Below are 288,358 nucleotides of genomic sequence, written 5' to 3' on the forward strand. Positions count from 1 at the left end.
AGACATCCCTTTCAAAATCATCTTTGGAGATATGATGTGGAGTTTCATCCTATGACGAGATTATTACTCGTCCATACCCGAATTACTGGATTATATGAATACCACGGTTTGTCACCCATGACCTCCTGAGTTGGTCATGAACTACGACACTGGGTAGAAAAGTTAGACTTAAATCCACCAATTTTACTTATGTTTTCTATCAACGGGGAGCTAGCTAGCATTCTGGGTTTGGACCCCAAGTGCAGCGTCCACAAAATCCCCTTCTCAGCAGACATCACAGGGAGTTTCAACTCCTTGTATCTATACACGGATATTGTAGAACACCAGTTTGTGGGGGACTTTTCCATTCCCCTGTTACACTGTGTCCCCATCTGAGGAAGGAACAATGAGTTTGTCACCATCACCTACGATAAACCTCATTACGTCCCTGTCAGTAAACACCACATCGACACAATCACCAGTGAAATAAAGACAGATCAGAATAGACAAGTCTCATTTCGCTTTGGCAAGGTAATCGTCAAACTGCATCTGTGTTCCCTAAAAAATTACTGCAACTTCACCGTCTACTGCAACTATTACAAAGCCCAGGCTGGATACACCCTTTCTGGATATCCTGGGGCCTCCGTGATGTATGGGGCTGGCATGGGTGGAATATTCCATAGCCTCTTTTGAAAAGCTGTACTGCTTTTGAGGAGGGGGCTAGAGATTATTAAGCCCCATGTAAAAACCACTGCTCGAAACATAGCGAGACATACCATGTCTCTCACGCTGTTCTGGAGAAGGTGGGGAATCCAGCTGCACAGGAGGTATCGAGTCTGATGTACATTAAAAGGAGGAAGAGAAGAAATGAGTCATACCCATGATGCACGGGTCCCCTGAAACTCTTTAAAAGAAGGGCTTTCACGCGCAGGGCCAGCCATAAGCAAAAGTCCAAGAGGAAACGTGGGCAAAAAAAAAAAAAAAAGAGAGATATTTTAATCAACATGGCTTTTGTTCATTGCGGGTCTGAAAAGTGCAGCAAATCTAAACTATGCTTGTTCCAAATAGCCCCTACTCAGACCAGCATCGAGAAAAACATCTACATCGAGGTGCCACCTCTTATCAGCCGTTACAGAGGCTGCCCCCATTGACTTTTTTATAGCAGGGAATGGCATAGATTATATGGATTTAAACAACACGCTGCTGTGCCTTTGTTGCAAGACTGTAAAAGGAGATGGAACTGAACTCGCTGGGAACGCCGAGGTGGGTGTGATGAATTACCCCGTGGCATCTATTTTCAGTCAGTTAGATATCACGCTGGGAGACCTCCCGGTAAACCAAAGCAACAACTGTTACCCTTACAGGGCCTTTACAGAATCGGTGCTCAATTACAGTGAAGACACCCTCACCACACAATTTTCCACCAGCCTGTTTTACAAATACACTCCCAGACAATTCAAAGAAACAGAGCTGTATGGCGGGAATCTAGGGTTTGTGAGAGGGCAAAGCTGACAGCCCTGAGCAGGACAATAGAACTGTTGGGTCATCTACACAGTGACTTGTTTTTTCAAGAAAAACTTCTGTTGAACGGAGTGGATGTGAAAATTAAACTGACACACAGTAAAGACTCCTTCTGTTTACTGGGCAGTGCAGTCGAAGGCTTTAAAGTGTGCATTGTATCAGCATCCCTTTTTGTGAAGAAAGTACGGGTGACCCCGGGCGTCTGTCTGGGGCATTTGGAGGCCCTGCTTACTGCTAACACTAAATATCCCGTGGACCATGTGGGAATGAAAGTGTTTAGCATCCCTGTGGGCAGCAGGGTCAGAAACTAGAAGCTGTTCTTGGGACCTGTTTTTGGGACAGTTACCCAAAATGCTTGTCCTAGGGTTTGTGAATAATGATGCCTTTAGTGGAAGTTACACTAAAAACCCCTTTCATTTTAAACATTAAGATATTAATTTTGTGGCCTTGTATGTGGATGGTGAATAGATACCAACAAAGCCTCTGCAAACAGACTTCGAGGCCGGACGCTGCATGAGAGAGTACATGAATCTGGAACAGATGGCTGGTAAACACATGAAAGATCATTCTTGCTAATCAACCGTGAGGCATTTGCACAGGGTTACACCTTGTTTGCTTTTGACCTGTCTCCCGACCAGGAATGTGCTGATCACTTTTCCCTAATTAAAACCAGGAACTTGAGAGCAGAAATATGTTTTGGGGAGACTTTGATGGTCACCATCAATATGATCGTTTATGGGGTTTTTGACAACGTCATAGAGATAAATCAGAGAAACGTTCCATTTGACTGCATGTGAATATGGACACCGTGCAGCTCTCACGTGTCTTATCAGCAGACCCTTACACAAAAGAGAATTTCTTAGATGTGTTCCCCTGAGATTGGCTCCCCGGCAGCAAGCTGTCTCAGAGACCCCTAGGATTGGTGGTCAACACGGATTCACACAACCAACCGGGTGAACACTGGCTCGCCTTGTATCTGGCTGAGGGTAACCGTGCAGTTTTTTTACTCATACGGCATCCCCCGAACAGTCCTTGGTTTTTTATTCACAACCCCAAAGCACATGCTCTGGGTTTATGAATGTGTGTTTTCATTCACATTCACAACAGCTAAAGCACATGCTCCGGGTTTGGGAAATGTGTGTGTTTTCACTCAGTTTTCTCAGGGTTTGGTGTGATGTTGACCGCTGAGGAACTGGAGTTGTGTTCGCATAGTTGTTTCTTACCAGAGTCTTTTGTTTTGTCCTTGGGTTTGACATATATGAGCTTTGGACTCCCTGATGCTTCATCTGCAGGGTGGTGGTGATGGTCTCAAAGCAGATTTCTGGTTCTTTGGTGGTTCTGGTGAAGGTGTCCCTGTAGCTCTGACTACGGCATTGTCAGGAGAGCTGCCCATGCCTGATTAAGAAAAACAGAGATGTTCCAATTTAGCATCAAATAAACATTTTACAAAACTTAACTTAACCATCTTTCTCACCCACTGTGACATTCTGTATCTTGGGGAGAACATCCTGCACCCCCATGTTCATCCTTATAATATGACTGTGTGGTATCCAATGCAAAGTTTGTCATGTTGAGTGTCTTTGGAAGGCTTATGATGCACTGAGCATTGTTATAGTAATGTTATAGGTTATAATTTCATGTATATAGTTATGAGGCTGAAAATGTGTTTTCATGGCTTAAAACAAATCCAGGAAAAACTCTCCAGGAACAGAGGGACAGTTTACACCTCATCAGGGCATGTATGGGACAAACCCAGCCCAGCCTCACAGGAACAAAGGACACTGGCCTAGGCAGCAACAAAGGATCTGTTGGACTCTTGAGTGAGTCACCCCACTTCCCCTGGCCAGTTTGGGACTACGATTAGGTAATTCTCACCAGACCCTGAAGGGGGGGTGCAAAGCCAAGAGGGAAGAAAGAACATGATTAAAGGGAGACATATTTGCCACGCTCTTCCTCTCTCCTCCTCCTCCATCTATAGACACCACCACCAAGCAACTGAAGTGGGCATAACTGGACACTGCAAGATGGAGGTTCCTAGGGTTGTGTCTAGGACTGGAGATATTGGCTAGTGTCATTTGGTTGCACAATCCAAGCAGCAGCTGGCCAAAAGTGCTCACTCATGTTGCTGGGAGCAGCTTATGTGCTAGAGGTTGTGCGTGAACAGCCCAGGAGTGGGGATTCTCACAGCAGAACAGGGTATGGCTGGCTTCCTGAGTCAAGGATTGGAGTGACCTAGCAGATCACCGGTCCAGGTAACACCAGGGGAACATCACACCCCTACCTATGTATTTGTTTAAAATACAAAACCTCATAAAATAACCAAACCAATAAGCAAAATATATTTATCGGGCTTCATCCATCCATCAGCCATTGGTACTGGTGAATTTTCCTTTTCAGCTGTCTTTCCTTTTTCTTTTGAGCTTGTTTACCCTCTGATCTAAGGAGATCTCACATCTTGATCGTACTGTGGAGCAGACAACGTTATTAAAAACACATGAAACTGTCTTGAAAACATAAAAAATAAAATACTCATTAGAGTGTTTTTCTATATAAAAAGTCATAACTTTAAAACAAAATAATCCATTTCAGGCTGTACAACAAACATAGTTTATTGGGTTTATTTCTACCACTAGTGTTTCTCTAAAACCTACACATTTTTAATATACACACGTTTCTACCACGCACCCAAAAACAAAGTGTGCAAAAAAATACTTTTTAAATCCCCCACCATAACTATGTCTTTCATAGGCCCCAGAATCACCAACAATTTAAACACAAACCAATTTTGAAAACCCATTTTAAAAACACATCACATTTTGAAGAATAACCCCTCCCCCGTTAGTTTGAAACACACAAAATCCAACAGTTTGCAAGCATATACTTTTAAAAAATCCACACCTATATCTTGCACAGATCCTTAACTCACAATTTAAACATTAAAACTAATTAAACATTTTAAAACATACACATACTTTTAAAAGCCAATTGTAGAAAGTTACCTTCCACCACAAGGTACAGGGATGTTGGCACATGGTTATTCTGTTTTCCCCCAGGAGTATTTGAGTCTTTGGGTTAAAGAACAAGCAGAATTTGTAGTTCGTATTATTTCCCCATTGCATCAAATCCCTATGCATACTGTGTTATACCTGGTGTTTTTTAGTTTAACAGTATTAAGCACAACTGTAGTTAAAAATGGGGTTTTGCCTGACCCTGGTGAAAAGCAGCTTGAAGTAGCTATTTCCATGCTAAACAGATCACACTGCAATAAAGATAGGTACCATTATTTAGTCAGGACAGCATGGACCAAGAGTGACATTTTATATATATATATATATATATATATATATATATATATATATATATATATATGTATATTCATTCACAGTTAAAAACAAGCAGCATACCTCATCTTGTAGTCCAGCAGTTATTCTGTTCAAGATAGTTTCTGTTGAAAGAGGACAGTCTCCAAAAAACTGAGGCTTTCATACCATCCTAACTCTTTGTTTCAGAATCTGTAGTTAGCAGGTTGATTTGATCACTTACAACTCTTAATTAATAGATACTTAAGGAAATTAGGCACCCCTCCCCAAAATTCCCTTTTGTGATATGAGGGGTCAGGGGAATTAAGTTGTCTGCACAACTGGGCAGCTTTTTTTCTTCTTTTTTTTAGTTAAAATACATTTTTCTGTTTCAATGAAAAAAACAGAGCACTGTAGGACCTTCTTACATTATTAAACAGTAAAACACCACACACAACAATCCTTAATGTTACTGATATCAATGAATGTCTTGTTTTGTTTTGTTTTTAAACATGTTTCTTTCATGCTTAAAGTTTGGGGCTGTTTTGAAGTCAAATGGATGTATCCCAACCATAGTAAACATCCTATGATTATTACCCATAGCTTTTAAATGTTTTTACAGCAAATGCTTGTTCTATAAAAGTATGGTGGAGGTTTGTGAACCCTTGAAACATTTCAGTTTTGGGTTAGACCCTTGTTTATTTTTGTAAATATATTAATTACTTTGAGTTGCTAGAAAGAATGACTCATAGTGTTCAACCAACTCTTGAGGGTTTATTGAAATTGTCCAATAGAGTTCTACCAACTCCTGGGTTACATTTAAACTGTCCAATAGTGTTTTCTAAACTTCTGGGGTTATATTTAAACTGTCCAATAACATCTACGAACTCCTGAGATTTTATTTCATTTAATATTAATTAGAGTTCACCATCCCCATCCATGTTCCTTACTGCGGGTGTACATGCATCAAACTTAATTACTGATCATTAATATGTTTAAACCTGATGACAACAATGGTGGGTAATCATATCTAGACCTACAGACTCAATAGAGTCACCCTTGCCATTCAGTGGGAGTGTGGTTAAACCAACAGCTCAACAGAGTGAGTCAGCTCTGTTGTATTCAAACACATTTCAAACTTCCCTGTTTTATATAGAATCTTTTTTGTCTTTTATTTTAAACACATTTGGCGGGGGGGTCCCCCACAAAATTCTACTACACACATTTCAGTTTTTTGCTGTAAATGGGTCTCTTTTACACAAAGACACAAGAGCTAGTTTCTCACAAACTATTTTTTTATTTAAAAGACATACATCCCCTTGAAAACAAACCAAGATGCTCCATCAAAACTTTTATCTTACTTAAGGGTCACAAAGACCTTCTAACAGAAATACAGATAGTCACAAAACCCTTTTCAATAGATATTTTTATTTACAGCTAACAAGTTTTATATCACATGTTTGTCCCCTCAGCATTCTCTAACTTAATACTTTGATATTTCTTACAAATAGTCTTTTTCTTAAGCAGGACTCTGTAACTTTTTGTGTGGACCAAACCATCAATATAACGCTGTAAGCAGGCATCTACTGGTTTGGTCATTTTCTTTAAAACACTGTCAGGGTCTCAACCGAATTGCACAGCACTTACCAAGGTCACCCCTTGTGCTAAATTTTCTTGGGTTAGGCACAGATGTTGCAAAGCATAACCTATGGCAATAACAGTGTTTAATAAGCTTGCTAAACACAGGTCAGCACACAGGTCCCGGAGCTTGTAGCTTATATCCTCCAAAGTCCAACTCTCACAGTCATGGTGCCATTAGGCTGGTGCGTCTATGACACAGCCCTCACAATCTTCGAAAAGCTTTTCCCTAAGGCAGTGATTAAGAACATCATAAACAGCAACATGCACAATAGACCGAATGACCTTTTTATGCTCACGACATGGCACTGGCCCAGTTAGTTGCCCATGCCCAGCCTCCTCCTTAAATCCATATAGCTGTCATCCTTGGCATCCTCATCAACGATTTGTATTGGCATTGAGCAAAAACAAGATGGGCCTGGTTTGTCTTTGTTGTCTGATGCAACGCTGCCCAGGGCCTCCAGGTCCACTAGAAAGTAATCGTTGAGCTGTCGAGAGATTTTCAGAAAAGAAACAACTGTAAGCCGTTACTGCTTGTTTTTAGATGTATGCAACCCCGGGTTGGTTCCTAACCCCATTACACCCCACGCTCGACTGTCACTTCTTAATCATTCATTTACCTGGGCAAATTTTTTTCCATTCACCTTGTCCACCGGTGACTTCCACAAGCCATGGTCACCTTCCTCCTCTAGGGGGGTGGAAGACAAGAGGCCATCATGCTTGTCTGTCTTCCTCATGAGTGGTTGGGTTTTGGGGTCGGGTTCTGGCATATCCATCAACAGCTAGGCCAAAGGGTTCCCCTTGGTGGCTCCCTCTTCCATCTCGGAACTGTCACTGATGTAGCAGTCAAAGGCCCTCAGAGCTAAAACAAAGTCCAAACTTCTCACTGGGGTGGTGAAGGAGTCCATGTTTCCTCTCATCTTTTCTATGATTTTTAAAACACACATTCTTGGAATGAAATGGCCTCTTCCATGCGGCGCTGGAACTTCTGCAGGTGGTGCTGCACTCTGATTGGTAGAGGGCAGTAGGGGGAGCTCTTAGATGAGTCACACGACCCTGTTCTGGGTGGGTCACCCCACCCAGGAACTCCCCTCGATTGGTTAAATCTGCTCTCAGGGAGGTCCTCTGCAGCTGAAACCCATCCTGATTGGTAGAGGGTGGTGGGAGGAGTTCTTAGAGGTGTTACATTACACTCTTTGCTTCCGGGGATGTGTCTGTCTTGACCTTGGAAGTAATACCCCCCAGGGGGCGGGTCTTATGTTTGATTGATGGTAGGTCCCTTCTACTATTCCTGGTGACTGTATACCAGTTCATAACCAAAGATGCCATAGACATAATAAAATACAGGACACATGGAAGTAAAATCCCCACACTGTGGTCATCCACAACAATCCTGAAGTGTCAGTTTACACTATCCACTCTGAACTAGGAGGTCCTGAGAGCATTGTACAGAGGGACCAACTAAAAATTGGACTTTTAGTCTGACCAGGGCTCAGAGGAGACATAAGCAGTAAGTACCAATGGGGCAAACCCAAACCCTGATGAAAATGGCCAGATCCCTCAAATTGACCTGGTGTTACCAGGGGACAGGAGAATAGAAAATATGGGTAATGAACCATCAGTCTTAAGAAGGTCCCAGAGAACTACTAAGGTTGTACTGCTTATTAAACTTAGAGATGATTATGTTATTGGTAGTGTTTTAATGAATATTATCATGTAAAGTATGAAGAAGTAGACATAGAATATTACATATGTTAAATGTTCTTTTGTTAATTGTTAATGGGTTTTTTTAATATACCCTGATGTTGGTATATGTAAATATTGTGGCAGTGGCAGAATTTTAGCAAGGCGGAATGTAAGGGGATTGTTGGCCCCTTACTGAAACTCAGTGGGGTTTTTGGTAGGCTAGCTCCTAGTACCAAAAGAGAAGGGGAAGGAATGGATGGAAAATCAGGACCCTGAGACTGACAGTTCCCAGGAACAATGGGAGAGGCCAATGCTCCAGGCCAGCCTGATTGACAGGGCAGGCAGGCTAATGGAGTCAGGAGGCCATAGGGGTCCCTCTTGTCCCCCATGTGAGCTACAATTGCCTGGAACTGGGTGGGGCCGAGCTAAGGAGAGAGCAGGGGCCCCAGATGAGCTCGGGAGCAGGGCCACGCTGGCCAGAGGGGCCAGAGAAGCAGCCTAGGGAGCTGTGCTGGAGGCAGAGCAGCATCCGTGCTGGAGCTGGGGCTGGGGCTGGGGCTGGGGCTGGGGCTTGAACAGTCTGGAGCTGGGTGCAGTGAGCAGCTGGGCAGTGGACCCAGCAAAGGAAGACACCCCAGCCAAGAGGCCTTGCAGGCCAGACTTGGAGGGGGATCATAACCCTGACAGGGGAGGGGGGGATGATGCTGGGAAGAAGGGCCCTGCCACCTAGAGCCTGAAGGCGTGTGGCCACCACCAGAGCAAGTGTCTGACCCACAGCATCCCTTCAGCACAGCCAGGACCTGAGAAGGAGGCCTGGGACATGTGAGGAACAGACTGAACTGCCCTGACATTCCAGAGACGCTGTTTGTGATGTCTTCCTGCCACAGAGCAGCCTGATGTGTTTTCCTTTAACCTTTCCCATTTTTAAAAATTAATTGCTGCTTAATAAAGTGTATTTGCTTGAACTATATATCAGTGGATATGAGAAGCATCCAGTGTGGAGAGAGCACCCTGGAGTGGGGACACCCTATCCCCTGTCCTAAGTGACCATAACAAGGTTGGGGGTCAAGCCCGCCAGGAATCCTGGAGCCAGCTTTGTTGGGGTTATAAGGACTCTGACACACAGGAGAGTGGAAGGAGCCAGAGTAAAGGTCAGGCAGGCCTCTGAGTAAAGGGAGTGGGAGCGAGGACTCAGCTCCTTTCTCTAGCCTATTTCACTGTGGTAATTTATAAGGCAGAAAAGTTTCCCACAATAGCAAGACCATTCCCCCACTTGCAGTATCATCCTGTCTCCAATCCCAGCCACAGACTCAGCTGGTACACTGTGATATGGCATAGCAGAATTGCTTCCATGCTGCCTTCTTCACCTCCACAATTTAAGTTTTCATTAAAGAAAGAGATGTGATCTGTAGCTGTTATGGTTGTTGAGATAGCCTCAAAAACCATTAAGTCAGAGTAGCTGGTGCACTGATGTCTGCCTACAGTTTCAGATTCTGAAACAGTACCCCTGAAATGTGAACTGCCCCATTCATCTTAGTGAGGTGCTAACTCAGATGGCCCCTGTTAAGAAGATGGACAGTTACAGTATTAATGATTTCACTGCTCAAAGCATGAAGCAAAGGAGAGGGAAGATTATATTATGAAGATCTGTGCAATCTACTGCCAGCAACAGCAACAGCTCACTTTGGCACTTTGAGTGAGTAGGCTTTGGCCACTACCACCACATATGCCCACCCGACCACTAAGGAGCTTAGAGCCCAGAGGTGGCATCTGAGCGCCCCCCCCCCCCCCCCGAAGGGGAGCCAAGCCCAAGAAGCACAGTCGGCACACAACCCTCAGCAAGGGGAAGCCAAGCAGAGCCCAGTGGTGTCTCTGGCTCCCAGAGAAGGTGAGCAAGGAGATAGATATTTTGAACCTCTGCACAATCTACCATGAGCGATATCATGTGGAAGCAACTTGTTTTTGGGAAGAGCTTAGGTGAGAACATTTTTCCCTCCAATCTGACCCTGTCCCAACACAGGTCTCCCTTTCTCACATCCTCTGATAGTTCTTCTCACACAGTTCATTCACTGGTACCTCTTGCTGGGCTGGCCTTGCATCTCACATCCCAGTTGCAGAGCCCAGGAAGCATCTGCAGGACTTGGATACCAGGAATTTCTCCATGTCTGGTGTGCAATCCACACCGAGCACAGGATGCAGTTTAGATTCGCAATCTTGGACTGTATGATGATAGGGTTATAAGTGATGCTGCTGCCATTCTATCAGATGTCAATCTACAAAGCTCTTCTCTTTCAGCTAAGATTGCTCTCTTAACAAGCCCTACAGACCAGGGTGGGGTAAATCAGCCCACTAACTGATGGTTATATCAGCAAAAGCCCTAGTGCAGATGCAGTTCTACTAGCAAAAAAAACTCAGTAATTTTACCAGTATAGCTTATTTTTCATTTGGGGAACTGGTATAAGCTGTATTGGCAAAATACCACTTTTGCCACTACAAATTGCATCTCCATTAGGAGGGTTGTCAGTATTATGCTGGCAAACCTTCTCTAGTGTAGATAAGCAGGGCTGACACTAGGCATAAAACATACTAAGCAATTGCTTAGGGTCAAGCAACTCTAGGGAGCCCCCTACTCACTTATTTTCATAAGAAAATTCCTGTTTTAGTATTGTATATGAAGGGGGGGCAAAAATATTCCTGGTAAGGGCCTCCAATGGGCTAGCACTCTGTAGACAAGGCATCTCTGAAGGACACTGCAGCATGAGTCAAATGTGCATACATTTTAGGCTCTTCTTTTGAAAAATCTTGGCCTAACTCTAGGCACCCAAAAATATATATTAAGCAGCTAAGGGGAGATTTTCAGAAGGGCCTCAGGCACATAGAAGCACAGCTTCCATTGAAGGTCAGTGGGGCTTGTGCTCCTAAATTCCTTGGCTTCTGAAAATCTCACCTGTGCAACTTTGATCTGATTTCCAAGAGTACTGAGCACTGACAGAATTTAAGAGCCTGATTTTAAACACCCACTTTTGAAAGTCTTGGCCTCCTTGAAAAGTAGAATTATATGTTCTGGGGCAATGTGAAAATGCATGACATTCATTAGAAAACAAAGAGAAGTGTGGCTTAGCAGAGCACAGATTTAAGAATCCAGAGTCCTGAATTCTAATCTCTGCTCTGTCATGAACTTGCTGTGACCTTGAGCAAGTGACCTGAACTTTCCTTGCCTCAGTTTATCCCTAAGTTAGATGGTTATAATGGTACTTCCCTCACAGAAATCTTGTGATGCTTAAAGTGCCTTGGAGATCCTCAGATGGAATGTGCTATAAAAGTGCAAAGGGCAATGATTCTTAGTGTTATACTGCGGCCTCCAGAATCAGTAACATAAAGTCACTTAAAGTCCAATCATTGCAGTGCAAACTGGTCACTCATAGTCCTCAACTATAGAATGCGGAGCTATCACATGGAGGATTAAGGTGACGATAAAAATAGCCAAAAATGATTACTCTCAAATGTCTATATATAAAAGAAGAAAACAAATACAATCTCCCCTCCCCTTCTTCTCCTGGCTAGAATTAGCAGGAACACCACAGAGGAGGTCCTGAGAAAACAAGTTCTTTGCAAACTTCATTAATCCCACCACACCCCGTGCAAAATTGCAGGCCCATCAACAAACAACATGTCAAACGCTGGCTATTGGAATAACTTTCCAGCTATCCAGTGAAGCAAGACAAGTAAAAGAGAAACAAATAATAAAAAGTTGCTCTGGTGACCAAGCCTCAGAATAGCATCAATTTGCTTTCAAAATATGAATCCAATTTGCAAAAGCAAGTGTCAATGCCATTGTCAAAAGACATAATTCTGAAAGCTGTTAGTATAGTGAAGAATGACTCAAGAACTTGACAAAGAGGAATATAGTGTGTATTGGCAACATTCCTCATTACATATTTCAAAGGAAAAATTGAAACCATATTTCTGAAGGGCAGACTATGATTACTAGAAGGGCATTGCTATAAACAATGTGCCACAGATTCTTTTGCAGCTCCTTGTTTTCCTTAGAGTCTGCCTTCCCACACAAGCCATTGAATTCCCTGTTATGTATCCCAGCTAAGAGACAGCTGCTATCTGCACAGGTCTGTGAGAGATCATACCAGTGCCATGAAGAGGTTCAAGAGGATAATAAAATGCAGCAGGTGCAACCACACGAGAACAAAATAAAGCAAAATATCTCCTTATGGGAGCAATAGAAATGATTGAGAGCACTGATTCTGTGATCTGCAGAAACTGGGGGAACACTTGAGTCAAATAAATGCACAGAGTGGAAAAACCCTGGCCCAACAAATATATCTGTGTTGTGTGCCCTTGTGTAACTTATGGCCTCAGTTGACGTCTACCTTGGCTAGACTTTGAGGGGGAAGATAAGGAGACAAACCCTACACATTAAAATAAGGGCAGGTGTATAGGAATCGATGCAGCTAATGGAGGGGAATGCCAAAGACAGTCCTCCCCTGGGGCACCATTTAGTTTAGGGCTGATCCTGGGTGCAATGGTCCCCAGACTAAATTAGATTGTCCTAGAAGGCTAGCTAAAGTATGGCAACCTGTCCCCAGCTGCCTATGGGCAACTGTGCCACCTGGAATCCCCACCTCCTCCCATCCCTTGCCATGGCATGCTTCTTATGCAGGGGCCTCAAAACTGTGTAAATTACCTCTGGGACAGCCTGCAGAAGTGAGAATTCTCCTCTGGCTTGATCTGGAGCACAAACAACTCTCTTATGCTGCAGCAGCAGCTTAATAAGATTCTAGAAGAGGGGAAAATCCTCCCCACAATATATAGATATGGACTCCAACCAAAGGTCCAAACTGTGAGGGTGTTTAAAGTAAAGGTCTGAATTTTTCATGTTACCCCTCTTCTTACCCTGGTCTGACCCAACACACTCTAAAACACAGATCCCCATTATGCAGCTCAAGCCCCTTTCTAACAAAATGGTGTGATTCTTCCGCTCTACTTGTATATTTTTTCACCATTCATTGAGCCACACTGTGCCATCCGTGTTGAATTGCAGTGTAGAAATCTGCTAGAACAACCAAATTAATGGTCTAGACTGGTCCTTATGTTCAGCTAGAACTTTACCAAACTTTCAGAAAACCCAGAACTCAGCAAGTCTGGGGTCTCGCGACCAACCTACAACTCTGGCACGGTTCCTTGAGTTTCATTAGTGCCAGCACACTTTTAAAGTGACCCTGGGCTGGTGTATTGTTTCAGACAGATGCCAGGAGAAAGTGGAGTCACAGCTCAGTTCTTCTTTGTTTCTGGGTTTATGTGAACCTAAAACCCAAAGCTAAAACTCAAGGGCTCTGATTCTTTTCTCACTTACCTTGATGTAAATCGGGAACAGCGCCACTGAAGACCATGGAGTGGCACTTGTGAAACAGGCCAATGGAGAGTCAGGCCTCAGGAGTGGGCAATCCACATTTGGAGAGAGAAAGTTGAGTCCTGTTAAGAAAATTGCTGGGTTCTGCACAGATTTGCTTTCTCTCGGCCCCACACCGTGCAGCAGGTGGTACGGTTGCTAACAGAGAACCGCCCACTGCTCAATGCGGAGAATGCAGAGTGCCTCCCGCACCTCGGACTATTAGGTTACATGCCTAAAAGTATATGTTTCGAATTCCTCTGGCCTCCCAAATCCTTTTCTCACATCCCTTCTGAGACCCTGGTTTTGTTGAGTTGTAATCAATTTGGAGAGAGAATGTGAGAAATGCTGGGGGATGGAGGGGGAGGAAGGGTGGTTCCCCTGCTAATAATTACTGGATTTAGTTACCTACCAGCAGCAATTCAAGGGATCAGTGAGTAAAATACACCCTGGCATCTCTCCAGCACTGAAGTATTATTTCATACTTTAGTAACTGTACATAAACTAATTAGATATCCAAGTAGGCTGGGATTATTTTTTCTATAATTTAATGCCCTGACAGTTGTCACAGGACATAAGTTTGCTTCAGTTTACTTCATTCTGTGTTCCTTCAACAGTAGACCCAGCTCTTCTGCTGCTGACACTGTCAGCTCAGCATAAATCAGGTGTCTTGATAAGTTAAGCTTTCTACACAAGTTTTGATTGTTTGCAGCTCAGCTAGGCTTCAGCCTCCACACAGCATAAATCAGGAAGTGGAGGGAGGGTTTCACTTGTATGTGAACTTAACTACTTTATATTCTCTTTCTGGACAAGTTTTTTAAAGGAGTATAAAAAAGACCACAGGTAGGGTGTGTTTAGTTGGGCTGGTGGAAATAGTTACTTTTATAAAAAAAAAAGTGTGTCAAAAATTTTAAGATTATAAAACCAAACCCTCCCTCCCCAACCCTCCTCAAAAAACCAGCCCATGGTGACAAGTTTTAAGTCCAAAGATTTTGGTTTGGGGAGTTTCAGGTTTTTGGTCAAAAAAATCTAAACATGTTCAGGAATTTTTTTTAAGACTGTGAAAGTATTTTTGTTTTCACCTCACTTTCCGAAGCAAAAGAAATCATTTCATAACAAGGTCGAGAGTGGAGATTAATTTGATCCACTAGTCAAATATCAGAGGAATGAGATTGTGATGTTATCTAATTAAAATAGGACTATGTAGATCATTGTTGCTACCACAGTTATATAATTTTAATAAAACTTGTACAAAGTATGTCATGTAAGGGATCTATGAAAAAGTTATGATTTGCTGAATATGATTATCCTACTGGTATGCATGTATCATTTTTGTATCTGAAGTTATGAATATTAACTATGTAGCTGTATTTCAAATGTTTGCTCCTGTGGTAACACCAACAAGGCATTCATCCAGCACATTGTGAAGGAACTATTCAAGTTGAATGGCCCATCAAAGAACACAACTCACAATGAACCATGGAAGATGCCTATCTACACTTAATGGATTTTCCTGTGAACATGCTAACTAGAGTAGGGGTAATGGCCTCTGCTATGACTAAGCAAAGCAGGCATGGACATGTGACTTGCCTCATGTGATGCCAAACTCCATCTTGTTACTTGTATTTTTCCACAAATGGGACTGAGGGCTTTGTTTCAAACAATGGGTTTCCCTCTACATGGCAGAAGCTATAAAAGGCCCAGGAAACACCTCCATTTTGCCTTTTCCTGCTCAGACCTCTAAACTATGAACTTATTCTACTGGGACCATTCTAACCAAGGGACTGTGGACTTCCAATGATTTGGAAGCAACCAGAGACTTAAGAAACCCAGTCATTTATTTCATCACGGCTACAAGTCTGATCCATGAACTTTGCAATTGTATGTATTTGATTCCTTTAACCAATTTTGACTCTCACCTTTATTTCTGTAGATAAATAAACCTTTAGATATTAGGTACCAATGGATTGGTAAAGTGTGATTATTGGGCGGGTCCTTTGAGATCAGAAGAATCTTTTGATTAAATTGGTTTTAAATAACCTGTCATCATTAAGTCTCGTGGTTTTGGGGGTGATATAAGGCCTGGAATACCTAAGGAGACTACTTTTCTGACTTTTTGTTAGCCAGTGTGGTGAAACAGAAGTTTACTTTTGTTGCTGGTCTGGTATATCTTATGGGAGAATAACCACCAGTTTTGGGGTGTGTCTGCCCTATTTCTCAGCAGTTTGTCCTGAATTTGGTATTTAGTTGTGAACCACCAAGGCACAATGACAGAGATGTGTCTGCCCTATTTCTCAGCAGTTTGTCCTGAATTTGGTATTTAGTTGTGACCCACCAAGGCACAATGACAGAGATGTACTCGGAAAGAGGAGTATTATCTATTATTATTATTATTTATCTATTAATAAACGAAAAAAGGAATGGAATTCATGAAGGCTCAGAAATAGCTTTTAAAGGTCCTTCTTCAACTAGAAAAAACAATTGAGAAAAATGTTTGCAAGTACCAAGTGGGACAGAACTCTGATCTGGATGGCTACCATAATAAATAGTATGAATAATTAGGAAGGAAGACCCAATAAAATATAATAAAGAAATACTTGAAAAATATGAATATGTACAGATCAACTTCTGCAGATAAGAGGAAAGCTTATGCTCAAATAAATCTGTTAGTCTTTAAGGTGCCACCAGACTCCTTGTTGTTTTTGTGGATACCGACTAACACAGCTACCCCCTGATACTTGCAGATAAGAGGCTTTCTATGGTATGAAGGGAATTAGCTATTGAACTCATTGAACTGTTGACAATTATTTTTGAAAACTCATGGATAGTGTGGGGTAATCTAAGCACCTTTATTCATCATGAGGCTACATCTACACTACAAGCCACAGGTGCGAATCCCTGCTTGAGTACATACACTTGCACTAGCTCACATCAAGCTAGCATGCATTTAAATAGCAGCATAGCCGCAGCAGAGGCATGGCTTAGCCATTCAATATACAAATCCTCCTGAAACAGGCGCGTACATACTCAGCACTGCTCACCCATGACATTGCCCATGCTTTCATGACTGCACTGTTATTTATACTTGCACTAGCTTGATGAGAGCTAGTGTGAGCATGTGCACATGAGCCGGGGGAGGGGGGATTAAAAACCACCCCTTAGCTTATTGTGCAGATGTAGCCTGAATAGTCTTGACTTTGTGACTAGACCCATTGGGCTGGATTGTATCCTTGCCTTAGTGAGCCACAGAAATAAGAGGGAGTAATCTTCCTCCTTTTCTCTTTGCTAGGTCTTCCCAGATCTTGGATTCAGATCTAGCGTGGAGTACAGCACATGCTCTCCAGATCAGTGGGTCTCAACCTGTGGTCCAATCAGCACAGTGACAGCCTCAGGGCCATACAGGTGTATTGGGTGCAGCCCACATAACACATTGGCCCACAATGGTAAATACCCAGGAGAAGGGAGCAGTACCATTTCAAAGATGCTAGTAACTCACTTCCCTGTCACCAACCTCATCCCACTCCCACCACCAATCATTATCACCCTAGAGCAGAAGAGAAGCAGAGGAAGCATTGTGCCTCAGAGGGGTGTCTCAGGCACATGCCACCCAGAGCTTCCACTCAATAGGAATTGTCTTCAAAGCCACAGCCTGGCCCGCTGAGTTTAGGGAAAGGGTTTGTAAAGTAAGGTACTAGCCAAGGCTGGTCAGAGTATCAGAATCTGGCTCAAATGACAGATGGTTAGATGGACTATTGGTCTGATCCACTATCGCAAATCCCACATTCCTATATTGGCAAAGCTACCAGTCTGACCGTGATAAACATTTTGCTAGATGAACTATATCAAGACAAGATGAACTATATCAAGACAAATTATGAGAATTGTTTCAAATATGCAGACTCTCTGGGGCTGAAGATTCAAATCCAAGTAATATCAGCTTCACCCTACAGAGAAGATATGCTGAGTTCCATGCATTCACTCTACAACTGTCAGGTCCTTTGTATGAGAGCCTAAAAACTAAAGTCCTCCTGTCTGCTTTCTATGGACACTAAGGATCTCTGGTACTATTGGAAGAATGGAGGTTTACCCCAGTGTTCTGGGGCAAAACTGACCTTCCTTTTTGTGCACTGGTTGAGGCCATACCCCAGATATAGCTGCATTTCAATGATGTTGTAAGTTTGTAGTTTGGGTAAAGATTTGGGATTCTTTGCAAAAAAAATTCACTCTCTATAAAATATATTTTTTTCCAATTGCCATGTACATCATTTCACTTTGTGTAGTTTGAGGAGAAGAAGGGATTTTGGGAACATTAATAAACTAAATTCCCTCTCAAAAATATCTAATTACTTTTCCTCCCCCATCCACCTTGTCTGTTCTTGCCCAACATAAATTGAATTTCAGCTGACTTATTGATAAATGGAAGTGATGATAGCTATTTTGCATCACCCCAAGGCTGATTATGGACCCATGCCAACTACAAGTCTAATAGTCCCAGCAGATAAGATTGTCTGATCTGGTGAGGTGCGTCATAGTTCACGTTTTGTTGTGTGGATGTTCTATACCATTATGGAACTGCATTAAGGAATCTCTTTACCAGGTCATGAACTAGAATATGCCAGTGTCTGACACAGTTCTGATGTATAACTATTGTCTCACCCATGCTACAAAGAGAAAACTGTTTTTAAAAAAAACTGTGCTAGGCAACTGCAGACTGCACTACCAGACAGAGCCCAGGGACTGGATGGGTTAAAGAGGTATGGGTATGGACAAATCCCTTCCAAAGAAAAACCATTTGCTTGTACAGGAATCCTTTGTTCTAGTCCATTGGGGGGACTTATTTTCAACCTTGAAAGAGGCACTTGATTAACCTCTCACCAGTAGATAAGATGCCTCAATGTCTTTCAAAACAAGTCAGGGCGAGCAAGCCTTGGTAGAAAATGCACTCATCATTACAGGTTTTTATTTTTCCTCTACAACATTCTTCTTTTGACAATTCCCTCTGACTTTTCTTAGCACTGATGGAAAGTGGCAACTTATAAAAATGAGGTTTACAGCTTGCCAGATTGTTGCTGTAAGTAGAACAGATGGCCAATTCATCTCCATTGAACTTGGTACTTCTAACAAGAGAAACTGTGTGTTTTGCTCTCTGATTTTTCCCCCAGGTATCCTAGCAGGTGATTGGAAAGTACGATGACAGGAATGACTTGACTTGAGCTTCCAGAGGCCCAGAATTGTGGGGTTGCCATTGTTTTGCCCAATGACCTGTTTCTTAGCTGCACTCTGGTTTGGTTTCTTGAGACCCCAAAAACAATAGCAAACCCAAACAATACGCAAAAGCCAGTGGCCAGGTGCACTATCCCCAGTGTGACCCAGGGACCCCCTTGGTACCAACTGAAAGAGGGTACAAAGGGTGCCTAGGGTTTTACAGAATCCTGTAAGTCAGATATAAGCATAATAGTTCACCAAATGGTGGCATGTGAGGGCTCTACGAGAGCCAGTGGCCCACTGCTCATCGTTATCATTGCAAAAAAAAAATGTATGTACAGGTAATATTCAAGGAGTTCTGTGTCTATACCGAAAGATTTGCTCTTAAGGTTTTGGAATTAAGGTACGTCACCAGGAGGTGACATCCCACCTGCCTAAAAGGAACATCTCCGAGATAACTGACACTTGTCTCCTGTCTGGCCATATGTGTACTGTGTGCCTAATGTTGTGTGCCTATTTGCATACTGAGCTGGGTGTGAAGTGAGACATCATAAAATCTACAAGAGAAGAAATCTACAGAAATAAACAGACAGCAGCATGGGAGATAGGGGTCCCATTTATGAATAAAGACAAGAGACTGGGGTCTGGTATATCTTGCAGTGCAGAGAGACACAATCTTCCACTTAGGAGGCAAAACTAATAGCGTGCATGTCTCATGAAAGAAGGGGCACAACCAGTCTGGCTGTAAAGCACTGCAAGGATTTGGAGTGAGCATTATTCTGCAAGCCATGAGTATATCTTAATACGTCTAGGCTCTCCAACATGCATCACGATTTCATTTTAGATGTAATCTTTTATTTTCAATACGTTACTTGCTACTACTTGAATCTCTCCACCGTGTTGAATAAAATTATACTTGATTTCACTATAAACAAATCGAAAAGCTGTGTGCAGCAGAGCGGTGATCTGAGGAGCTGAGCTGTACTGCTTCTTTGGAAGCAGCAGATTTGTGAATGCTATTAGTGTGCAGTGGACTAAGGGTTGGACACTCTAGGGAGATGCTTGAGCAGCTCAGGGGTTGGAGTGTGCTTAGAGCAGGGCTTGAGGCTAGAGGGAAGTACTTGTGCTGCCCATGGAGTTAGGGAGCTGATCCCTGGCAGGTACAGGCAGGACTTCCTCGCCCTAAGGGCAGGTGGTAATGAGACACCTCACAAGGGGGTACCCTCAGGAGACATCACACCCATCATTTACAGGTGACTCATTTTTCATATTCAAATACCTCTAATCATACCTAAAAGTATTCTTTTAATTCCTCTTCTTGTGTTCATGTTGAGTGTAATACACTGTGGTGGAATAAAATGCAGGCAGAATAGAATCCAAGGCTAGAATGAGAGAATCCAGGTATGTATGGACACCCACAAAGGATCTCAAATTCAGTACAACTCGTGGGTCTACTCCTGCACTGCTAATTTGAGCTCATGGAGGCAAAGTGAGTGGACTGCTCCTTATCTCCTGAAAATCATAGCAAATATCCTTCCAGCCAGAATGGCTTTATTTTAGATTGCGGTCTTAGAAAGAAAAACAATAAAAGTAAAGGGAAGACACATGCATATGTCAGAGAGACTGCACTGAAATGAACACAAAATGGCTGATGTATCTGGCTGAAGCTTCCTCTGCCCTTGACTCTATTACAGTGGCTGCCATATACTACCTTGCTGTACTGGCTTGTGATGCAGTATGTATCAAATAGATCATTCAGCCCAGAGCTACCGATCACCCACAACTCCCATTACAGTGATTGGGCCAACATAGGTACAACACAACTGCATACATTGTATTTTCTTACAGTTACTTTATGATGGTTATAATGTCAGTATAACAACTTTAACTGTGTACAAAGAAAGAAGAGACTATGCAGTATTGTTATAGGCTACAAAATTCCCATTGGCCCAAATTTGGGCCACGGAGTGCTAGACTTATGAATGGACTGGGTACACGATCTTGAGCAAGCCCAATCACCTGTCCATGCCTCTCTTTCTTTCCCCTACCATCTCTACCTGGCTACCTAGAAAAACAGCATGGTCCAGTAGCTAAGGCATGGATCAGGAATTCGGGAAACCAGGGTTCTTTCTCTGGCTTGACCACTAATATGCTATGTGAGTTTAGCCAAGTCACTTCACCTTTCCCCATGCCGGTTTTCCCTCCCTACCTTTACCTATGTAGATTTTGAGCTCTTCAGGATGGTACCCTTCTCCTACAGCATGTATGTCCAATTCTTAGTACAATGGAACTGCAAACTTTGTTGGAGCTACTGTACAACAGCAAATAGTAATAATGGAAAGAAAATTCTGAGAAAAAAATCTCTATGAGATGATGTAATCAGTAGATCAGGTATGGCACTGTGCATATTATTATGTATATGTTTCAAAAGCAAAACAGCATGAGATGTTTATTCAATGAAAATATACTGAATGCACTGATTATAAAATTAAGATACGATTTTTTACTATCTGCATTGGTTTACCAAAAGGCTTGCTTGGAACTCTTACTTTACTAAAATTAAAATAAAAAAACCTCTATGAAATATTCATAATACAAATAATCAAACATTGATGTTTAGAAAATATTCCCAAAAGTACAGAATCTCAAATATTGGCCTAGGACCCCAGGTCACACAGTCCGGTCTATTGAATTGTTCACAAAGCACTTGCTGGGAGCGGTGACTCGTCACGTGGTGCTGACATCTTGTTTAATTAAGTTTAGCAGCAGTAAGACAGCTAAAGATACATTAAGGCTGGAGTTTTCAAAGAGGCCTAAGGGAGGTAGGCACCCAGCCTCATGGAAATTCAGAATTGGGCAACAAAGATACAGATACTCAAAGATATTGTGGCACCTAACTCCTATTGAAGTCAATGGGAGTTAGGCACCAAAGTATCCGCGGAGCTAGGCCAGAACTCCCTTAGACGGCTTTTGGAACCGCTCAGAAATAGGGCTGTCTATTAATCACAGTTAACTCACCCAATTAACAAAAAAAATAATTGTGATTAAAAAAATAATCATCATTAATCGCACTGTTAAACAATAGAATGACAATTGAAATTTATTAAATATTTTTAGATGTTTTTCTACATTTTCAAATGTATTGATTTCTATTACAACACAGAATACAAAGTATACAGTAAAAAGAAAAGGAGTACTTGTGGCACTTTAGAGACTAACAAATTTATTAGAGCATAAGCTTTCGTGAGCTACAGCTCACTTCATCGGATGCATTTGGTGGAAAAAACAGAGGAGAGATTTATATACACACACACAGAGAACATGAAACAATGGGTTTATCATACACACTGTAAGGAGAGTGATCACTTAAGATAAGCCATCACCCACAGCAGGGGGGGGAAAGGAGGAAAACCTTCCATGGTGACAAGCAGGTAGGCTAATTCCAGCAGTTAACAAGAATATCAGAGGAACAGTGGGGGGTGGGGTGGGGGGGAGAAATACCATGGGGAAATAGTTTTACTTTGTGTAATGACTCATCCATTCCCAGTCTCTATTCAAGCCTAAGTTAATTGTATCCAGTTTGCAAATTAATTCCAATTCAGCAGTCTCTCGTTGGAGTCTGTTTTTGAAGCTTTTTTGTTGAAGTATAGCCACTCTTAGGTCTGTGATCGAGTGACCAGAGAGATTGAAGTGTTCTCCAACTGGTTTTTGAATGTTATAATTCTTGACGTCTGATTTGTGTCCATTCATTCTTTTACGTAGAGACTGTCCAGTTTGGCCAATGTACATGGCAGAGGGGCATTGCTGGCACATGATGGCATATATCACATTGGTAGATGCGCAGGTGAACGAGCCTCTGATAGTGTGGCTGATGTGATTAGGCCCTATGATGGTATCCCCTGAATAGATATGTGGACAGAGTTGGCAACGGGCTTTGTTGCAAGGATAGGTTCCTGGGTTAGTGGTTCTGTTGTGTGGTGTGTGGTTGCTGGTGAGTATTTGCTTCAGATTGGGGGGCTGTCTGTAAGCAAGGACTGGTCTATCTCCCAAGATCTGAGAGAGCGATGGCTCGTCCTTCAGGATAGGTTGTAGATCCTTGATGATGCGTTGGAGAGGTTTTAGTTGGGGGCTGAAGGTGATGGCTAGTGGCATTCTGTTGTTTTCTTTGTTGGGCCTGTCCTGTAGTAGGTGACTTCTGGGTACTCTTCTGGCTCTGTCAATCTGTTTCTTCACTTCAGCAGGTGGGTATTGTAGTTGTAGGAATGCATGATAGAGATCTTGTAGGTGTTTGTCTCTGTCTGAGGGGTTGGAGCAAATGCGGTTATATCGTAGCGCTTGGCTGTAGACAATGGATCGAGTGGTATGATCTGGATGAAAGCTAGAGGCATGTAGGTAGGAATAGCGGTCAGTAGGTTTCCGATATAGGGTGGTGTTTATGTGACCATCGCTTATTAGCACCGTAGTGTCCAGGAAGTGGATCTCTTGTGTGGACTGGTCCAGGCTGAGGTTGATGGTGGGATGGAAATTGTTGAAATCATGGTGGAATTCCTCAAGAGCTTCTTTTCCATGGGTCCAGATGATGAAGATGTCATCAATGTAGCGCAAGTAGAGTAGGGGCATTAGGGGACGAGAGCTGAGGAAGCCCCACAGTATGCCAACATTTTTATGGCTGACTTAGAACAACGCTTCCTCAGCTCTCGTCCCCTAATGCTTCATGGGAACAAAAAATTGTTACGGGGAGAATGGGAACACCGGGTCGGCATTCCATGATGCACTGTGCTCCCTCCCTCATATCAGGGGCAAACCCAGTGGCTTAAAACCGCCACGTGTACACCCTAACCTCAGAAGCATGAAGCCTGCTCAGTTGTGCACTCGCTGTGAGCATCTCAAACACCTCACGCCTTCCTCTGCAGTATTTCCAGAGCTAAAGTAGGGTCTGCTGCGCGGAACATAGCAATGTCCTGCAAGCAGCCCTGCTGCAAGCCATTGAAAAAAACAATTCACAGTTGCTGCTGGCAGTCACAGAACAGCAGCATTCTGTGCAGGGCCGTTTCTGGTCCCGTTAAACAAGCACTGACTGGTGGGACCGCATCGTTTTGCAGGTATGGGATGATGAGCAGTGGCTACAGAACTTTCGAATGCAGAAGGCCACCTTCCAGGAACTTTGTGCAGAGCTTTCCCCTGCCCTGCAATTCAGCAACACAAAAATGAGAGCTGCTCTGACAGTGGAGGAGCGAGCGGCGATCGCTATTTCGAAGCTTGCAACACCAGACAGTTACCAGTCATTGGGGAATCAATTTGGAGTTGGTAAATCAACCGTGGGAGCTGCTGTGCTCCAAGTGTGCAGGAGCATTAATCAACTTCTGCTACAAAGGGTAGTGAGTCTGGAAAATGTGCAGGACATGGTGGATGGTTTTACCATGATGGGGGTTCCCTAATTGCAGTATAGATGGCACTCGTATCCCCATCTTGGCACCAGACCACCTTGCCAAAGACTACATAAACTGAAAGGGCTACTTTTTAATGGTGTTGCAAGCGCTGGTGGATCACAGGGGGCATTTCACTGACATCAACATAGGATGGTCAGGAAAGGTTCATGATGTAAGCATCTTTAAGAACTCGGGTCTGTTCAAAAAGCTGCAATCCGGGACGTTCTTTCCAGACCACAAAATTAACATGGATGACATTGACGTGCCTATAGTTATCCTGGGAGACCCAGCCTACCAATTGCTCCCATGGTTCATGAAGCCATACACTGGCCATCTGGACAGCAGTAAGGAACAGTTCAGCTATAGGCTCAGCATGTGTAGAATAGTGGTCCAATGTGCCTTTGGTAGTTTGAAAGGGCACTGGAGAAGTCTAATATCAAGGCTGGAGCTTAGTGAAGAGAACATCCCCATGGTTATAGCTGCCTGCTGTGTGCTCCATAATACCTGTGGAAAAAAAGGCAGAAAATTTTCCACAGGGGTGGGCACTTGAGACACGTCACATGGCAGCCATTTTTTGAGCAGCCAGACAACGGGGCAATAAGAAGAGAACAGCAAGGGGTGCTGCATATCCGCAAGGCTTTGAAAAGCCATCTCAGTAATGAGTCATAGTAATGTGAGCTGCTTGTCTGCATTGTGCTTTCCCAAACCTTCGCCTGGCTTGTATCACTGTCCCTGTAAAGCTAACTGCTTCTACTCAATAAAGAACATTTATTTCTCGAATCCATTTACTTTATTTAACAAACATAAGTAAAGAGGGAGAACAGAAAAAAAGGTAACCTTGGGGAAAAGAAGTTGTAATGGGAGAAACATTTTCAGCTGTGTAACATAACACCACATTCCAGACCGTCAAACATCTGTGAATAGGCACCTTCTTTTCTTTGTACCCTCCCCCCACACACACACACACCTCCTGAGTTAAGTGAAAGGGGTAATGGACTTTTTGCCCATGCCTCATGGAACACTTGGGAGAGAGTGGTTCTGCACCAGGCAATGCTGGCTGGCTGTCCACCAGGGTCTACAGAGGGACTCTACCCTTCTGCTTCTGTTCCTGCAGTTCAACCAGATACCTCAACATGTCTGCTTGGTCCCTCATAATCTGAAGCATCTCATCCTGTACCATATGCTCTCATTCATTGGAAGCTTTCCTGCTCTCCATGTCCATGTCTAACTTCTTGGACAGTGAAATCCTCCACACTTTCAGCTCTGTGTCAGCTGTCCTGGAGGTGTTCATTATCTTGGTGAACATGTCCTCCCACGTTCTCTTTCTCCTCCTTCTAATCACTGAAATCTGCTTTCAGGTGTTGATGACACGCCGAGGGACACATTTCAAGCTGTCAGTCAGGGGAAAAAATAAAGGAGCTATTGTACATAAATAAAATGTTTCCATAGCAAGGTTGTTTTCATAAAAAAAAAACAACCCTTAGTACACTAGGTGCAAGCCATAACATAATCAGAATCCGTAACCGTTCACTGTGCCGTTTTGCTGCTCCAGCCATGGTAAGTATGCCCCTCCCCCCCGGGGCCTTGGCTGACTGCACTTTTAATGAAGTTTAGGGCAGGCTCATGTCGGCAGCACAGGTAGCTAGTCAAACGATGGCCCTTCCCCATAGCACCACAGGAAGCAGTTTACAAACGGTGCAGGAGTGGGAAACGTTTTCACTCCCAAATTGCGGAATCTTTCATGTGGGGCCCCAGTTCCCTATCAGACACTTTAAACTACTTGCCAACCCATGCCGAGCATATAAAGGCACATTAGCAGCCACATGGTTTGGCAATCCGGAATATGGGGGGGCGGGGTGGGTCTACATGCCCTTTTTCGTCTAAGAGCACTTTTCCCCATTTCCTCTAGGTGATCCTATGTGATATCAATCGCCTGAGGGTAACAGAGGCGGAAAGGAAGGAGATGCTATAAGCATCTGGGTATAGACCCTGTCCTTATGCTGCAATGATGCCAGCAGAATTAATTCAGGAGTTGCATGGGAAAATGTCCTACCATGGTGAAAGAAATAAGACTGCCCTGCCCAGAAACCTTCTGCAAAGGATTGCAAAGTACATCCATGAAAGTTTCCTAGAAATATCCATAGAAGATTCCCGGGCTATCCCAGTCCACATAAATAGTCTTTTCCAGGGGCCACTCTCTCCATAGCTAGAGCGGCCTCTTGTAAGCAGAGAACCACAGCACCTTGCTTCTTCTTCACAGTGAACATGCAATACCACCGAATGTGTGTGCCTGCTAAAGTTTAACTGGACTTTGATTGTAACTGTAAACTCACCAGAGGTGCATTCCCCAGCATAACGGTCAGCCACCGTGATGTTCTGCAACCCACAGGGCTCCAGGGATAAAAATATTTCCTGGCTCTCGAGGAGAATGGATCCACTGCTTACCTGTCTCCCATTCTCCTCCTCCTCCTCATCCACCATATCATCCTCCTTGTTGTCCCTAGATTCACACACCTGTAAGGTGTCCACGTTGCTTGTGGGGGTGCTGGTAGGGTCACCCCCAAGAATCACATGCAGCTTGTTGTAGAACCAACATGTGTGGGGTTCAGCACCAGAATGATTGTACGCCTCCCTTGCCTTCTGGTATGCTTGGCAAAATTCTTTTATTTTCACACAGCACTGCTGTGTCCCCCTCATGTAGCCCTTCTCCCCCATTCCACAAGTGATCTTTGCATAGATGTCAGCGTTTCTTCTGTTGGATCAGAGCTCTGCCTGCAAACACTTCTCTCCCCAAACAGTGATGAGATCCACCACCTCCTGTGCAGACCATGCTGGAGCACGTTTGGGGCGTGTAGTCTCCATGATCAGCTGTGCTCAAACTGGCATGATCCCAATGCTGATCAAACAGGAAATCAAAAGTTCCCAGGGCTTTAGCAGGGGAAGGGCTGTTTTCTATGTGCCTGCTGCAGTGCAGCAGAGTTGAGAATGATCTCCTGAGCAGTCACAGATGAGCATTGTGGGACACCAACCAGAGGCAAATTAAGTCAAATTGCACAATGCTGCGTCTGCACTACCTCCCAGTCAGCCCATGAAAATCGAATTAAGCAGTATGCCTCTCACAGAGGTGGATTACAGAAGTAGGAATAGTACCGAATGATTGGAGAATTGCTAATATAGTTCCTATTTTTAAGAAAGGAAAAAAAAGTGATCCGGGTAACTACAGGCCAGTTAGTTTGACATCTGTAGTATGCAAGGTCCTGGAAAAAATTTTGAAGGAGAAATTAGTTAAGGACATTGAAGTCAATGGTAAATGGGACAAAATACAACATGGTTTTACAAAAGGTAGATTGTGCCAAACCAACCTAATCTCCTTTTTTGAAAAAGTAACAGATTTTTTAGATAAAAGAAATGCAGTGGATCTAATTTACCTAGATTTCAGTAAGGCATTTGATACCGTGCCACATGGGGAATTATTAGTTAAATTGGAGAAGATGGGGATCAATATGAACATCAAAAGGTGGATAAGGAATTGGTTAAAGGGGAGACTGCAACGGGTCCTACTGAAAGGCGAACTGTCAGGTTGGAGGGAGGTTACCAGTGGAGTTCCTCAGGGATCGGTTTTGGGACCAATCTTATTTAATCTTTTTATTACTGACCTTGGCACAAAAAGTGGGAGTGTGCTAATAAAGTTTGCAGATGATACAAAGCTGGGAGGTATTGCCAATTCGGAGAAGGATCGGGATATTATACAGGAGGATCTGGATTACCTTGTAAACTGGAGTAATAGTAATAGGATGAAATTTAATAGTGAGAAGTGTAAGGTTATGCATTTAGGGATTAATAACAAGAATTTTAACTATAAGTTGGGGACGCATCAATTAGAAGTAACGGAAGAGGAGAAGGACCTTGGAGTATTGGTTGATCATAGGATGACTATGAGCTGCCAATGTGATATGGCTGTGAAAAAAGCTAATGCGGTTTTGGGATGCATCAGGAGAGGCATTTCCAGTAGGGATAAGGAGGTTTTAGTACCGTTATACAAGGCACTGGTGAGACCTCACCTAGAATACTGTGTGCAGTTCTGGTCTCCCATGTTTAAAAAGGATGAATTCAAACTGGAGCAGGTACAGAGAAGGGCTACTAGGATGATCCAAGGAATGGAAAACTTGTCTTATGAAAGGAGACTTAAAGAGCTTGGCTTGTTTAGCCTAATTAAAAGAAGGTTGAGGGGAGATATGATTGCTCTCTATAAATATATCAGAGGGATAAATACAGGAGAGGGAGAGGAATTATTTCAGCTCAGCTCCAATGTGGACACAAGAACAAATGGGTATAAACTGGCCACCAGGAAGTTTAGACTTGAAATCAGACGAAGGTTTTTAACCATCAGAGGAGTGAAGTTTTGGAATAGCCTTCCAAGGGAAGCAGTGGGGGCAAAAGATCTATCTGGCTTTAAGATTCTACTCGATAAGTTTATGGAGGAGATGGTATGATGGGATAATGGGATTTTGGTAAGTAATTGATCTTTAAATATTCAGGGTAAATAGGCCAAATCCCCTGAGATGGGATATTAGATGGATGGGATCTGAGTTACTATAGAAAATTCTTTCCTGGGTATCTGGCTGGTGAATCTTGCCCATATGCTCAGGGTTTAGCTGATTGCCATATTTGGGGTCGGGAAGGAATTTTCCTCCAGGGCAGATTGGAGAGGCCCTGGAGGTTTTTCGCCTTCCTCTGTAGCATGGGGCATGGTTGACTTGAGGGAGGCTTCTCTGCTCCTTGAAGTCTTTGAACCATGATTTAAGGACTTCAATAGCTCAGACATGGGTGAGGTTTTTCATAGGAGTGGGTGGGTGAGATTCTGTGGCCTGCGCTGTGCAGGAGGTCGGTCTAGATGATCAGAATGGTCCCTTCTGACCTTAGTATCTATGAATCTATGAATCTATAAGTGGACATCAGAGGTCACTTAGATCAACGTAAAGGACCCGGTAGTGTAGACGCATTCATTAAAAGGTTGATTTAAGGGGGCTTCCTTCGACCTAACTCTGTAGTGTAGACCAGGCCTCAGATGTGGAAACTACAGAACCTGCACCACCATAAAAGAAAATCAACCTTCTGCTGGTGGCATCTGACTCAGATGATGAAAATGAACATGTGTCGGTCTGCTCTGCTTTGGATTGTTATCGAGCAGAACCCATCATCAGCATGAATGCATGTCCTCTGAAATCATGGTTGAAGCATGAAGGGACATATGAATCTTTAGCGCATCTGGCACGTAAACATCTTGTGATGCCGGTAGAGTGACCAAACAGCAAATGTGAAAAATCGGGACGGGGTGGTGGGTAATAGGAGCCTATATAAGAAAAATAGGGACTGTCCCTATAAAATTGGGACATCTGGTCATCCTAGATGCTGGCTACAACAGTGCCATGCGAACGCTTGTTCTCACTTGCAGGTGACATTGTAAAGAAGCAGGCGGCAGCATTATCTCCTGCAAATTGTAACCAAACTTGTTTGTCTGAGCAATTGGCTGAAGTAGGACTGAGTGGACTTGTAGGCTCTGAAGTTTTGCATAGTTTTATTTTTGAATGTAGGGTTTTTTTGTACATAATTCTACATTTGTAAGTTCAAATTTCATGATAAAGAGATTGCATTACTGTATTTTATTAGGTGAATTGAAAAATACTATTTCTTTTCTTTTTTACAGTGCAAATATTTTTAATAAAAATAACTATAAAGTGAGCACTGTAAATTTTGTATTCTGTGTTTTAATTGAAATCAATATATTTGAAAATGTAGAAAACATCCAAAAATGTTTAAATAAATGATGTTCTATTATTGTTTAATCGTGCAATGAATTGCAATTATTTTTTTTTAATCGCTTGACAGCCCTATTCAAAATATTCCCCAAATACCATTTTTCCATGTAGGCAATTGCTGCAGGACTGTTATGTGGTCATGCAAGGGAGGGGAGGTGGTCTGCACAATTGTGAGTGGAAGGAGGATTGTCCATGAGACAAGACCTCCAAAACTGTATGTCTTTCTAAAAATATATGCATTGGTTTCAAAAGCAGTTCTAATCGCAAACTGCTGGGCTAGATGCAAGAATGATGGGGTGATATTCTGGGGCCTGTCTCACAGAGGAAGCCAGGACAGACGATCACAATATGTATGAGACCTACATGATCTACAATGAAAAGGCTGGGGAAGCCTTGGCCTTATAGTGCTGCTGAAATTCCTTTGGTAAAAGATCAGTGGTGGAATCTCAAACTTTTTGCATCTCCAATCGATAATTATCCTAGCCAAGAACAACAAATGTTAACCACCACCTCCTCCCACCCCTTCCAATACTAGAGCGGTTTTTGAGTTCAAGTATAACATTATGCAGTACGCTCATATTCTAGCACCGGACAATGCACTGAGCTGTCAGTAATCAGCTAGCACTGGGAGCTTTAGTTACTGATTTTTTATGTTCTTCAAACATGTAAGGAATCAAGTAGTTCCTTTAAACACATGAGTATGGTAGTAACGTTATTTGTATGTCTGTGTCTGCAGAACCAATCACCTAGTGTTAAATTTCCAAGCATCTAATTAATTTCAGTTTCAAGTCTTTTGGGTGCCTAAGTGGAGCTGAAGATGTGCAGCCAGACTGCAAATCTAGCCTGGTTTTCCCCACAATATCTTCCATACCAGACTCGCTTTTCCATACTGGGCAAATCATTCATCTAGCTAGGTTAATAACTCTTGGCTTAGATCTTAGGCATCTGATGTTGGGCTCCCAAAAATTAAGGCATCCAAAAGGAGTGCTCAGATTCTGTGCAATCATCGGCAAGTAATTTAGGGACAGATTTTCAACAGAGCTCAGCTCCTATTGGTCCTGATACTAAAGTAGGAAGTCCATGGGGTTAGTCACATGTGTAGAGACTTATTTTGGATTTACAGTTGGATCTTGTGTTACCCTAGTCACATGCTTCAAATTATACATGTTTGAATACTTTGCTGAATTAAGGCTGCTGAGTTCTGAAAATTTGGCCCTCTCTACAGGGCAAATGTTATAGGGCGCCTTCACCTTGTGAGTGCCCTCGCATGCCTAGAGGCAACATTGCAGGGGGTCCTCATCTCTGGCCACCAGGGGGTGCCATTTTCTTAGCCCCACAATAAATGTATGTCTGGGTCTTCTATGACCTGTCCCTCCAGTCAGGTCACTTAAAAGTTCAATCTCCTTCTAGGGTAACACAAGATCCAACTGTAAGTCCAAAATAAGTCTCTATACTAATTGCTTCTGCTGCCTCTCTTGGACCACTCTAAAGTCTTCTGCTTAGGGTGACCACTAGCCCTTATTTGAATGGATTGTCCCTTATTTAATTGATTTGTCCCTTAGGGTGACCACCCATCTCTTATTTTAAGATGTATTGAAATGTATTAAACTGATACTAAGTACCATTTTAAACAGTAAATTAATGCCTATAATGATTGCATTATATACTTGAGGGCAGTAGAAATGCACACTTGAGAGAAAAATACTTGATATGCTAAGGAAAATGGTGTTTCCCTAAAATGTCCCTTAGAATAAAGCATTGTCCTTTATGTTTCATGTGGTTTTCTCTTATTCCTATCCAACAACGATGGTCAACCTAATGCTGCTTTGCCTCTACTCCTAGGTCCTGCAGAGTTTGGGTCTGGAATTTTCTTGGGTTTTAGCTTCTGCCTGTAAGCTTTTGGTTGTCAGAAGTGAGGTCTGGAGGGTTAGACTTATTACCTAAAAAAAGTTTTGCTGCTGCTACTAAAAGTGAATGTGAACATGTGCAGATTTTTCCCCCACAGAAAAAAAAGAAAGCCATTTTCCAAGCAGCTCTAATTAACAGCACTGCTTTTAAAGTACCTGGGTATTGCTTTGAGGTCTCTCATCCCAGTACTCTCCTGGCCCTAGCTTTTGAAGTCTGATAGTCCCCCAAACTGAGGTTGTATATGGTAAACACCTGTGATCAAAAATTTGTGTATTATCTAAAATAGAGGCATGTGATTATGGGCCAGCTTTGCAGCCTCATCATCCAGCATGAAAATGAGAGCTATTGAATGAAGTGCAACACACGGATCCTAGAAGGATATGTATTGCAAGGCTCTTAGCCCCCCGCTTTTCCTTGTGCCAGACAATTTTGTCAACATGGTATCATGTGATTAAGAACAGCTGCATGGATATTGCAAACTTAGCTCACTGACCTTGTACATAATTACAGGACCACTGGAAACATGGAGGAAGTTGCATGTACAATCCTTCATAAAGTGCGTCCCAGCTGGAACGTGACATCACAGCCATAGATCAACTTGTGGCCTATTTGGAGTTTTCATCTACAGCCTCACTAGGATTGATTAGTGAGAGGAAACAAGCTCTGCATTGAACTGACATGGAGAAACTACTTGCCAAAATATTTCTTCCTGATGTGCATTAGGAGGCTATCAAATCTCCCTAGAACTTTTATTTAAAAAGTGATACAGCAACTTCCATCCAAAGGTCCTATACTGCTTTACAAACAGTTTATGAAGCCTCACAGCATATTTGAAGTGGGTAATTGCTATTATATCCATGATACAGGTAGGTAAACTGAGGCACAGAGATTAAAGTGTGGCTATTAGATCCGTGTGAACAGAATTTCTCATGTGCTGGCTATCTAAACGGGAGGTGGGGGGGGGGGCAAAAAACAAAACAAAAAAAACAATTCATTTTTGATAAACCCAAAAACAAGATTTAAGAAGTTTTGGCAAAGCAAAAAGTCAAAAATTATTTTGGGTCAAGTGAAGTGTTTCTTTCAACCCAAAAACAAAACCAGTTCTTAATTTTTAATAAATAAAATTGAAGGTAGCTTCAAAAGAAAAGTTGTTTTGACCAAAGATAAAAAGTTTCATTTCCATATATTTAAATTGAAATAATTTATTTTTTGGATGAGCATTTGGTGAAACTGACTAATTTTCAATATGTTTTGCTGTTGTCTAGTCTGCATTGTTTGCTGAAAAAAGTTTCAGATGAAATATGGTGTCTATACTTGGAAAAGGTATCATCTTACCCAAGAAATTTGCTACATGTGTTTATATTCCAAGTCATATATGCTGACTTTTGGGGTGAGTTTTTGCAACATATATGCACTCATGTTTAACTAAATCAAATACTCATGGAAAGTCAATTTTAAGCTCATATGCTCAAATACATCTAGAAAGCAAATTTTAAGTTTGCTTTTTGCACACATTCACACCAGAAACCTGATTATAAGAGTCACACATCCAGACAGAGAACAGAAACACCACTGTTTGTTATATGATCAATCATAACTAAACTGTACAGCTTGAATGTGGGATTTTGAATTTCAGACAGCAAACCATACAGTTAGTGAAATTCACCAAAAAAAGTTGTCAAGTGTTTGACTAATGACTACATTTGAGAAAATTGGGATCTGTTCATGGCAGAACTGTAGTTACACATTTAAGCTACTGTAATTTGTTTAGAAGCAATAAAAAAATCCCAAAGCTGGGCATTTTCTTTTTTTTTAAAAAAAGAAATCAGATTTTCCCTTGAGAAATAAGGATATTAAAATGGTGGCTCTAGAATTACAGATTTTTTTGCGCACTTCAAAATTGGTTACATATGGGCCTCATTTTCAAAAGCAACCTCTGCAGTGTTCCTGCAGTTCTCTTCCCTCAAGATTTTGCACATGTAATTGTTCATGTTTCATTTTCTTCCATGTACACAAATTTGGAGGTATGCATGCATATGGCATTTGCACCTGCATACTTGATTTATGCATTTGTTTACATGCACAAATCCAAGTTTCTGTGATACTTCATTCTTTAATTACACCAATGCTAGAGTTCCATTTCTGGGTGCAATTGAAAGATACTGGTTTTGATCTATAAAGCCTTTTCTGGTTAGAGACAGTCCACATCTTCCATGTTTTAACCCAGCAGCTGAGATCATCTGGGATGAGCTCCAAACACTAGATGTTTGCAGGCGGTGACTATAGGCAAAACTGATGGGTTCTCGGACCTTATTTACGCAGCATCCATCCCTCTATCAGAGACTGACTGGTGACTGGGATGAGAATGGTATAGCCCAGTGGTCGGTGCAGGCATAGGGAACCAAGGACTAGGTTGAGAGCAGGCATCAGTAACTGGAGCCAAGGGTCAAATAGGAGGGCAGAAAACGGATACCAGGGCAAAGGGTCAAGTTGCAATCAGTAGACAGAATCCAGGGCCACAGATCAAGATGGAGATCAGGAACTGAAGCAATCAGAGCAGTAGGCAAGGAGCGGTTCAATGCTGGGGCAGGACCGAGGCAAGGCTGGGTGAAAGAAAGGAGCAGCAGGAACAAGGTAACACAGGAGCAGTCACAGTGATGGGTGTGACAGGTTCCCCCCCGCAGGGTACCACTTGGAATGGAGGTACCACTGAGCCCACCTGACCCACCAGCGTGGGCTCCCTTTCACACTATGATAAGTTGCCAAGCTCTCCAAGCTGGCTCTTTCACTAGCACATACGCAGATAGGGACACACCCAGCTGCAGCTTCACACAGATGCTGAGATCAGCTCTGCATGGGAAGGCTCCACTAAGGCTCCTCTCAGTTGCTAAGGCATGCACCCCCCTCTGGAGTGTAAATCCAAAATTATACCATCTTGCATGGCACAGGGAACTGAACAACATAAGCACATAAAATTCCCCCCGCCCCCCATGTGGAGAGAGATATGCAACAGCTTTCTGCCCCAATTTATAATTTCCACACACACTGGTTTTAGACAAAACAAAACAAGTTTATTAACAACAAAAGATAGAATTGAAGTGATTAGACGCGATAGCAAACAGATCAAAGCAGATCAGTAAATAAACAAAACTGCACATTAAATAGGTGGGATATGAATTAGCAAATTCTCACCCAGGGTGATAAATAGGCTGGCAGATTAAGGCACGCGTTGACTTGGCTTTCCTAGGTTTTCATACACAAACTAAAAATCCCTCTACCTGGGGCCACCACTTCCCACAGTTCAGTCCTTGCCCCTCAGGTGTTTCCAGGTGTGTCGTTGTAGGGAGAGTGAGGTCCCATCATGATGTCATTGTCCCCCTTTTATATCTTCTTCCCACGTGCTGGAAAACTCTTTTGCTGTGACCTGGGTCAAACCATTCCTATTGTGTAGCGCCATCTCTGAGAGCTTTCTATCGTACACAGTTCCTGGGGTAATCCTTGTGCTTGTGTGCATTTCCTCAATAAGCCATTAACATTGTTTGGCCTTTTTACTGTTGTACCTGAAAGGCTGCTTGTGGGTGTTTTCAACCTCACAACATGTTTCAGTAACGTATACACAGCCAAATTTCATAACGTCACATGCGACAGTAGCACACACAATCCAACAAGATATTAATGTCTAGCAGATCAAGACTTTTAGAATGATACCTCACAAGGCATACTTTGTACAAAACATATCCTAATTACATGACAGTGATGAATATTGGGGTGCCAGGATACCATAGCGGGCATGAACACTGAGCTGCCAGCAAGCTGCTGCTGGTTTAAGGTGGCCAGCTGGCCCCTTCAGCCAGTCAGGTATCCTGCTGCAGGCCAGCTGTACTGACAAAGCTGCCTGGAGACTAGTTCTGCTGAAGGCCCCAATCCCTGATAGACTGACCTGTTGTCCTTCAAGTAACACTGAAAGGCAAGGTTCAGCTGTTTCCCCAGGCTTTTCTCTAAAGGGAAGATGGGTTACTTGAGAGAGACAGGTGGGGAAGTTATGTTGATGTCATTGCTTACAGTGGTTTGTTGTATGTAGAAAAATAGAATAAACCCAAAATGTTGTATGTGCAAATGGACATGAAAGTTTGCACATGAAAAAACTGAGTTGAGAAATTGTCAACAAAATTCATAGGCCAGGTTAAGATCTGTTTACAAGTTTGCCCCCATACTTCAGAGTCTGTGCCCTCACCTTACACAGTTTAGGCTCAAATCTTCCCTTATTAGACATTGTCCTTATGTTGCATTAGTAATGAATTCAGTGTACGATACCGGTTACTATCAGACAGCAGTAGACAATGTAGAAAGATAATCATATTAGGATAGAGAAAGCACAATTCTGTAAAGCATGAACATAAGAACAGCCATACTGGGTCAGACCAAAGGTCCATCTAGCCTAGCATCCTGTCTTCCAACAATGGGAATGCCAGGTACTTCAGAGGGAATGAACAGAACAGGTAATCAAGTGATCCATCCCTTGTTGCCCATTCCCAGGGTTCTGGCAAACAAAGTCTTATAGAGCAATCATCATAGCTTGGAAACCTTTCCCAGCTAGGTACAGAGTGAGAAAACATTGAGCATTCATCATATCATTAAAAGAATCAGACCTTCATTGTTTAAATGGCATGAGTCCACCATAGTCTCATAACGGCATGAGATTTCTACTGCCCCAGACTAGTTACAGATGTCTAAACATATTGTAGTACTAGTAGCTAATGTTTTGTACTTAGAAATTGACCTACATTATGAGAACAAAATTCACATTGTTCTATACATTAGATAGAAAATCACATACTTCCATAATGCCAGGAAAACCTTACAATGAAATATAATTTGGGGTAGTGGGGGGAGAACCTTATAGAATGAGTTATAGAAACTCTTATTCACAAGAGGTAGATAATATATGCTGACATAGTACTATCCCTCTTAAGCTGCACTGGGTATAAGCTTACATCATACAGGCCTTGTTATGTAGTCATGTCATTATGCCTTAGTGGCCACACACACACAGACACACACACACACATACACACTTTCCCATAATGCACAGAGTATACTTTTGCAGGGCTGTAGGGAATGACTCACATATTTGCACGCTATCTATGGACTAGATTATAAAATATTGACTGTGGACACATCATACCACACAAGGGGTTGGTTTCATATCAGCACACAGAGGCTATAGAATTACATCACTCTATTCCAACTCTAGACATACCAGTGGAATGCTTGCAATCTCTGGTGTATCACACTTTGCTGGAACAGGCTTCCAATATATGTTCATAAGAAGATTGGCTTGTCACATATCCCACTTACATCTCACTGTAACTACGCCATACTTTCCATAATTTGAAAGCAAGAGGTCGTGAACTGAAATTGAGGCAGAAGCCAGCATATAATAATTAGTTTCTTATCCTACAGGCATGTTGGGATAAGGAGCAAACTGCGAATACACTCAACAATGGGAGTGGCAGTGGTAATAAAAGTGCTGTGCAGTCATCAGGAGATAACTCAGTAGCATTAAGCAACTGCTTCCACATCATGTCATTGTTAGCACCAGGCTTGTGGTCTGGAAGCTGGAGCCCTTTATCTCATAAGGGTGTACATTCAATGCTGACAAATCTTTATTATATAGATTGCAGAAATGTAACCACTAGTGAGCATGTGTTATGGGTCCCTACGGTGCTCCATCTGCAGAGAATATGAGATGTGTAGAACACTGGACTCACTGCTGGCATGTCGCCTTGTGGCTGGGTGTGGTGTAGCAGGGTCTCTTCATCTGGCGCCCCCTGCCAACAGCTGCTCTGGGCCTGTCATGGTCTGCTTCTTCTTATGACTCAGCCATCCAACCAGGTCATATCTAGCCTCATCCCTTTGGGAGTAAGGGAGTCCCACAGCCTCATATCAAGTCTTGGATCCAAGTCCAGGCTCACTAAATTCTTCACTCCAGGGTGGAAGCCAGGCCCTCCCTCTTCTCTGGGTTCCATCCAGGGGCCCAGTAGTGAGCAGGCAAGGTCTGTCTATTCTGACCCACCCTTGCTCCCTCCTTGAGCTATTCCCTACCTCAGCCTGGCCACAGGCCTTTCCCATTGCCCCTTCACAGGCCCACTGCCTACCTGCATTCTTCCCCAGCCGCACCATCTCACAAGATTCATGCTTATTTTCAGGAAGGGATTCACAGCGCTCCCCCTGGAATCTCTCAATTAATCCCAAATGAAAACACAAACAAACCACTTCAGCTCTCCTCATGCTCATATCCCTCTTAAACTTTCCCTGTGCTCCAGTCTTCAACTGAATACCAGCTCCCAGGGCTGCCTCCCCTTGCCCTTATTTCAAGGCCCACCACTAGAGCTAACTCCCACGCTGTGGTTTGCCCCAGCTCTGCTTCCACCCATCTCCTGTCAGCCCTTTGCTGAGAGAAGGAACTCCCAAGGTCCTCTCTCCTGAATCACCTCTTTGACCAGCCAGGTTCCACTACTGCTAGGAGAAGAAATACAGCAGGCTTTCCTCCTCTTTATAGTCACCAGCCAGCTGCAGCTCATCTTCAGCTAGGCTGATCCAACCTCCCGGTGTAACAAGATGCATTAATTATTCTCTATCTCCAGTGTACTCTTTCATGGATGATGTGGGGCATGCACCCCTTTAAAATCTGTTACAGACCCAGCCTGAGACTCTTGGCTTTTTAGCTCAAACAGTAACTGCTCATACTTTTAGCTCTGGAAGTCTTCTCCCAATTCCTCAGGTCAGCCAAGATGTCAGCAGTCACAGTGGCACTAAAGGGACCCATTTTACTAGACACTGTACAGAATAAGAGACAGTCCCTGCCCAGAAAAAGCTTCCTGTCCAAAGAAACAGCCAAACAATGGGAGGGGAGACGCTTAGAACTGGGAAAAAAATTTCATCCAAAACTTTTCTTTTTGTTGATAAAAAGCAGATTCAACAACACTGGGACTTTTGTGAATGTCTGTTGGTTTCCTCAAATTGCCTGAATTTTTGTCTGACTTTTCAATTTGCTGGAAATTTGTGAAAATTTCACATTTGGTTCAATACCCAACAATTTCTTTCCTGATTTTTGCCAGTGAACAACAATATTCTCTAGCAATATAGTAAAGTGATTCACGCCAAGTCATACAGCAGAGTGCGACAGGGTCGGGCCAGATGGCTGTAGGAGAGTAATCCTACTGGAATCTGGGAAGTGGACAGGCTTCGCCTAAAATGGGGATCCACAGGACCTAGGTACCAAATAATTCTGGGGGACAACTAATGAAATAACAGGGACAGGAGTGTGGTCAAAGGGTCAAACGAAGGGAACTGGACGGGGACACCGAGCAGAGAACCCTGGACAGCGCCCACTGCTCCTCAAAGGCATCAAGGGAGTCAGAGGATGCCGCCCAGAGGAACTCTGCCCCGATACGTGAACGGACCGAGGATCAGAAATAGGCCCCACAGTCACAGGAAACTCCATCGGCCAACCTCCTCACTCTGGTTTTATAGATGACCATTTTAGCTAGGGCCAGGAGGAGGTTGACCAGGAGATCCCGTGACTTTATGGGGCCACGGATAGGGAGTGCATAAATGAGAAGGTGAAGGGAGAAGTGCAACCAAAAACGTAATAAAATATTGGTGAGGAGCCGGAATAGGGGCTGCAGCCTGGCACACTCCAAGTATACATGTGCCAGGGTATCCCTCACGCCGCAAAAGGGGCAGGTGTCTGGGATTGAAGTGAACCGCGCCAAATACACGCCCGTGCTCACGGCTCAGTGAAGGAGCCACCAACTGACATCCCCGGCGGGCCTTGGGACTAAGGTAGAATATAGGCTGGCCCACCCGGGCTCCTCACCCTCCAAAGGTGGCAGGAGGTCCTGCCACTTTGTATCGGGGCGGGACACGAGGGTGCGGACGTGAAGCACGAGCGTGTAGAGATGTTTTCTTGGCGCGGTTTGAAAGCAGACCGGCTGCATCTCGTGCAGCCGTTGGTTGGGTCCACAGGGCAGGGGTCCAATTAAAAGGTCCAGCGGGCCTGGGGTAGAGGGTGGGAGGGGCATGCCCTCGTGCAGGACCCGGTCGAGATGAACCCGAGCAGCGGGCGGCAAAGCGGCCTTCACCTCCTGAAGTATGCGCCGGGGAGTACAAGGTCTGGAAAGCCCCATGCGCTGAGCAAGCGTCAGGGGATCCAGCCAGTCTCCCCGGTCATAGTCCAGGAGGTCTCCAACTCTTGTGACCTCTGCCAGGATCAACCTCTGGCACACCGAGCAGGACTCCGCCACCTGCAGACGGAGCTGGGGGTTGTGTAGCAGGGGCTCTGCAAGGAGATCTGCCCCCTCGGTGGCCGCCACAGAGCTGGTCGTTTAAAAGAGTTTCCAGGTCCGGAGGAGGTCCTGGTAGAAGACCGGCAGCTCGGAGAGGTCTCACGGAAGACCTCTCGGATGGAGATAAAGGAGCTGCCAGTCGTATCGGAGCCCTCGGAAGCGGCGCAGGAAGGCGTGCGCCAGTATGCTCCATGCCGGACTACCTGCACCATAAAGGAGCCTCTGCAGGGTCTGGAGGCGGAAGACATGGACCTGAGTAAGCAGACATTTCAGGCCCTGCCCTCCCTCCTCCAGGGGTAGATGGAGAACCCCTGCAGGGACCCAGTGCAGTCCTGACCAAAAGAACTCCAGAATTGATGTCCGGAGGTTGGCCAGGAAACCTGGGGCTGGGACCAGGGTGTTGAGCCAGTACCAGAGCATGGACAGGACTAGTTGTTTCAGAACCAGCACTCTCCCTCGAAGGGAGAGGCACCGGAGTAGTCCTGTCCATTTCCAGAGCCGCTCTATCACCCCGCCCTCTAAATTCTGCCAGTTCTCCGGCGGAGAGGGATGCGTGGCAGAAAGGTAAACGCCCAGATAGAGCAGCAGACCCGCGCTCCACCAGATGGCCTGAAGCACGGGTGGGAGGGAGCTCGCCTGCCACCAGTCCCCTACCACCAAGCCAGAGCTCTTGACCCAGTTGACCCACGTGGAGGAGGCTGCCGAACAGATGGCCTGGCAAGCCTCCACCCACGCCAAGTCACCCGGGTCCTGAACCACGAGGAGCAAGTCATCAGCATACACCGACAGGACAAGCCGCAGCTCCGGCTCCCACAGCACCAACCCTGTCAACCTCCTTCGGAGGAGACAGAGGAAGGGCTCAATTGCCAGAGCATACAGCCGGCCCGAGAGGGGGCACCCCTGCCGTACTCCTCACCCGAAGCTGACCGGTTCAGTCAGGGTCCAGTTGAGCCTGACCAGACACTCTGTGGAGGCATACAGCACCTGGAGAAAACCCACAAACTGGGGTCCGAAGCCAAACGCTCGCAGAGTGCTCAGGAGATACCTGTGATCCACCCTGTCGAACACCTTCTCCTGATCCAGGGACAGGAGGGAGAATGACAGACCGTCCCTACACCCGAGTTCCAAAAAGTCCCGGACCAGATACAGGTTGTCAAAGATGGTGCGGCCCGGGACGGTGTAGGTCTGGTCTAGGTGGATCGCGTCCGCCAGCACGGACCCTAGCCACAACGAGATGGCTTTCACTACGACCTTGTAGTCCGTGCTGAGGAGCAAGACTGGACGCCAATTCCGTAAATCGCGGAGGTCCCCCTTCTTTGGCAATAAGGCGAGCATGGCTCGCCTGCATGAAAGAGGGAGGACCCCGCTCTGCAAAGACTCGGCCCAGACGGTGACTAGGTCTTGGCCGAGGACGTCCCAGAACACGCAGTAGAACTCCATGGTCAGCCCGTCCATGCCCGGAGATTTATTGGTGGGCATGCGACGGAAGGCTTCCGAGAACTCGGCCAGAGTGAGAGGCCTGTCTCGGTCGCCCGCGCTGACCGTTGGGAGTCCGTCCCAGAGCACTCTGCAAGCGTTAGGATCGGCCGGATCCGGGGAGAAAAGACGTGCGTAGAAGGCCCTGGCCCTCCCGCACATCTCCGCCGGATCCGTGATGGGGGTGCCATCCTCCATGAGGAGGCAGGTGACATGCTTCTTAGTCCTGCTCTTTTTCTCCAGGGCGGAGAAGAAGTGGGAGCCGCAATCCAACTCCCAAAGGAGGCGGATGCGGGATCGAACAAAGGCACCCCGGGCCCGGTGGGCCTCGAGGGCCCGGAGCTCCTCCCCCTTCTCCCGGCATGCCCCACAGAGGGATGGATCCTCAGGGCTGGCAGCCAGACACCTCTCCAGCTCTAAGACCTCTCGTTCCAACTGCCCTATCGCCGCATCCCTCCGTCGGCTGGCGCCCCAGGTATAGTCACGGCAGAAGAGCCGGGCATGCACCTTCCACAGGTCCCACCACTGCCACGCTGAGGGAAAGGCATGCCGCTGCCCTCGCCAGGCCAGCCAGAACTCCCAGAAGGACGCCACGAAGCCCGCATCCTCCAACAAGCTGTTGTTAAAGTGTCAATAGGCCGGCCCCGGCCTCTCCGCACAGAGAGAGACTGTTACTAGGTGGTGATTGGAGAAAGGGGCCGGCTGAATGCTGGAGGAGTGGGCCCGTGAAAGGTGGAAACGTGATAAGTAGATGCGGTCCAACCGGGAGTGGTGCGACTGATGGACCTCCACCCGGACAAAGGTGAACGTCGAGACGTCGTCAGGGTGGTGGTCGCGCCAGACATCCACCAGAGAGTGATGGTCGACTATCCCCCGGAGGACATCCGCGGTGGCCAGGCACTGCTCGGTCCCTGAGCGGTCCCTCTCCTCAAGGGTAGTATTAAAGTCCCCGCCCAGGACCAGGCACTCGTGAGGATCCAAGGTACCGAGGAAGGCCTGCTGAAAGAAATGCAGCCGCTCCGGGCCCGATGTTGGGACATAGACGTTGACAAGATTGACCACAAGCCCCTCCATACGGATCCAGAGGTTCAGCAGGTGGCCCGGCACAGCCTCGGCGACCCCCAGCACCTCGGGCCGTAGGTCGGGGGAGAACAGGGTCGCCACTCCAGCCGTACGAGCTGTGAGATGGCTAAAGTAGAACCTGTCCCCCCAATCCAGCCGCCAGCTGTCCCGGGGCAGGATGGTATGCAGCCAGTGGGGGTAGTGGAGGGGGCAGCAGTGGTGGTACTGGTGGAGGTTGGGGGGGGGGACACACAGATGGATCGGGGGTAGCTCCACGCCACACCCCCTGTGTCCCTAGAAACACACTCAAGACCCTGACCACAAGAGCACAGTTTGAAAATTACTCAGTCTTAAGGTCCCCTCCACAGTGGTCTGCAAGTCTCTAGGTGCTCCCCCACTGGCAGATGGTCCTCTCCTTCTCCCCTCGGGCTCCAGCAGCTCCAGGCAGCAGACTCCACAGCAGCAGCAGCTCCAGGTGGTGGTCCAGGCAGGCAGAAAGGACCCTTCTCAGGTGGTGGTGATGTTCACAGCAGCAAAGGCTGGGGTCCCTCACCCCCCCCTTCTGGGGAATGGGCCAGCAGGCCCCCCAAGGGGCTGCAGTTGGAGCAGTAGCAACACCCAAGAGTGGGGGGGGGGTCCAGCAGCCGGCCAGCAACCAGGTAGCAGAGAAGGGGGGGTAGTGTCTGGCCTAGACAGGGGAGCAGCTAGAGCAGCAACAGCACTAGCAGCAGGGAGAGCCCAGAGTCTAGCAGCAGCTCTCTCCCTCCGGGCCAGAGGGTTGCAGGAGTGTAATAGAAGGGAGAGAGGTTGGTCCCAAGTTAAGCAGGTCCCTTTTCCCAGGGTAAGAGAACAGGGAAGATTCTAGAACAATCAGGAACCTTCTGGAGACAATTAAGACAGACAGGCTGATTAGAACACCTGCAGCCAATCAAGAAGCTGCTAGAATCAATTAAGGCAGGCTAATCAGGGCACCTGGGTTTTAAAAAGGAGCTCATTTCAGTTTGTGATGTGCATGTGAGGAGCTGGGAGCAAGAGGCACTAGGAGCTGAGAGTGAGAGTGCAGACTGTTGGAGGACTGAGGAGTACAAATATTATCAGACACCAGGAGGAAGGTCCTGTGGTGAGGATAAAGAAGGTGTTGGGAGGAGGCCATGGGGAAGTAGCCCAGGGAGTTGTAGCTGTCGCACAGCTGTTCCAGGAGGCACTTTAGACAGCTGCATTCCACAGGGCCCTGGGCTGGAACCCGGAGTAGAGGGTGGGCCCGGGTTCCCCCCCCAAACCTCCCAACTCCTGGTCCGACACAGGAGGAGTCAACCTGGACTGTGAATTCAGAAAAACAGCCAAGCTGAGGGCTGCCATGAAGCTACAAGGCGAGTAAATTCGCCAATAAGCACAAGACCCACCAAGGCAGAGCAGGAACTTTGTCACAAGAGCTAGAAACAGAAACCCTGGTCTGCTGACTCTAAGTAAAGTGCTGTATAGAATAAGACACGCTGCCTCAGCTACAACTGGAATAAGCTTGGAGTACTCTGATCTGCATAATTACACTTTATTGTAGTACATTGATGCATAAGGATGGAACATCTGCCTTTGTGTCAGTCCCACATATGCCCATTTTAAACAGTTTGCAAGTTACTAAGCAAACTCACCATTAATTCTCCAGTGGGCTTTGGATTCCTATCCTGGTGCCCGGAGGCTCATGCTGTGTAGTGTGGATAGAGAATTTACATGGAGAGCACAGTTTGCTGTATAGGAAGTGGTGAGTCTGCAAGTGGAAGTCTTCTCCCTGAGTCAGTGTTGAACTAGTGACCCAGCAAGAGACTATTGGGCATTATTTTGCTTGTGAAACTATGCCTCAGTGGGTCACAACTGAGGATGCCAAATTCAGGATAAACTGCTGAAAAATAGGGTAAATACACCCCCAGACTGGTGGCTAATCCCCCATAGGATATACCAAACCAGCAACAAAAGTAAACTTCTGTTTCATCACACTGGCTAACAAGAAGTCATAAAAGCAGTTTCCTTAGGCATTCCAGTCCTTGTATTACCATCAAAAACACTAGACTTAGAGATGAGTGGTTCTTTAAAACCAGTATCTTCAATAAAAGATTCTTCTGATCCCAAAGGACCAGCCACACACCCAGGTCAATATATAACTCAGATCTTACCCAAAGATCACGCTGGTGACAATCCTTTAGTATCTCAAATCTAAAGGTTTATTTATAAAAAGAAAGAGAGAAAAAAAGGTGAGAGTTAAAATTGGTTAAAGGAATCAAATACATACAATAATGGCAAAGTTCTTGGTTCAGGTTCGCAGCAGTTATGGAATAAACTGCTGGCTTAAGTCAAGTCCCTGGCTGCTTCCAACTCATTGGAAGGTCCTTAATTCCTTGGTTAGAATGCTTCCATTAATATAAGTTCATAATCCAGAGGCTGCAGCAGAAAAGAGGCTGGAGCAGGATAGTGGCAAAAATGGAGGGGTTTCCAGGGCCTTTTATATCTTCTGCCATGTGGAGGGAAACCCATTGTTTCAAACAAAGCCCTCAGCACAGCTCATAGAAAATTACAGGTGATAAGATAGTGTTTGGGGTCACATGGGCAAGTCACATGTCCATGCATGTAGGTTTGGACACAGGAGAAGCCATTACCTATACCTCAAACAGAACATTTGCAGGACAGTCCATTCAGTGTAGATGGGCATCTCCCATGGTACATTGTCAGTTAAGTGTTTCTTGATGAGCCACTTAATTTGAATAGTCCCTCCAAGATGTACTCGCTTGTACTACCTTGTGGGCGTTACCCCAGAAGCAAACATTTGAAATCCAGGTATAGAGCCAATATTCATAACTTCGCATACAAAAATGATACATGTATACAGATAGCATAATCATAACCAGCAAATCATAACCTTTCCATAGACATCTTACATGCCACATTTTGTACAAGATTTGTTGAAAATATATAACAGTGGTTGCAACAATGATCTCTGTGGTCATATTTTAATCAAATAATGTCACAGATTGATGTACCAATTCTCCAATGAGAGGTGAAAAAGCTCCGAGCCATCAGTGGCCTTTGAAGATTGTGCGGAACTTTTTTGCAAAGAAGAGGAAGGCCTCCCCAGGAAGGAAAAATGGTCTGTTGATTGGGGCAGTCACCTAGGACATGGGAGAGCTAAGCTGACATCCCTGCTCTATCTCAGACTTCCTGGGTGACCTCGGGCAAGTCACTTAGCCTCTCCATGCCTCAGTTCCCCCTCAGTACAAAAGGCCTAGACTTGAGATGGCTCGCAATCTAAGTCCAAAAGCCTCATGCCAAAGAGTTGTGGTCAAATGCTTCGTGAATGTTAGATCACAGACACAGGAAGAACTTCATTTGGCCTCTTGGTTGCTGTCGAGTTGGCAGATGGGAATTAAAGAGGGGTGGGGGTGTTGGCCCAGGAAGCTGGGGCTAATTCTTAGTTTGGATGATTATGGTATTTTGTCTTCCCTAAAATTCCTACCCCATGCCCCATCATATTCTGCCTCCTTAATCTTCCTCCTATCAGCTGGATATTGTGTTCTTCCTTTTCTGTCCTGGGTTAGTGTGTAGCATTGCTGAGTGCTGTTCAATAGCTGTGGAGCTGCCTGCATCATAGTGGTTTGTGAAGTGGGTCCTGCATGCTGTGTTGTGCATAGTTTTTAAATCAGTGGGTAAAGTGCTTTGGAATTGTTGGATAAAAACACTCTATTGCTATCAGTCATTTACAGCTTTGCAACCTGGCCTAAACCTGAGGGGACCTGACTACAAGTGTCACAGGTGGGGCGGGTCACTAAACAAGCTGACCCTCTTGAGGTCAGGATGGGTCTGATCACCTCCTCCTGCCTGTTAGGTCTGCACAACTGCTGCTGCCTGCCCTACTACTGCTGGCCACCTCCACCTCCCTACGCTGCGTGTGCTAGGCAGGGAGGATGCCAAAGCCTCTTGCGCCGCAGTGCCCAGAATGCAGCAAGGTGATGGCTGCTGGCAGGGGCCACCACTGTGCTGACCCCATGGGCAGAAGGTGACTGGAGATGGGCTGTGGACATGAGGCCTGGGGAGCAGGAAGCCCCCACTAGCCGAGCCCCAGGGATGAGGCAGCAGCACCGCTGAAACAGGTTTCTGGGAATGAGTTGGGTTCTGGTCACATCAGGTCTGGGTCAGCTTGTGCTCAGGTCAGGCTTTAAAATTAGGCCCAACCAGACCTCTACAGTCATTACTATTGGGTGGGGGAGGGGAGGAGAGAAATAATTATTCAGCAAGGCAGTGCATGAATTACTACTATTCACTTTGTAGAAATGTGAGAGTTGCCCATAGCAGTGTTGATCAATGGCACATCTAGTAGAGTGCTGGTATCGGTCAGTAACCAGTAGCAGATGCCAAGTGAGTATAACACCTCAATTCAGCAATCAATTTTGTAAAGTTATGCCATAGGGAGAAATTTATTTCTGACCCCAGTATGTGATCAGCTTGTGCTCTGAAGCAAAGGGCTGGATAATGCTTTGTTGTCTTAACTTGGCTACATCTCTATTGTTTCTATCCTGAGTGGGATTAAAACTGTGTGTTCTATACCCAGTTCTGCCACTGTGGCCTTGGGCATATTACTTAACCTTCAGCTCCCCGATGTGTAAAACTGAGTAATAGTCTTTATCTAGCTCACAGCAGTATTGTGAAACTTAGTTCATAGTGTTTGTACAGGGCTTTAAGGGCTTTAGATGGAAAGTGCTATAGACTCGCAAATTATTATTAATTGTTATTATTCAGTAGTGGTATTATGACCGTTATATAGGAGATATACAGCTGGTTAATACAATGTAGACTTACTCTAACCTCCATTGGATATAGAGCAGGCAGGGCTTGAGCCTGATTTAGTGGTATAATGGCTATTGGAAAGCTGGGGGGGTTTAAATGTCCATGGGCAGAATGAGTAATTTTGAAGTTATTTTCAGAAGGCTCTATGAGGGAGAACTTGTGCAGCTGACATTAGTGCACCAGCCACAGCTGATAGACAGCACCGTGCCAAGTTTTGTAGCTCTGGGCACACTTTTATAACTGAGTAATAACGACAAGCAGGTGCACAGGGTAATACAGTTCCATGTGGATGTAGAATGGCAGTACAGCAAGCACCAATGAGCGGCTACACCAGCAACCGTCTAGACTATCCCTCCTGAAGGGGCCCTAAGACAGGTGGTAGAAAGGTTTCTGACTGTTGTTTCCAGAACCCAGTCCTGGGTGAAGGCGATTTCTAATTAATTTGAAGGGGAAAAAGCAGAAACTTTGCAAAAAATAGAGCAGATCTATAGATTTTTATTACAAAAGGGGAAGAAATGACCACTTCTCTTGATAACGATACATTGAGGAAACCAAGCACGTGTCTCTTATTTTCTAGCTCTCATTTACTCTCCATCTTGTTAGTATTCTCCATATTTGCCTGTTTCTATTCTTACTGGTATCCAGCTTCCCCAGGGGGCAATTTAAAGGGCCTGGGACTCCCAGCAGTGGCTGGAGCCCCAGGCCCTTTAAATTGCCTCTAGAGCCCCGCTGCTGGAGCCTGGGGGTAGCAGCTGCAGGGCTCCGGCAGCTATTTAAAGGGCCTGAGGCTCCCCTGCTTCTACTGCCTGGGCCCTTTAAATAGCCACTGGAGCCCCACCGCCACTACTCCAGGGCTCCGGCGGCTATTTAAAGGACCGGGGCAGTAGAAGCAGGGGAGCTGTGGGCCCTTTAAATAGCCCCCGGATCCCTGGGGTAGCAGGGGCTCCAGGGGCTATTTAAAGGGTCAGCGCTCCAGCTGCCTCTGCCGCCCCGGTCCTTTAAATAGCCGTTGGAGCCCAGCCGCTTCCCCAGGGCTCCGGCGGGTATTTAAAGGGCCAGGGCGGTAGAAGAGGGGAGCCCCGGGCTGCTGCTGCTACCCCAGTGGGGGGCACTTACCTTACAGGGTGGGCTGGGCTGGACCTGGCTCTGATCCCCCTCAACCCTGCCCCTTCTGGGGGCCAGAGCTGGCCCCAGCGTACCGGTAAGTCACTCGACTTACTTTCACCCCTGCTGGTACCTATCTTCACATTCCTCATGTGGGCCTCCCAGCAAAAAACTTTTTCTTTTTGTTTCTTTTTAGCTTCTGTCTTTCTTCCATCTCTTTTCTCTCACTTCCCCTTCTTTCTATTTATCTCCTCCCTCCCCAGTCTCCTATTCCCTATTCTCCTGAGTTCCAAGAATTAGACATATCAATTTATTGCCCCAATATTTTGTTGACAATGTTTAAATTCACTAAAAACCATCATACTTTCAGAAGTTTCCCTGCCGGACAAACCTGGCCCATGCTAGAGTGGTATTCACACACAAACTATAAACAATAATGCTTTTACCCACCATTAATAACTGAAAGGATGTCTCTCATGAATATTCTGTGGTCCCCAAAGCACTTTACACACTTAGATCTAAATACCTTTGAGGATCAGAGCCAAAGTGCTTGATTCAGCAAGTCCTCTCTGTGTGCACAATGCCCATTGACTTAACTGGTCCTAGGTATAGTCGTAGATACATAGATCATAAGGGCAGAAGGGACCATTATGATCATCTAGTCTGTCCTCCTGCATAACACAAGCCACAGAACTTCACAAAGTAATTTCTGCATCAAGCCCATCACTGCTCTGTGAGCTATAGCACATCTTTTAGAAAGATATCCCATCTTGATTTAAAGACTTCATGGGATGGAGAATCCACCACATCCCTCGGTCAGTTGCTCCAATGGTTAATTAGCCTCGTTGTTAAAAATCTGCACCTTATTTCCAGTTTGAATCTGTCTAGCTTCAGCTTCCAACCACTGGATTGCGTTATGCCTTTTTTCTGATAGGTCAAAGAGCCATCCACTGTCAGACATCTCTTCCCCGTCTAGATACTTGTAGACCATAATCAAAAGTCGCTTCTTACCCTTCCCTTGGATAAACTACATAGACTGTGTATTAATATACAAGAATCACTTCATCCACCACTGAAATGCAGTCACCTTAGGAGAGAATGCAGTAGCCAGATAGATAACTCTGGCCAAGGTCCCTAGGGCATACCCTATGCAGACGCTCTTAAACCTGTAGTAAATGAACAGGTGCATTATATGAATTATTTAATGGTGTTTTTAGTAAATGAGGATAATTTCTAGTAATAAGATATAAATTTGTTCCTTTGGGGTCTGATCCAAAGCACATTGAAGTAAATTAATTATTATAATTAGTATTACAATAGCACTTAGAGGCCTCAATCAAATCAGAACTCTGAATATACACACAGCAAAAGACAATATCTGTGCTGAAGCATTTACAATCTAAATACACAGGCCAGCCAAAGGGAGAGAGAGGTTTAAAACGAAGATGGACAATGATTTGCCTAAGGTCACAGAGCAGGCAGAGCATCCAGATTTCCTGACTATCTATTTGACCATGCTGCTATCTTCAAAGAATGTTGGATCAGCAACGTAGGCACTTGCCAGTACGTGTGGGTATTCTATTTACTTATAAATGCCCTTAGTTCTTTTTTAAATATTCATTAATTTTTCATAATTTTTAGCAAACGCAAAGAAAGGGCCAAGTTCTGTTTTCTGCCACACCGAGTATATCCAGGGTTACTCCACTAATGTTCACAGAGATACTCTGGAGTTGCAGTGGCGAAGGGAACCCGTACTAGGCACAAAATGAGTAATTGCTCTGCTTTGTATCAATAATTAAAAATGACTGAGAGTCACAGTCTGCTCTCACTTACTCCTATGCAAGCTCCTGGAAGACCATTGGGTAACAGGCAGATCCAAGTCTTCAATGACTTCATTGGGTCAGGCCCTTAAGGAATATGGCTCAAAGTTATTTTTAATTTAGGGGTGGAATTCACCCATGTGCAGAGGAAGGGGGTTACACTAAGCAGTGACAAGGGGGGAACTCCCTCTCCTAAGCCTGGCTTTCATAACCATCTCTCCCCCTACTCTCTTGGCTGGTACAGTGAGAGCACCTCCTGCTGTTTCAGTCTAGATTACCCACCCACAGGGAGCTAACATAACGATCACTTTCTAGCCGCATGTAGGCCCTCAAGACAGGCTGTAAGTGTTGTCTAGCCTTTGTGTTGGTCTTCTGGACAGAGTTGAATTTCATCTTATGTGCTGCTGTTGCTCCATTTCTGGTGGGGGAGGGGGCATGTGGAATGCGAGATGGAGATTATTTTTAAAAAAGCCCTTTGCTCTCCTCCTTAATCAGCTCTCCAGTTTCCTCCAGAGCTGAGGAACACAAAATGGCTGGAAGTTCGACAGCTTCATTAGCGTCCTTCTCAGGCAATCCGTTCTCTGGTACGTTGCACAAGTGTAATTGAGGATACGAACTGCGTCAAAGGAGTCAGTTACGGCATGGGGTTTATGTGGAAATTTTTGTTACTGACATTGCTATTAGACCATATGAATGCAATTATCATATGCCAATAGAAACTGCTTGAGCTCGTGTGGTAAACCAAAGGATCATATAAGGGGATATGTGTAAGATAATCTCTGCGTTGTACGGAGGGAGATTGGGATGCTTTCCAGAGTCAGAACGTTCTCTGCACCTCCCTCATGCGCTGGTGGGAGGACAGTTGAAGGCTAGTTGAAGACTCGCTAAGATGATGCTGCACGACCAGACTGCCCCAGGACTGGAAAGGCAGCCGGCTACACTGGTGCTCACCAAGAAGAGCAGTGGTGGGGAGGGACTGCGGAGCTGGAAAAGGCAAGTCAACATGTAAATCCTAGTTAGATGTCTTATTAGCAGCATTTTAATCACTTATGAAAACTGGAACAGGATCAGACAAAACAGAAGGCAGCAGCTGCTGTAAACAGCCGTTGTTGAAATGGAAAAATGATTTGAGCTGAGGGAAGGACGTTAGACATAATGAATCTGATTTTCAGGCTGTTGAAGTTGTACACCAGGGGCTATGGGACAGTCTAGATCCCCACCGTGGGCCCTATGCACTGTGTACCACCCCGTTAAATGTGAAATTCACCCATGTGCAGAGGCTGTATGTACCATATAAGTCTCACCTATGTCCTGGGGTAACGGGGCCTTGTACAAGACCACTGTGCTGGGGTGAATTTCACCCTCTGTGCTCAAGCTCACGAAGGGTGAACTATTGTGCCCGATATACGACCCTGCTCTTGCTTTTAGATTTAGGATTTGACTCTGGACGTCATCTGCTTTTGAGTCCTTTATGCCTTTATCTTCTGGAGGGATTCTCCTTTGGCAGAGTTCTTTCCAAAGCTATGCAGGCTTATTGGGTAGCTCAGTAGGGACTGAAAGACAATTTAAACACATTTTTAGACAATATTCTCTAATCACAGACTCGTTGCATTTGAAGCATCCTAACAAATGAAGGTGTGAGCCTTTTGCGTTCCTCCTCTCCATAGCACATATTCCCTACTGCTGTCTGGGAGGCTCTACAGCCATGTAATAACTGACTGCTCAAAGGCAAAGCGTGGAAAAGAGAATTAGAGTAAATCAGTGTGTAATTAGGGATGGGTGAACCGGTTTCGATAAAACAAGAAAGCCCCTCCAGCAGCTGCCATCCACTACACCCTCACCTCCAAACAGTCACCCCAGACTAGAACTGAATCCCAACCAAAAACTTTTTCAGCTTTAAAAGAAATTTGGCATCTAGCTAGATTTTATTGTCTTCCATTCCTCCTCATGGCCCTGAACTTCCAGGGGCTGGCTAGGATTGGATGCAGAAGTACTGAAGGACAGCAAGAAAGACTATCCCCAGAGCTGGCCCTTGGGTTCATAGTCCCCATGCAAAGTCTATATCCTGCCTAGCTCTCTCCCCAGCTTTAACTAGTCCTATGACAGTGTAATTGGTGGTTCAGTTGTACTCTTAGTGGGCCTTTGAATAAGCAGGTTTCAAGCAGTCATACAAGAAGCATAGATCTAAGACGGGGTGGCCAACCTGTGGCTCCTTGTATAGGCACCGACTCTGGGGCTGGAGCTACAGGCGCCAAATTTCCAATGTGCCGGAGGGTGCTTACTGCTTAACCCCTGGCTCTGCCACAGGCCCTGCCCCCACTCCACCCCTTCCTGACCCTTCCCATGAGCCTATGTGCCCTTGCTCCTTCCCCTCTCCCCCCCCCAGAGCCTCCTGCACACCACAAAACAGCTGATCGGGAGGTGCGGGGAAGGAGGGGGAGGCGCTGATCGGCGGGGCTGCTGGTGAGCCGGAGGCGTTGTGAGCGGGGGTGGGAGGGAGCTGCTGATGCTTTACTGTGGCTCTTTGGCAATGTACATTGGTAAATTCTGGCTCCTTCTCAGGCTCTGGTTGGCCACCCTGATCTAAGATCGCTGCTGGCTGTGTGCTTGGTATTTCTGGTAGGGCTGGAAGCAGATTGTACAGAAAAATCCTATGAGGAAGCATATTTTCAAGCCTAATATTGCAGACCAAAAAGGTTCAAGTAGTTTTGACCAGGTCAGCCCAGTGCTGGGTTTTTATCGGAATCCAGCCTCTGCACTTTTTAACTTTCAACAATTACAACAAACTGTAAGACTGATGGAATCCCACCATAGCTTAGTCAGTTCTGTTTGCAATCATGATGGTGCTTCGTGGCAGGAGTTTATCTGGAAGTGTGAACCACTTACTTCACAAAAGTGCACTTTCCGTAGTTTATATAGATTGATTTCTTAAACATCTGAAGGGACGTGAGTTTAGGATGTTCTGCTTTGTTCCCATAGGGGCAATCCTGTATGCTCAGCCCAGCCATATGTCTTGAAAGACACGGCAATGGAACCGCACCAGAGCGGAGAGCTAAAGTTGACAAGGAAAGGTGGGGTAGGGCGAATATATTTTGGTAGTTATATTTTACATACAGTATCAATATCTCTTTTGATGCCTGTCAAGATAGACAAAGAACCTCAGATAATTACCAGTGGTGGAAAACCTATGGTGTAATGCTCACAGAGAGTGTGCTCAGTAGCAATCTGGCACTAATCACAAAATAAAACAGCCTAGAATTCCACTTGTGCATTCTTTCTTGTTATAATACAAGCCAATGGCTCTGTCTGTTTTCATTGCACTTGCAAATGGATCTATGTGAAATGAGTTTCAGATGAGTTTTCAGGTTGTAAACTTTTGTGCAGCTGTCCTGTATATCCAGGTCCCCCCGACAATCATACTATATCAGCTGTTCTTTTACATCAGAGACGCTACACTTTTCTTTTGCCTATAACCAGTGCACACTTCACTTCACTTTTCTTGATCTTTAATCATATCAGGATGCACTATATTTATATCTCATATAGACAGTGGGCCAAATTCTCAGCTGGCTTACCCCAACAGTAGCAAATACACCTCTTGGACAAAATACACATTGTAGTCAATGAGTTATGCCAGCAGAGGGCTCCGCCCAACATTCCTTGTTTTCCTAGTAAGGGATGGCCAACAAAAATTAGATTTTTTAAAATATATATAATTATTATTATTGTTATTATTATTATTATTATGGGGTTTTTATTTAACTATTCCAAATAATTAAAGTTATGGGGTCAAATCTGAAGAGATGCTGAGAACCTGCAACTACCCAATGAAGTAATTGGGCTAAATGCAGAGATTCTTATTCAATTCTCGTTCAAGCAAACATCTCATTGAGGTTAGTAGGAAGTCCATTTTACCCAAGTGAGGAGTATTCTGTTCAGGTTCTTGTACTGGACCCATCACCAGAGTATCTGACTGAAGTGCTTAACTTCAGTCGAGCTATGGATTTACACTAGCAGAAGAAATAGCTCCATATCTTCAGGGCTGCCTCAGAAATGACTCATGTCGGTTTCTTTGACAGGCCCAACAAGCACTTTTCCATGCTGATATGGATGAGAAGGAATATCAGATTTTCAATCTGATCTGTCTAAGGGCTGAGCATCTCTTATCCAAGGATCTCACAACTTCCGACAATAGTAAGTTAAGAGCCAAGGCCCAGATCCTCAAAACTTTTTTAGGTCCTAACTTCCACTGACTTCAAAGAAAGTTAGGAGCCATCCTCCCTCACTCCTCAAGCAGGCCTTCTGAAATCAAAGGGGCTCCTGCTGGAATAAAATGATATTCAACATAAGCAAGGGCATCAGCATCTAGCCCTAATTAATTAGGGATGCTTCCCCTCGGAAGGATGTATTACAATTACTATCAATTCATTACACAGGGTTCCACACAGCAGTTTCTTCTGGATATCACAGCTGGAGGCGAGATGCTTCTGTCTGTGATGATTTGAGACAAAGTGTTGCTCTCCTGTCAACTATTCAGAAAGGAAATAGGGGTGAGATGCAGTGACCAATGAGAGTTGGCTTGGGTAGGGGGTTTTAACCTTTAGTCTTCTCCCTGAACTCCGAGCTCCCTTTCTCCTGCAGCCAGTTGGTGTGGGGAGGAGGGGACATAGTGGGTCAGGACAGCTGGAGAATGTTGTCCATGGTGAAACCTGCAGAGAGATACAGAGAGAGTGATGGGGAGGGTGCAGCAGGAATGGTGGAAGGGTCAGAAGGTCAGCCATTGGGGAAGCAGCATCTCCTTCAACCTGTGCCAAGCATGGGCTGGGGAGAATAAGGCGTTTCAGACTAGGTAAAGCATCCTACTCACCCTCCGAAATAAAGGACATTTCAGTTTTGGGGGGCAGGGGGGTGAGATGCAGCATTTGTAGGCATCCCATACAAAATGGTGGCGAGCCAATGGGTCTAAAAGTGACTCTCACCAATGAAAAGCCTGCGTAGGCCACCCCTTTCATCATTCAGATCTGAGTAATGTTGACCAGGGCTGTGCTGAATACATGAAGGGTTTCTTTTGCTGCTATTCTTACAGTTGGATTTGAATCTGTGGGATATTGAGCACCATCCGCTTTCATGGGGTCAATGGGGGTCAAGGGTACGGTGCTCAGCATTATGCAGGATTGGGCCCTTATAATGCAAGCTATAAGGCGTATGTTATGGGCTTGGGCCAACTCCTTGTGAAACCAATGGGAGTCTTTCCATTGATTTCAGTGGGCGCTGGATCAGGCTCTAAGTGAAAATAAATCCAGTTGGAAATTTAAGCCTCTGTCTTTTTGTCCTAGAATTCCCCAGCCTCCCTCCAAAAATGTTTGCAGTTATTAAAAAGGCACAAACAATTTTCACCTGTAGATTGACAGGATAGTGTGCTAAGATATGTATTTAAACTGTTTGTTCACATATATAAATATGCATGTATGCCAATTAGTGATGTCATAGACAAGTTAAATTAAGCAGACATATGCACTACAGTATGGATGAGAAGCGTGCTGATGCCAATACTCTTCCATGATTTATCTTGAAAAAATGTATTGTTTAATATTTTTCATTTCCATAAGGGGGAGCTTGTGCATAGAGGATTACTGGCTGGGTGACTCTCCAACCCCTCTGACTTTACACAATTTTAGTGAATGCAGACCATTTTCTGTGTAAATCCTATGGATTGTGAGTTTAAGAGGTAGCACAAATATTTAGTGACTCAAGCTTCTACAAGCTGTTCTTTCACGCAAGACGGCTATTGACAGACTCAGTAACCAGATCAAGTAAGAGTAAGAAAGGGAAACATTTTTGCATTAACCAAAAATATGTGACTCATGATCAAGTCTAACCTTTGCTTATATAATTATATGAGTAGAAGGTTAATGTTTTTATTTAGCTAGTATGGAATTTTCACAAGCTGATGGTGAAAATTAGTGTAGACCGGATGTGTGTAGTAAACAATAAAACATGTGGAATGAAAAATAAAGTATAAGGGTCCATGTATCGAGATCTGTGAAAAAGATACAAGATATTAGGCCTTGGGTTGCTCAAAGTTAGGGTTGGCTCAAGTGCCTTGTGAATCTGACCTTTAGAAAGCACCCCATATTATAAGGAAACAAACATCTCTATACATTGTAGGGTGGGGGTGTCTCAGTTCAGGAATTTGAATTATAATTTCTGGTTTAAAAATTATTTTTACACAATTGTGGCAAGAAAAATTTTGAAAGACAGGCTATGAAACACAAGTTGTAATTTTGTACATACAAATCAGGTAATCTGAGTTTTTGTTGTGCAATATCTTGGGAGAGAAAAATGTGAAAGCCCAATAGGTAAATGGGTGATTGCAAGTGTCATTTTAGAGGCTAACTTGGGGTCTCTTTGAAAATGGTGGTCTTGATCCTTAAACTCATACAAAGATAATTTTAAGGAATCATGGCCCTGATTCAACAAAGCATAATATCCTGAAAACCTATTAATGCCATGATTCCATGAATCTTCCATGATTCCTGGGGCAAAATCAAGAGCCAATAGTACATGGCATAAGCTCTCAAAAACTGTAACAATCTGAGCCAAATTTATGAAATGGCCATTACTGAAGAGGCCATTTAAAATTTCACTGCAATCTTTCTTTCAAAAGGCTTTATGTCCATTTTCTATCAGTACACCCAAATTCAAGTTTGCATTCATAAATGTCATTTGTATGACCAAACAAGGTCATTAAAACATACCTACCCAGCTCATACATGCATATGGAAATCTGAATGTTTGCATAGAGAAGACTTTGAATGTGGGTTGAGGGGATTTTTTAGGCTGCTTTTGAAAATGTTTCTTTTCATTGTAACTATTTTTAAAACTAATGTATTGAAATGGATAGCACCGACAGCATAACAGACACGTTATTTACAGGGTAGATTATAATGATTCCTTGGAGACATTGTATGTCATGTGTGAGAGTAGCCCTTGATATGGACTTCAAAGGAGGAATTAGTTATTGGATAGAGAGTGTTTAAAAACAATACTTGGCTTTGTCCTAGCTCTGTAATGAAAACTCTCATCAGCCCTGTGACAGAAGCATTATTGCAATATACCCATTGCACAGATGGGTACAGTGAGGCACTAAAAAGGTAAGGACTCCTAACAAAGTTGAGTGTGCACAGCTCTTTGCGGCATTGACTCCACTGGGAATCAAGGTAAGAGCACGTAACAGAAAACCTGAGATTCTGTTGATTGTCAATGGGCTACTAGATCTTAACTTTTTTACTCCTTTTGACAGCGCACTCCGCTCACCAATGGACAATTCTGGGGATTAGCTCTGCCAGGCCAATGCCCCTTCTAGCGGTCGCACTCAGTCACTCTGTCTCATTCTCTCTCTCTCTCTCATTCCAGGAACCGCAGCCTCCTCTTCGTGACTTGTCCCTCCATCCTGGTCACCACATGGTTTCCCCTTCCCGGGGTATATGTAAGGCCCTTCTCACGAGCAGTCTCAGGCAGTCTTCCCTTTCGCTGACACATGGTGCCACTCCCTCAGTGGCTGGCAGGAGAACCCAGAGCCACCCTAGACTCTGGGTTCCAGCTCAGGAACTCTCTAATCAGCAGCCCAGGTCTGTTCCCTCCTGAACCATGCTGCCTTTCCCTGAGCTCTCCTACCTTCTGCAGGGTCTGCCAGCCCAAAATCCCTCCACCTAGGGAATGACTGTAGGCTGCCTTGGCTCTGCAGCCCCCAAATCCACCTCCCTTCTCCCAGGGAGTGACTGCAGACTACTTCCCTGCAGCCCCCACTGTTGCCAGCCTCCTGGCTTTGTAGAAGTCCCGCCTGTTCCTCACAGGTGAGCTTCCCTCTAATTAGCTGCCTCCAGCCTAAATCTCCCTCATTTGCAGCCTAACTAGCGTAATTCCACTCTTAGGGGGCCAATTTGGGGAGTACACCCCATCACACCATTGTTTGGGCAGGTTCTGTACCTTGTATGCCCTGCGTACTTTAAGTCACTCAGGCATTACATACTGAAGTATTCTATTTTTCTATTACTATACATGGCGTTAATTGTGTTGCCTATTTGCAGTAGTCATAAAATTTAACATTATGTGAGACATTATGAAATACAGAACTGACGTATGCACAAAGGAGCCAAGTTGTGGTTTCTGTAGCAACCCTAACTTTGAATATGCTGATTATAATAATATCAGCTCTCTATTATACTGATGCTGCACTGTAATGCATCTATAGACACGACTGTTATATAAATGGCACCCCGGGGACCCAAGGCTAGATCTCTAGCCCTTCAGCTTCAAAACCATTGGTCTTTTTCACTTGAGTTAGAGGCCAGCCTCTTGGCCAGCCACTAGAGGACAACATTGCCGGCTCATGCACACAAAGCCACTACATGTATTGTGTTAACTAGCTTTTAGATTCAAAATGTAAAATGTCTCCGTACAGATTCAGTAGCATTATGCAATGGTTCCCAGCTTCGACATAGCCTGGTGTGTGCAGTCTGGGAGACAAGGGCACTAGGGAGTAGGCAGAAGGAGTACAGGAAGAGGAGGCCGCAGGAGAGTTCGTCTGGTTGCAGATTAGGCTGTTCTGGGGTAGGACACAAGGGGTCCTCTAAGCTGCTGAGGTTCAGAGACTGTGAAAGGGGGCAGGGAAGCAGAGCCTAACCCCTATCCCACCCCACCCCACCGTGACAGGAGATGGAAAGCCCAGCCAGCTACACTGGCAGTGCTGGGGAGAGCAGGGGGCTAAGGATGGTGGATGTCTGGGGGAGGCAGGGTGTGCCGAGTGCCTTCAGAAGGCAGTGGGGGGTTGTGTGGGAGGCAGGGGGTGTTTGGGGTTAGGGGGAGGCAAAGACACGCCTGGTTAACTGTCCCCCCACACACACCTGTCGGGAGCGGGTACCAGGTGCCCAGCCAACTTCACCTTTTACCTGCCAAGCCCAGTAAGATGGGAGACTCCTGCTGCTTCCTGCCATCAAATCTGGCACCCTCCTGCAGTGCACAGGTTCAGGGGCTGCTCCAAGCAAGGCTGCCCTGTGGCCTGCCTGATTCACACAGACTACATCACCGAGTGCGCCAGCAGGGTCTACGTGGGGTGGTCAGAGTGCCACCCATTAGAGCCCTCTGACAATCACACCCCTGTGGGCTGGTCTGGGGCACTGCGTAAAATTGTTTCTCCTGCAAATCTGCCATGCGAGGCAGCTGCCTTCCTGGTTAACCTATAGCTACAGCAGCCTCTGCAGTATCCTTCATTCAACCAATGAAATAGTTGCGTACAAATCAGCTGCATAGAAAGAGCGGTGATTGGTTGAGTTACCTCTGAGATCACAATGGTCTAGGACTCTTTGCAAGGTTTTTCTTTAGATACATGCTTTACCCAGGTGCAATTTGTAGGTCAAAATGGCTGAGACTGTAAGAATTGGATGGTAACAGACCTTGAAACCCAGTGAGGATTCCACTGGTGATATTCTGAACAAAAAAAGCTCTCACCCATGCTTCACATTGACTCAAGAGTCAGTCTAAACTTCAGGTGACAAGACTGGAATCTCATTAATTAGATGAAATGTTGGAAAGTTGTGGCTTCTTTTGTCTCTTGAAGCCTTTAAATCAAGACAGGATGCCTTTGTAAAAGATATTTTAGCTTGAGATAGGAATCAACTGGTGAAAGTCTATGGACTGTATTATGCAGGAGGTCAGACTAACTGAGCATAATAGTCCCTCCTTGCTTTAAAAATCTGTGAATCTCTGGTGATTTATTTGATTAAATTAGCCCCTGTGAAATAAAGTCCTCTTTTTAGTTATGAAATATAGACCTACATCTAAAAGTGAAGCAGACAGATAATGAAGAGATGCAGTATCAAATCACTGTAATGTTTTTCTCTGAAGACTAGAGGAGCAGTCGGTCCAAAGAAAACTACTTAGTAGCTTCAAGCAGTTGGAAAAAAAAAGTACATTTACTTGTTAAATGTCTAATAGTCTCAGATGTCTACAGTACAAAGGAAAGTATTTGACCAACTTAAAAATTTTATGGTTAAAATAACATTCAATAAAAAAATGCATTTTTGCAAGACTGGTTAAGAAACCACATAGTTAAAGGCGGGAATTCCGGGAAAACCCCTAGGGTAGCCACGTTTCTCTGAGGGAGGAACAAGACTGGGCAAAGAGGGGTCCTTTTCCTGCTGAAGCAATTGGCTGCCACGCAGGTTCACAAGAGTGGGGAGGGCAGGGGGTGGTTTCTTCCCTGAAATATTGCAGTTCTTTCACTCGAACAGCGAGAAAGTTTTACAATGGAGCCACTTTCTGCCCCTGGCAGGAATGGAATGAAAACACTTTGGCCAAGGCCTCTCAAAGTAACTCGTGATTTGGGATACCTCAATTTTAGGGGACCCAACTTGAAACACATGAAAGGGGCCTGATATTCAGACATTGCTGAGCACCCATCCTTTGTCAATCAGACCCCTTTAAGGTAAGTCACACTGGGCACACACAAATGGACGCACACAATGTCACGAAGGACTTATGCTCTTAACTCCCTTAGGACATACAAATAGCTCCTTTTTAATACTGTGGTATTACCTACCCAATGGCCGCGATCAAGTTTGGAGCCTCATTGTGCTAGGAACTGTACAAACACAGATAAGACAGGTCCTACCCCAGACACACACAAAGAGTGGGGGATGGGGATAGAACATACAAGCTAATGAGTGTGGTAATGAAATGTCAGTTTCCTTAGAGCAATGATCAGCCTTTTCCCAACTTGGTGAATAAGAATAAACCAGATATCTCCTGCATTGCATTAGTTGAACTTTAGATATAGAGAAGAATTTGGCTCTTTAGGCCTGATTTATCCAAGGCATAAGCAAAAGCAACTCCATTGGCTTGAATGAAACTAGGGATTGATTTTGGGACCAATCTTATTTAATCATTTTATTACTGGCCTTGGCACAAAAAGTGGGAGTGTGCTAATAAAGTTTGCGGATGATACAAAGCTGGGAGGTATTGCCAATACAGAGAAGGATCGGGCTATCATACAAGAGGATCTGGATGACCTTGTAAACTGGAGTAATAGGATTAAATTTAAATAGTGAGAAGTGTAAGGTTATACATTTAGGGATTAATAACAAGAATTTTAGTTATAAGCTGGGGACGCATCAATTAGAAGTAATGGAGGACGACGACGACCTTGGAATTGGTTGACTACAGGATGACTATGAGTCGCCAATGTGATATGGCCATGAAAAAAGGTAATGCGGTCTTGGGATGCATCAGGCGAGGTATTTCCAGTAGAGATAAGGAGGTGTTAATACCGTTATACAATGCAATGGTGAGACCTCATCTGGAATTGTGTGCGCAGTTCTGGTCTCCCATGTTTAAGAAGGATGAATTCAAACTGGAACAGGTACACAGAAAGGCTACTAGGATGATCCGAGGAATGGAAAACCTGTCTTATGAAAGGAGACTCAAAGAGCTTGGCTTGTTTAGCCTAACCAAAAGAAGGCTGAGAGGAGATAGGATTGCTCTCTACAAATATATCAGAGGGATAAATACCAGGGAGGGAGAGGAATTATTTAAGCTCAGCACCAATGTGGACACAAGAACAAATGGGTATAAATTGGCCACCACGAAGTTTAGACTTGAAATTAGACCAACGTTTCTAACCATCAGAGGAGTGAAGTTCTGGAACAGCCTTCCAAGGAAGCAGGGGGGGCAAAAGACCTATCTGGTTTCAAGATTAAACTTGATAAGTTTATGGAGGAGATGGTATGATGGGATAACATGATTCTGGCAATTAACTGATCTTTAAATATTCATGATAAATAGGCCTAATGGCCTGTGATGGGATGTTAGATGGGGTGGGATCTGAGTTACTACAGAGAATTCTTTCCTGGGTATCTGGCTGGTGATTCTTGCCCATGTGCTCAGGGTTCAGCTGATCACCATATTTGGGGTCAGGAAGGAATTTTCCTCCAGGGCAGATTGGAAGAGGCCCTGGGAGTTTTTCACCTTCCTCTGCAGCATGGGGCATGGGTCACTTGCTGGAGGATTCTCTGCACCTTGAAGTCTTTAAACCATGATTTGAGAACTTCAATAGCTCAGACATAGGTGAGAGGTTTATTGCAGGAGTGGGTGGGTGAGATTCTGTGGCCTGCGTTTTGCAGGAGGTCAGACTAGATGATCATAATGGTCCCTTTTGACCTTAGTATCTATGAGTCTATGAAACTGAGTCCACTTGTGCCAGGGCTGGATTTTGTCTGGTAAAATCATGGTGCAGCCCAAAACTCTTGCACAATCACTGCCAAGTGGGTGTGATTTCAAGGACAGCAGGTGGCAGTGGAGAGATTTGGGACTCCGTATTTCACTGAGTCCTTCACTCCTGTTTCCACAGAGGTTCAGTGGGAGACGGTGCACTCAAAAGATGAGGAAACACAGTGTAGTGGGAGCAAATAAGAGTGACACCACCATTTCCCTGGGAAGGGAAAGATCCCCAGTTTGGGCCAGCCATTGCATCCCTGAACTATATGGGGTCAGGAGGACCACTTCTCCCCTAGCCTCTATGGCTTGGATAGAGCTCTCCAGTTCAGGCTAGCTACTCCTATTCTAGCCTCCAGGAGTAGGATGAAGAAGTTCCCTGGCACCTGGACAGTGCTAGAAGACATGATCTCTGCTGCTATCAGATCCCTGACTCTTGGATGGGCTGAGGAGAGAAGATCATGGACAGTGGCACAGCAAACAGTGGATTGGGCCAGGGAGGGGGAGAGGAAGGGAAGGCTTCCAGTAGGTTTCCGGTATAGGGTGGTGTTTATGTGACCATCGCTTATTAGCACTGTAGTGTCCAGGAAATGGATCTCTTGTGTGGACTGGTCCAGGCTGAGGTTGATGGTGGGATGGAAATTGATGAAATCCTGGTGGAATTCGCTCAAGTTGAGTCAGCTTTGGATGAAGTTCCCAATCTTAGGTTACATCTACATTGCATACCTGTTGTGGCAGCATGTAGGGTAGCTACATGCTGCAGTGAACAGCAGGCTGTATCCACGCTACAGGGTGAAGCCACATGTGTCAGTAAAAAGCGATGGCAATGGGGAGTCGTCGATGTCTTCTTGCCACTGGGAAATGCTCCAGCAGCGGGAAACTACACTGCTAAAAATATCAGTGGACATAGAGGAAGCACTGCTTGGGCAAATAGAGAGCCCTGTTGGGTACATACAGGGGAGGTCTACACTTAAAACACTGCTTTGGCGCAGCAGTACTGCTGTAGCACTTAAGCGAAGATGCTTTTGCGCCAACAGGAGAGTTTCTCCCATCGGCATAGTTAATCTACCTCCCTGAGAGCTGGTAGCTACGTCAATGGGAGAAGCTCTCCCACTGTCATGGCGCTATCTACATGGGGGAATTAGGTCGATATAACTACGTCACTTGGGGTGTGAATTTTTCACACCCCTGAGCAACGTAGTTGTACCGATATAGGTCTGTAGCATAGACCTGGCCACCAACAGGGATCAGGAGTGTCTTTATTCTACTCACCTATTCAGTGTCTCACCATCTACAGTGCTATTTATACCTATCCTAGGGTGGCTTGGAGTAATATGTACCCTATACACCACCAAAAGCAGCATGCTGTGCAGACATACTCATAGAGCTGTGTGACGTGTTTGCAATCTAACCAGAAACCCGACAGCTTATAGGTTTCATTACAAACTCAAAATGCAGAACAAGTTTGCTTTAAAAAAAAAAATTATGAACTTTTTGAGCAAAGCTAGGCCCAATTTTGAGTGGTTTTGGGCCTAGTTTCAAATGACCCAGGGCTGTGATTTATAGTTTCACATCAAAACCACAGGAAATTTATGGTTTCTTCTGGGTTAGAGGTGAAACCAGGTGAGATTCAGTGGTTTTGACTGAGTTTCACTTGGACTTTTAGGCTTTGTTTGAATCTGAAGCACAAAGTGAAAGTCAGAGACGTGAACCCATATGAACCAAACCCAACAATCAGCAGCAAAAAGTACAGTGGAATGGAAAGATTGCTTTGCACACAGCTCTTGTGGATATATTCCTTACAGCAGCCTTGTAAGATGGTCATTAAAATGTACCAGCTCAGGCACAAAATCCCTTCACCCACCCTTTCTCATGGTGACTGGTTAATGAAAAAACTAAGGATGTGTTTACCTGTGCGTCAAATAAAATGTACTCACACACGGGAAGTAGAACTTCACAAGGCTGCCTTAGAGTCATGCTGGGTCTTCCATCTTGGTTGCTATCAATGGGAGCATAAATTACGACTGTTATTGTGGAGAGGGAAAAAGAGCAAAAGAACAAATATAGCCTTGCGATCTCTGATGGGGGTGAGAAATGGGCAATTCACCACCCTGCGAGCATGTGTAAAATTAAAGCTATAAATTGCAGACACACTGTATGCAATGGTTTGCCTGAGCGGGCAAGGTGATCACAATGAAAATATCACCATACTGATAAGTGAATGACATGGCAACAAGTTGCTTTGGATCCCAGTAGATGGTTCTTTTAACTCCATGGCTTGCACCACTCTGCACCCCTGTGTTCCTTCTTGAGCCTTTCATCCTTCTAAAGGTACAATATAGAATGCTACAAAGACTATGGTGTGTGATGAGAGAGAGACCTCATTAAAGAATGGAAGTTATGCTCTCATATCTGTTAATCTGAATCAGCTGTTTATTGTGTCCCCATCATGGCAACCAGAGTAATTTGTTACCTTAACATCCCCAGTATGCCCTGGTCCCAACCAGACAGATCACAGCTCATATCTTCTTTCTGCAGTGGATGTGAGTCTAGTTGAATGGTGGGAAAGATACAGCTTTGCAACCAAGTGACTAATCTCAGCATCTATGTCCCTGCATTACGGTGATGCAAGCTGGAAGTGAAACAAACACTTTCCTCGACCAAAAAGAAAAAGAGTACTTGTGGCACCTTAGAGACTAACAAATTTATTTGAGCATAAGCTTTCGTGAGCTACAGCTCACTTCATCGGATGCATTCAGTGGAATATACAGTGCAGAGATTTATACATAGAGAACATGAAACAATGGGTGTTACCATACACACTGTAATGAGAGTGATCGCTTAAGGTGAGCTATTACCACCGGGGGGGGGGGGGGAACCTTTTGTAGTGATAATCAAGGTGGGCCATTTCCAGCAGTTGATAAGAATGTCTGAGGAACAGTGGGGAGTGGAAGGGGGGGAATAAACATGGGGAAATAGTTTTACTTTGTGTAATGACCCATCCACTCCCAGTCTCTATTCAAGCCTAAGTTAATTGAATCCAGTTTGCAAATTAATTCCAATTCAGCAGTCCCTCGTTGGAGTCTGTTTTTGAAGTTTTTTTGTTGAAGAATTGCAACTTTTAGGTCTGTAATCGAGTGACCAAAGAGATTGAAGTGTTCTCCAACTGGTTTTTGAATGTTATAATTCTTATACATTCATAGATACTAAGGTCAGAAGGGTCCATTATGATCATCTAGTCTGACATCCTGCACAATGCAGGCCACAGAATCTCACCCACCCACTCCTGCGAAAAACCTATTACCTATGTCTGAGCTATTGAAGTCCTCAAATCGTGGTTTAAAGACTTCAAGGAGCAGAGAATTCTCCAGCAAGTGACCTGTGCCCCATGCTCGAGAGGAAGGTGAAAAACCTCCAGGGCCTCTTCCAATCTGCCCTGGAGGAAAATTCCTTTCTGACCGCAAATATGGTGATCAGCTAAACCTTGAGCATATGAGCAAGATTCACCAGCCAGATACTACAGAAAATTCTTTCCTGGGTAACTCAGATCCCACCCCATCTAACATCCCATCACACGCCATTAGGCCTATTTACCCTGAATATTTAAAGATCAATTAATTACCAAAATCATGTTATCCCATCATACCATCTCCTCCATAAACTTATTGAGTTTAATCTTAAAGCCAGATAGATCTTTTGCCCCCACTGATTCCCTTTGGAAGGCTATTCCAAAACTTCACTCTGATGGTTAGAAACCTTCATCTAATTTCAAGTCTAAACTTCATGGTGGCCAGTTTATATCCATTTGTTCTTGTGTCCGCACTGGTACTGAGCTTAAATAATTCCTCTCCCCGTCCGGTATTGATGTCTCATTTGTGTCCATTTATTCTTTTACATAGAGACTGTCCAGTTTGACCAATGTATATGGCAGAGGGACATTGCTGGCACATGATGGCATATATCACATTGGAAGATGTGCAGGTGAACGAGCCTCTGATAACGTGGCTGATATGATAGGCCCTATGATGGTGTCCCCTCAATAGATATGTGGACACAGTTAGCAACGGGCTTTGTTGCAAGGATAGGTTCCTGGGTTAGTGGTTCTGTTGTGTGGTTGCTGGTGAGTATTTGCTTCAGGTTGGGGGGCTGTCTGTAAGCAACGACTGGCCTGTCTCCCAAGATCTGTGAGAGCGATGGATCGTCCTTCAGGATAGGTTGTAGATCCTTGATGATGCATTAGAGAGGTTTTAGTTGGAGGCTGAAGGTGATGGCTAGTGGCGTTCTTTTATCTTCTTGTTGGGCCTGTCCTGTAGTAGGTGACTTCTGGGTACTCTTCTAGCTCTGTCAATCTGTTTCTTCACTTCAGCAGGTGGGTATTGTAGTTGTAAGAATGCCTGATAGAGATCTTGTAGGTGTTTGTCTCTGTCTGAGGGGTTGGAGCAAATGTGGTTATATCGTAGAGCTTGGCTGTAGACAATGGATCGTGTGGTGTGATCTGGATGAAAGCTAGAGGCATGTAGGTAGGAATAGCGGTCAGTAGGTTTCCGATATAGGGTGGTGTTTATGTGACCATCGCTTATTAGCTCCATAGTGTCCAGGAAGTGGATCTCTTGTGTGGACTGGTCCAGGCTGAGGTTGATGGTGGGATGGAAATTGTTGAAATCATGGTGGAATTCTTCAAGGGCTTCTTTTCCATGGGTCCAGATGATGAAGATGTCATCAGAACACCACTAGCCATCACCTTCAGCCCCCAACTAAAACCTTTCCAGAGCATCATCAAGGATCTACAACCTATCCTGAAGGATGACACATCAGTCTCACAGATTTTGGGAGACAGGCCAGTCCTTGCTTACAGACAGCCCCCCAACCTGAAGCAATACTCACCAGCAGCCACACACCACACAACAGAACTACTAACCCAAGAACCTATCCTTTCAACAAAGCCCGTTGCCAACTCTGTCCACGTATCTATTCAGGGGACACCATCATAGGGCCTAATCACATCAGCCACACTATCAGAGGCTCGTTCACCTGCGCATCTACTAATGTGATATATGCCATCATGTGCCAGCAATGCCCCTCTGCCATGTACATTGGCCAAACTGGACAGTCTCTAAGTAAAAGAATAAATGGACACAAATCAGACACCAAGAATTATAACATTCAAAAACCAGTTGGAGAACACTTCAATCTCTTTGGTCACTCGATTACAGACCTAAAAGTTGCAATTCTTCAACAAAAAAACTTCAGAAACAGACTCCAACGAGAGACTGCTGAATTGGAATTAATTTGCAAACTGGATACAATTAACTTAGGCTTGAATAGAGACTGGGAGTGGATGGGTCATTACACAAAGTAAAACTATTTCCCCATGTTTATTCCCCCCCCTCCACTCCCCACTGTTCCTCAGACATTCTTATCAACTGCTGGAAATGGCCCACCTTGATTATCACTACAAAAGGTCCCGTCCCCGTCCCCCCCCCCCGCTCTCCTGTGGGTAATAGCTCACCATTAAGCGATCACTCCTCGTACAGTGTGTATGGTAACAACCCATTCTTTCATTTCTCTATGTATATAAATCTCCCCCACTGTATATTCCACTGAATGTATCCGATGAAGTGAGCTGTAGCATCATGAAAGCTTATGCTCAAATAAATTGTTAGTCTCTAAGGGTGCCACAAGTACTCCCTTTCTTTTGTGAAATACAGACTAACATGGCCTGCTACTCTGAAACGTCTCTTTACCGGAATCAGTCTGGTTGCTGCTAGGAGCCCTTTATCGATCAACTCAGCCAGGGTGTCAGTTTTGCCGCATGCTAGAGACCCCTATAGACTGCTCAGGCAGGCTGTCAGTATGGGGTGCAGGCTACAGAGCCCTAAAGTCACTCATTGTGTTCTACAGAACCCTCACAGAAAGACAAAGAATTGTTACTGATGTAATGGAGCAAATTTTGAGACCAGTCAGAGTTGCATTCACATAGGCTGGAAGGCAGATTTTGGATACAGCTCCTATGCCAAGATCTTCACGAATGGGTATCTAAAGCTAAGCTGCTATATACATAGTTAGGTGCCCAAATAGCTACAATTTCAGAAGTGCTGAGCACCCAGCAGATACTACTGCACTCACGTCCGTAAATCAGGCCACTTATTTAGGTGCCTAAATAGAGATTTACACATTTAGGCTCCCACTTTTGAGAATCTCAGTCCTAGTATATACACTTCCCGATTGTATCTCATTGTTTTGACATAAAGAGCTTCCACTAACTGGGGATGCAACAATCATGAGAGTAGGAAGACTTTTTTTAGGCCCTTCCAAATTAAATCTCCCAACCAGCTCCTTCTTATTTAAATTTCACATGTGAAGTACATAGAACTACAAAAACTAATTTTCAGATTATTGACCTGCAGTAAAGTTCATATCATTTCTGCAGTGTTAAAGAATCAATACTTCATCTTCAAAACAAAGCCCAGAAGAGAAATTCTCTTTAGTATGTCAACAGATGTAACATCTCTTTGCAGTGTAACTGCAGTTATGTACCACTTCCCACACATGGAATATTTTGCTGCCTAGATATAACATTATTGTGATCTTTAACCTTATGTGGGGGATTGTACTGCACATAAAACTGGTGAAACCTAACTGTGGAATCAGATGAACACACAAGGAAAGATCTTTTTGTTCCTCTGAACCACTGCGGGAGCATTGTCTGGTTTAGCATGCACAACATTTAGCCCATTTTAATATTTGCATCAGTCTCATTTTCCTCTCTCTTTAATTCAGTTTTCCCTCTTGTATCCCTCATATCCTCTCCTTTTGTAGTTTAGAAACTCAGCAGAGACCAAAACTATTAGAGCAGGAAAAATGACTCTGGTTTCATTAGGTAGGAATAAGTGACCCAGTCTGGATAAAAGAAACCAGCATGAACTAAACCCTAATCTTTTCCGAGATTCAATAAATGTGGTTAAACTTTGTTATTTCTTCTTACTATCCATGTTCACTTACTACTGTGCTAGCAGAGAAAGAAGAGAAGATATTTCACCATTAGCTCATCAGGTCTAGTCCACTCTGTCTTGAGATGATGGAATGCTGTTACCAGATAAGGGTCAGTCTACACTTAAAAGTTAACATAGTTACTTCAGTCAGAAGTTTGAAACAACCACACCCCTGACCAGCATTGCTACGCCAATGACCAGCGTAGACGCACCTATGTCAATGGAACATTGTCATTCAGGGAGGTGGTACTCCTACACAGATGGAAAAACCCCTTCTGTCAGTGTAGGATGCATCTACATAGCTATGTTGGTACAGCCTCCATTGTGTAGACACAGCCTGAAGTCTACTCAGTAATATGTATAAATAAATTGGGGGCCTCATTTAGTTCTCGGTGGTTAGCTATCCATATCACAAAACCACTTCTACAACTGCCACGAATTGGGTCCCTTGTTGGAGGTGATGGAATGCTGTTATCATTGGAAGATTATTTCAAGTAATGGGCATAAATAAGTCGTGGTGTCAGTGGTTAATTCTCCACAACATAAACAACCTCTACAGTGGACACTCACTGATATCTTTGTTGACAGCAAAACCAGATACTGAACTACCCTCACACCGGGGCTGAAGCACTTTGTGAAACTGTTTAATACGTGTTTTGAGCCATTTGTTAGTTGATTAACCAAGAGTTAATTATCTCAGTGCATGTACCTGGGCTGATCTGCAGCCCATGCAAGTTACTAGTTTGCTCCTGCTGTGTAACTGCAGTCTTGTATGTTGGCTAACATTGCCTGCAAGCAGGTAAAAGACTCCATTGCTGCCACTAATGTTCATAAATCCAAGTGATTTGTCCTCAGTCCCGAACCAAGGAACAGTGGGGGAAATTTACAAAGTTGCCGTCTGTCTTATGCAGTGGAAGAGGACATGGTGTGAGCCTCCTACAGCGTCATGCTGGTTTCTTTGGGGAATTAAAAAGAAAAAAGGAGAGCTCAGATACTGTGACAAATACCTGCTCTCAAACAGTTCAGGCTGCTCAGAAACAGGATTTCTCAAAAACAGGACGTTCCAGAGAAAGCCGGTGTAAGGGACTTGGGCATAGGCAATCCTGCCTAGCAGTCACATCTGGACTGGTGCCACAGGTCAAGGCCAGCCACAAGGCAGCAGTCAGCAAACAGGATGTGGAGTATTTGCTAGATCCTGAGTCAATTGGCAAGAGTCAGGGTGAGAGTCAGGCTGGGCTCAGAGACCGGAGACCAGATGTAGTTAGTAGGCTGGAATCAGGAGGCCAAGTCATGGTCAGATAGTCAAGCCAGGGTCAGAGATCAGAAAACAAGGTGAGGTCTGGAGTTAGAGCACAACAGTAGTCTATATAGTTGCCAAGACAACCTGCTGGGGTACTCTCCAGGGTTAAATAGTGAGCATGGGCTAATCAGAGGGTGCTGTCATTCTGAACACTTTGGGCAGTACTTCCTTTGGTGCCTGATCTCCTCAGTGCTTCCTGGAGGTGGCTTTGCATTGTGTCCTGGTGGTGATGTGGCAACTTCAGCTGTCCCAGGTGCTGCAGACCTGGGTTCTAGGGTCCCCAGGATCCTTACAGCCACTGGTGAGATTTCTAGCCCAGTTTTGCACACCAAGGAGCTTCAGAGAAGCATTTTAATTTGGGGGTGGATAAAAATATGTTTCCCCTGTTGTATCTTTGCAACTCTGGTGACTGAACTGTTTGAGAGGAATTCAGCAAAATGCCTGTTGTTCTGTTACAACTTATTGAGCCTGAGTTATTATGAGAGGTTCTCTAACATGGATGATTTATTTTAATGGTACTTGGTGGCATTGGTCCACGTTCCAGTCAGGTATTTCATGGTTAAAAAGAAATAACTGGATGTGAAAAACAGCTCTGCATTCCTGAATCTTGGAGTTAGAGTCATGTTAGAAAATATCCATGAGATAGGGTTGCCACTTGTCCAGGTTTTCTCCACATTTTTCCTTTTTTGCGGTAGCTTGGAAAACTGTCAGGACGCTCAGTACACACTGCCCAGTCCAGTTTCATGGGCTCAGGATCAGCCTGGATGTCCCAGTTTTTTGTACCTCACAGGTAGCAACCCTAACACAGTACAAAGTAGAAAAGACCTTACAGCAAGATACCAGAGAGTCCTGGGCAGGGGAAAGTCTGGAGTGATGAGATTCCTCACAGCCCTAAACCAATCCACTGACCTGCTCTTCATTGGGTCTTCCTGGCCTCCAGGGTAGCATTCTATAAGCCTGTACAAATTCTCTATATAATACAAAGTATATTTGAGAAAATGAAATCTCTGTATTCTCTTCAAGTTCCAGCCCAACATTTTCAATTCCCCTACCTTCAGATTCAGATTTCACTAACACCACAACGAACTATGCAACTTTAACTCTAAACCCCCACCCCCATCCCCCAGTAAGAGGTGGAGAGGCCTGGAGAAGAGGATGCTGGAAGTTTGGCAACCCCATGGGCGTAGATTTAAGACTGCAATCTGTGGTCTGGGGCAGTCATGCATCTCTAGGTGGAGGAGGAGAAGCTATGAATTGTTAGGTGGCTGAAATTTTTGTTTGCTGTGGTTTGGCATATACTGTATATAATTATTCATATTACAGTAATACCTACAGGCCCAAACCAAGATCAGCGCTCTGTTGTGCTAAGCACTATATAAGTATGTAGTGAGATACATTCCCTATTCCAAAGACCTCACAATCTAAATAGACAAGACAGACAAAGGATAGGAGGAGAAACAAAGGCACAAAGAGGTGAAGTAACTTACTTAAGGTCATACATCAGACCAGTGGTACAGTCAGAAATTGAACTCTACCACTCTGACATTCAGACTAATGCCCTGTCCACTACCCTGCATTGCTGCTCTTAAGATGTTATTTGCAATTAGAGCTGATTGGTAATTTTCCAACAAACATTTTCATCAGAAAATGCCAATTCATTGAAGCTGAAACCCCCAACCCATCATAATCTGTGGACAAGAAGTTGAATTCGTCAACTTATTTGAGTATCTTGGCTCCATTGTCACCAAGAAGGGAGATTGCCTTGCTGACATGAAACATCGAATCAGCAAGGCGACAGGGGTTATATACACTGTTTGGGGACCTCTGTGGCATCAACTTGATCCAAGACATACATCTATCAAAGCAGCAGTGACTTCTGTCCTCTTGTACGGCTGTGAAACCTGGGCCAGCATAGCAATGCAAATGTGCCAGCTGCACTGTTTAGACATGCAACAGAATAACGTATTGAAGGCATATAATGGTTTTATCATGTTAATAATGAGCAGGTTAGGCATCGCACCAACCAGCCTCCACTGTCTTCCCAAGTGACTCAATGCCAGCTAATGTGGCTTGGCCATCTGCTCCTTATGCCAGAGTCCGTAGCAGCCCACCAGATTTATGCATTCAGTCCAACGAAAGCTGGACGGAGAAGACTTTCTGGATAGCCCTACACATGCTGGACGGATATCATAGCTTCTGACCTCACCCATCTCAGCCTTAATATAGAGCAGGCCACAACATTGACAGGAAACCGGGTTCTCTGGAAATGGATGATCTAAAGTGTGCACTCTATGCTCCATGAGCAGGAGAATGAACTAATGAATTGAAATCGTTGGTGGGAATGGGTCAGTTTCAACTAATCTCCTGGTTCAAAATACTTTAAAAAAAAAATTCAAAATTGGGGAATCTTCCCGTTTTGACATTTTTCAGGATTTCCTGGTTCAAAATGACTTTTCATTTCAAAATTCTCATTAATTTATACTTTAAAAAGGGTCAAAAGATAAATAGGTCACAATCAAAATGAAACATTTCAAAATTATTAAAATGAAATGTTTTGATTGACCGGCTCTGGGGGGTTGTTGTTTTTTTCAGATTATCAATTTGTGAAAATTTTCAAAATTTTGAACTTTTGTCCCTATTCGGGACAGAAAAAAGTTTTGAAATCACAAAAACTCTCAGGACAGGATAACGATTTCTCTCCCAGCTGTACTTGCAATGCCATTCAGCAAAGTGGGGCAGCTATGGGGCCTGACCCTCCTGTCACTAGCACCAGTTTTGCACGGGTATAATTCCATTCATACAATTAATCTTCTCCTCACTTCCACCAGTTTAAGTGACAAGAACATCAGGCCCATAGAGTGTGCATCAGGAACACATCAGGCCAAATTCTTTACTGGTGTTAATGGACGTAGCCCATCTGACTTCAATGAAGTCATTTATACTAATAGAGAATTGGGCCTTTTGAAAACAAGTCATCAACGTGTGCTCCAGACTGAACAAAAGTGACAGGGAGACAACATGTGAAAATTGCCTCTACTCATGCTCTCAAGGCATCCATCCCAAAATGAAGGCTGGAGGTGTTGACGAGCTTCAGCAATATGCAGATGAAAACAAGATAGGAAAAGCAATTGAGGGAGAAAAGTAAATAAACAAAGGAGTATTTCAGTTATCTTGGAGATGAAAGGTTCTTTTAAACTGGCTTTATTAGCTTTCTAACACAAGGCTTCAACTTTGCTTGGAAGAACACTGGATTCTCCATGGGATGCCAAATCATGAATCTGTCTGAAAAAATCTCTTTTTGAAATCTCTCTCTGACACTACTAAAGGAAAAAGCTGTGTTGACAAAAGTGCCCATTGTGCCTGACATATTCTGGCCTACTTCGTTGTTTTAAGAGATATGAAGGAGGTTGGGAGTAACAGATTTATAAACACTAAGCAAACCCTGTCCCTTTAATCTGAAATCTGTCTTGGTTTGCCCTCAGGTTGACATTTATTGTTTTAAAACCTTGAGAAAATGAAGTGAGGAATTGCCCATTCCCATCAGTTTCAGTCTGAAATGTTTAAAGTGCACATATTTCATCTAGTGCCAGGTCCAGGATCACAGCCAGGTCTTGTTTGACAACCAGATGACTTACACAAAGGGGTTCCCCTTATGAAAACATTTAGATATGTGAATTGGCACACACGAGCACATCACAACATACCCTCTTGGAAGCCAGATCGCAGTCATATGCAGGGCATATGGGCTGCCACATTAAAAGTGCATTGCCACACAGAGCTGAGAAAGATTGGATTGAATAATCAAGCAGGCCAAATTTGGGGTCATTTTATATTTCGCTGTAACTCATATCTGCTTAAGGGCATTAAATGGAAACAATTTGAACACAGAAAATGAAAATTGACCACACATTGCTGGGAGGTAAGTAATGCTGATCTACCAGTTTGCTATTATTTAATACATTTAGAGTCTGTGTTTCCAGTACAGGAATAAATCTGTCCCATAAATCTGCAGAATAGAAAGAGGATGTTAAGCATAGAGCAGAGGAGTGGTATTTTTTTTAAGTTCCTCTGTTTTCTGATCATTCTTTTTATTCACTAGTTTGATTTCCATCTTCCGTTAAATCATTTGTTCCAATTCACTTTAAACAAAACTATTGTTTTCAGACCTGCCATTGCTTTTGCCTCCCACTGATTTAAAACTGTTCAAGTAAAAGAAAGCTTAGAAAACATCCAGAGTATGTCTTCACAGCAGTTAGACACCCACGGCTGACCCATGCCAGCTGACTTGGGCTTGGGCTGCAGGGCATTGCAGTGTAGCCATTCGGACTTGGGCTGGAGGCCAAGCTCTGGGACCCTCCCACCTCGCAAGCTCCTATAACCTGGCACAGGCCAGCCACAGGTTTTTTATTGGAGTGTGGACATACCCTCAGTGTCTTCCCAGATCATAGCCAGGTTGCCAGGCCCACGCATTCAATAGTCATGAATCAGCACTCCAACAATCATGAAATTGCCTTAAAAAAAAAAAAAAGAAAAGAAATTTTGACCGTTACAAATTTGGGTTCTTTTTATTTGCCTTCAGTTTTGAGCCTTTAGGGTTTCACATTTTCAAATTCTTCTGCACAACTTTTTTTTATATATAAAATCTGAGATTCCCGTGTAATCCCCTGACTCTTAGAGGTGGGTATTTATGTAAAACTCCTGATATCATGAGATTTAACACTGGTCTGAGGATGATGCCCACAATACACTGAGCCAAACCAAATATGCAAAGACACTATGCTCCTCCTTGATGAACTACTGCGAAAAGAGGAGTCTCCCCTACTCAGAAGTTACAACTCTCATTCCACTGAGCATGTAAATGCCTGCTATCTCTCTCCAAAATCCCAGAATACATGAGATTTTCTTGGGTTGGAAACTAGATATCATTTAATTCCAACTGCATCAAATTAATGGGGAGCATTTTAAAATAAGTGCCGACAATATACACGTAGGACTATACACAATCCATGTTATGGAGGATTTGAATGATTCATCATCGATCATTGTTGACCGATGGGTTCGAACCATATGGCCAGTCTGTCATTCTTATATTATATCTCAAAGTTTGGTCCCACTCTTAAAAGTGACTTCATAAAATTGGCACCTCCTGTTCAGCAGGTCTGCGTTCAAAATATTTTGTAACTTTAATAAGTTGTCACTACATTTTACTCCTACTAGCTCTTCTGAGCCAACACAGCGAAGGGTATAGATTCATATATTCTAAGGCCAGAAGGGACCATTGTGATCATCTAGCCTGACCTCCTTATAACACAGGCCAGAGAACTGCCCCAAAATAATGCCTAGAGCAGAGCTGTTAAAAAAGCATCTAATCCTGATTTAAAAGTTGTCAGTGATGGAGAGTCCACCACACCCCTGTTCCAATGGTTAATTACTTTCACTGTTAAAATTCCCAGCTTGGGTAAACACATCCATACTAGCTCCAATCCAGCTAGCATACTAAAAATAACAATGTAGCTGAAGCTGCATGGGCCACAGAGTAAAGGCTATCCACCCTGAGTACAATCCCAGCTGAAACCCTCAGTACGTACTCAGTGCCATTTTTAGTGTGGTAGCTCAAACAGAGCTAGCATGGGTATGCCTGCCCCAGCTGAAAATTACACCTCCAGCGCCAGTATAGACATACCCTTGGACTGCATGAGCTGGATCCTATTCCTTATTGTGCATCAGCCTTGGGACTGCTTAATAAGTTCCAGTCAGTTACACTTGTGCAAAGCCTCAAATATGATGGCACTGTGGGGTTTGAGAGAGGTCACTCAAGAAGTGATCTGAAGAGAGTGGGGCTGCACAGGTGTAATTTAGGGCTGTTCTGCAGAAGCTTTCATCACTGCTGCTGATGCATGAGAAGGAAAGGAGTAAGATTGATTTTTGGAGCCCTGGCTGAGTTTGCAGGGCTAGCCACAGAGCTGGAAGGAAAGTGGTTTTCGTGTCCAATGAAAATTGTTGAGAAATCAGATATTTTTCCCCAACACAAACTGGAACCAAAAAGTATTCACACACCAAAGATCTGGGGGGAAAAAAAATTGGTTCGGGTCAATTGAAATGTTTCATATGGATCATTTCAAAACATTTTGATTTTGACTTTTTTTTATTTTCATATAATTGTATTATAAATTAGCTTAAATTTCAAAACAAAACGTCACTTCAAACCAGAAAAGTGAAAATTTTTCATGCAGAAAAATGTTGAAATGGGAAGTTTCAACAATTTCAAAAGACCCTTTCCTGTAAAAAGTTTTAGTTTCAATTAACCTGAATTTTTTATTTAAAAAAAAAAAAGTGTGATTGGAAAATTCCGGACCAGCTCTGTCTGGCATTTAGGGAAAAAAACTCTCAAATTTTACTTTTTAAACTGAACTTGCTGAACACAGAAATCACCAATAAACAAAGAACACAGAACCTGCCATGGCTGTTTTTACAAGGCTACTTTTCAGACGAGAGCTACAGTTTTACCCCACCCCTACCCCACTTTGCCAGCCATACCAGCCTTCTTTACTCATTAGTCAAATTTTCCTATAGACAACTTTCTGCTTTCTCCTATGGCATCCCTTCTGCTAGGGAAGGGCTCAAAGCAAATTCCTGCAAAGCCTCTACGCTATTTTAACTCAAATCTCTCCTAAAAACTCACGCCTGTGATTCCTATAAAACACTCAACAATGGCCAAGCAACTGGTGAGTTGTGACCGTTGTTTCTTATACTTACAATTGTCTTGTCCTGGAGCTGTCTTCTCCTGTTGTCTCCATTTTTATATGAAGACTATAAGGTCTTTGAGACTAGGACTGTAATATGCATATATAGTACCTGGCATAATGGGGCCCCAACTCCTGTTTAGAACTTCCAGGTACTACCATAATACAAATAATTCTGCTTCAAAATGATTTGTATCTTAATTAATTACCATGAATAGTAATTGTGATGAAAGCTCTATGAGGTGGGTTGGGTGCCCTGCTTCACTATTGTTACTAATTATTATTTGTATTATGGTAGCACATCCAGCCCACAGACCCATTGTGTTAGACACACTGTCCAAATAATGTCCCTGCCCCAGCACTAGCCTACCTTGGTTTTACATGCCCCCACACCCCAAACACCACTTTTTACAATTTATTTTAAACAACAAATGCATAGGATTGTATCTTCAAAACATGTACCTAGGCAGACCCAGGATGTTCTATTTGTAGAACCTTTGTGCTTCCTTTGCATCACAGGGAGTTGCTTTCATTTGTTGCAACTCATCTTATATTTGGATTGTAAGCTCTTTGGAAAAGAGGAGTTGGTACTTTGTATGTGAAGTATCTGGCTCACTTTGGGGTATACAACTAATACCAATACCAGCACGGTGTCTAGAACTGGTATAAAGTGAAAGCAACATAATAATGAAATAAATGATACTGCTAGCAATCCTAGCACAGGGCCCTGGCAATGAAAACTTAGCTAGAGATCCAGGTTGCAGTGCCAGAAATCAGTTTCAAACTCACTCCTAAGTGGCCAGCAAACCCTGGAAAGTGGGCAATGCCACCAAAAAGTAGGGGGTGGGGAAGTGGCCAGTAAATTAATTGGCTCCCCCTGGAGGTTTCTGTTGGAAGAGCTTGGCTGGAGCTGGGAGGGAAGTAAATCTTTCCCTCATCTCCTTCAGATCACTGCCAGCCCTCAAAAGGGGAGAGTCTCCCTTGGGTTTGGTAGGTGTAGCTGTCTCGGGAAGCTGCACATCTGCACTTGATGAGCCAGGGTGGCTGAATTTAGCCCCTGATTTGGAAGTGATTTTACATTGAATATATACCAACTGAGCATTCAAACCTGTCTCTTTAGGATTGCAATTCTACAGCACACATCCAAGTAGCCAACTGACAGTTAATGAAGAAGCAACAATTCTCTCTGGACAGTTCATAACTGGGGCAAAATATACACCAAGGGATTATTGAAAATGTGTTTAATGAACTACCGAAGAGAAACAGAGATTTTATTTAGCTATTAAACATCCAAATGTACAGCATGTTTTTACTAATCAATTGTATTCCATTAATATGATGTGGTTCTCACTGAATTAAATGCATATTTAAAGAATTTTGCTAAAAGTCTTTTCACTTTTATTTATTTATAAAGAACCTTGACTTACATTTTGGGGAAAGAAATCTCCTAAATTTTGTTTTTTGTTAATTATTATTTTTAGCACAATAGTGCAGAGAAACTTCAGTTGATGTCAGGGCCCCATTGTGCTAGGTTTGGTACAGATATCAGGTTCCTATCCCAAAGAGGATCCTGATCATACAAAAGTGCTATCCCCATTTTATAGATGAAGAACTGAGACAAAGTGACACAGTGAGTGCCCTAAGGTCCAACAGGAACTCTGTGGGATGGCCAGGAATTGAACTCAGAACTTCTGAGCCCCTGTCCAGGGCCTTAACCACAAGATCCTCCTTCCTCTATTCTTTAAAACACCATTTTACAGTACCAGAAAGTAGCCGAGATCCTGGATTATGTCTCAACTGTATTTGTGCAGCTCAGGGAAGGCAGTAGGGGTGGAATGTTTATATTTATCCTCCCTTTCCTTCCTCCAGCATAGATGCAGATTGGCAGAAGCATTCTGGGAAGTTTGCACTGCTGTCCCGTATGCAGTACCTGCTGTGTGGAGACTTCACTAGGATTGTGAAACTGGCACTAAATTCCTAAGGACTAAATTCATTCTAATAAAAAAAATGATCTTTATATTCAAGCCACCATTTTGGTAGCATTAAACAACTGCTGGGCTGAGCATTTGATTATATAATGAAATCAACCCAGCTGATTGGGCAGAGAAGGTCAAGTGCTGAGTATTCAAAATACATAGAATCAAAGACTTAGGAAGCATTTATAAGAAAATATCTAGGATTACTACAGACACAAACAGCGGTCAATGCAGCTTGAGTTCAAGCTTTGTCTTCCCTTGTTTACCAGGGAACACATCTTGTCTGGAACTCTATGTTGCACACAGATATCTACTCATTGAATAATGTACTGCAAGTAAACATGTCATTACACTGTGCTTCCACACGTCTGACACATTTTCCATTTGCAGGTTTCTCACACACAATGCCCTGTTCCCCACCATCCTTAGACTAGTTTCTTCATCCAAGGTGAAAAGTCACCACCTAATTACCCATGTGAAAAACACTTGAGGCACAGTGGCTTTGTTAAGGTGAGGATAGGGGAGAGTTTCTTGAGCAATAGCTAATCTATATCACCTGGTAAGGTTGCAGGTATAGTATAGAAACACAGAAGACGGAAGAACTTGGTTCTTTCTAATACCATGTGTGATTAATTTGAACAAGAGTATTGTCAAGCTAGTATTGTACAAGGGTTTTAGCAATGTTAGGCCTCAAACTTCCAGATGCTTCAAGAAAACAAGCTTTGCAGAATTAAACTGAAACTTGTGGTCAGGATGCTCTGCAACCAGATAACACTTTGTGTTGACTCCTATGTACTTATCAAACCCACATTAACCACATTTAAGACCCAATTGGCTACAGGAGATAAATAAGCCTAACTTGTATGATTAACTGACAATTGGCTACAAGGAGATAAGTATGCATCAATTATAAGACTGGGCAATCACACTAACCACATTAACAATGTGGTCCACCCTGATTTATTGGTCTGTTTTAAAACACAGCCAACAGATCAGATAAAAAATATGAAGGCACAGAACTAGGGTGTGTGAGTTGGTATTGGAAAAACCTGACCCACACCCCCTGAACCGAAGGGACATGCACTTCTTGACTCTCTGTACCAGTGCAGAAAAACGACCAACTGAAGGGTTACGTATTTTCAGACAAATGCAGGGTAACATTATGGAGCAAGTTTCAGAGTAGCAGCCGTGTTAGTCTGTATTCGCAAAAAGAAAAGGAATACTTGTGGCACCTTACAGACTAACAAATTTATTAGAGCATAAGCTTTCGTGAGCTACAGCTCACTTCATCGGATGCATTTGGTGGAAAAAATTATGGAGCAAAGAAGTCTGGTTGCTCGAGATGATCTGATCTTAGTTGTACCGATACTGTAGTGTAAAACCAGTAATAAGTGACTGGTGTATGATAGCTTTACATGTACTTGTGCTTATTTTAATTTCCCAGTGTGAGTGCATGTGAGGTTGTCATTCATTAGCTCCTTGATGAATAATAGCTTTACATGTACTTGTGCTTGTCTTCAGTACAACTTGCCCTTTATATTAATCCTCATTCAGTGCTGGTCTTTAATCTTTCTTTTCTTATTTTGTCTATATTGCCTTTATAGCCGAAAATCAATAAAAACTTTTTTTTTCGGAATAATTAGTAGTTTTAATTTATCTCGTACAGGCACCACTCAACCTCATTACATCTATGTTGGGTGGTGGGAAGTAGTGATCACCCAGGGCTTAATTAGGGTCCTGATGTGTCTCTCCTTCTTCCTCCGCACCACGCAGCTGAAGAAAAGAGATCATGTATGAGTCACCTGCCTGATCCTAATGATGCTGTTTACTCATTAGCTCAGAGGAAGGCAAATAAAATCCAAACCCAATGTCACTGCCAAAAAGTCCAAGGTGAATATTTCCTCCCAGCAGTGGAGTCTCAATCAGAACTAGCTGCATGGGGATCATCCTTAAAATGAGACACATTATGATCTTACCTGCTGCCACAACTTGGCTCACAGTGTGCGTCTATTTCACCTGCTTGCTTTCATATGTCTGTCACCAGCTTCCACCATTTCTTGGACCTGAAACAATTTCCACACATATTTATTTGAATTGTTTTTGCGCCCCATTGTGTTTTCCCCCCATTGTGTATTCTCTTTCCACAAATATTCTAGCAAATGAGTTTTACTAATGTGAATACCTGTCAAAAGCAAACTAGAAGTTGGGATACTCAAGTAGTCACAAATTGCATAACTCATTCATAATGGAAAAAACCTGCAGTTTGAAGGTATTACACTTTGCACATGCAATTCAAAATTGCCCCAGAGTTGGCTACTTAAGCAAATAATCCAATCAGAGTCCAAAAACAATGTCATGTGATTTGGGTTGCCAGCCAGCACTGCTTGAATTGCTGTTTGCAAATGCTCTGCGGATCGAGAATAATTCATAAAGAATTTCCTGCCTCATGTTTAATAATGGACATATCTGAGAAAGTCTTAATTTGTTCATGGAAACAGGGAGCAACATTCAAACAAGTTAGTTACTGTAAATTGTCTGCCCTGATCTGATGTTGATTCTTCATTCTTCCAGGCCAGCCACCAAACAAATGCAGCACCATGTGTTCAGTGACAATAAATTTGTCAAACTTTAATTTAAAAAACCACTGAAATTTATGGCTGACAAAGAGAGAGAGGCCTGGTCTACATTTGACTGTTTTACTTCCAGTATGCTTTTACCAAAATAATTATACCAATAAAAGCCCTAATGTGAAGGTCAGTTACAGTGGTATAAAACAGGTTTCAGAGTAGCAGCTGTGTTAGTCTGTATCTGCAAAATGAAAAGGAGTACTTGTGGCACCTTAGAGACTAACAAATTTATTTGAGCATAAGCTTTCATGAGCTACAGCTCACTTCATGGGATGCATGCAGTGGAAAATACAATGGGGAGATTTTATATACACAAAGAACATGAAACAATGGGTGTTACCATACACTCTGTAACAAGAGTGATCAGGTAAGATGAGCTATTACCAGCAGGAGAGCGGGGGGGGGGGGGAGGAGAGGGCATGGAAATACCTTTTTTAGTGATAATCAAGGTGGGCCATTTCCAGCAGCTGACAAGAACATGTGAGAAACAGTGTGGGGGAGGGGAATAAACATGGGGAAGTAGTTTTACTTTGTGTAATGACACGTCCACTCCCAGTCTTTATTCAAGCCTAAGTTAATTGTATCCAGTTTGCAAATTAATTCCAATTCAGCAGTGTCTTGTTGGAGTCTGTTTTTGAAGTTTTTTTGTTGAAGAATTGCCACTTTTAGGTCTGTAATCGAGTGACCAAAGAGACTAAAGTGTTCTCAAATCAGTGGCACTGCTATGGGTACCCGCATGGCCCCACAGTATGCCAACATTTTTATGGCTGACTTAGAACAACTCTTCCTCAGCTCTCCTCCCCTAATGCCCCTACACTACTTGTGCTACACTGATGACATCTTCATCATATGGACCCATGAAAAAGAAGCTCTTAACGAATTCCACCATGATTACAACAATTTCCATCCCACCATCAACCTCAGCCTGGACCAGTCCACACAAGAGATCCACTTTCTGGACACTACGGTGCTAATAAGAGATGGTCACATAAACACCACCCTATATCGGAAACCTACTGACCGCTATTCCTACCTACATGCCTCTAGCTTTCATCCAGATCATACCACACGATCCATTGTCTACAGCCAAGCTCTACGATATAACCGCATTTGCTCCAACCCCTCAGACAGAGACAAACACCTTCAAGATCTCTATCATGCATTCCTACAACTACAATACCCACCTGCTGAAGTGAAGAAACAGATTGACAGAGCCAGAAGAGTACCCAGAAGTCACGTACTACAGGACAGGCCCAACAAAGAAAATAACAGAACGCCACTAGCCATCACTTTCAGCCCCCAACTAAAACCTCTCCAACGCATCATCAAGGATCTACAACCTATCCTGAAGGACGACACATCACTCTCACAGATCTTGGGAGACAGGCCAGTCCTTGCTTACAGACAGCCCCCCAACCTGAAGCAAATACTCACTAGCAGCACACACCACACAACAAAACCATGAACCTATCCTTGAAACAAAGCCCGTTGCCAACTGTGTCCACATATCTATTGAGGGGACACCTTCATAGAGCCTAATCACATCAGCCACACTATCAGAGGCTCGCTCACCTGCACATCTACCAATGTGATATATGCCATCATGTGCCAGCAATGCCCCTCTGCCATGTACATTGGCCAAACTGGACAGTCTCTAAGTAAAAGAATAAATGGACACAAATCAGACGTCAAGAATTATAACATTCAAAAACCAGTCGGAGAACACTTCAATCTATTTGGTCACTCGATTACAGACCTAAAAGTGGCAATTCTTCAACAAAAAAACTTCAAAGACAGACTCCAACAAGACACTGCTGAATTGGAATTAATTTGCAAACTGGATACAATTAATCTAGGCTTGGATAAAGACAGGGAATGAATGTGTCATTACACAAAGTAAAACTATTTCTCCATGTTTATCTCCCCCCCACCCCCCACTGTTCCTTACACGTTCTTGTCAGCTGCTGGAAATGGCCCACCTTGATTATCACTACAAAAGGTCCCCCCCGCCCCCCCGCTCTCCTGCTGGTAATAGCTCATCTTACCTGATCACTCTTGTTACAGTGTGTATGGTAACACCCATTGTTTCATGTTCTTTGTGTATATAAAATCTCCGCACTGTATTTTCCACTGCATGCATCCAATGAATTGAGCTGTAGCTCACGAAAGCTTATATTCAAATACATTTTTATTGTCTAAGATGCCACAAGTACTCCTTTTCTTCTTTCAGTGGTATAAAAGTGCTTTATGCTGGTATAGTTTATTTCCCTTCCCATACAGGAATAGATATACCAGACTACAGCATCTCTCTACTGATATAACTGCATCCACATTGTGGGGAGGAGGGGATTTGTACAGCTTTAACTATATTAATTAGTATAGACAAGGTCAGAGAGATAGTGGGTGGGAAATGGGGCACTGGTACAAAGTGGGACATATTTCTTGACTTTATGATATTGCTAAAATCCTATTTCCAAATCCAAATAAATAATATTCTCATGTCAGACTGCTGAGTCCAAATCTCTATGTTGAGACCTGTGCACAGCCCTGCTTGAGAATAAAACCATAAAAATGTCTTATATTTATACAACATCTTTCCTCCCAAAGGATCCCAAAGGGCTTTTCAGATTGTCTATATTGAAACGCAGCCACCTTTGGGGTGGAATGAGCAGCTATTTAACAGCAGACACCAACACTCCACAGAGTGTTAGGACAGGACATGGATATGGTTTGTTTAAAGGGCAATTACCTTTTTATTAATCTTTTATAGCTGCCTTTGCATCTCAGCAGTTTTTAGTATTGATAATGAAAGCAAAGAGAATCATTTTGCTCAAATACTGCCAATGGTTATTTCCCATTCTCCATGGAACCCTAATTTTAATCAATCAATTTGGAGGCCAGAGGGGTCCATAGAGGGAGTATAATCTCATTTTTCTGTACTTAATCTTAAACTTCAAGAATAGTCTCACTATTTGTATGCATGATCTTATTGTTAAGAGCAATTAAAGAATAAAAACCTACATATGTGCCTATAGAGAAATTAGCATTAAGAGGTTAAGTGTCTGTACAACGCTGCAGAATGCAGTTCATATTCGCAGGAGGATTCTACTAAATTGTTTGGACAAACTGAGTAAATGTCAGTGGGAATTCTGACATTGTGCATTACATTAATCTTCATAACTACTAATCCAGATGTGTACATATGTTTCTGGGATGCAGATTTTTTTTTAAGTTAACCTTTACAACCCAATGTTTTTTTTTAAGAGAGTGAGAGGCTTTTGGTAGCCATAATTACTCCTGGTTATTTACTCTGCTTAGGGTGGAGGTATATCATCTAGAAAAAATGCACTCTTCTTCTTACACTGGACAGGCCCATTTCTCTGGTCAGTGGGTGAATGTAGGCATCAGCACAGTGAAAGTAACAAGAGTCTGGCCAGTTTCTATGCTGCCTATTAGCCTACTGAACAGCTACAGAAGTATAGACGTAATGCCCCTTTGCTGTCATGAGAGGCTCCCTTTGTGGGAGGGACTGGGAAAAGACAGGAGATGAGACTCCTTTTTTTGCTATAACTCTCCACTCTTCTGTCCCCCAACTCACCCACCCAAAAGAACTCTGAGGCAAAACCAGCAAGATGCCGATCAGTTTCATGGGTGCTCTTCCAAAAGCCACAGGGCAGCAAGAGATCGGAGTAGAACCTGATTTCGCTGTGGGATGCCTGCCTGGAAGGTTTCCCATTCCTGATAGTGGCTTGAGGGTGTAATGTAATTGACTAGATGCTTGTCAATTTCACTCTGTTTCTTCCCTGATAAACTAGGAGCAACACCAGAAGGATCCAGACCGGAGGATGGTCCAACCCTACTCCAGACAGATGGGAGAGAGGGAGGGAGAGAGAATAATGTCCCAGGAGGGGTGTGGGTGGATAGAAGAATGTTCAGCATCTCCCTAATAGTGGCAATGGACTAGGGGGGAAGGCAGAGAGATTTCCACCTCTCATCCTTACAGCAGCCTGCAGGCCTGGACGCTTCCACACACCAACCCGAGGCAGCTAGGATTAGTTTCAGTATTATTTAAAATGACACTTTCTATACAGCCCAGGATCAATGGCAGCTCTAAGGCCAGGAAGAAGCCAGGATTGGATCTTAGGCGTATCAGCTCTCCCATTCCCTGACTATTTCTCTTTCGCTCAGCAAAAAAGGAACATGACTTAACTAGACAATTCAAAGTGTACCCAGCTCCTTATTTTGCCTAATAAAGTCAGTTGCTGCTTCCATCTAAGTAACTAGTAGTTACTCTTCTGATGATATAGGGAGAACAAGTAAAAGTTTCCCAATGATAGGAGTGGGAAATATGATCAGGCACGGTAAAGTTAGTAGCAGGAGGTAGTCAGGGAAGTTTAGGAGACACAGAACAGGAGCACTCTCCTATAAAGGCAAGTGATCCTTGTTCCTATACAGCCAATTCATTACAGACTGATGTCAGCTGGAGTCTTTTAGACTAATGACAGATGGATTGGGCCCACGCATAAGAAATATTCCTGTGAGTAATAGTTTGTATTGGGCCCCCAGGGTTTAAAAGTTCTTGTATATTGACTGTGTGTGTGAATGCACGCATGAAAGGGAGAAAAAGAGGGAGGGGGTAGATGGTTTGTAACTTCCATATGGGGAATATATTTCACCTTTCTTTGCACAACAGTTATATTTAAACACATCCAACAAGCCTGAAAAAGGAAAAAAAAAAAAAAGACAGTTCATGATATTTAAACTATGTAATTCAATGTACCATACATTTAATGAAAATGGGTCTATTTAATAGTATTTCAATAGGGTTTAGTTTTGAATGCTGTTCTAAGGATACATATAGTATATTTTATGAAATGTGTTAAATCTATATTTGTTTATGAATCAGCCACGTCTGGATTTATGTATAGTGCTTTCCTTTTAGGAATTGTGTACATGGTCACTTGAACTGAAACAACTTTATCTGTTATACTTCACACCTTTGGTTATTTCAACGTATGTCTCTGTGCAGGCACTTATTTTGGTATGAGAGTGCCTTTACACTGATTTAGGTAAGCGGGTAAGGAACTAACTTAAGTTATACTGAAATGGGGCACTCAGACTGAAATAAAACAAAATAATTAAGGGTGTGCACTACAACCAATATAGTTATTTCAATTCCATTTACTGTGTAGACAAGCCCTTAGATCAAGTGATGTATGAATTCAGCTGACTTAAGAGTGATCCACACCCACACTTAAACAGTGTGCATAGAGGGCAATGAACAGGAGGCATTCCATAAATTACTTTTTCTCCAATTAAGGTCATATTAATTATTGTTCCCTAGCACCTATAAGAACATAACATAAGAATGGCCATACTGAGTCAGACCAATGATCTATGTAGACCAGCATCCGGTCTTCCAACAGTGGCCGGTGCCAGATGCTTCAGAAAGGATGCACAGAACATCCCCTCTCACCCAGCTTCTGGCAGTTAAAGGCTTAGGGATACCCAGAGCACTTCTATACATAGCACTTTTCACCCATATATCTCCAAGCACTTAAGTATCATTATCCCCATTTGACAGATGGGTAAACAGAGGCACAGGGAAATTAACTGATTTGCCTTAAGTCACACACCAGAGTTGGGAACAGAACCCCAGTTGTCTGAATTCCAGTCAAGTGCCCTATCCCAACTCAGCTGAAACCAAAACTTTCTCATGCCTGAAAAGAATGCCATGAAAATATTGACAGACTTCATGCAAAATATTCACAACAAAATCTGAAAACCACTCAGTGGAGGGATTTACCCTTGGTGTCACATTTGTAAAAATTCTGATTTCTTGGAAGACCTGTACATTTTTGCTATTTTTTTTAAATGGCAACTAGGACCTTTCTCTGCATGAATTTGAATTCACCACATTCAAAAAAAAGTGTTCATTTTCAAATGAAAATTTCATGAAAAATGAAGTTTCTGAAACAAAGAAATTGCTGAGAACAAAAAACTGAACTTTTAATTATGTAGCAAAATTCTGAACCAAACACCTTGTCGTTTTCCAACACTATGGATCACACTGTAAATAAGAAGGCTCTGTCCTCAATATATGCAAAGAGGTTGATTACTTCAGTAGGTATAAATGTTTAGTGTTCAGGAAGAGTTCCATATCAGCAGCCTGTATTACATTGTAACATATATCTACTGAGCATCTGTGTCATACAACGTAGGTCAATACTAGGAAGCCAGCCTCAAGTTTTCAATCTGAGGGCTTGATTCTGCAAAGATTTGTGAATGTGCTTAACTCCATGCACTGAGCATAATTCCACTGATTTCAATTAATCTGCTCACTATGGAAAGCTAGGCAGGTGCGCAAGTCTTTGCAGGATGGGGGCCTAAATAGGGTAGACAATAGCTCAGACACCCACACTACCAGGCGCCAGATTCCCATCTGGTGTAAGTTAGAGTAGCGCCATTGGTGTCAAGTCTCACCAGCAGAGAATCTGGTCACAGAGGAGCAGGGTGTGGAGGGATCAGTCTCAAATGGTGCAGAGGTTTTTTTTAGACAAGATTCATGTAGATGGTGACATCCAGGCTCATATAAACACACACGTATATACAGACAATTAAAGAGAGAGTGAAGACCTCTGTTTATCCATGAAATGCATACAACTGCCCTGACTACATGCCTCAACCATGCCCTAGAAGAACCACAAAACCCGTCATATTAACTGATGTCTCTGTTGGCCATCACAGCCCAATGGGCAGAGACTGGATGGGCAGAGACTTTGCCCCTAGGAGAGCTTATACACTATGGCCAACTCAGTCTCTGTCCATTCTACTAGTGGCCAGCAAGGAGGACAATTACTAAGCTCCCTGTGACTTAGATTTAGACACTGAACTCCAGTTCCTATAAACCACTGAACAACCGTCAGTCGCTGTCAGCACAGGTTGGATTTGAACCGAGTACCTAGTCATCTAGTTTCCCTGAAAGCTTTTATTTTGTCCAAACCCTCTTGCCCATCCCTAACCATAACCTAAGACAGTTTCTTGTGACAAGACAATATAATGGCTTCCAGCCTCTAATTTGTTTTTTGTGATCACTCTTATTGCCCAGGAAGACATTTAGAAAAGGAATCCACATCAGATTCCAAAGACACCACTGATTCCCACCACACCAAAGTTCATCTATTCCCATATGACTCTCTTTTTGGACTGGAAGAGAATCCTTTCATATTGTTTTCACAGTCATATCCTTCTAATTGATGTGAAAGACTGTGGGTTCTGAAATATATTGTACTTCATGTCATAAGTCAATGTGTCAAGAAACGTTTGAAGTCAGAAGTATTGTGATTTGTTTTAAATAACTATTGATTAATGTTCCAGGGTTGTTTTTTTTTTGTTGGTGGTGTTGTTTTAAACACCAGAAACACTCATGTTATGTAGGAGCACATATAAACAAACTCATAAGACTCTGGAAAAGCAACATAATGCTATCCACAGTTCTTTTGAATTTACATAGTCTCTGATTCAAATGATTCATTAAACATTATGGTCTTGATGCAGAAATTGATGGCTGAGGTTCTATAGCCGTTATTATACAGGGGGCCAGACTTGATGATCATAATGGTCCCATCTGACCTTAAAACTTATTTAAATATTTCTTAAGTAATTTTAGTGCATTTAATTCTTTGTGGCAGTATTTTGAGCAGTGGCTGGGGAGTCAAGACTTCTGGGTTCTGTTCCCAGATCTTCCACTCGCTCATTATGAGACAATAAGCAAGTCACTTTCCCTCTCTTTGCTTCAGTATATCAGTGTCATAAGTGGAACTTGTTTAACACCTGCCTTCCTCTTAACGTAAAGCTTAACTAATATTGGTAAGTTTCTCTAAGAAATCTTTTATTTTTATTACCCAATCTTTGAAAGACAGTAAAATCTTGATTATGGGATTCAGTTATCTGACCACCACGCCACCCATACTATTGCCATTCATGGCCAGTGGGATCTGCGGAAAGCGGAGGCCAAGCCCACACCACTTCCTGCAGCTCCCATTGGCTAGGAATAGCGAACTGTGGTCACTGGGAGCTGCAGGCGGCTGTGCAAATGTAAACAAATGGTCTGGCAGCCCGCCATCAGATTACCCTGATGGGCCGCATGTGACCCGTGGGGCTGCAGGTTACCAACCACTGGCTCAGGCACACAAAGTGTGGGATATTTCTTCTCATCTTCTCCAGAAGATGAACACTTAAAAGAGCACAATAAATGCTTTCTGGACAGACTCAATACAACTTTGCATTTGCAGTTGTTCTGAGCCACACTTTCTGCATATGAGCCCTTGTAGAGGCTACATGACACTTCCCAGTCTCAGCTCAGTCTGCGTCAATCATGCCTGTCAGCCACTCAGCACTTATCAGGAGATCTTAGGCCATTTTTACATCTACCCTAAATGTATCTCTCCTCTACTTATGAGTTATAGGACCACCCATTTGCCTGGTATGTATTAGTATTTCACTGACTGATACTATCTTTCACAGAAAGAGATAAGTCAGAGGGAGGAATAAAACTTACTAGATCATCCAGTCCATGGTTCTAACATTGCAGGATTGTTTCTTTACCGTACGTTTTCCAGAGCCAGAGCTTCAGCTGTTTTAACTTGGTGTGGTGTCATTGACTTCAATTGAGCTGCATTAATTTGCACAGCTGTGAATCTGGCCCTTAGTGTTTTTCATTCCCATTTTAAAGGTTCCAAATAATGGAGCTTCCATCATTTTCTAATTCACCTCTGTAATAGGGTGGCAGGTTGCAAAGAGATGCAGAGCTATTCTGCTGATTTACCCCAGTAACCAGATCGAGTGGTTCTCATTAGCATCAGTCAAGAACAAAGAATTAGAGCAACAGAGCTAGAGGAAGAAGAAAGTCCTTCAGGAAGAAGGCCTAATCAGGCTGCTCATGGAAGATCTTGGGGTCAAAGTAGTAGGGGTCCATGGTGCAGTGCCAAAGGTCCTGCTGATACAATGTTAGAGGCAAGATAGGGATGCCACTTGTTTGCAATCCTATTGTTAAGTTGGGAAGCAAAGCAGGTGGGATATATACCACTATGCTAACAAGGAGTTGCACTCAAAATGATCCAGCATCCAATTGCAAATGGTTCAAAATGGTGAGAGGCACACCTTGCTCCCAGCAGTTAGCTTGGATAAGAACTTCAGAATGTCAGGTGTTCCTCTGTGCCTGCAAAATGGGTCCAAATAGGCTCTCTCCCAAGGTTTCCAGTGAGAAATCTTGGGGGGTGAGGGCGCATTATCCAGATTTGATCAAAATTCCTTGAACTGTCCCATTCAGTCTGATTCAAATTGGGGGTGTATCTGAGGCTGGTTTGCATTTTCAATGAGCCTGTTCCCAGTTTCCTAACTGCTTCTATCCAGTAATGCTGGTGAAGTGGCCAGAGGATGTAAGCGAAGCATGGAGCTGCTACACCTCCCATGCCCCACTGACAGTGAATCTGGCCCTGCTTGAAGGAGAGAAGCTCAGTCACACTGGGATAATTGGAAAAAATGCAGATGAGCATGTATCTAACATGCCTTCAAAGAAAGAAATGGAAATTACCTTACATGGCAGAATCAATAAAGACTCATTACCTGCACTGAAGATTAATTGTCTTTAAAGGGACTTGGATATATACAGCCATTCATCTCTTTCAAGATCTTGCATAAGCAGAGATCTTTGTAAATTTCCCTCATTAGCAAATCTATGTTGTGCAAACTAGTTTAAGATGCACAGACAGGCTCAGCAATGGAAAATGTAATATTTCAGGGTCCTCTTTTTGTTTTGCAGCAGGACTATATTACTGGCTCACCCAAAGAAAGACTGATGCCTAGACTTTCCCCAGACACTTATCTGCAAGAGACATTTCATCTTTAAGCCCTCCTCCAATGACCAATAGGGAACAACCCCTGCACACCACAGTTCGCACAGCTTGTTGTTCTAGTACTGTTACACACCATATTGCTGCTCCAGTTCACAGCAACAGCAAGAATTCATGGACAGCATTTCCACTTCTCCATTTTGTAAAACATCACTGGCCTGATTCTTAGTTGTATTGCACCTTACCTCATCAACTACATCTCCACAAAGCAAATGGAAAATGCTACTATAGGTGTAAGTCAGTAGAGAATGCCGATTGGTTTGTGTCTTACACAGGGGAGAAAAATCAGGTCCTACAAAATAACAATGCCTTGGGCCCAAATCCTCAAAGGATAACGCCCATTGGAATCATTAGGAAGTTAGGCCCAGAGCCTTTGGGTTCCTGCTGCACTGGATTGAAACTTAATGATTCTCTTTTCCCCTCCTGCTAACATAACTGGAAGCTGAGCCCCCTTGTGAGAGGGAGGATAGACCACTTGGGCCCCATTCATGCTATAAGCTGTGCACCGGTGGACCCCTCTGCTCACATGGAGCCTCACTTAAGCCAGTGGGACCCTGCAATCTCCCTGTGAGGAGCAGGAGCTTAGTGTCTAACTCTTCTGTTTTGGTGATGCTCCTCCAGCAGATAGGTTCAAGCAGGGGAGTGGAAGTCAGGATCCTGGGCTTGGTTTCCAGCCCTGCCCCTGCCTGCCTCAGAGGAGTTTGTGTAAATGGCCTTTGAGACCCTCAGAGCATTGTACTGCTCCAGATTGTCATAGTCAACCTGGCATCACCGGCCCCATTCTTTACCAGCTCGCCAGTCTGACCCCCACCTCCCAACACACACAAACAGCAAGAAGGAATGGCAAGTGCTTGCTGTCCATGCTCCAAGATGCTAAATGGGCCCATGAAATGCACCCTGGTTGAACAGATGCCTGACTTGGCATCAGAACAGCAGACAGGAACAGCCATTAGGTCCACTACAACGGTATTCAAATGCCTTGTTCTTGGTCTCCCTCTACAGACCAGATTCAACTGTCAGTTCCATTATGTAGCTGAAATCAGACTCTAACCTACGATACTTCCAGGGAGCCCACCACCACAGCATTTAAGAATTGTATAGAAATATTCCATAATGCACTCTGCACAGTAATATTGAAACTGTTTTTAAAAAGGGGTGATAGGAAGCTTTTTGGGGGAGGCAGGTTGGTTCGGGGGTCATGAGAGGCTCTTATTTTACAGAAATTAGTTCACCTATGCCTTACTACTTTCACATATGCTTTCCCCACTTTCCTCCTTCTTACCTTTAAGAATAGTAAAACATTAAACAAGAACAAAATAACCCCACTGACAGTAGGTGATCTGGAGTTTAGTGACAGGAGACCTTCACTCTTGCATCTTGAAGTCTCAAAACAGAGGGGAAAACATGGCTGGTCTCATCCAATTCCCTTCTGAAAAGCTTTGTAGGGTGGTGGTGTTTAATGGCAAATGGATTGCACTGGAGTTCTGCATTAGACTAAGTCAACTGACTAATTAAGAGACTTACCCTCGGGGACAAAATTCAAGCTGCAAACAATTTATTATTTAAGTACAAATAACCCCCTCAAAACATCACCTGCTGGAAAATACTTTGCATCACAACAGAAGGTTCAAACTCCCAGTGAAGAGCATTTGAAAGGCGATGAAGGTGTGCCTAAACAGCAATCAGAGGTCTGATTGCAGCACATGCAGACATACCTGAGCTAGCTTTGATCTAGCTAGATCAAACAATATCAGTGAAGCCACAGCAGACGGCAATGGAGAGAAAGTAGCCTGGCACCTACCAGGAAGTTAACTACCCAAGTACAAACCTGCCCAGGATCCTAGGTATGTATTTGAGCAGTTAGTCCATGTTGCTGTGGCTTCACTGCTATTTTTAGCTCAGATAGGTCTACTCATGCTGCAGTCACGCCACCCAGCTGCAGGGTACACAGATCCTCTGAGAAAGCTATCACATCATATCTTTGGCCTCCACCCTTACAATGGATTTCCCATGAGCAAACCCTTCAAATTGCACACAGTACTATTCAGTTCATGTCTTCCCAGTTATTCCTGCAGCACTGGGGGCTTGGTTTTCCAGTCTGTTGGAAAGAAGAGGATTGTGGATGGTGTTCCCAGATACCAGGCTGATTTTGATTCTAGTCACATTTGCGTAAATCCAAAGTACAACCACTGGTTTCAGCACAGTTACTCTGGGATTAGACAGGTGTAGCTGAGATCAGAATCATGTGCACCCACCAGGAAGTTATTTTCCCTCCACTGCCTGCTCAGACCCAAAGACTGATGATTGGTCTGACTCTCCTCAGATCAGTGGGACCCCAGTTTCAATCTGTTGACTTCAGTGGAGTCATTCTTGACTTCTATTGGTGTAAAGGAGAAAAGGACCAGGCCCCGTGGAGCATAACAACAGTGGTTACAATCCCCTGCTTTCTCATTAGCTGACAACTTTCCAAAACCGTAGCATTTGGGGCTGCAACATTCCTTGTGTGATCTTTGCCCAACATACGGGCACAGGAACTACCTTAATAGGACAGATCAGGTTAAAGGTCCATCTAGTATCTGGCAGTGGCTATTGCCAGATACTTCAGATGAAGGTGTTAAGAACCCCTCTAGTGATCAAATACAGAATATCTAGCCCTTATGGGACATTTCATTATAATCCTCATCCATGAGTGCCTAGCTGGAACACACAGGCAGGCATTGTGGGGCATCACTCTCTACTGGACACAGAACACTTCAGTCTTTAGAGATCTCAAATTTTCACCAGCACTACATTCACTTGAAAATTAAAATAAAATAAAAGGATTCAGATTCAAGTGTAACACCTGCTTAGACAAACTTCTGCTCTCAGATCCAAATAATGTCTCTCCACTTTCAGGCATAGTTATTAATAAAGACGCAGTGCAGGCTAGATTGTGACTTGAGTCACAACCCAGGGCAATGGATGCTGGGTAAGCTGCACCACTTTGAGAGTAGATCTAGGAGGCAAATGTCTCCAAGACATCCCCCAGGACACATCATCACCCTGGAAAAAGGGTAGAGGACTCACTAGCCAGCACAGCCCTTGTGGCTATGTATGGCTCAGCAGGGTCTCCTCATATGGCACCCCCTGCTGACAGTCACTATACCATTCAGCCCCTTCTCATCAACCCTCTATCCACGTCACTTGTAGTCCTACCCCTTCCAGTGTAACACAATCTAATGAATAAAAGTTCAACTCCTCACATCAAGTCTTTGGCCCCAGCTCCAGGGTCCTTGCTCCCTCTCATTTCAGGGCTTTCAAAGGGTCTATCTCCTTATAGCAGGAGGGCTTCATGTCACCTTCTTTCATGGCTGGTAGGAGAACCCAGGCCCTCTGGCCAGCAAATGGCAGGGGCAGAGGGAGGGTATAACCAAGGATCAACCCATACCCCACCCACCTGTTCCAGAGAGGTCTGGACTGCACAGATAGGGCCATAAGGGAGGTTCTTCTTCCCCTGCCTGGGTGTATAGTCCAAATCACCATCTGGAACTCACAGAGCACTTGCCAGGGTGGGCAGCTCATTATAAAGCATAAAGCAGGCCAAGTCTGCTGACATGGAGATGTAATACAAGGAGATGGGGGGGTGCAAAGCACAATTTACTTATAGCCTCAAACTCTCTTAAAAACGATTTAACCGCCCACCATAATGTAAGAGACATGGATACAAAGGAATCCTTCCCCTCCCACACAGAGAAGAGCTACTTTTGCTGTGGTACAGTCTGTACGGTTGCCAAGAGTGCATCACTGCATCCATTTCAAGGCTGCAGAGCACCTTGGAAGTGCAGAATGGGGAAGTGATATCTCTAGCACCCATAAGAAGCTTTAGAAGAAGATTCATTTGAAAAATAATAAATGGTTGGCTAAAATGGCCAGCAGCCAATGAGACATTACTCTAATACCATCCGTGTCACAGCTAGCACAGCTGAACTGGTCATTCCCCAGAGGCACGTATGGTTCGTTGGAAGAGATGCTGCTGCAGAAACACTCAAATCAGGCTTGGCTCCAAATCCAGCCCTACGCACTCAGCCTGTCTATCTAGACTGGTCATGGGGGAGATCAGCCCTGTCAAGGGAGTAGAATTGGAATGAAGGAGTTTCACCAGGCGGTTCTGCGTGGGATGGGGTGAATAGCACTGAATCCAGGAGGAGTTGGCGGAGACTGAGGTGTCCTGGGGTGGGGACAGGAGGCTGAAGCTTATTATAGCTTTATTAGATTGTTATCTCTTTACTGTCCCTCATTGTTGCTCCCACGTTATCTATTTCCTCATCAGGCAGCCAGCAGTATAGATCAGCTCCTATGTTTGTGTTTTTATGACCTTGGATTTGTATCCATAGAGACTATGTTATATAGTCCTCTCCACTCAGAAATGTCAACTCATTAGAGTCTATAGGACCTTTTGGGGATTTTGTCACTCCCTCTTTCCCTAATCTGTCCTCCCTCTTTAATCATAAACTTCCTCCAAAAGTTCTTGTTGTCTGCAGAGCCCTGTGTTTTTCACAGATTTCACAGGGCTTTGGTTATAAGATCAGATGTGTTCTGGCTTGACTTCACATAAGTCAGGTTTCAGTACACAGAGATTTACGCACGTGCAATTGAAGGCTTTAAGTCAGCCCTCAGTGCAAAAAGCTTGTGTGTTGAAGTCTTGCTGATTTGGATGGCCCTACGAAAGTTGACACTAAATATTATGATGGGAACCAGCCGGCTGGCTTTGAAGTCTGCATAGAGGGTCAAAAGACTCAGAACACAGACTTTGGAGTAGACCTGGTCAAAAAATGTCCATCTAAATATTTAATTTCAAAGGAAAATGGGGGGAAAAAAATCTGTTTTCACTGAACTTTTTTTTTGGGGGGGGGGGCGGGTGTCATTGAAAAACCAAGAACCCCAAAACCAAACATTTTTCAGTTTTCAGCAACTGAAACATTTTGAGTTGCATTGGGGACTTTGACAAAAAAAAATGAAATAAATCAAAGAAAACTTTTAACATATAGACATATATATATTTTTCTTTTTGTCGAAATTTATCATGGGAAATGGGGAATAACAATTCCTGACCAGAGTCTGCTGAGTTAGGTCCCCTCGTTAGCCCAACCCATGAGACGCAGATTGTCTTGGGGAGGACCTGAAACAGTTGGTCATTGGTTCAGATTGTCACGAAGTGGATCCATTTTCAAAAGGGCTGAAGCCCAGCTACTCTTCGGCAGTTTTTGCAAAAAATGTATCCCATATTTCACTTTGCAGGTGGAAAAAATGTGTGCAAAAATCTGAATGCTTGTGTTGCTTACAATCTGCTCTGTGCTTTCTACAGTGGCACAAGTACTCAGATTTGTACCCACACTTCCATTGCAGGCACACAACCGAGGGAACAAATTGTATGAGTCCAAATTGCATCTGCAAAAGGAATACTGTCCTTTTGGAAATATAGTCTGCATTCTACACAGGTTGTTACATTAAGAAGAAGCATGGACCTGCAATTCCTGCATACTCACATCCAAATCAGTAAAATCAACAGCAAAGATTTTTACAAATGGGATCCTAAGTAGGGCTCAGAAATTTTCCATTAAACCTTTCGTTTTCCCTCAATCGACAACTGAGTTTTCAATTAAATGAAAATCTTCATGGAAAGCGTTGGCTTTCCTCAGAAATGTTTTAATTTTTTGCTGGAAAACCAAAAACCTAAAAACTCTTTTTTGGCTTTTGGGAGTTTGGGGCTGAATTTTTTTGATTTTCAGATGAAAAGATTTGGGCTTTGGGTTTTGACAAAAAGTCGACATTTTTGGTTGAAAACTTGACAAAAAGTTTTGGGGGTTTTTTTGGTCTTAAATTTCTACAGGGAGGGAAAGAGGGGGGAATACATTTTCTGACCAGTACTAGTCCTAAAGTTCAGTTCCTTAGCTTAGTTTATGCATCTAAATAATTTATCCTTTTTTCAAAAGTGCTGAGCTCCCACTGACTGTGTGACCTTGGGCACTTAGAGATTTTCAAAGCCATCACAATGGGAGTTGTGTGGCTAGATCACCTAGTCAGCTTTGAAAATCTCAGCCTGAAACTCTGTGCCTCAGTTTGCCATCTATAAATTACTATAATAATCTCTCCTTTCTCTCATCCTTTTCTGTCTTGTCTATTTAGATTGTAAGATGTTCAAGGCAGGGACTTGTACAATGGGACTCCAATCTCAGTTGGGGCCTCTAGGCCCTACAGTAATATAAATAAAAAACAGAGAGGAAGCTGTGAAAGGAGCATTTTCAGCAAGGTTAATAAGCATTGACCCACACTGCTGTACCCGATAGTGTTAATAAAAGCAATATCATTTGTATAGCAATACACAGAAAGCTGTACTGAAAACACAACTGGGAAAATCAAGTGCAGCAAAGCTATGGTATATCTATAGATGTTAGAGAGCTTATTCCTTCACCCTCTCACTTCCCTGGTCCTTCTCACATGAACAGAGAGCAACAATACCCGAAATCCAAAAGTGCAAACAATTCTATGTTTATTAGGGTGAACTTCCAGCAAGCTTAAATACAAGGTCCTTTTTCCTTATTTTTGAATTCCAACTTACTAATATAAATTAGTTTGCCCCTAATTTATATAGTAATATTCTCAGCTATACCTTAACCAATCATTTTACTGAAATCTATCTAATCAGTCCTAACATATTGTAACATAATTCTTTAACTAATTATATCCCCACTACCCTAATTAATTTACACCTAGCAAAATTAATTATACAGCAGACAGAAACAATTAGAGAATCAGACAGATTAACAATAGAAAAGTGGGGGCCATAAAGATAAAACATACAGAAATGAGGGTTTCACAACCACGATTATTGAGAAGTGATTTTTTGCCAGACAGGATGCTATCAAACCAAGTTTTCTTTAACCATCTTTGTCTGGAGGTGATAGGCATTATCAGGACAGGATTGTATTCCTAAAAGCCCAATAGCACCTTATTTCAGTGTGACTAGTTTGGAATGTGAGGATGTGACCCTTCGCTTCCCAGTTTATGGCTGCCTCTGTTGCTTAGCCAAAGGCCTTAGCTTAAGAGCAGGGCCTCAGACTGTCACAGTGAGAGAAGACACTTACACAGATTCTTTCTTTCTTTTATACCTCTATAACTAGCTAAATGATAAACATAGCTAAATTCTTAAAGTGTAGGCCTTTACAGACAGGCTTGAATATCTATGTCCTAACAATAGCACTCAAATTATTGTCTATATTCTGTTTCTTTGCTGACAATTGTGAGCAATGCACAACAGGTATGAGTCTAGCAATAATTTCTTGTTGCACTGGTCTTTGGAAAGGATACACAGGCGCTCTAGGGGCTTTCAGAAAGAAAATGAGCTTCCACAGCAAATACTGCATGGATTTTGATAGTTCTCCATCTGTTTAGGGGGCTCTGGCGTACATGTATGTGGCTGCTTGTGCACCACCTCCTAACGGCTACTTTCTGGAATCACAAGTCACTGCCCGCTCTGCCCATGGTGCATTACAGAATCACTGACAGATTTGCCAAGTTCACGGGATCATGTCGTCATTCATTCATACTAAGATCACAGGAATGACCTATTCTCAGGCAAGGCAAGTGCAGGGAGGGTGGCTGCTAGGCAAGTATATATTCCTTTTATGATAATCTTCAAAAGGCAGAATTATTGTGTGGGCCTGCTCAGGGAAGGAAAGATACCTACTACTAAGTATTTTGGTAAAGGGTGCGTATAAAAAGGAGCTAAAACATACTAGAACAGATTGTGCCTGGCTCTGCACAAGTGAGTAAGGTGGGGAAAGGATACAAAAAACCTTCCCCACCAGCCACTGCCAGCCTCCGATGGGCTGCTAGTGCTGTTATCCCCAAAAGGGAACACTGAAGGGAAGGGTCACAGGCTCACACTCTCCTCCACAATAGCTGTTTGATGTACAGAAATGCTGAGCATCCACATATCCCAGTGAAGTCAATGGGAGCTGCAGATGCTCAGCTAGAGTGGTCAGATAGCAAGTGTGAAAAATCGGGATGGGGTGAAGGGGGGGTAATAGGCACCTCTATAAGACCAAGCCCCAAATATCAGGACTGTCCCTATAAAATTGGGACATCTGGTCACCCTGTCCTCAGAACCTTTGAAAATCCGGCCCTAGGAATCTGAGCCAAAGACCATTAGAGCATAGATGCTGGAACTAGGGATGCTGGGGATGCTGCTGCACCCCTGGCTTGAAGTGATTTCCATTACACAAAAGGTTTACAGTTCAGTTCAATGGTTCTCAGCACTTCCACTATACAAATTGTTCCAGCACGCCTGCATTAGAGTTAAAGGGAGTCTTCCAACTGACTTTGGCTCAGCCCCTACACTGTAGCTGAGCTGATGCAGGAAGAGCATATGCTGCACCCACAGGCGCCGGTTTCCTCTAGGCGCTGGGCGTGCTCAACCCCCACTCTGTTCCAGGCCCGCACTGCTTCCCACAGCTCCCATTGGCCACGGGGAGCTGCAGGCGGCTGTGCAAATGTAACCAAATGGTCTGGTGGTCCTCCAGCAGATTACTTTGATGGGCCGCATGGGACCCGTGGGCCACAAGTTGCCGACCACTGATCTAGTCTGACCTCCTGCACAATGCGGGCCACACAACCTCACCCACCCACTTCTGTGATAGACCCATAACCTCTGGCTGAGTTACTGAAGTTCTCACATCATGATTTAAAGAATTCAAGTTACAGAGAATCCACCATTTACACTAGTTTAAAGCTGCAAGTGACGTGTGCCCGATGCTGCATAGGAAGGTGAGCCTCCCCTCCCACAAGGTCCATCGAAAGCCCATAACTCTAGAGCTCTTCCTCTCAGCCCCTTCCAGAATTCATCCATAGCCTCCTTCAGGCTCGAGGACCGAAACTTTTGGTTCCCTTTTTTGGTAAGTTGCTTTGTGGTTTTGTGTGGTTCATTTTGAATGAAAGTAACCCCTTCTGCCTATGACATGAGCAGATTTCACCCAGAGTTGTCTGGCTGTCAGGATCTATTCTCTTTCTTGATCATCCCTTTGATATGTATAGTTCAAAAACCTATAGGCCACAGACACCTAAAGGCATTACATTGTTATTAATATCATCATCATTAATACTAATCCCCATGTACTTACACATCACTTTGCTTCCTTGTAGCCTTGTCTCTCAGGGTTTCGCCTTGAAAATGGCACCTGCTATTGAAACACGTCCTGCCTGTCTACAGAACAATGAAAGCAGAAGTAGAAAGTGTTCCCTTCTGCTGATTTCCAGGGGAGCCCACCTCTGCCTCACCTGTGTGTCTTGGCCTTTTGCAAAAGAATGGGGAAAAATGCACACAACAAGAAAAAAACCTGTTGCCAGATAGGTGTTTTTCCTTTGCGCTGCTGCCTGGATTTCTCTCTCCACACTTCTGTCACATACAAGGACCTGCCAATTTCATTTCTTGTCTCATTTTACAGTAAGATTTCTGACTAGCTGTTCTACCTACCTTTTCCCAGGTGTTACACACAATTGTATAAAGAAAAGGAGTACTTGTGGCACCTTAGAGACTAACAAATGTATTAGAGCATAAGCTTTCGTGAGCTACAGCTCACAATTTTATCTATCTCTTCCTAAAAGTACCACCCACTCAACACTAGAGGGCACCACTGACCACCTATGCTCCTGCAGCAAGGCTAAGTGGTGGGCAGGTACATTGGGCCGGTTTGTGTTTATTTTTAAGCTGCCTCAATCCACTAACCTTACAGCTGATTTTGAATTTCCTCTCCCCTGAAAAGGTGCTTCTCCCCCACCTGTTCCCTCATTCCATCTCAGGGCTGTGGACACACTTTACGTTCTCAGGAGCTTCCCACCCAACAAAGCATTTGGCAAAATCAAAGAAGCCTTCCAACATCCCTTTGAGGTACACATCATTGCCCATTCTTACAGAGCAGTAAACTGTGCACAGAGAGGTTAAGTGACTTGCCAAAGGCCACATAAGATGTCTGTGGCAAAGCCAGGAAGAGAATTCTGATTTTCTAGCATCCACCTCCCTATTTAGGCCATGCTTAGCTACTTGCAATACACCTAGGGCCATAGCATCCTCATGGAAATCTACATTAAGGTGCATGTGTAACTCGCTGGTGAGCATGTGTTAAAAGTCCCCCTCTTTGAGGATCTGCAGAGGATATGAATTGTTACAGCGCTGCACCTTAGCACCTTGGCTTTTTAGCTCTGAACAATGATAGATTTACCGTGAAACAAATCATGCGGTGGCATGGGGCCCCCAATTATGAGGGACCCCAAAATGCAGGACAAATCTGACAAATGACCGAATTTAATAAGCGTTGCAAGTCGCGAAGCGGTCCAGGCTTTCTGCATTCTGTGAATTTATTCTGCGAACTGTGCTCTAAAATGTGGGTTTTTTAAGTAGTGTAGCAAAGAATTTTGCTTCGACATTTTTTTGCTGTCTTAGCAATAGCATAACAGCAACTAAGGGAAATCGTCATTTGCCAATCAAAGTCTGTCTGCCTGACCAATTATCCAACTGAACAAAAGCACCCTCCCCCACACTTTGCAACAATGCCCATGATTTGTCACTAGTATGTAATAGTTCAAAATCCCATTTTTACAGAGCCTGATAAAAATGTGGGATTAACTGTGATAAACCTAATTGGGTGGTCCACGGCCCATCCAGGCGCACCCATGGCTACCCACCTGCTCTTTCAGACATTTTTAGTCTGTCTAAAATCAAGATCAGTTTTTTTAGCAATAATGAAGTGACATTATGAGTCTGGCAATCAAAAACACAACAAAATGAAGGCAAGGCAAGGCAAGATGAAGCTAAGCAAAAGGACAGCGTCATCTTATTTTAAAAAGCTTGAAGTATTGAATAGTGAACATTCATCAAAAAGTATGGGCTAGGAAATATCTGAATTATCTGATCACTTGCCAAGTTTTGGGGACACCACAATGACTGCAAAAGTTGAACAAGCGGACTCTGAAGTGACAATGGAACGACAAAATATTGGTAGTTTTGTCGAAGCAAGGGAAGAAACCTACCCTGAAGACATTGCATTATGGCCAAAATCTGTTTATCGGATATGATAGAATATTTCTGAGTAAATAAACCGAAAAACGTAGGTAATATGGAAAATTTGAGAAAATAGTACGAGGTTGCAGGACAAAACCAATTTAGAGGTCTTCATGAGTCCCATTTTCTGAGGATGAAGAAAAATGGAACAACAGAAATGAGAATCTGGTTGATTTTTTTGGAAACCACTAAGGCAATCTACTGTTATGTTTGCAAATTATTCCCTGACCATAGTAAAGGAAAACAAACATTAGTCGACGGGCACTCTTATTAGAGAGATGTTGTAAGACATATTGCTGATCATGAAACTTCCAAAGCTCATATTAATACTATGTGTAAGTCCGTTCATAGGTGTAAATTATCTGAAAGAATTGATTCTGTGTTATCCACTCAGTCTGAAAAGGAGTGTTCTTATTGGAGGAAAGTGCTGAGACATATTGTTGCCATGGTCAAACTGCTGTCTTCTTTGGGACTACCTCTTAGAGGACATGATGAGTCATCATTGTCAAATCAAAAAGCTCAAAATCAAAAAAAAATTTTAACATGTCATGAATATCTTAGTGAATTTGATGATTTTCTCAAAGAACATATGAAAAATTATCAGTATTGTGGCTCAGGGAAGACCAACTTTTTAATGCACCAAACTTATGATGAATTCATCACTGTAATGGCAGAGCGGTTCAGAAACCAATTCACTGATGAAGTAAAGGATGTCAAGTACTATTCCATAATAGTCGATTCAACACCAAATGTGAGTCATGTAAACCAATTAACATTAATTTTAAGATATGTGATCTACAATGGTGAAGTTGTAGAGCGATTTCTTTGTTTTGTCCCGCTAAACTCCCACACTTCTGAATGTCTAGAGACAACCGTTTTGGAAATCATTTCAAATTTAGGTTTGGACATCAAACATTGTTGTGGGCAGAGCTTTGATAATGCCGTAAATATGGCAGGAAAATATTCAGGTCTACAGGCAAGACTGAACAATGCAAGCCCCTCTGTTTTATTCATACCATGTTCCAGCCATTCTTTAAATTTAATCTGCAATGCTGCAGCCAAATCTTGTGAGGGAGCTACACATTTTTTGACTTTGTTCAAAATATGTATGCCTTTTTTTTGGTTTCCATGCATCGGTGAAGTATGCTACAATCACGCTTGCAGCAGCCAAATGAAAAACATTTGACAGCTAAAAGAATTTGTGACACCAGATGGTCTGCTCATGCAGATGTTGTTTTGGATTTGAAAATGAACTATGGTGATATCAAGAAAACCTTATTAGACATCGCCACATCAAATTCTGAAAAACTGTATATGAAAACTGAAGCAAAATCCTTAGCAGAAAAGTTTGAAAAGTATGATATTGCTGGTTTTACTTTTTTGTGGTACCATTTACTTCAAAGAATTAATGCCATCAGCAAATCGCTGCAAAAGGTTCATACAAATTTATTAAATGCTGCACAATTGTTAGCCTCAGTTAAAAGTTTTGTCATTGAAGTTCAAAATGACTATAGCTCGGTGGATGCAGAGGCACGAACAATAACAGAAAATATAGGTTCCTCTGATATATCTGATGAGAAGCGTAAAAAAAGCAGGAAGTTATTTTTCGATGAAACTAGAGACAATGAATCAATTTAAAAGGGAAAGAGAAGATGATTGTTGAGACCGTCAATATTATTTGTGACACAATAATGGTGCAATTACAGAATAGAGGTAAATCTCTAAAGAAAACTGTTGATTTATTTTGCCTTTTTTTTTGACAGAAGTATGGATGAAAATGCTAAACCACTACAGAAAGAAATTAAGTGATTTCTACCGAGAGGACACAGACATAAATCTTTTTGAAGATGAAGTGAAACATTTCATTCATTTTTATCAAAAATGATGAGGTCTGTGCTTCGAGATCATCAGTTAATTTGTATAGACTTGGACATGATGGTTTGCAAGCAACCTTTCCAAATGTAGAAACCATTCTGAAAATATTTTTAGCAAAACCTGTCACAAATGCTTCTGGTGAATGTTCTTTTTCTGTATTGAAATGAGTTAAAAATTATTTGTGAAATACGATGAATCAGGAACATTTGACAAGTTCGGCACTATTGATAACTGAAAGTACCTCTTTACAAAATATTACTTATGATAACTTAATTGATTATTTTGTAAAGAAAAAGTGTAGAAAAAAAAGCTATCTGAATAATTTTTTTTTCAAATTGAATAAGTTTCTTCAGAGGAAGTTAACTTTAATTTTCCATTCATGCGTAATCTATACTTTTTGTTTTTACACATTTTTCATGCTATGGAATGCAAATACAAGCTTTCTTCTAGACCACAAGTTTTCAAACTGTGGTCTGAGAACTCCATTCAGATGGACCAAGGAAAGGTTATTAAGTTTTTTTTTTAATAAAGTACTCTTAGCCAAAGCACTTTACAATAGTTAGCTAACAGTACAAACAACATTTGGAAAGATCATTAAGTGGTCCGCCAAGACCCTCAGCAATATTCAAGTGGTCTGAAAAAAAAAACAGGTTTCAGAGTAGCAGCCGTGTTAGTCTGTATTTGCAAAAAGAAAAGGAGTACTTGTGGCACCTTAGAGGCTAACAAATTTATTAGAGCATAAGCTTTTGTGAGCTACAGCTCACTTCATCGGATGCATTTGGTGGAAAAAAAAAACCCATCCGATGAAGTGAGCTGTAGCTCACGAAAGCTTATGCTCTAATAAATTTGTTAGTCTCTAAGGTGCCACAAGTACTCCTTTTCTTTTTGAAAAAAAAAAGTTAGACTACAAAAACAAACAAGGTACCTCACTTTATTTTCATTTACATCCCATTACTTATAATACAGGAGGAAAACAAAGAAAAAAGAATGAAAAATAGAAGGGGGAGATAAGAGAGAATATTCTTTTTCTTGGCTGGGTCCCGGGCGGGGGGGAGGCGAAAATGAAACTCTAAATCTGCCACTGGCTCTGGAGGTCCCGGATTCAATTCCCAATGTGTTAGCCAAGAGGATGGCCATCATACATGCACCTAAGATGTGCACACAAACTACATAATGCATAGACACAACTCAGTGTTGTCCATGCAGAAAGGTATGAGCATAAGTACAATCTTCAGGCGATATGCATGCATCAGATGTTCTGCTGGTTCAAAAGTAAACGTGCACCTTGGCTGATGCACATTTAGGATTTTAGCCTGTGTGTCAATCTGTGTCTTTCCTAATAGTAATGCCTAGCTGTTATGTAGTGCTGGAATATAACAAAATGAGAAGAAAACTGTTCTTTCCATTATAGAGGAGGGATGCAGTGTGGCCTACTGGCCAGCCGGCTGGAATTTAGTAGTTCTGGGTTCCAATCCCAGCTCACCTACTGGGTGATTTTAAGCTAATCACTTGCCCTATCTGTAGAATAGGGACAATGACACTGACCTCCTGTCTAAAGCACTTTGAGACCTGTGTATGTAAAGCACTCCATAATAGGTAGGTATTACTCTTAGGAGAGTCTTATGTAATTTAATTGAGTATTATATCTTTTCTGTAGAAATTTTAAAATCATTCTGTAGAATTTTATAGAAAGTAATGTTCTTGCTACCAAATTCTACAGGATCGCCTAAATATTCTCTGTTACTGGTATATTATACATGTTTTAGAGTCAGCCCACATTACATTTCTATAGAATACCAGCTATAGAGACCTCTATAGAGACCTCATCCATATTAAATTCTATAGGACTTTTCCCCGTAAGAGACTTTAATAGAGTATCAAAATTATTGTCATGCCATCAGATGTATGGCATTTTCTAAACATGATGTATTACGTAAATAGAGCCAAATAGAGCCAAATTTTTGGTTTGTACTCAAGCAAAAACTCCCATTGTTTTCCCATTGCTTGAGTAAGGGTAGCAAAGTTTGGCCCATGGTGCATTTGCATGGGTCTTTCCTTCTGTATTTAAACTGGCATTTTTGTTCAACACTCTTACTTTAATACTTCCAAAGTCATCTTCCATAGTTGCAAATCACTATCGGTCACTTTCTGTTTTCACTAAGAGTCCCTTCAATTCCATTTAAACATCCCATTGACTTCAAACAGGAGTCACACTGGGTCCTAAAACCAGTATAAATCCAGGGTAAATCCATTGACTTCTGTGGAATTCATCCAGGTATGAGCTAAGTCTTGGAAATTTCTCAGCACCCTCAGCTGCTTCTGGTCAGGAGGTGTCAGTACCATTCAAGATGGGGTCCTATCACTATTGTAACTACCGGCAGAATCTGGCTCTGTATCTGAAGGCTCCTGTTTCTTCGTCCACCTTTGTGCTTTGGTCTCTTAATAAAGAGGCTCAAATGATCCATTATTTATTTAGGTGGGTGTGGTCTATTGTGTATATTAGATCAGGCAGCCAGGTACATTCATGTATTGCCATCCAGGAGCAGAAAGCCAGCGTCCCACTGAGTTGACACTCAAGCTTATAGGGCTTGTCTAGACTACCGTACGGGGTCGATCTAAGATACGCAACTTCAGATACATGAATAGCATAGCTGAAGTCGACGTACTTATATCTACTTACCTATATACAAGATCTACGTACAAGATCTACTTGTCTTCACTGCGGTAAATTCACAGCTGATACTCTCCCATCAACTACGCTTGTGCTCCTCGTTCTGGTAGAGTACCGGAGTCGATGGGAGAGCGCTCAGTGGTCGATTTATCATGTTTATACTATACTATCATGTCTATACCAATCCAGCAGTAGTGTAGACAAGCCCAGAGTGACAGTTCTTATAATAGCTCAGAACCTGTCAGGGCTCATATAAACGGGCATAACATTTGAGACAAGTGATCCATCTAGTCCAGCATCCTATCTCCCACAGTACCAGTGCCACTTGCTTCATAGGAAGATGCATGAAACCTTGTATTGACAATTACATAATCTTCAGTGTGCAGCCACGCACAGGGGATGGAGGGCGGAGGGAATTTTCTTGCCCTCTGCTCCTGGGAAGCCATGCGGGAGCCTCTCATAGTCTGGGTCCAAAGGGGCAAATAATAGCCCCATTGACGTCAGTGGCAAAATGCTCATGGATTTCCATACGACAAAGACTTGAGACTAGGAGAAAGTCATCGGATGTAGCTTTCGCAGTAACAAGGCCCTTTTACAGCTACAGCCAGCCCTGCTTAGCTCTCGCTAGCTCTCTGTTTCAAACTGTCCGCCATCCCAAGGAACAGCGGCTCATAGAATTCATCACTGCTGGTCTAAGCAGATGCTGCATACAACATGCTCACCTGGAAAGAAGGGTTCCTTGGTGCATAATTAGCCCCTGTTACAAGTCTCTTCCCCACACACACATCATGGCTGCTCCAGAGAGGATTGCCATCTGCTACTGTTCTCTGATTTCAAAGGGAGTTAGACACCTAAATAGCTTTGAGGATCTGGGCCTCAGTGCTTTAGCTCTAGTGATAGAAGTTGGTCATGGGGGCACAAGGAAACCAAAGTAAAGTCTCTCGTCTTGTCCTTCCTCCTTTTCCCCCATCCGAGATTGGATGCTGTGGCTGACTGGCAATGTTACAGCCAGCCTTTCTGCCACCATAAAAACACAGAAACCATTGGGGGTCTGATTAGAACCTACTAAAAACCACATTACTGAATATAAAACATTAGCCTGCATGCTTGGTTTCTCTGTATGCTCTTTGTTCCCTTAAGAGAAATAACCTTCCCCTTATGTAAACATTCTCCTCATTTTCTCCAACAAAATTCCCTCACTGGATACTTTTGCAATTACTTGTAGCCTTTCTTATACCTCCAACTTTCCTATGAATAAATCCTTTTCTTTACTACCTCTCTTATATTTCTCTTGTTAAGTTTTACATCTTTATTAGCTGAGGCACTGTCTATTTTACTAGCTAATATATCCCCCTTTTCAACACTTGTTCTGCTTTTCAATGTATTTATATACTATATGCCACTGACTTTTCGTGCAGTGTGACCCCTGGCTGATATAAGCCTACAAATTTGGATTCAGGCTGAAGAAAGCCTCTCTTTTGTGTTAGGACTCAAACCATGTTCCTTGGTGCAAACGAGCTGCCACTGGGGTCAACCCATCACAAAGTGAAGGAAAAATACCTTGCAATTTTTGCATGGAGCAGCATCAGAAAGTCCATAGAACTGTAAACAGGGAAAAGTCTGGTCTTTTATACCACAAAACTTATATTTATTGCAAAATTTAAATTTGTTGCAAAAATATTCCTACTCTATGTAACCAAGAGTTTTGATAGGCGCTAGTTCCAGCCGAGACAACTGCAGTGCAAATGTCTAATGTCGTTCATTAAGGCCATGTCTACACTACAAAATTGACTTAAGTTGACTTAATTTACATCACCATACAGTCACCATTGTAATTACATCGCTTGTGCATTTCCACACTTTGATCATTATGTTGGCAGTGCACATCCTCACCAGGAGCACTTGCACTGATTGAATTGTCAGGGTGAGGCAGTCTGAGACAGCTTCTGAAAGCCAGCAACAGTTGATGTAAGCAACACAGTGTCTACGTTGACACTTTTAGCTGAAAATTTTAGTGTAGTCACTTACATAGCTAGGTCATCGTAAGTTACCTTGCGTTGACCAGGGCTTAAAGACTACAACTTGGTACAAAAGGTGAGATATTTCAATGCATCCTCCTGGACCTGAGAAATGGTGTATTATTTATTGGATCAAATTCTCCATTGGTATAACTCGACTGAAGTCAGTAGATTCACACCAGCAGAGAATGTGGCCCATGGCTTATAAATACACGTAAATACACTGGAAATAAAGCACACATCTTTAATAGTGGATTGATTAACCATTGAAACAACTTGCCCAGGGATGTGGTGGAATCCGTACCACTTGAGGTCTTTAAATCAAGATGGGATAGCTTTCTAAAAGAGAGTCTGTAGGTGAAACAGAAATTATGGGCTTGATGCTGAATTTACGGGGGAGGTTCTCTGGTCCGTGCAATGCAGGAAGTCAGACTAGATGATCAATAATGATCGCTTCTCACCTTAAAAATCTACAAAATCTTCCCCCAAACCTCAAGCTAAATATTTTATCTGTAATTTTGTCCCAGCTGATTTCTTGCCAAATGTACATGTACATGCAGAGTGAAATTCACCTCCATGCAGAGGGCCTGTGCAAAGCCTATGCACCACTGAAGCCCTCAAAATAGGTCTTAATGGAGTATATTCTTGTGCGGGCCTCTTACAGGGTGAATTTCATCCAAAATGCACAGTACTAACAATAATTCAACTCAGCATTTATAACTCTTTTCACATGCAAAGTGCTTAACAAACAAGAATACAAATAACTGTGCAAAATAACAGTCAGCAGAAATTATACAGCATTTACAAGAAGAAACTATTTCAATTATTCAGAATAAATGATCCAAACCTTTTTTTGGAAGTTAAAGTTGAGCTTTTCTTGATTATTTTTCATTTTTGCAGTCTCTGCATATCTGGGCTTCCTCTGGGACTGGAAGCAGGGAAATGCCATGAGACAAGCTGGCTGCTCAGTATTTCTGGCCATATTGGGAGCAGGCAGCACCATAAATCTCAGAAGAAAGCCTGATTTCAGAAGATTTTCAGCCTAAATTTGCATCCACAAAAGGACTTCAGATAGGTTGGATTTTTTTTTTTTTTGGGTCTTGACGCCGGTGGAACCCCCTGAATCCTTTTCACAAGAGCTGGTTGAATATTGCAAATACAATATTTGTCAATATTTGTTTGAATTATGCAGGACTGTTTAGTTTGCCCACATTCATGCCGTTGGTTCATGACCCTTGAACATTCACACAAATGGGATTTTGTTCAAATGATTGTTTGGGGAAGGGATACCTGACGGAAAGCCATCTTGCCCTGTTCACATCCATTCAGAATGCTGCTGCAAATTTTCCTAGCCAGTCACTTTGACCAGGTCCCAGCATTTTTGCATCCCTCCATTGGCTCCCCATTTTCTATCATGCCAAACATAAGTTACTTGTCTTCACTTTCAGAGCCCTTCTTGACCTACCCTCACCCTACCTGTCATTTCTCTGATTGGCCCATGATGTCAGCCTCCACCACCCACTTGTCCAGTTTTCAAACAATCACTTTCCCTGCTGCTGTCATGCTTGGGAGGTGCTCCCTGTAAACATCAACAAAGCCACTTCATTGTTCTCTTTCAAATCCCTGCTTAAAATTCTCCTTTGCTGGCATGCCAACAGAATATGTTACATTGGTTGGGCTGGTGTACTGAGACCACTGGCTCTCCTGCTGACCAATACTGTCTTGTTGTTTCCTTCTGCTCCCTTGCTTGGCTGTAGCCATCTGTTGTCTCTTGTTTTATATTTAGATTGGAAACTCTTTGGGGCAGGGAGTGTCTTTTGTTCTCTCTTTGTACAGCACCTAGCACATGGAGGGTCTGGTCCACAACTCATGCTTTTAGAAGCGATGATACAACAAAAATTAATAAGGAAGTATTGGAGTGCAAACAAAAGTATTTGCTATTTGTTATTCCCTATTAGTTATTCTCCTGTTTTAAAAGTTTTAGTCTTCCAATCAGGAAGCAGAAAAAAAGATTACACTAAATGAGATATGAATAGAAGACCCTATCCAGATGAAGCTGCAGGAAGAGTATCATGGAGCAGAATGTAATTTAAAATACCAGACTTAGAATTTGACCATGATGAGGAGCACCAACTGAAACACCAACATCATTTCCTGTAACATCTAGATGTTCCTTGTAGGTCTCCAGTCCAAAAGGAGATAACTCCTCTTGGGGCAAACTAATATTCACACTTGGTAATGCTTCTCCCTTGACTGTGAGGAATTTACAGTCTGAACAAGCATTTTGATAATTACAGAGCAAGCGTTTAAACATTACCGTTATAACATGGGAAGCAGATATTAGAAATACAGTAGAACCTCAGACCAGAGTTACAAACTGACCAGTCAACCACACACCTCTTTTGGAACTGGACGTACGCAATCAGGCAACAGAAGAGACCCAAAAAATAAAAAAGCAAATACAGTACAGTACTACATTAAATGTAAATTACTAAAAAAATAAAGGGAAAGGAGCCTTTTTCTTCTCCATAGTAAAGTTTCAACGCTGTATTAAGGTGGTTCCCCCAGCCTGGCTTTCAGCAGCAGTGATATACAGGCTGTTTTATACTTCGTTGCATCTGGATCTTCTGCCATACAAGATCTCACTCTGGCACAGGGTCAATTAACAAACTCCAGTGTTATTGTGTCTGTTTACAATATGCTTCTTCACTCTCATGACTTCTCAGACGGTTCCCCAGGAGGTGTCGCTCCCAAAAATTTCCCTCCCAGGAAACAGTATGCTGCCCGAAAGGGTCTGCTAGCTCTTTCATATTGTTACTCTCCTTCTCTTTTAACAAAAAACTGTCAATCACCCCAGCAATAACTCATAAAATAATCTAATGTTTTCCTTTCAGATGCTGACCATTCTTGCAGTTACTGCATTCACATCTTATTGGTTTGTCTAGCTATATACCTGTACAAGGTGCTAGTCCATCACACAAAATCCCTCAGATGAGCAAGTCTTTTAACAATTTGCCCTCTTCTAGTACAGTATGGTTCACTGGTGCCATCCTGGTGCTATCTTCCTCCAGTCTGCTCAACCACAGTCTTGGTGTTGCTGAAGTCTCTGCCGAAACACCCTCTTCCTCCTGTCTTTCCTCTGGCATACCCTTGATATTGTCCACTTCTAACAAATCTGGATTGGGATTCTCCTGCTGTAGAACCCAAAAACATGTGTTGTCTGTACTATGCTTAGAGGTTTCTTTTATTTTCCTGAAGTGCCTACAGTTTCACTTCACTGTCTGTCCATTGTCTATTTGCCATTGATATGATCTTTGGTTTTCTGCTTCCACAACTGTAGTTTTGTGGCAGAACTTATCCTGTTTTGTTAATGGTTGTATATGCACTTTGTTACTCAACTCCAGATCTGGCAGATCTCTTGCAGACTTCTTGTAGTAAAGCACTTGTCCATTTTGTTGGTTTTTCCCTAGTTCCCCACTGAAGCACCTGAATACTCAGGCTCTAACAACCTTCCACTTGTCAGAGTGTTTTGTTCTCCAGCTCATCAATCTTTGGGCCAGACTAGAATTTAGGCCTTGCAAGGGAGTATTCCTGTGATTTAGTAGTGCTAAGTATGGGACAGCCTCTGCAGTTTTTGCTTTTTTCAATAGTTTCTTAGCAGTTTTTATTGCTGATTCTGCTTTGAGGATACCCCAGTGAAGATGTTATGTGATCAAACTCCCAAGCCTTTACTGAACTTCCAGAATGCTTTTGAAAAAAAACTGTGGTCCATTATTGGAACACATGATATCCAGTATCCAATACCATGCAAAGTGCGCTTTTATCTTCCATATGACTGTTCTGAATCCTGTGTATGTCTATAGTCTATCTCCCAGAAATTGTAAAAATAGTCTACAATGATCATGTAACTTTTGTCTCCAAAGATAAACAAACCCATTTCCAGCTTTGCCCATGGTCTTACTGGAACTTTGTATTGCTACAGAATTGCTCTTGTAGTTGACGGTCTTCCCAGGATCTGCATATTTTTCGTGAAAATCCATAATTGCTCATTCATTCCTGACCAGTATAAAGTCTCCCTGGCTCACCCTAGGCAACCTTCAATTCCCAGATCTGATTAATGAACTTTGTACATAATCTCATTCCTAAAAGCTGCTGGAATAACTCCTCTTTCTCCCCAAAATATAATGCCATTCAGTACACACAACTTGTCTCTTATCTGAAGGAATGGTGTTCTCTCTTTAGGTACTTGATCTTTCATTCCTGGCCATCCTTATAAGATCATGAGTTTCAATATCTGCAGCATTCTGTCTTGTTCTGTACCTCTCAACCTCTCTTCCAAGATAAGCAAGTACTGTACCATATTTATTGTCTTCACCTTGACCTCTAAGGATCTCTCCTTGCTGGATTCTAGCAGGTATGCACAGTTCTAGGTGTCCACCAACACCAGTCTCTGCCTGGGGATCTGTACATCGTATCTCTGCTGTCACATCATCATCCGCTGTAATCACTTTGGTGCACTGTGTTATGGCTTTCTCCAAATGCTTTCGAGAGGTATGAGGTAAGATTGTATGTCCATAGTGCTAATAAGTGTACTAGTGAATTTTTTCCATTCCAGAAAAGAGTATTGCTAACAACTCTTTTTCAGTCTGAACATACCCCTTCTCTGTTATGGACAAAACTCTCCTAGCGAATGCAACTGGTTATCCCCATTCCAGCATGGTAGACCTAGATGCAACTCAGATGCATCACACTGTAGCATCAGGGGTTCCTTTGCATCAGAAGCCTTCCTAAGCATTTCTTTTACTTTCCAGAATGCTTGTTTGTATTGGTCTGCCCACTCCCATAATGTGTCTCAATGTGTCGACTGTCTCAGGATCTTACAACTCTCAGACAGATGGTTGAAAAACTTTCCTAAATACTGACCATTCCCAAGAAGCTCAGGACTCCTTTAACAAAGCTGGGTCTTGGCATTTCTCTAATTTTTCTCACTTTATTTAGGTATACTTTCAGGCCTTTGGAGGTAAACAAATGTCCAATGTATGGCATTTGGTTACTCTCAACCTGAGCTTATCTAGGTTCAATTTAATATTTTTATCTGCATTGCTGTAAAAATTGCAGTAACTTGTAGTTGTGACATGGTTGTGTTTGTTCTGGATTATAACCCTCTCCCAGTATCAGCACATTCTCTGGATTCCCATCAGGCCCTCCAATGCTTAGGTCAATCTGCTCTGGTGACTTCTGGTGCCGGACTGATTCCCATTGGCATCCTTAACCATCGGTTTCTCCCAAATGGAGTTGCGAAAGTTGTCAAGTAACTGGATTCTTCATCCAGTTCAACATGCCAAAATCAATTTTACATACTGTAAAAAAGTCTTATTGTAGGCAGATCTGGTAATATGTCCTCAATTGTAGGCAGAAGGAAATGGTTCCATTTCAAAGGTTTGTTTAAAGGCTTTGGGTCTGTGTATATTCTGTTTTCTGGATGGCTTTCTCAGTATAACATGACTATTTATCCAGTGTTCCTGTGCTCTTCTCTACAGGATATATAAATCCACAATTCTGTAGTCTTTGCAATTCATCTTTCAGTGGCAGTAGTAATGCAATGAATACTTTTCTTTTTGGCAATTTAACTGGCTTCACACTAGTATCATTCTCTATTTTATAAACACCATCTAGTCATCTGTCTCCCAGAAACACATCTCTATACTCCCTCTGTATCATCTACTGATCCCAGGTTATACCATCCAAGGAGTTTTCAATCACCCCACTATCCACTTGCATTACGATATGGAGCTGTACTTTTATCAGGTTCATGGCTTGGGCAGTCTTGCTGCCCAGAAGCGATACTGCTGTCTCATCATCTATAACCACAAAGTCCAATCTGTATTTCTTTTTGTTCTTTGATTTCTTAATTTAAGAAAGAATTTAAGACTTTAAAGTGCTATGGTTGTACATTGTTAATAGCTGGTTGTTCTCTTCCAACCGTATAGCCGTGTTCAACAGACTGATTGGGATTATGTTACAATTTGCACCACAATCTAATTGAAAGGTATCATTTTCTTCCCAAGTAACATGGCTGTATACATCTCTTTCTGGTGCTTACTAGGGTCTTCTTGCAGTATGTTTATCATCTGCTTGGTCACCCACATAATGTTTTCATACTCGAGGTTGCTCTTTTCAGTTTGTGTACACACCTTGGATTTCTTTTTCTGGATTTGTTGGGACAAACACCTGGCTGCAAAATGGTTAAATTTGTCACAGGTATGGCATTGTTTACAATATGCTGGACACTTCTCTTCCTTTCTTACATGTTTTCTCCCACCGTATTTGCACAGGTCTTTACTCTTGTCATCTACTGATGTTGTATCTGGTTTTGCTTTCTCTTTCTTATGTATTGACAGTTTCTGCTGACTGTCCTTCTAATCCTCTTTTGGGAGAGCTGTGCAGCCCTACATATCTCCGAACTTTTCCCCAAAGTTAAGCCAGCTTCCCTCAGCAACTGCTATTGTACTTGTATGTCTCGTATCCCACACAGTATCCAGTCTTTTATCAATGAATCTTTAATATTTTCAACATTGCAACTGGTGGGTAGCACTTTTATATCAGTGCTGTACTCACCTATACCCTCCCCAGCTGCTTGATCCCAAGTAAAGAAATCACATCTTTCCATTGTCTCATTCTTCCGGGGGTTATAACGGGTAACCAAAACAGCCTGTTATTGCTTCTAAGGTGCATTGAGCTTGGGGAATTTCCATGCACACCATCTCACTTCTCTCTCTCTCCCCCTTTCTTCAATCAGGTAACAAAACTTTTTTTTCACAGCATCCTCTTTATCCGACACAGCAATAGCTACACAGAGGTTAAATTCCTCTTTCCAGCTCTTCCATGCTGGAGCTAAATTCTTAGCTTGCAGGTTTAATGTCATTGGAGGTGTCAGCCCCTCCGTTTTCTGTTTGTTATCAGCTTTGTTTCGTAAAACAAACTGTGTACTGACAGAGATATTCTGCGCTCTGCAGTGCAGCTCTGAATGGTCTCTCCTGCTGTCTAGGACTCTATTACTACAGTCACCATGTTCTATGCTTCATTGTATCTGGCATATAAAATCTCATGCTAACACAGGGTTAATAGCAAACTCCAGATTTATTTTGGCTTCTCTAGCATCATGGCTTTTCAGACAGTTCCCCAGGACATGTCGCTTCTAAACAGTTCGCCCCAGGAAACAGTATGCTGCCTGAAAGTGTCGGCTAGCACTTTTGTATTGTTGCACAGGCTGCATTCTCAGCAAGTCAAGAGCTGGGTCTGGGTGGAAGCTATCTCAGGATGCCTGTCTGGCTGGGGGGGCTCACAGGTGCAGCAAGAGGAAGAGCTAGTAGTGGTGTACATAACACGGCATTTTCCTCCCATTGCAAGTTCTTCCTTGTACATTACCTGCAGGATAAGGAAAGGGAAAACAAAACACAACACACAACCCTGCCTTCTTCTGCTGACAAACTCAGCTGGCTAACTCCCTTCATCTCATCAGCCACATGTCTTGGGTTTATTATAACCTTAGCTAATTGTTTAAGTAGTGCATTTGTCTGCGAAGGCAGACCTGATCATTTTAATAATTAGCACTTTCCCCAGAGTTTCTGGCTGGACATTGTATTACCAGCTAACCAAAGCTTTTCCCTATGAAATGTTTCAGGTGTATCCAAAAACTGCAAATATATCAAGAACTCAATCTCTGCAGTTCCATTTGGTTCAAGTTTTCTACATGCAGCAATAATTCTTCAGTTCATGGACTACAGTATGTATGACCTATTCTTTGGCAGAATAAGCTGTTATGTTTCCATCACAATATATAAGCTTGGTTTCATGAGTGTGAGCAGGCAATGGGCCAAGAGTAGAATACCTCTCCTTTGCAGTCAGTTCTGAGCCAAGATATTATTTTTACTTTTCAAAAGCATGAGTGGTCAAAAACACTGCTTGGAAATTGAAACCATCCTCCATGCACCTCTGCTTCTCTCATACTGAGCTTGAAAAGCATTGTAAATTGAATGAGTCATACAGTATGGGGTTTGCAATTTCCCAATCAATAATGGTCTCAGTTTATATTTTTCAGCTGCTCTGCAATGTTTTTTTCTTCTATAGCTGAACTGGAGAGATAAGCCCGTGGATCATTCTGCAAAGCCAGCGGTAGTGTCAGAAAGAAGCCTTCAGAACAGTGCATCTTCATCACTCTCCTACATCTGGTCCTTATGTATCTTCCCTCCTGAAGGGTCCTTTGCAACAAAGCTGGAAACTTTGATGCAGTGTTTGGAATTTGTTAAACAGCTACAGTATATCTCCCCTTACAACACACTGTGCCACACTATGATTCGCCTGGCAGTTATACAGCTATCTAGGGCTTGCTTTAATCTCAGTAGCGGAATAAAACATTTTTCAAGTTTAGCATTTTTGTTTTATGATTGTCCAAATGCTGCGACACACTGCTGGTATTATTGTAAAAATCCAGAGAATGAACCTCAATTCAAGTCAATTTCTGGCAGATGGCTATTCTCCATGAGCCAGATTCATTCCTAGGGTAACTCTATCTTTGTGTCTGCACTGATGGGGTTGATACTGCATGTCAGACATTATGGAGTGACCTCTAGAAAGGTAATGAGTGGGGAGATGTCTCGTCATACATGTGGGTGACATCACATTTAGCCCACTCACCAATTTCAAAGCCTATAATGGACAGAACACGTACAGGAGAGAGACTTCTGGCAGTATCTGCTCCACTGAATCAGAACTGGGCAGTGATATAAAATGGAAACCTTGTGTAAAACCTATGCCACTGTTAAGCCTGTCACATATACAGTACTTGATTCCTTGACTCTGGCAACACCCCTATACCTCCTCATGCCAAAGATGTAATTGAAATTGCATTCTGATGAGGGCTATGCAGGTGGTTAGCTGAGATTGCTGCTTCCAATTGGTTAAGAATTGAACACATCCTATTGTTTCTGGTACTCTTCTCCCCCTTGCTTGTTACATCTACTTGCTTGTCTCTTAATCCTTGTCTACACTACAGGGGTAAGATGACCTAAGTTATGCAACTACATGAATAATATAGTTGGAATTGACGTAGCTTATGTCGACTTATTGTGGTGTCTACATCATGCTGGGTCGATGGGAGACACTCTCCTGTCGACTTAACTCACACTTCTCGTTCCAGTGGAGTACCGGAGTCAACAGGAGAGTAATCTGAGGTCAATTTAGCTGGTCTTCACTAGACCCACTAATTCCACCCTTGGTACATCGATTGCTGCAGCATCAATCCCTGGTAAGTTTAGGCATGCCCTTAGATGGTAAGCCCTTGGAAAGAAGAGCTGTCATTTTCTATATAGGTTTGTGTAGCACCTAGCACAATGGGGCCCTGAACTTTATGTGCTACTGCAACATAAATGTTTCATAATAAATAAAAATGCTTACTTTTGTTTATTCATTGCTTATGCAAACATTTTCTGTGTCAAGCAAGTGAGACTATAATTCTATGGGGATAGCTGGGACAGCAGCTGGGAGATGTAATTTGCAGCTCAGGTAAACCTACACGTGCTAGCTCTACTCAAGCTAGTGCCTAAAAATAACAGCATGAGCCCAGGCAGTAGCTCAGACTAGCCACCCGAGTACAATCCTATCTGGACTCCCTGCGTACATACTTGGGTGACGAGCCCAGGCAGTAGCTCAGACTAGCCACCTGAGTACAATCCTATCTGGACTCCCTGCGTACATACTTGGGTGACGAGCCCAAGCCACTGCTCATGCCACGCTGCTATTTTTGGAGAACTAGCTTGAGCAGAGCTAGTGTGTGTACATCTGCCTGTGCTGGGAATGCTACCTCCCCACTGCTGTGTAAACGTACCCTAAGAGAACAACATGCTAGGATGACTTATTTGTATAGCTCCAGCAGTAAATTAGGCATGAAAAAGTTGACTACTTTTGATGCAAAACCCACAAGCCTTCATAAAATGTTCCCCATTGCACCATTTATAACTTTTCAGCAATATTCGCAAAGATTTACCCTTCTAAGCATGGAGAAGCACTCAGATGGAGCTGCACACAGCACTTCAGCTTAGAAAAACAGATCACGGTGCAATTTAATGAATGTAAATCAACTAGCCTGGTAAGAAGGCTCAGTATGTGTAATGCTGACGGAACCCGGTCGTCGGCAGACAGTATCGAACCTGGGGCCTCTGGAGCATAGTACATGAGCCTCTACTGCATGAGGTAAAAGCCAGATGGCTGTAGAGCAGATTCATTAATCTCTTTCTCTAAGTGGTCTCAGTGCCACTAGATGGGACAGAACACCACACCCAGGAGGTGTGTGGGTTACATACTTCCCCTAGCAGAGAAAGTGAGTCCCGAGCTTCAGAGACTTCCTAGTTGAAATCCCAGACAAGCCTCTACTTGTAACACCAACAGACCCTGGTCGTCAGTGGGTGGGATCGACCCTGGGATCTTTGGAGCTATATGCATGAGCCTCTACTGCATGAACTAAAAGCCATAGCTCTGAAGAGCAGACTCATTAATCCCTTTCTCTAAGTGGTCTCAGTGCCGCCAGATAGGACAGAACACCACAACCAGGTGGTGTGTGGATTACACGTGCGCAGTATGTACTTGAAAGATATTGGAGTTTTGGACTTCAGACCATTCTTACACCTGTGTTTTTCCCCTATGAAACCCTATTTTTAAAAAGGGCATGCTGACGATAATAAAGAGTTTGGTTTCATTCTAGCTTTTTTACTATATGCAGACGACATCTTCCTTTTTCTGGGAAGATCTCCTCAGCAGGTGAGACATTGGATGAAGAGTCTCCAGGCAATGCAGTAATAGCCCACGTCAGTGACCAGGATGTGGGCAGTTGTGCCTAGTGGTCGGAGTAGGACTCCGTAGCTGGAGATTGCAGACCAGGCTCAGAGCCGGATTCCGAGGCCAGGCACCAGAGATAAAGGTCACAACTGGGTTAACCTGGAGTGATGCAAGGCCAAGGCAAGAGCAAGATTGAGAACAAGGCAGCAACTGTGTCCGCTGCTGCTGCTGGCTTTAGAGCCTGTCTGCCAACTCTGCAGACCAATCAGGCAATGTAGCCAATTAGACAACCTACTACAAGCCAGCTGCTCTCATTAGGGCACTTGGAGACTGGCTCATATTTGTGGCATGGAGTCTCTGAGCATGGCTTAGCTGACAGTGTGTTTGAAGATAAATTTCAAACATTCTTCTTTGTAGTACTGCAGTGCCTGGGATATGTCCACACAGCATTTTGGAGTGAGGGGAGCAAGCTTCCCACCCTGGCTGGGCAGATCTGAGCTAGCAGAGCTGGGGAGACAGAGCTTTGGAGTTGCAGCTAAGGCTGGAGCTTGGGCTTCAAAGCCCACCCGCTCCCTAGGCTTCAGAGCCCGAGCTCCATCTTGAGCCACAGCTTCAAAGCACTGTCTGCACACTTGTCTTTAGATCACTGGCACAAGCCCCAGTCTGTCGACCAGCTTGCTCCACAAAGCTCTGTTGACATAGTCCTAGAGGCCCCAGCTGACATGAGGACCCCCATTACGCTACATACTGTACAAACATGTAGTCGGAAATAGTCGCTATGTTGATGAGTTTACAGTCTAAACACAAAAGCAAACAAAAGCATGTGAGAAGGAGACAGATGCGAGTGACAACAGATGTATGGCAAAGCCAAGAATTGAACCCATATTTGCAAGCCAATGCCTTAAGCACAAAGCCATCTTTCTACAGCAAAGGCCATGCCCCTTGTAGACAAGCATGTCTTATTTAACTGAGTATTAAAGAGCTCTTCCTATGTGTCAGGGTGCCGTGAGTGGGACCATCAAACAAGACTGGAGGAAAAACACACAAACAAATTTTTTAAAAGTATTATCTTAGGCCTGACAATAACAAAGACCCTGCACCTGGAAAACATGCAGGCCACAGATAATATAAAGGTAAAAGAGTCAGCATGCCAGGCATAGTTTGGCACAGAAGAAAAAAAAATCAAGTTACACAGGTAGATGGGAACCAAAGAGGAATATGAGGGAACAGCTAAAGACCGAGAAGTCTTCTCTCCTGCATGTGCATCATTCCCTTTAACATTAATGGGAGAAATACATAGACATCAAGAGGAGAAAAGATATCATAACCACAGAGAAACAACCTCTATCAGTGCATAAAGAGCACAAACCACTTGAAATAATGAAAAATAACCAGAAGACACCTTTGTAACTCATCCATCCATCCATCCCTCTTCTGATAGAATGGCACCTGCTGTTGGTCCTAAACAAACATAGTAGTTGAGTGAGCTTCCTACCTCGAACAGGAAAAGTGAAACAGTGACACAGCTACGCATTCTTGTGTCTAATACAAGAGGTGAGCATCATTCTTCTGACTGGAACAGAAGGTGGAGATGCATTTGCAAGTCTACTACAGAAGGTAATGGGACACAAACCCCATACTCTTCTTTTTAGATATCTTGACATTTCTGTTATTCTGTCTTCCCATGACACAGTGTATGAAATGCAATTTAAAAAACTTTGAATTTCAATGTTGTTAAATAGTGTCTTAAAGGCCTCCATACCCCATTTCCAATCCTGAGCCATCTAGCCCCAAAACTATTAAATATTAATATATGTAGTCCTGTACTGGGTGACTGGTTTGAACATTGTCCTTTTGATGAAACTTTCTTTTACACTTCTGTGGAACTGAAAGTTATGGCTTATGTGGTACAGATGGAGCTAATATAGCATATCAGTGCTTTGGAGGGGTGAGTGGATGGCTCTGCATGAGAGGACTTCTCTTGTTCCAGAGACGTGTATGCTGTTGTTAGCATAGTTGTTCATCTGGAGCTCAACAGAACTCCTTGTTATGTTCAGTACTGAATGTGAGCACTTCATTTTGCAGACCAACATCAGAGAGTATCTGGCTGATGGTTGCTCAGATGTTGTAATTAATGTCAAAAGGGTAAATGCAAGTGACCATGAATGTAGATAATATCTTTCTTGTTCGCCACTATCTGAACTAACAAGGGTGGCCTTCATGGAGAGCAAGACTGAAAATCAATGGTCTGATTGAGAAGAATGCTTTCCAAGACTCCAGTCTACTGTTTTTATGTTCTGCATTAAGCACAGGCTAGAGTTTATAATGCATAGTCATTTTCAGATCCTGCATGCTGCTTGGGTTAAATAGGCCAGACTATCTGCTGTACTAGCCAGTTATGACACCCTGGTTCTCTGCTCCAGGCTCCAGCACAAGTTACAGCAGCATAGTTATCCTCACAAAGACAGCTGGTGCATTCCTCCTCGGTATTGTTCTCTGGTAGGGGAGCAGAGCTGGGGGGTATCCCCTGTGCACCACAGGAGTGATGCTAGTGCTTTCATATATCTTACGTAATCAGGCCCTTTTAAGTGAGCAAAAGAGTCCTTGCACCTGTGCCAGGGCCACATAGAATCATGATCCTTACAATCCCTGAATGCAGGGGAGCCAGGGAAGTGTCCTAGCAACCCCACCAAAGGGGTTAGAGCAGAGCCATGGATCTTCCCCGCTCCTTCCACACTAGCTGGTAGTGGCCTGGCAATGGTGAGCATACACTGCATCACTTTATAGCATGAAGCAGCCGTGATTGATGTGTCACACTATCCCATCACCTCCAAGGTGATTCCACACCCTGTTGAGCTCCACAGATGGAACTGGAGAAGTGCCCCTCTATACCCCTTCACTGATAGGTACACCCCGTAAAGCCAAAGTCTGGGCTTATATAAACAATGTACTTGAAAAGAGGAATCAAACAAATGGCAGAATATAAAATGTCCATCTTTCATCACATCCTTTTCAAGCCAGCTGAGGGGATAGAATGTGCAAAGTACTCCACTTAGGAAGGAACAATCAGTGGCACATATACAAAATGGGAAATGACTGCCCAGGAAGGAGTACTGCAGAAAGGGATCTGGGTGTCAGTGGATCACAAGCTACATGAGAGTCAATAGTGTAACACTATTGCAAAAAAAGTGAATATCATTCTGGAATGTATTAGCAGGAGTGCTGTAAGCAAGACATGAAAAATAATTATTCTGCTCTATTCCACGCTGATTAGGCCCTAACTGAAGTATTGTATCCAGTTCTAGGTGCACCATTTCAGGAAAGATGTGGACAAATTGGAGAAAGACCAGAGAAGAGCAACAAAAATGAAATGATTAAAGGTCTAGAAAACATGACCTATGAGGGAAGATTGAAAAATTTGGGATTGTTTAGTCTAGAAAAGAGAAGACAGAGAGGACATAATAACAGTTTTCAAGTACACAAAAGGTTGTTAGAAGGAGGAAAATTGTTCTCCTTAACCTCTAAGGACAGGACAAGAAGCAATGGTCTGAAATTGCATCAAGAGCATTTTAGGTTGGATATCAGGAAAAACTTGCTAACTGTCAGGGTGGCTAAGCACTGGAATAAATTGCCCACAGAAGTTGTGGAATCTCCATCACTGGAGATTTTTAAGAGCAGGTTAGACAAACACCTGTCAGGGATGGGCTAGATAATAGTTAGTCCTGCTATGAGTGCAGGGAACTGGCTTGGATAACCTCTCAAAGTCCCCTCCAGTCCTACCATTCTATGACTAAATAACACACTTGACACTACCATTGCAATTCCAGCATTCACCAGCAGGGAGTGCAACTGGGAACAGGTGAACCTGGCTGTCATAAATCTCTGCATGGGCCAGTTTAGGCAAGTACCAGAAACACTAACATACAGGAAGAAAGGCTGTTGTGATATCATTCCCAACCACGTCAGAATCCAGACATATCAGAAATTACACAAGAAGTTCTGATCATTTAAGAACAAGGAGTACTTGTGGCACCTTAGACTAACAAATTTATTTGAGCATAAGCTTTCATGGGCTAAAACCCACTTCACTGAATGCATGCAGTGGAAAATACAGTCGGAAAATATACATACACATAGAGAACATGAAAAAATGGGTGTTGCCATACACACTATAACGAGAGTGATCAATTACTATTATCAGCAGGAGAAAAAAACCTTTTGTTGTGATAATCAGGATGGCCCATTTTCAACAGCTGACAAGAAGGTGTGAGTAACAGTAGGGGGAGGGAAATAAGCATGAGGAAATAGTTTTACTTTGTGTAAAGCCATCTTTACAAAAATATAGCAAAATAAATTACCTCCAGCTCAAGTCCTCTTCTGAGAGCTGTATTCTCTTCACTATTACATTTTCGGAACTGGTTTCAGAATGGTAGCCGTGTTACTCTGCATCAGCAAAAACAAAAAGGAGTCCTGTGGCACCTTAGACACTAACAAATTTATTTGGGCATAAGCTTTCTTGGGCTAAAACCTCAGCATCTGATGAAGTGGATTATCAGAACTGTGAGATCCCAAAGACCTGCTTAGTATCTGTAAGGTTGGACTTCAAACCAGAGCCTATTATTGAGATTAGAGAGAGCTCAAAGCACGATTCTGGATGGAACACACAAACTTTGGGAAGACTTGGATCTAGAGGCAAAGTCCACAGCCAGTAGGCCCTAACTCTATAACAGTCTCAACCAAACCCCTAAATGTGATTCCTCACTAAACTCACGTGTGATATGAATCTGATCACTAGCCCTGAAATCCACCCGAGTAGCACAAGGCCTCTAAATTAAGCCATAAATAGGATTTAAGTGGTGCATAGGTCTTGTGCAGGCCCTCTGCATTTGGCCCTGGGGTGGGTTGTTCACCCCATACAAGCCATGAGCAAGATAATGTGAGGCAGAAGGGGCCAGTTAGCCTATGCTGCACCTGGAAAGGAGCCAGGAATTGGTAAGACCTAATGGCAGATGAAGCCCAGCTGAGGGAGAAGTAGGGTAGGATGATAAACCCAGGGAAGAGGCTGCAAAGGAAGGGGGCCTGCAGTCACTCTCTAGAGAGAAAAGGAGTTAATCAGGGACAAGAAGGAAGCCTGGGAGACAGTAAGCCCTGGGGTCCTGCCCTGGACTGGGCAGTCTGGTAAGAGGGGTGAAGTAGCCACAGGGAGCAGAGGGTGGTAAACCCAGAGATAGACCAGGAGATAGAGAGGTGGGGTAGAAAGGAACCCAGGAAACAGCAATAGGGACTGAGACTGAGCAAGACCTGCTTGCTAGTCATAGGGTCCCTGGATTAGAACCCAAAGTTGTGGGTGGGCCTGGGTTCCCCTACCAGCCATGGGGAAGTGGCACAGGACTGAGAGATGGAATGGAAGAACCTCTGAGGTGGCATCCAGACAGTTTGTCCAGTGGGACTTTGATACCCTGGAAGGGAAAACTGGACAGTGACCTGGGCTGAGCCAGAAAGAAGGAGCCCTTCGAGTCACGAAAGAGAGAGAGAGAGAGAGACCAAACAGCAAGCAGCTGATCACGGGGGAACCCTACTGCGTGAAAATAGTTCCCAGACCTAGCCACAAGGAGGTGCACCTGTGGTGAGTGGAGCCCTTTCAGGGCCTACGCCCTAACAGCCAGATCTGGAAATAAATCCAGATTGAATTTGTGGTCTGAGCCAATAGCATGGAGACACATCTACTTCAGAAAATATAGTATTATCTCGTGCCTTTAGATCCCCTGGGCAAAGCTAAATGCCAGCTATGTTATGGGTTGAGAGCAGAGAAAGGCAGTGGCAGGGACCTATCATCCCTGCTAGGGAGTTGGGGCTTACTACACATTTGTTTCTACTGTAAACTGTAGGAGGCACAAAGTTTTGCACTTTAGCTTTCCCTTCCCTACCCTGCCCTAAATTCATATAAAAGCAAATACCTCCAGGAGAGAAACATCAGCCCTGGATTTGAGAACATTCATTTTTGTTTTGAATAAAATTTTGTCTTTTGTTTGTTTAATGAAATAATCCAGCAAAACGAGTCCCACTGCCACTCCATGCCACCAATGACAAAACAAGCCATATCCTTTTACATTTTAACTACTTGTCATGTGTATCCTTTCAGCTTAGTCACCAGTTTTTACTTGGAGAGTTTCTACCTACTACATATTTAATTCCCCTCCAAACAGCAGCAGAAGGGTTTATAAATAAATAAAATAAAATAAATAAATAAAAATGCACCAATAAAAATATACAGTTGCACCATTGTTTCAAAATAAGCTCCTTTAATGTCTATGCTACATTGTTAAACCAATTTTTTCCATTGCATAAAAGTCTCTCATTAGCAAGACATGATCTACTTTGAAGGGTCACAAGACCACAAAAGAAGATACCACTTCCTCAGGAACATGTTCAGTTCCACATGCTGTACTCAACCTCTCCCCATATAAAACAGGCAAATGTTCTATTCCGAGAACAAGATACAAGCCTGGACAAAACCAGGCCATTTCTGATATTGAAGACTACCATCCTCACCCTAATGAGGCCCTCTGTAATTATAAGGATACTCTGCTTGGTAGGCTACCTGTTCAGGCCAAAAACTGAGGTGCTGGGAGCCTTGTGCAAGGTGCTGAACATCCTCAATTCCCATCAAAGTCAATGGAAATTGAAGGTCCCCATCAGCTCCGGTCAGCAGGCTTGACAGACTAGCGAGCTAGTTTTTAAGGTCATCACATGATACAATTTGCTGTACATTTTCAAAGCTGTTTGCAGCATGGCACCCTGTTTGTAACATAACTGAGGTGTGGGGTGTGGTATAATCACATTAATTCTTATCGATGGGGCCCGATTCTCTGCTTGCTCACTGCAAAGTGAATTTATCGCACATCCAAACGTGTGCTGCACAGGGAGAATATCCAACAGCTTAATGCTGGCTGGGGGAGGGTAGCCACATCCTGCACCATCTCTGCCATGCGACTCCACTGCCTCCTTCTGGGGAACCTCCTTTCCTGATATAGGGCTTGTTGGCGGTATGGAGCAGGTGTGTCCAGGGACGGGAGGAGTCAGAATAGTGCAGGCTCCACCTCATTCTCAGACCTTCTACCATCTGTGTAAATTGAAGAGGCTCTCCTGCAGCTGTGAGGGGCACCTTATCAGCCTGCCCTTCTCCACTGTGCCCAAATCCAAATCCTGTATAAGGAATTTTCTATATTTATGATTCACTAAAGAGAAACTGAAATACACAATCTACAACAAACAGGAAAAAGAGATCCAACTCTGTGAAGGAAGTTATACTGTTATATAGTAAACGCTGTGGGCCTGATCCACCTTTTAGTTATGCTGGTGTAAATCAGCAGTAACTTCACTGAAATCAGTGGTAGAAAACCAATGAGGAAGGAGAATCAGGCCATTAGCATTTTGTCCCCACCTTGTCAGCTTCCCAGGGCTTTGCAAACACAATTGGCAGCCTAGATGTCAGCAGCAAAGCACCCCTCTCCTACCAGCTCAGCTCCTCCAGCTTTTACAATCACTGTAATAGCTTAACCTTCTAAAGCATGGCTCTTCACCAGGACTGCGTTTCTCTTTTATTTTCTTTCTAATGCTTACAGAACTGCCTAGTGCAACAAACTAGGGCTGCATTCACTACACAACATGGTCACCAGTCAAACCCCACATGTGCATCATAAGAAATTAAAGTCATGAACCTCCATTCCACCAAGAGCACAGGACCCTAACACTGGAGCCAGAGGAATCTATTAGCTACTGCTGTTGTTAAGGATTCTATTTATTTTGATGGGGAATTGAACCAGGAACCTCCAAAGCTAAAACCACTATAGCTTGAGCACATAAACTCTCAGGGTAGAAGCAGCATATCCTCTGTCTGTTATGAAATTGCTCTATATCTATCTGTAAATAATAGATACAGTGCCAGTAGATGGCGCTCAAGAATAGTAACTTAGTTCAAGGATTTCAGAGTAGCAGCCGTGTTAGTCTGTATTCACAAAAAAGAAAAGGAGTACTTGTGGCACCTTAGAGACTAACAAATTTATTTGAGCATAAGCTTTTGTGAGCTACAGTTCAAGGGGTTTTTACAACCAATAAAATCGTTTTGCATTACAAATGGTTCCCTCTTTGCAGCACTTTACATCAGCTCTTTACACTGTGGATTGAGCACAAAAGGGGGTGTGAAAGATATACTGACCAGTGGCTTGCGTTAACAGTCGCAACACTGCAATTTGTCACTCTCCACCCACTAGAGGGCAGAGGTTGGACATTAGTGCAATGTAGTTTACTCTATATTAATCTAAATTCTAGATTCACTGAAGTTAATGGCAAAACTCCCATTTGCTTCATTTGGAGAAAGATCAACCTTTTTTTAAATAAAAATAAATTAGGAAACGGAAATTTAGAAGACATTGAAAAGAGACCAAAATGCATGTTGGGTAGGTGTTGTAAAGAGTAGCAGCTCCTTGCGCGCATGAGGCCTATTGTATCAAGGTAAATAACTCATAGTAACAATTATAATTAGCTTTCTTAATTAGCACAGATTGCCTGTTGTGTGGGGACTTTTCATGAGACAATAATTGCTTAGAAATAATCTTTGAGCAGCAATGTGACCCACATTTTTCTGTCAGTGTTCGTGTTATTCAGTAGCATTGCTATCTCCAGGCTTATGGAAGTAACTGATCAAAGAGATAAAATAATTTTTTTTATTAAAAATGGAACCCTGAGAAGTAATCTGATTATTTTCCAGGCATTAAAAGCCTGATTTAAGGCCCACTTAAGTCAATGGAAAGACTCCTAAAATTACTGTAGTTTCAGGCCATAAATTACTACGGATTTGCTTCTGTTCCCTTTCTTGGCAGCCCTGCCATTTCTGCCCCAAGCATGATCAATGTTTGAGGAGAAGTTGCCCTGACACTTGGTATGATCTCACTGTCTCGCCATGCCACTCACATGCACAATGCAAAGGCAATTGAAAATCAATTGCTACATCAAGTACCAGGAGAGAGGTCTAGGATGGGAGCATGTAGCTAAGTGCCTCATTAGCATGTGGATTGCATTTAACTACATCAGTTCAGAGATGTCCAGTCTGTCCATGCCCTGCCTCTTTTCTAACACTGCCTATTGAGAGTAGGGGAGCGAGCACACGAGGGAGTTGAGTTACAATTGCTCTGTGTAAACTACTGCACCTAGTGTACTTGTGCCCATAAAGGTCTTTCACATGCATTTGCTCTAAAGCACAACAACCTTGCACATGCTGCTGTGCATCATGCCAGGACTTGGAGGATCAAGGCCTGATTGTTCTAACTGATCAACAGTTTAGACCTAGTCAGTGTCACTAAGCAGGCAGGGCAGTGAACTTGAGGTCAGAGGAGCTGGGTTTTATTTCAGTCTCTGCTGTATGTGTTTAGGCAAGTCTCAGTGCCTCTGCTTCCCCATTCTTTGTCTTTCCTTGTCCATTTAGAGTGTAAACCATCTGGGACAGGTAATATCTCTTAGCATGCCTGTGTACCATGCCTAGCACAATAGGGCATTGATCTTGGTCTGGGTCCACAGTAATACAAATATTAAATAATAATGATTGCCACTGATTCAGTTTTCAGAGTAGCAGCCGTGTTAGTCTGTATTCGCAAAAAGAAAAGGAGTACTTGTGGCACCTTAGAGACTAGCAAATTTATTTGAGCATAAGCTTTCGTGAGCTACATCATCCGATGAAGTGAGCTGTAGCTCACGAAAGCTTATACTCAAATAAATTTGTTAGTCTCTAAGGTGCCACAAGTGCTCCTTTAGTTTTCAGAGTGATGCTGTTCTCTGTTTCAGAGTAGCAGCCGTTTTCTCTGTGGCTCTATTAAGTTGTAAGAAGGTTTTCTCTAGGGCAGACAGGTTCATTTTCTGTACAGAAAGCCATCCATGAAGAGAGGCAGCAAGCTCTTGTCACTGGTCAGACGGAATACATTTGAACTCACACCTCCACAACTCAAAGGCAAGGGTGTACCACCTAGAGCAGCCGCAGTGGGACAGACTTTGATGTTGAGAAGCCCTTGGCAGCTACTTGGAAAAGCATGTAATCAGCCTTTCAGTGAAATAATTTGAGTTTGTGGCAGTATCTGTATAAACCATTGCTGTTTTCCCCCAAACCTGTCGATATTTCACATAACTATTTATCTTCCTTGAAATGTTCTAAGTGGAGAACTCCAACCACTCTGAGTTTTGCCGAAACATTAAACAGTTGCTCCCCCAAGTATCCTTTGACTTTGAATACAATTTGCCTCTATTTAGAATTGAATAAATCATTAGAGCATACCCAAATCTCCACCACAGAAGCACAATGCCTTTTCCAGTTTGCTTCAAGGCCAGCTTTCAGCACATATTGTATTGTTATTACTGAACGTGCCAAGCCCACAGACCTGCTTTGAATTTAGGTTTCTCAACTGCAGCATTACAAAGGTTTTCATTGGAATGTCGCTCAGATTTCCAGACTTTGATGATGTTTCAATAATACAATAAAAGGCAGGTCCTCGCCACAACAAAAGACAAAATATCATGTTTGAACAAACAGAATTCTTTGGCCCTATAGAACATGTGTCATCGTGTAGGGATATTTTTTTCCCCCACAGACTCAGACCTCTTCTGGAGTAGATTATCGTTGGTGATCAGTACAGTATTTAATCTCATGTATAAGGTCATTACATGATCTGACCTCAAGACTGAAGCCTCACTTGCAGAACAGATGCACAGACTTAGTAAATGGAGAAGCAGGAAACTCAGAAGATAATCTTTAATAGTGTTTGCCACATTTACCCATATAGAAAAAGAAAGTTCTGTCACCCTCAATGTGCACAAATACATCATACATTTGCCTTTAAATATTGCATATTTATTCAAATGTATATTATGTACAAAGTCTCTTGCTGGTATGAAATTAAATATATTATAAATATACATGGAGAAATAAGTGAAATCAGATTCAAGTATGTTTCAAATTGTTAAACAAGTTCTTGTTTCAGTCCATGTGTCTTTGTTGTATGAACCTGGGCCAATATTTTATAGGCTATGTAACATTGTGTGCATGTGTGTTTATATCATACATACACATGCATTTATTTGATGACAAATGTATAGTATAGGAAATTGTTTTCTCCATAAGTAATGATAATAGTGTACATTTTGGTATATTGAATAGTCAAGGCTCCATATACACATATAATAGCCTCATGATTTTTTCCCTTCATACATTTTAAACTTGCCACATAAATCCATTCAGAGACCACAACAATGCTGTGTTGATGCTCTACCTCTTCTAGGAGCCCCTTCTCTTCTCTCTAATCCCTCGACCATCCAGTCTCTCCTCTTGCTCATCTCCTAAAATCTGAATGTAATGAGCCATGCATCTCTCCTAGCATCTGACTTCCTAAGGGTATACATCCTGTCCCAGCTTCCATGGCTGTGGCAGCTTCCCTTATTCAAGGGTTGGGGGTAGGACCTCAGGGTGCACTTCTCCTATATGGCATGGCTGTCAGCTCCATGAAGGCCACAGATATAGGACACTGCTGGTAGCAGGGCCAAAACAGGCCACACAGAGTGGTGGGAATGGAGGATCCACCACTACCTCGATGTTCCAGTCCTCTGTCTGCACAGAAGAGACATATCGTTACCAGAGAACCTGCAGCTTGGGCAAAGGATTATTATCCTCACAAAGCAGAGCAGTGCACAGCCTGGTACTTGGGCTGCATCATGTTGCATGGGATTTGGGCTAAAGTCTGGAAGAGCAGGGTTCCACATCAAGTATCCAAGAAGGGAGAACATGGCCAACTAAGGGATCTGGAAGCAGCCCATGGGGCCAGACATACTGGGTATGTCTACACTGCATTTTGGAGGTGTCAGTGCAGCACATGCAAACATAGCTGAGTAGCTTTAAATTTGCTCGATCAAAGCTAGCTTGAGTAATAATAGCAGCAGTGGAGCCACAGCAGCACAAATGGCAGCAGAAACTAGACCTGCCTGCCAAGGAGGCTGGGTCCGTCCTGGAGTGGCCTCCACCCATACTGCCCTGCTTTCACTGCTGCTGTTACTCAAGCTAGTTTGGGTCTCACTAGATCAGTGGTTCCCAAACTTTAACAGCTTGCAAACCCCTTTCATTAAATTGTGAAATCTTGTGAACCCCCTCCTAAAAATGAATATTTCCAGGGATTTAAGTTTAAATTTCCTCCGCACTCCACGGGGTTCTGCTGGCCCCGGTCAACTGAGCTCCACTGAGCTCAGGCTGCAGGTCCCGCTGACCGCCGGGGCTCAGGCTGCCAGCCCCAACTGCCCAGCCCCGCTTTTCCTGTGTCTCGGGCTGCCAGCCCCGTGCGGAGAGCTGGGGTTCAGGTGGCCGGTTCCCCTGCTGACGGGGGCAGGGCTCTGGCGGCCAGCCCCAACTTCCTGGCCTCGTTCTCCCTGGTTCTCGGGCTGCCAGCCCTATGCGGAGTGCTGGCGTTCGGGTGGCCGGTTCCCCCGCTGATGGGGGAAGGGCTCAGGCTGCCAGCCCCAACTGCCCAGCCCCACTCTCCCTGGGGCTCAGGCTGCCAGCCCTGCAACTGGGTCCCATCTGCTACCTCCAATGCCTGGGGTCCTCTGGCCGCCATTAGTGATATTTTTCTGGCAAACCCCCTGTAACATTTTGCGAACCCCCACGGGTTCGCAAACCCCAGTTTGGGAACCATTTCACTAGTTCAAAGAAAGCTCGGCTAGGTCTGCATGTGTTGTATGGCCCCCAGTATTTTAATCCTAGGGTTTTTTTCTCCCATGGGAAGAGTCCATACAAATAAAAAAATAAATGAAGTGCAACCTGTGTAGTGTATTTGGGATTGAAGAACCCCCAGGACCTGGGCTGGGACAAGTAGGGGCCATAGATAAAATGTGTATACTAACTATTGTGATGAATCTGCTAACCAGGAAATTACCATTCCCCTCTACCTCTTCCCCACGAATAGATGCCCCCTGAGCTGGACATGTGGGTACATCCCCTTCACCTGGCCATTAGAGGGAAAGGGCAGAAACTCTATGGAACAATCCTGAGCCAGGAAGTGACTTGGCACTTGGGGAAGTGGTGGCAGCATGGTAAGCCACAAGCAGCAGGGAACTGGTGAGCAGAGCAGGCTGCAGCAGGAGCCAGAGAACTGGGTGTGGCTGTCAGACATTGCAGCTGAGTTCAGGTCAGTGCAGAATTTGTAGGAAAGCAGCAGAGAGTGAGCATGCAGCCAGCACAGAGGCCCCAATAAGACACCACTAACTGATCCCACCTGGAAACCTGTTAAGTCTTATCTGTGTCTAGCACAGACTGGACTGGAGAGGTCACCCCAGGCTCTAGGCTTGTAGGTCCTCAACTATCTAGTCACTATCAAGGCACAAAAAGAAACCGCTGTTGTTTTATCTTAAAATTGCAACTATTTAAGCCACTGCACCTAAGGTATTTGCCACTTTCCCTTTTCTGCCAGCCCTAGGAAAATACCCCTTCATTTAGTCACATCTGAAGTTGTTTGGACCTGCGAGGGCTAGGGCCTGTAAGGCCTAGCATCAGCGTTTGCTTCCAAACCATGGTATCTGGTGTGCTACTAGTACCTTAGAAATTTGCCGTACCACAGCACTGAGCAGCTATAACAATTAAACTATTCTGTTTATTTCTCCATTAGAATTTATTTTCCACTCTCTCTGCTCCTTTTTTCATAATCTTTCTTTAAATTCCTAGGCTGGAAAGTTAAGAGCGACTGTCACTGAGCTCAGTGGGGTTTGGATCAGGCCTATAGACAGACTCCAGTACTAAGTGAGAATGACATCCAATAGAGTTACTGTGAAAAATGCAGGCCTCTAGAGGGGAGAACTCCTCTGGAGGGGAAATCAGTTTCAGGCGTCGACATCTTACTTGCACCAGCAGTTAGGGTAAGTCAGGGTTGAATTCTCCCCTGTGCCGGGGGCCGGAGCAACACTTAACTCCAATTTAAGGCCTATTTCGAAGGCTTAGGTGGGATGCAAGAAGTGCCTAGGCCATATGTGGGGCCCACAGCACAGTCTATTTCATCAGTAGGGACCAACTGATCAATGGAAGACATTTTTCTCACCAATACATGAACTCAGAGATAGCTAATGCACTCTGTGTCAGCCAGCCAAGCTCTGGGCTTCAATGGCCCAATGTTCCAGGGAATTTTTTCGTAAATTACCCAGATCTGATGGCTTACTCATCAGGCTGATCAAAGGCAATGTGTCGTCAGTTTAGCTCCCTGTTAATCAAAAGCCATTTGAAAAGCCACTGTGATATTGTTATTACTCTTATTGCTATTGATAGAATGCTGTAAGTGTGGGTAATGCAGGGCTTTACAACACATGTAATAGATGAGGTCCTTGCTTCAGAGACCCTGTAATCTAATGCAGATTTCATGGTTATCCCAGAACTGCTTTACTGCCAGTCACCCATAGCAGGCCTCCCTCTGTAAAGCCATGTCAGGAGCCTCCTTAATCAAGCTCAGCAGAGTCTCTGGTCATCAGCCTTAACTTCCATATGCCATAAATGGCTGGGCTGTATTGTTCTAGGATCCAAAGGACCCACTCAGGAAGGAAGCAGGGCAGAATTGAAGACCTCTGCATTCCACAGCAGAGATCCCTGGGGATTTACTGCACCTGAAAGCTGAGCAAGCTCAATAAGTTCCAAGCCCCCAGTCCACATGGGGCTCCCCAGATGACCAGCCCATTATGTGGCTGGGTAAGACCAAAAACGTCTTGTTAAACCCAAGAGCGGTTCAGTACGGAGACATAATTGGGATGGGACTAAAACCGTAAAGACTAAAAACAAATGAAGGACTTGGGTGAGAATGGACAATAGCTCCAAGGAAGCCAGTGAGTCTGAATGTGTATCAGCATCAGACAGAATCAATATCTCTGTGTTTTTGATTACTCAACCTGCTGTGAAGTGCTAGCTTATTAAGCCCTGGCTTGCACATTCCACCTAGCTTTTTTCTTTCTTTCTCTCTTTCTTTCCAAGCTGTCAGAAAGGATTTGGATGAGGTCAGTCTTTGAACACAGGCAGTTGAGTCTCAACCCCAGAGAAGCCATGAAGGGTTGAGTCCTCTAGCATGTGGCACATTGGCATAATGCGTGTCTCTGGCTGATTTGTTTTACTACTAACAGTTACCAGTGACAGCCGGTGCGACCTGTTGAACTAGTTTTTGGAGGTAGTCATTAGTCACAGTTCACTAGACATTACGATATTCTCAGGGTCTCATAAAATAGTGCACCGTTATCAACAGTTGAAAAACCAGAGACTAAGTGGAAGGAGCACTGTGGTTGCCAAAGGTGGGGGGGGAAAGCCCCATGAAATCTGGAATGTGTTTCTACTTACTGTCCATCCTAGTAAAATAAAATGATCTCTCGTTTGAGCATATGTTTCTGCTTAGACTAGAAATTGTATATATTGGTCTAAATCCAGAATAGCCTTTCTGACATATTACTCAGTATTAGAAAATCACTACAACCTGCAATTCCTAATGCTAAGTGCAACAAATCTACTATGATCCTCCCCCCCCCCCGCACAACCTCCTCCCCCAGCACCCTGGTTGTCGCCTTCTCCCACTCTCAGCTTTACGCCTTCTTCTTCCCCCTGCCCCCAACTTGTTCTCCAGGTTAGTTCCCCCTCTGCATGCAGATCTCTCCTTAAAAGCGAGTAAGGCCAAGTGATAAGTATATATTACAATCACTGACTGCATGGAGGCTTGAGCTTCACCCTGGACATGGATGTTTTGTAGGTGTGGGTTTAGCACATATAGACGTACAATACTATAGGGTAGATTCTGCCTGGCTCTTATGTGGGTGCTCAGAGGAGGAGAGAAACCTCCCCTCAGTCTTTGCACAATTCACATAAAGGTGTGGATGAAGACCTTGTGCTCTGTAGGAAGTAGGGACAGCTCCCTCACTACTCCTCCAGAGGGTGCATGGCACCCAAGGGAAGTGGTGATGGTTGGAGAGTAGGCAGAGAGTCAGCAGAACCATGGCTTTACCTCGCTTTCAGGATGGTCAGTGCAGGTGACTGGCCACCAGAATGTGAGCATGCCACATGGTACAACAGTTTGCACGTTCCCCCTACTCTCCACGCAGTGCCAGGGGTAGGGATAGACGTAAGATGGAGGCAGAATGTCTGAGGTATGGAGAGGACAGCTTCATCCCCCGGAACTGAAAGAGTTGAGTAGAGCTCTGCAAAGTGGGGCTGAGGGATGAATCTCCCATGAAGTAGGGCTGGTCAAAAATTTTCCTATGGAATATTAGTAATGGCAGTTACGGCAAAATTGAAACTGTCCACAGGAACATGTCTATTTTGACAATATTTTGTTTTGGGGAAGGAAAATAATCAAATCAAAGCATTTCACTGTGGTTGAAATATTCCATTTTGACCTTATCCAAAGGCAATATTTCAGCTTTTCCTTTTGAAACAAACTTTTAATTTTAAAATTCATTTTATACTATACACTATAGCACAATCAAAATTTCAGAGTAGCAGCCGTGTTAGTCTGTATTAGAATGGAACATTTCTGATTCATTGAAACAGAATGTTTAGATTCCCACAAACTGAAATTTTCAAAAGAATTTTGGTTGGGGTCTCACGTCAATTTTTTGCTTTGTTTTCTTTTGTTTTCAGTTTTGAAAGAAAACAAATTTAGAAATCATGGCATTTCCCATGAAATGGAAATTATTGTACTTGCAAAGCTGTACTCAGAAGCAGATTCCTTCGTACAGTGTGTTGATGGTAAAAGCCACTGGAAGCAGTTGGGATAGCCCCATCACAGTAAGGCTAGGTAAGTGTTGGGGAGGGAGATGATATGCAGCTAAGTATACAGAATAGCACAGAGGGACTTCAACTCAGTCATAACAGGCTGGACAGTCTGTTTTGGGGTGCTGATAGCTTTATCACTCCTGGGATAAATGAAGCTTTTTTTTGGAGGAAATGGTTAACTTAACCACAGTCAAACTGAGGAGAGTACCTTTATCAGAATTGAAAGAGACTCTCTCAGAAAGCAGACAGTTCAGTCAACCGGAGTGCAGCTGACCCAGGTTACATCAGAGATAGCTTCCTTGCTTCTGCTCTTCTTAACGGAGTGTACAGTGTTTAATCACAGCAGTAATGCGGTAAGAGTTCCACACGTCATCGCTGAAGCTGGGATGAAGCTCTCTCACAAAGAGGTGACCCTGTGGAAGCTGAGAGTTTCCCGCAGCCAGGGCTTTGGGATAATGGAGAACTTTACCCTCATGGGCCTGGTGTGAGGGTCTGATTGAGAGCTACGATGGTCAGCCCTTACTTATGTTGGGGGGCACTTTACTGACATGAGCAGTCCTGTAGAATTCAGTAAGATTATGCATGCATTCACCAGAGACAGTAGAGGTTGTACACTGTAGCCCAGAGGAAGACTGTCACACAGGAGCTGGGAGAAGAGTCTCTGAGAAAGTAGAAGGCTGCAGCCCTGTGCTGCTGAAGTTAGAGACAGAGATAAACATCTCCCTTTACCACACTGGCACTAGGAAAGGGTCTCTTTTAGGGTGCCTGCAATTTAACCAAATAGGGCTGAGGAAGGCAGATGCTTTGTTGGAACAGATAGCCTCATCAGCCAGGGCCAAGGAGAGGGGTTAAGTGGGGGACCAGACAGCTTCATCTGATGGAGGCTGATGAGTTTCTCATGGATCACTCCAAGGGACAGGTTCATCTGACTCAAGCTTGTGATTAATCACTAGGGGGCACCAGATGGCTCATTACACAGGGGCTCATGACTCGGTTAGTTTGTTTTGCTCTTTTAGGACCAAACAGCTTCATGACACCTATAATGTCATGGATATGATACAGCTACAGCTACAGCTACAGCTACAACAAAACAGGGCTCAAGAAAAGCCAAGATAGCTTGTTTCACCATGATGATGCTGAGGTTAAAGACTCTCAAGCCATTGCTGAAGTAAAAGTAAAAGTATCCTTCTGGGTGAAGAGGCCTTCATCATGCTAGCTCTGAGGAAAGCTTCTTCCATAGATTAGAGGTATTCTTACAACAAATTTTTGGTGGCCTCACCGTGTGGCCACCAATTCTTGCTGGTGGCTGCTCTGACAAAGCTCTCTCTCTGTCCCTGCCTCCCGCGGCCCTTCAGCGAGATCCCTCCCTGGGGAAGGTGGGTCGGGAACTCACCAGCCGCCTGCAGAGTCCCTGGCTCCCTGTGCCCCGGCTGGGTGGGAGCGGGGGGAACTGCCCAGAGAAGTGCCCAGTGACTGAACACTGCAGCCACCTCCACTGACAAGGGCTGCCTCTGGCGCCATGCACACCAGCCCCACATATACCCAGAGCCCCCAAGAAGGCTGCGAAGTGCAGAACACCAATCCCTGCTGGCAGCGCCTGCACAAACACCAAACATCTCACTGCCTTTGGTAACAGCTATTCAGGAACAACAGCTGAGTGCTTCAGGGAGGGGCCACTGTTTTGGCTGCCCCAATCTCCACCCATGCTTTGGAAGCTGTCGTGGCTGCAAAAAATCCACTGGTAGCCATGTGCGGCCAGGGTAGCTGCACATTTGAGAAACGCTGGATTAGATAGTTACATGAATCCTGGGCTGAGAAAAGATCCTTCTGACGAACCCGACATCAGTCAGATGTGACAGTCTCTTGGAGGAAGCTGCTGACCTCATTGTTCAAGAGCTGACAGAACAATGCCTTCCAGGAAACGGAAAGAGCAGTCACAGGTGGTGCTTTTTTTGAAAAAGCAAGTTGTTGTAGCAAAATGCTGGTGAGGCTGAAGTCTCCTTGCGGGAGTAGAGAGCTTCCTTCCTCTTGCCGCTGCTGAAGGAGGGATCTCTTTCTCTTTCATCATAGTGGGGAGAAGCAGTGAGCTTCTAAGAGTACCTTTTGGGCAGCTATTCCACAAAGCAGATAAAGCCATTACTTTCTGATTAAGGCAAGAGGAATGGACCACCTCATCATCAATCTGAGGATGAAGTGAGGAGCCTGTCAAGGAGGTGATAGCTTTATTATTCTGGGTCTGATGAATGGCAAAATCTCAAATGAGAGGCAGCTATATCACTCCTTAGACTGAAGTAAAAGTGTCTCTGAGCAAAGCAGAGATTTATTATACCTGGGCTTAAGGAGAGTCCAATCAGAAGTAGCCGGGGGCCACTTTGAGGGATTGTTTAACTACAGGGGAGGTAACTTTGCACACCAGGACTGAGATATAGAACTATTTCAGAGCCAGGACTCAGAGATTATAGTCTCTTTCCAGAAAGATTTTTCTCCCCTTCATTTTCCCATTATATATTGGGGGATGTCAGGATCTATGTCATGGAGCAGCTGTGTCTTCACATATTGGCAATCGTGAGTGTCATCAAGTAAAGTAAGAGATTCTTTCAGTACAACCCCTCCGAGATGAGATCATCTTCCAGGCATCAGATAGCCTGATCACAGCTATGGCTAATGTACACATATGATTGCTTTTATGAATCAGAGAGATCTCTCACTCCAGGGCAGAGGTAACCTTCTCCATGTGAAGTGAACAACATGTCGACAGAAGGGCTTATGGAGGAGGACCACTGAGGGAAACAAGAAGTGCAGAGGAAAGAAGCAATTTTAAGGAAGTGGATAGCTGTAACACCTCTGAGAAGAGGGGAGAATCTCTTTCAAGGAGCAGACAAAGCACCTTCATAAAATCTGGTGAGCATCTTTTCCACAGATCAGAGAGAATTATCAGTGTGTTCCAAGAGGACAGTCTCTGTCAAGCTGCAAATGACTCCACCATACCTAGACCAAAGTAAGCATTTATGTCAGGAGCAGGTAACTTCAGCACACTAGTCCTGTCTTTCAGGAAGCCACTAGCCCAGCAATGATGGACTAATGTATTCATTCCATTCAGGACGTAGATGCAGGGACCTAGTAGATAACTTCATAACCACCCCAGCTATGAGGAAAAAAATCTCTTTCAGGGAACAGATACCTTCATCTAACTAGGGCTAAAATAAGAACTTCTTACAGAAAGCATTATCTATCAGACTAAGGAAAGAGTTCATTTGACAGCTTCATCATCCCACTACATAGGGAAGAGTTGTTTTCTTGGATCCGATACATTCATCCCTCAGGAGCTGAGATAAGTATCTCATAGAGGAACTGGACAGGTAAGAACTTCTCTGAGGAAGTAAGTATTCTCTTGACAATAAGGCTGACGAAAGAGGAGCACTGAAGAAGTCAAGATGAGGAGTTAAGAAAGCTGTTCATGGAGCAGAGAATATTATCATACCTGGAGGGATGAGAGACTCCCCTTTACAGGAACTAACAATTATTTCAGATGGGAAGGGATAAGAGTTTTTTGTAAAGGAAACTACATCACACCAGTCTTGAAGTTAGAATTTCTTTCACGTATTAGCTTTTAGCTCCCGAGCTTGAGTTGACAGTCTCTTTGAGGAAGTGAAGTGCTCCCTCATACAAAGGGGAGGTAAGAATCTCTTAAGTATTTATTATTTTATTTAGCTGTTTAAAGCAATAATATATTGTCAGTCCAGTGCTCTAGACTTCTTTGCTTTCTATTAAAATACATTTGTATAATATGTACATAAACAGCTCTCGCCCATAAAGCTAAAGACAAAAATACTCCAACTCTTGAAGTTAGTTGCTGTCTAAAGCAGACTCTATCAACCGTGACTGATGAGGTTATCTTGCTTCATGACACAGACCCCCACTTCAGCCTTCTTACTCCAAAGGAATCTCACCTACGACTGGGTTGATGAAGCCATCTATTTTCTTGAAAGAGAGACTCTTGCCTCAGCAACTTTGTGATGAAATTATATCCCGTCATCTCAGTAACAGTAGGATGAAGGGAGATCTCCATCCCTAGACAGAGACTCTCACCATAGCAACAACATTGTGTTGCAACAACCTGATTTCTCAATGGAGACATTTATCTCAGCCAGTTGTGATTGCACCATCGGCCTTGTCAGGAAGCCAGTTAACTCAGATTTGCTGTGAGGAGACTAGCAGATAAGAGGAAGCTCCCTGTTCCTGAAAAATAATCCAATGACTCTCCCAAATTATCTGTTCCATGACAGATACTCTAATCTCAGGCCAGGCATAATTTTGGAACTAAGGGAGCCTTCTAATGATAAGGAGGCTACATAGATTCTCAGGACTGAGGAGAAGATCTTGCATAGAAAATGAATAGCTTCACCATAACTGGGGCTTGAAGAGATCCTCATTCAAGCTGAGTACAGCTTAATGACAGAGTCTGAGGTAAATGTCTTCTTCAGGACGTGAACAACTTAATGACACCAGGAATGAGGTAAGGCTGCCTCTTAGGGGTCAAATCCTTAGGACTGGTGTGTTAAAGCTAAGAGATTTTTTCAAAGGGTAAATTCCTGCATCAACCCAGAAGAGAGGTAAGAATTTGTCTGAGGAAACTGGAGCTGAAGTTATAGTCTCACTGAGGGATCAGGTAGTTTTGTCATACTGGTTTTGAGGTAAATGTCTTGCTGTGCAGCAGATAGTTTCATTACACTGAGCTGAGGTGAGACTCTCCAAGGGAGCAGACAGCTACATAACACCTTGGCTAAGTTGCAAGGATCTTACAAGGAAAAAATAGCTTCGTTGCATCCTGCTGAGGTAAGGTTTTCTCTCAGGGTGAAGATTGCAATATTACTAACAGGCTTAGTTTGTAAATGCTTAGGGTGCATCTCCACTACAGCTGGGAATGTGCTTCCAGCTCAGCTAGACAGACAAGTGCTAGTCCTTCTAGAGCTAGCAATATAAAATTAGTAAAAATATCACTTTAGCTGGGGATAGCATGGGCAGCAGCTTGGGCTACCCACTTGAGTACATACCAAGAGGGTCCAGGTGGGTTTGTACTCAGGCACCTAGCCTGAGCTGCATCCCATTCTACCCTCACCTACATTATTTTTAGCGTACTAGCTCTAGCAGAGCTAGCATGCATCTGTCTACCTGAGCTGGGAAGAACTCTCCCAGCTGCATTGTAGGTGTACCCTGAGGGGAAGAGACTGTTTTTTGTTCTGTGTTGGTACAGCACCTACCACAATGGGGTCCTGGGCCATGACTGGGGCTCCTAAGCACTACCACGCCACAAATAAATAATAGAAGTACCAACGACTGTTGCGAGGTTACATTCATAAGTGTTTCTGAGGCCCTCAGCTATTACACTGAGGGGCCATAAAAGTATCCAGACAGACGAATAGACTACACGATACTTTGCACGAATATACAGTTGCCCCATCAGACCTGGTGAGGAGAGAGTGCTTCTTTTAAGAAAAAAAAAAGCCACTGTCCTAATCCATCCAAGTTGATAAAATGTTTCAAGATGGTTTACTCACAGCTCTCAGGCAAGAATCACTTTCAGAGAGCAGATACCTCCGCCCAAGTGAGGTGAAAGTAGCAGCTTCTTCCAAGCCAAAAGTAGTGCTGGGCTGAGGTGAAACTCTTTTTCATAGGTCACAGAGCTAGCTTGCTTGCAGGCCTGCAGTATGATTTTATGAGGGTATGAACAGAGTCATGACAACAGGACTACTGGATAATTGAGGGGATAAACTCCTCAGAAGTAGACACCTTGGCATACCAGGGTGGAGCAGGGAGACAGCCTCACCCCGCTGTCTTCCCATGCTCCAGAAGACTGGTTCTGTACCACTGAATTCAAGGAGAGTTTTGCCATTGACTTCTATGGGAGCAGACCACAGCTGTATTGTGGGGGAGAGTGGGTTGGCTGGGACTCCTCCTCCTACCCAGAGTACATCTGTGACTCAAACATAATTTGGCCCTCGAGATGGACCTGAATTGCATGGTTCAGATCAGAATCTAGTCTTTCCCAAAATTCAGGGAGTTCAGATCCAGGGTTTTGGTTCAGACCCTTCTGTAGCAAACACAAACACCTGAGTGCCATTGTGCACTATTACACAATCCATATGGCACAGAATTTGGACACAGTACCACAAAATATTCCTAGACATGCGGGACCCCAGTGCACAAATGCAATATGCTTTCCAAGCCCGTGGCATGTGAAAACTTCCCCCGACACCTGTTCCAGTTGATTATGTTTGCATCTTGGCAGCCAGCCAGGTATGAGCTAACTCTCTCCAGCTGGACCCCTATACTGCACATAACGCATTTTGACCACACTGTAGCTAGGGATCTCAGACAGTCAGCAGACCAGAGACTAATGATGTTCTAGTTCAAGCTCTAGTAAACGGTGCAGCTGCAGGTTAGACTCAAGCATACCCAGAACCCCAGCAGAGCCACTCATTTGAGGCCCCCCTGGTCTTTTGTAATCATGAGTGATCCCCATTGACTGTATATTGGGAGTGCAGGGCCAGCCTGAAAGGAATGGACTGGAGGCAAGGACGGGCTGGGATGGGGAGGAGAGAGAACAATTGGGAAGGTGGCAAGAATGGGGAAAGCAGGGTTAAGAATGGGATAGGGACAGGTTGCAGAAGACTGCAGGAGAGTACAGGGCACTGTGCTGCCCATGGATGATGGAAAGCCACTGAAGGAAGGCAGCAGGTGCTGCCTGGAGAGAAGGGAGCCCCACATACCCAAGGCTGGGGCAGGAGACAGAGGAGGCAGGCTCAGAGAGGAAAGGAGCAGTGCTGCTGTAGGAGTGGAAAACTGCTAGGAAGAGTAGGAATGAAGTGGGCAGAAGTGTCACACCTTTGGAGAGCCCTGATCAAAAACAGGAGCAGCCCACCCACTCACACAGCCATTCTGCCAGCATTCACACAGACACCGAGTCTGGTGATCTTGTTAATATTTTCTCCTAGGCCATGGGAGAGGATTCAGGAGATGACATCATCAGAGGTCACCTCCCCTGCTACACTCCAACCCAGGAGTTCTTCTCCTTGGCAGCTGAGCCCCACCTAGCAGCATCTCTAGACGGAGAGTGATTAGAAAGGAAGTTCTCCTCTGTCTCCCTAGACCACTAGGGCTTAGTATGGTCAGAATACTGCTCTCCATGATCTAGTCACAAGTAACCAGATTTCCAAAAAAAAACTCATCAGCTAGGAGCAACCATTCAGAAAAATGAGAAACGGACCCTAAATAAAGAAGTGAGAGCTTCCACGCTCATGTAATATGCTTTTGCTAACAAACCCTATATGAGAACTCTGTTTTCTTCTCTTTCGGTTCTTATACCACACATATCCTCATGCTTTATGAATGTCTGGAGGTGGGGTAAAGGCATGGCATTCTCCGTGGAGACTCTTCAACTCTGAAGTCCAAGATTATTTCCCATCGGGGAGAATCTAATCCTATTACTTAGCCTTTTGCATGGAAGGGCAACGATGAAATGCATCAGTCAAGGTACTGTTGGAGTTCAGTGCCAATAACGTTTAATACATTTGTCCTAGTTTTATGTGAGACTAGAGATCTGGTGATGGGCACATTTTATATACTGGAGTTAGATAAACAACCCCCTTCATTATCGTATAGCTGTTTGCTTTACCACTAACACAAGATTTTACTGCTGTCTTCATTGCAGAGCTAATGTAGCTATGAGAAAGCATGTTGGATTCTATTCTGCCTTGGTCATTGATGCCGTCAGCTGAATTCTGAGCTTAAATGATTAATGATGGTGATATACACTGTGAAAACAATACAGTTTGATTCTTAGATCCCAAGTGGTGTCTGCAGAGCTGCAGTTGGACATATCCTTTAAGTTGAAAACTGAGCTCATTTGATCTGGGAGTGCCTGAAAGAACAAACATAGAACCCCACCAATACCCTCTCTACACGATCTCCTTTCTGATCATAAGCACATTTGCTCTGTTCCTGCCTGGATAATTCCCTTTTGGTAACAACAGTTCCATGGTCTACTGCAGAAACATCTTCATTAATTTCACAGCTAATACAGGTTTCTCTTTTCAGCTTGTTTTCCCCCTGGCTAATTCGAATGACTGCTTTCTCCTCATTATATAACTTCTTGGATGGTTATGAAAAGCAGGGATGACTCATCTCTTCCATGATTCAGAGAAAATTATTTTCATATGTTATCAGACCCCTAAAAGGTTTGTGCAGAATGTGGGGGGGGGGGATACACACACAAAATACAAAGATCAACATACCCCCCTGAAATGGGCTCTTCTCTTTGTAAGTAGCACTTGAGGCATGAAGAAGAGGTCCTTCAAGTGACGACCACAGAGGTACATGATGGAAAGAATCAGTCAAGAAGGCCTGATATTGCCTAAGACAATGAAGCTGATTACAAATGCTTTCCCTGCAGGTGGATATAACACAAGGGAATGAGGGGATAGGGCATTGCTATTAAGGAATTACAAAAAAAAAAATAAAGACCACATCCAACCTAAAACTCCAGTTAAACTTCAACTAAAGCAAGGTTCTGAAATGTTTCTAGATACATTATAGATGCAGGAGTAGTGAGTTCAGAGTTAGGGCTGCTCTGTGATTTTATATAGAAAATGTAACTTCAGTATTTGTAAGATAGACTCCTTGTTGACCTCTGTATTTGCACAGCACCTAGCACAATGGAGCCCTAACCTGCTCAGGACTTTCTGGGTGATACTATGATATTGTTGCCCCTTCTCCTCACATCACCATTACCCCTCTGCCAAGTGGTAGCAGATGTCCAAGGCCTTGCGGGTCAGCTTCTCAGTGGAGGAAAAATCGGTGACATGGAATCTAGGTATATTCCGAGTGTAACTTGTTTTATTTACACTGAGACACCAGTTCTGGAACAGGATAGTCAAGCAGCATGCAGAGCAATTGCTTCTTCCAGGAATGCCAGCCCTATCCCAGTGCCTGTTTTCCAGGGAACAACTCTATCTTAAAACTTTACTCTAATCAGAAGCTAAGGCAGAGAGCAAACTCTCCTGCTGCCTATACAACTCCCTCTCTCCTGAAAACTCACATAACTCAAAAGCCCAGCATGTCTTCCCAAAAGTCAAAACTTACTCGTACACATAGGGCTTGTCTACACAAACATTTAGTTCATGACAAGCTGGGGTATGAATATACCCCATGAGGCTGCGGCATGTGGACATGTGGATCCTGTCCATGTGGACCCTGCTGAAACACATTAATAGTTCATTAATGCACTTTGATCTAGTCCAGTTTCAAAGAGGACTACATCAAAACACATTGACATGCATTTATACATTTTGATCTACTCCTCTTTGAAACGGGACTAGCTCAAGTACATTCATGAACTATTAGTGTGTATAAGTAGGGTCCACATAGCTCATGCGGATAGATTCACACCCCAGCTTGCTGCTAACTAGCTGTTTGTGTAGATTTGCCCTAAGAAAAAGAACTTGGAAGATTATGTGTAACACCTCCTGGTGACCCCTGCAATGCCAATATAAATAACAACAATTTCTTCATACTTAATGCAAGGAATATCCACAAAACTGGAAGTACTGAAGGAAAGTTGTTATTATCATGACTAGCTTTCGTGGATTTACACCAGTATAAATGAGATCAAAATGACTGGCCCAGCATGATTTAAAAGGTTGTTTTTTCCACGTGTCTTTCTCGATTACTAAGAATAGAGCTCTTTTATATAGCAAAGAGTCTAGCAATGCATTAGTTTCTCTCTTTTTTCCACCAGCTTAGTTCTGTCCAAAATTAGAACCAAAATAAAAGAATTAGAAAAGAATTCCTGCAGATTGGCAAAGGATTTAGTTCATGTGGCAACGCTCAGAGCTTTAATGGGGACAATTAAAGGTCATAGTCAGATGTTAAAAGATTCCTCAGAGAGACTCAGCCCAGAGCCAGAACGTGTATTTCTCAGTGGAAACTACTGTAACTTTACATTCCATAGCAAAGACAAGGTATGATCCCATACCGCACTGTAAAGCATTGTTGTTTCATATGATCCATCATGACTACCAATGTGATTGCCCTAGGCCTATTCAGTGGAGTAAACTCCTGGCATTATGTACAGTAGGTTTGTATTTGATTTACAGGCAAGGGAATAACATTGCACAAATGTAAAATACAGCAATATGAAGCTTAGTCAACATCTGCTGGTGCAATGGGTGACAAACAAACAAATTCTCAGTGTTGCTGTATTGAAGACATTACATCCCAGTGAAATAATAGCAGAGGAAGATACAAGATAAGATGGATGATACTTCAGCTACAATCAAAACTGATCCCTGTATCAGTAACAACTAGAGGCCCAAGCAAGACGTGGGTCCTATTGTGCCAGGCACTGCACAGATGTATAATAAAAGACAGCAGCTGCCCCGGAGATTTTATAATCCAGATACACAGGATGGAAGGAGAAACAGAGGCACAGAATGGGTAAGTGACGACATTACACGGCCGGTGAACAGCAGAGCCCGGAATAGACCCCTTATCTAACTTCCCCATTGATTACCCTTGCCACTGGAGCACACTGAACCCAAGATGAACTTCTACTGGATGTTTTAGCTGTGTTTGTTTCACATCTGTATATTTTCTTAACTTCTTTGTTTTGTCTTTCTATTGCTTCTTAATAAATATGACATTTAAAAACAAAGAACTTTAAGGAGCTGTTTTATTTCTACAGCTACACACAAAGAGAAAATTAATGTGTGTATTATGGGCGGAGAGCTTATGTAGCTAAATTAGCACAAATTCTTTTGGTGCAAGACAAAAAACATATGTGAGGACATATTGCCTGAATTGGAAACATGTTGGAAATGACAGGATTTTCATTTATAAGCCAAAATATTAGAAACTGAATTTTTACAATATTTCAGAATTTTCTAGTTACATAACAAGAAACTTAAGCTGCGTGGGAAAAGTTGGGAAGTCATCTGGGCCTTTATCCCTTTGCTTGATTAAAAGGAAAGGAAAAAAATACCACAGAGTAGTGGGTTATCCCTGGTGATTTGACTTATTGAAAGCAAAAAGGTTCTGAGTTGTTTAAATTCATTGGGCCTGATCCTATAAATCGGAGAAGCTCTAGGATCTGATCCTATAGCCATCTTCACTGTCAAGCAAGAAGAATAAATAGCAGGCAGGGGGACTGAGTGGCTCAGAGCACTAATAATGAAATCCAGATCTCCTAGATCACCAGTACAAATCCAGCCCAGGTCAGAAGTGTCTGAAAGACATTGTCAGCCAAAGGCTGTTCAGTCACCTCAATGAGAAATGCATTGGTGGGCCTCAATTCAGTTCATAGTGGACAGGTGTCCATGCCACAACATCACACCTGGAATCACTAAGGGCAATCTGCACAGAGAATTCCAGCTCAGGCACTGAAGAGCTACGTCAGAACCCCATATTGCAAGGTGCAGAGCACCTCCTGCGAGACAACGAATACTCTTGACTCCTTGTACACCAAGCGACCATCCTTTTTTCATTCAAACACACCTCTTCCACCTAGCCTGGGCAATACCAATCACCCATCAATGCCTGGACCACTCAAAGAATGTTCCTTCTTCCTGTTTATTATAACAGTCATATCCAAAGGAGGGTATCTCCACTGAAGACAATGGAACTACTTCAGTTTACACCAGCTGACCCTTACTATCTGAATTTGTTTTGCCCGTGCTCATGTGGACAGCAAGCCCTTTGGGGCAGAGACCCTACCTTCCTAGATGTTTGCACAGCTCCAAGCATTCAGTAATTATGTTTATCCCACGTTATTGGGCATCTGCATGATTGGGAATCTGGGTTTCATTATTTTGCTTTTAATGTAATCAGTGAAGTTTTGCTGGCCAATAAGTAACTTAGCAGTAATATTCCACATGCAGCAACAGAGATAATCATTGTCATTACAGCTGGAGAAATACATCATACAATATTCAGAAAGAAATTCAAATAAAGAAGTGAATTTGCTGCCCTAGTGTTCATACCTCCTTGGTATCTGCTTTCCACAAATGTTTTGAGTTTTCCTGCCTGTAGGTTAATTGTAACAGAAAAAAATTAGTTAATATTCTCGGTATTGAATTTTGAACTCATGCACCAGAAATCTCATTCTAAGAGTTACGCTCATCCAAATCAGGGAAAAGAAACAACAGCTATCTGCCCAGTCAAAGCTAACTCTAATGACATTCCTGGACGGGTTGCCTATGGGAATTCAACATGGGGCTTCTGGAGCAAAAAGCACAAATTACTACAGTTTGAGTTAAAGGGCCAGGCAGTAGCAGACTCTTAGCCCTCTTACATGGTTAAGCCACTAGAGAAGGACAAAAAGCCACGCTGTGTGTCTGATGGGGTTAAAATTATCAAATATGCATAACAGTTGTTCACCAACAAGCTGAAGACCAAAAATAATTCATAGAAATTAACAGGCCAGTAATTCTGAATAATGAATTAATTAGAGAAAAGCTTCTCCAAACCTTTCACAAATACAAGATAAGGCAAAATGCATCAGCTGAATTACTCGCAATACTCGTGTAATATTATAACACCTTTCTAATTTAGCTTTGAATGAAGCTACACAACCTAGGTAAATAGGCTCTACAGAGGTGATTGTGGTCATTTTCTGCATGTCGATTTTGTAATGTTACCCTTTCCAAGCTGGAAGGCCCTGGGCTGGACAGAAGAGTCTTCATAGCCTCATATAAAAGTTAGTGGAGGGCAAACCTTTAAAGGTCAGGAGGTTTGGTTTGGATCAATCACCTAAAATGTAGGATACTAACCTGAATCTTTTCTGAACTAGGAAGAACTAGGGAATCTGGTATTAGAGCCAGCAAGAAAACACCCACTCAAGCCACAGCCAGGATCAGACAAAGGAAGAAAAAAAAATCCACACCCGAGGCTTTATGTAAACAATTTCCTAGGCAACAGTTTCCCAAGCAGATAGAGCAATATGACTGTAGTGGAAGGATATGGGAATACAACTTGTATCTGCCAATGCATGAATCCTGATCCTGCCAACCTGAACATTCAAGCTGATTCCCTTAAAGATCCATGTCCCTCCTCTCCTGGGCTAGAGCCCAGCTGCACACTTGGAGAACGCAGTGGACCGATGGAAAAAATTCAATTTCTGTAGTTCACAAACCCAGAGGCACCAAACTGCAGAACTGGAGCATCATTAGCTCAAAAGTCTAGTGCGAATACACAGAACATGCGTGTCTCAGGGAGTGGTGTTTACACAGTGAGAGATCTAATGCCATGAAGACACTAAGGTCCAGATCCTCAACGTTATTTTAGCTCCTAACTCTCTCTGAGTTCAATGAGTTAGGTGCCTAAATATCTTTGCTTAGCAAATAGGACCCATATCCTCTCTGTTTCGAGCACATTACTCCATTCCACCTCCTCTCCCTGTCAATCTGATCCCTGTGAAGCCTTCCTACTCTTGGCCTCTGTCCCCGGCCCATTTTTAACCCATGAGGTTATTATAGTATTGTATGACTTGGATCTTGATCATCTGAGCAGGAAAGGAATAGAAGATGAAGGGTGAAGATGCTTCATAAATATATTTTAACAACAATTATCCTTAGTATTATTTTTCATTTTGTTATTGTTTATTATTATAAATATCAGTTCCTTTTCAGCTATCCAGTGATTTTGGTTTTTCAATCAAGGACACAGAGGTTAAGGTCAGGGGCCACTTATTCATTCGAGTGATGTGATGAAATGTACTCATGTTTCTTCCCAGTCTTCCTTGGTATATTCATCAGGCTGATGTTTAGCCACAGTGTCTCTTCTTTAGAGTGGGGATTTCTTTGCTTTCAAAATCTATTCTGATGTTTTTCCCCAGGCTGCGCTTATATTTGATGAGTGGCAACTTCTGGCTTAAAGTTACATCATTAAACACAGAGGGGACAGTTTCTCCGCTGGTGTAGAGCTGCGTGGCTAACCTGATTTATACCAGCTAGAGATCTGGTCCTGCTTTTCTAAGTGCACATCGCAAGCAGATGGAAAAGGTTGATCGTATTAGTTTTAAGATGCCAGCACTTCAGGGCGTGGCTCTATGAATGTTATGTCTTGTCTGTTTCACCCTGGCAGCTACTCCGATTCCAAGGTTTCTGCTGGCTCGGAAGCTTTCCAGCCATGCATTCACTGGGGTAGTAATAACAAGATGGGACCTAGGGAGAGGGCCTGCTCTCATTGCAGGCTACGAATAACACCCCTTGAAGCCAGAGGCAAAAGATCCTTCTGGGGGAGACTGGAGGGCATGATAAACAATCCACTACAGCTAAATGCTATTATTTTATATCACTTGAGATATAAAATAATATTTAACCCTTTATAAACTACACACTATGCAGCACAATCACCCTCCCACCGATTCACTCACTGGCTCCTGACCTGCTAGGAGATAAATCTGTGTGCTCCACTGAAAGGCTAAGCAGTTGATATGAACCCGTAGCAAATGGCTTTTATCATCTCCCTACAGTTCATTGTGTGTGCCAGAGAGGGAGACTCATTGAATCACAGAAACGTGATCACAGAAATCTCGAGAAGTCATCAAGTCCAGCTCCCTGCGCCGAGGCAGGACCAAGTAAACCTAGACCAGCCCTGACAGATGTTTGTCCAATTTGTTTTTAAAAGCTTCCAATGATGGGGACTCCATGACCTCCCTTGGAAGCCTGTTGCAGCACTTAACTATGAGAATGAGACTTTTTTATTTTTCCTGGCTACACCACTATTCTTGGCATAAATCACTTTCTGGCTGATCACTGACCATCTGGTACCCCTAAGGGGATTCTCACATGGCCTCACAACAGTGGTGGGACCCTCCTCTCCAAGGGTCTGTGTCCGTGAGGTGCTGAGCCTTCTCACCTCCCAGCGAAGTTGGCGAGACCTGATGGTGCTCAGCACCTTGCAGGAGACAGGCTTCTAACTTCACGCTGCTGAAGACCAAGATTTTCCAAAGCATTCAGCATGGCAACAATCCAGCCCTTATTTTATGTATCTACCTTTTATTTTGGGAGGTAGCTTGAATTATGAGTAAGTGATTCATTGACTACAAAAATCACTGGCTGATCAGAGCTTGTCATTAAAGGTAGCAAGAAATCCAGACAACACTGTGTAACTGAGCCAAACCGATTGGCTAAGTAGAAATGAAATACAGCTCAAAACTGGACGTGCTTTTGGATTTAGCATTGTATCACACATTTATCATAAGAATGCTGTCTGGACACCCACATGGAGAGAGAACTACCGGGCTACGTGAGTTCTAATCACTCAGCACACTGGAAGCATTTGAGGTTGGTTTATACGAAATTGCCCTGTGTCACACATCTGTGAATGTCTATTTTTCATCAGCTGTGTGATTCACTTCTCTAAGGCTATGTTCCATTGTACCTTTTCATTTAAATCTCTCTTTAATTACTCTCTCAAAACAGGAATGGCTTGACTCTGTGCATTGATACTCTGACTTTTATCCAAAGATCTCCAAGAGCTCTTAGGGGGAAAATTGCCTGAGTAAAGACTACAAATTTCCATTGAAGCTCAGTGGGGTCTGCTTGAGTGCCGACTAAGGACTTTGGGCCTGACTGGGTGTGATATGCATGTGGTGCAATACCATCTTACAAGAGGGGCAGCTGTGATCTGTGGTGTACCAAACTGAGAGTGGGGAGGAATCAAGAATTCTTTTTTTGTGTGAACATAAGTAGCTCACTGAGGCCACTAATAGTAATTCTGGATACTTTAATTTTGAAGTGACCAGCTAGAAACCCCTAGAACCTGATTTTTGGAGGTCCTGAGCAAGCACAGTTGGTGTTGACTTGAATTAGATTGGCAGCTGCTCAGCACTTCTGAAAGTCAGGCCCAAAGTATCTCAGTTTGAGCATCTAATGATCAAAACACTCAAAATTAAAAGATACATGTAAATTTGAGCCTAAATCACTGTGTGCCTCAGTTATTCTCATCTGGTATAAACTGGGCAGTAGCTCCATTGACTTCAGTGATCTGGCCCCCAGCTCTAAAATGGGGATATTCATTCTTACTTACCTTTGAGATATACAAAACTGGTGTAAATCAGGAGTGACTCCAGTAAGTATAAACCTGGTGTTACTGACATTAGAATCAGGTCCAAAGAGCACTCTCTATTATGGGGTGGGAAAACTTTTTGGCCTGAGGGCCACATCTGGGTATGGAAATTGTATGGTGGGCCATGAATACTCACAAAATTGGGGGTTGGGGTGCAGTAGGAGGCTCTGGGCTGGGACTGAGGGGTTCAGAAGGCAGGACAGGGATCAGGGTTGGGCAGGGGCAGAGGCCCGGGAAGGGGTCAGAGGTGCAGGCTCCAGGCAGCGCTTACTTCAAGCAGCTTCCAGAAGCAGCAGCATGTTCCCCCTCCAGCTCCTACATGGAGGCACAGCCAGGCAATGTTGTGCACTGCCCCATCTGCAGGCACCACCCCTGCAGCTCCCATTGGCCGTGGTTGCTGGCCAATGGGAGCTGCAGAAGCCACGCAAAGCCACGGCATGTGCAGAACGGGGTAAGCCTCTGACCCCGCTCCTCGACTGGAGCGCCAGAGCAGGGCAAGCCCCGGACCCTGCTCCCCGGCAGGAGCTCAAGGGCCTGATTAAAATGTATGAAGGGCCAGATGCAGCCCCCGGACCGTAGTTTGCCAACCCCTGCTCTATAATTTAGAGTGGCAGTCTGAAAAGATCCTTCAGCATGTACAACTGAGAATAGCATAACCTGCTTTGTCTGTTTATTGCAATAGCATCACATTGTTTACTCCTTAATATCACCCCCCCTCCCTATTTCATTCTGTATCAGTGCTGTTTATTTGCTCTCCAAGTTGCTTCCCTTTGGATTTAGTGTGGTCATCAGCAAATTTATCACTGTTGATATTGTGCATGTCTGTAGATCAGTGGTTAACAATTTGTTCCATACCGAAACACCTTTTTCCATGCCAGGACTACCACAGCAGCCCTCCAATTGGATCCCCTTCACAGTTAGCAATATGGGAAGGAGCCACTGAAACCCATTTATGACTCTCAGGATATGAACCCCTGCTCTAGATCACTAAAGAGATGCTGTCAGGTTAAACGACATTTCCTTATGTTTCCTATCTACAAGCCTGAGATTACTGAAAGCGAACCATCAAAAAAACTAATTTGTTTATTTTGCCATTTATTCTGGATGCTCTTTTATAACATTTCTCTAAGCTTGTCAATTTCACTATTGTTTCTAGTCAATATCACTTTTATGATATCCTGCACAAGCACAAAACTGCAGAGTTTGGGTGACAAATACCATAGGAGATGTTTGGCTGGTGGTTTTCTACTGGAGTGGAACAAATGGCAACATTTCTATCGGATATTCTGCTAGTTTATTTTTACAAAACCCAAACTTGGGGCCAAAAAATTGAACTGAGAGTGTTCTATTAATTAAAAGATGCAGGAGAATAGACCCCAATGTTCATGCCTGTAATAAACTGCTTTGTAGCATTTCACCTTGGAGGTTTCAGCTTTAATGATTACTCTGTGTTGTCTGTATGTCAGCCAATTTTTAATCCATGCTATGGTACTTTTATCTGCTTGGTATGTATCCAGATTTTTAAATACAGTTTCATATGGCATGATATCAAATGGCTTGCTAAGATCCAAGAATACTGTGTCTACTGAATTCTTTATCTGCACTAAATGAGTAATTAATTATATTAAAGAAGACTATTAGATGTTTATGGCACAATCATTTTAATGAATTGTTTGTTGCTTGCCATTGGCTTCTCTCCCAAGTGCATATATTGACTCCATGATTCACTTGACTATTTTGTCAGGAATACACATCAGATGATTGGGCTCTCATTGCAGGGATGCGTATGCAGCGGTTGCTATACCCATATAGACTCATAGACTTTAAGGTCAGAAGGGACCATCATGATCAATTAGTCTGACCTTCTGTGCATTGCAGGCCACAGAACCTTATCCACCCCACCCCACCCCACCCCACCCGTAATAGACCCCTAACCTCTGCTTGAGTTACTGAAGTCCTCAAATCATGATTTAAAGACTTCCAGTTACAGTGAATTCATCATTTACACTGGTTTAAACCTGCAAGCGACCCGGGCCCCATGCTGCAGAAGAAGGTGAAAACGCCCAGGGTCTCTGCCAATCTGACTTGGGGGAAAATTCTTTTACAACCCCAAATGTGGTGATCAGTGAAACCCTGAGCATGTGAGCAAGGCATTTCCCACCAGGCAAATAGCTGGGAAATTCTCTGTAGTAACTCAGAGCCTTCCCCATCTAGTGTCACATCTCCGGCCATTGGGGATTTTTGTTGCTAGCAGTTGCCAATGGGCCACATGCCATTGTAGGCAATCCCATTATGCCATCCCTTCCATCAAGTTATCAAGCCCAGTCTTGAAGCTAGTTAGGTTTTTTGCCCCCAGTGCTCCCCTTGAAAGGCTATTCCAAAACTTCACGCCTCTGAAGGTTAGAAATCTTCACCTGATTTCAAGCCTAAACTTGTTGATGGCCAGTTTATATCCATTTGTTCTTGTATCCACATTGTCACCTAACTTAAATAACTCCTCTACCTCCCTGGTATTTATCCCTTTAATGTATTTATAGAGAGCAATCATGTCTCCCCTCAACCTTCTTTTGGTTAGGCTAAACAAGCCAAGCTCTTTGAGTCTTCTCTCATAAGGTAGGTTTTCTGTTCCTTGGATCATCCTAGTAGCCATGTCATTTCTTACTGCTGGGTAAGTGGAAAAAGGGGACTGACTACACACTTTTTGGGAGAGAGACACCACTTTTTTGGGGTGGGGAAATAATATTTCCCCTCACCCACATTTAAAGCTCTGTTTCTCTCTTCCTACTGTTCTAAAAGGCAACAGGCAATATATTTTCCTTTTCCCAATCATCCAGTTCCATACCATGCTCCTGTGGTTTAAGAAAAGTACTCCCCAAGGTTCTGAGCGGTCCCTTAGGCCCCGATTCAAGAAAGCAACCCTATCCAGTATAAGAGTTAAGCATATGCATGAAATTAAGCATGTGCTTAAGTGTTATCCTGAATCAGGGCCTTAAAACTCTCAGGTGCTTTTTGTGCAGCCCTTCTGATTTCTGCAGGCCAAATCCTAAAATCCTTGTTCACTGCCTTATGAAAAACTCTTCAGGACAGTGCAAAGCATATCACCCCACCAGCAGCAACAGCACCTACTCCTCCACCACTGCCCCATCCAGGCACCAGGTATCTATGGAGTCCAGATGTATCACTTCCTGGAGATAGTGTAAAAAATGAGTGCGGCTCCTGGGGTCCTTTGGAGATGCTAAAGTGGCTTGCTAGGAATGCTAAAGTGGTACCTTGACTTCAACTAAAGTAAATATTGAGTCTGGTCTTCAAGATTTGGGCCCATTTATTTAGTTTTATCTGATACTTAACCATCATTTGCTTCTTCACTTTCCTCCTTAGGTAGCAGGACAGCTATTTCCTACATTTTCCACTCTTTCTGGATGTATTTGTAAAACATTTTCTTAGTCTTTTTTCATTTCCTTCACTCAGCATTATTTCCGGTGTTATCAGCCCTTCTCTGTCAGCATACTAGAACTGAAGATCTCAAAGACTTCACAAACATTAATTGATGAAGCCTAACATAGCTCCTCTATTTGACACATAGGCACAGAAGAGCAGCTTGGAATACCCTTACTCTATTAACAGAGCCGTATGCCATGAATAATCCCACTGAACTCAATATGATCACGTATGGAATAAAGTGGTATGCAGAAAAAGAGTATCACAGTCTGTCTTAGAGAGGTAAACAGACTTGTCCAAGATCACATATGAAGCCAGAGGCACAGTGGCTGACACAAGCCAGGAGTCCTAACTCCAAGTCTCTAACAACTAGACCACACTCCCTTCCAGAATACATTTATTCCTCACAATCTCCCTGCTTCTTCACTTCTTACACAGTTTTTGAAGTGGGTTGTATTAGAAGTCTTTCACAGCCACATAGTTTCTTCATCATCAGCTCCAAAAAATAAAACATCTAGTGCAACAAAAGTGCACCCAACTTAAAACACATGGATGTCCCATTCCTCCTCCTCCCCCAGGCCATTCAGTGGCTCAGCCTTAAGGGGACATTTGAATTCCCTCTCTTATCCCAGTCAAATTCCTGAAATACCTTTTGGAGAAAGGTTCGCTCCTCCCAGGCAGCAATAACTGGTGTAAAGCCAATGTCATAAAATATAGTAGGTGTCCCCAAGGAGAGAAGTGAATGTTTTATGCATTCCACAACGTTCAATAGCCTGGTCAGCCACAAAGAATGAGTGGGCAGAAAACCTTGAGTTCAGTGGAGAAGAATGTGTTTCTTAGCCACAAGAAGCATAGCCAGAACACATCAGCCCTTATTTAACTTACCTCGATCTAAAGTATTCTATAAACCGGTACAGAAAAAGTTTGATCTGGCCAAAACCTCAGCCTAATGACTGAACTAAACTTCCTTGATGGTTCACATTGGTCTGGGTGAGTCATCCCGCATCCTCGCCCTTCCCTGATCAACAAGGTCCTCTCCCCCACCTCCTTCACTAACAACGATTTTGTGCAATCCAGAATTGGTAGTTTCAATAGGCCGGAGAGTCCTGTGCTAGAGGCTGCTTTCAAATCCCATGTGCTCCAGAGCTCCTCCATGGGCACACAATGCATTTTGGGGGGCCTAAAACACAAGGGAACCTGTGGAGATAGATTGTGCATGCCACTGTAGTAGTCTCCATTGCTACTAAATGACTGGAGGATAGCTAATGTGATGCCAATTTTTAAAAAGGGCCCCGGAGGTGATCCTGGCAATTACAGGCCAGTAAGCCCGACTTCAGTCCTGGGCAAACTGGTTGAAACTATAGTAAAGAACAGAATTGTCAGGCACATAGATGAGCATGTAAAGGGAATGCCTCACCAGTCTACTAGAATGCTTTGAGAGGATCAACAAGCATGTGGACAAGGAGGATCCAATGGATATAGTGTACTTAGATTTTCAGAAAGCCTTTAACAAGGTCTCTCACCAAAGGCTCTTAAGCACAGTAATCTGTCATGGGATAAAAGGGAATGTCCTCTCATGGATTGGTAACTGGTTAAAAGACAGGAAACAAAGGGTAGGAATAAATGGTCAGTTTTCAGAATGGAGAGAGGTAAATAGTGATGTGACCCAGGGGTCTGTACTGGGACCAGTACTATTCAATATATACATAAAAGATCTGGAAAAAGGGGGAAACAGTGAGGTGGCAAAATTTGCAGGTGATACAAAACTACTCAAAGCAGACTGTGAAGAGCTACAAAGGGATCTCACAAAACTGAGTAACTGGGCAACAAAATGGCCGATGAAAATCAGTGTTGATAAATGCAAAGTAATGCACATTGGATAACATAATCCCAACTATACATATAAAATGATGGGGTCTAAATTAGCTGTTGCCACTCAAGAGATAGATCTTGGAGTCGTTATGGATAGTTCTCTGAAAAAATCCACTCCATGTGCAGCGGCAGTCAGAAAAGCGAACAGAATGTTGGGAATCATTAAGAAAGATAGATAATAAAACAGAAAATAGCATATTGCCTTTATAAAAATCCATGATACTCCCACATCTTGAATACTGCATGCAGATGTGTTGTCCCATCTCAAAAAAAGATATATTGGAACTGGAAAAGGTTCAGAAAAGGGCAAGAAAAAATGATTAGGGTATGGAACAGCCTCCATATGAAGAGAGATTAATAATATTGGGACTTTTCAGCTTGGAAAAGAGATGACTAAGGAGGGGATCTGATAGAGGTCTATAAAATCATGGCGGGTGTGGAGACAGTAAAAAAGGAAGTGTTATTTACTCCTTCTCATAACACAAGAACTAGGAGGTCACAAAATGAAATTAAATAGGCAGCAGGTTTAAAACAAACAAAAGGAAGTATTTCTTCACACAACACACAGTCAACCTGTGAAACTCTTTGTCAGAGGATGTTGTGAAGGCCAAGACTATAAAGAGGGTTCAAAAAAGAACTAGATAAATTCATGGAGAAGCTGGAAATGAATCACTTCATGATTTCCTGTTCTGTTCATTCCTTCTGGGGCACCTGGCATTAGCCACTGTCAGAAGACAGGATACTGGTCAAGATGGACCTTTGGTCTGACCCAGTATGGCTATTCTTATGTTCTTATTGTGTTAATGGCTGAAATTTCATGGCCCGAGTTACGTCAGAGGTCAGACTAGCTGATCAGCATAGTTTATTCTGGCCTTAATATCTACAACTTTATGAAACTGAAATAAATGTCATTAGGTCCAATTCATCTCTCGGTTAATCTGGTGTAAATGTAAAATAACTCTGACTTCAAGGGTTTAATCCAGATTAACAGTATATAGATGACAGCAGGGTCTGTTCTCATTGTCATTTACCCAACAGACATGAAAGGATACCAATTGGGCTATTCTTTCTATGGTTTAAATCAATCAGTTTTGACTCACTAGGAGCAAAACTCCAATTTCAGTTTAGAGGAAAGCCAACAAGAGAACATTTTTAAATAAATGGGGAGCTCAACAGTGAGGACAAAGCAGGTGACTCCTGGTAAACTGATGGTCAGCTCTTGCTACGGTTATCAATGCAGGCAGCCATCCTCAGCCTGAATACTGCAACCCGCCAGAGCTTTCACCAGCACTTGAGTGACTGAGTCAGGGAATGGAGGTCACCATTTCCTCTCTCTGATCTTCCATTTAAGCATGTTTTTTCTGTCTCTTGTGACTGGCCTTCCCCACATGCCAGGGCAACATTCTAGATGCATGCACTGATACTGTAGGCCTTCCTGTGAAGCAGAGCATGACCTAGCCTCTCCTTTGGGCACTCTGCAAACTTCTCCAAAGATTTGGAGGGCTGATGAGGAAGAGTACAGTTGTGTACGGGGCACTGTACAGAGACAGAGGGTAGCTCTTGCTATAAGGGAGGAGATGGGCAGAGACTGGCTTCTTTATTTACTTCTAGAAGCTTCATGGCCTGGCTGGACATTTACCTTTTGCACCTATCTAAAGAGAGTTGGGTGTTAGAATCTTCACTGCCCTCCATCTTAGCTCTTCTTGAAGAGCTTCTCTGTATTTTTGGAAGATGTGACATGATCAGGACAAACCTGAAAGCATTCCAGGGTTTTACCCATTCCTGCCTTTAGACTGTACACTCTTAGAAGTAAGGATACACTGTTTGGCAAACTCCACGTTCCTTAAAGCAAATGTGCACGATGCTGCTGCTCAGTAATAATCATTAAATAGTTATAATGGCTACACATAGAATTTACTTAGACTTTCCCACTGTTGGGTTTTATATTTTCTGATTTTTCATTGATACCTTTTTTAGGAAAATTATGGCTCAGATATTAAGAGTAAAAATTGGTTTAGATTGAGCTGAAAGTCACCCCAGAGTTTCAGAGGACTCTGTCAAGGTTCTATACACACTTAATCCTTAACATGGGTCTTTAAATGGAGCAGGGCCTGCCATAGCCCTTCTGAAATGGGGAGAACTTAACCCTGGCACACCTGCAGATGAGCCAGTGCTTGGATCCATGTTAAAACTATGTCCAAATTTGAGCAAGTTTTGACAAAAAGCTATCTAAATTCTCAATTTTCAACTATATGAAAAATCATAGAATCATAGAATATCAGGGTTGGAAGGGACCCCAGAAGGTCATCTAGTCCAACCCCCTGCTCAAAGCAGGAAAATGGATATTTTCAGACTCACATGGTGGTAGCAGGTAATTGATTCGATTTATCATTCCTGCAGTCTGACGGGTTGCCCTAGGTAATTATCACTGGCAATAGTGAATTTCTCTTCCCCCCCCCTTTTTTTTTTTTTTTTAAAAAAAACTCACTTAGCACAAAGTGTAATGAATATACCAATCAAACTCTCTGAAACATGTCAGAGCTTCACCTAGCTACGCAATAATGCATACGATAACCATTACTTAGTTTTGTGTCTTACTGATTATAACAGAATTGATACATTTATTCTTATCTTGTCTATTTCTTTATAGAGGACAGAAAAGTAAACACACACACATACACAAAGTAATAAAAGAGATCAGTATATTTGGATGAGACACACAAATAACCACCATGGTGTTTACTATTTTAACTAGTGCCATTATGATGTTGACTAGAAAGCTTTAAACAGATGGTGAGAATGTTAAAGTTGCCTCAGAAACAGTAGTCATTTCTCCAGATTTTAGAATAGGATTAGTCCCCTCTGATGAGTGTAACACAAATCTTTTGGCCACTTTCATTATACATGGAATTTCTTTTCTTCCTCTGCTTAAATGTTAACTCCCAAACTGATAAAGTTTTTAACAAGATACTCTAATGTTGTGCTCCAAATTAAATATATAAAGTAATTTCATCCTATATTCTCGATCAATTTAGGCCTTAATACAGCAAAACATTTAAAGTATGTGCAAAGCCCCATCTCTATTCAGCAAAGCACTACGGCACATGCTTCACTTTAAGGCCCTGATTTCAATGCTAATTCTTAATCTTAAAGGCTGCTTGACATCTTTTGATTCTTGTACAGAGACTTGGATGTAGCTAGATAAAATTGGGCATTGCTCATGCGACTTTCTCATTGTGAATTTACCGCAACAAACTTATGCAGCCCTCAGATAAATCTCATCTTAATCCCGTTTTCCAAACTTGCTGTTTTTGTCATTCAATGGAAAGAGCAATGGGAAATGAGTTTTCTCTGAGTTGTTAAAAGAAAGGACTGGCTGTCCAGATTCATGGGGTTTACCTCTAGCTCTGCCACTTCAGTTCTGTGTCCTTAGGCAAGTCACACAACCTTTACGTGCTTTACTTTTCCCCTGTAAAATAGGAATACTTCATATATTGTTGGTTTTCCTATGGGAGATCCAACAATATGACCACCTGGTGTCCATTGGTAAATTACAGGTAGTAAAGAATTGAAATTGTTTGCATGGTGGTTTCCAAATTATTTCCATTTATGGAATAAAACTACAAAACAAGTACAAGGAGAATTTCAAAAGGATGACATATAGAGGTGATGGAATAGCTCAAGTGATGGATAATGGTGATCTCAATTTGGATCACCAACTTGAATACAGCCCATGTTAATAGCATCTGAAAGTGGTGTTGGTATAGGAGTCATTTATTGACTTCAGTAGACTGTGGAGCCAATTCATTTGAACTTTGACCTCTCAAAGGAAAGGTTTGAGGTATCATTATTTTGCTATGTTGGCTTTTTGTGTAATTTAAAATCAATTAAGATTTTTCTGGGGAAATGTATATAAAGGCTCATTCAAAATATAGGGCAAGACCGTCAAAAAGAGAAGCCTCGATTTTCAGCCCCAGTTCTGTTTCAAAATTTTTTTAAACAATGAATGCAAATCATAATGGGTTTTTATGGTAGTTTAGTTTGCAGAAAGACTCAAATTGTTTTGGTTGGGAAATTTTGTTGTAGCTACAGTATATTTCACTTCCCACCTGCAGGGTCTGGACAGATGCCTAGATGTATCAAAGCATCAGGTATCCTACAAGATTTTAGCCTGTCGTAAGGCCTGCAGCATACTTTAGCCTTTTACACATTATTCTTTGCTTGCTGTTGCATATGCCTCAAAAACTGTGCAGCTGATTTGCATGGTGCTTTGATACCATGGCAATATGCAACAATATAAAACCTAAGATAGTTTCAATGCAAAACCAAGTAAAACTCTGTTCAAACTACTGAGTTTTACATTCAGATTTTCAGTATGTTTTAATTGCAAATCATAGTGAAACAAAATTCATGACACCCACTGAAACCAAAAAACCATAAAAGGTTTTTATTCGCTTGATTCTTATACTCTTTTTCCTCAAAGGAGTCACATGTCTTAAAAGGATGCCCAGGGAGCATGTGGTTACTAATTTTTATTTAATTAGTATTTTTAGGAGGAGACTGCAGAGTGGTGCCAACTTAAAATTACCCCACATTCACTCCCTTATCAATCATTCACTTCAGCCCCCTGCATGATGTCCTTCAACAGGGTCAAGATGCCCCAGTCAGCCCATGTTCTACTCAGGATGTTCTAGTTATGTTGTTTGCTTTCAAGTGGACATATCTGCTGACTCAAAGATCAGTATTGATCAAACATGCAGCATGGAGCCAGTCAGTTTCACCTCTGGCATCTGCCTGATGCTAAGAGAAGGATTCTGCTCCCAGAACCTTCTTTGGCAGTTATGTCAAGCCATGTTCTCCCACCATTCATTCAGTATGGCCACACCAATCTGGCACCATTCCAACAGTCCCCCAATTGATATTCAATCACGAAATATAATTGTAATACTGCATCAATCATAACCATAATTTGTACACTAACTATTAGATCATGTATCTCCTTTTCTGGTTTTTAGAAAACTTAAAGCATTATTTTACGATTTTAGTAGCATAATCCAACAACTCAATTTTATAGGTGTTTTGCAAAGCTTGTGTTTGTGTGTTTGTTTGTTTTTTTTAAATATTGCTTATACATCTGATATCCACAACGGAAGCATACAAGGAGTAACACTGCAGTTTTACAAATTCAAAACTACATTACCCATTCAACTTTATTTCTTGCTGTTATTTGACATACAACATCATACCAAGCACACATTTGAGATCTTATTTTTTCTACAGCTTTTTCAAAAAGCTTTATACATTTGAGCAAGCATACCTTTTACAAATATCAGTCTAGCTGACTGTTCTATTTGGTCAGTTTGTATTTTCATATCCCAGTCTGTATAATTCCACTTTATTTTCCTCAAATTTGGTGATGTTAATCTGGGGTAAATCAAAGGTTTTACTTATCTGAGGGTGCCATTATTATTGTTCATACTGGAAATGAATTATAGGCCAGCTTATTTATTACTACATTATCCTTTTCCACTTGATACCAACATATGTCTTGGTTTATTTTATATTATTCCCACCAACCCTTTTTTTAATTGTAAAGTCATGGTGAAGTTATCCCCTTTTTAATCCAAATTTCAATTTCCTTCTGTGATTAAGGTGCCCTGTTTTTACTGGGCTCCTATTATTTGTTTCCATTTCACTTTGGGTATTTACCATAATCCATTTCCTTCTGGTACTATTTTATAGTACCCTGTTTTATGTTCCAGGTGCTGCCATATATTACCTGGTACACTTTTTGTTTTTTTGTGGATCTATGTGAGTTTTGACCATTTTGCATAAATACCATGTGGTGCCTTAGTTTTCCTGCATGTTGCACCAATGCTTAGGTGGTAGGTACAAGGCATGTGACTTGCTAACACCCTTCGGGGCAGGTCAGGCTACTCCAGTTGCCTGCACATAAGCTATAGTTGGTGCTCTTTGTAACCTAAAACCTGGGGGGGGAGGGAGGGAGAAACACAAGCAGGTGACACTTTGCCTGGGAAGTGAGCCAAAGACCAGGAGGAGGGACAATGAGCATGTTGGAGGTTGGGTTGCTAGAAACTGGGCAATCTGTGGTTGGGAGAGAGGCAGGGAGTCCAAGATGGACTTGGCTAAAAGTTACCAATTCCCATGCCAACAAGTCCGTTCCACATTAAGTATCTGTTCATTAATAAACCCTCTGTTTTACAATGTTGGCTAAGAGTTACAGCTCACTACGGATGCTAAATGCCCAGAGGTCAGACACAGGCTTTTTTGCCCTGGCAACAGTGTGAGGGGAGGCATGCCTCTGTTTGCTTGATTATTGCCCGTTCGGTTTATTTTTGCTGAAATACCTGGCAATGGTCATGGTTAAAAGACAGGACGCTGTGCTAGATGGACCTTTACTTTGACCCAGCATGTTTTTATGCTTGTGCCCCTATGAAATTGTATTGAAATTTGAGTAACTTAACAATCTTCTTGTTTATTCTTCAGATGGAATCCTGTGGCACAGACAAGTCTAGTAATCACATCGCCAACAAACCACAGCAAATTTTACAGCATAGTTCTTGCTTCCATAAATTTATAGATTAACCTGCAAAAACTTAGCAAACAAAACTCACAAGGTCTCAGACTGGGCCTTATAGGTTAGTACAGGGGTTCTCAAACTGGGGGTTGGGATCCCTCAGGGGGTCATGAGGTTATTACATGGAGGGTAGCAAGCTGTCAGCCTCCACCCCAAACCCTGCTTTGCCTCCAGCATTTATAATGGTGTTGAATATGTAAAAATGCATTTTTAATTTATAAGGAGGGGTCAAACCCAGAGGTTTGCTATGGGAAAGTGGTCACCAGTACAAAAGTTTGAGAATCACTGGGTTAGTACATACTGTGCATTCATTTCTGAAAATTGTTATATTTAGTCCCTTGGCAAGTATAATTGGATTTGATCAGAATGTTTTTACACATCTCCATCCGGAGTGGTTACTAAAACTGCCAAGGGACTAGCCATATACTTAACTGTTAAAAGGAAAGGGTTTTCTTTATATAGGGTTTATTTTACCTTTGTTTACCAATTTTAAGCATCACTGTGTTCTTTTTCATTGATATTTTAATTATTCCTTTGGCTCTTCCTTTCATGCGTGTTGATTTCTCTGTCCAAATGTTTTCCAATGTTTGCATCAAATTTGCTATCCAGATCATCTTCTGTACCTGCTGAGGCATTTGTTTATTTGGTGTTAACAGGAACTCAGGAGTTCTTATAATTTAGCCTGTTATTAATTCAAACAAAGAAAAACAAATAAATTCAGAACAGAGAACCATTTATCCCTGACCACTGCTCTGGCCATTATAAGTGGAAGGTTGTCTACAATGGGATAGATTTACAATTATATTTTTAAAATATAATCATGGGATGTCATCTGCCATAAGGTTTCTGTACAAGCCAGACTGGGGAGTAGCAGGGGCTTTGACAGTTTACTACTACCCCTTGTGTTCTTAGATCCTGCAACATGTTTTTTTATGTGCGGAACAGCTTCTGCTGTATAGGAATACTAAGGAGCTGGCTTTACACATTTCCCCTCCCCCCTATCTTTACCATTGCCTTTTCTTTCTAGCCCAAACCATGAGAAATTCCCTTATCCACTTATTCTTTGGCAGCTGTCAGAGTAGCAGCCGTGTTAGTCTGTTTTCGCAAAAAGAAAAGGAGTACTTGTGGCACCTTAGAGACTAACAAATTTATTAGAGCATAAGCTTTTGTGAGCTACAGCTCACTTCATCGGATGCATTTGGTGGAAAAAACAGAGGAGAGATTTATATGCACGCACACACACACACACCCACACACACACACACAGAACATGAAACAATGGGTTTATCATACACACTGTAAGGAGAGTGATCACTTAAGATAAGCCATCACCAACAGCAGGGGGGGGAAAAAGGAGGAAAACCTTTCATGGTGACAAGCAAGGTAGGCTAATTCCAGCAGTTAACAAGAATATCAGAGGAACAGTGGGGGGTGGGGTGGGGGGGAGAAATACCATGGGGAAATAGTTTTACTTTGTGTGATGACTCATCCATTCCCAGTCTCTATTCAAGCCTAAGTTAATTGTATCCAGTTTGCAAATTAATTCCAATTCAGCAGTCTCTCGCTGGAGTCTGTTTTTGAAGCTTTTTTGTTGAAGGATAGCCACTCGTAGGTCTGTGATCGAGTGACCAGAGAGATTGAAGTGTTCTCCAACTGGTTTTTGAATGTTATAATTCTTGGTGTCTGATTTGTGTCCATTCATTCTTTTACGTAGAGACTGTCCAGTTTGGCCAATGTACATGGCAGAGGGGCATTGCTGGCACATGATGGCATATATCACATTGAGAGATGCGCAGGTGAACGAGCCTCTGATAGTGTGGCTGATGTGATTAGGCCCTATGATGGTATCCCCTGAATAGATATGTGGACACAGTTGGCAACGGGCTTTGTTGCAAGGATAGGTTCCTGGGTTAGTGGTTCTGTTGTGTGGTGTGTGGTTGCTGGTGAGTATTTGCTTCAGATTGGGGGGCTGTCTGTAAGCAATGACTGGTCTGTCTCCCAAGATCTGTGAGAGTGATGGGTCGTCCTTCAGGATAGGTTGTAGATCCTTGATGATGCATTGGAGAGGTTTTAGTTGGGGGCTGAAGGTGATGGCTAGTGGTGTTCGGTTGTTTTCTTTGTTGGGCCTGTCCTGTACTATTTCACATTTGGTGACAATGTATACCTTCAAATCAGCGGCACTGTGATGGGTACCCGCATGGCCCCACAGTATGCCAACATTTTTATGGCTGACTTAGAACAACGCTTCCTCAGCTCTCGTCCCTTAATGCCCCTACTCTACTTGCGCTACATTGATGACATCTTCATCATCTGGATCCATGGAAAAGAAGCCCTTGAAGAATTCCACCATGATTTCAACAATTTCCATCCCACCATCAACCTCAGCCTGGACCAGTCCACACAAGAGATCCACTTCCTGGACACTACGGTGCTAATAAGCGATGGTCACATAAACACCACCCTATATCGGAAACCTACTGACCGCTATTCCTACCTACATGCCTCTAGCTTTCATCCATATCATACCACTCGATCCATTGTCTACAGCCAAGCGCTACGATATAACCGCATTTGCTCCAACCCCTCAGACAGAGACAAACACCTACAAGATCTCTATCATGCATTCCTACAACTACAATACCCACCTGCTGAAGTGAAGAAACAGATTGACAGAGCCAGAAGAGTACCCAGAAGTCACCTACTACAGGACAGGCCCAACAAAGAAAACAACAGAACGCCACTAGCCATCACCTTCAGCCCCCAACTAAAACCTCTCCAATGCATCATCAAGGATCTACAACCTATCCTGAAGGACGACCCATCACTCTCACAGATCTTGGGAGACAGACCAGTCCTTGCTTACAGACAGCCCCCCAGTTTGAAGCAAATACTCACCAGCAACCACACACCACACAACAGAACCACTAACCCAGGAACCTATCCTTGCAACAAAGCCCGTTGCCAACTCTGTCCACATATCTATTCAGGGGATACCATCATAGGGCCTAATCACATCAGCCACACTATCAGAGGCTCGTTCACCTGCGCATCTACCAATGTGATATATGCCATCATGTGCCAGCAATGCCCCTCTGCCATGTACATTGGCCAAACTGGACAGTCTCTACGTAAAAGAACGAATGGACACAAATCAGACGTCAAGAATTATAACGTTCAAAAACCAGTTGGAGAACACTTCAATCTCTCTGGTCACTCGATCACAGACCTACGAGTGGCTATCCTTCAACAAAAAAGCTTCAAAAACAGACTCCAACGAGAGACTGCTGAATTGGAATTTATTTGCAAACTGGATACAATTAACTTAGTGTTGAATAGAGACTGGGAATGGATGAGTCATTACACAAAGTAAAACTATTTCCCCATGGTATTTCTCCCCCCCCACCCCACCCCCCCACCGTTCCTCTGATATTCTTGTTAACTGCTGGAATTAGCCTACCTTGCTTGTCACCATGAAAGGTTTTCCTCCTTTCCCCCCCCTGCTGCTGGTGATGGCTTATCTTAAGTGATCACTCTCCTTACAGTGTGTATGATAAACCCATTGTTTCATGTTCTCTGTGTGTGTGTGCGCGTGTATATAAATCTCTCCTCTGTTTTTTCCCACCAAATGCATCCGATGAAGTGAGCTGTAGCTCAGGAAAGCTTATGCTCTAATAAATTTGTTAGTCTCTAAGGTGCCACAAGTACTCCTTTTCTTTTTGGCAGCTGTGGCACTTCCAGACCTTTACAGGTTCACTTTCTTAATCCACTGTAAATAACCTCGTTATTTACAGTCTCTTCACAAACAGACTTTCTGCCAAATTAATCATTCACTTTCCTGTTGTACCATATCTACTTTTAACATAGCTTTTTCAGTTATGTGGTTACAAACCACTAATTTAAAATTTAGTTTGATCTACTATTCACAGCAGTGTTTTAATACTTTAAGTTGCCTTTACTCCTGTATTAATTAATGCCAGCAACCATTATATGTTTCCTTCTGTCCCCTCTTCCATGTAAGATTGACCATATATGTGGGGCTGTAATTTGGCTACTAACATTTACTTTTAGGGACAGGGGTTCCTAAGGTCGAGGCATTTTTACTGAAATGTAGAGCCACCCTGACAGAGAGCTGCCAATTTCATCTGAGCCAATTCTGGGGATAACAAGCCATAAGAACTCACCAGCAGATCTTCTGTACCTGTTCCCACGGTCTCAACAGCCTTAACTCCTGGAGTTGACTGTGATCTCGTCCTTGCCATCAAATCATTTAAAGCAGCTAGCAAAGTCTCCAGAGGTTGCCCATGCAAACAGGCCGTAATCTGCCTCTCTTTCCTGAAGTTGAGCCCATACCTGTGCTCACAGTGATCCCCCACTAAACACTCCACATCTCCTACCACACCGTCCTCGGCCTTGTCCTATTTCATTGCAACTACCATGTCAGTGTGGTTGGAGCCATTATAGCCTGCTTGATTGCTATAGGGAGCCTCACTAATCACTTTCTGAGAAGAACTACCTACTCCACTTACTACCGTTTCTGCCTTCCAAGATGCTTTAATCAATTCAACCTGATCTAAATCAGTGCAGGAGCCTATGAACACCTTAATAGGTTTTCTTAGACCATCATAGATCAAATATGTCAGTTGTTTCTCCTCTATTTCAGCCAGAGAGCAAAACAACAACTACCTACTACAATAAGCCATAACAGATTCTCCTTCCTTCTGATGGAGCATCAAAGTGGTCCTTAATTCAGAGGAGATCAGAAAGTATCGGTCTACCCTCTGTATAACACAATCTCTGTCACCTTTAACTCTGCCTCAATTTCTGCCAACAAAGCTATTCCTTCCATAGGGCCAGCACAATTTCTCTTTAATCTTCAAGATTAAATGTTTTCTAACCATGTATTCCAACAGCCAAACCAAACACATTCTCTTAGTCAACATGTTTAGCCAGTGCCTGTTTTTTAGTTTCAGTCAGAGGACTATTAACTACTTCTTGTATTTGCCATGAATGCCATTTGCTGAAGCATTTTTATCATCACTACTGGCTGGGCAGCCAGAGGCCCTGGACAGGGCTCTTCTTCCTCCTGTATATTTATTCTTTCCAGACACATATGGGTTAAAGCTGTCACCTGATGAGCCTTGGTTACATTTTGTGCTACAACAGTTTGGAAGACACATTTCAGGCTTTCATGCCACAATTTCATTTTTTTTTTTTTCAATTCCTGTTCCAAACTTTCTTGCACAATATCGTGCTGACATTCGAGAACATCTTGCTTCTTTACCAGCTTATCTACAGCACAATACATAGCACAGATGACATGTGGCTGTTTGGGCTCTCTCAGGAGTGTAACACTTTTGACACCCCAACAGCAAGTTGTCCAAAACTTTCCCATGCAGTGTGGGTACTGCATCAGTCAGACATACATCAGACCCAAGCTTTTAGACACCTGTCTTAAACACTCATCAATCACACACACGGAGGCATCAGGACATCCTCCTCGTCCTCTGGTTCAATGACCCTTCCCTGTCTGTGTTTGTGAACCATCGACTCCAGGAACAGCCAATACAACCCTGCTCACCGGTATACTTCCCTCTCTTCGTACTGTAATGAAATCTGACCCCTGAGCTAGAATAAATATAAGTCAGAACTGATTCCGAACAATATTTAAATTAAATTAGTCGGTTAACACCAATGATTCATGATACCAAGCTCTTAACAGGCAACCAGTTCAGAAACCGTTTGATTCAGTTTAAAGACCTATTCACCTAGGCATGACAGCAAACCATCCTCTGCTACCAAATGTTGACAACAGGGGGCACTACTACCCCTGGAATGGATCTTTATGGGCTCCCAGTGAGCAGATTACTGTCATAGCAGTGAAAAAGGTCCACAGTAATTATCTTCAATGCACAGCAGTTTACTGAGAAGGAATTACACAAGCAGTAAAGGGTTATATTAAGCACATAACTCCTGTGTTAGGCATTAAGAGCTATACATTTTCCTTAAACGAGTCTCTCTTTCACAAACAGGCCCAGCACTACCCTCGCGCAGTTCCTGCTTGGCAAACAGAGAAGGTAGTTACCAATTTTATAGATGGCTTCTTCCCTCCAGGTCTGTTCTTCCCAGCCTTCTGGTCTGTCTCGGATTCCCTTGAGATAAGGCCTTGGCTGCCTTGAGACCCCTCTGGCTCACAGTCCTACTTGAGCCCACGGAGCAGAGAGTTTTGGCTACTCTGACTAGCAGCATTGCTTCTTCAAGTGTCAATTAAGGAATCCCAACAATAATTTAATTTGCTTGATTCTTATATTTTTTCCTCAAAGGAGTCGCATGTCTTAAAAGCATGCCCAGTGAGCATGTGGTTACTAAATTTTATCTAATTAGTATTTTTAGGAGGAGACTGCAGAGTGGTGCCAACTTAAAATTACCCCACATTCACTCCCTTATCAATCATTCACTTCAGCCCCCTGCATGATGTCCTTCAACAGGGTCAAGATGCCCCAGTCAGCTCTTGTTCCACACGTGTTGTTTCAAGTGGACATATCTGCTGTTCAAAGATCAGTATTGATCAAACACGCAACATGTAGCCAGTCAGTTTCACCACTGGCATCTGCCTGATGCTAAGAGAAGGATTCTGCTCCCAGAATTCTCTTTGGTAATTCAGTCATGTCAAGCCATGTTCTTACACTATTCATTCAGTATGGCCACACAAGCACCCACTTTAGGCTTCTAGCCATCACCTTTCAAGCAGAGATCCATGTCTCACTCCTCCTGACTGGTGCTTTCTCAGGCTGCACAGTTCCCTGCCTACACTGTAGTATCCTCTTTTCACTATGAAAAGGCGAGCCTCTGTGTTTTGCTTTCTCTCCAGAGGCTATGACCAGTGTATTGTCTTCAGTTATAAGTCATTATACAGCTCTTTCTAGGCAAGCACATTTATTCTTAAAGTGAAAGCATAATAGAGAAAAGATATTAAAAATAAAAGAACCTACATGCACGCTAACAAGTTTACCCAAAGTCACACACACACACACACACACACACACACACACACACACACACACCCAACTCCAGCAAGTGATCTGGTCAGTCCTTCAGACCCCACACACTGGGTTTTCCCCATGGTAACAAGATCAGAAATAGGCAGTTCAGCTGTTTCTTTATACAACATGGGCCTTTAATCTCAGTCTCAGGAACAGGTAGTCAGACAATCTGAGGTTTTGCATAATTGGAGGTGGGGAATTTACATTAAACTTCACCCTAGCTATTCCCCAGGAAATCCATTTCACACATATTGTCCCAGAAGTCCACTCTTGTCCAGCATATTTTCGATATAATCCTTTGAACTCCCATGCCTCAGAACACCTCTCTCTCCTAGATGGGTTCCAGGCAATCCCTGCCCGCAATAATACATAAACTAAGAATTTAATACAGTGAACCCCAAATCATTTAAATTAAATTCAGTCAAATCTGCCAAGGATATCCTTCCATTTCTATCACATTTATAAAGCGCTTATCCCCAAGGTATAATTTCCGCAACAATTTGGCTTCCTCACTTTGACCCATGACAGTGACCTGCCTTCTCTTTCAGTTTCATACACAAGCAAGGTTTAATTCCCAGAAGAAAAGGTCTGGTGCTGTGGTATTTTGAATATGCACTGGAGACACAATACAATGGGAAAAGATTGGCTATTGTTGTATTGAGAACACCCCTGGTACCAGGTTTACATGCTGTGCACCTCCTGGGAACTGAACGGATTGAAAGTAATCGCTGCTAGGAAGAAGCAAGTAGGCTGACAGGAGCTAAGGACCTCTGAAACCTCAAGTTACAGCACAAGAACACAGATAGATATGGAACATATCCGCTGCATTGTTAAAAAGCCAAACATAAGACGCTCCAAAACAACCAAATGCTTACATAGGATTATGTTGCACAGGGGGCTCAATTCTACTGTCTCTTTCATTCAGGAAACTTCACTGAAGTGATTTTCTTCAATACAGTTGCACAAAAATAATTGAGAAGAAATTGTTCCGCTCACTGTAATAGGAATCACGCGGCTTAATTCCCATTGAGGTTTCAAATAAAAGAAGAACAAAACAAAACAAAAAATCTGTTACCTTATGTAATAGGTATTCACAAATACTCTTTAATAGTACCTTACACCACAAGTAGTTCCATTAATTTCAATGGGGCTAAGGGAAGCAACATGGTCTAGTAGATAAAACAATGGGCTAAGGGTACAGAGACCCGAGTTCTAGTCCTGTCTCGATCAGTGACCTGAGGTAAATCACTCAATGCTTTGGTCCCCATCCCAATCTCTCTCTAGTCTATTTAGGGAGGGATTTTCAAAAAATACTCAAGTGATTCAGGAACACAAGTCCCATTAAAATTATTTAGGTGCTCTTGAAACTCTTACCCTAAAGCTCTTCATAGTGGGGACTGTATCTCACTGCATGTTTGTGCAGTGTCTAATACGATGGGGTCTGTTGGTATTATCAGAATTAATAATTGCAGACAAAAGTAAAATGGTAGACGTGGCAAAACCTAACCTAAAATGTCATTTATTAGAAAAATGTTGCAAAATAATAGAAACATATTCCATCCAGTTTCAATCAGTAATATATTTATAAAACATGTTGTACTATTACAGAAATATACTTCGTTGACTGTCATTTTAACATCTTGTTTTGATTCTGGAACTTCACTTTAAACATCTGTTTAATTTTTTTTAAAATATTTGCAAAGCTTGCTAAATATAACAACCTGCAGAAATTTAGCCAAAGCACATTTTCATCTCAGCCAGCTGAACTGCATTTTTACAGATCTGTATATTTTGAGCAGCTATACTACCAATGGGTGGTATCCCCTGGCAACAGCTTCAGAAATTAAGTGCAGTGCAAAAGTTATTCATTCCATATTATAATCATTCTAAGAAAAAAAGTTGCTAGGTTAGATATGAAGATAGCTCATTTTCATAGCCACATCTTTCTGTATTTCACACAGTTAGTCTTCAGCTGGGGGATTTCATAAAGCTGTTTCTCTTTAACATTCCTCCACCAGTGCTTGAATTAAGGCAGCATTGTATATTGCTATGCTTCATATTCAGGTTCAAATAAATTATGCCACCTTTTCTTTCAGCTCCCTGAACCAGAAATTTTGTTCTCCAAAATTCCAACTAAATGTTTCCATTTTTTAAAATGAATTCACTTACTCTGAAGTCACCTTCCTTTTGTGCTTGGTTTCCATAATTATAACAAATAAGTTCAGCCATATGAACAAATTTTAAGTGAATACTGGAAAATATTCACCAAAAGCGCAAATTTAAATTCCTAATAGAAGATATCTGTACTGGAAGGCCTGATTCTAAAATTTGCATCCATCCATTGAGAAATATGCCATGTGACCTGTGTAACCAATCAAAGCTAATCAACACACCTCAGATTTCAAACACCAGGTACTTGTAGAGAACGAAAGATTTATCTGCAGAAACTATACAGCAAATTTTGAATAATGCCTAAATTAGAGTAAACTGTGATCTGTACTTGAACTATTTGCAAAGAGATTTTTACATTAGCAGTACTCGCAGTACTGTCCAAAGTGTGCTAGATACTTTCTGGGAAGATGTGTTCCCTAACTCAAAGAACTTACAGTCTAATGAATTCATTTATTGGGCACCAGCTCTAGAAATAAATAGTAGGCCCAAATCATATTTAGAACTGTGAATGAATCTGTAACCCTTTGGCCAAGTGTTATCAACAGCAAAAAGAGCCAGGCTCAGCTTGGGAGGCAGAGAGGCTTCTGCAAACTTTAACAGTCTCTCAAGCCCCCACCCCACCTGGGAAATCAGATATACCACCCTTGATGAGCAATACTTCCCCACATGCAAGCAGTGAGTCCAGGGGTTTAAAACAACTTTTTAAGAGTGGTAAATGGGGGGATAACAGAATGAACTTGGGAAAGCCAGCAATTAAGAAGTTAATATATATTAGATAAGACTCCTACCTGCCCAGGATGTCTTAACACTGGCCCCATCCTCACTCCTTCCCTTGCAGCTGTGACTGGCTAATGCATTCTAGTCACTTCCCTGTTCCCCAGTTACCATTTGATGGAGTCCACAAATTCTAGTAGATCCATCTTCAGCTCCTAAAGGAAGTGCTGCTTGGGCTGCTCAAGGATTGTACCAGCTAACCCAGCTGAAGTGATCTCAGCTTTAATTGGGGAGGAGAGGGGTTACTAATCTGTGCAGCTTCAGCCCAAACTACCTCTGTACTATCTTCTGTCTTAGCACTACTCCATCTGCTACTTGAGCTCAACTCTCTACACCACCTTAAAATTGCCTTTATGGTGACTTTTCAGAGGGAAACCAGGGGCCTATAGAATACAGGAGCCTTAAAATAGTCCTTACCTGAAAAATACTCCCAGCAAATAGTGTAAATGCTTTTCTTTGTTGGCTCACTTGCTAGCTCTGTCCAGGCTCCCTTACCCCACTGTGCCTGACTACACATGTGGTCAGGGTGACCTCTGACCCCAGGCACATTTGGTGCAGGTCTCTTGTCCTTTCACTTCCAAACAGGGACAATAGCATATTATTGCCCCCAAACTCAAATGTTGTTTGTATTTTAACAAAAAACATGCCAAACTGTCACACAGTTGAAATGCAAATAAGGCCTGACCTAGTCAGTCGTTTCCCCTTGCTCACCTATAGATGCTGGAAAAGAGCTCTATTCCCCTTGGAGCCTTGTCCAGCTGGAGTTCTCAGTTCAAGTAGCACCAGGCCCCTCCTCTCCATATTCACCAACAGGTGTCAATAGTGAGCTCCCTACTCTCCAGTGTTTTAGGCCAGAGGGCTTACAAATCAGCTGCAAATACAGAGTCTTTGAAAGACTTACATCAGAGCTGAATTGGCCTACAGAGGAAGCCATACGGCCTGATTTAAAGACCTGACAATTAGGCCAGAGAAACTAGAATGAATCTATGGCCCAGTGGTTAGAGTGCACAGCTGTGCTGTAGGACACCCATGGTCAAGTCCCTGTTCTAATAACTATTCAATTACTTATACAGAGTGGTAGAATTTCAACAGGAATGACTGGCTATCACCACCCAACCATCAGAGAACTCCCCTGAGATGATGGAGACTATTATTCAGATATTACTTCATATCAGGCAGTGGGGCATTTGACGGAGGGCTTGTCTGTGACGCAGCTGTGCTGCTATAGCACTTCAATGAAGACACTACCTACACCAACAGGTAGCTACTCCACCTTCCCAAGAGGTAGTAGCTAGGTTGACAGGAGAATTCTCCCATTGACCTAGTGCTGTCTTACACCAGGGGTTAGATCGGTTTAACTGCATCACTCAGATTAGATTAGATTAGGCCTAAGTCTGATATAGCCTAGGTGAGTGATCTAATCACTGTACTAAAGGGGATACCTCCCTCTCCAGCTGTACTTTGTATCAGGCCTGATCTAGTTGGTATTCTCTGAACATGCCTACTGGATCAGGCCCTGCGGATGAGATACCTACTTTGAGGATCCTGCTGGGGTTTAGGCATGAGCTAGGTGCCAAGCATGAGGATTTTGGTGACTTTGTGCATGCCCACCAGCAGAAACTTAGGCTCCTAGGGGACTTTACCAGCAGGACTTTAAGCACCTACAGAGCTAGATGGCAGCTGAGTTAGAATTTGAGGATCTAAATTTTGGATGAAAGTGATTAAAGAGATAGCTAGGAACCTAAATCCCTTTGTGGACAACATGAGAACATAAGAATGGACATACTGGGTCAGACCAATGGACCATCTAGCCCATTATCCTGTCTTCTGACAGTGGCCAGAGCCAGAAGCTTCAGAGGGAATTATTAGAATTATCAAGTGATCCATACCTGGTAGTTCAGATCCAGCAGGGCTGGCCTTAGGGAAAATGGCACGCTGGGCGAACTTGCATTTTGGTGCCCCTGGCCCCCAAGGGCATAGTGCCCCCCTATTTCCCCTGGTCCCCCATGGGCTCCCAGGGCTCCCCACCCTCCTTTTCCTCCTAACCCCTGCACTGTGCCACCTTCACCCCTAATCCCTGCACCTCCCTCCTGTGGCCTTAACCCCTGCACTGTGCATGCCCCCTTCACCCCAATCCCTGCAGTCCCCTCCTGTGCCCCTAACCCCTGCACTGTGCCCCCTTCACCCCAACCCTTGCACTTCCCTCATCCTTGCATCCCCTTCACTCTTACCTCTGCACCTCCCTCCCTGAGCCCCTAACCGCTGCATCTCCTTCACTCCTACCCCTACACCTCCATCATGCGCCCCAACCTCTCGACTGTGTCCCCTTCATCCCGATCCCTGCCAGTTCCTGTGCCCCTAACCCCTGCACTATGCCCCCTTCACTCCTACTGCCTGCACCTCGCTCCTGAGCCCCTAACCCCTGCATCTCCTTCCTGCACCCACATGGGGAAACTGACTCACCTGGCTGCACAAAGCAGCGGCATTGCTGCTCGCTCCCCCACTGAACTGCTGCTCCTCTGTCCTGTGCACCCCTGGACTGCGTAAGGAGAGGGCAGGAGAGCAGCAGCTACTGATGCCTCAGAACAGCCCAGGTGGGGAATTGACCTGAATTGACCAGGGAGCCCTGGTGTTGTGTGTGTTGAGGGGAGTGTGTGACAGTTTATGTGAGGGAGACAGCACGTGTTGTGTTGAGGGACGTGTGTGTGTGTGCATGAGTGTGCTGTCTCTTTAAGAAAGCACTAAGGGCCAGGAGCCCAAAGGTTTGTGTTCAGACACAAGCAGCCACCAGCAGCTCTGGACCCAGAGAGAACATAAGAATGGCCATACTGGGTCAGACCAAAGGTCCATCAAGCCCAGTATCCTGTCCTCCAACAGTGGCCAATGGCAGGTGCCCCAAAGGGAATGAACAGACAGATTATCATCAAGTGATCCATGCCCTGTCACCCAATCCCAACTTCTGGCAAACAGAGGCTATGGACACCCCTTCCTGCCCATCCTGGCTAATAGCCATTGATGGACCTGTAGTGGTCCTAGTGGCAGCAGAAAACAAAGATTCCCCCTGTCCCATTACCCCAGCTGGGTGGAAATCAGGTGCACGGCTGGGGGTGAGCTGCGGGGGAGGGGGACAACCCAACAACAGCCCTCTGCCCCCCAGCAGACAGAGAAGACTCCCAGTGACAGTCCGGAGTGGCCAGGGGACCTCCGGGGAGGAAAGGGGGTGGAGACAGGAACAGCAGCGGCTGCACACATGGAGCAGGGTGGAGGAGGGGCACCCCTGCTCCAGAGGAGTCACCTTGTCCAGATGACTGGTCGTCCAACTGCCCTCTGCAGCTCAGGTCTCTCCCCCACACCCCCTCTTCAGCGCTGCTGCTCGCCTGCCTGCCTGCCACCTCAGTCAGCCTAGGTGGCTCTCGGCAGGTCAGGTGGGAATCCAAACCCTGTGCATGGCACCCTTTTTGGCAGGCCACCCTGGGTGGGGGCCCAGACGGTCCATCCCAAAGGCCGGCCCTGAGACCCAGCTTCTGGCAGTCAGAGGTTTAGGGACACCTCAGATGTTCCTTGATCATTTTGGCTAATCACCACTGGTAGACCTATCCTACATGATCTTATCTAATTCTGTTTTGAACCCAGTTACACTTTTGGCCTTCACAACATCTCCTGACAAGAAGTTCCATAGGTTGACTGTGTATTGTGTACTTCCTTTTTTGTTTGTTTTAAACCTGATGCCTACTAGTTTCATTGGGTGACCCCTGGTTCTTGTAGTATGTGAAGGATAACTAACACTTCCTTATTCATTTTCTCCCCACCTTTCATGATGTTATAGACCTCTATCTTACCCTCTTTAGTCATGTCTTTTCCAAGATTAACAGTCCTGGCCTTTTTAATCTTTCCTCATAAGGAAGCTGTTCCATACTCTTAATTATTTTTGTTGCCCTACTCTGAACCTTTTCCAATTCTAATATATCTTGTTTGAAATGGGGCAACCAGAACTGCACACAATATTCAGGTGAGGGCATACAATGGATTTATATAGTGGCATTATAATTTTTTCTGTCTTTTTGTCGAACCCTTTCCTAATGGCTCCTAACGATGTTAGCTTTTTTGACTGCCGCTGCACATTGAACAGATGTTTTCAGAGAACCATTCACAAGACTCCAAGATCTCTTTCTTGAGTGGTTATAGCTAAATTAGACCCTATCATTTTGTCGGTAGAGTTGGGATTATGTTTTCCAATGTGCATGACTTTGCATTTATCAACATTGAATTTCATATGCCATTTTCTTGCCCAGTTACCCAGTTTTTGAGATCCCTTTGTAACTCTTTACAGTCTGCTTTGGATTTAACTATCCTGAGCAATTTTCTATTGTCTGGAATTTTTGCCACCTCACTGTGCACCTCCCTTTCCAGATCATTTATGAATATGTAGAACAGCACACATCCCAGAACAGATCCTTGGGAAATTGTGCTATTTATCCCTCTCTGGTATAAAAACTGACAGTTTATTCCTACCCTTTGTTTCCAGTCTTTTGACCAATTACCAATCTATTATAGGACCTTCCCTCTTATCCCATGACAGCTTACTTTGCTTAAGCGCTTTTGGTGAGGGACCTGTGAAAGGCTTTCTGAAAGCCCAAGTACACTATATCCATTGGAGCACCCTTATACACATGCTTGTTGACCCCCTCAAAAAATTCAAATAGATTGATGTGGCACAATTTCCTTTGACTAAAGCAGTATTGACTCTTCACCAAAAAATCTGTCCATTTATGTCTAATAATTCTATTCTTTACTATTGTTTCAACCAATTTGCCTGGTACTAAAGTTAAGCTTACTGGCTTGTAATTCCCAGGGTCCTTGGAGCCTTCTTAAAAAATTGGTGTTACATTATCTATCTGCCAGGCATCTGGTACAGCAGCTGATTTAAGCAATAGGCTACATACCACAGTTAATAGTTCTGCCATTTCATATTTGAGTTCCTTCTGACCTTTTGGGTGAATACCAACTGGTTCTGGTGACATATTACTGTTTAATTTATCAATTTTTTTCCAAAACCTCCTCTATTGACACCTCAATCTGGGACAGTTCTTCATATTTATCACCTAAAAAGAATGGCTGAGGTGTGGGAATCTCCCTCACATCCTCTACAGTGAAGACCTATGCAAAGAATTCATTTAGCTTCTCTGCAATATCCTTGTCTTCCTTGAGTGCTCCTTTAGCTCCTTAATCTCTCAGTGGACCCATTGACTGGGGCAGGCTTCCTGCTTCTGATGTAGTTAAAAAATAAATCCTGTTAGTTTTTCTGTCTTTTTCTAGTTACTCTTCAAATTCTTTTTGGCCTGTCTCATTATACTTCTACACTTGACTTGCAAGAATTTATGCTCTTTTCTATTTTCCTCAGTAGGATTTTACTTCCATTTTTTAAGGATGCCTTTTTGCCTGTAACCGCCTCTTTTACTGCGTTGTTTACCCATGGTGCCATTTTTTTAATCCTCTTAGTGTTTTGTTTTTATTTGGGGTACACATATAGTTTGAGCCTCTATTATGGTATTTTACAATACTTTCCATGGAGATTGCAGCCACTTCACTCTTATGACTGTGCCTTTCATTTTTCATTTAGCTAATTTCCTCATTTTTATGTAGTTCCCCTTTTTGAAGTTAAATGCTACTATGGTGGGTTTCTTTGGTAGTTTCCCGCCTACAAGGATGTTAAATTTGTCTGTCTGAACCAAATGCTCTTCCACACATGTCAGCTTTCCCCCAGTCCTTAGTTACAAACTCCTCTATGATCTTTTTAATTTTACATGCCAGCAATCTGGTTCCATTTTGGTTTGGGTGGAGCCTATCCTTCCTGTATAGGCATTAGCCAGGCAATTCACCAGGTAGTTCTCCCAGTCGCCACAAACACAACTATCCATATTTCTCATAAATGAACCCCCACTGCTATTACCTATCTCTTCTGTGAGAGTTGGGTGCCTAATTCCCTCATGCTCCTTTCAAACTCATGGTCTGGGGGATGGAGAAGAGGTCCATGTGACCTGATATACATTCTGATCACCAGCTACCTCATGTCATTTATGATCAAATGCCCCACATTGCTGTGTTCTTATCTATAGGTCTCATCTATATGTACAGCATAGGAGGAGTATAGGTAAAGCAAGACTTATTGTAGCCAAGGCCTGGCATGTCATGAGTAATTAACACATGAGGGATGCCTCACATTTTGGAAGATAGAATTAGGAACATAAATGAATCACCAGGTTGTTTGTGCTAAATATGATAAGTAAATAGGTCAGTAGGCTAAGATGACAATGTCTGAGACAACTAAGATAAGCGGGAGAACACCCAGGGAACTATTTACTATGAACTAGGTAACAAGGGACAAAATAAGTTAGGAATGTAGAGATGAGGTAAAGAAGAATTTGAACCATGGTCACTGTGTGGACAGCACATGCTGCACAGGGATTGGTTCCTGCAAAGCAACCATGCCAATCCGAGAATGTGTGATGCAATGTATAGTAAATGCAACGAGATGTGTAATGCGTTGTGACAAAGCTCCTCCTCTTCCTTGGTGGGTCTTGCGCTTATTGGCAGATTTGCTCGCCTTGGAGCTTCACGGCAGCCCTCAGTTTGTCTGTTTTCATGAACCCACAATCCAGGTCAACTCCTCCTGTGTCTGACCAGGAGTTGGGAGGGAACCCGAGCCCACCCTCTACTCCGGGAATGCAGCTGTCTAGAGTGCCTCCTGGAACAGCTGTGCGACAGCTACAATTCCCTGGGCTACTTCCCCATGGCCTCCTCCCAACACCTTCTTTATTCTCACCATAGGACCTTCCTCCTGGTGTTTGATAATGCTTATACTCCTCAGTCCTCCAACAGTACGTGTTCTCACTCTCAGCTCCTAGTGCCTCTTGCTCCCAGCTTCTCATACACACACCACAAACTGAAGTGAGCTCCTTTTTAAAACCCAGGTGCCCTGATTAGCCTGCCTTAATTGATTCCAGAAGATTCCTGATTGTTCTGGAACCTTCCCCGTTACCTTACCTAGGGAAAAGGGATCTACTTAACCTGGGGCTAATATATCTGCCTTCTATCACTTTCCTGTAACCATCTGGCCTGACCCTGTCACAGCATATAAAGGGAGAAGATTTCTGTTTAACTTTGGAGCTGTGAAGTACCCTGCATCCATCCCCCCTGAATTTTTGTCTGATCAACTCAGTGTAGCACTGCTGTGTGCTAAATAAAGACACCTGAGTGACAAGGGCCGGAGTCGAACTGAGTTCTTGGGAAACAGAGTAGAAAGAGGTCTCGGATGGAATCCCAACACTTATATGAATCCGTTCTGGTGATAGGAAAGTATCAGAAAATGATTTGGAATTGTAATCAAGGGATATTTCTACCATGAGGAGAAGGGAAAGTATTTAGTGAGGAGAAAATCCCTATAAAATAACCTAACTGTATAAAGAGCTGCAATTTGAAATAGTGCAGTGGCCACTAATGCCTGTGATTTCTGCCCCAGACCCACTACAAATAAACATATAGAACAGATCCCTTCCAAATGGAGATAGGTGCCAATTCTTTGGCATCCTGTTTTTTTAATATTATTCTAGCTATGCATTTTATAAATTTGTCAAAATCAGCAACACACGTCAACAGTAGGAAAGAATAAACAATTTAAACATCAGATATATTCCATATTCCCAATCACCAGAATGTTACTTTCCTGACACAGAGCCCTCCGAAATATAGTTTTTTATTAAGAAGATACTAGAAGGTATTTTTCAAACTATTTCAATGGTCCAGTTCAGATCTTATATATACCTGTTTTACACTAATGTAACTCCATTGACCTTAACAGAGTTCCTTCCAAGTTATGCTGGTGTCACATCAGAATCCAGCTCCAGGAGTCCAGAGACTGGTGTAAAACTGACAAGGGCAATAGAAGTGTTTATGAACAGCCACCACTCCCATAGAGCCTGCTTCTGAGACCTTTTCTCATGCTAATTAGTGTCTAAGGGGTCTCACTGACTACAGTGTGAGCAGCCAGGAACCAGGTACTACTCAGCATGAGTGATGGTATTGGGATGTTGCCTGTAGCAAATCTGCTATGCTGTGCAGGTTTAGATGGCATGCTCATAAACGTGCACCTTGTCTCCCATCCTTCCTACTGCCAGCAGAGCTGAACGGGAGCAGGAAAACCAACTCTTTCCTAGTGTAGACAAGGCTGATGTGTCTGTTCCTCAGATTTCCCATCTGTATATTGGGAATAAAACTTCACATCCACATTAGTAAAGCACTCTGAGATCCTTGAATTAGGAAAGAGCAAGGAGCATTCTCAACTCCCATGGGCTTCAATGGGACTATTCATGTTCTTACAGTGAAGCATGTACTTACGTGCTTTGCTGGTTTGGGTCAAAGTGCTCTGCAGCTTGCCAAAGCAAACCTTAATTTATGTGTGTCTAAATATCCCACCTGTACAATGGCAATCATAATATTTTTGTTCTCTCACCCTTTGTCTAAGCCACAATCTTGCAAAGACTAATGCATGTGCTTGGTTTGAAACACATGCCTAGTTCCATTGAGTCCACTAAATGTAAGCACAGACATAAATCTTTGCTAGAGTGAGATTTAAGATTACAAGACCTTTGGGGCAGGGATTGCTTCTCTCTACGTGTCTGTACATGCCCCGCACAATCAGGCCTGATCTTCATTAAGGCCTCTCAGTGCTATAATTATAAGAAAAAGAAGAGGAAGAAATATTATTAACAATAATTTCCAGGAGGTGTATGGTACCTTTCAGGATCACACCCTTAATGCAAAGGAACCATGCTGTGCTTTGGCCTCTTTTATTGCTCCTTTGTTTAATAAAGAATAAAGAAAGATGATCCTTGCTATCCTGACAATGGCCACACTAGCTCTCCCTTATTTTTCACTCCTCCAGGGTACCATGTACCTTAATACCTATAACTGCTTGCTCTTCATTTTTCCATTTGCTCCTTAAATGCTCCTTACCATTCCTATTCGGTCTCCTTATAAATCCCTCTGACAACACTACAGTCACTAGCTCCCTGTGATTTCTTTAGAGCTCTGTTTTCACTCACAATTAACTTTAACAACTTATCACTCATCCACCTTGGTTTTCAAGTTTTATGTTTAGTTTTACATAATGATAAATACACTCCCCCTAAGCCAGCTCCGTCACCTCTTTAAAGCTCAGCCAGTTTTCCTTTTGAGGACCATTTTTTAATAAACATTGCCAGCCTATTTCACCTAATATGTTCCTCATTTGATCAACCTGGGGCTTTTTAAACTTGATTGTACCTGTATTTGTACCAAAAAGCCCTCCAATGGTTGAACATGGACTTTCATTACAATGTGATGGTTATTTCTCCAATTACCCTCAGTGGTCATCTCATTCATCACATCCCTTGGATGTGATAAAGTGAAATCTAAAACATTCTCTCTTCTAGTTGCTTCTAAAGCCATCTACCCTGGTGAATTCTGGCATACTAAACAACATTAATAAATCCTAACGCACACAGGACATGTCCACACTGCAGCTGGGAGGGTGCTTTGCAGCGCGGGTAGACAGACACATGCTAGCTCTGTTTAAGCTAGCATGTGAAAAATAGCAGTGTGGCACCTGCAGCATGGGAAGCAGCTTAGGTAGCTGCCCAAGTGCAAACCTGACCAACCCCCTGAGTACATACTTGGGAGGCTAGCGCAAACTGTTGCCCCTGCCACCATGGCCACACTGTTGTTTTTAGTGCACAAGCTCGTGCAAAGCTAGTGCATGTCTCTCTACCCACGCTGCAAAGCACCCTCCTAGCTGTAGTGTAGACATATCCCAGATGTCTACATATAAATATGGTGCTACCTTCTAAGGGTACGTTTACACTGCAAGTGAAGGTGAGATTGCAACATGAGTAGGTATACCCATGCTAGCTTTAGTCTAGCTAGCACAGGTAGCAATAGCAGTGAAGTTGCAGCGGCATGGGCCCCAGCACAGGCTAGCAACCCGAGTACATAGCCCATGTCACCATATCTACACTATTGTTGTTACTCATGCTAGCTAGATTAAAGCTAGCAGTGGTAGGCTACCCATGCTACCATCACACCTTTACTTGCAGTGTAGACTTATCCTAAGGGAGACTTTACACAATTTATGTTTGCCTTGCTGCAAGCTAGTCTAACTAAGCATAATTCTTAGGCCATGCTAACTTGTAATGTTATGGTGCTAGTGTAGATGAGCAGCACTGACAAATCCATCTCACATAGTACAATTAGATACTCCCACCACTGTCCCACAATGCACTGGTCACTCCTCCAAATTCTCCAAAAGCCTTTACTTGATGGGAGAAGTTCCTAGCAGGCAACATGCTAGTATCGCTTTACTACATGCTATGTGGGGACATGGGGTGAATACAGAGAATTTAGGACTAATAGGCTGAGAAAGAGCCAGTGTGAGCTCCTATCCTCATCTCCCAACCCAGCAGAAAAGTAGGCCCTGCAGAAGCCAGAGCTACTCTCTCCTCCCTCCCACTGTGATACAACAGGCAAGCAGAGGGGGAGCAGTGGAGCAGGTAGGGGAGATGCTCAGGGTGCGCCCTGCCTAGAACACAGCTGCTCTGGGGTGGTAGGGCTTGCAGTGGGAGTAAGTTGGGGCAGGGGTGTGGTAGGGATGATCAACAGGGCACAGTTCAAATTCATGTGCCACTGAGTTACTGTGCTGGCTGGCGAGTGGGTGTTTCTTGGCACACTCACTGACAGATCTCGACATGTAGGGCTCCTCCCAGAGCGGAAGGATCCTGTCCCAGGAAATAATTCCATGGGTAAGGTTAGGGATGTGTCTTCCTTTCTTTGGGAGAAAGGGAAACTGGTTGGTAAGAGTAACACCAGAAGCAAGAGGGGAGTTGCTTCTGTAGCCTCCAGGGACAAACAGGTGGTTCTGCGGTTCGTTCTTCTGGTGAACATACCTGCATGTGCTACCCCACCAATATGAACAGATCACATAAAACTGAAATACAACATTTCTTCTTCACTCAGTCACCCTGGATGGCCACAATTTAGAGCAGGCTGGACACTGCTGGTGTAGATACCGTGTAAGAGGCCAGTACTACCATTCTAATTAAACATGGTTTGATTCTCCAATGTAGACAAGGCCTAACACACACACACACACACACACACACACTCCGATCCCCTAGAAATTAACAGAATACCTCTCCCTTTTTATCACGGTGTATATGAATCTTCCAGTCAACCTGTGCCAGATGGAGATCTCCAATTTCCACCATCACTGTAGTTACTACCTATCTTCTCTTGCATCTCAGGGGAATGCCTCCATCTTGCTTTGAAGTGGTAACTCTACTTTAAAGAGAGATTAATGAAAGATCTCAAAAGGCATTATCCATTTTGAGGGACAGGTTGACGTTTACTCTTTCTTGTTATTATACCTAAGGAATCTGGTTGTAGCCAAAGCCATTCCATAACAGAATTAATATATGAACCAGCTCAGTAACTGAGAAGCAAAAGAGTTCAGCGGGTACATTACATTCAGCAAGTACAGCAAAGACATGACGAATTCTCCAGCTTGTAAAATGAAGTAACTGATGAGATAAAAAAAATACTAAATTTTGCACTGTTCAGACCAATTTACAGCAAAGGAGGAAAAAATTAGGGACCGATTTTGATCGTAGTTAGACTGGTGTATGTCTGGAGTAATGCCGCTGAGGTAGTCAAGTTACTCCATAGATACCACTGGTGCAGACGAGATGAGAATCAGATTCCTACCCTCGCTATGCCTCAGTCCACAATCTCCATCTGTAAAATAAGGCAACAAAAAGAAGAAAGATGTCCTTGAGGTTAAGGCACCAGAGTGGAACTCAGGAGATCCGGATTCTCTTCCTGACACTCCAGCAGACTTCTTGGGCAACCTTGATAAGATCACTTGTTCCCTGACTGTACAATTTGGACCATGATAGAATTTTAAAAGAGCCATATCCTCGGCAGGTATAAACCACCATAGTTTCACTGAGCTCAACAGACCAAGTTATACCAGGTGAAGAAATGGGCCATCTTACTTCTCTACCTTATAGGGTGCGGTGCAGATTATTCAGCAAATGGTTTGACAATGTAAAGAGCTATATAAGGGCTAAGTGTTATTACTATTTTGGGTGAAAATTTGCCTAATTTAATACAAAGGCAAAGAAGCAAAATGTGTGTCCAATGACAGCATTGTATGCCAATCAAATAGAAAAATCTAACACAGATTACAAAACGTATCACTTGTATGTTCTAAAGCCTGGAGAGGTCTCCATAGGGAAATTAAAGGAATCTTCTTAAACCAAATTGGGTTTGATTCTGACAATCATTAGCTTCACTAGGAGGTCAGGATGCTCAGCATGTCTTGGGGGGAATCTTGCAAGATTGGGTGTTTATCATCTTTTATTTCCTAAAGGATGCTATGCTGCATTTCACACTTACAAAGCAGTGTGTTGGTAATTTGTGACTGACAAGGCGCTAAAGTGATTTCCAAAGAGCCAGATCCTTGCTATTTCAATTTATACCAGCTGAAGATCTGGCCCCAAAAGCTAGGGTGGAGCACAGGGCAAATACAGCAATGGTCCATGCTTTATCATTGAAATTTTAAAATAAATTTGCTGCAACTGAAAAAATAATGAATTTGCTTAAACTGTGTGAAAAGAGCATGTCCCATTCTGTGTCTGTTTTGTAACAAACGAGAATCTTGGCAGGAACGTTCATTGAAACAGTGGGGTTAAAGTGACTGTTAAATACACTCCAAAAAAGTGAGTTTTATAACAAGTATTCACACTGGATACATTATTCTAAGAGTAACACTCTTCTAATCGGGTAGCCAAACCATTCCTTGTCACCCACGTACGTCCAACCAAAGCAGCTTCAGTTCTGAAAACGCACAGTGAATTTTCTGCAGACAAGCTCCAGATCAAGAACTATTTGCAGCAATTGCTCAGCGAACGACATTCAATAACACACACATTGGCAAAAACAGTGATCGATCTTCACACAATTTGCAATCAGACAAAAAGCCAAAATGCATCAATTAAATGACCCATTCTGTATTACTCACCCCAATCTAGTAGCAAAGCTAAATCCAACTCAGTCCCTAAGGCTTTTAGGGATTCTATTGAACTTTCATAATGTTCTGAAGCAGAAGAAAGGATGGTCTTGGCAGGTGGTGCAATGAGATCAGTGAGTTACGGAGCATTCTTTTGCTAAGAAGTTATACAGACACTAATGTGCTGGGAGAGGCAGCATGTCTGTTTCCCAGAGCACAGGGTAGTGGTTTCACCTGTTAGCCCGGCCTTGCCCTCTATGAATTTGCTGCTGTCAGCCCCAGAGCCCCCTAGTCCTTGAGTGCCAAGAGCACAGATACAAAGATTTAACCCATGCAGTGGCAGGAGAGGAAACGAAAGCTCCTTGCACTTGTAACCCTCACCCCTTTGCACAGCCAAACAAGCCTAGGTTCCAAGTCCAACAGATTTATATTTTAGCAACGGGCATTGGATTGAGCAGTGCAGGTATTAAAATAATTCCCTCTGCAAGGAAAAATGAGGGTTAAACTAAGCAAGTGAAGATTAAGAAAGAATCACTGAGGGCCTGGAAAGTTTATGTGTTTGTCATGTACCCTAACTCAACACTCCAGAACAGTTCAGTCCCCAGCATCTTAATATTTGGGAGACACGGTACCTCCCTAATGCTGTTCAGGACTGTGGTACCTTTTCCTTCATCCTTCTCTTTCTGTCCATTGTCTGAGCTCACTAACTTTTGCGCCAATCAGGATTTCAACCATCAATATTTATTGATATTATAATTTTATTCACTGGATAAAATTTTTTCAGATTAGCTAAGGGCTAATTCATCATTATCAACATCATCAGTGTGTCCTTTCATTCCCCAAACCAATAAAAAACAATAAAAAAATATGAGGCAGATTCATCCAAACATATCCCCAGCATCTGGTGACATTGTTCCACGCTCTTGGCCAAACCAAGGGCTTTCAGATGGACAGAACCACAGGAACCATCACTGAATTGCTCCCTGAGCAAATGAGCAGCAGATAAACCCTTCCCCAGGGGCCATGTGGAACCTCCATAGTATCTGAAGACTCCAGGTCTTGGAAGCAGTTGGCAGGATAAAGGGCCAGGATTTAGCCCTAAAAATGAACACAACCCATTTCTATCAGATCAAACAAACACCGATTTGCTCTGGAGGATTTGGGGCTTTTTTAATATGATGCTTTCCCTGTTCAGCTGCCTCCTCCCAGTGCACTGATTTCTCTTCTCTCATTGCAAAGACAGTCAATATTTATTAAGACATTTTCCCATTCCAAGTTGAAACAGCAACATGCATCCCTATGTTGACTTTAGGGACCTACTGCTCCTCCCACTAACAGAGGAGGGAAGGTCCTGAGGGAACTTGGAGTGGTGTTGGTCAATGATATCACTCCTTTTCTCAAGCTGACATTCATCATTGAAGTCAATTATTTGTTGGCCAGCCTTGTTCCTCTGGGTTCAGAAAATAGGAGGCAGGAGGATTTTGGTACAGCTTAGGGAAGATTCCTGGAAAGTCAGTTTGCTGAGTACACTACGTCAGTAGGCTGTCTGCAGACACAGACTTCCTTCCACTATGTTCATCATAGCACTAGGTTGCAGCAGCTCTAGCGGCAGAACATCACTAACTCACATTGTTTCCTATTGTATCATCTAATTTCATCTCCACCTGGAGATCCTTGCAATCACATGTGCTCCCCATAGGAAGAGCACATCCTCTCACTAGTTGTCCTGATCCCATTCAGCAGAAAGGTGGGCCTGCTAGCCTGCAGAATCATTTCCATGGTGTACTGTTCTCCAGTGAGCTGAGACAAGATAATCCAGAGTACTAATGAGGCAAAATGCTCAATGTCTAAAAAGAGAGAAGAGTTGTAAAGGCATATCTAACATCACCCATTTGCATCCTTTATGCCCTGTGATGGAGCAGTGCTGATAGATTACAGAGGAAGTCCTATCCGCTCCTCCTTTGCCAGAAGGATGGTGGATGCCATGTGAGGTTTTATAGGTGGGACATGGGGAAAAGTTCAACAGGGGAACAGAAGAGGAAACCTCTTCTTGGGAAGAGTTTTATTTTTTCCACTGTACTCACCACCTGTCATTATTTTTGTACACTATACATAGATTATTGCATAGACCTAGAATGAACTAGAAGTCACAGTTTGTGCCTACGTACTCAGTGACTGAAACCTTATGACTATCAGAGATAGCAATGATAGAGATAGAGCTAATGCTCTTGTAATTTACAAATCAAAAAAGACAAAACAACAACTCTGAATTAAAACCAAACCTTGCTATATAGAAAGATGTCACTCTCAAATGTATATTGTATAACACCTGTCACCTTACCTGACTATAAATTCTGCAACAAATACCCATGCACCTTGCCGCTACATAAGGGGCCACTACATCAATTATTGTGGACTTACCAACACATAGTATTCCACCAAACACCTACATAGACACTTGTACATGATAATGCTGCCTTGAGCAGTTTCATATATTTTTATGTAGAGTACACGACATTGGAAAAATTAAGAGATGCTTCCAATTCCAAGTACAGTGTTGGGAAAAACCATGGGATTTCAGATACAATGTGTGGTACTTGCTGTTAAATGCTGATTTTTCATAATGACCACTATACAAAACTCCTCTTCTAGTATCTATACTCTTATCTGTATAGAACAATGCCACTCTTAAATTCAGTCTATGTAGTTTATATGTACAGTAATTGCCATTAAAGGGTCACTTTTTACCAACAGTTATCTTACTGGTGTTGGAGATGCTACAGCATTTCCTGATACTTAGAATAATTGAGACACTGCAGCGTGGTGGCTGTTGGTAAATCCTGACATTATAATGGAGACATCTGGATATTGACTTATCTGTCTGTAAAGAGCCCTAAACAAATTTTTTAAAAATTTCCAAAATAAAATTTTGTATGTTCTGCAAGGGATAATTGTTATTATAGATGTACATATATGCACAGGGATTTACAGATTTTGTGCCTGCCCCAAAGAGATTACAGGCTAAAGACGACAAGACAATCAAAGACAAACATTTAATTTTGGCTCATGAACAAGTTGTTGATGTATCATTCAACCCCACAAATGCCACAATTAATGTTTTCCATAGTTGTTGTGAAGGTAGAGTCACCCCAGGGCTTTGTCTTGTAGAAATTAAGAGCCAAATGTGGATGCAGTTATACTGTGAAGTACCAGGGAACCTCTAGAGGAATAAAGGACTACTCAGTGTGAGTATCAGAATCCAGACCTATCTGTATGATTTCAGCGGTCTCTATTGTGTGACATGATATGAAGTGACAGCATGTTGTGGGTCTAGATGGAAATAAGTCAGTTGTTTTAATTGATAACTGCACATGAACATATATGCCCAGAAGTATAGTTAGTGGGTTTGTGCCTTTAATTTAAACCATGAATCCTTGCAAGCAAAATCATTATGCACATGAAACCTCTGTATCCAACTGTATCTTATTAAAACTACATGGAGTCACAGTTTGGAAGCTACACATTATATATTGCACTCTGTAATAACCTTTTATAGCATGTTAGTTGGACTGATCTGGAACATTGAACCTGCTTCGATCCATAATGTTTGTCTTACAGCAAAGCAAAACCAAACAAAAACCTAGGGATTAATACCAAAAAATGTATGGTTTCATCCAGACCCAAGAGTTTCACTTTGACCTTGGTTTTAGGGTTCATTATTTTCCTTTTCTACCTTGTTTAAATCTTCAACATACAAGGTGTACAAAAAAAATTATCCCTGTGAGTACAGAGAATTGAAGGTACTATAGTTGGTATAGTCAGTAATGGAAAGCAATATGCTTGGATCTCTTTCCAATGGATACAAGCAGCTATGGGTCCATGTGAGTTTTGCCTAGTTGTATGCATGACAGAAGTCCTGTGTATTGTTAAGTTTCAACAGCACATTTTTAATACATCAGAAAGTTTTTCACCCTAACCAATTTTTGTGCCTTTGCCTTTCATTTCTGAAAAATAGCAATCATTTTTCCAGAGACCTGTCTGGCCATGTCTTGCTTGCATTGGTCAGCTTTCCCATCAACATAATGTCTCATATTCTCTCAAACCAGCCTTCAATGCTTTGGGCAACCTTCTTTTGCCAATTAGCAGCAGTTGTCCACCCAGCTGTTTTTAAGTGAAAGAGCTCTAGAGTGTTCTAAATTAGAACGCAGCATTCCACCCCCATTAGCACAACATGCTCCAAAGGAAATATGGTCTGCCTGTTTGGAGGCATGATCAGATGCCAAGTTCCCCATGCAAGCAACAAGGAAAACTAACTGGCTATACACAGGAAAATACGAAGCTGACTATACACAAAGTGCTGTCAAAGGTACAAAATACAATTTTAAAAAAACAGAGAAAAATTACTTCTCTAATTTAGCGTCTATCAGTCTGTAGTGGGTTCACCCAGGTTCTGTCACCAACGTACTTTCTATGGGGGTCATTCACTCTTGCATCACAATATCTACTGGACATCAATATGCGATATGTTACTATGATTCATTCCTCATTCTCACAATGTAACATGATTACAGTACATGCATATCCATCCAATAGGTATTAATTTATCAAACGTTGACTGGATGGCAATAGATACACCAATATACAGGTGGTCTTGAGTAGCAATGGTTGGGAAAAGAGGGGTTTTTTCCCCTCCACAGAAAATTACTACAAAAATTATATTTTTATGAAAAAAAATCTAAGTTTTCCATAGAAAGCAAGCAGACACTTGGTGCCAAAAATTTCATTTTGTCTAAAGCCAAATTTTCCATCAAAACCAGTTTTGATGGAAAAAAATGTGACCAGGATTAGGCAGAGCAGATTTCCCAGTATAAGCCAGTAGAGATTTCTGTAGGATATGGAGAAAGATTCATTACTGCATGATGAGCAAGAGAAATTAAAACGCATGACAGTGTCAAAGGGGGATTGGGTGTTATGAAATTGCTATCTCAGAGTCAACTAGAAATTATAGTACAGAAGAATATTATTTCTAACACGATGTTCAGCAGAAGTCAATACCATTCATTTACAAACAGAAAGGACTTGTTATATTGCAGTGTGAAACCCTGGCCAGCAGTCATTTTTTTATGGTACTGATGAGAATCAGAAAGGGAATGTGGGGCTCATTAACAGGGTCCAGAGGATGATCATGGGTTGACAAAATCACTAATTCCACAATATTTTAGTCTGTTTTCTCCATCAGCATTGCACATGCCGGGGTGTTGAAGTTGCTGAGTCACATTTCTCTAGCAAATCTGAACAGACACCTACAGAAGCGAGGTCTCACTGAGAGGAGGCATATCAGTGTCCTACATCATGAAGTGTCACATCAGAGCTCTCGAGGGGAGGTAAAGAGGAGAAGGTGAGGCGGAGGGAAAGAAGTGAGCAATAGAAAGAGAGACATGGGTGCAAGGGAGGAGAAAAGGGGGAAATGGAGTGGTGAGGGGACTACAACCAGGATGAAGATTTTGCAGAGAAGAAAGGTATGATCATGTGTGACAGGGTTTTATTTGGAAGAATTGGTCAAGTAGTGAAACTTACAGTATCTGGCCATGATATTTGGGGACTACTGTATTTCACTGACTCTGTCCAATAGATACATTCGCTGCTTAAGTATGAAACCCAGGAACATCCATAGCCATTAATAATTTTTCATTCTCTCTTCAGATTGAGAGACAGAGAGATGTTGCCATCCTTATTAATGCCCTCATCTTTTTTCATTGACTTAACAAGTTTGGAGTACATTTTTCCATTGATTTCAGTGGGCTTTGGAACAAGCCCTCAGGTTTATAGCTTCATTGACTTCTTGAGAATTCAGGTACTACTCATTGTGAGAAGGATGGTTGGATCAGGCTATAAATGATTGGGCGGGGGGAGAGCTATTTGGGTCATAAACCTGTGAGATCTGTGCTCTGGCAGGTAATGCCATGCTGCTGTGTTGTTCCTTTTTACACACACCCTTCTGTTGTCTTTGAACCGAGCACAGCTCACCTCCTTCTAATTTCACTGGGAGACAAGTCTAACCCCAGAACAGGGACAGCCACTGTGGTCTAGCAGACAGAGCTCAGGACTGGGACTCAGAAAACCTCATTTCTATTTCTGGCTCGGCCAGCTGGGTACCTTGCGTGAGTCATGTCATTGTTCTGTGCCTCAGTTTCCCCACCTGTAAAATGGGGATAATGATACTACCTTCCTCCGTAATGTGCTTTGAGCGCTATGACTGAAAAAGCTCTATATAAGAGCTACATATTATTATGACTTGCTGCTTTTTCACTTTGGATACAATCCAACTCCAATGAAGTCTTCCAGTGGCTTTAATGAGAGCTAGATCAGACCTATGAACACTGGACCTGTTGGAGACACCTCCATACCTTGAGACAGATGCTTTTTAGTTTTCTATCTTTTTTTCTACAGGCATTTGTATAGCACCTTTCATTCTGAAGCCTCGTAAAAGGCTCACTGGCTGGTAATCATACATCAGTCATCAACCTTGCCACATATGAGGTGACTCACAGCAACTATTTTGTACCAGCAACACTAGACAACTGCCTTTAGGATTGAAAGTAAGGAATGAGTTCTCCATCAGGAGGAGAAATATTTTAGATTAGCAAAATACATGCTGTGCCAAAGCTTCGACCTTGTCTCAGTGGGTCCTGGGCTTCCAAGCGGATTATGCTAGCCTCAGAGGCTCACTGTGACCCTCCATGTAGCCCTTCTCTCTCTAAAGGCAAGGGTCACAGCCTACTGAGCCAATTTCATCATAAGCCAGCAAGGGAGGTGGGAAGAAGCAACCTTCCCTCACACAGTCTATGTTGTCTCACAGTCTCTGTGATTAATCGGGGATTGGGGGGAGAGCCCGGGCCCACCCTCTACTCCGGGCTCCAGCCCAGGGACCCTAATAGTAGCAGATATTGGTAGCAGACTTTTTGAAACAGGACGAGTACAATTCCCTGGGCCATTTCCCCACAGCAGCCTCCACTTCCTCAACATCTACTTCACCCTTACCTCAGGGCCTCCTTCCTTGTGCCTGATCGGGTTTGTCCTGCCCAGTTTCTCCAGCAGCACAACTTCCTCCTACAGCTCCTAACACATGCCTCTAACTGACTGCTAGAGACTTTTTACTAGTTCCAGCCAGCCCTTGACTGGCTTCAGGTGTCCCAATCAACCTTCCTGTCTCCACTGCTTTCTAGAAGGATCTTAATTGGCCCCAGGTGTCTTGATTAACCTGGAGCAACTGCCATTTGGTTGTTTAGCCTGGGGTTAACATACCTGTTTCTTACTACTTTCCTATAGTCATCTGGCCTTGCCCTGTCACACTGCACACATTGTAATCTGGAAAAGACAATAAAGGATATGTCCCCTACTCTTGAAAAGTATATGCCCTGGGTTCATTTGCAACTATATCTACAGATAGACTCGGTTTTTTAGACTCATCTCAAAGGCAACACTTCCAGCAGCCTGGTGCCCCAAAAAAGGTGAGGCTTCAGTGCTGACTCAGAAGGAAGAGGAATACTTACTGAACAACCAACCAACACCACCTAGGTGTTTGTTGGAGGTCTCCCCTCTCCAACTTCACCCTACAGTGCTAGTTGATAAGATAGGTAGTACAGACGCAGGCTGCATTGGATGCAAAATGAGAAATGAATACAGTTAGCCTGCTGAGACTGGCAAGAAGGCAAATCAAAACATGAATTATGTTACCTGTCTGACCTTTCATTATAGGAAACCATTCACACAGGCAGATGCTACCATTAAACCTAGAAATGGACTTAGAAATGGGGAAAACAGAGTTCTGGTACCAAAGAAGCAAAGAAACGCTTCATCAGAGTTTAAATCAGATAAACCCTAAGTGTGCTTAACACACACACACGCACACGAGAGAAAATAATCTAGAACAAATATTTATGTGATAGCTCATAATATTTCCAAAGGAGCCATTACAGTCTATCAGGTAAACAATGAGGTTTAAAATATCCCCCCAAAACATACTTCTTATGCACAATAGACCACAGCAACTCAGCATGAGCTGTTATAGTGTACTGGGTACACCCTTTCCCAGTTCATGCTGAAAACAGGCTTTCTGGGGAGCCACTGTATTATTATATTGTGTGAGAGAAGCTGACAGAAATGTTACAACGTGTGAGGGGGTTCTAGAGGTGTGATGTCCATTAGAAGCCACTTAGATTTATGACACGATACGATCTGGCACTCGTTGCATTAGGATATGCAATAAAAGCCAATATGAATTACATTATGATGTGAAGGGGGACTCATTACATTAGGTATAGGATCTCAGGTAGGCGCCAATAGGCATCAGATTAGACTGTAGAAGGAGTTCATTACATCAGAATGTAAAAAGGTAGAGTGTTACATTTTGCTTGTTAAAAAAGAATCCAAAAGGCATAACATGAAAGGGGCCCATTATCATGTTACAATGTGAAATGGAAGCCAATATAAATTGTATTATGATTTAAAAGGGTGCGGCTCATTGAGTTATAGTGAATAATTGAAGCCAGGAGGTCTTCATAACAACATTTACAAACCAAGAGGCATTACAGGGTAATGTGGAGTGGGACTTGTTAGAGCTGAAGTGAGAAGGGGACTCATCATATTAGGATATTCAATAAAAGCCAATATAAAAATGAGTTATGATGTGTGGAGAAGGACACTTCTTAACCATGTACAACAGCAACAAAATACGCCTCCTATTCAAATGTGACAGGATGGATGCAAAATTAGCAGCACTATACAATCTCAAGGTGTATTTGTAAATAGGAAATGGGGAATCATCATTGAATGGGTGTGTTTCTATAGGGGTCCCGCAGGCATTGGTTCTTGGCCTGATGCTATTTAATGTTTTTGTTAATGGCTTGGCAGAAAACATAAAATCATTACTGATAAAGTTTGCGGACGACAAGGATTGAGGGAGTGGTAAATAGTGAAGAGGAGAGGTCATGGTGATAAATAATGAAGAGGACAGTGATCTGGATCCCTTGGTAAGCTGGGTGCAAGCACACAATATGCATTTTATTATGGCTAAATGTAAGTGTGTACATCTAGAAGCAAAGCCTGAAGGACTTACACAAAGGAGGACTCTATCCTGGGAAGCAGGGACTCTGAAAAAGATTTGGGCATCATGTTTGATAATCAGCTGAATATGAGCTCCTAAGTGTAACACTGTAGCCAAAAGGGCTAATGTGACCGTAAGCGGGGAACTCTTGAGTAGGAGTAGAGAGATTATTTTACCTATTTAGCACTGGTGTGACTGCCGCTGGAATACTGTGTCCATTTCTGGTGTTCACAGTTCAAGAAGGATGTAGGTAAATTGGAGACAGTTCAGAGAAGAACCATGAGAATGATTAAAGCATTGAAAAACCTAACTTATAGTGATACGCTACGTAGATTGAGTTCCTTGAGTCTAACAGAAAGAAGGATAAGGGTGACTTGATTATAGTCTATAAGTTCCTACATGGGGAACAAATATTTAATAATGGTTCTTCAGTCTAACAGAGAACAATAAATCACTGTCCAATGGCTGGGTGTTGAAGCTAGATAAATTCAGAGTGGAAATAAGATGTAAGCTTTTAACAGGGAGAATAATTAACCATTGGAACAACATACCAAGAGTCATGGTGAATTCTCCATCACTGATTTTTTAAAAATCAATATTGGATTTTTTTTCTAAAAGATCTGCTCTAGAATTATTTTGGGGAAGTTCTATGGCCTGTGTGATACAGGCAGACAAATAGGATGCTCTCAATGGTCCTTTCTAGCCTTGAAATCTATGAATCTATGACGAATCAGGCATGAGAGTACAGTATAAAGACTTGGATTCATCTGAGCTTGCTCTTCATTAGAGCAAGCAGGCAACATAAGAGCATAAGAATGGCCATTCTAGGGCAGACCAATGGTCCATCTAGCCCAGTATCCTGTCTTCCAACAGTGGCCAATGCCAGGTGTTTCAGAGGCAATGAGCAGAACAGGTAATCATCAAGTAATCCATCCCCTGTCACCCATTCCCAGCTTCTGGCAAACAGAGGCTAGGGACACTTCAGAGCATGGTTTTGCATCCCTGCCCATCCTGGCTAATAACTATTGATGGACCTATCCTCCATGAACTTATTTAGTTCTTTTTTGAATCCTGTTATAGTATTGGCCTTCACAACATCCTCTGGCAAAGAGTTCCACAGGTTGACCAATTTGTTTTAAACCTGCTGCCCATTCATTTCATTCATTCATTTAATTTCATAGTGTGACATGGAATTAATGCCATATTGCCATTCATTTTGAGGAAAGGTGACCAAAGATCCAGATGATGATTTTATTTTGCATGCACTAAATGTGTTTTCCTGAGCAAATGGCAATAAAAGAAAAGGAGTCCTTGTGGCACCTTAGCGACTAACAAATTTATTTGAGCATAAGTGCTCAAATAAATTTGTTAGTCTCTAAGGTGCCACAAGGACTCCTTTTCTTTTTGCAAATACAGACTAACACAGCTGCTACTCTGAAACCTGTCAATGGCAATAAAAAAGTTGAGCTAGCTCTCATTGCATGTAAATATATAGCCTGGAGGTAAGGTTGTGTTTTTCATTTACACTGGTAAAAATCCAGAGTAATACCATTGTCTTTAGCAGACTTACTCCAGATTTTCCGTGGTGGAAATGAGAACAAAATCTGCCTGTAGTTACTGCATTTCTCCTAAGGATAGGCTCAAGCTGAAAAATTGAGCTCCAAAACTGAACATTCCCAGAGTTTTGAGGGGGCCCTGATCCAAGGTCTCTAAATTTCTAACCTGTATGTAAGGGAGTTTAGTTCTACAAGTTTGTCATGCAGCACTGAGCAGAAAAATCACAGATGAGTCATGGGAGTTGTTGGAAAACCAGGAATAGGTCGCTCTTTCGTGCTGTACAGGAGAGTCCTGGGTAGAGCAGCAACTTGTCTTTCTTCATCCCTCTGTAGAGGGTCTTTATTCTGACTGGTGGGAAATCTCAACAGAAAATGGGAAGTCACAGAATCTATGAGCAAACTCACTGCCTTAGTTATTAGTAATGGATGAACCTCAACAATTTCAGTGTTCAGCGTCAGTATAAACAACCAGCCAAATATCTGGATGCTTCTAAACCCACAACAAGCACACAAACTAAAAAAGCAACAACCACAATCAAAGCCACAATCAAAACATCAGTGTGTTGAGCCTAAGGCTTGAGGAAATGCAAGGGCTTTTAAATTGGTTTTTAAAAGGGGCTAAATCCTTTGCTCACTTCCAGTCCACACCATACTCTTCAACCCCAAGCCTTTATACTAGGAGCTGGAGATCTACACACAACATAAAACTCTCAAATGTGGACTGGTATGCTGGGGAATGCTTTGAAAAATCAGGGTCCAGACACCTCCAGAGGAGAACAAAGGATCTGAACCTCAAAGAATAAATGTTTGAATCAACTGGTTGTATATAATTGAGTACAAAAATATGTTGAGTAAGATCTTTCATGAAAGCTTGTTCTGGATCTGATGGTCATTATGAGATATATATAGATTGTGCTTATGAATCTATGGATTTATGTATTTAAAATACTACACTCAAGACCTGTACTGTAATTTCAAATACATCTCCTCCCAAATCAGGGGTTCACACAAAACCATACACAAGTAACAATTCATGGTACAACTCATGTAAAGACAAATTATGGGCCATTAAGTTAATGGAAAGATACTGAGACACTATTAAGACACCCAGCTATTAAGAGGGAGTTCTTCCCCCACCCCTACCCCCAGCACCTCCCTACTCTGAATAACCATGAATTGCCATAGAGACAAGGTGGGTGAGGTAATATATTTTATTGGACCAACAATGGTTGCTGAGAGAGACAAGCTTTCAGGCCACAGAGAGCTGTCCTCCACCCTCGCGGGGTCCCAGAGCTCAGGCTCCAGCCCAAGCATCTCTACAGAGATTTTTCAGCCCTGGAACCTAAGTCAGCTGACGCAATCCTGCCACAGGTGTGTAGACATAGCTCCAGTCTGATCTCCAGCATAACACAGGCCATAGAATCTTTCTCACTGATTCCAGCACCAAGCCCATATCTTGTGACTGAGCTAGGGAATATTATATGAGACATATAAGACAAAGCATCTCTTGCCTTAGCACTAGGAGCAATAGTTCCAGAGAGCCAGCTGTGGTAGCAAAGGTTCCAGGAAAGAAAAGGTGCCACTTGTTGGAATAATTCAATCTTCCAGAGAAAAACTGCATTCCGAGGCCATGTGTGTTTCTGCAGGTTCTCTGGGCTGCCACTAGCCCCTTTATCTCTAGTGTGGGGGATGAAGCATGTAGTAATCTCCCAATTATTTAAATTAATTAGCAGGCTACGTTTCCATTTAGACATTTAGCTACGTCAGGAGCTTTCCAAAAGTCTGTTTCTTCTCATGGTTCTTTTCCCCAGCATGTTTTTAATTATGGCTGATGCTAATTTTAACGAGTTGTCTGCCTTCAGTTTTGCGTGACTGTAATGTTCTCCAGCTGATTTCTAAAAATCAGAAGGTTTTAACTTTTCAAGCTGTCTTTTCAACAAAAACAGCCAACTGTTAAATGGCTTGGCAGCCAGCCGCGCTTCGCAAAATGCACTGAACTGCATTCCAGTCTGGCCCTGGCCTGTCTGCATCTCCTTGGATAGAATCATGCATGGGTTTCAGAAGGCCATGGACAAAGAAGTTAGCTTGTTCAAATTAACCCCTTCCCTGATGCATTTTGCTATCACAGAATATCAGTATTTTAGCCTTATGTAGCAGCATCTTTCAGCCCATTATTTTATGCACCTTCAAGCCTCACAATGGGGTAAACTCAGAAGGGCCCATTAGGATCATCTAGTCTGAACTCCTGCCTAACACAGGCCAGAGAATTTCACCTGCAACAAGCCCATATTTTGTGATTGAGCTATAACATGTTTTTAGAAAGCCCTCCTGTGCTGATTTCAAGCCCCAAGTGTTGGAGTATCTGTCACAACCTTTGGTAAGTTACACTATTATCCTGTGGTTACAAATCTAACTTACCCACAATCCTTTCACTTTTATATCTGCCCACTAGAAGAAATAAAGGACAGGCAAGATGAACCAGCATGTACTTTGCATCAGGGTGAACTAAAGCTCTGAATCACTGCAAAGTTTTTCTGTCACAAATAATATCCAGACTCTCCTATGTCTGATTTAACTCAGTCTGAAATGTATTTTGTCTTTATTTTTTCCCTACTACTTCATCCTCCTAAATGGACTTTTTCCATTGTTCCTTTCATGGCATGAAGTGAAATTTAAACTGTGCTGAAGTTTCAGGGTCAATTTCTTGCAGGCACTTTATATAGTTTGTTCATGCAGCTCTGAAGATGCTCTGTTTTTCACAGATATCCATGTGCATTTGCATTGCTGTAGGAAGGGAAATGTTGATCACAGCCAGTGCTGAGGTGTACATGGTTTACTCCACAAGGGGCCCGAACTTGCAAAGACTAATCTGCATTAGTAACTTTAACACAGGAGTTGTCGTTGAAGTCATTTATAAGCATAGTTAATCATTTCAGGCTCCAGTCTTTGAACTGGATGGCTACTTTATTGGAATCTCTCTCAGGGAACCAGTTTGGGCTAATAACAGAGATGGCCACATAACTGGGACAAGACCAGCAGAAGTTCTGCTTAACAGGGATGTATTTACTGATGCCAAGTAGCAAAGGATGCTCTATGGTGCCTAACCATGTGTTAAATAGCTGTGAAATTCTAAGTTCTGGGCTTAATACTGAAATTGCCAAATAAAATGAAATCCAATTTTAATGCAAGATTAGACTCATTCAATATTGCTTATACACCACAGAAAATGCTCAGTGGTGCCAATGTAGACTAGAAAGTGGTCTGACTCCATAAGCAGTTGAGTGTGACTGCACCTTCTTTTGACAACAGACAGATTTACAGTTCTAAACTGGTTTCTAAATAAAGTTGTTGGCACTTTACAAAATAAGCTGATATAAGATGTTACTGCCAATTTTAAGATGTCCATCTCAATGCTACACACCTATACAGATAAGCAATTGGATTAATTTTATTACTATATAATATAGTCCATACTTTCCCGTTCTCTCAACTCCTAGTGTAGTTTCCGAACAATCTACTAGGTCAAGGTGTTAGCCTGAATTAACATATTAGCCTGTGTTGTATTTGTGTAATGTTTACTCAGCTGCAATATCCTGGGGAAGTGAAGTGACCTGTCATTTCCCAGTACAGTACAATTTTATACCAAATGTAATGAATATTTTCAATATTTTTTCCAGACTCAAGTTTAGCACACAATCTAAATGAAGTCCAGAGATTCAACTATGCCTACAAGGCATGCCATGTATAAATTGTGTCAATGTGCTTAGATGTTAGAAAAATCTTTGAGTATCAAACAGCGCAGTATGTGAGCAATGCATCTTCCAAAGATGATAGAACTCGTGAGGTTATTTTTTCCTGAAAACAGCAAAGGAATTAAAGGGAAATTTTCCAACCCACTTACAGACTTTAGAAACATAAGCCATGCTGACTTTCAGGGAGACTTGTGCTCCTAAATCCCATAGCCACCTTGGAAAAAGCTCCCCCTTAGTCCCCATTAGGGCTAGTGAGCTGCAACGTTTCATTTTAAAGAAATAATGCTGTTTTTAAAGTCACAGTGGTGCAAAAAACACACACCTTAAACATTATTTTTCTCCTGCTCCTGTTAACTCACAAATCCATGAGTTTCCCACTTGTAGGCCAAGTTTCAGGCATATTTTTCATGTGGTTGTACTCCACCCCCATTCAGACATACAATCATCTTCAAAATGGGGCTTTATAATGGGAGCCCTGACACAATCTTATTGGTAGTTTCATAAAGCTGCTTTACAATTACACTCAAAACAGACTGGGATTTAAAGCCTATTGAAGTCAATGGAACTCCCATTGATTCCAATGGGCTTTGAATCAGACCCTGTGTGTTTATGACACACATGTGTGTGTACATACATGCAGTATAGCCACATAATATATCCTTTCTGTGCCATCGCTGTCTAAGACGTCCTAGGGAGAAACATCTAACATTACAAATTAATGAGTGATTTATACACCCTTGTCATTATTCATGGCTATAAAACATTATAATGCTCTAAATAAGTAAAAACATTTTTGCAGCTGCTGCAAATGTTTCATTCCTAGATGTAAACTTGGCTGGGAGCACAGGGATTTTTGCAGAAGTGCCAAATTCATAGTGAAATAATTAGCACTTTGAAAAAAATATACCTAATGTGATGCACTTACTAAAGTTTAGTCAACATTCAATGTTAACAACACTAACACCCAACCACAAACACAACCATCTCTCATGCTGCCCTCCTCCAGATAGGTAACTTTACCTCTCAGCCCAAAATGTATAGAAGAGCAAGGAAGCATTATACAATTGGAAATTCCACTGAATGCATCAGATGAAGTGAGCTGTAGCTCACGAAAGCTTATGCTCAAATCAAATTGTTAGTCTCTAAGGTGCCACAAGTACTCCTTTTCTTTTTACAATTGGAAAGAAGTTCCATATTACAGATGTGTCCAACAGCTGGGTGAATGAGGTCATTAAAAAGGCTCTACCACCTCTGCCACCTCTGCTACTTGCTATTGTTATTAAAAACAGACATTAACTTTCTTTACCTAATAGCACCATGTAAACCTGTTGTATCACATTCTTAAGTACGAGCTGTTCCTAATTAGTGAAGACAACCCACAGCTGCTTCCCATAAACGTCTCTGAGCTGCTTTGAACCTTGTCGTGTTGTAATGCAGATGTGTTTTGCTTCTGAAATGCACACTTTTATCTGGATAGTAGACTCTTCCTCTGAACTGACCATCCAGGCTGTATTCACAAACCCACTCCCAGTGGAGCATACGCAAGCTATAATGGACAAGAGATGGAATATCTTCTAATGCTCACTCTCTTCAGTGCACACACACAAGTATTAAAGTCCACAGGCCAGATTCTCCCTTCATATCGAAGTCAATCAAAAGGGACTTCCCTGAAGGCACTGGGGTGTAACTGGCAGACCCAATGCCCATTAAAGTCAATGGGAGGCTTTCAACATGCTTCAATGGCCTCCGTACCAAGTCCTAAACCAGACACTTGTCTTAACATAGAGAAAACAGCTCATCCGCTTTAAACAGAAGAATACTAATATTTTTAACAGCTCCCTGTTTTCCAGACAGTGCCATTAATATGCACAAACCACAAGGTCCCTACCCTATGGAACATATCACCTAATCTACATATTTATATCATCCCAGCCAGCTAAGTTGTCATGTCTACCATTTTAACTGAGTCCCAGGGAAGCTGATGAGATTACTCACCTGAGTAAGCATGAATTGGTTTGAATAAGGGCTCCCCAACCTGGCCTTTTGTTATGTAACAATTTGCTTGTAGCATTGTAGCTGTGCACGAGGCTCCAGAAGGGGATTTGCGTTCAGCATGGCCTTGCTCTGCTCCCACGGTCATTAATGGGAGTATTACCAGTGACTTCAATGGCAGCAGACTTAGGTCAGTGCTATGGGTTTATCAAAAGTGCCTAAGTCTGCTCCCATTGAAGTCACTGGTAATGCTCCCATTAACTTCAGTGGGAGCAGAGCAAGGCCACTGCTGAACACAAAGTCCCACCGAGAAGCCCCATGCACATCAACAAGGCTGTAAGCAAATGTTACAATAACAAAGGGCCAGATTGGGGAGCTCTTATTCAAACTGGTTAACATTTATTCAGGCAAGTAATCACGTCAGTTTCATTGAGACTCACCAGCATCAGTAAGGGTTGCACAACTCAGCCCAAAACAATGAAAGCAACATAAAATAATTCCATAGCAACAACATATTGCTAGTGGCAGCAAGAGTTGGATTTGCATCATTGTCACTAAGGGTACATCTACACTGCAGTCACAGGGTGTGATTTCAGTTTAAGTAGACATGCCCAATCTAGCCACATATTAGAAACAATACAGAAAGGAGCACCCAGCCTGAATCACCTTCCTTCTTGAGTCTAGGTAGCTCAGGGAGAATGAAACAGTGAAGCCGCAGCAGTGCATGCCTCAGCACAGGTTATTCAAGCCTGCCTGGAATCCTGGGTGATTATTCACAGAGCTAGCTCACACCAAAGCCCATGCCGCCATGGTTTCATTGGCCCAGAGCTCAAGATATCTCAGGTATGTCTACTCAAGCTGCAGTCACACCCTGTGATCACAGTATAGACATACCATAAAATATTTTGGCTATTATTCTATACCAAAAGCTACATGGAAAGAACACATGGTTTGCATGGTCAAGCACTCAAGGTATCAGGCAGCGTCAACAGTTAACATGATATGCGCAATCTTAACTCTCCTCCCTTGTGAAGGTGTGGCTACACTCTTGTAGTATTTGCAGGATCAATTCCATCGCAACAGGTGGGTCTCATGTTCCAATTTCCTTCATTCTTTTCCACTCATTTTAATGGTATTATTACAATTGTCCACTATGAACTTATTGACTTTGATTATTTATAAATTCCCGGTAAACACCTTTGAGAGCAGTATAGGCAATTATCTGTTAAGTTCTCTTCTCTCCAAGCTCTGTATCTTAATAATTTAGTCTGTATCTATGTGTACTAAATATTTTCTCTCCAACCAGCAGCACAGCTTTCTTGAGGCGCAGTTGAAGTGATGAGGAAATAATCTGGCTCCATATTAGTAGGAAAGCAGGTATTTGACAATCATCTTGGACTTCAATAGTATTTAAATAGCTCCATGAGGCAATGCCATGGCTGTAAATTTTACTAAACTATGCAGCAGGATACCAAGCCAAGTAAGTGCTCAATGACCCAGTAAACCCCAAAATACACATCTCAGAGAACGATGGTTAGTCTCTGGCTCCTGAGTGTGAATGACTGGCATTTTGAGAGTACTAACAAGTAATATAACTCAGAATAGTTACAAGAAGAGGAAGCAGGGCTATTCCAGATGCTTAAAAGTTATAGGGGAGATCTGCAACAGCACCTAAGAGATTTAGGCACCCAAGGCTCATTGAACGTCAATGGGATTTGTGCCCCTAAATCTGTAAGGCATTATTGAAAAATCTTCCACTCAACTGCCATCTCTTTCTTCTGAATGTTAATCTTTGTTTGCAGAGGCATAACTAGGCATTTTAGCACCTGGGGCAAGCAAGCATACTTGCATGCCCCGACACTAGTCTTTTTTCTGCCCCATATTTCCACCCCCATGGCTTTGCACGTTGGGTGAGTGCCCTACTCGCCTGCCCTGGTTACAGCCCTGTTTGTTTGCTTTAGAAGTGTTGCATCACAACTGTAGAATTTTTAACATTTATTTATGTATTTATGATGCACATAAATGTCCTTGATCTCCATCAGAATGGCCTCTGGATACCTTAGAATAGTAAATCAACAAAAATGTGAATATATGGGCCACATTTTCCGCCAGTGTACATCCATTGACTTGACTTATGCCAGTGGGGAATGCAGTCCCTATGGACAGCCAAGCAAACTCCTGCCAATGAACAGTTCAGTTTGTCTCCAAAAATCAACCTTTCATCATTGCCACATACTGGAGCGATGGTAGTCACTTCACAGCTAAGTTTCATAAACCCAATTTACAGCCTCCCACCTATGCCTTCCAAATCCCTCACTAAACAGATGAACCATACACTGTTTTCTAAAGGCTGCAACACCCAGGCCTGAGCAAACTATCAAAGGAAGCCAATTCCACAGGCTAACACTCTCTGCTACTAGACTCAAACTTCTAGTCTTATCCACCCTAATGGAACACAGGAAAGAAGGCAGGCTATCAGGGGGCTAGATCTCAGTTGATTGCTTTAAAGACCATCAACAATGAATTCCACCTGGGAGCCAGTACTGTCACAGTCAGTACAGGGCTGGGATAGCTGGAATAAAATGCTCCTGGTGCCCTGTCCCATTTAAAAGACCAGCAGTTGCATTTTGCGCTAGTGAAGTTTTGCAAGTGGTCTTCCACAGTAACCTCCAGCAGAGACAGGCCAGACTGGAGGAGAGACAGGCCTGGTTAGCAACGTATTCTTCCCAAAAAGCTTTTGAGTGTTGTTGGCAAATTTGACAATTTATATAAATGTGTGCCTAACGAATTTGTACGGTGTTTCATATCCTACTCATCATTGAGCCTCATTAATGATAAGCCATCATCACAAAGTTTGGTTCCAACAACCCCAAACAGTTCAGATGCTTATCTTGACTATCAGACTGCTTTGGGTCTGCAAATGGAGACAGGAGAGCTCACAAGAATATGTTTTCTTCCATAATTTTTGAATTGTGGCATGGTCTGGTCAAGCAGAACTCTGACGTGTTGTGAGAGCAGCATTTCACACTATGGATCTGGTTATTCTTTCCTTTACTCTGATGAAAATCAGGAGCAACTCCAATGAAGTCAGTGGAGTTACCCCAGTGTAAAGGAGACCAGAATCGAACCCAGTATTTCAAGACTTTAGTTTCCCATCCTGGCTGGAACCAGGAAGTGCAGAGGATGACAGAGAAATAAGAACAACATGATAGAAAAGGTGACTACGCTTTTGTGAACCTCCAAAGGCATTTGGTTTTATATTTTGAGTGGTGGCTTAAGGTGGTTTCCCAGGCCTCAATCCTGCAAACACCTACCTGTGCTCTTAATTTTTCAGCAAGCAAATCCCATTGACTTTAAAGAACTAATCGTGAGTAAAGCTCAGCATGTGTGTAGGTGATTGCAGCACTGGGGCCTTATTTTTTAAAAAAATTACTGCTTTTCTAAAATAGCAAGTGATAGTGAATATATTAACTACACTGACCCAATTTTGATCTCACCCCAGTTTTCTTTTTATGCAATTGCACTGACTTCCGGAGAGTAATTCTAGATTTACACAGGTGAAACTGAGATCTTGAATTGCTTTGGCATTGGTCTACCTTTCCTTCGTCAGATCTATTACAATCTGGAAAGCTCATTTGCTATTTTTCATTATTGATACCCTCTTCAATTTTAGAGCATTGTTTTTCGATCCAAATATCCTTGGCCATCTTCATTCCTTTCTTGATCTTTCTGCCAATCACTCTATATTTATCAGCTCCGTCAGTGCTGTTCTTGTCTTTCTTGAGTTCTCTTCTAATGTCACACATTTGTAGTATTTCATTTGTGACCCAAGGTTTTGTCTTCTTACGGTGTTTCCCAAGGATGTCCATTGCTGCCTCATTCATTACAGCATTAAAATTGTTGGTCATTGTTTCTACGTCTTCTTCTAGAACAAGCAGCAGAGCAAATTTTCTGCCAATCATTGCTTGAAATGACTCTGCAATGCTTCGGTCTCTAACTCTTTCTAAGTCAAACTTGGTTCTGGTAATACTTTGTCCTAAGGATTTTCCTTAGCTGCAGCCAAAAGTTTAGCATCAGAAGGTCGTGATCACTTCTAATATCAGCACCGGAGAAGCTCCTTGTTTTAGCTCTGTTGATCCCAGAACTAAATCGGTTTTGCGCCATGATGTAGTCGATCTGACTGTGATGTAAACCATCAGGTGCATGCCACATTGATCATCTGGATGCTTTATGTGCTCCTAATATGATTGCAAGAACCAGATTGTTATAGCTGAAAACTCCAAAAGTTTCAGTCCTCTCTCATTGGTTACCATGTTGCAGAAAGGGCCACAATAATCTCACCAATCTGCCTGTGCATCAGTACCCATTTTAGCATTCCAATCTCCCTGTACAATCAGGATATCTTTCTTGTGTACCTTATCGATGATGTCTTGGAGCTGATTGTAAAAATCTTCAATTTGCTCATAGTCTTAGTCTGTTGTAAGGTTGTAGACTTGTACCACTGTGATATTAAATGGTACTGCCATTAGACAGATGGAAATAAGCCTGCATGATATTGGGTAACATCCTAATACTGAATTCTTGATATCTTTATGCACAAGAAATCCTACGCCATTGACATATTTGTCCTCTCCACTGTAATAGAGTACAAGGCCTTCTTCTATTAGTGCCTTTCCAAAGTTCTTCCATCTGACCTCAGAGATTCCTACGAGGTACCAGGTGTATTGTTCCATTTCATACGTGAGTTCTTTCAACCTCCCTATTTGTCTCAATGTCCTTAAATTTCATGTGGCTATGGAGATGTTATATCTTCCATGGATCCTCCTTGTTGGGGTTACACCAGTGGTGTATGTGTCAAGTCTGCCCTGGTGGGAAACAGTAGGTACGGTCATTATTAACCTGGGCTGTGACCAATCCACTATGGACATGGTTGACTTGGGCAAGTTTCTAACCTGATGGAGCCCATTCCTCTCCAGGCAGCCCCCTTTTAGTCGCCTCTTTCAACATGCAGGAAGAGCAGTGGGCATATTCTATCCCCAAACCTACAGAGGATGACCCAGCACTTCTGCAACATCATCACCCAGTGCTCTGGGTCATATGAAGATCTCCTGACAGACATGAAGAAACACAATCTGAAGTGGTACAGCCATGTAACAAGATCATCCTTCAAGGGACAGTACAGGGGAAGAGAAGAAGAGGTAGACAGAAGAAGAGATGGACCGACAACATAAAAGAGTGGACAGGAATGGACTTCACGGAGACTCAAGCATTGACACACAATCGCGAGGGTTGGAGAGAATTGGTTGACTGCTCATCAATGATGGTGCCCCAATGACCAATGCAGTTATGGGACAGGTGATTATGATGATGATGATGAACTGAGATCAAAATCAAGCTTCATGTACTGATTGCTTATAGATCACTGTACAATTTTCCATGTAACAGCTACTCAGAACTACAGCATCACATGTGCCTTTTCTTTTTCTTAGTTCTCTCGCTCCCCCTACTTTTTTTCTTGCTCGAAATCAAACGAAAGAAAAGAATTGCCCTCACCTATTCTGAAGGCATAATTCCTCCTTAAGAAAGCTCTTCAAACACATGAGTTACTCTCTTGAAATACTGTTGCAGGCAAATGTCCTTTCTCCTAAAATACCCAAGCTGAAAACAGAAAAAATATCCAAAATAGTGTGAATGGTCCTTTTGTATGAGGCTTCTCACAGTATTTTTTTTAATCACTCTGTGGGTCTCGCAAAAGGTGTAAAATGCTCCCTAATAGATCGTTCCTACAGTGAAGTCAAATGTCTCTCAGCATAAGAGCTGTATGCTTTTATTATTCCCGGTAGAGTTGCAATTAGAATGGAAAAGAGATGAGAAAGTCCTTTACTGGGAAACTCTTATAGTTAAAAAACACAAAACTCTCCTCTAGGATACAGCTGCTGAGGAGTGAGGGGAAGGGGTAGGAATTCTCAGTGCATCACATTCATTCAACTGTAAAAGCATTAAAGGGCCACATTTTCCAAATTTGCCTCTAAAATTGGGAGAAATGCTCATGTTTTTGTACACATAAAAGTCATATTTGCAGATTTGCCTTGTCTCTCTCACACGGGACATAGCAGGTAGATTTGTCTGCAATTTTTACATGCTTTTTCAATTTTATATTCTTAGATATGAGAGTGTGGCTAAGACATTTGTTATAATTGTTTATTTGTACTGCGGTAGCACCTAGAGGCCCCAAGCAAGGATCAGGGCCTCATTAGGCAAAACGCTGTGCTCACCTATAATAAAAAAGACAGTTCTTGGTTCAGTGGGTTTACAATCTAAGGGCATGTCTCTGCTGCCTCACAGGTCGGACTAAGGGGTTGTGAACAGCAGGGCACACTACAGTGGTGTGCTATAACTCCCCCATGAGGACACTGCAAGGACAAACAAAGGTCTCTGTGAAGGGTTTGGCTCACTGCTGGCACCTCCTCATGGCCAGACATGGCATGGCAGCTTTCTCTCTGTGGGATCTGCTGCCATAGGCCACTCCTCCTCTGTGGTGGCCTGCCTCTTCCTGTGACTTGGCTGTCTGGCCAGGTCACTTCCACGTCTCTCCTTCTGGAGTAGTCCACAAACAAAAAAGCAAAGGGAGTTAACACAAATAAACTGAGGGAGAGAGGGAGTGTGGGAATACCTCCCTCTCAGGGTGTATCAGGATCAGGCTCTCCCTTCCCTCAGAAGGGGACCTTAAGGCAAAGATTGTCAAAGAAGTCCCTGCCTTCAGGTAGCCCTTTCCGCAGGAGCTGAGGGGTAAAGGCCTGTTCATTAACTTTTCTGGAAATCAAGAGCAACAACACAGTTTCAATCCAAATGACTGCTATTTTAGATTACAGGGTGGAAAAATCCCAAGCAAAGCAAGAAAGAATAAAAGTACATTTCCACGAAAGGTTTCAGAGTAGCAGCCGTGTTAGTCTGTATTCGCAAAAAGAAAAGGAGTACTTGTGGCACCTTTGAGACTAACAAATTTATTTGAGCATAAGCTTTCGTGAGCTACAGCTCACTTCATCGGATGCATTTCCACGGAAGTGTACAGTGTGGGTGTCTCACCAGTAACAGGCAGTATCAAAACTGAACCCAAAACGGTAGTTGCCTCTGCAAACAATAGACTCCATAAAATTTAGGAGTGCAACACAAGAGGAGGAAAAACATAGCAGTTACATAGCTCCCCTCTCCGCCCCTTCATCCCCACCATTGGTGCTGGCTTTGTCTGATCATCTGTTGGCTTCTCACATAAATCTCCGTGCTTCCTTCCTTGTTGCCTGAGATGCTTGGAATGGCTTTCCTGAGCTCATCTGCAAGGCCACTATTCTCTCTGCACTTAGGTAACTCCTAAAGGTTCACATCTGTTGTGGCATCTCTGAGAAATGGAGCAGGGACTGTCCTTTTGTTCTGTCTTTGTACAGCACCTAGCACAATTGGGTCCTAGTGCAGGACTAAGGCTCCTAGGCACTGTGGTTATACAAATAAATAAATAATCATAATAAATGGCTAGCTGAAAATGGCTGAGCTGAGGAATATATGGAGAAGAGTTCACATATCCTATTAAAAAACAGCACAATCACATGTGCCCCTTCCCATGACCACTTGCCTTTCCATAGTGGGTTTCTTGTAACAGGGCTCGTGCCTCCTTCTCAGTGTGCAGCATTCATAGCACATGGATCCTTTGAGAAGTTGATCCCCTTCACTCACTGACCCACTGACAGGTGTTTCAGGAGTTTATGCCTGTGATTTGACCACTCATTCAATGGAAATTTGCCTCATACTTCTGCAGTGCCCTGAACATGCAGACATGAGGATTTTGAGATTGGGCTGGTCTCTCAGACCATTAACCAGAGTTTAGCCTAATCCTTCTTGCCTAAGAAAGTAGACTGGTTACTAGGGGGAGTTTATAACTTTCCATTTTGCTTCCTTGCAGTGACCTAACATGGAGAGAATAAATGCACTACAACAGTAGGTGGCACATACATGGCCTATTGCAAGTTGGAAGCACGTACACCTGAGCCCACTCCTGCCTCCATTGACAGCAATGAGAGTTTTCCCATTAACAGCAATGGGAACAAGGCCTGGGCCATATATTAATTAATGCTCATCAATGCCCTTGTATGACAAGGAAAAGCATGTTTTTATTCTCCGTGTACTGAATGGGGAATCTGAGGCAGGAAGCTGACACGATTTCCCAGTGCCATAGGGTGAGTCAATGACAAAGGTCCTGACTCTAGATCATACAGCGTTTCTCTTGGGGAGTCTTCAAATCAGAGTACAGGGATACTCCAATACCAATATGTAAGGCCAACACTGAGGTCCTTACTCAAGACCATCTCATCCCAAGAATTTTTAAGCCACTCCTCCTACTGAAATCAGTGTGAAATATGCTGCTTTAAATTAATGGCCTCCGGTTTCATTCTTGGGCAAACTCCAGTTGAAGTCAGGTGTATGTCCTAGCAAGGACAGAGTAAAAACTGAATAAGGGTGTGCGGGATTTGATTCCTAATGAATATCTTGTACATGATCAAGAGTTTTACTGATTTAGCTTTCCCACTATTTTTTTTTCCATTTAAGAAAAATTAATTTGTTGGGGGTGGGGGAGGTGGTGAATTCAATTACCAATATTGGCTTAGGCTGTTTAGTGTTTGTTTTCCAGACATGCTAATATATATTTCTTTTTTGCTGCTCTAGCCTGAGTAATAGCTGTGTCCTAATTAATCAGAGCAGCCTGTCACAGTAGCATTATTTATTTGTTTCTAAAATAACTGTATTCAGCATTCTGGGTGCTGAGAGATATACTGCATACAAATAGCAAAACTTACACGATACAATAGTGAACCAAATCTTTCTAGTGCAGAAGGAAAACCGAATTTTCTGATCATTCAGTTCTCATATCGTAGACCTCAAGTGTTGAAACTCTTAAAATGCATAAGGTCACCTCCTTTGGTTACTGACCAGATGTTAGGGTTACAAGTGAAAAATGTGAAGTGTCTATCAGGATTTCCTGGCTCAGGTTGCTTATTCTCTTTATCTGAAGGATTTTTCAGGGAAAGTGTGTTTGCAATAAACATTTGATGCACTGGTTTTATTGCTATTCCCCTCCCATCCCATCTGAATTTTATGATGTGGGTTATCAAGGTCTTATCTCAGTGAGGTCTGAGGAGATACAGGACCATCAGACTTTAGGATAATTTACAAACATGCCTCTTCCATATTTTAGGATATGTGCTAACGATCAAATAATATGCACATTTTCTCCAGCCTTTATGCAGCTATGTTTCATTTATTCAGAAGCATCTCGGGTTAGACACATTTGTTTAAATTAAAGTTATCAGCACTGGTTGTTTAAAAACATAGGCCATAAACTAAATTGACAGGAAGGCACCATTAACATTCTTGTCTTTATGGCCACCCAGAGTCTGTAAAACTGACACACAGTTTGGCTAAAACTGGTCAGAAGTAACTTTGTTTACATTAAAGTTGCTACTACTTATAAATGCAAAACTCGATGCAACCTTAGCTACGGAACTGTAACTGGTGCTTTCATAATATACCATAAATATAGATGTTGTGTCATGCTCTTTCAGACAGAGAACCACATCATGATAGGTCCTTTAGCATAGCTAAGACTGAATTACACTTGATCTGCAGAGCCTCTTTTAAATGTGGCAAGGAACAGTTATTGGGCTGAAGTGTAGTGCTAAACAAGAGCATATTCTTTCAACAGTCACCCTCAACTTACCTCCTAAACCTTGCATGCCAAAACTTTCTGCCTCTTTGGAGCTCAGGAAAATTTGCACAAGAAGAGAAGACCAGTGAGATGAATGGAGGGTGGAGTGGATGAAAGTTTGTAGAACATTTCAATCTTTCTAAATGCAGAATAGAAGCCAGTGACGGACACCTGAGCATGAGATAAGTACGAAGCAGGAATGTGGACTTACAATGATTATGAAGAAATGAGAAATCATTTCCATTGCACATGTGGAAGAAAAGAAAGGAAAGAATCAGGAGATCTTAAAGAGCATGTCTGCAAAGAACATGAGACATATTCTACCTGGGTAAAGTGAGGTAACGAGAAGAAAAAAGGACGGATGGACAGGGATCCTATGGAAGATGGAAAAAATGTTATGAAGAGCCAGCTTTCTCTCTTCTTAAACAATAAGGATCTTGAGAGCTATGTACTACCAGTCACAGGTGATTAACTAGATGAAACAGAAGGGAAACACTGGGCAGTGAAGAACAGAAAGGCATTTCTTTATGAATGAGGGAAACAAATCAGAAAGAGTGAAATACCCAAAAGACTGCAGAGGCTACAGAGGCAATAGGCTTGAAATGTCATAAGAAGAAGGGTTGGATTATACTGCAGTTGAATGGACACCAATTGGTAATAGATTTAGCCAAGGCCAACAGCAGAAAGGATGAGAGGCTGTTTGCCTTTATAGGACCTTTGTAGTAGTATTTGGCCCAGATAGAGGTTCTTGGGGCCACTGAAATTGTGATAAGAAAAGGAGTACCCGTGGCACCTTAGAGACTAACAAATTTACTCTGAAACCTGAAATTGTGATGAATGATAAATTCACTTAATGTGTGTGTGTTTTTAAAGGACAAAGTAGGACACATTGAATACAGCACATGATGGGTGCCTAAAAACACCAAGAGCAGTCAAATACAACCCCTGAATAGGCCTAATTATGTTTCCTTTAGCCTGCTGTGTCTGTTACTGAACTTTGAATGCAAACAGCTGATGGATGTTAGTAAGTTTGCCGGAATTATGAGGTTTTTACTCAGGGAGGACTCAATACAATGGTGTTATACTGCACCCCAGTGCCATTTTCCTCCAGCACAAGCCTTTTCTCAGAGTCAGTGCCAGTGTGACTAGCACATTAGAAAATTTAAATTCTGGTGACTGCACAGCTCAGGGGACAGCAAAGTCTCTCACCTTCTGCAGCATCTGAACATTTACTGTCATGGTCCCTTTCAGGAAGCTGAATCAGGAGAAGTCCTGGACTAATGTTCCTATGCTTATGGGTGCCCAGTCACTAACAATTGGAAGGCGACAGCATCAAATTCCCTTTCTCACCATGCTCCTTCTCATTCAAGAGTTGCATTTGGAAACTGAGGCTCACCTGTGCACCAGCCCCCATGAGAAAGCTGATGGGGATGAAGAAAAGGAGGGGGAAAGGAACAGAAAGGAGGAGACTACCACGTTTTAAGCAGGGTAGAAATGGAGGAGATGTGTGTGGGAGAGAGGACAATGATGAAGAACAGGTTGCAGCAAAGAGGGGAAAAGGAAAGACAAGACAGCAAAAGCATAAATAAAAGTGGAGGAAATGTCAAGTTGGAAAAACATCTTGTGGGAAGAAAGAGGGGGAAAATAAATGAAACATTTTTAAAGAGGTGAAAAATTAGGTGCGGGAAATGACAGGCCTTGACGAGAAGAGACATCAGGATATGGAGGTACAGAGGTGGAAAAGAAGAGGAAAGAATAGAGAAAATCTAATCTGGAGAGTCACTTTTATTGCAGGGTTCATAGAATCATAGAACATCAGGGTTGGAAGGGACGTCAGGAGGTCATCTAGCCCAACCCCCTGCTCAAAGCAGGACCAAACTTCGATCAAAGCAGGACCAATCACCCCCAAAAAAGCATTGTGGCAGAGGTGGGATTCGAACCCAGACCCCCAAAAAGACTGAAGCCTTAATCCAACACTTTAGACCACTCAGCCATACATGAGAGAATGAAGGTTGCTTTATACTGTACAACTTGATGGGTCTATGATTTAATGGTGGCTTGTTGGCAGGACAAGATCAGCAACAAGAATATTCACAGTCAATCCCAGCAACTGCTTTCATCAGCACAAGCTCAGTTTCAGCAGTTGTCTTATACAGACACATTATTAGGATGGAAGACCAAAGCACCTGTACCAAGGAATGCTGCTACATGATCGATGATCACATGCTTACCAAAAGCTTCAGTGGTGCAATAAGATCACCAGTGATGGAAATAAACTGAATAGCCAGCAAGACCATCTTCAAGACCAAACTAGAGATGGATCTTGGTGGCACTTCATGTGCAAGGATTTATCATGATAACAATCATGATGTTCACATTTAGCCACAAATGTACATGCCCAGCTTGTCACAGGGAGGGAAGGGCAGTCCTTTGTGCAACCCCAGACTCTTTGGGGATAGCCATGCTGCTGGCAGTTCTCTGTTAGCGCCTCAAATAAAGTTGTGTTTAGGAGATCTCAGTGATCTTGACTTTGCTACAAAATTTTAGAGTCTTAGAGCATGACCTTGAAAGACTGATTTAACTAACATGATGCTGGTCACAACTTTGCAGCTAGGTTAGTCAACGATGGGTCACATTCAGCATTGTGTCAGCTAGTTGTGATTAAAATCTGGCCCCAGACTTTAACAGAGCTACCACTGAAGATATAGTCCCATGATATATCCCCTTCATGCACTCATTTTGTAATTCTATCATCAACAACAACACAGCAACAAACGTTTGAGTAGACGGTATTCATGATTAAGTTTGGTCCTAGAAGACATTAGTTCTTCACTCATTTTCAAGCCAAGAAACTTGAAGCACGGTGGTACGTTCTGCAGTTGAGTCAGCATTGAGCTACATGCATGTTCAAGCCCCATTTCTACTACCAGTGGTTAAACTCCCTCTAACTTCAATGGCAACTGGATCAGGCTGTTGTCACAAGCACACTGGACTTTGACTTCTGCACAGTAATGATTGCTATCTCTGCTTTTGTCACTCTGTCTGCACTGAGTTACTCTTGTGATTGCTACAGCAGCAGAGGTTTTAGTGCTTTAACAACATGTTCAGTGGAGGAAAAGAACCGAGGGGTGGGAGGAAAGCTATCTGCAGTTTCTGCTTCCTCTGATGTTTTTTGGTTGATGTGACTGTCACCCTTACCACCATCCATGTGCCATTCTTCAAGAGTTTCCCTATGCTGGGTGGTTCTCTACACAAGCAGGACAGAGCAGAAAATAACAGGCATGATGCTAGCATGACATAATTTATTGATGAATCAGAAGAATCCTGAACAGGTGTTAAGAGTGTGAACAATGGGCACCACATCTAGGACTGTGAATGTTATTCTTCTGCTTTTCCCTTCATTCATTCTTTTTGAGGATGAGTTTGTTTCACTCACCGTTAGCAACTAGCAGAACAGCAGGACTCAAATTCTTCACAGAGATAAGGTGGAGCTTGTTATGGTTGGTAGGATGAGGCTGTTAATAAGCACTCAAACATAAGAATCTCTTCAATGACAGTACAACTATAGTGGCTGTAGTTTGAATGTACATTGAGTAACAAGTGAGGGTCTAGCAGTTTGGTTTGGATAAGCCCCGAAAGTCAGATACTTCTCCAAATCCCTTTGGTCTGGAAACTAGCTTAGCAGTCTCTCCAGAACAGTTTGATTCCCTCTCTCTCCCCCCACCCCCTAAGATTTCCCATGCTTCCTGGTTTTGGCTGGGACAAAAATACCACAAGAATGGTCTTTCTTGAAGTATTCCAGGAGTTTCATTTCCAATCCCACCTCAGGCTAGGGTGTGTCGAGGCAATACGAAAAGAAAAAAAATATGAAACATAGCTTGATCATACCGAAGTCTGGATTTATACTGGCTCAAGAGTTCAGCCACCACAGAAAACCGCTAGTCTGTCTCTCTCAATTAAATCCATTTCACAGCTAACAAATCCAATGGCATCTAACTTATGTATGCATTTCCAGTGCTCCCATCACCCTGGTCTCTGGGCACCAAATAATAAAATTGTACTACTTTTATCTGCAGAGGACTTATTCTCCACTACTCCTTCATAGATACTAAGGTCAGAAGGGACCATTCTGATCATCTAGTCCGACTTCCTTCACAGCGCAGGCCACAGAATCTCACCCACCCACTCCTATGAAAAACCTCACCCATGTCTGAGCTATTGAAGTCCTTAAATCATGGTTCAAAGACTTCAAGGAGCAGAGAAGCCTCCTTCAAGTCAACCATGCCCCATGCTACAGAGGAAGGCGAAAAACCTCCAGGGCCTCTCCAATCTGCCCTGGAGGAAAATTCCTTCCCGACCCCAAATATGGCAATCAGCTAAACCCTGAGCATATGGGCAAGATTCACCAGCCAGATACTACAGAAAATTCTTTCCTGGGTAACTCAGATCCCATCCATCTAATATCCCATCTCAGGGGATTTGGCCTATTTACCCTGAATATTTAAAGATCAATTACTTACCAAAATCCCATTATCCCATCATACCATCTCCTCCATAAACTTATCAAGTAGAATCTTAAAACCAGATAGATCTTTTGCCCCCACTGCTTCCCTTGGAAGGCTATTCCAAAACTTCACTCCTCCGATGGTTAAAAACCTTCGTCTGATTTCAAGGCTAAACTTCCTGGTGGCCAGTTTATACCCATTTGTTCTTGTGTCCACATTGGTGCTGAGCTGAAATAGTTCCTCTCCCTCTCCTGTATTTATCCCTCTGATATAATTATAGAGAGCAATCATATCTCCCCTCAACCTTCTTTTAGTTAGGCTAAACAAGCCAAACTCCTTAAGTCTCCTTTCATAAGACAAGTTTTCCATTCCTCGGATCATCCTAGTAGCCCTTCTCTGTACCTGCTCCAGTTTGAATTCATCCTTTTTAAACATGGGAGACCAGAACTGCACACAGTATTCTAGGTGAGGTCTCACCAGTGCCTTGTATAACGGTACTAAAACGGTACTCCTTATCCCTACTGGAAATGCCTCTCCTGATGCATCCCAAAACCGCATTAGCTTTTTTCACAGCCATATCACATTGGCAGCTCATAGTCATCCTATGATCAACCAATACTCCAAGGTCCTTCTCCTCTTCTGTTACTTCTAATTGATGCGTCCCCAGCTTATAACTAAAATTCTTGTTATTAATCCCTAAATGCATAACCTTACACTTCTCACTATTAAATTTCATCCTATTACTATTACTCCAGTTTACAAGGTCATCCAGATCCTCCTGTATAATATCCCAATCCTTCTCCGAATTGGCAAAACCTCCCAGCTTTGTATCATCTGCAAACTTTATTAGCACACTCCCACTTTTTGTGCCAAGGTCAGTAATAAAAAGATTAAATAAGATTGGTCCCAAAACCAATCCCTGAGGAACTCCACTGGTAACCTCCCTACAGCCTGACAGTTCGCCTTTCAGTAGTACCCATTGCAGTCTCCCCTTTAACCAATTCCTTATCCACCTTTTAATGTTCATATTGATCCCCATCTTCTCCAATTTAACTAATAATTCCCCATGTGGCATGGTATCAAATGCCTTACTGAAATCTAGGTAAATTAGATCCACTGCATTTCCTTTATCTAAAAAATCTGTTACCTTTTCAAAAAACAGGTTTCAGAGTAGCAGCCGTGTTAGTCTGTATACTGTCACGGCTAACCTGGTGGCAGAACTTTGTGACTTTGTCCTGACCCATAACTATTTCACATTTGGTGACAATGTATACCTTCAAATCAGTGGCACTGCGATGGGTACCCGCATGGCCCCACAGTATGCCAACATTTTTATGGCTGACTTAGAACAACGCTTCCTCAGCTCTCGTTCCCTAATGCCCCTACTCTACTTGCGCTACATTGATGACATCTTCATCATCTGGACCCATGGAAAAGAAGCTCTTGAGGAATTCCACCATGATTTCAACAATTTCCATCCCACCATCAACCTCAGCCTGGACCAGTCCACACAAGAGATCCACTTCCTGGACACTACGGTGCTAATAAGCGATGGTCACATAAACACCACCCTATATCGGAAACCTACTGACCGCTATTCCTACCTACATGCCTCTAGCTTTCATCCAGATCATACCACTCGATCCATTGTCTACAGCCAAGCGCTACGATATAACCGCATTTGCTCCAACCCCTCAGACAGAGACAAACACCTACAAGATCTCTATCATGCATTCCTACAACTACAGTACCCACCTGCTGAAGTGAAGAAACAGATTGACAGAGCCAGAAGAGTACCCAGAAGTCACCTACTACAGGACAGGCCCAACAAAGAAAACAACAGAACGCCACTAGCCATCACCTTCAGCCCCCAACTAAAACCCCTCCAACGCATCATCAAGGATCTACAACCTATCCTGAAGGACGAGCCATCGCTCTCTCAGATCTTGGGAGACAGACCAGTCCTTGCTTACAGACAGCCCCCCAATCTGAAGCAAATACTCACCAGCAACCACACACCACACAACAGAACCACTAACCCAGGAACCTATCCTTGCAACAAAGCCCGTTGCCAACTCTGTCCACATATCTATTCAGGGGATACCATCATAGGGCCTAATCACATCAGCCACACTATCAGAGGCTCGTTCACCTGCGCATCTACCAATGTGATATATGCCATCATGTGCCAGCAATGCCCCTCTGCCATGTACATTGGCCAAACTGGACAGTCTCTACGTAAAAGAATGAATGGACACAAATCAGACGTCAAGAATTATAACATTCAAAAACCAGTTGGAGAACACTTCAATCTCTCTGGTCACTCGATCACAGACCTAAGAGTGGCTATACTTCAACAAAAAAGCTTCAAAAACAGACTCCAACGAGAGACTGCTGAATTGGAATTAATTTGCAAACTGGATACAATTAACTTAGGCTTGAATAGAGACTGGGAATGGATGAGTCATTACACAAAGTAAAACTATTTCCCCATGGTATTTCTCCCTCCCACCCCACCCCCCACTGTTCCTCTGATATTCTTGTTAACTGCTGGAATTAGCCTACCTGCTTGTCACCATGAAAGGTTTTCCTCCTTCCCCCCCCTGCTGTTGGTGATGGCTTATCTTAAGTGATCACTCTCCTTACAGTGTGTATGATAAACCCATTGTTTCATGTTCTCTGTGTGTGTGTATATAAATCTCTACTCTGTTTTTTCCACCAAATGCATCCGATGAAGTGAGCTGTAGCTCACGAAAGCTTATGCTCTAATAAATTTGTTAGTCTCTAAGGTGCCACAAGTACTCCTTTTCTTTTCAAAAAAGGAGATTAGGTTGGTTTGGCATGATCTACCTTTTGTAAAACCATGTTGTATTCTGTCCCATTTACCATTGACTTCAATGTCCTTAACTAATTTCTCCTTCAAAATTTTTTCCAGGACCTTGCATACTACAGATGTCAAACTAACTGGCCTGTAGTTACCTGGATCACTTTTTTTTCCTTTCTTAAAAATAGGAACTATATTAGCAATTCTCCAATCATTCGGTACTACTCCTGAGTTTACAGATTCATTAAAAATTCTTGCTAATGGGCTTGCAATTTCAGGTGCCAATTCCTTTAATATTCTTGGATGAAGATTATCTGGGCCCCCCATTAAGCTGTTTCAGTTTTGCTTCTACCTCAGATATGGTAATATCTACCTCTATATCCTCATTCCCATTTGTCATGCTACCATTATCCCCAAGATCCTCTTTAGCCTTATTAAAGACTGAGGCAAAGTATTTGTTTAGATATTGGGCCATGCCTAGATTATCTTTAACCTCCACTCCATCCTCAGTGTTAAGCGGCCCCACTTCTTCTTTCTTAGTTTTCTTCTTATTTATATGGCTATAGAACCTTTTACTATTGGTTTTAATTCCCTTTGCAAGGTCCAACTCTACTCGACTTTTAGCCTGTCTCACTTTAGCCCTACATGTTCCGACCTCAATTAAGTAGCTTTCCTTGCTGATCCCTCCCATCTTCCACTCCCTGTATGCTTTCTGCTTCTTCTTAATCACCTCTCTAAGATGCTTGCTCATCCAGCTTGGTCTACAACTCCTTCCTATGAATTTTTTCCCCTTTCTTGGGATACAGGCTTCCGATAGCTTCTGCAGTTTTGATTTAAAGTAATCCCAGGCCTCCTCTACCTTTAGATCCATAAGTTCTTCACTCCAATCCACTTCCCTAAATAATTTCCTTAATTTTTGAAAGTCAGCCCTTTTGAAATCAAAAACCCTAGTTGCAGATTTATTTTTGTTAATCCTTCCATTTAGTTTGAACTGAATTAGCTCATGATCACTTGAGCCAAGATTGTCCCCTACAACCATTTCTTCTATGAAGTCCTCGCTATTCACCAAAATTAAATCTAAAATGGCATCCCCTCTAGTCGGTTCAGCAACTACTTGATGAAGGAATCCATCAGCTATCGCATCTAGGAAAATCTGAGCCCTATTATTATTACTAGCACTGGTCCTCAAGTCTATATCTGGGAAGTTAAAGTCTCCCATGATCACGCAGTTTCCATTAGTATTTACTTGATTAAAGACATTAAAAAGGGCTCTATCCATATCCAGATTAGATCCCGGAGGTCTATAGCACACCCCAAGCACTATCATAGGAGAGGCTTTACTAGTTTTCTTCCCCAATGTAATTTTTGCCCAGACGGACTCCGTCTTATCCATTGCATCGCTTCTTATTTCTTTACATTCTACCTCATCATTGATATACAATGCTACTCCACCCCCTTTACCTTTGTTTCTGTCTTTCCTAAACAGCACATACCCTTCAATACCTGTAGTCCAGTCATGACTACTATTCCACCATGTTTCTGTTATCCCTAGAATATCTGGTTTCACTTCTTGTGCCAGTAGCTCTAGTTCCTCCATTTTGTTACCTAGGCTCCTCGCATTGGTGTATAAACATCTTAATTTTTGCCGTTTGGCCTCGCTCACTTTTTGTACCCTATTAGGCACAGTCATTCTACAGCCAGTATAACCTATTAGACTAGTATCCACACCGCCCTCGCTCCTTATATACATTCTCCTATCCACGGCTGTATCCTTTCTTACTTCATCTTCTTCCCTCTCAATGCTATAATCTGGCATGGAGATTTCCTGGACATCTCCCAGCCATCTCCCCCTAATTCCTAGTTTAAAGCTCTCTTTATCAGTTGTGCCAGCTTTGATCCTAGAAGTCTATTTCCTTCCCTACTCAGATGAAGTCCATCCCGAGAGAACTGTCCTCTGTCCATGAATGCCTCCCAGTGGCCATACATCCCAAAGCCCTCCTTATAGCACCACTGCCTAAGCCATCTGTTGACAGTCATAATCTTGTCACACCTTTGTTGCCCTTCTCTAGGAACAGGCAGGATCCCACTAAAGATCACCTGAGCCTCAATTTCCTTAAGCGTCTTCCCCAGCCTAGCATAGTCTCCCTTAATACTTTCCAGAGAGAATCTAGCCGTATCATTTGTTCCCACATGAAGGATAATTAGGGGATTCTTTCCCGCTCCCTTTAGGATCCTTTTCAACCTCAGGTCTACATCCCGTATCTTAGCACCCGGAAGACAGCACACCCTTCTATTCTCTGGATCAGCTCTACTTACACGCCTGTCTATTCTTCTCAATAAAGAGTCCCCGATCACAAAGACCTGCCTTTTCCTGGTGACAGTGCTATTCTCCAGTCTCTCCCCTGTTCCCTCTGGCTGCAAGTTCTTTCCATTCCTATCTTCCCTTATAATCCTCTTCAACCCATCCTGTATCCTCCTGGGGCTCATATTTGGTGTAGTCTCCCTTGACTCTTCCCCTTTTCCTATAGGACTAGCCTCTCTTCTCTTCTTCCTTACCCTTCCACCTTCAACAAGTACCTGCTGAGCCCCTTCTTCATTTTCCAACTCTGCAAACCTATTCCTAAGCTCTATTTCTCCTTCACTAGCCCATCTTTTCCTCTGCCTGGTTCTTTTAGTCACATGCTTCCACTGACCACTTTTCTCACCCAGTCTCCCCTCAAAATTCCCCAGCCCTGCTTCCATCCGTGAGTCTGAGCTTTTCCCTTCAGATACCTCATATCTTTGCTCCATCATCTGCTCAAACCCCTTCCTAAACTCAACGAGACTTTCCACCTGCATCTCCAAACCTCGGATCTTTTCCTCCATCAGCTCTATCAGACGGCATTTCATGCAGAAAAAACTCTTCCCGGTTCCCCCCTCCAGGATCATGTACATACCACAGCTTCCACATCCAGTCATCCTTAATGTGTCTTCCACTACAGGAGTCACTCCCACAGCTGCTTCTGTATCTGTCATCGCCTTCCCACCTAAATCCTGTTAATCTGGGAAACACAAGTCACACCAAAAAGACCACACACCCCCCAGCAAAAGCAAACCCCAAACAAGCACCACAATGCAAACTCCCACTCAAACTCCCCTGTTTAGAGCTCTGTTTGCTAGCTCCTGTGCCGCTGCCTGACTGGCTGGCTACCTTTATAGGACCCCTAGTCAGAAGCCCCACCCCCTAATCAGGGCTCCGCTGCTCTCCCAGCACAAAGCCCCTACACACACACAAATACTAAAAATACAAAACCAAGTACAACTACCTTCTCCTCCAACAGAACTCCCACTCAAACTCCCCTGTTTAGAGCTCTGTTTGCTAGCTCCTGTGCCGCTGCACCTTCCTTTATGTAAAAGTACAATTTCCTAAATATGATCCCATTACAGTTCTACAGAAATTAAATAAATGTTCTATAGAAATTACTCTAACAATCAAGAGAATTTCATACAGTCAGTAAGAAGTCAATGAAGTCAATGGGAGATGGAGTGGCTTAGCACATCTCATACTCAGACCACATTTATTTGCGGATATTGATGGAGATGTCTACCTTGAGCGACAAAGTATGAAAATGTTGTCATTAGCCTTTGTCAGCAGGCACAGACTTTGGGCTTTTTGTATTAAATGCTTGCAAACAGCATTTCACTTTAAAAACCAAACTAGCTATTGCACACTTGCAAGGACTAATTTTCAGTCTTTTTATTTCCCAAAATATGGATCCAGAGTGGTGAAGCTGTTACAGCTGCACAGCTGTTACATGAGGTGACAGAGTTATTACAATGTCCAGGGAAGTGTCACATGTACTTACTGTAACCATTACACAAACAACATCATAATGGCAGGAACAGTTACAGTACTAATGGAAATGTCAGATTCTTATCTGAAGTAATTCAGATTATTTGTACTACTCCTCACATCACTTCATTAATATCAGGGCCATTACACTGTCAGTAACAGTGTTCCTCCTACTCCCACTTCCAATGCAATGGCTCCAGTGGAAGATCCTCAGGGCAGGCTGAAACTAGCCTATTTCAAGTCATACAATCCTAGTGGGCCCCAATCTCCATTGCCCTGCACTTTGTGCAGTCATTTACACCAGTGCAATGTGAGCACTGTGTGGATGAAAAACGTTGCAACTCTGATTCTGACCCACTTTGCAGTGGTGGATATAACTGAACAAGGTGCCAGGCAATGGAGAATCGGACTTGCAGTCTCCTCTGTGAAGCAGTGAAGTCCTTGCACTGGAGCCATTTAAAATGGGACTGAACCAACCACTCATAGAATGCACTATGCCTCACTAGGGGAGGGGAAAAACAAGAAAACCCAATATGTTCTTCCATCCATATTAGCATAATAGTGTCAAAGAATGTCTGACGTACCCGTGATGACTAATACCATATGTTGTTCCCATTGGCTTTTCGAAAGTTTTGTGTTTGTAGTTGGGGTGGGGGGCATTATTCTGTGTTTGCAATGGCAGGATAGCTATAAGAAAAATATATAATCCCATCGGGAAGAGTAGCCTACTGCAGGAATTGGACTCTATTTAAGAATCAGAACAATAATAATCCTGTCCTGCAAAAGAAGCTTGGTTGGTAATGCTCACAGTCAAGAAAAAAAGATAAACTGTTCCAAGAACTTCCACTTACTAGTGAGCCAACGGAAATGTTGCCTAAAAATAATAGACTGCAGAGTTTAGTATTATGTATTTAAGATAGTCTGGAAGAGTTTCTTGTTTGATGTCTGTCCTATAAAATTAGAGATTCAATGGACCAAAATTTATCCCTGCATTTCATGTTATCCCTCTATTTACACCGTAACACTTATGGCAGGAGTGAATTTTGCCTTTTGTTCCTTTTCTCATTTGACAAAACTAAAGGTTTTACAAGACACAAACTTTTACATGGGAAGATGATGATGAGTAACTAGCGTCCTAGCAGTATATTGTATAATAATATACACATAGCAGAGCTAGAAAGAGTGCAATAAACACAATGGATTATGTACTCCCGTGTAATCTTCAAATATCTGACATGGGAGGGGATTGCTGTTGGAAGGCTCTGTACGTTATTCAGAGAGAGCTCTTAAAATGTGAAACAGGGACCATTCATACCAGCTGGGGAGGTTCTGTACTATTTGAATGTATGTGAACAAGCTATAGAGGTTAAAGCTAGAAACTAACTGCCCGCTGAAATGGAAATATTGTGGCCAGTTTCTAATCACTGATGTTGGCTTTGCAATGTGCACTATGACGTGCTATCATTAAATGTATATTTGTGTGTTTTTAACTCCCTCACTGCCTCCTCTACCATATGGAAAATTTTCTGAGTAAATACGTTCAATAGGGACTAAACAGAAGAAGTACTGAGCACCTGTAACTCCCATTGTCCTTGTTCCTGCAAAGCTGAGCACCTCTTGTTAAGTGCTGAGAACTAATGGGGTTCATCAGTTTGCAAGACTGGTCCCAACAGGAACTGCAAAGTGCTGCACATCCCTCTTGCAATGGACACTAAAATTTGCTATGTAATTATTTTTCAAAGGGATCATGCAATTCAGGAAGTCCAGATCCTGTGAACCATAATCAAGTGAGAGGTACTTATTCAAGGGAGCAGTCCAATCTCACCCTGAGCAGCTTGGTGTGGAAGGACACTATGTGAGCTAGATCATACTCAAAGAATGGTGCAGTTTAACTTGCTTCTTATTATTATCCAACTCACTCCCAGGTCAGAGCCAAGAGGGAAGGAGAGCACCCTGAGCAGTCTGTCGTAGGTGCACAGAGGCCCTGATGTAGCAAAGCACATCAGCATGTGTCTAACTTCAAGTACGTGCTGAAATCTGATCGATTTCATGGAATTGAAGGCCATGCTTAAATGCTTTGCTGGACAGGGAATAGTGATGGGATTGCTTAAAGTGAAGGATGTGACTGAGTGCTTTGCTGTTCAGGACTAGAGAGCAGATAAAAATAAATATCAAAAACCTATGATATGATGAAAGTGGTTAGATTTTGCATCTATAAATAAGTCAAATATTTTGCCCACTGCATGGCATTCTAGAGAGGCAATAGGACTTCCTCTGCATTCTTACGTGTTTGTTTTCCTCGCTGGGCCACCTACTGTTCTTGGATATGAAAACGCTTGAAAGGAGTGACAGGATAAGCAACTTCATGCCCAATTAACTCTTATGTCAAGATAGGGCTTCCAGCTATTCTGAACTATGTCCATTCCACGGAGGAATCTGGGGTCTCTCTCCTTGATTAGTGGGAGTGTCTTACTTGCCTATCTACCTAAAACAGCTCAGCTCTGAGGCCATCACTGATCTGCCTTTCCACTCCACACTTTGGCTTCGGTGCTCTTTTAAGGCAGTTGCTTTCATGCCAAATTGAGGCACCATCAGAACAGTAGCCATAACACAGTACAGGGCTGAGTTTTTTTGTACTGGAAAGATATGCAGAGTATTTCAACCAATGCGGCTCAGTATCACCGGGCTGTGAAAGCACTAGCAGGCTTGCCATTCTTTTCAGCAATTCAGCAAGTGAAAGGCAACAATAGGGAGACAAATTCAGCAACAAATAGCACTGCGCAGCATAGAACAAGCCACATGAGTCAATCACGATGGGCGTGATAGTACAACTCTCCTTCCCGTTAGGTAGCACCATTGAAGACCTTTGGGCTGCCTGTGGAGTTTGGTGCTATCCAACAGATGTATGAGCCAGTTTCTGATTCCCTGTTTAGTCCCGCTGGGCTAGACTAGACCCCCTCCACACAACCTAACGAAGAGTTGTTGCATGAGTAGCCCTGGGATGGCTGTGCCTAAGGGACACCCATTCCAAGTCACAATTTCCCAGCGACTCCCCCTACCTCCGGGAGGGTAGTAATTTGCTGTTGGCCAGTAATGCTGGTGGCCAGTATCAGCAGCAAATTACAATACTCACTGCACTGGCTCAGCGAAGCCAGCCAGCATGTTGGAGGGAATGCTGAGACAAGGCTCCACACACCAACTCCACTTCGGGGGCAGTATTGAGTCTACCGCACACTCTTACTCATCCTGGTACATGGTTCAGGTACCTGCATGAGGCATACTCGCGGGGGCAGGGAGTTACTCCCCATTGCTCCCTTGCATAAGTGCATTGTCCAAGTCATAATCTACTTTGCTGAAATCAATGGATTATGAGAGAAGTAGGTGAGTGAAGGTGGCAGAGTTGGACCCTAGGTGAGATTTACAGTGGAAGCAATCATGGGTAAGTCTGCATTGTGGTCCCAGCTGACCAGGGATTCATGAATTTCATTAACCTCATAATTAAAGCTAGGAGTTGTCCATGCAGTCAAACAGCTTGTGATTTCTGTGCTTTTTTTAGGAAGAAGTCAGTGAGCTGAGAGCCTGTCTCCTCTGACTTCCTGCATTGCTGCTGCTATGGGGCTGAACTGATAGACCATGAGGGAAGGGGGCATTGACCCTGGGCCAAGCAGGTATTGTTGAGTTTCACATACCCTGAATAGTGGTGAATCTCACCCAGTTACAGGCTTTTTACATGGATTTATACTGTAGTTAAATATCCTAAATATGTCTGTATGGCTTTTATTGTAAAATAAAGGATATGTTAATTAAACTAGTGCAACGCATGCCATTGGGCACTTTCATGTTTGCTTTCCTGTCTTTCCACACAACCTTACTGTAAGGAGGTTTTTTTCCTTTTCATAATTAATTATGATACACCACTAGTCCTGACTGTAGGAAATCATCCCATGTTGGATCACTAGACCACATGGCATTGACTGTTGGCCAGCTAGGTATTGATGAGTTTCACATGTGGCAACATGAAAACTGGGCAACTTAAGGGAAAGATATTTAGGGCCAGACCCTCACGTGTGCTCTGACTGGCCCTACTACCAGTCCACAGTGCAGAGGGCATTTTCCAGTGACCACCGGTGTGGTTACAACCCAGCAAGCCTCAGCTTCCTAGAATGGCCCATGGGAATTTAGAGCATCTCTTACTTACACCAAGAACTGGACCAGCTTCATACTTAAGGGAACATAGATATAGCTTACAGCCACATCTGTTTTCTCTGAGTTAAGCATGACCTTGCCACACCAGAAGATGTGGCCATGTGCTACATTCTAAGCAACATCTGTCCCAGATCTGGTGCCAGAGACAGCTGCTTTCTAGGACATCCTAAATTTTCAGGAATGAGAATTAAGTTCTACTTTGTGTGGTGGGGAACAGCACACAGTGAACAGCATGTGTGCACTGCAGAGAGTATGGATTGTGAGAATTTTCATTGGGAATAATGGCACAGGGCCATGGTAAATGTGTTAATAGTGCTGAATTATCTCTGGCTAACTGCACTAGTATTAACACATGTCGTCATGGCAATTTTACCATAGCAGGTTCGTGCTCTGACTAATATACTCCAATCCACTGGTTACTAGTGGGGTGGGCAGTAGTACAGTTGGCTTTGCTGGAATGTATCCCAAGATTTAATAATGGCCCCATTGTCACATTCATGTTCTCGAAAAATGTGTTTTCTCAAGGCCCACTCCAGCACTCACTGAAGGTAATGGGTTCTGGAAACAGGCCGTGTGTAATTTCTTAAACTATAAAATAAATAGAACAATTCTATAGTTTCTGCCCATCAGTGAGCTATGTACCGTGGAGATAGGAAGCAATTATGTTTTCAGAGAGAGAGTAATGGCCAGTATAGACTCAAATTCACCTTTTGCTTCTGATCAGTGCTACTGTCCATCCCCATTTTTCCTCTCTAGAGTATTATTTTCTTCTAAATCTGAACTGCAGCCTACCACCTCAGTAGAACTACTCAGCCCTCTTACCAGGACAGATGGGTGACTACACCAAAAAGGAAGTTGTCAACTGGATATCTGTGGCTTTTCAAAAGCTTTTCACTGGTGATTCTTCCCCTCTTGTGTTTGCTTTTTTTCCCAAGATTGGACATGCTTCTAAAAGAGCTGCCCTAGGAATTATTTTGGGAAAATTCTATGGCCTGTGTTATACAGTAGATTAGACTGGATGATCATGATGGTCCCTTCTGGCCTTCGAAGCTGTAATCTAGGATACAGCATATGCATGTTCTAGTCCATTTAGTGTGTAAGGACATCACAAATTCTGACAAAGAATTCTGATTCCTACATTTACACCCAGAAGCATGAGGCTCAATTTCCTTTGTTCTAAGTCACAAGATTGTCTACCAGTATTATTCATCCTCCCTAAAATGATATTAATCCAATGTCATTGAAGCCATATCAGTCCCAGGAAGGATATTAGACCTGAAGGAAAGCTCTGTGGTTTGAAAGCTTCTTTCTCATCAACAGAAGCTGGTCCAGTAAAGGATAGTAACTCACCCAGCAGTCCTCTGGCTATCAAGCTCTGCTGCCTGGAACTAGTCCTTTGGGGAAGGGGGATGTTAGGAGACATGAAGAGGAGACAGTCTCGAAGAAGATTGCTGTTTTATGAAGTAGCCACAGAATGAAGATTTGAAAACCCATTTATCTCATCCTATTAGTTCAGAATCACTGCCTGCCACCAGCACTCCATGGATGGTCCCAGTGAAATTAATGTGGGCCTAGTAGAGTAAGCATAGCTGTAGACAACTGGAGGCTTGAGGGGGTGTTAGCCCCCCCAGAATGTAATGATTGCATTAGTAAATAAAGGAAACACTGTTTGCATTTATCTCACTTTATTAAAATTGGACAAAAAAAGTCATGGTACAAAACTACTCAAAAAAGTGATATTCAGAAGCTATTTCATTATTTTTTTAACTCTAAACCCTCTAAATAAAAAGTTGTTTACGTCCTTTGTAAGCTACTACTCAGTGAAAGTACAGCTGGCAGAATCAGGCCCTTACTTCAAGCCAACCTGAAAATTTCATTAGCATTTTGTACATTTCACAGACCTGTTTTCATTGCTAAAAGGTGGGCAGAGCATTTCTGCTGATACAATTAGTGTGGCAGAGAATTGATCAGCCCTTCTTCTGGATCATCCTTAAGCCTTGCCCCTCAAGGGTTTTACTTGGGCAATAGGGTAGAGAGAGAAGTTGCCAACCTCCTTTCCCATCCCCCAAGATTGCTGCTACTGCAACATCGATAAGGGGCATGGGAAGAGAATCACCAAAGGTTTGGACAGTTTGAATGAGCACCCAGGCTTTCATGTGCTTTATCCAATTCAAATCTTCAAACCTTCTGCCCACTAATGACATCAAATGTAAATTTGGGAGACATAGGTTTTTGGGCAGTGTGAAGTTTGCATGGAGAGCAGAGCCATTTAAAAAAGCAGGGGACAGAAGCACCACTGGGAAGGCCGCATCTCAAGTGTCCAAAGGAAGAGAAGGGAGTACAACATGAAGCTTTGGTCCTATTCCTTTGTTGTTTGCCACATTTTTATTTTGGGGTGTAAGAGGAGAGGGGTGTTCTCTCATCTAAAAAGCAATTGAACAACTGAACAAAAAGCTTCAGAGTATAATTTGTAAGGCCCCCCACAGTGACTTAGGTGCCTAAGTCCAACGGACTTTCAGTGAGGTATTGAGCCAGATTTTTCAAGGCATTTACCCCACAGTTAGGTGCCTAAACACCTTTAAAAATCTGGCCCTTAGACTTCTGAGAACTAAGTCTCTTTGGAAAATGAGACTTCAGCTCCTCAGTCATTTTGGTGCTTTAAAAAATGTCAGCAACACAAAGAAAATAATTGTTCAATGTATTTGGAGGCAGAAGAATGATGGATAACGGGGAAAGAATACGGGCTAGCCTGTGTTCTTAGGCAAAGCCATGGGAAGGGGCGAAACAAAATCATACCAACCAAAGAGTTGCTTCGGGATTCTCTGTGCCGCAGACAGACCCCTCTGGGCTATAACTCTCCTGATTCTTCCTTCCACGGGGAAGGTGGCCAGCAGAAGATTTTGATAACTCCATGCTGGATCAGCTGCACTAGTCAGTAGTAGAGAAGCCAAGGTTCTGCCTGTTACTCCCCCCACCTAGAGCAGGTGGCTGTGGAATCAGGTGCATAACACCTGTCTACACACCTGGGATCAAGAGTCATGGAATCTAGGTAGAGGAGCAAGGGGGCGGTTCTTACTCCTTAGCATGGGCACATAGTCCAGTCAGTCATAGCCTAGCCCTTTCTCTCTGCCAACAGACACTCCCCCCTGTTCTGAGAGCTGCTGCAGGGTAACAGCAACAGGAGATCCTGATTCACAGTCACCTGTGTCTGGTTGGGGCTTGAAATAAAAGTTTCTATGGTAAAATGGATTCTCCATCAGTGACAATTTTTAAATCAAGATTAGATACTTTTGTAACAGCTCTGCTCTAGGGATTATTGTGGGGCAAGTTTCTGGCCTGCGTCACCCAGAAGGTCAGACTAGATGATCCCAACGCTCCCTTCTAGCCTTGGAATCTATGAACAACAAGTGCCTCAGGAAAAGTACCTCAGGAAAATGAATGGCTCTTCCTCAGCCTCCTGCCACACAATGTGAGGAGCTGTCGGTTTCACATCCCAGGCCAAATGTTGGTCTTAATCTGCCCCGCCTCTCTTTACGCCATCTGCACTACAGCTAAGCGGCTGCAAGAAAAAGATGGAAAACAGTCAAGAAAAACAACGTTAGCTCTCCCTTTGCAAGAGAGGCTCTGTCGTCTCTTTTCACAAACAACAACACGAACATCTGTCAGCTCCCTTGGCTACAGCAAAGGTTGCTATTTGTTGTGGTCATGGCAGTGAGCTTGCCAGAGCCATGTTTTATCCAAGTGGTATATAAGCAAAATGGGGATGGGTAGCCTTGCCAAGATGAAAATCAATTCCCCCAAGCCACAAACAAAATTACCAGCAAAGATGAAACTTGGAGTTTAAGGTCCTTTAAAGCAGCACCGAATTTACAGTGGGAATTGCTCTTGCCAACCTGAGCTAACAGAATAATGAGATATTAACAAGAGGAACCCTCTTTACAACTCAGTTACACTTCAAAGCACAACTCGTGAGGGTAGATTAATACCGCAGGGATCGGCAGCAGGAAATCTTCTGACAGCATTGTAAATATCATTGGCATGTCTCAATTGTAAATGCTTCTCTGCCATGTAAACACCTGCAAACTCTAAACTATCTCTTGTAACCACTAAGTGCTTGTACATAGCACCCAGCACTTGTTTGCTATATAAATCATCAGTAAAGTGGCAGGGCTGAATTCACAAGGGATTCCATATAGCTGACACAATCTTCTCTCTACTGACACACAATGGCCACAATAACAACATTTGCTTTGCAAATAAGGCCGCCTCCAAGTTATTCAAGGTTTTTTGCAGCAGAATTCAGTGGAATGTATGACTCTGTTGGTGATGCATGAGCCAGAATACAATCCTGGTTCCTCTCCTGTATCTGGCCTGTCTCTGCAGGGGAAATTATTTTGTAAGACAATAGGGTTGAACAGGTGTAACTGAGGGCACAATTTGTCTTGTTTAATCTTTGTATGTCAGAAAGAGCCTGGCGTGACATTTAGAAAACCTGTAATTGAGCAAATCTGATCTGAAGTCACTAAAAAACAATATATGCTGATATTCTCATCTGAAAAGTGACTATAAAATGGCATAGCAGGGGAGAGGGTAACACTTTTTAAAAAAAAAAAAAAAAGTCTCCCTTTGACCTTGTAGCACTTACAATAGTGGATTAGAGTTGCACAGAGGGTCACAGTCACCATCCAAAGATATTAAAGTAGTTGCATACAACACAAAAGTTCCAGAAAGCATGCAGGAAATGACAGGCCATAGCACATCCAACAGAGAACACAGTTCCTGCTGCTGACTTATTGCAGGACCATCTCTTTCTTGCTAATCATGCCATGTCCAACAGCAGAGGGCAGAGCTCATTATCCTCATCTGAGCACATGCGTCCCTTAACAGAATAATTTCATCACAAAGTGTTCCCTTTATTCCAAAGCACGATCTCTACTTAATGCCGCAGAGGATAAAACATGAAAACAAAAAGAAAAACCACCCAAGAACCCTGCTAACGTGCCATTTGGGAAAACCTCGCCCTCACTCCGTGTTCAATCTTATGTGAGCAAGAATCATTATTGTTAAACATCTTGTCCCTGGCTTCTAAGTAACTCTGCATATTTTTCTTGAATCTTTATAAAGTGGATGGCTTAAGGAGTTCCAAATGTCAATTCCCAGAGAAAAAACAGTCCATAAATTTATTTTAAGTGATTGTTTGCAAGACTGAATGAGCGCTGTTTTCCTTTGGACACAGCCTTGCTGAGGTCCCATTTACATACAATTGTGGTCGCCATCCCACCCACGCAGCTCCATTCAAATTAAAAAGGCTACAGAGAAAAGTAACCAAGAGAAGAGCCTTGGAGGGGCTGACATATGAGGAAAGTTTATAGGTACTTTAGCCAAGGGAGGGACCAGGGGAACATGATAGCTCTGTGCAAATATGAGACAGGAAACATAGCTTAAAGGAGGACAGAACTCTTCTTCAAGATTGGTCAAAGATGTATTACAAGAAATGGCCTGAAGCTAAAGGAGTGAGGTTCGATAAAGAGAGAGACTTCCTAATTAGAGCTGCTGACAAGAGAGGTCATCAAATGGCCACCAGGGTAAATGTTTTTGACATGAGGAGATTATCTAGTGCTAGAGCAGGTGGAATAACAGGAGGATTTACAGTAGAAAAATCAGGAGTGGATTTACAGTTGATGAAAATTGCTGGTTTGACAGCCCCAGAGGCTGAAGTCTCCTCTTTATCCCCTAACTGGCACAGCCCGGGCAGCAAGCTCCTCCCACCCTCCCACAAAACCCACTTTGAGACCATGCTTAGGGGATGAAATGACATCTTGTGACTGTCACCCACTCAAACCATGGCCTCACTGCCCAGACTTGTCAACAGGTTCCAGTTTCTGCAACATGGACACCAGTGCATGAGAAACTAGACTACAGCGTTCCCATTCATTTCACAATGGCTGCCACCAAATAGCCTACGGAGGAAGGTAACAGCTTGTAGTCACTGCTGGCCAAAGTTCACACTGGTGAGCTCAGGGTAAACGGTTCCTGTCCAGTTACCCATCCTCACAGCCATCCAGCACAGTCTTGCAGGACTTTGACTCCTGGAAGAGATTTGCCATGCAGAAATTTCCAGCAAAACCACAATTTTGAGAGGAAAAATGTCTCCAGTGGAAATGAGATGCTGTGTCCCAGCTCTGACAGGGACAATCCTGTGTCTCCTCCAGCACAGCACACAAGGGGCCTGAGCAACAGCACCCTGGAGTAAACATCAGTGCACTTTGGCTCATGGATATGGTGCCTACCATGCTCTTTACAGAAGAGAATGTCATATTATGTCCTTCCAAACATTCCCGATACCTTCCACCGCCCTGACAGGGCAGTCAGCAGTATCCTGAGAGTTTCAAAAGAGGTGGAAAATGGGGGGAAACACTAGGCAGAAGATTGGAACCTGTTGAGAAATGCCACCACATGCCATTAACATTTCACATTTTCTTTACCCTGTCTCATGCCAGAACAGTAAAGCACATTTATAGATTAGTAACAATAAACAGCTGGCCTCTGATGCTCCTGATAAGAAAAAGATACGTGTAGGAAACATACTGGGCCACAGTGTTAGTTGATGAGACTCAGTCTAGCTCCACTGAAGGCCAATGGAGATGGGCTGATTTATAACAGCTAAGCTTCTGGCCCTCTATGTAAGTTTACTCAATGCATGACATTGTATCTGTTTATAAATGTAGGTCACAAAGCGTTGTTGGCACCCCATTCAGTCTCAACACTACATTTGTCGAATTTCCCAGGGATACTGGCAAGTGCTATTCCTATGCTGAGGTACAATGTGTACTCTTTCCCCCTATTTTTTTTCCTTCCTAGCTCCTAACATTTCCCTTATTATGCAGCAAACTTCCTCAGTGCAGAGAAAAATTGCGTGAACTGGATGACTTCAAAAGCTGTATTAGCAATGGCTAAACCTGCTAATTTATTCACATTAGCGACATTTAGCCTTATTCTTGTCCTCTGTAGCTTTCATCAAATATTTGTTCTGACTGTGATTAATTGGATATGGAACAAGTGCATTTGTAACAAACAGAATATTCACTACAGCCATATGTATATTCTAGATTCTGGGCAGTTAAAATCACACAGTCTCCAGCTAATTCTGAACTTTCCATTATGTTTATGCCCTTTTATTTTTGCCAGTGGTTATTTCAACTGTCAGTCTCTCTCAGCAATAACATAGAATTTCATAAAAAGAAAAGGAGTACTTGTGGCACCTTAGAGACTAAGAAATGTATTTGAGCATAAGCTTTCGTGAGCTACAGCTCACTTCATCGGATGCATTCACTTAAGTGAGCTGTAGCTCACGAAAGCTTATGCTCAAATAAATTTGTGAGTCTCTAAGGTGCCACAAGTACTCCTTTTCTTTTTGCGAATACAGACTAACATGGCTGCTACTCTGAAACATAGTATTTCATAAATCTCTGGCAGGCTCTTTAAAGGATCTGGGTCTTTCACACTAGAGAATATAAGCTCTCTTTCTACTTGCTTGGAGCAGGTCATTTTGGGAACTACCCAGCTCACTTCGAATATTTTTCCATGTGCCAGAAGTTGCTTTTGAAGTTCTCTGCCCAACCCACATGATTTCAGTGCCAGGCTGCTCGGGAGCTGTACCGAGTAGTCCATAACAGGAAGTGTGTCAGCACTATCTGTTCACAAAGAGGGTGGGAAGAGAGACAGGAGAGTGGTACAGACGCTCATTGAGCGGAAAATCATCTGACATGTCCTACGTTTAGGATCCAATCACAGATGCGTTAGATGAAACCTATTCAACCCTCAAGTTCAAACAAGGCTTTATTCTTTCATATTTTTGGCCCTTGGATGTGAGAGCATGTTGTAATATCATGCTTTTTAAAAGTGCAGTATGCAGGAAATCACATTTGAAGGGCTTGGCATGTATGGTATTCTTATGGAGTTCACTTTTCCCCATTGCTTTTCATCTGTTTTCTACATTTTTTTTCAACTTGCTTTTCCTTCTGATTTATTGTTTTATTAGTCTATTTTTAAAATAATACATATTTCAGCTTAAGGGTTTTTAATGTAATTCATATGAAAATTAATGATGGATAAGCCTCAAGCTCTTTAGAGGCCAGATCTGTTTAGGAGAAGCGTCCAAAAGTACAGAGGCTTATCCAAAGCTAATCTGAAAATATCCAAATCTCTGGTCTAGACATAGACATAAGAACCTATTGGCTCAGAATGTCTGTCGTTCTCCTATGTGGGCCTACTGCTCATACTATTGATTCCTCACTTCACTTTCAGGCCCAGATTTTCAATGGGTCTTTGTTGCAAAATGTGCAGGCACATCCCTTAGTGTGGGCAAAAATATAGCATTTAAGTCCTGACTCAGCAAAGCACTTAAACACATGCTTAAATCCTATTACAGTCAATGAGACTGAAGTACATGCTCAAAGTGCTTGCTGAAGAGGCCTTAGGTCCTGATTCAAGGCCACCGGAAAGACTCCCATAGCTTTCATTGGGCTTTGGAGCAGACTATTACTGCCTATACATATTTGTACATGCAAATGCCCCATTTGGTCAGGCCCATAAACTGGTTATACACTTATATCCACACACAAACAGAGCAGAGGCTGGCTGACAATTTGTCCCGGATTACTTTGTAAGCACCTTAGCCTACAAGGTTCATAGTCAGTTGGAACTGAGGGCACCCAATGCTTTGTAGGATCAGACCCCAAGTTCTGGCAGGACATTTATATGATGACATCAACCACCCTCTCATTCATGCCTTTATAGTCTTGTCCTGAAAACAGATTTACGCTGAAATCATAAAAACGGGTTTCTTTGGGTGATTTCTGGTGGTTCCTAGTTTATATTCCAATCAAATCAGAAATACTATAAGATCAACCATTCCCTCAGTTTTTTTTCTTTCCAGCCTTGCCTAGCATCCGGAAATGTTGAAGCACACAATAAAAGTTATACAGTTTTTAAAAAATTAAATCACACTTTTGAACTCCCAGAAAGAGTTTGATCTGTGTTCAAGTTGCGTTTGCATTTTATATTTAGGCAAAAACTCAGGTGGATCCTTATTCTATCAAGTTGAGACTTGCACATCCCTAATGTAAAAAGACACATGAAAGTGATCAGTTCAATTAATACAAGGAGTGACTGGAGTAGGTGGACTTGGAGGAGTCTAGACAGAGAAATGAAGAAGGGTTATTTGTTAATGATATACTGGATCTATCCATGTCCGCAGTCAAGTTCATATTTAGCTCATGAAATATGCACAGTGGAGATCAACTAGGAAGGAAGATCAACGTGATATAAGCATACACATGGTCAAAAGACACCTCAGAACAGACTCCAAACATGTCACTGACTACCTGTTACATCACGGGTATCTTTTTCATTCTGAGATACATGGGCTAAGTTCATCCCTGGTGTTCATCTCTATGGATGTCCATGCAGTTAATCTAAGAAGCCATTTGTCCCCCTATTTTCAGGAGTCTAGTTTAGCATTGTTGCAGTTCCCATGAAAGCAATATGAGCTACAAGTGCATGTTCATAGCAGAAGAGACAACCAGGTTGTTTGATCAATCAGAATGTACTTTCCAGAGATTTATGAGGCAGAAACTAAAGATAGGTGAATCGGTTCAAATAAAATATGAACCTCTTTGGACCTTTGACCAGTTTTACAGCTGAACTCAATCTGCAATGAGTTTTTTTTTTCTGAGTTTCAGCAATGTTCAAATGTGTGTTTGCAGGACCAGGAATGGAAGCACAAAACACTAGGAGAAAAGCTGCTCTGTGGCTGGGCCTGGAACAACAGATGGAGACAAACATTTATTGATAAAGTCTGTTGTCACAAGATTTCCAGCCAAGTTTTGCAGATTCAAGTAACCCACAGTTTGGATAATCTCTGGATAATCATCCAAAGCCAGTTTCAAACTGACCTTTTGGAGGCTTTCCCAACACGAGCAGAAATCTACACCAAGGGAAAAGATGAGGAGGAAGTGAGAATGCATCACCCAAGAAGATAGTTTCTAGTGATTCCCATGGCACAACTGAAAGAAAAGTAGATCGGAGAATAAATCAAACCAGCTGATAGGAAAGCACAGTGGAGCAATCAAATGGCACTTATTGATCCTGGACCAGTCACACCCAAGGATGGAAACCTCTAATGAAATAATAATTACACCACTGGGCTAAACAGTATCAAGTTTTTTGTAGGCCTCACAGAAAATGCGAATTTCAAGGTGGGATTTGAAGGAGGATAATGCATTAGTTCTGTGGTTGTTTATGGGGACCTCCTCCCAAGCGTGAGAGACAGCATGGAAGAAAGAAAAAAGGTATTTATTTGAAAATGCAACAGGTGAGCAATGGAGGTGGGCATCCTGAGCCAGTCAGAGGCTGATGTCAACATCTCAATAATGTTTGAGAGATTATAGGTAGAGTAAGGAGGTACTAATAGAAAAATCAATGAGCTCATAAAGTAAGTTCTCTGATGGAAAATTCTGGGATAATGCAGAAATTTCATAGCGAGACTTTCATCCAGTGATAAACATGACAGTTAGGACAACAATGGTAGATCTTCAAATGAAGTGACTATAACTAATGAAAGAACTCATCCTAGTTCATACTCCGACTTTTTTAGCTAAAAATCCTTTACTGGACAGCACTGCTATTTCAAACCCTCTGCACGTCTAGGCCAATTGGTGGAAACATTTGCATAAATCAATGAACTTAACGTCCGGTAAATTCCAAACAAATAAAAAAATACTGCTTCACCCTCCATTTATAGTCAACCTATGGAATTCATTGCAGCAGAAGGTCACACGGCTGGAATTTGTAAGGGGGTTGGACTGTTTCCTGACCATTAATTACATTTGTGGTTATTCATGCAGTAATAAGGGTAAGATGACTATTTCCCAAACTACATCTAGGATGGTTAGATGAACTGGGAGGAGCGGATGGTGCTGAATTTGGTAGCTGCATTATTGGCTTTTTCACCTTCTTTTGAATGAGCAGTTTTTAGCCCTGGCTGGAGTCAGGATACCTGTCTCACTGGATCAGTAAGCACACCCTGTTCCAATATGATTCAGAGAAATGTCATCCATCTGAGAATTCTCCTGTGTGCCAAAACCTGACCTATATGCTTCATTTCCACTTGTTTAGCTGTTAGTCACTCTATCAGTCTGTCTCTCCTGAGAGGCCCTTTGTAGCCTGGGGTGACACTGCAGTGCCCTGCCTCAGTTTCCTCCCTCAGATAACCCAAGAACTCTACGACATGCTTTCTTGCTTAAAATAATACCCCTTCTAAGGGCCAGTTTATTGCAAAACATCACATAAACAGTCTGTAACAAAAGTCCCAGAACATGATCCATATTACCCCCAGTGTCCTTTAAACCCCACTCTTCCCAGGGGGGAACAACCCCGCTCCAGCCTTTCTGCTGGGAGTGCATCTTTACAGTACTCTGGTTTCTTCCACCACACCTATGCTCCTTGCTCACCCTTATCCGTTCTTCAGGCAGCAACTCCAGCCATTTCAGCTGGAGTGCAACCCCCTTGTCCGAGCAGAAACACTCACAGCCTCTCTGCTAGGAGATCATCTTCACCAGGAGAGCTTCCCTCCCTCCCCGACTCTCTCACTGTCCCCCTGGATCCAGCTCTGAAGCATGGATGTGTCAGTGGGTAAACTTTTCTGCAGTTCCCCTGCCTTCAGCCCTCTCTGACCCTTGGCTTCATCTCTCTGGCTTAGAGCTAGAAGCCACCTCCCTCTTGCCTTCTACCCACTCCAGCTCTCTGGCTTGGGGAGATCAGCAGACAAACCCATCCTGCTGCTCTCATTACCTTCAGCAGCTCTCATCTGCCAATCTCCTCCTCTCAGGCAGCTCTGACTCACTGGGTTTCTCCCCTCTCTGTAGCTCTCATGCCCTCTTTTAAGCCTAATTGGGAGTGAACCTGCAGATGAGTCACAGGTGCACTGGCTTCTTCCTTCTTAAAGGGGCTAATGCTGCCCTGTGACAGTCACATAAGCAAAACCATGGGACAGCCCCCGATTTCATTTACACCAGTGTAAATCCAGAGAGATTAAACTAGTGTAACTGACATATGAACCTGAGCCCTTATGCTTAGAAAAAGTACATGAACTAAGGAAGAGCCAGGGGCCGAACCCTGGAATCCTGATTGCCAATTCCAGCCTCTAACCAATAGACCATACTCTCTCCCTGCCTGGAGCCAAATTCTGCTTACTCACTGGATTTACACAAGCTTAACTGAGAACAGATTTTGACCCCTATAGTGCTGTCTGTTGTAGTTACAGAGCTTTCCCCCCAAGGATCTAGAGTTTAATGCTAGGGAGAGAAACTTCTTAGGAAGAGTTCAAATGTTTTGTCTACAGAAAAGACATATCCCCATCTGAAATAGCAAAACTGACTCCAGCCTCAGATTGCCCTTTTGTCCCACTGATTCTTTTCAGACACCAGGATCTGCTAGTTTTCATCACTTTCCTCCTATAAACTCTATTTTCTGGCCACGACCTCTTAGAAAAACTAGTTAGTATATTAGTTTTCCAAGACAGCTTCAGTATCAACAGCGAGCAATGTGTGAATTCGATGACATTGCTGGGTTTTTTTCCCCCTCTTTCTCAGGGGAGCTATAAATGCACACACATGGCTAATTGTGCACTGGCATAATGAGGTGAGCCTTCGAAACTGCAAAGTTTTCCACTCCCTTCAGCTGCAGGTGGGGGCGTGATGCCATGTGGAGAATAACTGATGTGGTTGCAGAGTTCCCAGGATCGGTCATGATTCATTCATACTCAGACATTCTGGAAGAGAAGTGTTTGAGACTGGCCAGAAGCAGAGTGGAAGGACTATTTGCTGAGAGCTTTTTTTCAGAAATATTTTAAACATTTTTCATTTTTCCAAGATCGGTTCAGCTTCCCACCCCCGCCCCCCTTTCTTTCCCTCTCTAAGCTTTAAGTGGATAATGACACTTATGTCTGATCCTGCCATTCCAACTGAAATATATTCCAGGCTGCCCTGAACAATAATTGAAAGACCATTTGGCCTTCTTATAAAGAGGAGATTTGGATGGCTAGGTATGTCTAGGAGTGCATTATGAAGCAACCTCACCAAAGCTGCTCACCATGCACCAGAGTGCCTGCATCTGATGAAGTGAGCTGTAGCTCACGAAAGCTTATGCTCTAATAAATTTGTTAGTCTCTAAGGTGCCACAAGTACTCCTTTTCTTTTTGGTTAATGGTGTGCTCTCTTACCCTTTTCACAGTTCACTACTGAGATATATCAGCAACATATGCAAAGTACTGAAGTGCCTGAACTCCAGTTTCATATTTACAATGCAGAGACATATAATGCACCACAATGCAATCTACAGAAAGCCCATATTGCACAACTGATTATAGGACACTCTCCATTAGTAAATGTCATTTCATTTGGAAAAAAAAAACCACAGTTGCTAGATCTTCCCTTTATAATAATTTGTCTTTAGCATGGGTTCAATTCCCAGTGAGAAGGCACTGTGCAGACCTTTGTGGGTAGGATATGCCGTCTGACACTGCCTGTCCCATGTCCTGAGAATCTACAGCACGAGAGAGGTCACCTCTGTCTAGGAACACTCATGGGCTGCAGGCTACAAAATCTCTACTACTTTTACCTGGGATATTGTCTTCCAGCAGGAAACCAGAAATCTGTCTCTGTACCCTCGTAAAGAATATTTCATGGGTGGCACATAATGGAGGCTGGAGAAGGCTAAGCCTCCCCAAACCTTGAGCCACTGTGGGGGGCAGTGGTGGATTTGGGGCCCCCAGAAAAATCCCCCCTTACCACGGCTGGAGGAGCTCTGGGGGCCATGGCCGGAGCACAGAGCTTTTCCAGTCTCGGGGCTGCAGCAGGGAGGGGGGAAGGAACAAGCAGGGACCAGACCTCAGGGAGGAAGGGCAGAATAGGGACAAGTACATGGGTGAGGCCACAGGCAGAACGAGGGAGGGGCTCCAGGCTCAGAGCTCCAGCCATGGCCAAGAGCTCAACCTAAAGTTGCCAATCCTCCAGGATTGTCCTGAAATCTCCAGGAATTAAAGATTAATCTTTAATTAATATTATGTGGTGTGATGAAAACCTCCAGGAATAGGGCTAACCAAAATTGGCAACCCTAGCTCAACCCTGACTGGGCCAAGCTCTCAGCCCCCAATCCCCTCATGGCCCTTACCGGGCTCTCGGCCCATGCCCTGTCCCGGCCGGGACCATGGGGAGAAGGGGACAAGCTCTCAGGGACCCCCTCCACCCCGGGCCACGCAGAGCTGAGGGCAGCGAGTGGGGGCAGGGCCTTGGCCAGAAGAGGTGGGCCAGAGAGCTAGCCTCCCCAAGGGGAAGCTTCACTCATTGCCCATGGAATATTTTATATTTTCTAATAGGCCATCTTGACTTCTGTACTTCTATAATGTATTTTGCCAGTTGTATGCTGAACGAAAGCAGAGTCTTGGATGTTACTGTTTGGCTTGATGGCCTCTTAATTAATTAATAGCAGCAGGTTTAAAACAAACCAAGGAAGTATTTCTTCAAACATGTACAGTCACCTGTGGAACTCTTTGCCAGAGGATGTTGTGAAGGCCAAGACTATAATAGGATTCAAAAAGAAGTAGATAAGTTCATGGAGGATAGGCCCATTATGGTTATTAGCCAGGATGGGCAGGGATGGCATCCCTAAACTCTGTTTGCCAGAAGCTGGGAATGGCCAACAGGAGATGGACCACTTGATGATTACCTGTTCTGTTCATTTCCTCTGGGGCATCTGGCATTGGCCACTGTCAGAAGACAGGATAATAGGCTAGATGGACCTTTGGTCTGACCCAGAATGGCCTTTCTTATGTTCTCTGCCCACCACCACCATCTCCCTCCCTGACTGTATTGCCATGGCAGCAACAACTGGTGAGGCTGAATTTTGCTGAAATAAGCAACTTCCCATTCCATCAGCCTCAGGGGAAGCACTGATTAGTGTTCAGTTACATGCAGTAGACTCTGGCCTAATGACCTGTGACCTGTGCCAGATCAGCCTGAATGTCCTCCTCTCCTCAGGAGCAAACAACCACCCAGTGGTTGCCCCCTTGACAGCCCTGTTCCCAAACCCCCTCCCAGGTGGGGTAGAAAGATCTGCATTCTTGCTGGCAGAATAGACATAAGAAGTCCTTTGCCCTCAATGAGCTTGTTCCCTGGCTTGTAGGTGTGGGGACAGAATCATAGCTCCCTCACGGAGCAAGCGTACAAACTCCCAGGTCCGAAGAGAGAAGTGATGTCAGGCCTCACCCACTTCTGCATGCTACATTTTGCTCTTCATTGTCTCCATTGGAGGGGAGGGAGAGAGTGGACAGAGTGTGCAGTGGGGTGGAAGCTGAGTGAGGGATGGGGGGCAGGCAAAGGTGAGTAGGGGAGGGCCCAGAGAGGAAGTTAGTGATATGTGTTCTAGTTGGAGGGGAGCAGATAGACAGCACCTGAGAAACAAAGGTGAATGGAGGGACACAGGGAAGATAGAGGAGAGGCTGGGGAGCACATTAATGTTTAAAATTACTGAGTAACTTTTCATTTTAAACTGTTAGAAATATTTGAATGTATTTATTGTATGTTTTTTAGTTTCTATAGAATCTACCTTCTGAGCAGCCCGCATGATCCTTCTCCATCTCCCCTCAGTCTGGCTCAGACCTGGCTTCCGCTCAGGTTGATAGCAAAACTTCCCCCTGGCCTAAAGGATGTAGACTTGTGGCTCTTTACCAGTATGTATGCATAATTTATACACAGAGCCAGATCCTCACCTGGGGTGAAATCCTGGCCCCGTTGTGTCTGTACAGCACTCAGCACTCTGGGGCTCTGGTCCATGACTGGGTGTTCCTAGTCCAAATAATATATAATATTGAATTCAGGGGGAGTTTTGCCATTAACTTCAATGGACCCAGGATATTGCTTCTGGTGTAAACTGGCATAGTTCCATATATTTGGATGGAGCTGTACCAGTTTACACGAGCTGAGGGTCTGACCCACCAATGCTTGGGCCAGTTGGGAAGGCGATGTGGAGTTTTTTTGTACGGGATCCCAGGTTTTCTAGATCAGTCCTGAACTGCAGAACTGGGACTGTGCATATCAAATGAAGACTCCAGTTCAGCAGAGCACTTAACTAAGTGAATAGTCCCATTGAAATCAGTGCTCGGTTGGTTTGGGACTGGCATGATTAGTGGAAACATAGGGTGGCTTGAAACAAAATCATGAAAAATAGACCGTAACAAATGAAAGAAATAAAAAGTTAAGATAAAGTTTGAAAGAGTAAAAATATTGGAGAAAAATAATATTTTAAAATGAATAAAGGAAAAAACAAAAAGTGAATACAAGTACCTTTTGCTTTATTCATTCATGCTACCAGTTTATTTGTAAAATTGAAGGGGGTGGGTGGGTAAAAATGACGGGGAGGAGCCCACCACAGTCCTGGAAGGGTAAGGAGAGGAGACTAAGAGCTAATTACAGCCGAGACAGGGATGATGGACAGCATGCTAGTGCGTTTACTTTTCCAGTTCACACACTGCTGACAAAATACACTGGATCCCCTCATTGGCTCTCATTATTCATTATTTCATCTATCTTTTGCAAAGTGTGTTCTCTCTCTGTCTTCATTCCAAATCAAACAAACAGTCTTTTTCACTGCCTCTCCCAGGGACATCTTTCCACAAGCCACTCACCCACCACTCCACTCTTCTCCCAAATGCATTGTGATTCAGTGATATACCTGAGAAACATCAATGATATTTTCATCCTCTGGAGAGAGAGCCTAAACTCCCTCATATATTTCCACCACAACTTCAACAGCCACTACCCATCCATTACACTCTCTCTCTGGAACACTACCACTTCCTAGACACCATGATCAGCTTTAACAGTAGAACTCTACAGACAACTATATATAAGAAACCCATGGATCACCCCCAAACATACCAAGAAATCTGTTATCTACAGCCAGGCACTCAAATGCTATAAAATATGCTCCAAGGAGAAAGCATAACCTCGACTGTATTAGAGCAAAATTCATTTGCTCTGAGATAAAATAAATGGTCAAGATTTTTTTAAAACGAATACCCAAAGTCAGGCTCTTAACTCAAGTCCATATCTAGGTACCTGTAAGGGACTGCGGAAGACTTTGTTACGGCTAGCCAGGGAACCTCGCTTTCTCAAGCCGAGAGGTTACTGTGGGACATAGATAGCTGCTTCGTTATTGTGGAATAGAGTAGTTTTTGAGGACACAGCTGTTTTGTTATTGTAGGAGATAGTTCTTGAAGGACACAGCTGCTTTGCATGGCCTTCGCCAGGTAATAGAAAGCCCCCTTTAAGAAGCACCTAATTTTATATTCATGAGCTGTTTTTGTGTAATGCTTATTATGCTGACTGTCTGCCCCTCTGTGGACTCCATCCCAGGCAAAGCTCCGGTGTGCTGGGTTCCCCGCCTCCGTGACTGCAACGCTGGAGTCCCTGTTGCAGGTGGGTCACTAACCTTCAATAAAGCCATAACTCACAGCTGTGTCAGAGTAGCAGCCGTGTTAGTCTGTATTCGCAAAAAAGAAAAGGAGTACTTGTGGCACCTTCGAGACTAACAAATTTATTTGAGCATAAGCTTCGTGAGCTACAGCTCGCTTCATTGGATGCATTCCGATGAAGCGAGCTGTAGCTCACAAAAGCTTATGCTCAAATAATTTGTTAGTCTCTAAGGTGCCACAAGTACTCCTTTTCTTTTCACAGCTGTGTGTAAGCCTCGTTTTTCTCAGAGTACTCCTGCCAGGCCTGTGGTGCTTCGAGCACCTTGGCCCAGAAAGTACCTATATGGCCTGATTTTCAAAAGTGCATGAGTCCTGCCAACCAGCTGCTGAGTGCTTTTGAAAATGAAGTAACTTACCTGGAAGCTTCATGTTAGATTTAGAAGCCTAATTGTAGGCACTGTGTTTTGAGCAGTAATAAACGAGAGAGAGAGAGAGAGAGAGAGAGAGCGCGCGAGCAGTCAGATCTGGAACTTTGTAAGTTCAGCTACATGTAACAGGACTTTATTGAACGATTATTATATTCATCATTATATTCATTATTTATATTTAAGGCACCTATTATTGTCACAGCAGTGAGGCAAAATTTTGCCAATCTTAAGATCAATTATACAAGGCCACTCACAATGGATGGCTCTAACACATTGTTCTTTCACAAGGGATAACAAAATCAGACAAAAACTAAGTCAGAGATGAGGTAAACCAAAGAAGGTTTTACATTTTATTCTGAAGCTCATTACAACAAACATCTACTTAACTATTGTCTAGAGCATCTTCCTCTTCCCCACCACACCCCCATTTGTGTTACAAAGACATTTTCCCTGGAATGTAGCTGAACCTCAAACTAGCTTCTATTATTGCAGACTCAATTGCATCTTGGTAGGGCCCAGATTCAGCAAAGCACATTTTCATGTGCACTGAAAGGGGATTAGAATGATACTGCTGTTCCCCTTTCCTACCCACAGTCTATGACAGTATATATACACACACTGAGATAGATCCTTGACCCTTTATAGACGTCATGATCTCAGTTCCTCAGGAAGAAAAACTCGCTTCCATAATTTTCCATACATGCCCACTATAATTAGCTTGTATGCTGACTGTGGTAATTGACAAAGACTGGTGGCAGAACTCCCTGGGAATGATTGTGATCTCAGTTCAAGTGGTGTTTATTCAGAGTAACTCCAAAAAAATCAATAGTGACTTTGGATTTCTCTCCGAGTATCTGAACCTTGCCCCATAAATTCTTAGTTCTGTATATACACCATTGCTTTTGCTTTGCCTTTTTTTTTTTTTAAACTGGAGCAGGCCTTCTATCTGGCCCCCGATCAGCAAGGCACATAAGCATATCCCTTTCTTTGAGCACAAGTGGTTCCACTGAAGTCAGTGGGGTTATCTGTGCTTAAAGTAAGGCAGTGGGACTGCTCATGTGCTTAAAATAGTACATAGGCTCAAGTATCTTGCTGAACAGGGCCTCTGTCATTTCCCTTCTCCACTCTTTTTCTCTGCTATGTTTATACCTATAATTTCAGTTGATCTCTTGCTAATTATTCTTGGAATTACATAAGAGAACTTTACTCATGAGTAATCAGGACCACTTGGATAAGCAAGGTGAACATGTCATTACTTGCACCCTCCTTTCTCCCAAATGATCAGCAAAGGATACCAGTAAGGCACATTCAAGAACACCATCTTCACATGGGAAGGAAGAAAGGCCCCCACAGTAATGCAAGTCACATCTACACTTTCATTAGTCAGTCTAGGGTTACAACAACCTTGAGAGAAGAGTCTGAGAGGTTCCCTGGCACAATTCACTGAAATCTTCACATATTTCCCCCTCTTGCCCCTGGCACAGAGGCGTCATTCATGCTGGTAAATATATGTGGAAGTACTCAACCACCTGCTGTTACTTGTTCCGCATCAACCACTCTACTACAGATAGATCCGCCATTGACCTTGGGGAGCAGTAAAGATTTTTCAGACCCAACGATTTTTTGGTACTTGGTGTAAAATCCAATCCTCCTGTGCATTTAACATTCTCAGCACTTGGAGTTTTCAGTTCTCTAAGGATCCATCCCAGCTTACGGAACATCTCTGACCTGGTTAATGGAAATGTGCAGTGTCTCCTATACCAATGCTCTATGCCTGTAAACAGTTCTGTGGTCATTCAGGGATAGACTGTCACAGATACTATGGAAGTGAGAGTGGTATATATAGAATACACTAGCAGTACAGTCTGCCCTGCGTGAGGGGCAGTGCATACCATCCCCTCCCCCTCCCCCACCCCCGAAACAGACCAAAATGACAGACACATTTCCTCCCCTGTCCTCACCTTGTTCTGGGGAGGCATAAGTTACTTCAGCTCTTTTCAGGAGCAACTTACTCCCCCTACACTCCGAACCTGTTATTCTGCCCTCTGAGTCAGGAAAATGAAAACATTGCTTCTCCTACTCCTGTCGATTCTCCATTTCCTCCCTGCCCATCTGTGGCAGTATATGGTATGTAAACCTCATTTCCCCTCTTCAGCCAGAGCCGCAACCTGAGCAGAGCTGAGAATAAGATGGGGCCTTATTTCCGCTCATTCCCATATGCAGCTGAGTAAGGGCTCTGACAATCTAGCCCTTGAAGACACGCACCATTTCACTGCTCCTTCCCCTCTGGAAACTCATTGAAAGTCATGCTGTAGCCCTCATTCACACTAGAAACCCCTGAAGTGCTGACAACTCAAAAGGGATACTCATCTGAAACCATCATGTTTTGCCTGGTGGATTGCATCAAACAGCAGCAATGAAGGTTTCTCAGAGTGTTGGCAGGAAATCATAGGTGGACCCAGGTGCCTAACAATGGGAGCAAGTTCCCTCAAAAAGCATTACATGTTTTAAAGCTTGTTGCTCTGATAAGAAAAAGATGAGTCGCACATTCTCAAAACTGTATTTCAATGGAAAACTGAGGGGTTAACTAAACAATTGTTTCATGAAAAGTTATCTGCTTTCTATGGACAATTTTGATTATTTTATCCAAAAAAACACACCTGAAAATCTATACATTTTTGGATGAAAAACCAAAAAAACCCTTTGTTTTCATCCAAAATTGTTTAATTTTCTTTAGGGAAAAGAAACAGCTTGAATAGTAACGTTGTCATGACATGTACTTGCAGCATATTATTCAACCACTAGATTTCCCTGTGTGCTGTCTAGAATTCCAGACAGGGAGTGGTCCATGGTGAACCAGACAATGGAAAGGATGCTGTGGGGAAGCCGGTTTACTGGTCTGTAGCATACAGTTGTTGCCAGTCATCTAGAAAGGACTGTGATCCCACATCTTATGACAGATAATGAGGTTTCAAGCTGCCTCCTAAAGCCATTCGCTTTAGGTGCCAATGCGAGTTCTCACTTATCTTAGATACCTGCTCAAATACAGACTTATACCATCTCTCAGTGATAGATTTCATGGAGAGAAAGGATGGCAGAAGCCAGCAGGGCCATGTCTAAGTTGAGGCTTTCTGAGCATCTCACCTGATGATGGACCTAGTGAGTCACTTTAGCAAAGTCCTTGTCACTGAAGAATCCCTATGTCAGGGGTTCTCAAATTGGGGGTCATGACCCCTCAGGGGGTCGCAAGGTTATTATGTGGAGGGTCGCAAGCGGTCAGCCTCCACTTCACCTCCAGTATTTATAGTAGTGTTAAATATAAAAACAGTATTTTTAATTTATAAGAGGGGTCGCACACAGAGGCTTGCTGTGTGAAAGGGGACACCAATACAAAAGTTTGAGAACCACTGCCCTACGTCTTTTGCCAGCAAGGCCTTCATCCTCAAATCCATGTCTGGCCTTCCTCAAGTGGCAAATGTTTTTGTCTGGGTGTTTTTCTATTGCGCAGCACTGGTTGTAAGTTGCCCATTTGTCTTCAGGGTTACTGCTATGTCATTATCAGGGCATTATTAATGATTAATAGTTATCATAGTTATGCCCATTTAGAAGGTGCACTTACATAATTTAGATCAAGAGAAGCACGACACTCACAATCAACATCATCATAGTCAGAGTCAGCTGCCAAAATGGGCCATACACTGCGTGTGGGGGGGAGGGGGAGGTGAAGTCACAGCAAGGAGACTAACTCAAGTCAAGGAGGCTCCAGTTCCTGAATGAAGCCAGGACATGGCTTCAACTCTATAAGGGTCTGATCACCGTTCAGTTAAAGGGAGTTGGATCGGACTCTGAAGGTGGCCAGGTCAGAGCTTAAACTGATTTCTGATTTCCATAAGAATCTCAGCTTCCATTTTAAAATAAAAATACCATTCTGGCCCTTATGGTCACAGAAAAGCATGAAAACATGACTCCTAAACTCTCAACAAAAAGACAGCAAATAAAAAGAGCAAAACATTTATTCTTTTTAATAAATCTCATGATTTGGGGAGGCCTGACTCATGATTTTTGAATACTGAGTTTGGCAACACTGCATTCCTCATGTACCCAAACTCCCAGTGAAACTAGGAATTCAGAATCAGGCCCTGAATCAACACCACACAGCCCTGCAAGGTTGTGTATCATCTCCTCATAGAAGACTGCCTGTCTCTTCCCTTCCTTCACTCCTCATCAGTTGCACAAATACAAAATGGGAAATGACTGCCTAGGAATGAGTACAGCAGAAAGCATCTGGGAGAGTGGATCACAAACTAAATAAAAAGAAAAGGAGTACTTGTGGCACCTTAGAGACTAACAAATTTATTAGAGCATAAGCTTTCGTGAGCTACAGCTCACTTCATCGGATGCATTTGGAGGAAAATACAGAGGGGAGATTTATATACACACACAGAGAACATGAAACAATGGGTTTTATCATACACACTGTAAGGAGAGTGATCACTTAAGATGAGTTATCACCAGCAGCGGGGGGGAGAAGGAGGAAAACCTTTCATGGTGACAAGCAAGGTAAGCTATTTCCAGCAGTTAACAAGAACATCTGAGGAACAGTGGGGGGTGGGTGGGGTGGGGGGAGAAATAACATGGGGTAATAGTTTTACTTTGTGTAATGACTCATCCATTCCCAGTCTCTATTCAAGCCTAAGTTAATTGTATCAGTTTGCAAATTATTCCAATTCAACAGTCTTTCGTTGGACCCATGGAAAAGAAGCCCTTGAGGAATTCCACCAGGATTTCAACAATTTCCATCCCACCATCAACCTCAGCCTGGACCAGTCCACACAAGAGATCTACCTCCTGGACACTACGGTGCTAATAAGCGATGGTCACATAAACACCACCCTATATCAGAAACCTACTGACCGCTATTCCTACCTACATGCCTCTAGCTTTCATCCAGATCATACCACACGATCCATTGTCTACGATATAACCGCATTTGCTCCAACCCCTCAGACAGAGACAAACACCTACAAGATCTCTATCATGCATTCTTACAACTACAATACCCACCTGCTGAAGTGAAGAAACAGATTGACAGAGCCAGAAGAGTATCCAGAAGTCACCTACTACAGGACAGGCCCAACAAAGAAAATAACAGAACGCCACTAGCCATCACCTTCAGCCCCCAACTAAAACCTCCCCAATGCATCATCAAGGCTCTACAACCTATCCTGAAGGACGACCCATCACTCTCACAGATCTTGGGAGACAGGCCAGTCCTTGCTTACAGACAGCCCCCCAATCTGAAGCAAATACTCACCAGCAACCACACACCACACAACAGAACCACTAACCCAGGAACCTATCCTTGCAACAAAGCCCGTTGCCAACTCTGTCCACATATCTATTCAAGGGACACCATCATAGGGCCTAATCACATCAGCCACACTATCAGAGGCTCGTTCACCTGCGCATCTACCAATGTGATATATGCCATCATGTGCCAGCAATGCCCCTCTGCCATGTACACTGGTCAAACTGGACAGTCTCTACGTAAAAGAATAAATGGACACAAATCAGACGTCAAGATTATAACATTCAAAACCAGTTGGAGAACACTTCAATCTCTCAGTCACTCGATTACAGACCTGAGGGTGGCTATCCTTCAACAAAAAAGCTTCAAAAACAGACTCCAACGAGAGACTGTTGAATTGGAATTAATTTGCAAACTGGATACAATTAACTTAGCATGAATAGAGACTGGGAATGGATGAGTCATTACACAAAGTAAAACTATTACCCCATGTTATTTCTCCCCCCCATCCCACCCCCACTGTTCCTCAGATGTTCTTGTTAACTGCTGGAAATAGCCTACCTTGATTGTCACCATGAAAGGTTTTCCTCCTTTCCCCCCCTGCTGCTGGTGATAGCTCATTTTAAGTGATCACTCTCCTTACAGTGTGTATGATAAAACCCATTGTTTCATGTTCTCTGCGTGTGTATATAAATCTCCCCTCTGTATTTTCCACCAAATGCATCCGATGAAGTGAGCTGTAGCTCACGAAAGTTTATGCTCAAATAAATTTGTTAGTCTCTAAGGTGCCACAAGTACTCCTTTTCTTTTTGCGAATACAGACCAACATGGCTGCTACTCTGAAACTAAATAAAAGTTAACAGTGTAATACGGTTGCAAAAAAAAAGTGCACATTATTCTGGGACATATTAGCAGGAGTGTGTTGTAAACAAGACATGAGAAGTAATTCTTCCACTCTGCTTAGCACTGCTAAGGCCTCAGCTGGAGTACTGTGTCCAGTTCTGTGCACCACACTTTGGGAAAGATGGACAAACTGGAAAAAGTCCAGAAGAGAGCAACCCAAAAATGATTAAAGGTCTAGAAAACAACCTATAAGGAAAGATTGAAAAAATTGGGTTTGTTTAGTCTGGAAAAGAGAAGACAAAGGGGACATGATGACAGTCTTCAAGTACATAAAAGGTTGTTATAAAGAGGAGGTTGATAAATTGTTCTCCTTAACCACTAAGGACAGGACAAGAAGCAATGGGCTTAAATTGCTGCTAGGGAGATTTAGGTTAGACATCAGGAAAACCTTGCTAACTGTCAGGGTAGTTAAGCACTGAAACAACTTACCTAGGGAGATTGTGGAATCTCCATCACTGGAGGTTTTTAAGAACAGGTTAGACAAATTCCTGTCAGAGATGACCTAGAGAATACTTAGCCCTGACATGAGTGCAGGGAACTGGACTAGATGACCGATTAAGGTCCTTTTTAGTCCTTCATTTCTGGTATTCTATGGTTCTCCATCTCATAAAAAATAAGAATGGGGGGGAAGTCTTGTCAAACCCCTGGGGATATTCCACCTCGATCCTGCAAAATACTGAGCACCTTCTGTGAAGTGCTGGGTGCCCTTAACTCCTGTTGGCTTTGACGGGCCTTACAAGCACCCAGTACCTCTCAGGAGTCCCTCAAGCATCTTGCACAATCAGGCTCATATTCAGTCAAACCTATTTGAAAATGACATTATTCCAGTTTGCCTATATCACCTGGCTCCATAAATTCCAGCCACATACAGTAGTAAAATGATGTTCTTTTCACAGGATTCCCCAAAGCAAATGATTTGAGAGAGAGAACTGCCTATAGTCAACTGCTGTAGCGGCATCAAACAAAGTGATACATCGAACAAGAGAACTGTTAGATTTGGGGAGGTCATAGACCTCTTTGCCAGGGGATACATATATTTATTTAAGATTGAAATCCATTTGGATATGCCCTCCAATACAAAAGGGAAACCAGGTCTTTCCTGGGGCATCCAGTACCCATATTGGAGTTCTGGCTCCTCTACATTTGCTGGCCCCAATGAAGCCAAAACTCAATTTGCTACCTTTCAGATCTGGATCCTGTACCCTTTTGCAGATGATGCGCTCATTTGCTGATGCTTCTTCTGCCTACAACATTGCTAGACCACAGGGTCTAACAGAATGGTTCTTACAAGCTCTGACTTCTTTACCGTATTGTTATTAGAGAAACCTGTCTGGCACTTGAGGAAAAATAGCTGTAATCTATTTGCATAAATCTGTATTTTACTGCAGTTGATGGGCTGTAACTACCTTAAGTCTAGTAACCAAACAACTAATTGGTAGTGACATTTCATGTGTTTCCATTGGGAATAAACTATGCAAGTTGCATCTCATATATGGCAAGCATGGTCTAGTAGCGAGACCAGGAAAACAGGAAATGTGGCAGCTAGCTTGCGTTCCCAGCTCTGTCCCTGATTTGCTATGTGCTCTCTCTGGCCTGGTCTTCAGAAGTGCTGAGCACCTTCAACTCCATTTGAAGTCAAAGAGAGCTGCAGGCAGGTGGTCATCACCTCTGAAAATTAGACCATTGGTTTATCCATATGCAAATGGGGCTTACCTGAGGTTTTCAAAGTGCTTTGAGACTCTCAGATAAAAGTAAATGCGTAGAAAAAAAACAGGCAACACAAACTTGCGACAAATGACTCTTGAAGTTGCCCCTACTTGTGGCAAGCTGTCGGGTAGCTTTCAGAGCTGTGTGCAACAAATCGAGAGGTCCTTTAAACACACAAGCCAGGAGGCATTTTCTTTGTAAGTGTTTGGTAGGCATGTTTTCTTTCAGCTTGAGGAGATGTTATAGCTGAGCGAGCTCCTGGCAGATATAAAGACAATCATAACAGGGATAAAAATCATTTCCTGAGAAAGCCAGACAGACAGTTTACATCAGCCATGTGCAAGGAAATCCAGGGCCATTTTTCCCAGCATCCCTTTCTGAAATTGAATATAGAGGGAATGTGATAATAAAAGGTGTGACTGATATAAAATGTCAGCAGAACATCAAACCATTGTGAGTTTAATAACCACAGGGGTCCTACATCAAAGAAATCTGATCGGGATTATGAGACAGCATACAGCAAAGAGGATAACATTCAAATATGTGCTGTTGGATTGGAAAAAAATACTGGTTTGCTTCCACTATCAGTGGCTATCACACTGATATAATGTTTCTCATACGGCGAGGAGCTGGCCCTGTTTGCTTGGGACTTTATGGTACTACAATGCAGAATCAAAATCTGATGCTAATAAAGATCTATAGGTAGTTAGTACCTTTCAGCTGGAAGAATCATGGAGGTTTTAAACAGATGTCCCCTCTGCTGGAGAAACTCTAACAGTTAATTTTTCCTAGAGATGCTCAAACCACAAAATTCACATCTGGGATCTGGATTCTAAACACCCCATAATTCGAGGGTGTTTGGATCCCAGGTTTTGGCTTCAGCCAAACCCTATTGATGGGCCATTTCCCCTTTAAGCTCAGCACATGAGGGCCATCTGCTGAATGGTTAATATTAAAATGGATAAAGCATTCTTCTCTTCCCCTCTTAAACTGCTGGGCTGTGGCACCACATATTTAAACAACTGCTGCATTCCACCCCACAGGTAGCTGCATTTCAATAGCTTATCGGACTCATATGTAACCACATGATCCTAAAAAAGAGTTTGCATTCTTTCAGAATAAAGTGTCCTCTCTCATCTCCCCATTTCCACCCCCCAGATCTTCCTAGATTCTTGATACGATCCAGAGAAACTCTAGCGAGGCAGTTCTACCAGCTGTGGGTCATTAGGCATGTGGTAGGAACCCTATGCTGGCTTTTTCCCCTGACCGTTTCAGTCTCCAACCTGCTCGGTTGTATGTGTGACTACTTTTATTTTGATTTCAGTTTCCTTTTTTTCTCACACAGACACAATGTGCCAGGGGGAGAATCAGCTTACCGATTATCTCTGCTGTCACCTGAATAAGGAAAGCGTCTGTTCCTCCATCAGTGGGGCATTTCCATTAGCACCGCAAAAGGAAACCTGGCTTCTCCATTTGTTACCCAAGAACACATTCCTGCTCCCATTTAAGTTGGTGATAATGCTCTGCTCCTTTGGCTTCTTGTATGTTTTTCTCCCCTCTTCAATCTTTCTTGTTAATGGGAGTTTTGTGCTGACATGAGCTCTCAGTTTTCCAGTCTAGACTCACCAGCTCCCTGCTGATTATTTCTCACTCACTCACCTGAAGCTTTTTGACATCACCAGTTGCCATGGAGATTCTGAGGTCACAGGGACACATCATCAGGTGGGGAATAAGCAGTAGAAGCTGGGCTGGGTTTACATTCAAGCATCTCTCAGTGACTCTCATCCCAGAGAAAGACGGGAGGGGAAGAAAACAGGATATGATCTCTAACTAAACTTCCCAACAAGTCACTGGTAATAAAACCAGGTAAGATCATTCTTTAGAACAGGGATTCTCAACCCCTGAGTGGAGGGGTCATAACTGGATGTGTCAAGGCTGATTCCCCACTCTGGCACTTCGAGCACAGAAGGTGGGGGCCCGCAAGGATTTTAAAAATTAATACTGGTCACTCCAGGCTGGCATTAAGCTCCCAAGGTCACAGCTTCTCTCTGATCTTGGATGGGTAGATGCTACCACCACCCAAGTGCAGGCCCCTCGCCCCCATTTTGAGAACCCAGGAAGGAACACTTGGGAATTCCTTCCTGTGGGGTACCCTCAAGCCCTTTCACCCCCCCTTCCAGGGAAGAGCTGAGAGGGAAAAAATGGAAATCAGCTGTTGCCACTAGCTAATTAAAAAAACATGTGCACAAAACTCTTAGGGAATACAAAAATCCAATCCTGTTCTTAAAAAAGGTAAATTTTCTTAAACCCCAAAAGAAAGGAAATACATTTGAAACTTAGGATTTTTGCTAGATCTTAAAAGAAACCATTACAAAACTTAAGCATCAAGATAGCTCTCTTGAGGTTCAGCTTAAAGGTTACGAGCAAAACAAAAGCATCTGGGGATAGCACAGAGGACTCCACAAGCCAATAAGAAATAAAAAAAATAACCCTACTCGTGTCTTCCTAGACATTCCCTGATTTACTTACTTATCTGGAGTTTAGATAAGTGGGTCCGAGGTATGAATTGTTGCTTTTTCATACCTGGTTTTAAAGCTGCTTACAGCATTTCTGCTCTGTGTCCACTCTCCGAAGAACAACAACAAAAGGGAAGTTTTTTCCAATTTTAAAAAGTTCTACCCATCCCATTGGCTCTTTTGTTCAGGTGCCTACTCCCTTTCTTTTACCTAGCCAGGGAGACTTTTTAACTCTTTACAGGCAAAGCAAGCAGAGAAAAGCCATCAAGAGGGACTTTATAACTAACTGGCTGGCTGGTTGTCCATAAATGGGAGTTACCCCACCCTTCATTTATCACAGGGTGTCAGGGGCACCCAGCCCTTCCCATGTTGCCAAGTGGGAGAAAGGCAAATAGCAAAAAGTCTTTGAGCTCTATGTGGCTACTTCATAGACAGATTAAAAAAGAGCCAAAACATTCAGATCACAACCTGCACTGGTTATACAGACTCCAAAGTGCTGAAGGTATGTTTGCTTGTCAAGAATAGTTGAAGGACTCAAGCCATGAAATCTCCACAGCTTTCTTTGGTAGACTGCACCAGTTTAACAGATCCCATGCTAGAGAATGCAGAGGAAGGCTCAAGCAACAGTATTCTGATTTAAATTCAGATTTCAAACACCCTCACCCACCTCCCCAAGGTATTTGGATTCAACTCATTCTGTCTCTCTCCAGTCTGGGGCTGGATTCCACCTCATTTCTAGTTTCCTGATATTGAACCTAAATTTTCCCTTTGCTCAGTTTCCTCCCAGTACACCGAGTTATACAGCCCTGGGCCACCCAAAATTAATTCTTCCTCCTCCTTGGAGCTTAGATCCTGCCCAGGGGGCTCTCAAGTGCACTGAGGGATTCAGGGGCACTTCATTGAAACTGAAGTCAGCCAGACTTGGCCAAAATTCTTTCTGGGGTCTGCAGGTCAGTGCTCACACCCCAGCAATGGAGCGTGTGCCATGTGCTGCCTACTGCATGCCTGAGGATCTCCACTGGTCAGTGCAGAGAAGTAGCTAGCACCCAGGACAGCACTAGCAAGGAGCACAGACTGCAATCCCCAGCCACAGTGATTAGTCCTTATATACAAGGGGAAGACCAAGGAGTGGGGAGAGGCAGGTTGCATCACTCCCCCTTGCACATCTCTGCCAGGACCAGCAATGCTCTGGGCCTTGAGTGTTATACTCCTCACCCTTGTTGACAACTCATAGATTTGGACTCAGGAGGGCTGAACATAGAGTGTTTTAAGAGAAGGGCCGTCTCTCCTGGAACTCACTCCACTTGCTGGTCCATTAAGGTATATTCAAGCAGCTGTTAAGTCCCAGGGAGAAATTTTTCTCATAGGGTGGCTAGACTGGGCACTGTGGGCCAGATCCTTAGATAATGTAAATCAGCCTAGTCCCATTAATGTTAATGGAGAGAGATTGATTTACACAAGACGAGCATATGGCCAGGTGTATTTTCTGATGCTGCTTTCCGCCATTGCACTGGTGTGACCGTGATAGACTCATTGGGCTAATGTAGGCAGAAGGATTTCTGGAATCAATGAAGGTTTGAGGCTTGTATCTGGGGTGTGTATTTTTAAATATTTATCAATCACTTGCAGCTGATATCCCCATTGTCTGTCATCTGTTCAAATTATACAGAGCTCACACTCTGATTTCTCTCATTTTAAGTCAGTTTGGTGGTTGTGAAAAGGGCCAAGATGAAAGCCCGTTAGACACCCCCGTTAAGCCTGAGCAGCAGTGATGTAAACATGCCACATGCTGCTCCACATCAGGCCTAAGCCCTGCTTGGGAGGATCCAGCTCTAAGGTTCAGGGTGGAATTCAGCCTCCAGAGCACATTTCAGTCCTTGGTCTCTGCTGAGAGGCCAACAGAGTAACCGGTTGTGGTAGTGGGGTTAGAAAGTCCTCCCATTCTTCACCAGAAAGTGGAGGAGGAGCCCAGGACTTCACAGCAAGCAAAGAACCTTCTAAGGGTATGTCTACACTATGAAATTAGGTCAAATTTATAGAAGTCGGTTTTGTAGAAAGCGTTTTTATACAGTCGATTGTGTGGGTCTCCACACAAATGCTCTAAGTGCATGTAGTCGGCAGAGTGTGTCCACAGTACCGAGGCAACCGTCGACTTCCAGAGCGTTGCACTGTGGGTAGCTATCCCACAGTTCCCGCAGTCTCTGCTGCCCATTTGAATTCTGGGTAGAAATCCCAGTGCCTGATGGGGCTAAAACATTGTCACAGGTGGTTCTGGGTACATATAGTCAGGCCCCCCTTCCCTCCCTCCTTCCATGAAAGCAAGGGCAGACAATCGTTTTGCGTCTTTTTTCTTGAGTTACCTGTGCAGACGCCATACCACGGCAAGCATGGAGCCCGCTCAGCTAACCATCACCATACGTCTCCTGGGTGCTGGCAGATGCGGTACTGCATTGCTACACAGCAGTAGTTTATTGCCTTTTGGCAGCAGACAGTGCAGTATGACTGGTAGCCATTGTCGACGTAGTCCTGGATGCTCTTTTAACCGACCTCGATGAGGTCAGGGCACCTGGGCAAACATGGGAGTGACTCAGCCAGGTCATTTCCCTTTTAAGTTTCATCTCATGGCGATTCAGTCCTACCGGCAGTGCACTGTCTTTTAATCAGCAGCCAGTAGAAGATGATGGCCAGCAGTCATACTGAACTGTCTTCTGCTGAACACCGAGGAGATGACAATGGCTAGTGGTCGTACTGCACAGTCTGCTGCCAGCAAGATGTATAAAGATAGATGAAGTGGCTCAAAACAAGAAATAGACCAGATTTGTTTTGTATTCATTTTTGCCTCCCTCCCTCCATGAAATCAACGGCCGGCTAAACCCAGTTTTGAGTTCTATCCTTGAGGGGGCCATTCAGTTTCTCACAAAGCCACCCCCTTTGTTGATTTTAATTCCCTGTAAGCCATGTTGTCAGTCGCCACTCCCTCCGTCAGGGCAACGGCAGACAATTGTTCCGCGCCTTTTTTCTGTGCAGATGCCATACCACAGCAAGCATGGAGCCCACTCAGATCACTTTGGCAATTAGGAGCACATTAAACACCACACGTATTATCCAGCAGTATATGCAGCACCAGAACCTGGCAAAGCGAAATCAGGCGAGTAGGCGATGTCAGCGTGATGGCGAGGGTGATGAGGACATGGACACAGATGTCTCTCAAAGCACAGGCCCTGGCAATGTGGGCATCATGCTGCTAATGGGGCAGGCTTATGGGGTGGAACACCGATTCTGGGCTCGGGAAACAAGCACAGATTGGTGGGACCAAATAGTGTTGCAGGTCTGGGACGATTCCCAGTGGCTGCGAAACTTTCGCATGCGTAAGGGCACTTTCATGGAACTTTGTGACTTGCTTTCCCCTGCCCTGAGGCGCAAGAATACCAAGATGAGAGCAGCCCTCACAGTTGAGATGCGAGTGGCAATAGCCCTGGGGAAGCTTGCAATGCCAGACAGCTCAGGAATCAATTTGGAGTGGGCAAATCTTCTTTGGGGGCTGCTGTGATGCAAGTAGCCAACGCAATCAAAGATCTGCTGATATCAAGGGTAGTGACCCTGGGAAATGTGCAGGTCATAGTGGATGGCTTTGCTGCAATGGGATTCCCTAACTGTGGTGGGGCCATAGAAGGAACTCATATCCCTATCTTGGCACCGGAGCACCAAGCCGGCAAGTACATAAAACGCAAGGGGTACTTTTCAATAGTGCTGCAAGCACTTGTGGATCACAAGGGACATTTCACCAACATCAGTGTGGGATGGCTGGGAAAGGTGCATGATGCTCGCATCTTCAGGAACTCTGGTCTGTTTCAAAAGCTGAAGGAAGGGACTTTATTCCCAGACCAGAAAATAACCATTGGGGATGTTGAAATGCCTATAGTTATCCTTGGGGACCCAGCCTACCCCTTAATGCCATGGCTCATGAAGCCATACACAGGCAGCCTGGACAGTAGTCAGGAGCTGTTCAACTACAGGCTGAGCAAGTGCAGAATGGTGATAGAATGTGCATTTTGACATTTAAAAGCGTGCTGGCGCAGTTTACTGACTCGGTTAGACCTCAGCGAAACCAATATTCCCACAGTTATTGCTGCTTGCTGTGCGCTTCACAATATTGGTGAGAGTAAGGGGGAGACGTTCATGGTGGGGTGGGAGGTTGAGGCAAATCGCCTGGCTGCTGGTTACGCACAGCCAGACACCAGGGCAGTTAGAAGAGCACAGGAGGGCGCGGTGCACATCAGAGAAGCTTTTAAAACCAGTTTCATGACTGGCCAGGCTACAGTGTGAAAGTTCTGTTTGTTTCTCCTTGATGAAACCCCCCATCCCTTGGTTCACTCTATTTCCCTGTAAGCTAACCCTCCCCTCTTCCCTTCAATCACCGCTTGCAGAGGTAATAAAGTCATTGTTGCTTCACATTCATGCATTCTTTATTAATTCATCACACAAATGGGGGATAACTACCAAGGTAACCCAGGAGGGGTGGTGGAAGAGAGAAGCACCAGGAGGGATGGTGGAGGAGGGAAGGACAAGGCCACACAGCACTTTAAAAGTTTAAACTTTAAAACTTATTGAATGCCAGCCTTCTGTTGCTTGGGCAATCCTCTGGGGTGGATTGGCTGGGTGGCCGGAAGACCCCCCCCACCGCGTTCTTGGGCGTCTGGGTGAGGAGGCTATGGAACTTGGGAAGGAGAGTGGTTGGTTACACAGGGGCTGTAGCGGTGGTCTGTGCTCCTGCTTCCTTTCCTGCAGCTCAACCATATGCTGGAGCATATTAGTTTGATCCTCCAGCAGCCTCAACATTGAATCCTGCCTCCTCTCATCATGCTGCCCGCCACCTTTCAGCTTCAGCCCGTTACTTACTCTCTTCAGCCCGCCACCTCTCCTCCGGGTCATTTTGTGCTTTCCTGCACTCTGACATTGTTTGCCTCCATGCATTCATCTGTGCTCTGTCAGTGTGGGAGGACAGCATGAGCTCAGAGAACATTTCATCGCAAGTGTGTTTTTTTCACCTTCTGATCTTCGCTAGCGTCTGGGAAGGAGAAGATCCTGTGATCCTTGAAACACATGCAGCTGGTGGAGGAAAAAAAGGGACAGTGGTATTTAAAAAGACACATTTTATAGAAAAATGAGTACACTTTCACGGTAAACCTTGCTGTTAACTTTACATACATAGCACATGTGCTTTCATTCCAAGGTCGCATTTTGCCTCCCCCCAGTGCGTGGCTAGCTCCTCCACCCTCCCCCTCCCCGTGGCTAACAGCAGGGAACATTTCTGTTCAGCCACAGGCAAACAGCCCAGCAGGAACGGGCACCTCTGAATGTCCCCTTAAGAAAAGCACCCTATTTCAACCAGGTGACCATGAATGATATCACTCTCCTGAGGATAACACAGAGAGATAAAGAACGGATGTTGTTTGAACGCCAGCAAACATACACTGCAATGCTTTGTTCTACAATGATTCCTGAGTACGTGCTACTGGTCTGGAGTGGTAAAGTGTCCTACTATGGTGGATGGAATAAAGCTGCCCTCCCCAAAAACCTTTTGCAAAGGCTTTTGGAGTACATCCAGGAGAGTTGAGAATGCCAGGGCAAATCAATCATTAAACATGCTTGCTTTTAAACCATGTATAGTATTTTAAAAGCTACACTCACCAGAGGTCCCTTCTCTGCCTGGCGGGTCCGGGAGGCAGCCTTGGGTGGGTTCGGGGGGGTACTGGCTCCAGGTCCAGGGTGCGAAACAGTTCCTGGCTGTCGGGAAAACCGGTTTCTCCGCTTGCTTGCTGTGAGCTAGCTACAACCTCATCATCATCATCTTCCTCGTCCCCAAAACCTGCTTCCGTGTTGCCTCCATCTCCATTGAAGGAGTCAAACAACATGGCTGGGGTAGTAGTGGCTGAACCCCCTAAAACAGCATGCAGCTCATCATAGAAGTGGCATGTTTTGGGCTCTGACCCGGAGCAGCCGTTCGCCTCTCTGGTTTTCCGGTAGGTTTGCCTCAGCTCCTTAAGTTTCATGCGGCACTGCTTCGGGTCCCTGTTATGGCCTCTGTCCTTCATGCCCTGGAAATTTTGATAAATGTTTTGGCGTTTCAAAAACTGGAACGTAGCATGGATTCCTCTCCCCATACAGCAATCAGATCCCATACCTCCAGTTCGGTCCATGCTGGAGCTCTTTTGCGATTCTGGAACTCCATCATGGTCACCTCTGCTGATGAGCTCTGCATGTCACCTGCAGCTTGCCATGCTGGCCAAACAGGAAATTGAAATTCAAAAGTTCGCAGGTCTTTTCCTGTCTATCTGGCCAGTGCATCTGAGTTGAGAGTGCTGTCCAGAGTGGTCACAATGGAGCACTCTGGGATAGCTCAGAGAGGCCAATACCGTCTAATTGTGTACCCCAAATTCGATCCAGCAAGGCCGATTTCAGCGCTAATCCTCTTGTCGGGGGTGGAGTAAGGAAATCGATTTTAAGAGCCATTTAAGTAAAAAAAAAAAAAAGGGCTTCCTTGTGTGGAACAGTGCAGGGTTAAATCGATTTAACGCTGCTAAATTCGACCTCAACTCCTAGTGTAGACTAGGGCTAACAAAAGCCCAGCTGGGTGATGTGGGGTAAGCAGACATAAGGCAGATGGAAAGAGAAGGAGCTGGCAAATCCCATCTCACCTCTCCTGAGTAGGCAGGGGCTCCCTCTGAAAAGATCACTAAGACACAGGCAACATTTTCCGCACAACTCCGGGGTTGGTATGTCAGACTTTGCATTCTCTCTCTTCTCTTTACAGGGACTTCCATCCACCATGTTGCTGCTGATTCTGGTGTTGCATTTGGCCATGCCCATTCCCGGTGAGTGTCTCATGCACTGATGTTGCCATTTGGACTCTTAAAGGTACATTGCCAAGTTTTGAAAGCCCCAAATGGCTAGCGATGGTATCAGCTATAAGCAGGAGACAATGGTGTCTTTATAGTAGAATGCTTCTATTTATGGTCCCTGAGCCCTGAGGGTGGGAATTTTAGCTGAGCATAAAGAAACTGGGAGTTCAGCTACTATTAGAATTCTGTGGGAGACCAACTCAAATGTCTTATGTAACAGCAACTTAGTTGTACTGGCAGTGTCCCCCAGGTAGAAAAGCTTTAGGTCTTGGTTGGACTGAATGTGTAAATGGATTTTTGGGAGGATAGAAGGGAGTTTGGGGAGATTGAAAACTAGCTTGAACTAATAACACCGTAAATGCAGATGCTCTCTTGATAATCACCAAGATCATGCCTTCCCACCTTAATACATAAGCCCTGTCCATAGTAATGGGAATTACATTGATTCACTATACTTCCTGTTTGGAAGTGGTGACCCCTGGTACAGGCTTTCCACCTCCAAAGCACTCCCTTATGGCATGGGGTGGTCCTGCAGGTACCCTGCCTCAGTTTCCTTCAGAAGTTCCCAGAAACAATCCACTCCCAGAAACATCTTTAAAACAATATCCCCCATCCCTGGCCCCACGTCTAATTTATTTGACATTGTCCAGCTCCCAACATAAGGACAATATGATGCATCCGATTAAGTGAGCTGTAGCTCACGAAAGCTTATGCTCAAATACATTTGTTAGTCTCTAAGGTGCCACAAGTCCTCCTTTTCTTTTAACATAAGGCTTGTCAGGGTTCTCTCCCCACTCTGAACTCTAGGGTACAGACATGGGGACCCACATGAAAGACCCCCTAAGCTTATTCCTACCAGTTTAGGTTAAAAACTCCCCAAGGCATGAAATTCTCCCTTGTACCTGGGATTAGGTAAAGCTGCCAACGCCAAGTGATTTATACAAACTCAGGGAAAGGACCATTTGGAGTTCCTACTCCCCACTAAGCCCCCACACCCCGTTTCCTGAGGAGGCTTGAGAATAAACAAGATGAGCACAGACCAACCTTGGGGGTTTTTAGGACACACAAAAAAAACCCAATCAGATTCTAAAAGAAACAAAACTTTATTAGAAAGAAAAAAGGTAAAAGAAGCACCTCTGTAAAATTAGAATGGAAGATAATCTTACAGGGTAATCAGATTCAAAACACAGAGGATTTCCCTCTGGGCCAAACTTTAAAGTTACAAAAAGAAAACCAGGAATACACCTTCCTCTCAGCACAGAGGAAAATCACAAGCCAAAACAAAAATAAGCTAGTATTTACTAATTCTAATGAAGTTGGATTGCTTGTTTCCTTGATCTGTGTCCGGCAAGCACACAGAACAGACAGACCAAAACCTTTCCCGCCCCGCCACAGATTTGGAAGCATCTTGTCCCCTTATTGGTCCTTTTGGTCAGGTGCCAGCCAGATTTCCTGAGCTTCTTAACCCTTTACAGGTAAAAGGATTTTGTGCCTCTGGCCAGGAGGGATTGTATAGACTGTATACAGGAAGGTTGTTACCCTTCCCTTTACATTTATGACAAGGCTCCTTACACCCAGCTCAGGGTTTCCACAGCCCTCCATCCTGGGACTGCATGGTTTAAGTCCTGGCCTCCCAGGCCTGCAACTCACCCCTTCAGATAAAGAGTTTCCACAGCCCTCCTTCGAGGGACTGTAGGCTGGCTGAGTTATTCTTCTCAGCAGCTCCTCTAGTTCCACCCAAAGCCTCTCCCTTATCAGCCCAGGGGCCTAATTGGGTCCCAAGACCCACCCCCACATGGCCTTCATTTTCCTCCTTTGGGATGGACAGGGGGCTGTGTCTCAGGTGGGACAGAAACCCAACACTCCTTAAAGGGACATGCCACCTTATGACAGAGCCCATAATATTGCAGGTGCAATTGATAATGTGCAGCAATCTAGCTGCTTGAACTATATATGCAAATTTCATCCAGCATCGTGGGTGCAAAATGCAGGTGCAGGATAACTGCAGGTGCCAGTTTTAAGTCAGAAGCAAAATGGGTATTTATGCTCCTAAATGCTCATTTTAGAAGGCAACTACAGGAGGTGGACATAGTACGATATGTAGGTGCCTACCCCTATGACCAGCTTGTCCCACTTTATTCCTGCCTAGTAATCCCTGCCGGGAGCTGGGAACTCAGGAAGAGCAGGAATGGCAGTGATAGACTATTGCTTTAACAAATGAATGCTTTTGTATCGGAGCCAGGGAGAAGCTGGAATTTCTGGACAGCAAAAGAGACTGAGGATGATAGTTTTTCCTGGTATTACTCTTCAAAGGTACATTGCAATATATTCATGCAGTTTGTTTTATAAGGTGTCATCGATACCACGATCTCCCGACTCACAGCAGAGCCAGTGGTCTAAATGTTCTAATCAAGAATCAATGTGGGTAGAGAGAGAAAAGATGTGATATATTGTTATTCGGTGTAGGAAACAGCCTTCCAGCAAGACCTCTTTGTCCTGCTACTCAAAGTGTGCATCAAATATTGACAGCTTTCACTGGCATTCACTAAATAGTGCTGGACCAGCGCAATGCACAGAGCTGGTTAAATACATCAAAGAGATATTACGGGGATACATTACTTGACAGACAATGGTGAAAGACAGAACATTTTTGCCCCTTTTCTACCCAAGCAGCTAGTCAAAGTTTGGGGCTTTGAGGATATTCTAGTTGGGAGTAGAAATTAGTGATCGTCAGGTTTCTGATGGAATTTTGCTTATTTACAAAGAACGTACAAAGTCCTGTGTCTCCGATCACAGGAGGAATCAAACAGCAGGAAACAGCTTCTTTTGCTCATGGCACCAAGAACAGTCTTTTCAGCCTGCACCTCTGACCCAAAAACCTTTCCCCAGGTTTCTTCCAGGGTCATACACTGTGCTTTCAGCTGCTCCTTCAGGCTGTATGTACATCCCTCTCCTCCTCTGTGTTTTGCCTTCCTTCATATTCACACCTCTACCCAAAAGCAGTCATCAGCCAAAGCTCATGGATCAGTTCACATACTCCTTTTTCCTTAGGTGGGGGCATATCTTTACAGTTGTGTGAATTGAAGGGCGAGTTCACATCTATGAATCTTAATGAGGTTTTCACTCACTCCATAACAAGGTTTCACCCAGCCCATAAATATTAATTTCACCAAATTCTATTATATGAGCAACTTTCCTGCCTGGATCATTGGTTGTAAGTCAAATAGGAGACATGTAACTGAAGGGAATTAAATTAGAGGTAGATGTCATGACAAACAGCCAGGGTGGGATCTAGGGAAAGGGAAAGAGAAGAATTTAAAGGGACATATGATGATGGGCATCCAATTCTATTAGAATTAGTTGATAATTAATTGTGACCTAAGGCATCCAAGTGGGAGGAGGTACATAAGAAAGCCCATACTGGGTCAGACCAAAAGGTCCATCTAGCCTAGTATCCTGTCTTCTGACAGTGGGCAATGCCAGGTGCCCCAGAGGGAATGAACAGAACATCAAGTGGTCCATCCCCTGTCGTCCATTCCCAGCTACTGGCAAACAGAGTCTAGGGACGCCATCCCTGCCCATCCTGGCTAATAGCCATTGATGGACCTATCCTCCATGAACTTATCTAGTTCTTTTTTGAATCCTATTATAGTCTTGGCCTTCACAACATGCTCTGGCAAAGAGTTCCATAGGTTGAATGTGCATTGTCTGAAGAAATATTTCCTTTGGTTTGTTTTAAACCTGCTGCCTATTAATTTAATTTGGTGACCCCTAGTTCTTGAGTTATGAGGAGGTGTAATTGTAAAATTTGTAATATAAAATGTAAAATATAGCTAAAAAAAATGGAGAGGACTTGGGGCAGCAGCCAAGTGTTGTTACAACTATCAAAAAGGAAGAAAACTTAGAGCAAGAGGTGCAGGCCAGCTACAGCCAGGTGAGGAGTGAACCACAGACATATGCATAGGGTGTGAGGCTTTCAAAGTCAGTTATATGATCAATGGTGTCTGATTATGCATTGAGATTAAAGAAATAAATAGTAAAAAAGGAGGCACAGTCAGCAGCAGGGGAAGTCACTGACCATCCTGAGGAGGGTTCAGATGGACAGTATTGGGACCAAAGAGGGCAAAGCCAGCTAAGGGTAGCTATGATTGGGGCAGGAATGCTGAAGGCTTAGGAATGGAAGGAGGTAGGCAGAAATAAGAAGTAGGAGCAGGGTAGAGTTAGCAGCCCCAATGCTATGACGAACGTCTCTAAATCAGGAGCGGCAAATCCTTGGCATCGTGTGATGGGAAGATCAGACGAGTCTGATGGGCATAAGAAGAGAAACAAAAGTGCTGAAGGGTCCCCGTTTGAGTTTCATGTGTGTTAATGTGCAGGACTCTTTCTCTCAGATGCACACCCTCTGAGCTACCCTCTCTGATTGGTTTATTCTGCATTGTGTTCATCAGACAGTAGGGGAGAGGCTGGATGAGCACATCAGGACCGTAGACAGGCATCTGGACAAGCACATTGGGACCTTAGGCACATGGGTAGATCAACATGTCTGGAGCCTCAAGAAGTGGGTGCAGGAGCACATGGGGACCCCAGACAAGTGGGTGGATGAGCATACGGAGGACCTGCTTGGGTGGCTGGATGAGCATATTGGGGCTCTCGACAAGTGGCTGGACAGATACATTTGGACCCTGAATGCGTGGCATGAGGAGTATATTGAGGCTTTCGACAAGAGGCTAGATGAGCATGTCCAAGACAGGTGCCAGAAAGACCACACTGCAAACATAGTTATGTGGCTGGACCACAACAACAGGACCCTGTACAAGTGGCTGGATGAGAATGTCATGGTCCTGTACAAGTTGCTGGGGGAGTATGATGGGACCACAGACAAGTCACTGGTAGAGTACGCTGAGGTTCAGGTCAAGCTGCTGGAGAACCACGTCAAAGTCCTAGAAGAGTTCCTGCACAAGTCCCTGACAGCCACCAATAACTGGCTGGAAAGAAATGCCAGGGCCAAAGAAGGGCCCTCAGACAAGCATGTCCAGTGTCTGCAGAGTACATGTCTACAGGAGCAAGAGCCTGAAGAGGCCCAAGAAGTGGGGCCGGAAGACAAATACATCACAGCCATAAGGAACTGGTTGGGGAAGTATGTTGGCGCCATGAAAACGTGGCTACAGGAGAACTTTGGAGGCCAATACCAAAAGAGCCTGATGTAGGGGTTTCATAGTGCCCAAGACTAAGAACTGTGTGCCACCTCCCCTGTGGACAGCATATTACTGTAATCTACTCATCATCCCTGGGAGAGCCACCTGCCCCGAGAGCACAGACTGGAAAACACTAACATGAATAAACCTTAACACCAGATCTCTTGATTCTTCATTCATCTTTGTTACATTGTCTTCATTTTTCCTCCTTTCTCCCTAGTCTTCTCTCCCTCTTTTATTATTTTCTGTCCTCTCACTCTGAGAGTCTCCCTCTTTCCCCTTCACCCTCCACCACACTCCTTCTCCCCTGGACCCAATACTCCCTTTACTCTTCCCCATTCACCAGACCTACTATGACTGGGGTTCTATAAATACCTGTGATTAGATACACACAGACAGATCCTTCTCCCTTTCCTTCTAGTCCTCACTCTCTCTTTTCCCTTCCTCCTCTCCTCTCTGCATTACCACGCTGTCCTACACAGTCAGAGGTGGAGGTTCATAAGCAGCCATCTCTTGCGTTCCATCCTGAGGCAGGCTCCCAAAGAGCATACAGCAATTTCTCCCGTGCTTATACTGCCCTGTGCTCCTGGGATAGACTCCAAAAGAGCATGGGCAGGGTGGGGGCGAAGTCAGTTGATGCTCTACAGGCTGCACCCCACAGCCCATGTTCCTGGAGACCAGAGGGGTATTTTTTTTCCCTTCTGATCCTCCACTTCCCACCCTGCAGGCAATCACCTTCCTTTGTTTTTGTGGTGTGATTTGCCATGCAATGCACTCTTAGCCACACTCAATACTACATCACAGGTGACCAGCATGAGGGGGTCTCCACTCTCCAGGCCCTGCAAGTGTGGATTAGCAACACCCCTCTGGCTATGCAATCTTAGGGGACATCTACACTTCAAGCTGCAGGTGTAATTTCCAAGTCAGGCAGATGAGCACGCACTAGCTTTGATCGAGTTAGCCCTTTAGAAAGAATGTGACCATGGTGTCACAGTCAGTGGGACTAACTAGTTGCTCAAGTATAATCCTACTCAGGATGCTAGGTACTTACTCAGTTGGCTAGCTTGTTCCACCTCCTGCATCACCATGGCTACCCTGCTATTTTTAGTGTACTAGCTCAATCAAAGCTAGCACGCGTACATCTACCTGAGCTGGAAATGACAACTCCAGCTCCAGTGTAGATGTGCCCTTTCTGAGAGAGGAAATATCTAGGGCCCACATGTCTAAAACCTGATCCCTGTTCCAGTGCCTGCCAATTTGTAGGTACAATTTATGTGATTCACATGGCTGAGTTCTTAACTGTGCTCATGAGTCAAGAACTTATGTGTCTAAATGGCTTTAATTTGCATCCACAATGGTCGGCTCAAAGAAAAAAAAATAAAAAAAATCAAGGCCTTCTTAAAGCAAAACAGAAATATTGATGCTTTTTATACAAGAAAAGTTATGGGAAATAACTCTCCTGGTGCCAATAGGGGGAGCAATATAAAGAGTTGCATTTGTTTAGAATTCCCATGACTGACTTAAAATGTTACTACTTACATTTGAGCAAGATGCATTCAGTAAGGGAATCTAAAAGCATGGTCTCTCCAGAGGTCAGGCCAGCAATGCAGGACAAAAAGATGGGGGATCGGAGTAGTCAGAAGACTCATTTGTACCATATACAGTAAGTACTGTGTTGTATCTCTGTTATCGTCATGCGGAATTTGCTGACACACCTCATATTGTATCTGGAAAATAAAAAAGGACCAGATCTTCAGCTAATGTAAGTTGGTGGCACCCTAGTGAAGTCAACAGCGCTATGCTGACTTTCACCTGAGACTCTCTGGCCCAAAGATTTAGAATTTTGAAAGGAAAAAAAAATCTATTTCAACTGGTGCCAGAGTCCTGCATAAACAAAGCAATCTCCTGATCCCTGGGCTAAATATTGGTCCAATTCTGCTCTCAGTCACAAAGTTGCAGCTTCCATTGACTTCACTAAGACTTGCCCCAGTGCAACTGATGGCAGAACTCAGTCCTTTGGGAGTTGCACCCCTGTGAGTCAGAGCAGAGTGCAGCTCAGGTAGGGGTCTGAAGTACTACAAAGCATATTTTAGAAATGGTCCTGAACCAGAGTCCCAAAGCCAGACACCTGCACACTGCAGGAGTTCAAAATCTAAAAACAAATGTTGCAGCTCAAGCCCATCTCTGCATGGGTTTGATGAGCAACGTGGCTGCTTTGTTATGCTGTTCTGGGAGCCTGACTTTTGAATTCCCTGATATCTGTTCACAAAGGACAAGATGCAAAGCTCAAGGAAATCAGTCGAAAGAATCTCAGTGACTTGCGGAGGCTTGGAATCAAGCCCTTATTTTCTAAGGTCTAGACACAGGAAAGCAGCCCTGTTCAGGAAGAGCGCTGAAGCACATACTTAACTTTAAGCACATGATGAGTCAATGGGACTTAAGTACATGCTTCAGTGCTTCCTTGAATCAGAGCCACAAGGTCCAGAAACATAGAAGTTTTGCATTCAATTCTAATTCTATTGAAAAGACACACAGACTACAAAGCATACCAGAGCACTGTTGAAGTACGTCCGTTTATATTTCAGCTACAGCCTATTGGCTCCCTTTTTTCTTTTTTTGGGTGGAAAGGGAAATTCAAAGGGGCAGGGCAGGGTAATCTCTTTTTAACCAGTGCCTGGTGCAAAATCCACTCACAGCGAGCCAGAGAGAAACAGACATTAATGACATGGTCTCACTCATGTATAAAAATAAAAAATTTCCATTAATCAATCTACTTTGATGGCTTTCTCAACATGGAAATATTCTAAACCACTGGGGCTGTAAAAGAAAAGGGCTGAAAGGCTATTGAAAGGCATTTTCCAATCTTGCTATAATGTTATTGATCTCAGGTTCCTAGATGGCTGCATTACCATAGTACCTGGACCTCTGAACAATTTTTAATGTATTTATCCTGTGAGATAGGGAAATATTATTCCCATTTTACAGATGGGGAATTGAGAAACTAAGGCCAAGATCCACAGAGGAACTTAGGTACTGTGACACTCAGTGTCACAAAGCCTAGTATTAGGTGCCTAGAAAAACCCCAGGAACAACACACATTCCCAAAGCTGAGGTATAATGAGCCTGGGTTCCCTATACAATTAAGGAGGAGAGACAGGCACCTCAGAATGCCATTCACAAAAGCCATCCCCCTAGCTGTTGGGGGGGGGGGGGGGAATTGCCTAAATTAGCTGAGAGATCAGTAAGTGGGGTGTGTCTTGAACCCTACTTCTCTCGGGGAGATAGTTGCCTCTCTCCACTAGCGAGTCACAGGCAAGAACCCCTCTCCTGCAGTCAGGTGGCTTAGGCACCCAAGGTGTTTCTTGTGAGAATGACTTAGGCTGTTCCACCATGGATAGATACTTAAAGAGTCATTGGGCTAGAGAGTGTGCATGAGAATGACCCTGTAATCCAGTGGTTAGAGCACTCTGTCCTGAGAAGTGTGGGAGACCTCTGCACAAATCTTCTCTCCCGCTCAGGCAGAGAGGGGAATTGAACACAAGTCTCTAACATCCCAGAGGAGTGTTTTAATCACTGGGATAAAAGTGATCAGGTAGGGTCCCCTCCTTCAGGGGCCAGATTCTGACTGCGACACCATCTGCTGGGCACTCTCTGAGCCCGCCTACCAGATTGGGCCTCACACATGGGTTACACAGACGAATGCCTATCTTCCCCAGCTTGTGACTTGCTCTGGGGATTCAGCGAGAGACAGGTGTCCAGAGGGAGGCAGCAATGTGCAGGCCCAGAAGCAGAAACTTAGGTGCCAAGGGAACTTTTATTCTGAAAATTGAGTGAACTTAGCTGCCTCCAGGGTTCAGAGAGAGTTTTGTGAATATCAATAGTTCTGAAACTGGGACTCAGGCAACACTGCTTGCCCAAGGTAACACAAAGTCTGCGGCAAAGCAGGGGTTTGCCAGCTCCCAAGCGAACACCATAGCCACTGGACCACGCTTTCCTATACATTCCCTCTCTACTCTTTTACTAAACTTCACTCCACTATTCCAATAGCCATCATCCTGTCTATGACATGGAAGGGAAAAGCCATATGTTTCTATAGGCACTGATGAAAAAAAGGAGTAGATACGGAAGTCAGAGCATCAACCCTAGTCAAGACAGCACTAGTATACTTAAAGCATGTCTGTGCTTAGGTCCCACTGTAGCCAAGCATTTGCGTAAGTGCTTTGGAAGCGGGATGGACTGAAGCACTTAAGTGCCTTTCTATGCAGTGAGTTGCAGATGGTATGGGATGCCACATCCCATAGGGCAAATTCCAAAGATGATCACAACCAGAAGAAGTGTGACATTGCATGATGTATTTTCCACTTTCAACATGGCTGAGAACATGGGTCTGGTGCGTGCAAACTAGAGCTTTAAAGCATGTTGTTCCCAAGGTGCTTTGGGGCTCCCATACTGGAGAGATTCAGAGTGAGTTTGCCTGTGCCTCTGACCACAATGAAAGTCATAGCGTAGGCACGTCCCGACAGCCTGGTGAAACAGTGACCCTAGTTGGAGATAAGCCATCAGAACAGGGTTGGGTGGGCACTGAGGTGTGACTGCACCATAACCAAGCTAGCTTCAAGAACAATACCAATGAAGCCGTGACAACACAGGCTAGTCACTCAAATACACACAGAGAATCCTGTGTAGCCTTGTATAGTTCATGCTATCACCAACATGCCATTGTTCCTGGAGCTAGCTAGAGCAAAGCTAGTTCAGAAATGTCTACACATGCTACAGTCACGCCCCTGACTGCAGTGTGGACATAACCTAAATAGGCAAGGCGAGCCATACATAGACACCACAACTATGTGGAAAGAACACATGCAAAGCAATTGGCTCTGTCTGCCATTTTAGATTTGGTTTTGGTGAGTAGTGAGGACCTCATAGAAGAAATGGTTGTAGGGGATAATCTTGGTTCAAGTGATCATGAGCTAATTCAGTTCAAATTGAACGGAAGGATTAACAAAAATAAATCTGCAACTAGGGTTTTTTATTTCAAAAGGGCTGACTTTCAAAAATTAAGGAAATTAGTTAGGGAAGTGGATTGGACTGAAGAATTTATGGATCTAAATGTAGAGGAGGGCCTGGGATTACTTTAAATCAAAACTGCAGAAGCTATCGGAAGCCTGCATCCCAAGAAAGGGGAAAAAATTCATAGGCAGGAGTTGTAGACCAAGCTGGATGAGCAAGCATCTCAGAGAGGTGATTAAGAAGAAGCAGAAAGCATACAGGGAGTGGAAGATGGGAGGGATCAGCAAGGAAAGCTACCTTATTGATGTTAGAACATGTAGGGATAAAGTGAGACAGGCTAAAAGTCAAGTAGAGTTGGACCTTGCAAAGGGAATTAAAACCAATAGTAAAAGGTTCTATAGCCATATAAATAAGAAGAAAAAGAAGGAAGAAGTGGGACTGCTAAACACTGAGGATGGAGTGGAGGTTAAGGATAATCTAGGCATGGCCCAATATCTAAACAAATACTTTGCCTCAGTCTTTAATAAGGCTAAAGAGGATCTTAGGGATAATGGTAGCACGACGAATGGGAATGAGAATATGGAGGTAGATATTACCGTACGGAGGTAGAAGCAAAACTCAAACAGCTTAATGGGACTAAATTGGGGGGCCCAGATAATCTTCATCCAAGAATATTAAAGGAATTGGCACCTGAAATTGCAAGCCCATTAGCAAGAATTTTTAATGAATCTGTAAACTCAGGAGTAGTACCGAATGATTGGAGAATTGCTAATATAGTTCCTATTTTTAAGAAAGGAAAAAAAAGTGATCCAGGTAACTACAGGCCAGTTAGTTTGACATCTGTAGTATGCAAGGTCCTGGAAAAAATTTTGAAGGAGAAATTAGTTAAGGACATTGAAGTCAATGGTAAATGGGACAGAATACAACATGGTTTTACAAAAGGTAGATCATGCCAAACCAACCTAATCTCCTTTTTTGAAAAGGTAACAGATTTTTTAGATAAAGGAAATGCAGTGGATCTAATTTACCTAGATTTCAGTAAGGCATTTGATACCGTGCCACATGGGGAATTATTAGTTAAATTGGAGAAGATGGGGATCAATATGAACATTAAAAGGTGGATAAGGAATTGGTTAAAGGGGAGACTGCAACGGGTCCTACTGAAAGGCGAACTGTCAGGCTGTAGGGAGGTTACCAGTGGAGTTCCTCAGGGATCGGTTTTGGGACCAATCTTATTTAATCTTTTTATTACTGACCTTGGCACAAAAAGTGGGAGTGTGCTAATAAAGTTTGCAGATGATACAAAGCTGGGAGGTTTTGCCAATTCGGAGAAGGATCGGGATATTATACAGGAAGATCTGGATGACCTTGTAAACTGGAGTAATAGTAATAGGATGAAATTTAATAGTGAGAAGTGTAAGGTTATGCATTTAGGGATTAATAATAAGAATTTTAGTTATAAGCTGGGGATGCATCAATTAGAAGTAACGGAGGAGGAGAAGGACCTTGGAGTATTGGTTGATCATATGACCATGAGGATGACTATGAGCCGCCAATCTGATATGGCCATGAAAAAAGCTAATGCGGTCTTGGGATGCATCAGGAGAGGTATTTCCAGTAGGAATAAGGAGGTTTTAGTGCCGTTATACAAGGCAGTGGTGAGACCTCACCTCGAATACTGTGTGCAGTTCTGGTCTCCCATGTTTAAAAAGGATGAATTCAAACTGGAGCAGGTACAGAGAAGGGCTACTAGGATGATCCGAGGAATGGAAAACTTGTCTTATGAAAGGAGACTCAAGGAGCTTGGCTTGTTCAGCCTAACTAAAAGAAGGTTGAGGGGAGATATGATTGCTCTCTATAAATATATCAGAGGGATAAATACAGGAGAGGGAGAAGAATTATTTAAGCTCAGTACCAATGTGGACACAAAAACAAATGGATATAAACTGGCCACCAGGAAGTTTAGACTTGAAATTAGACGAAGGTTTCCAACCATCAGAGGAGTGAAGTTTTGGAATAGCCTTCCAAGGGAAGCAGTGGGGACAAAAGATCTATCTGGCTTTAAGATTAAACTCGATAAGTTTATGGAGGAGATGGTATGATGGGATAACGTGATTTTGGTAATTAATTGATCTTTAAATATTCAGGGTAAATAGGCCAAATTCCCTGAGATGGGATATTAGATGGATGGGATCTGAGTTACTATAGAAAATTCTTTCCTGGGTATCTGGCTGGTGAATCTTGCCCATATGCTCAGGGTTTAGCTGATTGCTATATTTGGGGTCAGGAAGGAATTTTCCTCCAGGGCAGATTGGAAGAGGCCCTGGAGGTTTTTCACCTTCCTCTGTTGAATGGGGCACAGGTCACTTGATGGAGGATTCTCTGTTCCTTGAAGTCTTTAAACCACGATTTGAGGACTTCAATAGCTCAGACATAGGTGAGGTTTTTCGCAGGAGTGGATAGGTGAGATTCTGTGGCCTGTGTTGTGCAGGAGGTCAGACTAGATGATCAGAATGGTCCCTTCTGACCTTAGTATCTATCTATGTATCTAACTCAGTGACCAAGAGACCCTACTTTCCCATTCTCACCAAAGAGCTTGTTCTTGCAAGATTTACAGAACTGGGCAGAGGTTGTTCTGAGGGTATGCTACATTTCAGGTAGGCATCCTGACATGGGGGAAGCCTACCAAAACAAAGGCAAACTTTACACTTGGTGAGGATGACCTACGTCACAGCACAATTCCAGCATGCAGAGATTCACACAGATGGAAAACACTTCCAAAATACAATTATGGCTGTTGAGTGTGACACTAATCACTCTGACTAGGGTGCTAGCCAGAAATCATACATTTGCCAGATGTCCAGATGCAGCCAGATGCTCATAACCTTGCAGCCTAATCCAGGACAGTAGTTTTGTAAATTGGTTTTATTTCTATTTGTGTCTGGGCTGGAAGGAGGCTAAACAACTGTGTGTGGTTTTTTCCAGGTGGCAGTGTTACCCACTCCAGATTGTCTTTGTCTAATTATCCCATTTTGATCTCCAGCACAAGCATACTCCTAAGCGACCTATTCAGTGTCAGAGTAAAGTTCTAGCATATTATAGGTCTGCATCTGCTTGTGAGACATGCTGGAAGAGTCATGCAGTTAGTGTCTGAACAACATGTAACATTCTGTGTGCTGTGGTTTATAGGCTCTCGCCATGCAGAGGTACAGCAGTATTCAGGATAAACCTGCTGACTGCAGGAAATGGATAAGTTCACCTCTGAGAACAGAAGAGCCAACGTCCTCTGGTATAAGGTCTTCCTAAACCAGCAAGCAGAATTATTTTCAGTAATTGAAATAAACAGATCCTCTTAACAACATTATTCTTAACATGCAACAAAACTGCTTAAGGAATTAAGTTCTGATCCAAAGTCCAGGGGAGTCAATAAAAAGAGCCTCATTAATTAGATGACTATATTTTCATAATCAGAAACAGGGACAATTTTCTGGAAACACATTTTCAGGCACAAAACAGTGACAAGTCAGGGAACTAGCCTTGCTCAAGAGCAATTTACCAGGGGTGGATTTGACTACTGATTTGGTCAGAAGTTTGATGTATAAAACACAAACTAGTTGGGTTCTTGACGCTGCCCAGAAACAGAATGCAGTGGTGGCTAAATGTTTTGATTTTTTTTTAAATGGAAGACAAATCCTTAATTTTCCCTTGTTCCTAGACCGATGGGAATTTCTCAAGGTTTGTCAATGTCCAGACAAAGCACCAGTGCTTTGCACCAAGCTATAAGCATGAGCTGCAAGCATGTGGAGAATGCATTTATCCCACACTTTGTGCAGCTACTGAGCTGGACTCATTTAAAAGTCACCCTGCTGGGTGGAACCAGCAAAAAGTCCTGGAACTGCATTGTCTCATGTCAGCTGGTGAGACCAGAGTGGGAATTTTTCCTTGTCTTGCCGACAACAAACATATTTACACATTTCAAAGGATGTTTGTATATACCCATGTGGTTTACTTTTTTTTTTTTTTAACAATGTGGTTTTCCATTGTTGTGAGACTATCTAAAAATCCCAACATAGCTGTTACATAACCCCATGGGCATGTGCTTCTGTGCGCTCCTGCTATGTGCTCTGCTGTCTCCAAGGGAGTTCTTCCATATGTGCGTCAGATGCAGTATTTCCAACCTCAAACTCTCAAAAAGCTTGAATCAGGCCCTCCTATTTCCCTCAATCATGAGTTTGGCTTAAAAATCAAGAGATTTTATAAACAGAACAGCAAACCCCTCCCATCCCCTGCACGTTCTTGTACATGGATCTCATGGGGGAAAATTGCTCTGTGTAGCTCAGGGGATGCACAGCCCCTATTTGGCCTCTTCATATCCAGCCCTCACACAGTTCAGCAGAACCCTGACAGTTCCATGGCAAACGGTGCAGCTGTGGAGGAGCGGGCTGGATTTGTCCCTGAGAGGAGCGGAGGGGAAGAAGGATGGTCCAGTGGCTAGAACACTAGCCCAGCCTGCAGGAGACCTGGGTTCAATACCTGGGGTAAGTCATTTTGTCTCTGTTCCTCAGTTCCTTATCTGTACAGTGGGGATAACAACCCTGCCCTAACCTCACAGGGGTGCTGTGAGAAGACATGCATTGGAGATTGGGAGGTGTGTAGTTTCTACATTGATGGGCTTCATGTAAGTACCTCAGATGAGCCCCCTGTGCCAGGGATGGGTGAGGGTGTGCTGTTTTACAGACCCTCCCAGCCTCCATGATCAGCGGGCAGCATACAGCCGAACAGAGGCTACTCCGGCTCTGTGGCCTTGGGGAAGATCTGTCCTTTCCTGCCTCACTGTGAATCTGCCTAGTGCATGGCACAGGTCCATTGCATTGGCCTGGCACTGGGTTCAGGATCTTAGACCTTTGGGACCTGAGTGTCATCTCACTTACACCCATTGTAAACCAATGCAATTCCATTGACTTAAAGAGGTTAGTCCCAATTTACACCAGTGTAAGTCAGTGAGAGGAGTATCAGTCCCAAATACATCCACTTCCCATTTCCACCTCCCCTTGACTAACATCATTTCTCCCCGGGTCAGAGCAGGTCAATAGTTCTACTCACGGGAGTAAACCCTATGCCCGGTAATCCAGTTTGCAGGCTAGGACCCATATACTGAAACACCTTGGGGCTTGAGCCAACTTTTCTGTGTGTGGCTAGTACCACCATGCCTGCCTATGGTGTGATATCAAGCTGAGAACATGTTCTTAAGTACTTCTCAGTCTAAATGAATCTACTTCTTGACCCTCATAGGTCAAAATGGATACAGATGTTCATATCTCTGCTTCCAGGTCCCCTCACCTAGCGTGACAACAATCAATCAATCCTGTCTTTGCCAGCCGGCAGGGGGGTCTCCAACTCTTCTTCTTTATCACCCTGTTAAGAGGTCCATTGCTTACAGTGGGAATGATAAAATGCGGGAGCATCTCAAAAGCTCCAGCCCAGGCTTAACTGGGTACAACAAAACAGGAATGAGCATTACAGAATGTGATGTTCAGATCCTTAGATTGTGTCTCTCTCTTTCATATTCATATGCATATTATAATAGTTGGTTTGGGGATAAGGACATCATCCCTGTGATGTATTGTACCCTTAACTAGTGATACTTACTGGGGCTGGCTGGAATTGGTGATTTTCAAAATACCAAACCCCATAAAAATAAAAATGCTTCCAGTGCACATGTTCCCTGCTGCTTGGATACCAATAAATCCACCAGAGGAGCTGTGTGACAGTTGACCCAATCCCACCATATAACAATCTAGATACATCACTTATAGCCTTCCCATCACTGCCAGCCAGGGTGCCCTGTTTTATGAATCTTAGATAGGGGAGACACAAAGCACTATTAAATCATCTAATCTGTCCCTTGCCCATTCAGCATTGTTCCTCACAGAACACTATTCGATGTTTCATTCAGCCTAGTTATAAGTATTCCAAGAGACAAAGATTCCCCCAATGTCCTTAAAAGACTGTATTTGATTCCCCATTATGCCAGACCTGAACTAAATACAGGTATTAGCTCTATTTCATAAGTTGAAAGTTATGGCTACCATGCAGTCAATAGACACATAGGAGGCCAGACCCAGTGGCCACTGAAGTCAACGGGAGCCTTTTCATTGGCCTCCATGAGTTTTGGATTAGGCCCACAGAAGAAAAAAATAAAAAACAAACGAACAAACAAAAAGAGTCCCACGTCAGATGACTCTGAAACCAAGCCTTAAGATCCACATTAATGCTGAAGATGCAACACGGCTACCCAATCTCTTCATCTACAGCTCATCTCTTCTCAATCTGTGTTCAAGAGTGAAACCTTTCAATAAGAAGTGCAACAACATTTATCAAAAGGAGGGATTTGCCTTTCACTGCATGATAGCCAGCATTTGCTAAGCATATGGTATCCAAATGCCCATTTAGAAAGAGTGTTCAATCTCTGGGGACAGCCATGAGGAATCAGGCACGCACACACCTCATAAAAACAGATTTACAAGTCAAAAGTAGCTATGATATGGAACGCAGGCCCTTCTTTACCAATTGTGCAGAACACTAGGTGCTCCCCAGATGTGCTGTAGTAGTGAAAGCCACACTGTCAGGAACAATGAGGAACTAATTTATTGTTGCACATCACCTCTGTGATCATATTATGGAATGCATAATCAGTATGGCTCCCTCAAAGAGGACACAATGCATGCATAAAGAAAAGGAGTACTTGTGGCACCTTAGAGACTAAAAAATTTATTTGAGCATAAGCTTTCGTGAGCTACAGCTCACTTCATTGGATGCATTCGGTGGAAAATACAGTGGGGAGATTTATATACACTCACAGAGAACATGAAACAATGGGTTTTATCATACACACTGTAAGGAGAGTGAAGATAAAACCCATTGTTTCATGTTCTCTGTGAGTGTATATAAATCTCCCCACTGTATTTTCCACCGACTGCATCCGATGAAGTGAGCTGTAGCTCACGAAAGCTTATGCTCAAATAAATTTGTTAGTCTCTAAGGTGCCACAAGTTTTCTTTTTGCAAATACAGACTAACACGGCTGCTACTCTGAATGCATGCATATACAGCCTTCATTATATATGATGCTATCGGGTAACAATGTGAACACACACACACACACTGCTTCCAGTGTCTCTCTAATCTGAGCTATTATTTTACATGCCATGGCATCAGTAGGAACAAGGGTAGGCCCTGAATACTTGTTTTCAGTTGCCCTCACACAGATTAACCATGGAGACTGAAATGTCTTGCTTGCATTCAGCTAGAGCCGGTAGATTTATTCATTTTGAAAAATATTTATTGCAAATGTAGCCCTTTTTTCCTTTTTGTAGATGGTTTGCAAACCAATCCTGATTTCTGCAAAGGTCTTTGTTATTCGGTCCTTCACTTAGATTTGTCAAAACAATTTTCAGTCTATGGCTTCCTTGCAAACTCTACAACTAGCCATTAATCTTGCTACATTATTGTTCCGGTCACTGCTGTGGTCTCTGGCTGAATCTTACACTTGGAAAAAACAGAATAATGAATAGCCACTAGCATTGCTGGTCTGTGAATGCAGGTACTTGTGTGAAGTGCAGCCGTTCCTCAAATATTCATGCAAACATCCTGTTTACACAAATAGTCACACTGTAAACAACAAAGAACATGACTGTCAGCTTAACAGGGGTCAGAATTCAAGTATATGTTTGCAAACATTGTTTTTCAATGTTTAATCTACTCTAGTCTCACCCCAGGAGGAGATATTTTTGGAAAGTTTTATAAAAACCATTCAGCTGTTTCTGAGTTAGATGAATGTGGAAAAAAACACTCACAGCTGTCAACTTTGTTTTTCAGATGCTTTTTTGTGCTTTGATTATTCAAAAAAATGGCTTTGATTTAAAACTTCAGACTTGGCAAGCTCATACAGTAGTCTTGATTGAGAAATGAGTGTTTTGCCTTGTTTGAAATTTGGTTTTGAAACACCAAGTGATGGAAAATAGGTTCCTGAGCCTGACACAATACCAAGCAGCAGCTCTGTGAAGGCTAGCAGGTGCGGGATCAGGTGTCTGAAAGATTGCCCCCATTGTCTCTGTATTTGAACAAACAACTATTCAAAGCACTGCAAGGAGAAGGATCCTTTAGAAATATTCTTCTGGGAGTTTATGCGCCTGCTAAATGGCTTGGAAGAGCACAGCTCAACAAAAGCTTTCTCCCAAGACTGCACCTTTCCTTAACTTGTCATCTCAGTACTTTGCAATGATTTACAAAAGGTTAAAGCCAGCAGCGTAACAATGTCACGCGATGATACAGCAGATGAATAAGTGCATCAAAGGGTGAATTGGTTACAACAGACCAGTAAGTTGCAAGTGAAGGAGCAGTGCCCTGACTGGATACAGTCTATTTTCATTTGATTTTCTTTTAAGCTTCAGTGGTTTTTAGTCCTGATTAGTACAACCAGGCTGACAATACATTGGATACCCAGCTTCAAGTTCCCGTCACAAGGAGTTTTATATTCTCGTATTTAACCTCTTGCTCCAAGGTATGTTTAAGTAACTTTGCCCAACTCCACACTCGATGGGTTGCAGCATATTGGGATCCTTTTCCTGAGTCAAAAACAGTTTAATTCAAAAATTTACATTTAAAAAAAAATAAACTAAACAACTTTGGTAAAACAGAGAGCTTTCAGTAACCCTCATTCGGTAGCCAAGAATTAGCAAGGAAAACATGGCTTCCCATTTTCTAATTGATGCTCATGCCAAAATGCCTCAGGTATGTACAATCCCGAACAAACGTCTGTGGGGAATTTAAGCCTCAGGAAACACTCTCTTGGGCAAAGTGTGGTTTCCTGGAGTCGGTAGTTCTTTAGCAGAAGGCTGGATGTTAACTTTCTTAATAAGAAAACATTTTTCAAATGAAAAATGACTTGTTAAGCCACTTTTATGTCACTTTTTCAGTAACACATTAAAGTAAACAAACCCAAGATGTAAAATAAAATAAAAAGCCCGCTACACCTGCAGAGTTTTACCAGCTCGCATTACAAAGTCCTCTCTGAAGTGGTCAGGGAGCTATTTCCATTACAAACAGCAAGTGTTCTTGAAAGTAATTCTAAGAGCCAAATTAGGCAGATTACATCAGGGTGTATTTCCCTGCAGCATAAGGACTTTTATAAACACCTGCCTGACACATTCCAAATATTCACGGAGGGAAACAGGACCCTGTCTGGCTTCAGGAATTGTTGAAACTTCAACAAAAATAGATATTTCTGTTCTAGTAAATCAAATTGGTTTGGTGTCCAAACTTTTCATTTAAAAAAAAAATCCAAAAAACACTCTATGCCAATCAACAGTAAGGAAAGCCAAAAGGCAGCTCAAAAGGTAAATTAGGTATAATTAGAATGTAAAAAATTACACTTTCCTCTTAACCTAACTGTTTCCTATGTGTCTCAATGTCCTATCTGCTGACTTTGCTGACTAAAATATGTTTTAGATGGTTGTAGAATTGTTCCTGATAACAGCATGGTCATAGATGTTTAACTCCCAAATTACAGCATGGTTGTCTGTGGTCCAGTGAGTAGATGGGGACAGAGGTGGATGAGTCTGCTACAACCTTTGTGTTAACAGAGTTGGATCTTCTAGCTCTCACAGTAAAGACTCATGTTTTTTAGATCCAGAAATCCTGGGTTCAGTCTTCACAGCTGACCACCAACCCAGGAGTATCACATTACAAGTATTTATCTTGTTAGCCTTGCAGAGCCAACACAGCAATGGGAGAGAAAGTTAGGTTCTACAGCCCATTGACAAATCCAATTGTATTTCTACAAAAAGTATCAAATGAAACAATTTCATTCAAAACTTTTCACAGGAAATTGTGAGCTTTCAACAAAGTCACCAAAATGAAACAAAACAATATTTTCATTTTGTTTTCTTTCAATTTGAATCAAAATTTCCATTTCACAAGTGAATAAAAATTTCCAGTTGGGAATGAAAATTTCCATTTTGCTTCATTTTGAACTTTTGCTTTCAAGAGTTCAGTTTTGATGACATTTTCTGTTTCAATGAAGCTGAACTTTTCAACAAAAAATAATTTGGTCTAAAAATTTCATTCAGCTCTTCGGGGTTCTATTCTTACTTGTGCAGTGTACACAACATTGTCAGATAGATTCTGTCTGGAGATTCTTCATTGCTTGAGCCTGATGGAATGAGCCAATAACACAATGTGATTTTCAAATCCCAGGCTGAGTTTGGAAAGTCCCAGAGGGTAAACACCAGCTCCCTTGAGGACAGAGCTTCTTTTCTGACAATAATCACATTTTAAACTTTAATCCTGCCTCAGTATAAATATGATGGGCTAACTGTGGCTCTGTTATAGTAGTGCTGCCCTAGGAGCAGACCAGGAGGCAGATTCTGATTCAGAGTCATAGTCTGGTTCCCCGTTCCCCTTTGTTCTGGGTGGGCAGAAACAATCAGTGCCAGACCCATACCTGGTGTAGATTATTTCCAGCAGTGCATCAGCCATCACCACTGAGCCAAAACGCCTCCCACTGCCTACTGTTGCCTCCCACATGTGTGATGGGGGAGCAGCAACCTGGCAAAAGTGTTCTCCCTCCAGCACTGACACCAACTATACAGGTAGCCAGCACAGACGAAACCTAACATTACCTCACACACCTGCACAGGTATGTCAGAGAGGTCACAATCTGGTCCTATATTATTATAATTTTCAGCAGGATGATGGCATCAGATACATGCAGGCTGGACTCTAGACAGGCATCTCACTATAGTGTGCTCTGATGTTTAGTCAGTAGGAAAACCAAAATCTTCAGTTTATGTAATTCAAAGATGTTTGTTCTGGAGCTAAGCATTCCACTAAATCTTATTGCTTCCTTATAAACGTTAAAAATTGCTAGCTCCATTCATGGTCTTCACCACACTTAACTCCTGCTGGGGGGATTGTGATAGCAGCTTCAATGTTTAAGCCACGGTGGACACAGTATAAGCTGAAAGCTAAAAGATATCCAATGCTGTAACACAAGTGTCACTTGGAATTAGATGGTACATTGCATGTTGGAACCTAAAATTTCTGTAGGCTTCATTTTATATATTTGAGATAAAAACTACATTTTGTACCATTTTATACTAATTATGGGCAGTCCTCAAGCTCCTGTTCCTCAGCTGGCTAAAGCTGGGACACTCAGGACTAAACTGAAGTCCCTTTGCGGACAGATTAAAAGGGGGAAAATAGTCGTCTCTCATCTGTTTTTAAAATGGAATCAGAGACCTTTTTGACCCTTTGCATTTGGTGATTGTGCCTTCTGCTTTCTTTTTGGATTCTTCATTTTAAGAGCCGCACAAGCCCACCACCCCCATGAAGAGATTCCAGACTAAATCCCAGTGTTGCTTGATATTGATGTAGTAACACCCGTTATAGATCAGTCTATGTGGAAAATTTTCAAAACCTTTCAGACCCTATGTCCCATTTTCAAAAGTTACTTAGGTACTCTGGTTCCTAAGGGCCAGACTTATTCAGGTATTTAGGCACCAAAAGATGCACAGAGGCATTTTCATCGGTGTAGGATCCAATAGTACCCTACAAAAATGAGGAAATACAATTTACCTCTGAAAAAAAATGGCAGAACTCTTACCTTCTTCTCTTAAGAGAGATTCTTACACTAAAAGGTGCTGCTGGTGGTGGATTCCTTCAGCATCAGGAGCTTTACAATCACAGCTCTTTGGGGAAATGCTTGCAACAAGCTTTAAGAAAGTGACATTGCGACATACCTAGATCTCCAGCAGAAGCAAGTTTTTTAATCAGGGGTCCTTCACCAAGGACACTGGCTGTCCTGAGTTGAGTCCTACAGGGTATCCTACCACTGACGTTCAAGGTAATCATGGCAGACACAAGAGACAGAAGCCATAAGTAACTATAGGCCCTCCTTAGCTAAGAAAGATTATGGAGAAATGTGACCAAGAGGAAGAGATGGGATTGATGATCTCATAGGGTATTTTCATTCTGTGATCCTCTGAGTGTCAGGGTTGTTACAGGAATGCTCTGTGAAAGAGAAGTGCCTATATATATATGCAAATATAAGGTGTAAGTAGATGACAGTCAGGAAAGTGCAGCGACGTTCCTTGGTCTTACATGACCAATAAAGATTGTTGTGCACTGTAAACGGCTTCTTATGTAAAAAACTCTTTACATGCAGCTCTTAGGAGGCAATAGTTGCCCTTGTTAACAAGTACAATCAAAAACCATTATGTACTTCCTCCTTAGCATAAACTACGTTTGGGTTTGATGGCAGATGAGCCACTGAAACCCATAAAGACTAACTGGCCAACCCTGTAGAAATCTGACAGCTCTGTTGAAATTAGATAAAGACACCTTGGAAAATGTTTTCACCTTGTCTCATTTCTGCCATCTGCCAGCACACCATACCACAGGTCATGCCTATGCACCAGCATTTTAATTGGCAGCCATTAGCTGGAAGCCTGAAGAGAATGCAGAACCTTGTTTTCCCAGGAAATAAG

The 288,358-nt window shown here is 43.2% G+C and overlaps 2 long non-coding RNA genes across 5 annotated transcripts; both read right to left on the reverse strand.

Annotated features, from left to right (window-relative positions):
- Nucleotides 1–3,746: 3,746 nt before the first annotated feature.
- Nucleotides 3,747–5,067, reverse strand: LOC122455621. Its single transcript, XR_006273944.1, has 3 exons — nucleotides 4,905–5,067; nucleotides 4,500–4,565; nucleotides 3,747–3,964 (listed from the first exon to the last, which is right to left on the reverse strand). It is a non-coding gene; the product is annotated as an uncharacterized LOC122455621 (long non-coding RNA).
- Nucleotides 5,068–53,571: 48,504 nt separating this feature from the next.
- On the reverse strand, nucleotides 53,572–176,409 carry LOC119860375. Of its 4 annotated transcripts, XR_006273946.1 has the most exons (6): nucleotides 174,907–175,031; nucleotides 107,419–107,543; nucleotides 81,789–81,875; nucleotides 75,518–75,604; nucleotides 64,713–64,800; nucleotides 53,572–55,240 (listed from the first exon to the last, which is right to left on the reverse strand). It is a non-coding gene; the product is annotated as an uncharacterized LOC119860375 (long non-coding RNA). The 4 variants fall into 4 exon arrangements; XR_006273948.1 differs by lacking the exons at nucleotides 107,419–107,543; nucleotides 174,907–175,031 and adding an exon at nucleotides 176,101–176,409; XR_006273945.1 differs by lacking the exon at nucleotides 75,518–75,604.
- Between the last annotated feature and the right edge of the window lie 111,949 nt (nucleotides 176,410–288,358).

The sequence above is a fragment of the Dermochelys coriacea genome, chromosome 8 (genome assembly GCF_009764565.3).
Source record: "Dermochelys coriacea isolate rDerCor1 chromosome 8, rDerCor1.pri.v4, whole genome shotgun sequence".
NCBI lineage: Eukaryota > Metazoa > Chordata > Testudines > Dermochelyidae > Dermochelys > Dermochelys coriacea.